General features: G+C 52.7%; 27 protein-coding genes, 2 non-coding genes and 1 pseudogene across 49 annotated transcripts; 16 read left to right on the top strand and 14 right to left on the bottom strand.

Moving 5' to 3' along the window:
- Nucleotides 1-17,733: 17,733 nt before the first annotated feature.
- LOC122699412 lies at nt 17,734-42,864 on the bottom strand (annotated as a pseudogene).
- On the top strand, nt 19,805-22,291 carry GADD45GIP1 (GADD45G interacting protein 1). The gene is made up of 2 exons (XM_043911326.1): nt 19,805-20,190; nt 21,934-22,291. Exons 1-2 carry the CDS (start codon nt 19,841-19,843, stop codon nt 22,250-22,252), a joined length of 669 nt encoding a protein of 222 aa, XP_043767261.1. The 5' UTR covers nt 19,805-19,840; the 3' UTR covers nt 22,253-22,291.
- Nucleotides 22,799-28,909, bottom strand: RAD23A (RAD23 homolog A, nucleotide excision repair protein). Of its 2 annotated transcripts, none has more exons than XM_043911313.1 (9): nt 28,708-28,909; nt 27,079-27,240; nt 26,731-26,912; nt 26,537-26,592; nt 26,276-26,403; nt 25,933-26,011; nt 25,680-25,810; nt 23,674-23,838; nt 22,799-23,589 (listed from the first exon to the last, which is right to left on the bottom strand). In XM_043911313.1, exons 1-9 carry the CDS (start codon nt 28,777-28,779, stop codon nt 23,476-23,478), a joined length of 1,089 nt encoding a protein of 362 aa, XP_043767248.1. In that variant the 5' UTR covers nt 28,780-28,909; the 3' UTR covers nt 22,799-23,475. The 2 variants fall into 2 exon arrangements, with proteins under 2 accessions (XP_043767248.1, XP_043767246.1); XM_043911311.1 differs by having other exon boundaries at nt 25,680-25,813.
- CALR (calreticulin) lies at nt 30,589-34,456 on the bottom strand. Its single transcript, XM_043911310.1, has 9 exons — nt 34,288-34,456; nt 33,826-33,927; nt 33,461-33,664; nt 32,919-33,013; nt 32,619-32,828; nt 32,423-32,536; nt 32,198-32,341; nt 31,482-31,574; nt 30,589-31,392 (listed from the first exon to the last, which is right to left on the bottom strand). Exons 1-9 carry the CDS (start codon nt 34,376-34,378, stop codon nt 31,192-31,194), a joined length of 1,254 nt encoding a protein of 417 aa, XP_043767245.1. The 5' UTR covers nt 34,379-34,456; the 3' UTR covers nt 30,589-31,191.
- FARSA (phenylalanyl-tRNA synthetase subunit alpha) lies at nt 39,884-52,461 on the top strand. Its single transcript, XM_043911305.1, has 13 exons — nt 39,884-40,071; nt 43,211-43,348; nt 43,444-43,542; nt 43,631-43,749; nt 45,298-45,390; nt 45,483-45,611; nt 45,688-45,803; nt 48,277-48,361; nt 48,447-48,546; nt 48,642-48,810; nt 48,916-48,993; nt 49,149-49,263; nt 50,187-52,461. Exons 1-13 carry the CDS (start codon nt 39,925-39,927, stop codon nt 50,323-50,325), a joined length of 1,527 nt encoding a protein of 508 aa, XP_043767240.1. The 5' UTR covers nt 39,884-39,924; the 3' UTR covers nt 50,326-52,461.
- TRNAG-UCC lies at nt 46,232-46,304 on the bottom strand. The gene has a single exon. It is a non-coding gene; the product is annotated as a tRNA-Gly (tRNA).
- A 128-nt stretch (nt 52,462-52,589) lies between the features above and the next one.
- On the top strand, nt 52,590-72,122 carry SYCE2 (synaptonemal complex central element protein 2). 6 transcript variants are annotated; one of them, XM_043911316.1, is made up of 5 exons: nt 52,590-54,035; nt 54,663-54,778; nt 68,499-68,709; nt 70,273-70,461; nt 71,822-72,122. In XM_043911316.1, the coding sequence occupies exons 1-5, from the start codon at nt 54,021-54,023 to the stop codon at nt 71,867-71,869; spliced, it is 579 nt and encodes a 192-aa protein (XP_043767251.1). In that variant the 5' UTR covers nt 52,590-54,020; the 3' UTR covers nt 71,870-72,122. The 6 variants fall into 6 exon arrangements, with proteins under 6 accessions (XP_043767251.1, XP_043767254.1, XP_043767253.1 ...); XM_043911319.1 differs by having other exon boundaries at nt 68,535-68,709; XM_043911318.1 differs by having other exon boundaries at nt 53,990-54,035; nt 54,645-54,778.
- GCDH (glutaryl-CoA dehydrogenase) lies at nt 71,034-77,937 on the bottom strand. Of its 2 annotated transcripts, XM_043911307.1 has the most exons (12): nt 77,725-77,937; nt 77,509-77,638; nt 77,383-77,418; nt 76,934-77,077; nt 76,695-76,757; nt 76,215-76,385; nt 75,391-75,520; nt 75,089-75,305; nt 74,192-74,295; nt 73,784-73,909; nt 73,334-73,494; nt 71,034-71,576 (listed from the first exon to the last, which is right to left on the bottom strand). In XM_043911307.1, exons 2-12 carry the CDS (start codon nt 77,597-77,599, stop codon nt 71,503-71,505), a joined length of 1,317 nt encoding a protein of 438 aa, XP_043767242.1. In that variant the 5' UTR covers nt 77,600-77,638; nt 77,725-77,937; the 3' UTR covers nt 71,034-71,502. The 2 variants fall into 2 exon arrangements, with proteins under 2 accessions (XP_043767242.1, XP_043767243.1); XM_043911308.1 differs by lacking the exons at nt 77,383-77,418; nt 77,725-77,937 and having other exon boundaries at nt 77,509-77,718.
- A 1,678-nt stretch (nt 77,938-79,615) lies between these two features.
- Nucleotides 79,616-81,015, bottom strand: LOC122699403 (keratin, type I cytoskeletal 18). The gene has a single exon (XM_043911309.1). It carries the CDS (start codon nt 80,966-80,968, stop codon nt 79,679-79,681), a length of 1,290 nt encoding a protein of 429 aa, XP_043767244.1. The 5' UTR covers nt 80,969-81,015; the 3' UTR covers nt 79,616-79,678.
- A 4,986-nt stretch (nt 81,016-86,001) lies between these two features.
- Nucleotides 86,002-90,087, top strand: KLF1 (Kruppel like factor 1). Its single transcript, XM_043913914.1, has 3 exons — nt 86,002-86,203; nt 86,866-87,706; nt 89,432-90,087. The coding sequence occupies exons 1-3, from the start codon at nt 86,117-86,119 to the stop codon at nt 89,605-89,607; spliced, it is 1,104 nt and encodes a 367-aa protein (XP_043769849.1). The 5' UTR covers nt 86,002-86,116; the 3' UTR covers nt 89,608-90,087.
- A 1,056-nt stretch (nt 90,088-91,143) lies between these two features.
- DNASE2 (deoxyribonuclease 2, lysosomal) lies at nt 91,144-93,726 on the top strand. Its single transcript, XM_043911329.1, has 6 exons — nt 91,144-91,506; nt 91,621-91,798; nt 91,890-91,968; nt 92,302-92,466; nt 92,557-92,754; nt 93,178-93,726. Exons 1-6 carry the CDS (start codon nt 91,412-91,414, stop codon nt 93,582-93,584), a joined length of 1,122 nt encoding a protein of 373 aa, XP_043767264.1. The 5' UTR covers nt 91,144-91,411; the 3' UTR covers nt 93,585-93,726.
- A 243-nt stretch (nt 93,727-93,969) lies between these two features.
- On the bottom strand, nt 93,970-122,764 carry MAST1 (microtubule associated serine/threonine kinase 1). Of its 2 annotated transcripts, XM_043911328.1 has the most exons (27): nt 122,682-122,764; nt 118,665-118,696; nt 116,584-116,672; nt 116,031-116,106; nt 113,779-113,857; nt 111,547-111,707; nt 111,352-111,427; nt 110,969-111,178; nt 108,920-109,021; nt 108,689-108,821; nt 108,542-108,609; nt 105,322-105,401; nt 105,024-105,232; nt 101,877-102,015; nt 101,621-101,753; nt 101,315-101,480; nt 101,111-101,212; nt 100,576-100,698; nt 99,954-100,063; nt 98,677-98,855; nt 98,352-98,599; nt 97,808-98,008; nt 97,391-97,620; nt 96,911-97,033; nt 96,647-96,783; nt 95,423-95,610; nt 93,970-95,325 (listed from the first exon to the last, which is right to left on the bottom strand). In XM_043911328.1, exons 1-27 carry the CDS (start codon nt 122,718-122,720, stop codon nt 94,052-94,054), a joined length of 4,707 nt encoding a protein of 1,568 aa, XP_043767263.1. In that variant the 5' UTR covers nt 122,721-122,764; the 3' UTR covers nt 93,970-94,051. The 2 variants fall into 2 exon arrangements, with proteins under 2 accessions (XP_043767263.1, XP_043767262.1); XM_043911327.1 differs by lacking the exons at nt 118,665-118,696; nt 122,682-122,764 and adding an exon at nt 118,328-118,514.
- On the top strand, nt 106,092-106,351 carry LOC122699418 (translation machinery-associated protein 7-like). The gene has a single exon (XM_043911333.1). The coding sequence runs from the start codon at nt 106,133-106,135 to the stop codon at nt 106,325-106,327; it is 195 nt and encodes a 64-aa protein (XP_043767268.1). The 5' UTR covers nt 106,092-106,132; the 3' UTR covers nt 106,328-106,351.
- Nucleotides 122,115-129,230, top strand: RTBDN (retbindin). 2 transcript variants are annotated; one of them, XM_043911330.1, is made up of 6 exons: nt 122,115-122,201; nt 126,386-126,560; nt 127,092-127,158; nt 127,273-127,383; nt 127,928-128,024; nt 128,767-129,230. In XM_043911330.1, the coding sequence occupies exons 1-6, from the start codon at nt 122,127-122,129 to the stop codon at nt 128,992-128,994; spliced, it is 753 nt and encodes a 250-aa protein (XP_043767265.1). In that variant the 5' UTR covers nt 122,115-122,126; the 3' UTR covers nt 128,995-129,230. The 2 variants fall into 2 exon arrangements, with proteins under 2 accessions (XP_043767265.1, XP_043767267.1); XM_043911332.1 differs by lacking the exon at nt 122,115-122,201 and adding an exon at nt 125,691-125,755.
- An 8,588-nt stretch (nt 129,231-137,818) lies between these two features.
- On the bottom strand, nt 137,819-141,914 carry RNASEH2A (ribonuclease H2 subunit A). The gene is made up of 8 exons (XM_043911334.1): nt 141,779-141,914; nt 141,502-141,573; nt 141,250-141,376; nt 141,050-141,137; nt 139,401-139,538; nt 139,200-139,287; nt 138,128-138,251; nt 137,819-138,032 (listed from the first exon to the last, which is right to left on the bottom strand). Exons 1-8 carry the CDS (start codon nt 141,903-141,905, stop codon nt 137,897-137,899), a joined length of 900 nt encoding a protein of 299 aa, XP_043767269.1. The 5' UTR covers nt 141,906-141,914; the 3' UTR covers nt 137,819-137,896.
- Nucleotides 141,915-143,248: 1,334 nt separating this feature from the next.
- Nucleotides 143,249-144,877, bottom strand: THSD8 (thrombospondin type 1 domain containing 8). Its single transcript, XM_043911336.1, has 2 exons — nt 144,631-144,877; nt 143,249-143,448 (listed from the first exon to the last, which is right to left on the bottom strand). The coding sequence occupies exons 1-2, from the start codon at nt 144,875-144,877 to the stop codon at nt 143,249-143,251; spliced, it is 447 nt and encodes a 148-aa protein (XP_043767271.1).
- A 91-nt stretch (nt 144,878-144,968) lies between these two features.
- On the top strand, nt 144,969-148,050 carry PRDX2 (peroxiredoxin 2). Its single transcript, XM_043911335.1, has 6 exons — nt 144,969-145,102; nt 145,600-145,711; nt 145,800-145,953; nt 146,538-146,660; nt 146,802-146,932; nt 147,734-148,050. Exons 2-6 carry the CDS (start codon nt 145,609-145,611, stop codon nt 147,817-147,819), a joined length of 597 nt encoding a protein of 198 aa, XP_043767270.1. The 5' UTR covers nt 144,969-145,102; nt 145,600-145,608; the 3' UTR covers nt 147,820-148,050.
- Nucleotides 148,051-150,713: 2,663 nt separating this feature from the next.
- JUNB (JunB proto-oncogene, AP-1 transcription factor subunit) lies at nt 150,714-152,553 on the bottom strand. The gene has a single exon (XM_043911337.1). The coding sequence runs from the start codon at nt 152,250-152,252 to the stop codon at nt 151,209-151,211; it is 1,044 nt and encodes a 347-aa protein (XP_043767272.1). The 5' UTR covers nt 152,253-152,553; the 3' UTR covers nt 150,714-151,208.
- An 11,147-nt stretch (nt 152,554-163,700) lies between these two features.
- HOOK2 (hook microtubule tethering protein 2) lies at nt 163,701-174,009 on the top strand. 3 transcript variants are annotated; one of them, XM_043911338.1, is made up of 22 exons: nt 163,701-163,881; nt 164,408-164,493; nt 164,563-164,635; nt 165,583-165,633; nt 165,731-165,863; nt 165,960-166,027; nt 166,514-166,576; nt 166,886-166,966; nt 167,064-167,224; nt 167,310-167,450; nt 168,506-168,707; nt 168,991-169,101; nt 169,211-169,298; nt 169,689-169,758; nt 170,633-170,770; nt 170,866-170,938; nt 171,145-171,179; nt 172,771-172,853; nt 172,938-173,041; nt 173,216-173,326; nt 173,392-173,466; nt 173,565-174,009. In XM_043911338.1, the coding sequence occupies exons 1-22, from the start codon at nt 163,837-163,839 to the stop codon at nt 173,712-173,714; spliced, it is 2,142 nt and encodes a 713-aa protein (XP_043767273.1). In that variant the 5' UTR covers nt 163,701-163,836; the 3' UTR covers nt 173,715-174,009. The 3 variants fall into 3 exon arrangements, with proteins under 3 accessions (XP_043767273.1, XP_043767275.1, XP_043767276.1); XM_043911340.1 differs by having other exon boundaries at nt 173,395-173,466; XM_043911341.1 differs by having other exon boundaries at nt 172,941-173,041.
- A 1,665-nt stretch (nt 174,010-175,674) lies between these two features.
- On the bottom strand, nt 175,675-181,353 carry BEST2 (bestrophin 2). Of its 3 annotated transcripts, none has more exons than XM_043911348.1 (10): nt 181,231-181,353; nt 180,303-180,555; nt 180,038-180,132; nt 178,598-178,831; nt 178,361-178,515; nt 177,933-178,010; nt 177,616-177,768; nt 177,448-177,528; nt 177,100-177,254; nt 175,675-176,488 (listed from the first exon to the last, which is right to left on the bottom strand). In XM_043911348.1, exons 2-10 carry the CDS (start codon nt 180,452-180,454, stop codon nt 176,053-176,055), a joined length of 1,539 nt encoding a protein of 512 aa, XP_043767283.1. In that variant the 5' UTR covers nt 180,455-180,555; nt 181,231-181,353; the 3' UTR covers nt 175,675-176,052. The 3 variants fall into 3 exon arrangements, with proteins under 3 accessions (XP_043767283.1, XP_043767285.1, XP_043767286.1); XM_043911350.1 differs by having other exon boundaries at nt 181,313-181,331; XM_043911351.1 differs by lacking the exon at nt 181,231-181,353 and adding an exon at nt 180,847-181,213.
- A 3,354-nt stretch (nt 181,354-184,707) lies between these two features.
- GET3 (guided entry of tail-anchored proteins factor 3, ATPase) lies at nt 184,708-192,834 on the bottom strand. The gene is made up of 7 exons (XM_043911352.1): nt 192,651-192,834; nt 191,664-191,811; nt 187,820-187,968; nt 187,582-187,732; nt 185,742-185,849; nt 185,451-185,648; nt 184,708-185,047 (listed from the first exon to the last, which is right to left on the bottom strand). The coding sequence occupies exons 1-7, from the start codon at nt 192,809-192,811 to the stop codon at nt 184,916-184,918; spliced, it is 1,047 nt and encodes a 348-aa protein (XP_043767287.1). The 5' UTR covers nt 192,812-192,834; the 3' UTR covers nt 184,708-184,915.
- A 1,405-nt stretch (nt 192,835-194,239) lies between these two features.
- Nucleotides 194,240-197,392, top strand: TRIR (telomerase RNA component interacting RNase). Of its 2 annotated transcripts, XM_043911353.1 has the most exons (3): nt 194,240-194,695; nt 196,606-196,683; nt 196,975-197,392. In XM_043911353.1, exons 1-3 carry the CDS (start codon nt 194,252-194,254, stop codon nt 197,080-197,082), a joined length of 630 nt encoding a protein of 209 aa, XP_043767288.1. In that variant the 5' UTR covers nt 194,240-194,251; the 3' UTR covers nt 197,083-197,392. The 2 variants fall into 2 exon arrangements, with proteins under 2 accessions (XP_043767288.1, XP_043767289.1); XM_043911354.1 differs by lacking the exon at nt 196,975-197,392 and having other exon boundaries at nt 194,262-194,672; nt 196,606-196,682.
- Nucleotides 197,393-201,018: 3,626 nt separating this feature from the next.
- TNPO2 (transportin 2) lies at nt 201,019-218,405 on the top strand. Of its 6 annotated transcripts, XM_043911346.1 has the most exons (26): nt 201,020-201,175; nt 202,453-202,496; nt 203,795-203,906; nt 204,535-204,610; nt 204,693-204,842; nt 207,344-207,450; nt 207,538-207,671; nt 207,756-207,837; nt 207,910-208,032; nt 208,139-208,257; nt 209,395-209,455; nt 209,551-209,716; nt 209,919-210,071; nt 211,875-212,100; nt 212,306-212,477; nt 212,930-213,016; nt 213,093-213,200; nt 213,299-213,457; nt 213,921-214,008; nt 214,200-214,298; nt 215,072-215,167; nt 215,481-215,586; nt 215,853-215,952; nt 216,032-216,106; nt 216,228-216,355; nt 216,439-218,405. In XM_043911346.1, the coding sequence occupies exons 3-25, from the start codon at nt 203,808-203,810 to the stop codon at nt 216,333-216,335; spliced, it is 2,694 nt and encodes an 897-aa protein (XP_043767281.1). In that variant the 5' UTR covers nt 201,020-201,175; nt 202,453-202,496; nt 203,795-203,807; the 3' UTR covers nt 216,336-216,355; nt 216,439-218,405. The 6 variants fall into 6 exon arrangements, with proteins under 6 accessions (XP_043767280.1, XP_043767281.1, XP_043767279.1 ...); XM_043911345.1 differs by lacking the exon at nt 202,453-202,496 and having other exon boundaries at nt 201,019-201,175; XM_043911344.1 differs by lacking the exons at nt 201,020-201,175; nt 202,453-202,496 and adding an exon at nt 202,698-202,840.
- Nucleotides 212,159-212,229, top strand: LOC122701177. Its single transcript, XR_006343013.1, has one exon. It is a non-coding gene; the product is annotated as a small nucleolar RNA SNORD41 (small nucleolar RNA).
- A 1,164-nt stretch (nt 218,406-219,569) lies between the features above and the next one.
- On the top strand, nt 219,570-224,482 carry FBXW9 (F-box and WD repeat domain containing 9). Its single transcript, XM_043911355.1, has 10 exons — nt 219,570-220,060; nt 221,170-221,309; nt 221,388-221,516; nt 222,691-222,803; nt 222,889-222,980; nt 223,312-223,460; nt 223,551-223,664; nt 223,795-223,884; nt 223,972-224,037; nt 224,108-224,482. Exons 1-10 carry the CDS (start codon nt 219,652-219,654, stop codon nt 224,180-224,182), a joined length of 1,377 nt encoding a protein of 458 aa, XP_043767290.1. The 5' UTR covers nt 219,570-219,651; the 3' UTR covers nt 224,183-224,482.
- A 384-nt stretch (nt 224,483-224,866) lies between these two features.
- On the bottom strand, nt 224,867-225,641 carry GNG14 (G protein subunit gamma 14). The gene is made up of 2 exons (XM_043911375.1): nt 225,549-225,641; nt 224,867-225,460 (listed from the first exon to the last, which is right to left on the bottom strand). The coding sequence occupies exons 1-2, from the start codon at nt 225,639-225,641 to the stop codon at nt 225,338-225,340; spliced, it is 216 nt and encodes a 71-aa protein (XP_043767310.1). The 3' UTR covers nt 224,867-225,337.
- A 3,049-nt stretch (nt 225,642-228,690) lies between these two features.
- Nucleotides 228,691-232,630, top strand: DHPS (deoxyhypusine synthase). Its single transcript, XM_043911369.1, has 9 exons — nt 228,691-229,236; nt 229,794-229,958; nt 230,129-230,250; nt 230,353-230,449; nt 230,564-230,650; nt 231,077-231,182; nt 231,263-231,366; nt 232,211-232,336; nt 232,421-232,630. The coding sequence occupies exons 1-9, from the start codon at nt 229,030-229,032 to the stop codon at nt 232,514-232,516; spliced, it is 1,110 nt and encodes a 369-aa protein (XP_043767304.1). The 5' UTR covers nt 228,691-229,029; the 3' UTR covers nt 232,517-232,630.
- On the bottom strand, nt 232,528-236,669 carry WDR83 (WD repeat domain 83). 2 transcript variants are annotated; one of them, XM_043911371.1, is made up of 9 exons: nt 236,495-236,669; nt 236,291-236,411; nt 236,102-236,207; nt 235,799-235,850; nt 235,590-235,716; nt 234,177-234,244; nt 233,961-234,069; nt 233,763-233,877; nt 232,528-232,824 (listed from the first exon to the last, which is right to left on the bottom strand). In XM_043911371.1, the coding sequence occupies exons 1-9, from the start codon at nt 236,595-236,597 to the stop codon at nt 232,675-232,677; spliced, it is 951 nt and encodes a 316-aa protein (XP_043767306.1). In that variant the 5' UTR covers nt 236,598-236,669; the 3' UTR covers nt 232,528-232,674. The 2 variants fall into 2 exon arrangements, with proteins under 2 accessions (XP_043767306.1, XP_043767307.1); XM_043911372.1 differs by having other exon boundaries at nt 235,799-235,847; nt 236,495-236,664.
- Nucleotides 236,670-236,879: 210 nt separating this feature from the next.
- Nucleotides 236,880-250,498, top strand: WDR83OS (WD repeat domain 83 opposite strand). Its single transcript, XM_043911374.1, has 4 exons — nt 236,880-237,033; nt 249,332-249,437; nt 249,893-249,990; nt 250,100-250,498. Exons 1-4 carry the CDS (start codon nt 236,984-236,986, stop codon nt 250,164-250,166), a joined length of 321 nt encoding a protein of 106 aa, XP_043767309.1. The 5' UTR covers nt 236,880-236,983; the 3' UTR covers nt 250,167-250,498.
- Nucleotides 250,499-251,336: 838 nt separating this feature from the next.
- On the top strand, nt 251,337-266,737 carry MAN2B1 (mannosidase alpha class 2B member 1). The gene is made up of 24 exons (XM_043911356.1): nt 251,337-251,563; nt 252,249-252,351; nt 252,529-252,702; nt 253,071-253,264; nt 253,906-254,038; nt 254,259-254,404; nt 255,185-255,301; nt 258,386-258,471; nt 258,555-258,675; nt 258,755-258,833; nt 259,015-259,124; nt 259,360-259,467; nt 259,761-259,877; nt 260,690-260,836; nt 261,998-262,095; nt 262,178-262,295; nt 263,871-263,989; nt 264,070-264,171; nt 264,342-264,429; nt 264,605-264,685; nt 265,116-265,343; nt 265,782-265,937; nt 266,028-266,130; nt 266,494-266,737. Exons 1-24 carry the CDS (start codon nt 251,402-251,404, stop codon nt 266,601-266,603), a joined length of 3,000 nt encoding a protein of 999 aa, XP_043767291.1. The 5' UTR covers nt 251,337-251,401; the 3' UTR covers nt 266,604-266,737.
- The last annotated feature ends 2,787 nt before the right edge of the window (nt 266,738-269,524 follow it).

Consider the following 269,524-nt stretch of genomic DNA (forward strand, 5'->3'; position numbering starts at 1 on the left):
ATGTCCCCGCGTCTGTGCCAGACGGGTCCATCTGCTAGGGCCCTGGTTCCAGCCGCCCAAAGCCAGGCTGCCCTCGTCCGCTGCAGAGCCTGCACCCAGCTGAGGAAAGGGCACCCCAGATGCCCACGCTGCAGTCCAGGGCCACCCATTCCCAGGAAACCTGACTAGAGGGACACACACACACATCTACACACATATCTACACACACACACATCTACACACACACTATACACATGTACACACACACCACACACATGTACACACACCATCTACACACACTACACACATGTACACACACAAATCTATCTACACACACAAATAACTACACACATCTAAACACATGTATCTACACACACATCTATGCACACACATATCTACACACACATATCTATACACACTACACACATGTACACACCATCTACACACACATCTACACAAACTACACACATGTACACACACCATCTACACACACATCTACACAAACTACACACATGTACACATACACCATCTACACACACGTACACATACACCATCTACACACACGTCTACACACATCTATACACATATATCTACACACACATCTACGCACACACGTATCTATACACACATGTGTGTTTAGTCGCTGAGTCATGTCCGACTCTTTTGCAACCCCACGGACTATAGCCCACCAGGCTCCTCTGTCCATGGGATTTTCCAGGCAAGAATACTAGAGTGTGTTGCCATTTCCTTCTCCAGGGGAATCTTTCCCCCCCAGGGATCAAACGCACATCCCCTGCATTGGCAGGAGGCTTCTTCACCGCTGAGCTACCAGGGAAGCCCCCCACACATACACACACACACCACTAGATGCGGTCCACCTTTATGGCCCCTGTAGATGCCGCACTGAGCTTGCCGCTGCGTGGAGACTCGGGGTTGGGAGGAAATGACAGGAGGGCAGCTGGGGGCAGATGGGTCCTGTCTCTGACTCAGGGAGCCCAGGTTTCCCCCAGCAGCTCCATCTGTCGCCTGGCCTTGGTTTCTCGGGATCCCTAGGACCGGGTCAGCGCTGTGCCTCCCAGTCTGGGCTAGGCCATCTGGCCTCCCTGCAGCTGGGAGTGTCTTTGACTCATTCTATGAGAGGAGGTCCAGCGCAGTGGTTTAAAACAAGAACCACCAGGCCTTGGGTTTGAATGCTGCCTCTACCACATACAGCTGTGTGACTCTGAGGAAGTGATTTTCTCTCTTGGGGCCTCAGTTTCCTTTTCCATAAAATGGGATGCTACTGGGACTTCTCTGGTGGTCCAGCGGTTAAGACACTGCACTTCTACTGCAGGGAGCATGAGTTCAATACCTGGTCAGGGAACTAATATCCCACATGCTGAGTGGAGTAGCCAAAAAGTAAAAAATAAATGAAAAGATGCTACTAACCCCTATATCATGGGGCTACTCTGAGGATAACACGAATTGTGAAAGTAGTGAAAATGTTAGTCTCCCAGTCATGTCCAACTCTTTGTGACCCCATGGACAGTAGCCCACCAGCCTCCTCTGTCCATAGAATTCTGGAGTGGGTAGCCATTCCCTTCTCCAGGGGAATCTTCCCGAGCCAAGGATCGGACCCAGGTCTCCTGCATCACAGGCAGATTCTTTACCATCTGAGTCACAAGTCAGTGCCTATCAAACACTTAAGAGTAGGGCCTGGCAAACAGTGAATGCTCAATAAATGTGCGCTTTGAGACCCCCACAGCTGGGGCTGGGCCTGGCGTCCCCAGAAGCAAGGAGGACTCTGGAGATCCGACTAGCTGTCCCTGCATCCCTGGTTGCTGGACCCAGTGTACCTGGTCCAGGCCCACGCCTCTCTCAGCCTGTCTTCCTGCATCTCTCCAAGGTGTGTGCATCTGTGTGTCTATCTGTGATGCTCAGCTCATGCCTTTGGGCTGCACTGACACTTCTCATCCCAGGTGGTGCTAGTGATAAAGAACCTGCCTGCCAATGCAGGAGACATAAGAGACGAGAGTTCGATCCCTGTGTCGGGGAAGATCCCCTGGAGGAGGAAATGGCAACCCACTGCAGTATTCTTGCCTGCGAAATCCCATGGACAGAGGAGCCTAGCAGACTACAGACCATGGAGTTGCAGAGTCGGACACGACTGAAGTGACTTAGCACTCACGCACAACACCCCTGAACTAGCACAGTGAACATCTTCGCCTGCTGACTGGAGGATGGGCTACCTGCTCAACACCAGAGGACCACTTGTGCCAAGTGCTTGCGAGCAGCACACAGCTGTTGGAGAGAAACAGAGGTGATCGCAAAGGTGGACAGCCATGCAGACCAGCCCAGAGAGCATCGGGGGCCAGAGGCAGAGAGATGAGTCAAGAGCAGTGGAGTCTGGACTTCCCTGGTGGTCCAGTGGTTAAGAATCTGCCTGCCAATGCAGGGGACACAGGTTTGCTCCCTGGTCTGGGAAGATCCCACATGCTGAGGGGCAACTAAGCCCACAGGCCACATCTACTGACCCTGAGTGCCGCAACTACTAAAACCCCGCACCCTAGAGGAGTCTCTGCTCTGCAACAAAAGAAGTCATTGCAACGAGAAGTCAGACACCCCAACTAGAGAAGAGCCTTCACCCACTGCCGCTAGAGAAAGCCCTTGCATAGCAGTGAAGACCCAGTACAGCCAAGTTAAATAATAAATCAGTAAATAAAATTTTAAAAGAGAGAGAGAGCAGTGGAGTCTGGAGCCAGGGACTCCATCCTACTTTGAGAAACATGGATGCCTGGGTTCAATACTGACTCTGCCATCTGCTGGCTGTGTGAGTTGGGGCAACTTACTCAACCTCTCTGGGCCTCAGGTTCCTCACCTGCAAAATCATCAACGTTCTACCAGGAAAAAAAAAAAAACAAAAACTGCTCTAGGCCTTTCAAAACAGAGAATTATTGCAGACCAGGGCTGTTTTTCAGAAGCAGGAGACGATGAAGTGGCCTAGGGACTGCCACTTGTAGGAAGCTGCTACCGTCTCTGGGGTGAGGGATAGTGGGAAGGGTGGTATTCCAGGATCCCTGGGTAGCGGGGGTGGATTAAACAGAAAACCCTTAGCTCACTGCCTGGTACATAGTAATCAATAAATGCTAGTTCTTCCTGTGAGCCCTTCCAACTAAGTGGATCCAGAACTTGCTTCCAGAACATGGTCCTTCTCTGCTTAAACTTTGCACCCCACCATCCCCTCTGCCCACCTCTATATCTCTGCAACCCTTCCCTGCTGTCTCTGCCCCAGCCACCCTGGCCTCCTCACTGTTCTTTTTTTTTTTTTTTTTAATATTTATTTGGCTGCACCAGATCTTAGTTGTGGCATATGGATCTCAGTTATGGCATGTGTTAACAGGATCTAGTCCCTGACCAGGGATCAAACCTGGACCCCCTGCATTGGGAGCACAGAGTCTCAGCCACTGGACCACCAGGGAATCCCCTCTTTTCTCTTCTTTTAATTGAAGTATGTGTATGTGTGTGCTCAGTCACTTCAGTCATAGACATGACTGTTTGCAACCCCACAGACTGTAGCCTGCAAGGCTCCTCTGTTCATGGGATTCTCCAGGCAAGAATACTGGAGTGGGTTGCCATGCAGTCCTCCAGGAGATCTTCCTGACCCAGAGATCAAACCCATGTCTCTATGTCTTCTGCATTGCAGGCAGGTTCTTAAGCACTGGTGCCACCTGGGAAGCCCCTAATCGAAGTAGAGTTGATTGACCGTGTTGTGCTAATTTCTGTTGTAGGGTAAAGTGACTCAGTTATACATACATACACATTCTTTTTTATATTCTTTTCTATTATGGTTTATCCCAGGAGATTGGATATAGTTCCCTGTGCTATACAGTAGGACCTTGTTGTCTGTCCATTCTAAATGTAATAGTTTGCATCTGGTAATCCCAAACTCCCACTCTGCCCTTCCCGGACCCCTTTCCCCATTGGCAGCCACTATTTGGTTCTCTGTGTCTTGACTCTGTTTCTGGCTTGTAGATAGGTTCATTTGTACTATATTTTAGATTCCACACTTTCTCTTTCTGACTTCATTCACTTAGAATGATAATGTCTAGTTGCATCCATGTTGCTGCCAATTCCGTTATTTCATTCCTTTTTTACGGCTGAGTAGTACTCCATTGTATAGAGGTACCACATCTTCTTTATCTGTTTATCTGTTGATGGACATTTAGGCTGTTTCCATGTCTTGGCTATTGTGAATTGTGCTGCTATGGGCATAGGAGTGCACGTATCCTTTTGAATTACAGTTTGGTTTGGGTATAGGCCCGTGAGTGGGATTGCTGGATCATATGGTAGTTCTGTTCCTGGCTGTTCTCTCAGTGTACCAAACTTGTGCATGTGTGCATGCTATGTCACTTCAGTCATGTCCAATTATTTGTGATCCATGCAAGAATACTGGAATGGGTTTGCCATGCCCTCCTCCAGGGGATCTTCCCAACCAGGGGTCAAACCCCATTCTCTTACGTCTTGGCAGGCGGATTCTTTACCACTAGCACCACCTGGCAACCCCGCACCAAACTTATGCCTGCCTCCAAACCATTGCCTCTACTGTGCCCTCCACCTGAATCTCGCTTCCATCCATCCTTCCCAGAGCTCATTCCAACTCATCCTTCCTCCCTCAGAAGCATGTCCAAGACAAATTTCACCCTCCTGTTGGTCTCTCTCTTAGCACTCTCATCTCTTTCTTCAGGGGCTTATAAGATTTACTGTTATATCTTTTTAGGGGGGTTGCTAATGTTCCTCTCTCTCCCAGAATATCTACTCCCTGAAGACAGGGACTCTCTCCCTCTTGTTTACATCTATAGCCCCAGGCGGTGCATCGTAACAAAATCGAACACCAAACCCTAACACTTTGCCCAGTCCACGCTACTCACCTTCGAGGAACTCACTCCTTCCCACCATGCTGCAAGGCTGGAAGCATTATTATCCCCATTTACAGATGAGGACATTAAGGCTCAAAGAAGTCCCTTGCTTGCCTGAGTCTACACAGCTGCTGCTAGCCCTTGGAGCATCCTTGTGTGCCCCTGGGAGAGCTGCAGCTCTGGGAGAGGGTACACAGCTGGATCCCAGGCCGAGGGTCCCCTCCACTGGGTGCCACATGGGACGATGGAGGTGGCTGGTCCAGAGCTGGGGGATCACCACTGAGTTGCCTGGATTTAGTGAAGATTTGCTGAATGGATAGCAAGCCAAGGGGTCTTGGGAACTGACAGGCTGGTAGGCATGGTCCCCCCAAACTAGAGAAGGAAATGGCAACCCACTCCAGTATTCTTGCCTGGAAAGTCCCATTGCCTGGACAGAAGCCTGGCAGGCTACGGTCCATAGGGTTGCCAGAGTTGGGCACAACTTAACGACTAAAGCACCACCAGGCATGGTCCCAGACAGTTTGCATGAGTTCTCAACTATCTTTTTTTTTTTTTTTAAATATTTATTCATTTATTTGGCTGCACCAGGTCTTAGTTGCAGCATGTGGGATCTAGTTCCCTGACCAGGGATCGAACCTGGGCCCCCTGCATTGGGAGCTCAGAGTCTTAACCACTGGGCCAGCAGGGAAGTCCTCAACTATCTTTTTTAAGATATTTATTTATTTGGCTGGGCCAGGTCTTCATTGCGGCATGTAGGATCTTCTTTTAGTTGCAGCCCACAAACTCTTAGTTGTGGTATGTGGGATCTAGTTCCCTGAGCAGGGATCAAACCCGGGCCCTCTGCACTGGGAGTGCAGAGTCCTAGCCACTGGACCACCAAGGAAGTCTCAATTCTCAATTATTATTAACTGTCTTTTGCAAAGGTGGGAATCGAGGCACAAAGGAAAGCCGCTTGCTCCGGGTCACACAGATATCAGCAGCTAAGGCAGAAGCTGAGCTGAAGCTTCAAAGCTTGGGCCATAAACGACACTTGGTAGGAATTATCAGAACCTTTATGGAGCACCAGCTGAATGCAGCTGATGGTGCTCTCTGTACGCCTCTCATTCAGGCTGCCCAACAGCCCTGAGAAGGCAAGTACTACTATTACCTATTCATTTATTCAGCAAACACTGTGTGCCGGGCTCTGCTGTGCTAGAGCAGGGATGGGGCTGCAGAAGTGATTAAGGCAGGACTTCCCTGATGGTTCCGTAGCTAAGACTCCATGCTGCCAATGCAGGGGTGCCTGGGATCGATCCCTGGTCAGGGAACTAGACCCCACATGCCACAACTAAAAAATCCTTCATGGCCTCTGGCCATGAGATGGAAAAACAGACTCAGGGGACAGGGTGGCCATAAGCAAAAGCTGGGGCCAAGATGGTGGCAATCGCTTTGGCCCGGGTGGGAGAGAAAACTAAAGATTAGAAACATTCAGCTGAAGCAGGCAAGGTTGAGCCCAATCTGTCTGGTGCCACAGTCTGTGCTCCATCAGCACTGAGACCCAGCCTTCTCCTCCTCCTACCTGTACACTTACCTGAGTGAGGGGCCAAGCGTTGCTTAGCTCTGAGGCCACGTCCCGTGGATCCAGCGGCGGAGACACAGTGGCAGCCGCATCCTGCCCATGCTACAGCCTGCCTGTCCCTAGTTACCCAGTTTGGTGCAGTCCAAGAAGGTCTTCTGGCTGCCAAGGGCAAAGGGTGGCACTGGGAAGGCTGGGGCCCCTTGACCCAGAGACTGGGTCTGACTGGCAGCAGCCCTGGGCTGAACTGGAAGATCTCAGGGTCCGGGCTTCCCCAAACCTACGGGCAGCCAGGCCCCGCTGAGCTGGCTGAGGATCATGGTTCTGTCTGTCTGTTGGTCAGTCTGGGACCAGGTTCAGGGCCTTAGGCAGCCATCCCTGCTGTCTGGTAACTGGAATCTGGGGTCTCCAGATCACTTTTTTCTTTTTTTTGGCCCTTTTTCCAGGCTTGCAGGATCTGTGCAAGGATCTGTGGTCAAACCTGAGTTTGATCTGCAGGGATCAAACTCAGGCTGAAAGCACCAAGTCCTAAGCACCAGACCACCATGGGACTCCTTCCAGAGCCACTTGGAATGATTTGCCCCCCACCTGGGCAGCCTGGGAGGCACCTCTGCAAACCTACAACGGGGAGAAGAGTGAACCCCCTACCTGCTGGCTCCTCACCCCTCCCCCTAGCCTGGCAGGGCATTTGGGGACTGGGCTGTGAGTGTGTAGACTGTGGAGACCAAGAAGGGTCGGTGTAGAAACAGGGGTTCAAAACACAATGCTGAACTCCCTAAGGGGCTCTTTTACCACTGGGGCCCCACTCATCCTTTAGCAAACTCAGACTTTGCAGTTGGGCTTCTCAGGCTGCACATTTTTTTTTGCAAAACACCTCAAATTTTACTCATGGTACAGAAGTATTTAATAAGCACTATGTTGATAAAGAAAAACACACCGCCTGTAGCTCATCCTTTAAAACTAGAACAGCTGAGTGAAAAGTTGGTCGAGATTCTTAGTTTTCCTTGAAAACTAAAAGCAAACAAAAAACTAAGGTACATATTGGGAATTGAACTACTACAGGTTTTCTTTCTAGAGATGTGACATCCATGTTTTCTAGTCAGTGATAGTCTATCAAACACTGTAGCAAACACAGTGTTAATTGGCTGTACCCCAAGACAAAATGTTTTTGGTGTTAAAAAAAATATTTTTTAATTAAAAAAAAAAAAAGACAATGTACTGAATCTAAGCAGACAAACGACCAGTAAAGTGGTTTGCTATCTCCTACCTGTGCTGAGCTAGACCATGGAACACTATCTTGGGAGTGTCACTCTGTTGGGTTTTTTTAAAGCTTTTTAATTTTTTTTTAACTTTTTTAAAAAATTGATTTATTTTTGGCTGTGCTGGGTCTTTGTTGCTGTGCAGGCTTTTCTCGAGCCGTGGGGAGCAGGGGTGACTCTAGTTACGGTGCACAGGCTTCTCATTGTGGAGGCTTCTCTTGTTTCGGAGCGTGGGCTCTGGAACACGGGCTCCGTAGTGGTGGCACACGGGCTTCGATGCTCCGAGACATGTGGGATCTTCCAGGATGAGGGATCGAACCCGTGTCTCCTGCATTGGCAGGCAGATTCTTTACCACTGAGCCACCAAGGAAGAACTCGGACTTCACTCTTGACACTGCAACTTCCTGACTGTGCAGTCTCAAGTCCCTGCATCTCTCTGGGCCTCAGTTTCCTCTTCTGTAATGTGGGAATAACAACAGTCCCTACCTGGGGGAAATTCCCTGGAGGTCCAGAGCGCTTAGGACTCTTGTGTTCTCACTACCGTGGCTGGGATTCAATCCCTGGTTGGGGAACGAAGATCCTGCAAGCTGGGTGGTGTGGCCAAAAAACAAGACAAAAGAAAGCCAGTCTCTACTTAGCTGGCTTGTTCTAAAGGCTGGAGATAATTTATGTAAGGAGCTTCAAGCAGAGGTTGGTACACAGTAGCACCATGAGTAAGCTATGATGAACACATTGTTGGTTTGGGGTTTTTTTTTTTTTCCTCTAGCACAAATTAGAGGCCAGGAATGATTCTGAGCCCTGGGGTTACAAATGGACAACACAGAAAATGAGTCTTCACTGGCACAGGCTTTTTTTTTTTTTTTAACATTTATTTATTTGGTTGCACCAGATTCTAGTTGCAGCATGTGAACTCTTGGTTGCAGCATGTGGGATCTAGTTCCCTGACAAGGTATCAAACTCAGGCCCTCTGCACCGGGAGCTAGAAACTTAATCACTGGACCACCAGGGAAGTTCCTGGCACTGACTTTAAATTGAACTGCAGAAAACAGGCAACATAGGATAGATAAGATGATTTCAGAGTCTTAACTGTTGAAAAGTGAAAGTTGCTCAGTCATGAATGACTCTTTGCATCCCCATGGACTGTAACATGGAATTCTCCAGGCCAAAATACTGGAGTGGGTAACTATTCCCTTCTCCAGGGGATCTTCCCAACCCAGGGATTGAACCCAGGTCTCCCACATTGCAGGCAGATTTTACCAGCTGAGCCACAAGGGAAGACCCTTAACTGTTAGGAAGAGACTAAAACGGGATGTGCCTTAGAGGGGTCTGGGCCCCCAGGGTGGTCAGGGAAGGTCTCCCTGTGGAGGTGGGGCTTCTGCCCTCAGGGTGGTCAGGGAAGGCCCCTCTGCGGAGGTGGCATTTTTGCAGAGACCCTAGGTGGGAGCAGCACAGTGGGGAATGGTGGTTGGAGTGCTCGAGGCAGATAAATGATCGGCCGCGTCGTGTTAGTCTTTGGGACCTCGGGGTCGCCTGGCCCTGGCATCTGAGAGGCCCCCGTCCCGCACCCAGGTGAGGAGCTGCAGCCAGGGGGCCATGAGACGCGGCCGAGCCGGTCCTCCCAGCCGCCCTCTGAGCAGCGAGTGTGATGGGGTGCGCTCGCCCTCTGGCGGCAATTCTCGGCATTGTAAGGCGTCCGTGCCCTGGACACCGGCCTCCTAGCTCCCCACGTGAGGGTGCACGGGTACCTCCCTCTCACCCTTCTACATCCGATCCCCTGAGTCCGCCCCCCTCTGCGATCTTCCCTTCCGCTGTCCTCTAGACTGAGCCGATGGCAGCTCCGTCCTGCCAGATACTAAGCCTCCAAACTTGGGAGGAGCATCTTTAACCCCTCTCTCTGACTCCACCCTTTCCCCCATTTGGTATGACGGCAGGTCTCATCCACTCCAGAATCTGTCCAGAATTCGCCCACTTCCCACTGCCTCCTCGGTCCCGCACCTGGACATGGTCTCCATCATCTCCCTCCTGAACTTGAGCAGTCCCTTCGCCCTGGGACCCCAGCTCCCGCCCCTTTCCTCCCCCAAATCTGTTCCCCGTACAGCCCCCAGAGAGCGCCTGTGAGCACCTGAGGCCGGGCACGCCCTTCCTCTGCTCCTGCCCGTTCAGAGATCCCATCTCACATAGGAACAGCAAAAAATTCTCCCTGCAGCCCTCCAGGCCTCGCCCTGTCTGCTCCCACCACCTCCCCACACGCCCCACCCCCTCCCCCACACCCATCTCTCCGCACTCTCTCCCCTGCCTCCAGTCACGCAGTGCTGTTTTCAGTCGCTCGGTCATGTCTGACACTTTGCAACCCCATAGACTCCTCTTTGCAACCTGCCAAGCTCTTCTGTCCATGGGTTTCTCCAGGCAAGGATACTGGAGTGAGTTGCCCTCCTCCAGGGGATGCCCTCCTCCAGGGGATCTTCCCGACCTAGGGATAAATCTTGTCTCTCTTGTCTCTCCAGTCTCCTGCAGTGCAGGTGGATTCTTTCCTATTCTCCAGATTCGCCAGGCATAATCCCATAATCCCACCCAGCTGCACAGGGCTGCGACACTCTTCAAAGTTTCAACATGGAAAGAGAGCATTTAAAAAAAAAAATGAAGTTAAGAAAAGTTCACAAGGTGCTGACCTTTGGGGGAAGGAGGTTAATTTACAGGTATCTGCACAATGAAAAGAGCAGCAGGATTTTCCTGTTGGGGAGGGGCATGATGAGATTGGGGGGGGGGGGAGCTTCATTTTAGAGTTTAAAAATTCAATGCAAAAAAATGCAAAGACAGAGAGAACTACATATATGAAAGCAATGAATACCTTTGTTCTTCCCCTTGTGTTTTTGTTTTGCTTTTTTCTTTTTTTCCTGGCTGCACAGTGCCCCATGAGTAATCTCTGTTCCCCAACCAGGGACTGACCCCGTGTCCCTGCAGTGGAAGCTCAGAGTCTTAACCACTGGACAGCCAGGAAGTCCTGCCCCTTGTTTTTTAAGTGAAGTATTGATATTTTGGGCATTCAAACAAGTATAGATAAAGATAGATATAGGTAAATATATGGTAATATGTATACGATATAGGTAATGTAAAAGTAGAATATATAGGGATGCCCCTGGTAGTCCAGGGGTTTCCCTAGTGGCTCCGTGGTAAACAACCTACCTGCCAATGCAGGAGACTCCAGTTCAGGCTGGGAAAATCCCCTGGAGAAGGAAATGGCCACCCACTCCAGTACTCTTGCCTAGGAAATCCCATGGACAGAGGTGCCTTGCCGGGCTACAGTCCATGGGGTCACAAAGAGTCAGACATGATTTATCAACTAAACAACAACAATAACTGGTGGTCCAGTGGCTAAGACTCCTAGTTCCCAATACAGGGAGGCTGAGTTCGATCCCTGGTCGGGGAACCAAGTCCCAGCCACCACTACTGAAAGATCCCTCATGTCTCAAGGAAGATCGAAGATCCCATGTGCCGCAGCTAAGACCCAGCACAGCCAAGTAAATACATTATATATGGGAGGAGGGGAGAGAAAGAGATAAAAATATAACACCACTGTACTCATTACCCTGTACTCATTCATTGGATCATAGAAAAAGCTAGGGAATTTTTTAAAAAATCTATTTCTGCCTCATTCACTATGCTAACCTTTGACTGTGTGTATCACAACAAAACTAGAAAATTCTTAAAGAGATGGGAATACTAGACCACCTTACCTGTCTCCTGAGAAATCTGTATGCAGGTCAAGAAGCAAGTTAGAACCTTACATGGAACAACTGACCAGCTCAAAATCAGGAAAGGACTATGTCAAGGCTGTATATTGTCACCCTGCTTATTTAACTTATATGCATAGTACATCATGCAAAATGCAAAATGCCGGGCTGGATGACTCACAACCTGGAATCAAGATTGTTGGGAGAAGTATCAATAATCTCAAATATGCAGATGATACCACCCTAGTGGCAGAAACTGAAGAGGAACTAAAGAGCCTCTTGATGAAGGTGAAAGACGAGAGTGAAAAAGCTGGCTTAAAACTCAACATTCAAAAAAAAAAAACTCAACTTTCAAAAAACTAAGATCATGGCATTCAGTCCCATCACTTCATGGCAAATAGATGAGGGGAAAGTGGAAACAATGATAGTTTTTATTTTCTTGGGCTTCAAAAGCACTGCATGTGGTGACTACAGCCACGAAATTAAAAGCCACTTGCTTCTTGGAAGAAAAGTCATGACAAACCTAGACAGCATATTAAAAAGCAGAGACACCACCTTGCTGACAAAGATCCGTGTAGTCAGAGCTATGGCTTTTCCAGTAGCCACGGATGGATGTGAGTTGGACCGTAAAGAAGGCTGAGCACCAAAGAATTGATGCTTTCAAATTGTGGTGCTGGGGAAGACTCTTGAGAGTCCCCTAGACAGAAAGGAAATCAAGCTAGTCAGTCCTAAAGGAAATCAACCCTGAATATTCATTGGAAGGACTGAAGCTGAAGCTCCAATACTTTGGCCACCTATTTCGAAGAACTCACTTACTGGAAAAGAGCCTGATGTTGGGAAAGGTTGAAGGCAGGAGGAGAAGGAGGAGACAGAGGATAAGATGGTTGGATGGCATCACCAACTCAATGAACATGAATTTGAGCAAACTCCAGGAGACAGTGAAGGACAGGGAAACCTGGCATACTGCAGTTCATGGGGTCACAAAGAGTCGGACGTGACTTAGTGACTGAACAATTAACCCAATTAAGAAATAAAAAGTTACAAATATAAGAGAAACTGGCTTTATACTGTCCTTAAACCTTGAATTTGCCAATTTTAATCCCCAGGACTGGTATTCACAGTTTTACTATGTACCTGTCCACTCAGAAAAGATACATAAAATTGTTTTGTATAAAACAATATATATGATATCTTAATGTATCCTTTTAACTTTCATCTGTCCTCCCCTTCATGTTCCTTCATTTTTACTGCTTAAGAGTATTTCACTGCACATACATACTCCCCAATTTTTTCTCCATTATCCATTTTTTTAACCGTCACAAACCATCTTGCAAAGAACATTCTCAAAAGTGGTTCTTCTGCACCTGGCTTTTTGCACTTACTCTATCTGCAAGTTTACTCCTTATCAGTGAGCAAACTTGCAGTGGTTCAAGTTCCTGGCTGCATGTTAGAGACACTTGTCCAGACTGTGCTGAAAATCAATTACTACATTGGAGTCCCAGCTTACAACTCAGCATGCATGCATGTGCTCAGTTGTGTCTGACTCTTTGCAACCCCATGGACTGTAGCCTGTCAGGCTCCTCTGTCCTTGGAATTTTCCAGGCAAGAATACTGGAGTAGGTTGCCATTTCCTCTTCCAGGTGATCTTTCCAAACTAGGGATCAACTCTCGTGTCTCTTGCATCTCCTGCATTGGCAGGCAGATTCTTTACCACTAGCACCACCTGGGAACCCCATGGTCCCCAAATTTCCTGGTCTGGTAGCACATTAGCTCAGAAATTCGCACCTGTCTGCCTATCAGCCCCATTCCAGGCACTTTCTTCCTGCTTCATCTTCACTGTAATTATTTGTATGTCTCACCCACAAGACTGAGATGTTTGAGGTCAGGGACCGACTTCATTTTGTATGTCTTCAAAGTTCCAAGGGCTTCCCAGGCGGCGCTAGTGGTAAAGAACCCACCTGCCAATGCAGGAGACATGTGTTCCATCCCTGGGTTGGGAAGATCTCCTGGAGGAGGAAATGGCTACCCACTCCAGTATTCTTGCCTGGGAAATTCCATGGACACAGGAGCCTGGCAGGCAGCCCATGGGGTCACAGAGCTGGACACAACAAGTGACTTAGCAAGAACAAAGTTCCAAGAAGCCAGGGAGGTGTCCGCTAAGTCAAACCTGAATGACAAGGAATAGCCTACCATGGGGGCTTCCCTAGTAGCTCGGACAGTAAAGTATTTGCCTGCAATACAGGAGACCCAAGTTTGATCCCTGGGTTGGGAAGATTCCCTGGAGAAGGAAATGGCAACCCACTCCAGTATTCTTGCATGGGGAATTTCATGGAGAAAGGAGGCTGGCGGGCTACAGTCCATGGGGTCTCAAAGAGTCAGATATGACTGAGCAACTAACACACACACACCATGGGGCTTCCCTGGTGGTCCGGTGGTTAAGACACCACACTTCCCCTGCAGGGGACTCAGGTTCAATCCTCAGGGAACTAAGATCCTGCATGCCGCAAGGCACAGCCAAAAAACAGAAGAAAAAAAAAGAGCCCACCAGCTGTAGATCCTGGGAGACAGTTCTAAGCTTGGCAGCAGGAAAAGTAATGCAAATGCCCTGAGGCCAGTGCAGGTCAGAGACCACCCTCGTACCCCTAATGGGTACTTCTATCTCCTAATGCCCCTTCTACCTCCTAATGGGTCTTCCTGCTTCTCTAAATTTTGCTCCATCAATGTTTTTTCTCTTCAGAAGCCAGAGGAGAATCATAAGTCATATTCATTACTGCTCCGCTCAGAGACCTCCCATGGCTCCCCATTGTCCTTGGAATAAAACCAGAAACTCTGGCCCTGGCTTATAGTTCCAGCATGGCTGGGCACTACCTAACACTATTCACTTCACCTCCTCCTTCAATCCACTTCATTCACTGGACTTCAACCACGCTGGTTACGTGTCCCTCAGCAAACCTTGGGGACAGACTTGTTGAGCACCTCAAAGTTAGTTCCCTGAGCGGGCACATGGGGATACAGTAAGGGCAGTTCACTGAAGCACCATTTCTGCAGTCAAGAAAAATTGGAAACAAATGTCCATCAAAACAGCATGACAGAATAATTATAGTTTATTCATACTATGGACAATATCGAGCAGATACTTTATTTCATTTTTTAAATTATTTTCTCCGTGTGGCATGTGTTCTTAGTTCCCTGACCAGGTATTGAACTTGTGCACCCTGCAGTGAAAGCATAGAGTCCTAATCACTGGACCACCGGGGAAGTTCCTGAGCAGACTTTTTTTTCCCCAACCTTTTTTTAAAAACCACTAAACACAGTAAGAAATACATTTTATATTATGAACCAGAGGTAGCAGACTGTAGTTTCCAAAGAGGCCTCAATAATACGCCCTGGGACTTCCCTAGTAGCCCAGTGGTTAAGAACCCGCCTTGCAATTCAGGGATTGTGGGTTTGATCCCTGTCCAGGGCAGTAAGATGCCATATGCCATGAACCAACTCAGGCTGAGCATCACAACTACTGAGTTGGAGTGCCGAAATGAACGACGCTGAATGACACAGTGAATATCCCACACGGCACAACTAAGGCCAGATGCAGCCGAATACAACAAATAAATATTTTAAAAAAATATGTCCTATCCTACATGTTCTACATACAATCCTTTGTATGCAACTGTGACAATGTGGCCCTGAGACTCCTGTGAGTGACAAGGTCTCCGACCCCTACCCTTGAACCTAGACAATGTTGGTGACTGTGTCACCAAAAGCGAGACCACTGGGCGGCTGTCCCCGCCAACACCTCAGCTGAATATCCAGCCAGAATCCATCGTAAGTCATGGATGAATAAAGATGCTTTCTGATGATGCCAGCTGCCAGGTGTTAAGTCACTCAACTTTCAATTATTCCCACTGGGGCCTGCAGACAGCATGGAACGGAGACAACCATCGCCACTGTGCCCTGCCCAAATTCCTGATCTACACAATAAGCACAACAAAATAGTTGTTTGGGGAAGGTTTGTTACCATTAATGACAACTGCATCACCAGTATATACACATACATGCATATGTGACAGAAATAAATGTTTCACCAAACAATACTTACCATTAGTACATGTGATACAACTTGACACTTTAATTTTATTCTGTATTTTTCATTAATAATAACTGCAATTATACCCATGTCCACAAGAGCATTATTCACAATAGCCAAAAGGTAGACGCAGCCCAAATGTCTATCAGTGGGTGAACAGAAAAACAAACTGTGGTGAATATCTGCAATGAAATATCACTCAGCCTTAAAAAGGAAGTAAATTCTGACCCTTGAGGACATTATGCTCAGTGAAATAAGCCAGTCACAAAAGGACAAATACTGTATGATTCCACTTACATGAGGTCCCAAGAGTAGTCACATTCACAGAGACAGAAATTAGAATGGTGATTGCCAGGAGCTGAGGGAAGTGGAGAATGGAGAGTTAGTTGCTTAATGGGGAAAGAGTTTCTGTTTTACAAGATGACAAATTCCTGGAAATGGATGGTGGTAATGGTTGCACAACAATGTGAATGTGCTTAATGCCACTGAACAGTAGTGGACCTTAAAATGGTTACAAGGATTTCCTTAATGATCCAATGGTTAAGAGTCCGCCTGCCCATGCAGGGGACACAGGTTCGATGCCTGGTCTGGGAAGATTCCACATGCCGTAAGGCAACTAAGCCCTCATCCCACAACTACTGAGCCCACATGCCCTAGAATCTGGTGCTCTGCAACAAAAGAAGCCACCACCACCCAAGCACCACAGCTAGAGAGCAGCGCCCGCTAGCCACAACTAGAGAGAGCCCTCAAGCAGCAACAAAGCAGCAGCATAGCCAAAAAAAGTTATAGCACTAAGTTTTATGTGTCACCTCATTTTAAAAAATAAAACATTTTTAAAAATGAAAAGAAGTTTTCTATGAACCATTCTTCCCTTAACTGTAAACCTAGAGATAAATGCTGGTTGGAACCCAGTTCACTGACTTTCTGAATCAATAATGGGCCCTGTGACCCACACTATGAAAAACACAGCTACACAGCAGAAATCTAGGTGAATCCACTTGGAGATATCTGGAAACCAAGAGGCTGAGGGGAAAAAGTTGCAAACTAATACGTTCAGGATACCCTTTATGCAAACTGTTTAAAATATATGAATGCATTAATATTGTTCTCACACACTCTAGGTAAGTAATGAATGCATAAAGACTGGTCTTAGAAGAATAAGCTGATTTCAAAGTAACCATCAGTCCTGAGAAGGGTGATGGGTGGAGGGGGTAAAGGGTGGAGGGAAGACTGGAATCTGCAGGCAGAGGCCTTACTATCATTGGAAGCTTTTGTAATAGGGCTCGTTTTATTTAAAGAAATAAAAACAAAAAAAAACAACACCCTGAAGCAAGGGAGCCAAAGCGTGAGTATTTGCTAAACCTGGGTGACGATACAATGACCGTAATCTTCTGTCCTTGTGAAATAATCCATTAGCACTCTAAATAAGAAAGTATAGAGACTTCCCTGGTTGTCCAGTGGTTAAGACCTTGCCTTCCAATGCAGGGGTTGTGGGTTTGATCCTTTCTCAGTCAGGGGGTTAAGATCCCACATGCCCCTGGGGCCAAAAGCCAAAAAATACAAAAAGAAGCAATATTGTAACAAATTCAATAAAAATTCAAAAAAAGAATGTACAAACCAACTCTAGGATACATAAGAAACTAACACAAGTGATGGTGGAGGGGCTCCAAGGAAGCAGAGGATGAGAGACAGGTGGGAGTAGGACTTCTCACTGAAACCCTTTTTGTTGCGTGTATTTTCATTTTTCTAAATTGCAGAATATAATAAAGCTACAGGAAAGTGTGCAACCCACACATATACAATTATATCCAACTGAAAGAATAATTATAACTCAGGCATCTCTAAAGCCCGGATCAAGAAATAACATGGAATACAGTCCACTTAGAGAAAAGCTAACAGAATGGGAATGCCCAGCTCAGTAATCTGTTACGAAGCAAACCCCTCCCACATCTGCCACGTGACCACCACCCAGCTGCCTCCTCATCCCCACCAGAGGTGTACCATCCTGACTTCCAGAATGGTCACTGTTTGGCTTTTCTTTATCTTTTACCTCTTAAAGAGTGCATCCATAACACTAGGATTTTTCAACTTTATATGAAAAGGACAAAAAAAAAAAAAAAGAAAAGGACAATTTGTGTAAACTTTGTTTCTGTTGTTGAGTTGCTAAGTCATGTCAGACTAAAAGAGCCCTTGGACTGTAGCCCACCAGGCTCCTCTGTCATGGGGGTTCTCCAGGCAAGAATACTGGAGTGGGTTGCCAGTTCTTCCTTCAGGGCAGCTTCTTGACCCAGGGATTGAACCCAAGTCTCCTGCCTTGGCAGGTGAATTCTTTACCACTGAGCCACTGGGGAAGCCCTTACACAATCAAAAACATTCCTTTATGAAACAGAATCATTCGGGTCCCACTTCCTTTGTTGCATAAGATGTTGATGAGAATCATCCACAAGGCAGTGAGCAGCTGTGAGTGCTGTGTGGTATTCTGTTGGCTGAAACATCAATATTCAGGGATCCACTCAACAGCAGATGGACTCAGGTGCGAATTGTTTTCAGCTTGAGATTAATATATATGATAGATAGTACTGCTATGAACTATGAACATTCTTGTCCAGGCTCCCTGGCTCACTGGGCAAACGGCATTTTTTTTTTTTTTTTGGCATTTTTAATACTAAAATATACACAACATAAAATTTACATTTTAACCATTTTCAAGTGTACTGTTCAGTGGCATTAAGCACATTCACGACGTTGTGAAACCGCCATCACCACCCATCTCCAGAACTTTCCATCATCCCAAACAGAAATTCTGTACCTATTGAGCACCTATACTCAATACAGTACAAATCCACTGTACCTACTGAGCAGTAACTCCCATTCCCCAGTTCCCTGCCCCTCCCAGGCACCCTCCTACTTGGTGACTCTATGAATCTGACTCCTCTAAGGACCTCATATAAGTGAGATCATACAACTTATGTCCTTTTCTGACTGCCTTATTTCACTCACTATAATGGCTTTCAATTTCATCCATGCTGTAGCATAGGTCAGAATTTCCTTTCTTTTTAAGGTAGAAATCCTTTTTCAAAAATAGTATTTAGTTTCTACACCAGGATTGAATGTTTTAAATGTTTTAACATACAAAAACTTACAAGGTATAAAGTAACTAAATATTTACAATACGATGTAAAGTAAAATTTCTCTATGAATATCATAAATATTTACTTTCAAATTCAAGTGTTTTAGATAGGAATATTAGTGTTAGTCCCTCAGTCATGTCCAACTCTTTGCAACCCCATGGACTATAGCCCACTAGGCTCCTCTGTCCATGGAATTCTCCAGGCAACAATACTAGAATGGGTAGCCATTCTCTTTTCCAGGGTATCTTCCCCACCCAGGGATCCAACCTAGGTCTCCTGCATTGCAGGCAGATTGTTTACCATCTGAGGCACCAGGGAAGGCCCCAAAATGTAAACATTTAAATAAATGTTAAGGAAACTTTTAAGTAATTATTCAAAATTAAAATTTAAATAAAGATATTAAAATCAAATGAAAAAGCATAATATAAAAAGTTAATGTTGTGAACAATGTTTAAATAAGTGTTTATATAAAATTTAAATATTTAGGACTTCCGTGGTGGTGCTGTGAGTAAGAAATCGTCTGCCAACACGGGACACGGTTTGTTCCCTGGTACCAATGATTCCAATGCTGAAGGGCAACAGAGTCCCTTTACCACAAGTAGTGAGCCAGCAAGCAGCAACTACCGAAGCCCATGGACCTAGAAAGTAGTCAGGAGTTGCTTCCCCCTTGGCTCAGCGGGTAAAGAATCTTCCTACAATGCAGGAAACGTAGAAGACACTGGTTCGATCCCTGGGTCAGGAAGATCCCCTGGAGGAAGAAATGGCAATCCACTCCAATATTCTTGCCTGGATTAAAAAAAAATTAAATATGTTGCATAGATTTAAAATATAAAATAATACGTAGATTGAATTTAAAATAAAAATATTTCAGTGTTTTAAATAAATATTTAAATGATAGTTTAAATTTAAAACATTTAAATGTTAATATTTAAAATAAATGCTATTTTTAACATATAAAATTAAATTTTAAATATGAACAAAAAACTAAGAAAAAATTTAAATACGATTTTAATAAATTAACTGCTACAGGAAATTTTATAATTATACTTAAAGATGTGTAAAAAATAAGACTACCCCCCTCTACTCCCTGCGCGTAACTGAGGCAGCCAAGAAGCTCCTTGCCTCCTCCCGGCCCCCAAAGCACCTCACGCGCAGGCAGCGCCTCGGCCAGCCCCGGCCTGCTCCCGAGGACCTCGCACGGCCAAGATGGCTGCGCCCATGCGGCAGTTTCGCTGCCTGCTCGGGTGGGTGACGACCCTGGGCCCGGGCTCCCGCGGTTACCGAGCGCCGCCGCCTCCGCGCCGCTCACGGGACCCCTGGTGGCCCGACCCGGATGACCCACTGACCCCGCGCTGGCAGCTGGGGCCGCGCTACGCAGCTAAGCAGTTCGCGCGGCATGGCGCCGCCTCCGGGGTTGACCCCGGTTCTCTGTGGCCGTCGCGGGAACAGCTGCTCGAGCTGGAGGCTGAGGAGCGAGAATGGTACCCGAGCCTGGCGGTCATGCAGGAATCGCTGCGGGTGCAGCAGCTGGCCGAAGAGCAGAAGCGACAAGCCAGGTGCGTGCGTGCGGTCGGGCGGGAGCGGGGCTGCGGGCCGATGGTGAGCTGTGCGTCAACAGTGCTTACTCCATTGGGCGGTTTATCGCGGGGTTTGCGTGCAGTATTTACGTGCACGCTCACCTAGATACAAAAAGACTTCTGGCTAAGTTCATTTAGTCATCCGTCAACAAATCTTTACCTAGCGCCTACTGTGCGCAAAGCCATGTCCCGGGTGCTGAGGGCATAGTGGGGAACAAAATGAATTTCAGATGGTGACCCAGAGTCATTAGGAAGATAAAAATGGGTGGAGCGTGCACGCCTGAGGGCGACTTCGCCTTGGTAGGCCTCAGGCTTCTCTGAGAACTTGACATTTAAAATGTTTAAGCAGAGACCTGTTGGGTTTCCCTTGTGGCTCAGCTGGTCAAGAATCCACCTGCAATGCAGGAGACCTAGGTTCGATCCCTGGGTTGGGAAGATCCCCTGGAGCAGGGAAAGGCTACCCACTCCTGTATTCTGGCCTGGAGAATTCCATGGACCGTATGAGTCCATGGGGTCGCGAAGAGTCGGACATGACTGAGCGACTCAGAGAGATGAATGATCAGCGGTAGCCATGGAAAGATCTTAGGGAAAGTGTTCTTGGTAAAGGGAACAGCCGGTGCAAAGGCCCTGAGGTAGGTATGTGCTTTAAGAAACAGCCTGGACATTAGTGTGGCTGGGGAGGTGTGAGAGGGGATGGAGCATGGGATCAAGGGTACAGATCCCACTTGGGAGGCAGGTTTGAAGGATTTAGAGGGAAGAATGGAAGCAAGAGCAAAGATATTGATTGTGCCACTTACTGAAGAGAGGGGGCAGCCAAAGGCAGGCAAGTGTGTTCCTGGTGTTTACTGTTCTTGTCCTCACAGTAGCTCTAAGAGGAAGAGGGAATCACCCTTATTTGAGAGTAAACTGAGGCCGAGGAGGGCGAAGTCACTTGTCCAGTCACCCAGTGAACGAAGAGCTGGGATGTGAACCTACGTCAAATAAACCCAGTTATCCCAGCTGGCTAATCCTACCATGGGGCTTTCAGTTTCATGTTTCTAATCCTTAAAATGGAACAGTGACTCACACCTACCTCCTATTGGAGGGAAAGGTCAGATTAATTTCTTGCCTCCATTCCTGTATCTAGAAGTGGGCCTGGCATAGAGTGGGTACTCACTGATGTCTGTAGGATGAAGGAATGTGCTATGGGAATAACACGCGGCACTTGGAGTGCTCAGGAGACAGCTCAGGGAAATGTTGGGTTGACTTGGGGTCTGCTCCTGGAGTGACTGGGGCTTACTCAAGGTTAAATACATATTTATTTCCCTGGTGGTTCAGATGGTAAAGAATCTGCAATGCAGGAGACCGGGGTTTGATCCCTGGGTTGGGAAGATCCCCTGGAGAAGAGAATGGCTACTCATTCCAGTATTCTTGCCTGGAGAATTCCATGGATAGAGGAGCCTGGCAGCTATAGTCCACAGGGTCTTAAAGAGTAAGACACAACTGAGTGACTAACACTGTCACTTTCACACATACTAGTTTCTCTCTCCTGCCTCTTGCTTCACTTGTCAAGGACTTTTCTTGACCATTTTAAAGACCACCATAAGCCTTCCCAATCTTTCATCTCAAAATATAGGGGAGCTGGAAGAGGCAGGATGTGGGCAAAGGCTTGGGGGTGGGTGGATGGGTACCGCTCTGGCTGGGTGGGGCTTGCCCTCATCAACCACCCTCCTTCACCGGCAGGGAGCAGCTCATTGAAGAGTGCATGGCCAAGATGCCACAGATGATTGAGAACTGGCGGCGGCAGCAGCAGGCACGCAGGGAGAAGGAGCAAGCAGACAAGGAGCGGAGGGCCCGGCTGCAGGCGGAGGCCCAGGAACGCCTGGGATACCACGTGGACCCGAGGAGTACCCGCTTCCAGGAGCTGCTGCAGGACTTGGAGAAGCAGCATCGCAAGCGCCTCAAGGAGGAGAAACAAAGAAAGAAGAAGGAGGCACGAGCTGCTGCAATGGCCGCTGCTGTGGCCCAGGATCCAGCAGACTCTGAAACACCCGACTCCTGAGCTGGGTTCTTTCCCAATAAAACTTGCCCCACCCCTGAAGAGCTATGTTCTCTCTTATCACACCCCTCCCTGGGCACATTGGTTCCTTCCCCAACACCTGGAGCCAGGGAATCCCCCACCCTTCCCTGGCTCTGCTCACTCAGGGGACTCAAGACCATGCCGACCAACTCTGGGGCTTCAGGGGGAATAAAAGGGGGGGCACAATGGGGAAATAATGGAGGAGCAGATGGCAGAGGAGAAGAAGGCTTCTGTTTACCAACATTAATCTCCAGTAATTAGCCAATTACCAGGGGGGAAGTGTAGCCAAAACAGACTGTGGTGATGATGGGGGGGTGGAGAGAGCAGCAGCCCTTCCAAGGCTGGGGCCCACTGCCTGGGAATAACACAGCTTGGTGGGGGGGGGCAGGGTACACTGGGAGCCACAATCTACAGAGGCAGACAGACCCCTCTGCCCCTTCATGGCATTCCCCCATCTCCTGTGACCAACTATCCCCTAGACCTAGACCAGCTGGAATGGGAAGCCCCAGTAGGGATGAACCACAGGACTAGCTTTTAAAACTTTATTCACTTCAAAACCTTTATCAGAGACAACAGTTCTCTTCTGGGGTGGGGGGCTAGCCTCAAACTCCAGAGCAACTCTGATGTTTCCCCCTCCCCAAGCAGGACAAACCAGACCTTCCCCCCCAGCAAAGGGATGCAGGATGGAAGCCCAGGCCAGACCACGGAGGAGTCCTTGGGCCTCTTGAGCGTTCACCCCAGACGGAAAGATGTGACACTCCAATGGAGGATCAAAAGTTTGGAGCTCCAGCTTCCCCTCACCCTGGAAGAGGGCGGGGGAGGTCTCGGGGGCTCTCTGGGGGGGTGGGGAAGCAAGCAGCCGCCTCTCCATCTGGCTGCAGGGAGCTGGGACACAGGCCAAGAGGGGCCCATCTGTCACCTCCAGTTCTGCCAGCTCCTTGGAGCAGGCTGGGCTGGGGTGGGGGGTGGGGAGGGGGGACAGCTGTCTGGCCCAGGTCTTTTCAGGCCAAGATGGGAATGAGGGGCCACTTTAGGAGAGTGGGAAGTTGGGTCGGAGTTTCTTTTTTTTTAGCTTTTGATTTTTTTTTCCACTTCTTAAATAAACATGAATATATATATATATTTTTTTCTTTTATAAAACTTTTGTGGAGAGGGGGTGGGAGGGTGGGGGAGGAGGGGGCGGTGGGCAGCCTGGCCTCCCAGCATCACTCGTCATCAAAGTTCTGACTCAGGAGGAAGTTGGCAGCCAAGTTCTCATTTTTTTCACAAGCGAAGTAGGCCTGGATCACCAGGCTCTCTGGGAAGCCCAGGGCCTTCAACTGTGGGAAGATGGGCAGGTATAAGCAAGAGGTGAGGGCCCTGCCCACCCACGAGGTCACAGCCCTCTTGGCCAGGCCTCTTACCCTCTCTATAGCTTCTTTCTCCTGTGGCGTCACCTGGATGTAGTTCATCTGTGGGGCCTCCTCACCTATGGCGCCCACCTCGCCCTCCACGTCTGAGATGTCCACCAGCTCCCCTGGGGGCTCATTCAACATCTGGATGAACTGCTCCTGGTGCCGGCTGATTTGCTATAGAAGACAGAGGAGAGAAGGGTGATCCATAGCCTTTGTCCCCCCTCCCCCAGGTCCCTATCACAGCCCTTTTCACTCATTCAGCAAACATTTACAGGGTACCTACTCTGGCCAAACAGCCACACAGTGGTGGACACGGGCCCTGTCCTAGAGGAGCTAGCAAGCAAATAAGTTAACTATTATTTACAATGTAAATACTGACCCTGCCATACATCAGAGTAGACCTTGGGCTGAGAAAGACACTTTAAGCCAGGAGGGAGGGGCCTGTGATCCACAGAATGGAGAAGAAAGTTTCTTTCCACATAGAGCCAACAGCAAGTGCAAAGACCCAGGGATAGGAGTGTATTTGGAAAACTCCAGAAACAAATAAATCCATGTGGCAAAACTATAAACAAGAAAGGGAAGGAGGAAGCAGAAGATGAGATCAGAGAGGGAGGCAAAGTCTAAACTGCTTTCTTCTAGTGCCTTCTAGCGTGACAGGACACCACGGTGGTGAGAATCAACTAAGAAAAGACATCTGTGTACTTTTTAAAAAGATGAATTCATCTGGGTGTTGCACATCTTGGGGGTTTTGATATGCCCCTATTTTTATGTACACTTGACAATTTTCACATCAAAGGAAAAAGTGCTTTTTCAGGAATCTGGATTCTGGTGGAGAATAACCACAGGCAAAGTGCGGAAGCAGAGGCCTGGATAGTGGCCGCCTGGGGACCCAGTAGAAGATGAGGTGGCAGCCACAGAGGTGGAGTGCAGGGCTGGGCTGAATGTTCTGGAGGCAGAGCAAACAGGACAGGTTGGGGATAAGCCCAGCAGGCCCCCAGTGCCTGGGGCTCAAGCAAGCCCAGGTTGGTCCTGGCAGGGTTAAGGAAGACTGGGAGAATCTGTTCTGGTCTTGGATATGTAGAAAGCATTTTCATGGAGGCATCAAGTCAGTCATGGAGAACATGGCATTCAGAGGGTCCACGCTGATCATACAAATTTAAGGGGGGGCCGGGGGGGAGGGCGTTCCCTGGTGGCTCAGATAGTAAAGAACCTGCCTGCAATATGAGAAACCCAGGTTCAATCCCTGGATCGGGAAGATCCCCTGGAGAAGGACATGGTAACCCACTCCAGTATTCTTGTTGAGAGAATCCCATGAATGGAGGAGCCTGGTGGGCTACAGTCCATAGGACTGCAAAGAGTCCGACATAACTGAATGACTCACACACACATACACAGGTTAAAGGCCCCAGGATTGACAGCACATAAAGAATGAAGATGGGCAGCCCAGGCCTTCCAGCATCTGGAGGAGGTGAGCAGGAGGCAGCAAAGGAGATTGAAATGTCTGGGGTAGAAGCAGCAGATGCCTGAATCAGGAGAGGTAGGCTTCACAGAGAACCCAGAGGACCCTGTCACACTCAGGGGCCACTGCTCCTCTGCCTCAGAACCTTCAAGGGCAGGATGGAGCTTTGCTGAGCTCGGAGGTGTCAAAACCAACTAGGGCACAGCAGTCCTGCAACCCAATGGGCGTTTATGAAGCAACAGCTAAATGTGGAGCCAAGTCAGAGTGCAGGCCCCAGAGGCTGGAGGCAGACACACACTCCACCAGTTGCCAGGCTGCTCCAAACCTCTGGTGCCTTCCTCTGTGGGAGTGTGACAACAGCACCTACACCTCACAGGTGGTTGGGAGCATCACGTGAAACCATGGAGGTCGTCAAGTCACAAGGAACAGCAGGAGACTATGGTGTCGGTCATGCCTATCCACCACGCTGGGCTGGGCTCTCTCTCTGGGGGCTGTGGTACCCACAGGGTAAGGGAGATGGGGCCTGCACCGACTCCCTCTGCCCCCAGGCCTGTACCTGTAAGAGCTGGGGGTTCTCCTGGCCCAGCTGCTGGAGCAGGGCTGGCAGCAGCGCAGGGTTCTGCTGAATCACCTGCCGCATGTTCTGGAAATGAGGCTGGTCTCGCAGAAATTCCAAGGGGTTCTCTCCTGCTGGCAGGGGGAAGGGGTGTGGTCAGACACCCCCTGGGCTCCCAGAAGGACGGGGTGGGTGGGATGAGTCAGGTGCCGCAACAGCAGGCACCCCACGTGCACACCTCCCAATCACTCACCTGCTTCTGTGGACGGCTGCTCTGAAACTTGGCTCTCCTGGACAGAACCATGTTCTGGCTCGGGGCTCCCAGGAATTCCCTGTCAGGTGTCCTGTTTAGTTCCAAGCACAGACTGCCCACTGCCTCCCCTCCTGCACACTCAGCCCTGGTGGGAGACACAGGAGGCCTCCGCTCTGCCCCCCCAGGCCCACCCCACCGCTCTCGTCCCGGCTCCTGCAGGAGTTCTTTCCTGGCTAGAACCCTAACCCAAAGGTTTTGGGGGACAGATTTTGACCACCCTTCAGAGCACCAAAGTCCGCATGCTCCCTTGAGAACTCCCCAGGAGGCAGCAGCCCCACCTCACCGTGAGCAGATACTCCACGGCTCGGTGGGGGTTGTTGTAGCTGGCTCTCAGGGCAGCCACGACCCGCTCTCGCTCGTAGCCCATGGACATGATCTCCGTCAGCATTGTCTCATACTCAGAGCCCGTCACTGTGGATGGAGCAGCAAAGGCCAGGTCACCGAGGAGAAGAAAGGGCAGCTTCCCAGCCCTCCCATGCCCACAGGAGGCCAGCTGATGCCCCGCGGCATCCAGCCATTTTCAATTGGGGGACCACCCACCCACCTAGCGTGGAGGCCGCGTCTTCCTCTCGCCCGCTGCTACCTGAAGAGGGAACAGAGCTGCAAATTCAAGAGAGAGAAATCGGACCCTGGCTTCTGGCGGCCTGCCCTCCCCCAGGTGTGTGGAACCACGACCGTGGGAGCTGAAAGGGGCAGGGAAGACAGGGCCCAAACTGCGGCTGCGGCTCCCTGCCTTACCCTGACACAGACTCCGGGGACGTCGTGGGGGCAGATTCCTCCGACGGGCTTTTGTCTTCTCTGGCAGAAGGTGGGGGGTGGGACATGCCTGAGGCAGGGGCCGACGGGAAGGATGTGGAAGACTCCGGGGTGGCAGTGGGTGAGGCCTCTGAGGGTACTGAGGTGCCTGGGCTGGTTTTGGCCTGTGACACCCAGAAAAAGGGAGCAGGCATCAGTACCCCTATCTAGCCCCGACATCCCTCCACAGCTCCGCCCCGCCCTGTCCATGGCTAATCTCTCTTGGGCACAGGCTGTTTGCCAGCTCCCCAGCCAATCCACCCATCCTCCCAAACAGCAGACATCACCCACCTTGGTCACCATGACGACCACGAAGTTCTTCTCGTCGATGCGATAGTCCCTGATGGGGACATCATCACTCAGGATCTTGCCAGCATAGATGAGTTTCTGTCCAGCCACGGGAAAAGCATCACGACCCTTCTCAGCTTCTATCTTCTCTTTTAGCACCTTCACCTGGAGGAAAGGGTAAATGATCATCGCAAACCCCCCAGATTCTCTCTTCCCTTCTAGTTAGTGGGCAGGCTGCAAGCCCTGATGGCCGAATAGCTAAGCTTCATAATCAAGCATACTAAACCATTGTACCATTCAACGAAATATTTACTGAACATTTAATACGTGCCAGGTGCAGTTTTAGGTACAGAGGACAGAGCACAAAGACTCAACATTAGTCCCTGTTCTCATAGAGGACACTCACGTGGGAGAATAAAAAAACTAATACATATTTCAAATGATGTAAACATGATGAAACGCAAATCAATATAAAGGGGAGACCTAAGGTTGCTGACAGTGGTGTTTACTGAGAGAATCCTAAGTTGATAGTGCTGTTATAAATGTATACGTCACAGGTTTAATGACTTGTAGTAACTGAGTGGAATAGTTAACCATGAGCCTCATTTTGCATTTTTTAAAAGCTGTTTATTTGGCTGCATAGGATCTTCGTTTTGGCACATGAGATCTGGTTCCCTGACCACGGATTGAACCCAGGCCCCCTGCATTGAAAGTGCAGCCTCAGCCAGTGCACCAAGAAGCAAGTTCCATATCCTTACTTTATATTTGAGAAAAATAGAGGCACAGAGATTACCTAACTTGCCCAAACAGCTGGGTTGGTCAAAAAATCTGAGTTTGTTTCCTTTTTACAAAAAATGAACTTCAATATCTCCCTCATGGGGGAAATTGTGCAAAAAGTGCCAAATACACGTTTTTTAGGTCCTAAGTCTCTTTCTGGCCAAAAACACAGCATCATGTTTAGACTGTGGGCTCTCACTTGAGGCAAATCCGAATTGAAATCAGCTCCGCCACGCCTTGCTGTATGCATATGCGACTATAGCAAAGTTCTTCAAGCTCCAAGTTTCCACATCTGTTAAGTGAGGACACTCAAGAGTGCCCAAATGACAAGCCTACTTTGCAGAATTAGTAAAACATCATGAAAACGCTCAGCGACTGGTGAAAAACAAACACGGACCACTGAAACTCAGACCGTTTATTATCATCATCATCATAGTTGCTGTCATCACCCGGCATCTCCTGATCACTACTCCCAGATTTGGCCACCAAGGTCCCGAGGAAAAGCCTACAAAGGTAGGAACTCGGAGGACCCATTCCAGAGAAAGCAGCCCGGCCGGGAATCTGAGCCTGCGGATCCAGCGCCCCGCGAGGGCGCTGACATTAGAGCCAGGACCTGGCGGGCGCCCCGGAGGTGGGGCCTCGCCTGGAGATCGACCCAAGAGCGCTGCCCGAGCCACCAGGGGCAGAGCCGGGAATCATCAGGGTATCTGGGAAAGTCAGGCCCGTGGGGAGAATGGGCAGGGCGCGACCCTGCGCCGTCTTCCCCGCCTCTCTCGTCGGGATCCCGGCCTCCCCGCCCCCACCCCACCCGCTGCACCCGTCGCTCCCGCTCCGGAGCTCCGGCCTGGCTCGCACCGTCTCATCAGGCTCCATGCGGATCTTGAAGGTCTGCTGCTGCAGTGTTTTAAGCGTGATCGTGACGGCCATGGTGGGACCCGAGCGACACGGCGGCCCCGGAATCCTCACACGACATGCAACTCACGCCGCCGCCATCTTAGCGCCCAGCCGCGCCGCACGCCGACAGCTTCCGGGGCAGGCAGTGCGCGCGCCGACCACCACAACACGTGACCTGAGCGCGCCCCCTTGGCCATCGTGGGCATGCGCACGAGCGCGGCCTCGAGCAAAGCATGCGCAGACTGAATTCTATTCCGTGAGAGGGGGGGGGGACTTCTTGCTCTACCATCAAGAGGTTTCCTGCGAGTGACGCCATGCCCGTTAGTGGTGACGTCATAGGCCACAAAATGGCTCCGAGACCCCCAGTTTCAGGCCCATGAGTTTGTTGACGTTTAACAAGCAATGTACTTGCTAAATTTTCATTTCTTCCACAAAATCTTCATGTCTTTTTGCTCGTTCCAAATGAGACTTACTCTGGTCTGACCACCTGACAGGAAGCCTATCAAGCCCTGAAAGAACTAGAAAGGATACTTGAAAGGTCACCAACAGTTAAACACGGAAATTTGCCACGGAAGTGGGGACACAAGGCCATTCTGTGGCCTCATTAATCCTAAGGGAAAAGCTGGATTTTTGGAATGAATTTTAACAGTTCTAGCTCTTGGGTCTCCCTACCTGTCTACTGCTCCTCCCCCTGATCACTTTGTTCACCCAACTATCTCCATCTGACTCCATCAAGTACTCCATCTGAGTACTTGAGGAAAATGTAACGTTCAGTTTCCCTACACTGAACACACAGTTCTCTCCTTAAACTGACACCGGATATACCAATTCTGGAGGCCTCCCAGAAGGGTGGGGCTAGGCCCCAAGACACTCGAAGGAGTCCTACCCATGGAACAAGGAGTGGAAGAGTTGGTTAGCCAAAGCTGAAGGTGCTTTGGCAGACAGGATGGAGGTGATGTACTTATCTTCTATTTAGTGGGTGGACTTTCCACCTACCCCTATCCTGAACTGACCATTACCTGCCACCTAACCAGCTCTTCTTACCATTCACATCTGAGAAAACACCAGGCCGGGGCCTGCCACCTCATTCCTTACCCAACTATTACCAAGTCCTGCAGCTTCTTCCTTCACAGCATATCCTGTGCTAGTAAGCTTTCACAAGCCTAGCTGACACCAGGGTGAAGGAATTCTTTCTTCCCTCTCTCCTGCAGATAAGGGACATCAGTTCCCAACCATCCACTGCACATTAATGGCAGCCTTGTGGGGCGCAACAAAGTGGGCCTATGCCAACCTTACAGGCCCACAGGCTCTTCTGACACTTTCACTCCCTCCCCTTGGGGCCACCTCTTTCCCTTCAAGAGGTTCAAACCCTGACTTGGCCACTGAAGGCCACTGGGGTATAGAACATCTCTGAACCTATTTCCTTGACTATAAAAGGAATTAATTGCTTTTAACACTGGCTAGTAATCAGAAAATGTGTTTAAAACTAATAGCTGTTGTAGTCTTGCTCCTTTATCAGCAAGAGATGTGTATGCAGTTCAATGTCTTAAGAGTTCACATGAATTGGTGGCTAAGGTGTGGGTTCAAACCCCACCTCTTCCTAAATGTCTCAAACTCAACTGATACTAGAACCAAAACTCACCAGTTTGATGAAAAGACTCCACGAGCTAGTAAGTGGTGTGTATTTGTAATGGCACTGGAAATGGTTACTCTTTCTCATTCACCTGAGGCTCTGGAGGTAAACAAGGGCTCCTGTAACCTTATGGGGACATTCAGCCAACAATTCTAGTGGCTAAAAAACAAATCTCACTAAACAATTACCTCTCCCAGGAGACACAGGAGGAAGACACAAAACTTAATTTAATAGAAATTTTGTTTGTAGCTCTTACATTCTCAGCATGAGCTGAGCTAGAACCCACCGCCCCACTCAAAAGTGGCCCAGTCCTGGGGGCAGGGAGAAAGGGGAAGGGATCAGAGCTAAGGCCTTAGGAGCCTCATTCTTCCTCAGTGCTGGGGCGGGGGGGGGCTGGGGATGCCACCCTCTTCTCCTACCCCACCCTCTGGGATCCAGGAAGGAGAACAGATGGAACTTTGGGCCTGGGGCTTCTCCTCCACACCACATCCCACCCTTAGTCCCCAAGCTGGAAGGGAACTTAGGGATCTGGAGTGAAGGAGACAGAAGAAAGCAAAGATGTCAATCAGGACAGATGAAGGCCAGGGGTGAGGGCTATAGGAGAATCAGAGACAAAATGCCAGTAAAAAAAAAAAGAAAAATAAATTTTAAAAGGGGGGGAGGGGGGAGCCAAAAACAAAATCCACCCCAAATTGGAACCCGCCTGGAAAAAAATGAAAGTTCTCCAGTCTCATAGAGACATTATTTGGCGCGGCCGGCTCTGCGGCAGGAGCGCTCAGGCCTCAGTCCAGCCCTGGAAGCAGAGGTGGCCCCTACAGCTCATCCTTGGCCTGGCCAGCGGCAGCATCTTCTTCTTCCTCCTCTTCCTTCTCATCTTCATCCTCCTCATCCTCATCCTTGTCCTCGTCATCATCTTTGTCTGCCTCTTCCTCCTCCTTGCCTTTCTTCTCCTCCTCCTCTTCCTTTAGCCTCTGTTCTTCATCCTGCTTGTCCTTCATTTGCTTTTCTGCTGCCTGTGTACAAACCACACACACACCCCTCAGGCCTGGAATCCCCTGCCCGCCCTGCCCACCCCCAAACCCAGGCTGGACCTTGGTCTCACCTTTGTAACACCCCACGTCTCGTTGCCAAACTCCTCAGCATACGCCTCATCGTTGGTGATGAGGAAGTTGTCAAAGATGGTGCCAGACTTGACCTGTATAGGGCCAGAATGGGTGGTCAGAAGGGATACCTGTTGGCCTTGGCCTTGAAATGGTCTCCTGCCCATGCTCACATAACCACTACACAATAGTACAGTCTAACATTACAGTTGAAAAACAGGCTGCCTGGATTCAAACCCCAGCTCTGCCATTTACTATATATGACCTTGAGCTGGTGACTTCACCTCTTTGCACCTCAGTCTCTTCATCTATAAAACGGGGTCTCATTCTCTTCTTCAAACTATTTTTCTAGTACATTCTATGTGCCAAGCAGCATGCTAGATGCAGAAAGTATGTTGGCAAAAAGGACAAAAATTCAGTCCCTGTGAAGCTAAGTTCTAATGGGGTTATGTACCTGCCTTTCTAGGCTGTGGGGTGCAATTAAGTGAGTTAGTTCCCACAGAGATACTTGGGAAGTAGTACCTGGAACATATTAAGTACAAGCCAAAGCGTGTGCTGTAAGAACCCGGTAATGACAAACCAGTAACTTCTTAAAAAGGCTGGGGGCGGTGGGGCACGCACCATTTTGGAGTCTGCCCACCCTTGTCCCCTTTTCTCCTGGGTTGACCCTGAGCACCTGAGGTCCCCAAGGGAGCCACCTCTTCCCTCCACGTCTCACCTGCCAAAGATCCAAGCCTAGAACAGCGAAGTTTTCATAGGCATATATGTTGCTGTCAGGGGAATACTCAGGGTTGTCAATCTCTGGGTGGATCCAAATGCCCTTGTAATCTGGGTTGTCGATCTGCCTGGGCTTCCACTCCCCCTGCAGAAGTAAACTGATAGCTGAGCAAAGATCAGTGCCTTCCCCATTGTGCACCACCCTACTCAAGAGTGCCAAGCTCACCTTGTACTCTGGGTTCTGAATAACAGGTGGTTCCCACTCTCCGTCCATCTCTTCATCCCAGTCCTCGGGTTTCTTAGCATCAGGGTCAGGAATGTGCTCAGGCTTGTCCCAGTCCTGAGGATACATTAGGAGCTCAGAGTAGGCCCAGCTGTCCTCCACACCCTCCATGGTGGGGAGCCCCTACCCAAGCACCAACCTCAGGCTTGGAGTCTGTGGGGTCATCGATCTTGGCGCGATCGTCCCAGTCTTCAGGCTTATCGGCATCAGGATCCTTTATCTTCTTGGGTGGCAAGAAATCCCAATCGTCCTCCAAAGAGCCTGACTCCACCTGGCTGTTGTCAATCTTCACCTCATAGGTATTATCAGGCCGCACAATCAGCGTATACAGGTGGGTGAATTCATCGTCCTGAAGAGAATGGAAGATGAGGGGCCCCGCCCACCAGCCTGGGATCGAGGCCTCCCCTCACAGCCATTTGTCACCACCCCCAATGCACACCTTGCAGCGGATATCCTTGTTGATCAGCACATTCTTGCCCTTGTAGTTGAAGATGACATGAACCTTCTTGGTACCGGGGCCACAGATGTCCGGACCTTGATGAGAAGCAGATCTGGTCAGTACAGTCTGTCCACCATTACAAGCCCCTGCCCACCCCTTTACAAAAAGACAACTTGGTTCTTAAACTCAGGACTGTCAAGCTGAAAAAAACAGAATTCAGAGCTTCTAAGGAACTGGGGGGTGGACACTTGGGGGAAAAAAGCAAAAACAAATCAGTGCTCCACAACTCAGTATCTTCACTTGCACAACTAGGAACAGGAAGTGCCTATATAGTAAAACTGCACGAATTAGTCTTAAACTGATGATAAAAATGCAGTAAGTCGTTCCGAACTATTTCCTCACCTTCTCTGTCAAAGAAATGTCTAAGCGTTTAAGTGTTTTCTATGTTCTCAAGACCACCGTTCACGGGCTATAAAGAACTCTCGGGGTTTCAAACTCCCTCTAAGTGACCAAAAACCAGCACTAGGGTGGGGTCCCCTCACCAAACATGATGTTGTATTCGGAGTCTCCGTGCATGTCTGTCTGGTCCAAACCAGCTGGAAACAGCTTCACATAGCCGCCCCCACAGTCGATGTTCTGCTCGTGTTTCACCGTGAACTGCACCACCAGCGTCTGACCCTTGTTGCTGAAGGGCTCGAATCTCGCCGACAGAGCATAGAACCGGGCATCCTGGCTAGTCTGCAGACCTACCAAGACACTATAGTCAGATCAGGGCTCAGCACCAATCCCCCGGGGAACCCTAAGGATGTAAAATACAGACCAGTCCCCTCTTCCTCCACCTGCTCTACTCCTAGGAATACCGAAACTCTGTCCTCCTGGATCTTAACACCTACTCCTAAGTTCTTACCTTTATCTTTCTCCTGGTCACCATAGAACTTGCCGGAACTGAGAACGAATTTGCCAAAATCCGGTTTGTGTTTGGATTCGATCCAGCGCTCGGTCCACCCGTCTAGACGACCAAAGAGGCAGGTAAGCGCGGCGGTGATCAACCCCCCACCAAACCTCCCAGCCACAAATTGCTGGGACCAAGGAAGAAGATTCCCCCCTCCCCCCAGACTGTCCCCACCCCAACCTCTAGTCTGACATCTCTGGTGACTTAAAAGATCCTCGGGCAAACCCTAACTCCCGCCTCGGAAAGCCGCTGCTCCCTCCACGCTCCCCAGGGACGCCGAAGGAAGGCTCGCCTGCGGCTCCAGTCCCTGAAGGAAACCGTGTTGGCCCTCTAAACAGTAATTACAAGCAACACGCAGATATGGGCCGGGGGGCCAGCCGCGTCGTTAGGACGATCTCGAGCGGGACTAGCCGTTACCTCCGTCCAGAAACTGCTCCTTGAAGTAAACGGTGGGGTCAGCGGCGGCAAGGCCGAGAAGGCCGAGCAGCAGCGGAACGGGTAGCAGCATGGCGGGCCGAGGGGGCGGTGGCGCGCGGGCCCTTTAAGTCGCTCGTCCGGCAGCAGCTCTGCAGTGGGGACGGACGCCGCCGCCGGCCGTGCCCTTTTATACTCCGCCTGCTCTCAAACGAGCCTGGTCCGGCCTCTTGGCCCGCCTCCCTCACTTTATCATTGGTCTGTGGCCACAGCCCTGCCTTTCCATTGGACCCTTCTGGGCTCAGCAAGTTAGGCTGTGCCTCGGAACGCTGGGTTCCCAGATGGCCGATTTCTATTGGCCGCACCACTGGCCAATGAAGGTCGACCACGCGTTGTGGGGGACGCCCACCGGTGAAGTGGGGGCCTCGAGCCCCTCAGGCCAGGTCATGTGACCAGACCTCGGCCCAGCCCCGCCCTCACCCGCGCGCAGAGTTCGGGATCTAGGCGTTTAAAGAACACGCGCGAGCTGGGGTGTTCCGTGCAACTAGAGTCCGGCTCCATTCTAGACTCCGCTCAACCCTTCTACAGGGATGAGTGGACAAGGTTTTCCTAGCGTCTTTCTACTCTGAGTTTGGAGAACCTCACCATTCCCACCTTTCCTTTCTCTTTCTTCCCATTCCTCTTCCCGTCCTCCCCTCCTCCCCCCCGCCCCCCCTCCGCCCCCCTCCCGCCAAGATGGGGCAGAGGGCACCGAGCCCTGGGGCTTCACTTCCTCAATTCCTCCCGGCGCCGGAGCCGTGCGGGCCTGCGGGGAGAGTGCCTGTTCTCTACTCCGTACGGCCCCCGTAGTGACCTGGCAGCCTGTCAGACTGCTTCTGTGTGAGCTGGGGCAAGTCATTCAGCCTCTCTGAAATCACAGGATCTCTTGAAAGGCCAGGAGGTGCGACCCCGGCCAGTTGCTGCCCGGCAGAAATGCTTTCCAAGCTTTTAGGGATGTACTGGGACAAAGGGAAGGAAGCCCTGACGGCTCAAAAGATGTGACGATAGGCTGTGGCTCCTAGTATTGTTCCTCTCGTTGCAGCTTGTCCTTTAGCTCCCTCCCACCCCCACCCCAGCCGGTAAATGAAAGGGGTCGCCGCCTTGTGGTCTCCCACAAACGGCCTGCTTTTGCAATTAAACGGCTGAATAAGAGAGGGCAGGGGGTTCCGTTGGTGAGGAGAAAAAAAGGGACAGATGGTGAGGAAGATAAGGTCCAAGGGAGGTGGGCAGGACCCCTGAGACTAGAGCCTTCTTCTGAGGCCACAGGCACATGACCGCAGTGACTGACACCAGCTCCATACCCCCAGGCTGGAGGAAGGAGACCTGGGACTTTCCCAAACTGAGCAAATAGGCTCTGGACTTGGGAAGCGGGAATGAACTGCTGAAGAGGAGGGGATTCTGGCAAAAGGGTGGGGCGGGGGTGCTTCCCCTCCAGTGGTGGGGACTCGGAAAGGGAGATATGACGAGTTTTGAAGAAGTTGGCGTTCTACTCCTTCCCCAAACTAGTATGGCGTGTAGCCCAAAGTGGTCCTCGCTGATGAAGCCCACACCCACCAAGTCTGGGATGACCACACTAGGCTTTGCACTGACGTTCTTCACACCTTCTCTCTCTCCCACCATGTGTCATGGACACACGGGCTTGGTGCTTCCTTCTGGACAGTAGAATCTGTGCCTGTCCTGTTCACCTCACCATTCCACAGTGTCTCCTATAGCACGAGGCACAGAACAGGCTTAAAACCTACTTGATGTTAAAAAAAAAAAAAAAAAAAAAAAACCACTACCTGATATGTGACAGAAGGAAGGGACAAAGGACTCTTGCTAGAATTAAAAAAGCAAAAAACAGAGAAAGTGCTTTTTTTTTTTTTTTTTTTTTTTGGCAGTACAGTCTTCATGTCTGTGCGTGGGGGGGGGGGGGGTCTTCTCAAGTTGTGGTGAGCAAAGGCTACTCTCTAGTAGTGGGCAGGCTTCTCCTTGTGCTGGCTTCTCTTGTTGCAGAGCAGGGGCTCTAGGGTGCAAGGGCTTAGTTACTCTGCAGTATGTGGAATCTTCCCAAACCAGGAGTTGAACCCCGGTCCCCTGACAATGACAGGTGAATTTTTTTTTTAATTAAAGGATAATTGCTTTGCAGACTTTTGTTGTTTTCTGTCAAACTTCAACATGAATCAGCCATAGGTTTACATATGTCCCCTCCCTTTTGAATCTCCCTCCCATCTCCCTCCCCATCCCACCCCTCTAGGTTGATACAGAGCCCCTGTTTGAGTTTCCTGAGCCATACAGCCAATTCCTGTTGGCTATCTATTTTACATATGGTAATGTAAGTTTCCATGTTACTCTTTTCATACATCTCACCCTCTCCTCCCCTCTCCCCATGTCCATAAGTCTATTCTCTATGTTTGTTTCTCCATTGCTGCCCTGTAAATAAATTCTTCAGTACCATTTTTCTATATTCCGTATATATGTGTTAGAATACGATATTTATCTTTCTCTTCTGACTCACTTCACTCTGTATAGTAGGCTCTAGGTTCATCTACCTCATCAGAATTGACTCAAATGCATTCCTTTTTATGGCTGAGTAATAGTCCATTGTGTATATGTATCACAACTTCTTTATCCATTCATCTGTCGATGGATGTCTAGGTTGCTTCCATGTTCTAGCTACTGTAAATAGTGCTGCAATGAACAATGGGATACATATGTCTTTTTCAACCCTGGTTTCCTCAGGTTATATGCCTAGGAATGGGACTGCTGGGACATATGATGGTTTTATTTCTAGTTTTTTGAGGCATCTCCATACTGTCTTCCATAGTGGTTGTATCAATTTACATTCTCACCAACAGTGCAAGAGTGTTCCCTTTTTTCCACACCCTCTCCAGCATTTATTGCTTGTAGACTTTTTGATGATGGCCATTCTGGCTGGTGTGAGGTGATATCTCGTTTTGATTTGCATTTCTCTAATAATGAGCGATGTTGAGCATATTTTCATGTGATTGTTAGTATGTCTTCTTTGGAGAAATATCTGCTTAGGTCTTTCCCCCAGTTTTTGATTGGGTCATTTGTTTTTCCAATATTGAGTTGGCAGGTGAATTCTTAACCACTGGACCACCAGGGAAGTCCTGGGGGAAGTGCTTTGAAACTCAGACGAGACTTTGAGGGATGCCTTCTGAATTTTTGTCAGGACCTCACTATACGTCCAGAATGGGGGATATTAGTAACCCCATTTTCCAGGCTCAAGTAACAATTGTGATGGCTGAGTGAGTAAATAGGGCTTCCCAGGTGGTCCAGTGGTGAAGACTCCACCTGTCAGTGCTGGAGATGGGAAGATCTCCTGCAGAAGCAAATGGCAACCCAGTCCAGTATTCTTACCTGGGAAATTCCATGGACAGAGGAGCCAGGTGGGCTCCATGGCCAGGGTGGGGGTGGGGGGTGGGGGTCACAAAAAGTCATAGACAACTGAACCGCTAAACAACAACAAATGAATAAATGCATGCTGCTTAGACTGGCACCTGACAGAGTTCACACTCAATACCGGCAAATACTGCATACATGTGTGTACCAGCAAATACTGCATTAAGTACTACCATACTTAATTCTCAGTTACTTGGGCTCATATCATTTCCATCCAAGGGAGGAAATTGAGGCACAGAAAGATGAAGTGATTTTGCTGGGTGACAAAAATGGCAGATCTGGGATTAGACTCTCCTTGTGCTGCCTAATGTAGTCTCCACTATTGTCTATAGCTGCATGTGACTATTGCCTTTTGAGATGTAGCTGCTCTGAACTGAGATGAGCTGTAAGTGTAAAATATACATCAGGATTTAAAGACTTAGTATGAAAAAAAAGAATGTAAAATATTTTGGAGAAGGAAATGGCAACCCACTCAGTATTCTTGCCTGGAAAAGTCCATGGACAGAGGAGCCTGGCGGGCTGAAGTCCATGGAATTACATGACTGAGCATGTGTGCACAAGGGTGGAGGGAGATTGGTTGGTAGCAATAAAGTGGTAGAACTTAAAAAAAATATATTTCACTAGTATTAAGTATTGAAATGAAAATTTGGACATCTTAAGTTCTATAAATTCCTCATTAATACCACCCCGTTTAATTTTGTATTTAAAAGTTTTTATTTAATTTAGGCTGCGCTGGGTCTACCTTGTGGCACACAGGCTTTCTCTGCTTTCGACGAGCAGGAGCTACTGTCTAGTTACAGCACCTGGGCTTCTTGTTGCAGTGGCTTCTCTTGTGGAGCATGGGCTCTAGAGCACACAGGCACAGTAGTTGTGGTACACTGGCTCCAGAGCCCATGAGCTTCAGGAGTTGGAAGAGCACATGCTCTTCAGCATGTGGAATCTTCCCAGACCAGAGATGGAACCGATGTCCCTGCACTGGCAGGCAGATTCCTAACCACCGGACTGCCAGGGAAGTCCTGACCCCTTTTGTTTTAAACATCGATAATTAGAAAGGGTAAAATTATATTTGTATCTCAAATTACATTTCTTAGTTTTGGTCAGGCCCGAGGCATGCCAACCAGGGATCAAACCCATGAATTCTGCAGTGGAATTGTGGAGTTTTAACCACTGGAAAGTGAAACCGTTAGTCCCTCAGTAGGGTCTGACTGTTTGCAAACATGTAGCCTGTACCCGGCCAGGCTCCTCTCCATAGAATTCTCCAGGCAAGAATACTGGAGTGGGTTGCCATTTCCTTCTCCAGGGGCTCTTCCTGATCCAGCAATTGAACCCAGATTTCCTGCATTGCAGACAGATTCTTTACTGTCTGAGCCACCAGGTCAGACCCCCTAACCACTGGACCACCAGGGAATTCCCAGTATCTTGAATTGTGTTTCTATAGGACAGCACTGATCTGCACTACAAATGATTTCCCTGACATTGATCTCAGAGTAGGGGTGTGGGGGAGGGAGGGCAGGCTCTGGAGCGTTTATGATTTCTGACATTATCTCCACCAATTCCTTGCAAAACCTTTACGCAAAGCATGTCACCCAGCTTCAGTTTTCATCAGTGAAATGTAGATTATATCGGTATGTACAGCACACAGTTTGGAGGAAGGTGAAATAAAGACCCCTGAAGCGCTTAGCACTGGCCTGGGCACAGGGGAGAATGACCATGCAAGTTAGCAGCTACTTTGACAATAGCTTTTCTTCTCCCTATTTTTATAGGGTTGGTTCCTACCCAGTCTCCCTTTGAAAATTTGAAAGTAGTTTACATCAGCAGTTTGATTATGTCTGGAGTCCACCACCCAGAGCCCTCCTGTGGGGTGAGAAAGAATTCTTCTGAGGGCGGACTGTCTTAGGCCCAGAGACAGAAGTCCTAGGTCACACAGCCCACTGCAGGTGGAGCTGTGTGAAGTTTAAAACAGTGCTGTGTCTGTCTTTGAGGGCATTTGACCTCTCTGGTCAACCAGACACCATTAGGGGGGGTCCCAAACCCCTCTGACACGCTCAAAATGGCGGCACCCCGAGCCCTGTAACATTGTCCGCCACACTCAAGATGGCGACGCAAGCGCGCCTCACCCTCCCAGTCCCGGGGCCGATTCCGGTTCCGGTGGTTCTGGTTGCCGGCAGGGACACGCGGAGCGCACTGGGAGCAACCATGGCGGACGGTCCGGTGGCGGAGGTGCTGCTGCGGCGGCTGGAGACGGCCGATGGCGGCCTTGACAGCGCGGAACTGGCGACCGAGCTGGGCGTGGAGCACCAGACTGTGGTGGGCGCCGTGAAGAGCTTGCAGGCGCTGGGTGAGGTGAGCCGGGTGGGTGATGCTGGGCTTCCTCGCTTTTGCATCTGCAGTTCCTTCGCCAGGAGGGCTCTGCCTCCAGACCAGATTCTCTCAGCCCTGGTTAGGGGTGATTGTATCCGTGTCCCGCCCAGAGTGCCCAGGCGGGGAGTCAGGAAAAAGTGAAGACCCAGGCGCGCGGACGCTCTCGTGCGGTAAATGTCCATTGAGGCATTAATTAATTTTGAGGGGGTGGGAGGAGGATGGGGGACGAGAAAGACGCAGTCGCTGCCTTCGCGCAGGTTGCGGTGTGATGGATGTACTCAAGTGACCGGAGTGATGGAGGAAGTCCAGAAAATTCAGAGATGTTAACTACCACAGTCTTGAGGATCAGGGAGAGCATCCCAAAGGAGATGACAGCTGAATCCGGTTTCTGCCTTGAGTACAAAAGCCATGGCACTTTAGGGATCAGTGGGATGGGAGGGAGGGACAGGTGGTGAGAGACACAGAAGAGCCAGATTTTGCAAGGCCTTCTAGGTCTCTATCTTACCAGGGGTTCTAGAGGGCCATGGCAGGAGTGGAACCAGTCAGACGTGCTCACTGCCTACATCCATCTTGGCAGGGGCAGGACGGGAGGCAAGGGGACAAGGGCAGAGACTGGCATATCCCCAAACTAGAGGGACTGTTCCCTGTCTGTAGGGAGGTAGCTGGACTGGAGAAGGGGTTCAGGTGAAGGAATAAAATTGGATTCATGGCAAGGTAGGGAGAGCCAGAGCCCAGCCTTCTGACTTGGACAAATGAAGGGTGATGGATCCAGAAGGAGAGGATGCTGATGGACCCCTGGGCCACCCAGCAGCCTGGATCCATGAGGCTAGGACTCAGAAAACATAGCTGGACTGTTTTTTCATCAAAATCATATTAGGTGCCCTTTCTGGCCTCAGCTATTTTTTGGCCGAGTCAGGTCTTAGTTGCTCCATGTGGGATCTTTACTTGTGGCCTCTGGACTCTCTAGCCCTTGAGCTTACTTGTTTTGAGACACATGGGATCTTAGTTCTCCGACCAGGGATTGAATTTCAGGGATTGAATTTGTGGTCTCTTCAATGCAAGGCAGATTCTTAACCACTGGACCACCAGGGAAGTCCCTGACCTCAGCTCTATTTTTCATTCAATCTTTGACCTAATCTTAGATTTACATAAGATTAAGGGGATATGTGGAGACGGAAATAGTAACCCATCCAGTATTCTTGCCTGGGAAATCCCATGGACAGAGGAGCCTGGCGGGCTAAGTCCATGTAGTCGCAAAAGAGTCGGACACAACTTAGTGACTGAACAAACAAACAAACAAGACGATACATAAGATGTAACTCTTATTTATTCCCAGGTTGAAGATGGGACAACTTCTAAGCATTGGTCAGAACCTTAATCAGTGTCACCAGAAGGAACAGGCAAACCTGAATTTGAAATTAGGCACCCAGGCTGCAAAGCCTGAGGTCATTAGTGCAAAAAGGGAGTGAAGCTGCGGTGTGTGGGATGACAGTACCTTGATTGATGTGAAACTGCCATTTGTGTAGGCTACAGAGGGTTAAGTAGTGGCAATTTAATGTGGTTCATTGTAAGAATGATGATATTAATATATAGTAGTAGTTAGGTTTATACAGCACTTGCTGCATACTAAGTGCTCTGTATCCTTTCTTTGTTTTTGTTTGGCCCCACTGGGTGGCATGCCGGATCTTCGTTCCTGGATTAGGGATTGAACTTGTGCCCCCTGCACTGGGAGCTTGAACTCTTAACCATTGGACTGCCAGGGAAGTCCTCTGCATCTTTTCTGTTTAGTTATGCCTCAAAACAACTCTCTGAGCTAAAGCCTACCACACCTTTTTCTCATGTATAAGAAGTTTTGTTCAGGGAGGTTAAGCAGTTTTCAGCAAGGTCACACAGTAGGTGAGGAGCAGGCCTAGAAGTTAGATTGACATGGGCGCCTAGGGTTTCTGTGTGTAATGTGGATCCCTGGGGTTTTTCTCTGACATCTGAGTGCTGAGATGCAAACACATAAATCATGTCACCTGAGGCTTTAAAAATCTTTCCAAGGTGCAAAAGTGGTGGTCCAGTGGCTAAAACTCCACGCTCCCAATTTAGGGCACCTGGGTTTGATCCCTGATCAAGGACCTAGATCTCACATGCTGAAACTAAAAGATGCCACATACCACAAGGAAGGACTTCCCAGGTGATATTGGTGGTAAAGAACCCACCTGCCAATGCAGGAGACACAGGAGAGGCAGGTTTGATCCCTGGGTCAGGAAGATCCCCTGGAGGAGGAAATGGCAACCCATTCCAGTATTCTTGCCTGGAGAATCCCGTGGACAGAGGAGCCTGGCAGGCCACTGTCTATGGGGTCACAAAGAGTTGGCACACACACATGCAGCATGAAGATGCTGCATGCTGCAACTAAGACCCAGCACAGTTGAATAAATAAGTACTTTTTTTTTTTTTTTGATTTATGCCATAAGTTTATTTACAAACGTATCTAGGATGCTGAGTTCAAGGGTTTGATCCTTTTAGGAGACTGCACCTCTTAATATGTTCCCCTTCCTATCTGTCTCATGGGTTACTTTTTAAGCAGTTGGTGTCTCACTATAAAGAAAGGCGCAGCAAATCCAGACCCAAAGAACAAAGTCATCATAGCTAGTAACCTTCACTTGTTTTCCACTGAAAATGGTATATTCTTCCCTGGACCCTCCTCGTAGTGGTTCCGACGAACCACAGAGGTTGTGAACCTCCAGATGCTCTGTCCCAACATAGCGCTGTTGGAAGCTCTACAAAAGATCAAGACTGAAGGCGGAAGAAATGGTGGCTGCAAAATGCGCGCTGCTTCCTCACGACCTTGTTCCCCAAACTCTTTTTTTTTTTTAAGTGATGGAATTTGTTCTTTCTCAGGTAGGTAATACCCTCAGTACTCTACCCTGCTCTTGGAGGTGTGACTCATCTTTGTCATTATCCTCATACCACAAAAGATCAACCGAGACTCAGCAAGGGCAGATCACTTTGCTTGGGAGTGGTACAGCTGGGATGCGAAACTGGCTTCAGAGACCGTGCACCCCCAGTGCTGTGGCAAGGGGGTGCCTGGGTCTGAGCCCTGTCCCTGCTGTGCCCCCCTGTTTTTCAACAGATCATCGAGACTGAGCTGCGCTCCAGCAAGCGCTGGGAGCTGACCACTGAGGGTGAGGAGATTGCCCAGGAGGGCAGCCATGAGGCCCGGGTGTTTCGCAGCATCCCCCCAGAGGGCCTGCCCCAGAGCGAGCTCATGGTAGGAGCCTGAGGGGGCCAGGGCCGCAGGAGGTGTGTTGGGGTGACAGCAGCCCTTGTGCCCGTGCCCCCCTCACTGCAGCCTTGTTCCCCCAGCGACTGCCCAGTGGCAAGGTGGGCTTCAGCAAGGCCATGTCCAACAAGTGGATCCGGGTGGACAAGAGTGCTGCTGACGGGCCCCGCGTGTTCCGAGTGGTGAGTCCCTGCTGGGGGGCGCTGGGCCAGCTGGTCCGGCAGGCGGGCCCCTGGCCCTCAGGGTCTCTCACACCGATCTCTGTGGCAGGTGGACAGCGTGGAGGACGAGGTGCAGCGCCGGCTCCAGCTGGTCCGGGGTGGGCAGGCTGAGAAGCTGGGAGAAAAGGAGCGGAGTGAGCTCCGGAAGCGGAAGCTGCTGACTGAAGTGTGAGTGGGTGCCACCGCAGGCTCACACCTGGGTCACCTGCCTGGCCCTGGCGTGGTGGAGGGGACAGGGAAGCGTCCTGCCCATACTGGGCCGGTGTGCTGTCAGGCTCCTCCCCACCCCCCTTGACCCTGAGGTGGTCAAGTGCACTTGCCACACGTGCCCCGACAGGGCCTTTATCTATGCGTGCTTCTGCCCAGAAAGATCCTCTCACTGTTCTTCAAGGCAAGTTCTGACATCACATCTCTGTTCTCGTGTCAGCTTAGACAGACCACCACCCTGACCCCCTTTCCTTCCTCTGACTTCCATAAAAGTCCCACACCCCTGGCCTCCAGCCCTTTTGTTCTCCCTGTTTCCTTGCTCTACAGTCCTAAACACTGCCTGGAATTTAAATATTTGTTTATTTACTGGTTTTTGGCTGTGCCGCACGGCATGTGGGATCTCAGTTCCCCGACCAGGAACCAGAGCCATGCCCCCTGCACTGGAAGAGTGGAGTCGTAACCACTGGTTGGCCAGGGAAGTGCCAGCACTGTCTGGACTTGTATGGACTGGGGGCTCTGCCGTCACAGGGCTGACGTTTCCTTGAGCAGATGTAGCAGATACAGCAGTTTCAAGAACGCAGACTGAAGTAGGGCTGCCCAATTCACCTCCCAGCTCTGCCATATGTTAACTGTGTGACCTTGACCGAGTCACTTGATCTTTCCAGGCTTCTGTTTACGCATATGTGAAACAGCCCCTTTTCACACATGGTTATGGGGTGACTATAGAACAGAGCCTAGTGTAGAATAAGCTCTCTAAACTTTACCTGTGGGGGGACTTCCCTGGCCATGCAGTGCTTAAGATTCCCAAGCATCCAGTGCAGGAGGCATGGGTTTGATCCCTGGTCAGGGAACTAAGATTCTGATGCCATGCGGCGAGGCAAAAATGTTTTTCTTTTAATTTTTCATTTTTAAAAAGGGCTTCCCTGGTGGTTCAGCTGGTAAAGAATCCGCCTGCAGTGTGGGAGACCTGGGTTCGATCCCAGGGTTGGGAAGATCCTCTGGAGAAGGAAATGGCAACCCACTCCAGTACTCTTGGTGGAAAATCCCATGGATGGAGGAGCCTGGTAGGCTACAGTCCATGAGGTTGCAAAGAGTCAGACATGACTGAGTGACTTCAGCTTCCCTGGTGGTCTTTGCTTAAGAATCCATGCTTCCACTGTAGGGGGCATGAATTCGATCCCCGGTCAGGGAACTAAGATCCCCCGTGCCACACGGTACAGCCAGAAAACTAATAAATAGGTAAATTTGATCTATCATTACCACTCATAGTACTATGGTTAGTGCCTTGACAGGCCCTGGCACACAGTAGGTTCTCAATAAATGTTTGTTGAATGAGGACGTGCATGAACATAGCGATGTAGGTGGGGCCAAATAGGGGTTTCAGGAGACAGTAGGTGTCAGGAAGAAAATGCAGCAGAGTTACTTGGTGGGTGATACGGGGGTCAGCATTAGATGGGGGGTCAAGGGAAACGACCTGAAGGAGGTAACAGCGATGTCCCCCGGCCTCAGGACCCTGAAGACCTACTGGGTGAGCAAAGGTAGTGCCTTCAGCACCAGCATCTCCAAGCAGGAAACAGAGCTGAGCCCAGAGATGATCTCCAGGTAGGGGGCAGCCCCAGGGTTGGGGACTGGTTGGGGGAGGGTGGTAGGCAGCCCCCACCATGCCCATGTACCCTGCACCGTGCCCCCCATAGCGGCTCCTGGCGGGACCGGCCCTTCAAGCCCTACAATTTCTCGGCCCATGGCGTCCTCCCCGACAGCGGCCACCTGCACCCGCTGCTCAAGGTCCGCTCCCAGTTCCGGCAGATCTTCCTGGAGATGGGGTGAGCACTGGCCCGGGGGCGGGGCCAGCCCAGGCCTAGGGCACAGGCAGGGCAGTCAGACCCTGTCTCCCACCAGGTTCACCGAGATGCCGACTGACAATTACATTGAGAGCTCCTTCTGGAACTTCGATGCACTCTTTCAGCCCCAGCAGCACCCAGCACGCGACCAGCATGATACCTTCTTCCTGCGAGGTGGGTGGGCCCTGCTGCCCCGTGCCACTCGAGGGCCTGGGCCTGGGCAGAGCCTTTCGGGGCAGCCTACCATCTTACAGGATAAACTCCATCCTCCTCAGGGTGGCCAGCAAAGCCTGTGTGAGCTACTGTCGTCAACTTCTGTGATCTTCCACCACCTCCCTTTCTCTCATCTCAGGGCCGTTGCCCTGAGTGCCTTTTGCCGAGAAGTGTCTTCTCCCAGGTCTTCATGGCCGCCTCTGGTACCAAATCTCTGCTCACATGTCACTTTAGAGAGGCCCCTGCCGACATGCCCTTGTCCTCCCAGGTTCTTTTTTTTTTTTGGCTGCACCGGCTCTTTTTTTTTTTTTAATTACTTATTTGGCTGTGCTGGGCCTTAGTTGTGACACGTGGGATCTTCAGTCTTTTTTGCAGCATGTTGGATCTAGTTCCCTGACCGGGGATTGAACCCAGGCCCCCTGCGTTGGAAGCACAAAGTCTTAGCCACTGGACCACCTGGGAAATCCCTGCATCAGGTCTTAATTGCAGCACATGGGATCTTCATTGTGGCATGCAGGATATAATTCCCTGACCAGGGATCGAACCCAGGCCTCCTACATTAGGAGCGTGGAGTTCTAACTACTGGGCCACCAGGGAAGTTCCCCTCTCCAACCAAGCTCTAAAAAGCTCCTCACTGCTAGTCTTCAACTTTGGTTCCCATTTCTTTCTTCCACAGTTGTCAGTGCTCTCTGAAGTTACATGACTTTCCAAAATAGTCACTGTCTCCCCACCACCAGGAGGGCAGACAAGGCTGTTGTGTGCCGTTATCTGGCCAGGAGCAAAATGTCATTGTCATCGTCACGGCATTCAGAACTTACCGAGGGCATCCATAATGGTCCAGTGGTCAAAGTTTCCAGACTTCCACCGCAGGGGTGTGGGTTCGATCCCTGGTCAGGGAAGTTGCAACAGCCAGAAAAACTATTCAAAACAAAACTTACTGGGCTGCCACTCTCCTTATCTTCCTACCAACTACAGGAAGTGGATTGTCAGCCCCCTTTTGCAGATGAGGAAACTGGGGCCCAGAGAGGAGACATGACTTGCCCAGGGTCACAGCTTGTAAGAGGTGGAGCTGGGAATGGATGTGTGGCTTTTTGGGTACAGTAAAATTGTATTTCAGGAAGGGACTCGTAAGAACTTGCATATTCATGTGGCATAGGTTCATTGAGCTCCTGTGCATTGACTTTTCTGTTAAACATCTGGGTCACAGCCACAAATGAGACAGAAGTCCTTGCCCTGAGACCCTCACGTCCTCGTTGGGCAAGATGTGCCTTAAATCCTGAGTAAGGAAATGGCAACCTAATCCAGTATTCTTGCCTGGAAGATCCCATGGACAGCATATGGGGTCAAGAAAAGAATCAGACGTGACTTAGTGACTAAACAACAACAAGCAGTAAACATGGTGATGCAAGATGGCAGTAAATGAGATGGGGGAACTGACATTGTGTTGGGGGGTATACACGGTCATTTTAAAATAAAAGCTGCTAGGACTTGGACTTCTTTGGAAGTCTATTGGTTAAGACTTTGTACACTATGCAGGGGGCTTGAGTTCAGTCCCTGGTAGAGGAACTAAGATCTCACATGCTGTACAGCATGACCAAAATGTTTTTAAAAAGGCTGCTGGGACTTCTCTGGTGGCCCGGTGGCTAAGACTCTGCACTCCCAGTGCAGGGGACCCAGGTTTGTTCCCTGGTCAGGGAACTAGATCCCACATACTGCAACTAAGACCTAGCTCAGCCTAATATAAATAAATATTTAAAAAAATAAATAAATAAATAAAAAGGCTGCTTAAGAAAAGACAGAAGGAGGTGAGGGAAGGAGCTACATTTGGGGAAGGAAGATTCCAGACAAAGGGACTGGCCAGTGCAAAGGCCCTGAGGCTGGCACATGCCCGGTGTGCTTATAGATCGGCAGGGAAGCCCTATGGCTGGAGGAAGTGATCAGTTAGGAGTGGGAGGAGGGAATTCTCTGGTGGTTCAGTGGTTCACACTCCATGCTTTCACTGCCATGGGCATGGGTTCAATACCTGAGTTGGAGAACTAAGTCCCGGAAGCCCTACAGCATAGCCAGAAAAAAAAAGGGTAGGCAGCAGGACCAGGGAAGGTTCTGGCAGAGGAGGGGTATGAGGGACTGCCTCAGGTGTTCCCCGGTGCCCTCCGGCAGTTACAGAGGGCTATCGAGGGAGCTGCCTAAGTCACTGTCTGTTTTCCTTGTGGTGGCTATTTGAGTAATGTTCATTATTTATTTATTTTGCTGCGCCAGGTCTTAACTGCAGCATGTAGGATTTTTAGTTATGGCAGGTGGGATTTAGTTCCCTGACCAGGGATCAAACCCGGGCTCCCCGTGCACTGGGAGCTCAGAATCTTAACCACTGGACCGCCAAGGACGTCCAAAGAAATGCTCCTTGACTGACCAGATGTTGCTCTGTCCTGCCCAGATCCAGCCCAGGCCCAGCAACTCCCAATGGACTATGTCCACCGCGTGAAGCGGACCCACTCTCAGGGCGGCTATGGCTCACAGGGGTAAGGGAGGACCAGGACTTTGGGGTGGGGACGAGGCTGGGGACTGAGAGCTGCACCATGGACTTCCTTGCATGTCCCCCTGAAGGTACAAATACAACTGGAAACTGGATGAGGCTCGGAAAAACCTGCTGCGCACACACACCACAGCAGCCAGCGCCCGCGCCCTCTACCGCCTGGCCCAGAAGGTGTGGCCGGGCCCTGGCAGCATTGGAGGGAGGGGCTGGGCTGTCATACTGACCTCCTCACCCATGCCTGGGCCTGGCCTGCCTGTCACCCCCAGAAGCCCTTCACTCCGGCCAAATACTTCTCCATCGATCGAGTGTTCCGGAATGAGACCCTGGATGCCACTCACCTGGCCGAGTTCCACCAGATCGAGGGTGTCGTGGCCGACCACGGCCTCACGCTGGGCCACCTCATGGGTGTCCTGCGGGAGTTCTTCACCAAGCTGGGTGAGCAGGCGGGCCAGAGTGGGCGGTGTTGGTGGGTAACAGGAAGATGCCTTGGTCATCAGCCCGATTCTCCTCCCGACTCTGTTTGCCTGCCTCCCCACCCAGGTATCACCCAGCTGCGTTTTAAGCCGGCCTACAACCCCTACACTGAGCCCAGCATGGAAGTATTCAGTTACCACCAAGGTCAGGCTGGAACCCGGTACTGGGGCAGGGAGGGAGGTCTCAGGTTGCCCACGGCTCAGCCCAGGTCCCTGTTCCTAAGGACCCCACCTCCTGAACTCATTGGCATGCCCAGTATCACCCACACAAGCCGCCCCATTGTGTTCCTGCCTCCACAGGTCTGAAGAAGTGGGTGGAGGTTGGAAACTCTGGGATCTTCCGCCCTGAGATGCTGCTCCCCATGGGGCTCCCTGAGAATGTGTCAGTCATTGCCTGGGGTCTCTCCTTGGAGCGGTGAGTACCCAAGCCACTTAGGGTGTTGGCTGCCTCACTCAGGTGACTTGTCAGGCATGGGGGCCTGTAGACTTGCAGCCCCCTCCATTGGTTCATTCATTTGAGAAATCCTTAGTGAGCACCTGCTGTATGCCCATTCTGTGCTGTGATTAAACACACATCTCTGCCTCTGAAGCTGGGGTGCTAGTGGACCAAGGAGGATGAGAATTGATAAGATAAATAAGTAAATTCAACAAATAAAGCTTAGAGTATGTCCAAAAGCAGTGTCATGGGGCTTCCCTGGTGGCTCAGTGGTAAAGAATCCACCTGCCAATGCAAGAGACATGGGAGACTCAGATTCAATCCCTGGGTCGAGACAATCCCCTGGAGGAGGAAATGGCAACCCACTGCAGTATTCTTGCTTGGGAAATCTCATGGGCAGAGGAGCCTGGCGGGCTACAGTCCATGGGGTCACAAAAGGGTCGAACATGATTGAGCGACCAAACAACCACAATATCAGAAGTTATGTTAGAGCAGAAACACAGCAGGGAGACCTAAGGAGATGTCAGGGAAGGCCTCTTGGAGGAGGTGACATCTGAGCAACGAATGGAGGTGGCTGAATTGGTAAGCTGTGAAGATATCTGGGGAAGGGTGGTCCAGGCAGAGGGAATAGCCAGTGCAAAGGCCCTGAGGCTGGAGCAGGCCTGCTATGTATGGAGAACATTGAGGAGGCCAGTGTGACTGGTGGGAGGAGGGAGTGAGTGAAGGGGGAGAGTGGGAAGAGATGGGGTGAGGGAGGTGACAAGGCAGATGATGTAGGGTCTTTTGAGCCCCAGGGAGGGCTGGGGCTTTTACTCCAGGGAAGGTGGCAAGAGAGGTTCTGATCAGAGGAGAGCGTGACCTGACCTTGTGTTAAACCATGTCCCCGCCCCCGCCCCCCCAAGCCCGACGATGATCAAATATGGCATCAACAATATCCGGGAGCTGGTGGGCCACAAGGTGAACCTTCAGATGGTGTACGACAGCCCCCTGTGCCGCCTGGACGCCGAACGGGGGCCCCCTTCAACACAAGAGGCCGCGTGACATGAGCCGCCCCCCATAGGCCACCTTCCCCAAGACCCTGCTGCCCCCCTTGCATCCCTGCCAGTGACCCCCTTGTATTTACGAGGCCTCTGTGAGGCCCATCCCCCTGCCCCTGGTATCTCCTCATCCCGATCAGCCCCAAGGGAGCAGGTAGCAGGTTCATTCTGTTGTCCACCTGTGAGGGTGGGCCTTGGGGAGCCCTGCAGGCCAGCTGTTGGCTAATAAAGTGGGCACGTGCCCTCATCTGGTGCCTTTCCTTAGGGGTGGAAGGTGCTGGAGCCCCGGGTATAAGACATGATGGGTTGGAGGTCTTGGATCCTGGGGACCTCCTGGCCAGCCTGAGCCAGATACCCACCAGAGAAGACTGGCTCCATCAAGCATTCACCGATTCACTTCCTGGTGCCAGGTCTCTTCTAGGTGAAGGGAACAGAACCCCCTACCCCTGTGGAAGGGGAGGCCAGGGTGGTGGTGGGGCCCTGGGAGCCAGGATTGCCACCAACTAGGAGTCAGGCATTGCTGGGATGGGGTGGATAGCCTTATTTACCTTTGGCTGTGCTGGGTCTTTGTTGTGACCTGAGGGTTTAGTTGCCCCATGGCATGTAGGATCCCTGACCAGGGATTGAACCTAGGTCTTCTGCATTGGAAGGCAGGTTCTTAACCACTAGACCACCAGGGAAGTCCCAAGCTGAGCCTTTAAAACTGCTTTCTGTTGTTAAGAAACAGTTCCGTTTTAGGTTCATAGCAAAATTGCATGACAGGTACAGAGATTTCTCATAAACCCCCTGCTTTGATGCATTGTAATCACCCACAGTCCATAGTTTACATTTCGGTTGACTCCCTGTGTTGTATGTGGGTTTGGATAAATGTATGATGACATGTGGGCTTCCCTGGTGGCTCATTGCTAAAGAATCCATTTTCTTGCCAATGCAGGAATGCAGGTTTGATCCCTGGGTCGGGGAGATCTCCTGGAGGAGGAAATGGCAACCCACTCCAGTATTCTTGCCTGGAGAAATCTGCAGAGGAGCCTTGTGGGCTACAGTCCAAAGGGTCACAGAGTCAGACACGATGGTGACTGAGCACAAACACATGATGCCCTGTATTATGATATCCTAATGTTTCATAAATTTCACTGTCTTAAAAGTCCCATGTCCCACGAATTCATCCCTTTGTCCTCCCCCTAAAAAGCTACTCTTGTAAAAAAAAAAAAAAATCTCATAAGGATTTCATATGAGCCCAAAATAGAAACATGAGTGAATAGGATAAAAGTTCCATGAGCTTACCACTCACACTGACTAGTGAGCACACCTGTTTTATGTGGAAATATTTCAAAGCAAATCCTAGGACTTCCCTGGTGGTCTAGTGGTTAACACCAAGCTTCCAGGGCAGGGGGTGCAGGTTAGATCCCTAATTGCGGAACTAAGATCCTATGTGCCACTAGGCCAGGAAGTCCCAGCGATCTTATCACCCACCCCAGTGCAGCGCACTTTTGGAAACATGGACGGTTTCTTATGTAACTGTGAGGTCACTTACGCCCAGTGCAGTTAGCAGTCAGCTGGGTTCTTTTTGGTCTCAGGGCCTGGGGGTACCAATCTTACAAGGGCTCCTCACTCAAATCTTTTATTTCAAAGTAAATAATACAGTCATAGAGAAAAATATTTCTTCATTCAATAAAGGTGCATCTCTTTTAAGTGCCAGCAGTGGGCAAAGTTGTTTTAGGTCCCTTCCTTTAAGAGCTGACACTGTGTTATCTGTGGATGAACAGATAAATACAGAAATGGAGGGAAAAGTAGAAGCCATGTAAAAGTAAAAGTTAGTGAGGATGAAACATAATACAAAGCATAATAAACACCCAAGAATCCACCCCTAGTTCTTTTGAATCTGAACAGATATTTGCACTGGATCTTTCACTTCTTAGATCTCTGTGACTAATGTTTTGAAGACCTTTATGAGCTTGTCCTTGTTTCTTTTGTCCCCCACCCCACTAAGGTTGCCCCCTCCTGAATTTGGTATTTATCATTCTCTTGTGCTTTTAAACTTTTGCTATTTACATGTTACTTTAACAAGACATGGTTTCCTTTTGCATGTTTTCAAAAAAGTTACACAAACCGTGCACCATAAAAATCATCCTGCACCTTCCGTGTTGCCTTTGTTTTGTTTTCTTAATTTTTGGCCGGGTGCAGGATTTTAGTTCCCCAGCCAGGGGTCAAACCCATGTCCCCTGAAATGGAAGCTCGGAGTCTCAGCCACCGGACCACCAGGGAAGTCCCTGTGTTGCCTTTGTTTTGATTTGGTCCTTGTGTTTGTGTGTGCATATTTAGAAGTTAAGTCTGAGATTTCTCTCTGTAGATGATCCTCGAATCTTCAAATCTGTTGTTGCAGGAAGATGTAACATCTTGTATCTCTGCCACAAGATACTGTTAGCTACTGTTCATTAAACTCTGAATGTATTCCAGATGTTTATCCCTGAAACCCTTACAAAGAGTCTCATGTTTTAGATTTTATCACCTTGGTAATAGACAAAGATGAGTTTTTAAGTGGCAGTTTAATGATCACCCCTGTTATTGGTAAGAGACAGCCCAGATTCGAACCCCTCCGGCTCTCCAGAACATAGGTGTAAAGGGGGTGTTCTCTAGGGTGTGTGGCCAGGGACAGCCCTGAACAGAAGGGCTGAGCATGTGTGTGTGTGTTTGGTGGGGTGGGGATGCGGGCGGGGGTCCCAGCTGTCTTCCCCTCTTGGACACGGTGACATAAATACAGAAATGAAGGGAGGGGTAGAAGCCATGTAAAAAGTAAAAACAAGTGAGGGTGAAGGATATATGATACAAAGCCTAAGAAACACCCACCTCCTCTCCAATCAGTTGGGACAAAGCCCCAAACCTTGACCTTGACTCAGCCCAGCCCCTACCAAACTCTTCATCCTTCACCCACTGCTTCCGCCAATCCCTGCTCTCCCCACCAGACCCGACTGCTCCTCAAACACACTGAGCTTGCTCAGACCTCCGGGCCTTTGCACACACCGTTTCAAACCGTCTGTTCCCCTCCCGCCGCCCCCTTTATTTTTCTGTCTTACTGAGTTCCAAGAGGTCTTTGTGGATACTGGATACAAGTTCTTAAATATTTTCTCCTCGCGTGCCAATTATGACTACTGTTGTCACTATTCATTATTCTTATTACTATTATCATTGAAGGGTATGGGCTCAACTCTATAAGGGCCAGCGCCACCGTGCTTTCAAGGAGCTTCTGGTTTTGGAGCGCAGATAACTGATTCAAGGTGGTAATTACATCAGCTTTTTTCAGTAAGGGCAGTAGGTCGTAATCAAATGACAGCAAAAGTCAGAATTTTTTATTGGCAAGATTTCTTTGGGCTAAGCAGATGAGAAATGAACTGAAACACGAATGAACACACGGTCCAAGGTATTCCGCCACTCAACTTGTGCCCTGGTGCCGCCTCACACATGCGCACACGCGAGCACAGAAACCACCGGCTCCTCCCGGCTGTGCGGGCTGCGCGCGCAGCGCCTGGACAGCCCAACCGACACTTTTAACGGCCGCCCCCGCCCCGCTGCGCGCGCAAGTTCGCGAAAAGAGGCGGGGCCGAAGGTTCGCGCCGCTACATAGGCGTGGGGGCGGAGCGTTCCGGGGGCGGGGCCAGCGTGTGCGCAGAGGGCACGAACGAGAAGGCGGGAAAAGACGGAATGGAGCGACAGGGAGTACGCTGCACTTGTTTCCTTCGCGAGGGCGGCGGGCTGACGGGCAGGAAACGGCAGCGACCTTGGGCTTCCCCGACGAACCCGAGACCGGCCGTTTGTCTCCTGCCATCCAGGCCGCTCCTCGCCCGGCTGGGCCCCGATTTCCTGACTGACCTTCCAGGCCCTGACTAACCGACTGTGTGACTGACGCGCTGACAGCCCTGGCCAGAAGGACCGACTTCCACCCATGGAGCGTGGCAGGAGTAGGGTAGAGAAAGACACAGACACCCACGCAGCGCACCCGTTTCTCTTCTTTTTCTCCTACTTCTCTCTCCTCGAAGGACTCGAGCCGACTTACACACCAGTTAGGAGCCCAGGCACCCTAGCACCCCAGCAGGAACCCCAGTCCTCACCCCGTCCCCTCCAGGTCTCCCCACCTGAGTCCTGTGCTCCAGGCACAGGGTCCCCCCGGTCCACGCCCCCGTCCTCGTGGTGCCCATCCCAGCCCCGCCCATCTCTCCTGCAGGTCCGCAACATGCCGCAGCAGCACACAGAGGTGCCCAGGGTTGAAGGGGAGGGGGGGGCTGACCACTTCCTGCCCTCCTTCCCTCCCTCCTTTGACCTCTCAAGCGCTAGCTGTGCTCACAGGTGGACATGCCCCACGTAGAGTTCAAGGACCAGGAGCCACAGCTGCTGGGGGAGAACCAGGAACAGCAGCAGGGTGAGGAGAGCCGCGATGAGGAGGCTTGTCAAGGGCCAGCTAGGTGAGGAAGAACCTGGTCCAAAGGACCCAAACAGACCCTTGAGTCCCTCGTTTACCCTTTTCTTCCTCCAGACCCTTCCAGTGTCTGCTCTTGGCGCATTTGTTGTACACACTCGTCCACAATCTCCCATGTGCCTGGGATGGAAACACTGGAGACACTGTGATGCCAAAATCTTGGCTCTCTGTGCACTGATGCTGAACAGAAATACAGAGAGTTATGGAGGAGGAAGAGTGGCTTTATTTCTTTGCCAGACAAAGAGGGAACACAGTAGATTAGCACCTCAAGAACTCTGCCCCCCTTCCTTTGGAAAGGTCTTATAGACAGGGTTCATTGTCAGGATAGGTGATAAGGATCAAAATAGTGACAGGCTTGCATTGTTCTGAGGAGTTGATGGTGAGGGAAGTAGGAGTCAGCATCAGCCTTCAAGTCCAGCTGGTCTGGTGTCTACCTGTTTGTGGGCAGCCTACCATCATTAATCATCAGCTTCTCCCACCTGGAAGGGGTGTCAGTATCTGCAGAAATAGCTCAAAGATATTGTTGTGTATATCCCCTGGTAGGGAAATAGGACTTTGCCCCAAGGCTACTTTTGACTGTTTCTCCCTGGTCTCCCATCCCTTCCTTTCCCTAACAACTGTTTGAATCAGCCCATTGGAACTCTGGGAAGCATGGAGGCTGAGTGAATGTTGTTTCCTGTAATCAAAGAAACGGGGGCCACAGAAAGGTCTTAAGCCCAGAAGCCCCACAGGGCCCTGCATGGTATCAAAAGCATTGAGCTGACATTCTAAGAGAAGGTCTGTAAACTCAGGAACATATGGTAGTCAGGGGATGCTGAGTGTTCTGGGGGAAAAAATAGGGAGAGTGTGGCAGATGGCCAGTTTAGATCAGAGGGTCAGGGAAGGATTCATGGAGGAGATGATAAGTGAACCATGAGGGTAGGGAGGACTACATTCCAGGCCAAGAAACAGCAGCTGCAAAGGCCCCAAGGGAGGACTGTGCTGGAGCAAGCATGGGTAAGAGGGAAATAATAAGAGATACAGTTAGACAGGTGATGGGACGTTGGGTGATAGTTACACATGAGAAGATGTGGAATTAGAGGAGCGACAGGAATTGACTACTGCAGAGTGAGGCGCTTTTTTTTGGATGGGGGTGGGGAATGGGCTGTGGCTTGTGGGATCTTAGTTCCCTGACCAGGGATGGGACCTGTGCCCCCTACAATGGAAGCATGGAGTCTTAACCACTGGACCACCAGGGAAGTTCCGCGATTATTGTTAATAAAGTTTTATTAGGACAGGGCTGCTTCTCCAGAAGCAATCCAGACCATATGGCCTGCAAAGTGGAAAAGTGTTCCGGTCTGGCCATTTTTAGAAGTGTAGTCCATTGGGCTTCCCTCGTAGCTCAATCAGTAAAGAATCTGCCTGCAATCCAGGAGACCTGGGGCCTGGGGTTTGATTCCTGGGTCAGGAAAATCCCCTGGAGAAGGAAATGGCAACCCACTCCAGTATTTTTGCTTGGAGAATCCCATGGATAGAGGAGCCTGGTAGGCTACAGTCCACGGGGTCTCAAGAGTCAGACATGACTTAGTGACTAAACCACCATAGTCCGTTAGACAAAAGTTTTAAAAGGCTTCCTCTGGCTGCTGGGCTTCCCTTGTAGGTCAGTTGGTAAAGAATCTGCCTACAATGCAGGAGACCTGGGTTCAACTCCTGGGTAGGGAAGATCCCCTGGAGAAGGAAATGGCAACCCACTCCAGTATTCTTGCCTGGAGAATCCCATGGACAGAGGAGCCTGGCAGGCTACAGTCCATGGGGTCGCAAGAGTCGAACACGACTTAGTGACCAAACCGCCACCATCTGGCTGCTGAGTAGAGAATAGATTATCGAAGGCTGGACTGAAAACAGGGAGGCCAGTGATAAGCAACTGGAATAATTTAGGTGCAAAATGACTGTGACTTGACCTAGGGTAGATCCATTGAGGTGATGAGAAGTAGTCAAATTTTGAATAGATTTAAGAAGATAAAACTAACAGAAATTGCGATGTTGGAGCAAGAGAAAGAGCAGTGTTACAGATTACTTTAAAAAGACATTCTTGTCTTGCACATTTATTCACCAGATATTTATCAAGGGTCTCCTTTACCCAAACCCTGTTTTAGATGCTGAGGATACAATAGTGAACAAATCAGAATTCCTACTCTCTTGGAGCTGACTTCTTTTCACCTATTGAAGGACATCTTGGTTGCTTTTAAGTTTCAGCAATTATGCTTCCAAGTTTTACCAATTTAGTTGTTTATATAATTACAGCAAACATTCATGTGCAGGTTTTGTGTAGATGTAAATTTTCAACTCCTTTGGGTAAATACCAAGGAGCACAATTGCTAGATCATATGGTAAGAGTATTTTTAGTTTTGAAAGAAACTGCCAAAATGTCTTCCAAAGTGGCTGAACCATTTTGCATTCCTGTTTTCAGTGAATGAGTGTTCCTGTTGTTCTACATCCTCACCAGCATTTGGTGTTGTCAGTGTTTTAGGTTTCCCCCATTCCAACAGGCAATGGTGGTATCATCGTTATGTTGATTTGAAACTTCATTATGAGGTATGAAGGTAAACATCTTTCCATATGCTTATTTGACATCTGCGCGTCTTTTGGTATGGTGTCCAGATCTTTGACTGTTTTTAAATTGGATGTTTCTTTTTTTTTTTGGATTATTTTTTTATTGCTGAGTTTCATGAGTTCTTTGAATATTTTGGATGTCAGGCCTTTTATCAGATTTGCAGGTGTTTTTTTTAAAGTCTTTTTTTTGTCTTTAAAAAATAATTTTATTTATTTATCTATTTTGGCGACGCTGGGTCTTTGCTATGCGGGGTTTTCTCTAGTTGTGGTGCCCAGGCTTCTCACTGCAGTGACGTCTCTTGCTGTGGAGCATGGGCTTGAGGGTGCGCGGACTTCAGTAGTTGCAGCATGTGGACTCAGTAGTTGTGGTGTACAGGCTTAGTTGCCCCAAGGCATGTGGGATCTTCCCAGACCAGGGATCAAACCTATGTCTCCTGCACTGGCAGGCAATTCTTTACCACTGAGCCACCAGGGAAGCCCCAGGTTTTGTTCTGTAAAGATTTGCCCCAGTCTGTGATGGGTCTTTTCATTCTCTTAATGGTTTCTTTTACAGAGTAGAAGTTTTAAATTTTAATGAAGTCCAATTTACCAGTTCTTTCTTTTGATATTGTATCTAAGAAGTCACCACCAACCCCAAAGCCACTTATATTTTCTCCTATGATGTCTTCTAGGAGTTTTATAGTTTTGTGTTTTATGTTTCAGTTCAGTTCAGTCACTCAGTCGTGTCTGACTCTTTGTGACCCCATCGACTGCAGCACGCCAGGCTTCCCTGTCCATCACCAACTCCTGGAGCTTACTCAAACTCATGTTCATTGAGTTGGTGTTGCCATCTAACCATCTCATCCTCTGTTGTCCCCTTCTCCTCCCGCCTTCAATCTTTCCCAGCATCAGGGTTTTTTCAAATAAGTCAGCTCTTCACATCAGGTAGCCAAAGTATTGGGAGTTTCAGCTTCAACATCAGTCCTTCCAATGAATATTCAGGACTGATCTCCTTCAGGATGGACTGGTTGGATCTCCTTGCAGTCCAAGGGACTCTCAAGAGTCTTCTCCAACACCACAGTTCAAAAGCACCATTGTTCCCTGGTGCTCAGCTTTCTTTATAGTCCAACTCTCACATCCATACATGACTACTTGGAAGACCATAACTTTGACTAGATGGACCTTTGTTGGAAAAGTAATGTCTCTGCCTTTTAATATGCTGTCTAGGTTGGTCATAGCTTTTCTTCCAAGGAGCAAGTGTCTTTTAATTTCATGGCTGCAGTCACCATCTGCAGTGATCTTGGAGCCCAAAAAAATAAAGTCTGTCACTGTTTCCATTGTTTCCCCATCTATTTGTCATGAAGTGATGGGACCAGATGCCATGACCTTAGTTTCCTGAATGTTGAGTTTTAAGTCAACTTTTTCACTCTCCTCTTTTAGTTTTATCAAGAGACTCTAGTTCTTTTTAACTTTCTGCCATAGTTTTACATTTAGGGCTGTGATATCTATTTTAAGAAAATTTTTGTGAAAGGTGCAAGATCTGTGTCTAACTTCACTTTTTTTGCATGTGGAAGTCTAATTGTTACAACTCCACTTGTTGAAAAGATTCTCCTCTCTCCACTGAATTTTCTTTGTTCCTTTGTCAAAGATAAGTTGACTACATGTGTGGGTCTTTATCTGGGCTCTATTCTGTTCCACTGGTCTATTTTATGTTCTTTCACTGGTATCACATCAAGTAGCATCAGTCCTCCCAACTTTATTTTTCTTGAATATTGTGTTGACTATGTTGGGTCTATTGCCAAGCTGACTTTCTAAAAGTCATGACCAACCTAGACAGCACATTAAAAGAAGAAAAGCTATGACCAACCTAGGTAGCATATTAAAAAGCAGAGACATCACCTTGATGACAAAGATCCGTGTAGTCAGAGCTGTGGTTTTTCCAATAGTCATGTATGGATGTGAGAGTTGGACCGTAAAGAAGGCTGAGCACCAAATAATTGATGCTTTCGAATTGTGGTGTTGGAGAAGACTCTTGAGAGTCCCTTGGACAGAAAGGAGATCAAACTAGTCAGTCCTAAAGGAAATCAACCCTGAATATTCATTGGAAGGACTGATGCTGAAGCTGAAGCTCCAATACTTTGGCCACCTGATACGAAGAACTGACTCACTGGAAAAGACCCTGATGCTGGGAAAGATTGAAGGCGGGAGGAGAAGGGGACGACAGAGGATGAGATGGTTGGATGGAATCACCAGCTTGATGAACATGAGTTTGAGCAAGCTCCGGGAATTGGTGATGGACAGGGAAGCCTGGCATGCTGCAGTCCATGAGGTCGCAAAGAGTCAGACATGACTGAGCAGCTGAACTGAACTTTCTAAAAGATAAGATAATTTTTTTAAATGTCATTTCAATTGGTGACAAGTGCTGTAAAGAAACAAAACCGAGTCCATTTCTCCATCAGCCTGGAAGGACGTTGCGGTTGAGCCGCCGAGAAGAAGAACTACCATGTCCACTGCTTTGGCAAAACCTCAGATGCGTGGCCTCCTGGCCAAACGTCTGTGATTTCATATTGTTGGAGCATTCATGGTCTCCCTGGGGTTTGCAACTTTCTATAAGTTTGCTGTGGCTGAACGAAGAAAGAAGGCATATGCAGATTTCTACAGAAATTATGATTCCATGAAAGATTTTGAGGAGATGAGGAAGGCTGGTATTTTTCAGAGTGCAAAGTGATTTGGAATATAAAGAATTTCTTGGGTTGAGTTCCATGGAAGTTTGTCACTTTCCTGTGTTCCTGAACTATGAAACTATGACTATCTGGGGTGAGAAATAGTCTCTCAATAAAGAAACAATTAACAAAAAAAAAAAAAAAAGAAACAAAATCGAGAAGGAGAAACTAGAGTGACAGGGAGTTTGGAATAGTTGATCTCTAAGGAGGTCACATAAGGAGGAGCCAGCCAGCGTCCAGATGCTCAAACATTCCAAGCAGAGGGAGCTGCAAGTCCCTGAGGCAGGGGCAGGCTTGATATGGTCACCAAACAGCGGGAAGGCCAGTGTGTCAGGCTTCGTGATTGGTGGTAGTGATACCCTGGTTACACTGGATAGACAGGCTCATACATTCTCAGTGCTTCCATCTGATAAGAAAGGCATGTATTGAACAAGCACTGACACAAGAGAGGTCAGGTTGCTGGGAAAACGTATCCTCTGTAATCATGCATGTGTGTGCTCAGTCATGTCTGACTCTTTGCGACCCCATGGACTGTAGCCCATCAGGCTCCTCTGTCCATGGGATTGGATTCTCCAGGCAATTATACTGGAGTGGGTTGTCATGCTCTCCTCCAAGAGATCTTCCCGAAACATGGATAGAACCTGCATCTCTTATGTCTCCTGTATTGGCAGGCGGGTTCTTTACCACTAGTGCCACCTGGTAAGCCCATGTCCTTCCTAGTCCCTGGCAACAATTCTACTTTCTATCTCTACAATTTGTCTCTGCTGGATATTTCATATAAATGAAATCATACAATTGTGTGATCCTTTGTAACTGGCTTCTTTCACTGAGCATAATGTCTTCAGGGTTCATCCGTGTTGTAACATGTATCAGAACTTCATTCCTCTATATAGCTGAATAATATTCTAAATTATGGATTTACCTTATTTATCCGTTCATCAGCTGTTGGAAATTAAGATTGTTTCTGCTCTTTGGTTCTTGTGAATAAGGCTGCTGTGAACATCCGTGTACAAGTTTTTGTTTCTGTTAGATAGAAACAAAGGGAATACCAAGGCGGAGAATGGCTGAAATCAGAGAAGTGACATGCTCAGGTTCCTGTTATAAAAAGACACCAGCTGTTCTGTGAAGAATGGGTGGGAGGGGGTGGGAGTGGACCTGGGAGATAGGTGGGAGGCTTCTGCAGGTTGTCTAGCAGGGCAGATGGAGAGAAGATTGGGGGGGGTTCATTTATTGAGGCATGAGAAAAGGGATGAGCTGACGAGGTCTCCCAGCTGCGATGTCCCAGAGCCTGGAGCTGGCTCCTACCAGCAGGAGCCAGTTCTACACATCTCTTCCCAACCTGGCATTTAGCAACTTCATGTTGGTAGCTTGAAATCGGCTATAGTGGGAGTCCGTGCACCATGGAAATTGGCAAATACTACAAATCAAGGTTTCCCCTGCCACCTCCTCCTCCACCCCTAGAGAGCCAGTTGCTAAATGCTTACCAGCACAGAAAGGGCCTCCCGCTTTCTGGCTCAAGGTGGTTTGGTTTCCAACTGGCAGAGGCACAAGATGCATTCTGCCCTTGCTGAGTTCAAGGTGACCAGAGACATACACAATCTTGGAATCAAGATTGCTGGGAGAAATATCAGTAACCTCAGATATGCAGATGATACCACCCTTATGGCAGAAAGCAAAGAAAAACTAAAGACCCTCTTGATGAAAGTGAAAGAGGAGAGTGAAAAAGTTGGCTTAAAACTCAACATTCAGAAAACTAAGGTCATGGCATCCAGTCCCATCACTTCATGGCAAATAAATGGGGAATCATTGGAAACAGTGACAGACTTTATTTTTTTGGGCTCCAAGATCACTGCAGATGGTGACTGCAGCCATGAAATTAAAAGACACTTGCTCCTTGGAAGAAAAGCTATGACCAAACTAGAAAGCATATTAAAAAGCAGAGACATTACTTTTCCAACAAAGGTCCATCTAGTCAAAGTTATGGTCTTCCAAGTAGTCATGTATGGATGTGAGAGTTGAACTATAAAGAAAGCTGAGCACCGAAGAATTGATGCTTTTGAACTGTGGTGTTGGAGAAGATTCTTGAGAGTCCCTTGGACTGCAAGGAGATCCAACCAGTCCATCCTAAAGGAGATCAGTCCTGAATATTCATTGGAAAGACTGATGCTGAAGCTGAAACTCCCAATACTTTGGCCACCTGATGTGAAGAGCTGACTTATTTGAAAAAACCCTGATGCTGGGAAAGATTGAAGGCGGGAGGAGAAGGGGACAACAGAGGATGAGATGGTTGGATGGCATCACCAACTCGATGGACATGAGTTTGAGCAAGCTCTGGGAGTTGATGATGGACAAGGGAAGCCTGGTGTGCTGCAGTCCATGAGATCGCAAAGAGTCGGACACTACTGACCGACTGAATTGAACTGAACTGAGAGACATACAGATGAATAAGCCCAGGACAGGGTTGGACTTTCTGACCGAGAACTCAGGATGGGTGGGGCCAGGGGCCAGAGAGATGGCACTGTGGGAGTCACTTTTTCCGTGAAGGAGCTCACCTGGGAATAGAATGAGGCTCAAGACAGGGCCCCTGAGGACTGCAGGCAGAAACCCAGCTTCCTCTTGCCTCCCAGAGGCCTCAGTTGTAAAACAGAGCATAGGGTGGAATGGTTTCCAAGGTGTGTGCTATCAATTGGAGACCATGAAAAAGAGAACTAAAGTAGTTTGTTTGATAACACCTTCCTGCAAATAGTATGTTTAGACGGTGATCTAAGTGGTGAGGAGACACAATTGCAAATCATTGAGACTTTGAGGAGTTCTAAAAGAGCTTTGGGTCGAGAAACATGGATTAGAACCAGTGCAAGGGCCAGTTAACAGATCCCTCAGCAGACTGTCAATGACATGATTAAAATGTGAACACATTTCACGAGAGAAGAGCAGAGGGTGAAAGGAGTGAGCTCTGCAGCTTCAATTCAAACCTTCCCCTTTCCTGGCTGTACTTCAGCAAAACATCATTTTGCCCAGCCACCAGAGATGCTGTTGTGTTCCTCCTTGAATGTTTGATTAGCTCGTCTCCCCTCCCGGGACCACCGCCTGCGGTGGTCGTAAGTGGCTGGCGAATTGTTTACTTGTGTATCTGTTAGAGGCCCACGGAGGGAGGGCCCCCACCAGCGGGCAGCTCTGGCTCTCACGCCTGCCAATCACAGCTTTACCTGGAGCGAACAGATGGTCTCTTCGCTTAGACCCATTTCCTCCGCCGTTCCTGGGCCACCTGCCAGCGTGGGCCCTGCTCGGAAACTAGGTCCTAATCCTCGAAGCTGAATTAGGGACTCCTTAGGACAGACCATCATAAATGAGCAGAGGGATGTGTTCACAACCCCTACCCTGGCCCCCCACTGCCCCACTCTGAGCACAGGCAGCCGGCTCTGTTGGGCCCACTTCCAGTCCCTGGCCTCCATCCAGGGTTGGGCAACAGAAGCAGGCCTGAGAACTAGGGAAGCCAGTGGAGAGGACATGGTGTGTTTTGTTTATTAAAGTTAATTGGTGAATGCAGGCCCAGGGAAGCCTATGATTCATTAGCATCCTGATTAATATGCAGCTGCTGAGTATTAAGAAAAATGAAATGGAAAGGAATAAAACCCCAAAGGGGTGGCTGGGGAAAATCAAGATGCTCTCTGCAGACATCTGATGCAGGCCTTTGTCCCACCACGAAATTTGAATGAGCTGATTTCAAGTGATTTTTCACCATTTGTGTAGCTGCCACGGAGACCGGTTCCAGCTTCGTCCCTCGAGCCTGAGAAAGGAGCGACTTTGAACAGTTAGCAGCTCAAGCAGGTTGTGAGCAATGACACAAAAAAGAAACACCTGGTTCTCTCATTGATTTTAATTTCAGAGCCCTTATACAGTGGGGACAACAAAGCAACTCCGGGTACAAAGTGGCTTAAGAGCAAGAATGTTACATCCATCTCAGGTGGTAATTCTTTCATTTAGGTGTTCAGGGAACAGTGGTGATGCCTCTGGAATGAATACAACGCGCACTCTGCCCAGAGTGCATAGGGCGCCTGGAGGGAATCTGCGTACAAACTGGCAGTGTTGTGATTAGTAAGCGATGGCGAGGTAACGGTGCTCTGAATGCTGTCTCATGAAGTTGACAGAAAAGAAAAGTCATTTCAGGCAAAGGCTAATGGATTTGGTGAAATTGTGGAAGGTTCCAAATTGCTGGGAGTGGAGGGTGAAAAGAGAAGATGGAGGCCTTTCCACAGCCCTGGAAAGCCTTGTGTGCTGTGCTAGGGAATTTACTTGATCCTGCAGCTGGTGGGGGGTCTTGTAGGCTATAGAGCAGAAGTGGTGCCTGATTGTGTTTCAAAGGTCCCTGAGGCCCAGGTGAGAACAATAGGTGTGGGGCTGCGAATGGTTGGTGGGGAAGAGATGATAGTTTTGGGAGAAATTAGGAGGTAGAAATGAAAGGATTTTGTGACGGGATTCTTTTTAAAGTAATTTATTTTAGGTCGTGCTGAGTCTTCGTTGCTTCCCGCAGGCTTTCTCTAGTTGTGGAGAGCAGAGGCTACTCTTCCTGTGGTGCTTGGGCTTCTCTTGTGTTGGAGCTTGGGCTCTAGGTGAGCAGACTCAGTAGTTGTGGCCCTGGGGCTTTGTTGCTCCAGGGCACGAGGGATCTTCCCAAACCAGGGTTCAAACCCTTGTCTCCTGCATTGCCAGGCAGATTCTTAAGCACTGGAGCACCAGGCTAGTCTGATTTTGTGACAGGATTTGTTTTTGTTGGTTTTTTTTTTTTTAATCTTTTCTAAGAAATTTATTTATTTATGGCTGCACTGGGTCTTTGGTGCCTCATGCAGGCTTTCTCTAGTTGCAGTGAGCAAGGGCTACTGTTCGTGTGGCGCTGTGGCTTCTCTTGTGGATCACAGGCTGTAGGGCACGTGGGCTTCAGCAGTCGAGGTTCAGGAGCTTAGTTGCCCCACGGCATGTGAGATCTTCCAGAACCAGGGTCGAACTCGTGTCCTCTGCACTGGCAGATTCTTAACCATCTGACCACCAGAGAAGTCTGATTTTGTGAGGGGATTTGGAAGGACGGAGAGAAGCCAGGCTCCAGGGTGGCTGCCAAGTTTCTGGCTTGGGTACCGGGTGACTTTTGGTGTTCTTCAATGACAGGAGGAGGGCGGACAACTTTGAGTTGGTGTGTAAATTTAGAGGAGTTTGAAATGCCTCTGAGACAGCCAAGTGGAGAGGGCCTGGGGGTCGTCAGGTACCTTACTGGGAGCTCAGAGGAGAGGCGTGGGTTGAGGATAAGTTTGGGAAACATGGGAGCGTGTATGGTAATGAAAGCCCTTCCTAATCACTCATTCATTTATTCTGTGCACTTTTATTATTCTTCCCATGAGAGGCAGGTCAAGAGGACAGCAAAACCTTTTTTTACAGGAATGCCCAGGGAGCCTTTAGGTGGTCTTTGTTTTCTATCAATAAGGTTTTGCTATAAAATATCTGCCTTGATCAGAGGCACACCTTCTCATGAGTGCCTGAACACAGAGCATTTGTGACAGATGCTCTGAACACAAGCGTCTGGCTCTGCAGGCAGATGAACTTGTATGCTTTGTGTAAAGCCAGAATAGGGAGGACTGGATCAGTGTCCTTCATTCATTCGTTTGTTAATAGTGGAGGACTCAAAATGTGCTGGATGCTGGGAATGCAGAGATAAATGGGGTGATGAGAGCGGCATCAGGGACAAGCACACAGTGGTAGAGATAGGCACGGGGTCATAGGTGGTGCTTCAAAAGAGGCAGCGGGGGCTTCCCTGGTAGCTCAGTGGTTAAGAATCCACCTGCCAATGCAGGGGACATGGGTTCAATCCCTGGTCCAGGAAGATCCCACATGTCAGGGAGCAACTCAGCCCATGTGCCACAACTTCTGAGCCCTTGTACCACAACTGTTGAAGTCCAAGTGCCTAGAGCTTGTGTTCTGCAATAAGAGAAGCCAGCACAATGGGAAACCCACACACCACAACTAGAGAGTAGGCCCTGCTCACCGCAACTAGAGAAAGTCTACGTGCAGCAGCAAAGACCCAGCACAACCAAAAATAAAATGAATAAATAAATATTAAAAACAAAAGAGGTAGTGGCCTAGGCTAGGTCTCCCTGTCAGAGAGCAAGTGCAAAGGCCCAAGGGCAAAAACCCATCTGATAAGGAGAACTTGAGAACCAGGACACAGCCAGGGTCTCAGGCTTTAGGACTTCTGTGTCAGTGTGAGTCAGGGGGGCCAGACTCTCTTTGGGAGAGTCTGGCCCCCCTGACTCTCATGCACTCAAGTTTCCCTGTGGTTGTATCCTGAGCCAGAAGAAAGAGCTCAAGCAGTTGGAGAAAAGCCAAGAAAAATATTTGTATGGAGGAAGCATCCAAAAATGAAGATGTGTTTTTCCCAGTAGCTGTGCCTGGCTTGCAGTCATGGCTTTATGGTTGTGTGTGAACTGGTGTGTGGAAGAGCTGCTGTGTTGGCACCTCCGAGTCTCAGCCATTCAGAGCTGGAAGCACCTCAGGGTGAGGAGGAAAACGAGAACTTTGGGGGAATCAGGGCCCAGGCCGGGGGTCAGGCCAGCTGGATGCCACACCCAGGTCTGCACAGACTGGGGATCCTGAGAAAGTGACACAGTCGTGCTGAGCCTGTGTCCTCAGCGATGAGGTAAAGATGATGGGGACAGACCCCAAAGCGTGGTGTGAGGGTGCAGCAAGGTGAAGCGGGTAGCTTAGCATGGTGCAGGGCAGATAAAACAAAAAATTGGCTGAAAAAAAAGAGCATCTTACCTTAAACCCTTTATCTTTTTTTTAAAAAAAGATTTATTTATTTTTTGGCTGTGGTGGGTCTTCATTGATGCATGAAGGCTTTCTCTAGTTGCAGTGAGTAGGGGATACTCTCTAGTTGTGGTGTGTGGGTTTCCCATTGCAGTGGCTTTTGTAGCAGAGCACCGGCTTTAGGGTACACGGGCTTCCATAGTTGCAGCTCTTGGACTCTAGAGCACAGGCTCAATAGTTGTGGCCCTCAGGCTTAGTTGTCTGACAACATATGGGATCGGTGTTCCCCAGCATTGCCAAACTGATACTTAATTACTGGACCACCAGGGAAGCCCTTTAAACATTTTATCTTAATTTAAAACACCAATGGGTCTGTTGATCAGATCACAACTTTTTTTTTCCTTGCATACACTTCATTCATAATGCATTACCCACAGTTTCCACTTTTGTGTTTTTATTTTACCGTCTTTTCTTTTAGCTGGGCCGGGTCTTAGTTGTGGCTCTCAGGATCTTTTGTTGCAGCATGTGGAATCTATCAATAGTTCCCTGACCAGGGATCAAACCCAGCACCCTGCATTGGGAGCACAGAGTCTTAAACACTGGGCCACCAGTGAAGTCCCCCCACTTTTGTTTTTCTAAAGCAAAGCAAAAACTTATAGGCCTCGACAAAGCAATCTGTATGCAAAATACTTTAAATATTTATGCTCTTTGCCCTAATATATCGTTGTTTGCCCACACTTGATTTAACAGTTGTATTTTATTAGGTTCAACTTTGTTCATTCTATTTAGCTTTTTTAGACAGCTGTCCTTTTTTCACTATTTCACTAACTATGCATTTAGTTGAATTGCATAATTATAGTCATATGTACAGTACCCAAGTGGCATTAGTGCTTAAGTGGCACTAGTGGTAAAGAACTTGCCTGCCAATGCAAGAGACATAGAGACGTGGGTTGGATCCCTGGATCAGGAAGATCCCCTGAAGGAGGGCATGGCAACCCACTCCAGTACTCTTGCCTGGAGAATCCCATTGACAGAGGAGCCTGGCAGGCTACAGTCCATGGGTTGCAAAGAGTCAGACATGACTGAAGTGACTTAGCACACACAGTGTGGGACAAACTCTTCTGGGGGTATTTTTTTTTTAATTTTAATTTTTTTATTAAAAAATTATTTTATTTTTGGCTACACTGGGTCTCCGTTGCTGTGCATAGGCTTGCTCTAATTGGGGAGAGGGAGGGCTACTTTCTAGGTGTGGTTCGAGGACTTCTTATTATGGTGGCTTCTCTTGTTGCAGAGCTCAGCTCTAGGTTGCACGGGCTCTAGAGCCCAGGCTCAGTAGTTGGGGTGCACAGACTTAGTTGCCCCACAGAACATGGAATCCTAAAAAAAAAAAAAGAACACGGAATCCTCTCAGAGCAGGGATTGAACCCATGTCCCCCTGCATTGGCAGGCAGACCCATAAACTGTCCCTTCCCCTCAGGGGCAGGGTCGGGGAGGGGGTGTGAATGAAACAAGTGTCACCAACGGGAAACACAAGATGCAGATTCTCCCACCACAGAGCTAATTCAGATCAGCCATTCTCAGGAAAGTTTGGTGCTGATCTCAAGTTTCCTATACTTGCAGAAGTCAGGTTTCTAGCCCCTCTGTCGCCACCTCCAGTGCCAACCGCCAGCTGATGATGCTGGAAGGAAAGTCAGGACCCTACTTTTCCTCTCTGGACTCGAGCATTGACATCCTGAAGAAGAGAGCCCAGGAGCTGATCGAAAACATCAACGAGAGCAGGCAGAAGGACCATGCCCTCATGACCAACTTCAGAGACAGCCTCAAGATCAAGGTGACTGATTCCTCCCACGTACTGCAGAACCCCAGGGAAAGGGGGGGTGTTCCTCATGTAAAACATAAAGGGGGAGGCAATGAACTGCTGTTATGTTCCCCACACGTTCTATACAGTTTGCATTTGGTACCTCATTTCACCCTTGTAGCAATCCGGCAGAGGAGATTAGACCCATGTTGCAGATGGGTAAAGTAAGGTTTGGAAATAATTTGCCTGAGTGGGAGAGCCAGGATGAGAAGCCAAGGTTCACCTGTATCACAGACTAGTCCCTTACCTTCATGCTGTGCTAATGGCTGTGGCAGGAGGGGATTGAGGCATAACCTGAGTTATCACACCCACTTGTCCTCCAGAAGTCACATGATTTGGGAGAGTGGAAGTCCCTGAACATGGCTGGGGCTTATGTCTAACAAAACCTAATGTTATGTTCAGGTCTGTTATTAATAGTTATCCCCGATGTGTCTTCAGAATGTGTCCTGTAAGTCAGACAACTTGTGAATTCCACACGTCATCTCTAGACGACAGGCTGACTTCCTCCCTCAGCCCCATTCCTACCTACCTCGTACATAGCAAATTTAGAGAAAAATATGACATAGCAGGAAAAAAAGATAAAAATATTCAGATGACACCATCACTGAGAGGCCACTTTGTTGCATGTTTTCCTCTAGTCTCCATTCTAGATACCTTCCTCCTAACCTGGCTGATTTTATTTACATAATTTTGCACCTTTCTTTTTAAAAAGAAAAATGATCTGGGATAAGGTTACACTAATACATATGTGTGTGTGTGTATATATATATATATATATATATAAAATGCTGCTGCTGCTAAGTCGCTTTAGTCATGTCCGACTCTGTGCGACCCCATAGACGGCAGCCCACCAGGCTCCCCCGTCCCTGGGATTCTCCAGGCAAGAACAGTGGAGTGGGTTGCCATTTCCTTCTCCAGTGCAGGAAAGTGAAAAGTGAAAGTGAAGTTGCTCAGTCGTGTCCGACTCTTAGCGACCCCATGGACTGCAGCCCACCAGGCTCCTCCGTCCATGGGATTTTCCAGGCAAGAGTACTGGAGTGCGGTACCATTGCCTTCTCCATATATATATTATAAGCAATATATAATTATATATGCAATATATGATTATAATATATATAATTTAATATAATTATAATTTGTTATATAATTATATAATATGCAATAATTATTATTTATAATTATAACTACAAATATATAATTATATAATTATTTTAAATATAAAATATACTACATATATGTAATATATATAATATATATATGTAAAGTCACATTCTTCTACTTTATTTGACCTAAACTTTTACTGTCCCCTGAATCATGTTTTTAATCACTCTTTGGAGATGAATAAAGTTGAAAATATTTCTCATTAAAAAAAAGAAAAGAAAAATTTAACATATAGGCCATTTTACTCCCAGTCACCAGAGTTGTTTTTACCACTTTTATAAGATAAACTGCAGAAATCTTAAAGAACCAGTCAGAACAAATGTCTCGTGACGCCTCTTGTTTGATTTTCTAAGAGCACCTCTTATTCTTTCAAAGGTTTCAGACCTGACAGAGAAGCTTGAGGAGAGGATGTATCAGATTTATAATCACCACAATAAGATCATCCAGGAAAAGCTCCAAGAGTTCACCCAAAAGATGGCAAAGATCAGTCACCTGGAAACAGAGCTCAAACAAGTGTGCCACACTGTGGAGACCGTGTACAAAGACCTGTGTGTCCAGCCTGAGGTATGAGAGTTGTAGGGGCTAAGATGAAAGTAAATGTCAGCAGGGACTTCCCTGGTGGTCCAATGGTTAAGACTCCATGATCCCAATGCAGGGGGCACGGGTTCAGTCCCTGGTGGGGGAACTAAGATCCCACATGCCATGAGGTATGGCCAGAAAAAGAAAAAAAAAATTTTTAAGTAAATATCAACAGAGAGCAGCATCGCCTGGCCCTAAACCTCACAGGAACCACTATCTCTGCAAAGGCCCTGGTGCTCTGGCCGTCCTACTCATGGCACCATGCTCCCCTGTTATGTGGTGTGTCCGAGCTGAGAAGCCAGACTGTTACTTCCTACACTGTGTGTCAGCTCTGTGGTGGGTGACAAAAAGGACAAAGTCCCCTTTGCCCTCAGCCCCGAGCCCTGGCAGTGCCCACCTGAGTTTATTTATTACAGCCAAGCCCAAGACTCCGACATGGTCCAGATCACTTCTGGGCTGGGGAAATCCCTGCTGAGTCCCAGCGCACTTCACAGCCCTTCCACGTGTTCCTTTTTCCTGTCACTCGTTACCAGAAAATGTGATCCAACACAGTGGGGTCAGACACACACTCTTTATTATTCTCTCTCTTTATCACTCATTCTGCTCCAGCGTCCAGCATTAAGGCACTTGCCCCCAGATGGGAGGGTCAGAGGGTATAGAGTGAACGCTTACCGTGTGGATGGGGCAGTTCATTTAGACACTGGTGGGTCTCACAAGTTGCTTCCATGTCACTCTCCTCTCCTGTCCCTGCTCCCCTGTCGAGGAGCTTCTGTTCCAAGGCAGGTGGAGTCCCTGCCCGTCCATGGTCAAAACTGGATTGAGACACTCAGTACAGAAAGTTCCATCTTCTCTTTAAGGAACACATTTGAATGACTTCAAAGGGGAAATTTTGATATTTAAAAATCAGTGTCTCTCACTTCCCACCAGAAGAACTGGCTCCATCTGCCACCTCTCCAACTAAGCTCCAAGCCCTGTGTCTCCCTGGAGAGGGGTTTGGTGCCATCTGGGCTCCCAGGTGAAGTGGGTTCACTTGCCGGCCACGAATGCCTGGATCCCTGTGATAGCCCTTCCGAGGATCAGAGCGTGGATGTCATGAGTGCCTGGGTGAACAAATGCAGAGTCAGTTTGCAGTCTTAACAGCTCACAATTTCCCTTTATTTTTTAAAAAATTTTGCTTATTTATGTTGGATGTGCCACATGGCATGTGGGATCTTAGTTCCCCAACCAGGGATCTTAATTCCCTGACTGTGTCCCTTGCAGTGGAAGTGCAGAGTCCTAACCACTGGCCCACCAGGGAATTCCCCCACAAATTCCTTTTAAAGTCAATCTTCATGTCCCCCCACAGGCTACTACTCTGGAAGAAGAACAGATTCACAAAGATGGTGAATGCTGACAGCTACCAGGAGAGCCCCTCTTAGTGACCACCACTAAGGAAGGCCACCGTTTGGGCCATGCTGAGAAAATTGTTTTTCAGAGTTCTGCAATGCTTCTTTGGCAAAAATAAGCAAATAAAACCCAACCGATGCTCTCTGTGCCAGGCCCCAAACCACAGCAAGTCCAGCCCCCACCACGGGGCCCAGCTTTGGTACTCTCCCAGATTCAACCCACCCCAACCCCACACAGTTGATTAAATGTTTGATTTTCAACCCAGCCATGCTTTCTTCCTGCAGAGGTGGAAAGAGCTAATGAGCTCTGTGGGAAATGGATCAGACCCTTTCTTACTCGCAGGAGGGACAGGAAAGCAAACATAAGACAATTAATTGTCTGTCCCAGCTGATGCCTGCCTCCCCTCATCCTGGAGCCACTGCCCCAAGCCCCACATCCCACATCCCACCCCACATCCACAAAGGAACACTCTATAGCCCTCCATGTTCTCATCTGTTCTTCCTTAGCTTCCCAAGGCAGAAACCAGAGATTATGCCCTCCTTTTCATGGAGCAAAATAATTCTCTTTTCTTCCTGAAGTGCAAATCTATCCTGCCCCCTCCCCTGCATAAAACCATCTGGAGGTCCCCTCAGCTTGTCCTCAGGGTCCCTGTCATGCTGTAGAATCCCCTCCCCCTTCCCTTTGCTGCCTGGAATGCCCCACCACTGCACTGGACGCTACTTCCGTCTCTGCCCAGGGAACTCCTACACCTCCCTCAAGGCTTAATATGGTTCCACTTTCTCCCTCAGAGACTGAGTCCTGTTATAGCTCCCTCTAGTCTGTGTGGCTCACACTAGAATTGTACATCTCTCTTCTTTTTTTTGGCCACACCTTGGCTTGTGAGATCTTAGTTCCCCAGCCAAGGACTAAACCCAGGCCACCGCAGTGGAAGCGCCAAGTCCTAACCATGGGAGTATCAGGGAGTCCCCACATCTTTTTTCTTTTTAATTATCTTTTTCTATGTCTGTCTTCCTACGAGGCAAGGGGTTCTGGGCCCGACAGGAGTCACAACCAGTTACCAGGTGCAAACACCACAGCCTGCCAATGATTCACTGTTTCTCTCTCTTTTTCTCACATAAAATGGGGTGCTGATTCCTGTGTGTAGCTGCACACTCACCACCTTGAATTCACCAGCCCCCTGGGTGTTGTGCCCCCATCTGGGGATGCCCGAGTAAGCCGTAAGTGGGCTTGAGAACATCCTTCCTCGAGCATAACGGGGGAAATGTGGGAGTGTATACTTCCATGGTCCCCTTGTGGGCCACTCCAGATGCAGGACTGAGGGTGGGACTTGCCCCACATCATGCTGCCAACTGGTGACAGACAGCTGACAGCAGGATTTGAGCCTGCTGTCCCTGCCCCTCCTTGCTGTCCCCTTCCCCAGATGTGAGGCCACTGTGAACCACCCCCCACCCCCCAGGAATCCAGCCCCCACCTTCATAGGTGTTCACAGACTCCAGGTTCATGACATGCCGGATCACGTGATACTCATCAGAAATCCCATTCCCCCCCAGCATGTCTCGGGCCTGGCGAGCGATGTCCAGGGCCTTCCCACAGTTATTCCTCTTCAGCAAAGAGACCATTTCCGGGGCGGCCCTGGGGACAGCACAGATGTCACAAACATTGGGTTACAAAGAACTGACCCCGCTCCGGGCACCCAGGCATCCCTACCCCACAGGCAAAGCCAGCCAGGGAGGAGGGTTACATCACAGTAGCATACATGGCTCCCAGTGAGGGAGAGGTAGGCAGGGCGGGGTCCCCAGGGGCACCAGGCAGGAAGAGGCACCAGGCCTCTCTCTCCAGGCCCAACCACCACCATGCCTGGAAGAGGCACCGGGTCCTCCTGCCATAGCTGCCTGCCCCTTCCCACACACAGAGCCCCTACTTGTCTTGGTCCTTCAAGCGGCCGAGCTGCAGGCAGGCATGAAGGCCCAATGTGATCTCGGTGAGCATGTCCGCCAGCTTTTTCTGAATCAGTTGGTTCTTGGCTAGTGGGACACCAAACTGGATCCTAGCAGGCAAGGTCAAGGCAAATCTTATGGGGTGGAGGGCACTCCCCAGTCCTATCCCAGGGCCTTTTCAGGCTGCTCCAGAGTGAGCTGTGTCCCCACTCAGCTCACTCTGGCCCTGCTGTTGACTGAGCCCCTCATTGCCCAGAAGGACTTCCTCGGCCAATTCACAGAGCAGGGAACTTAGATCTGGTGGCTGAGCGCCAAGGGTGGAGGGGTAGGTGATGGAGCCCGAGCCTCCCCGCTCCACACCCCTGGGAGTTGTCATGGTAGCCCCCACAGACCTGTCCAGAGTGTACTGCCGAGCCGTGTGCAAACAGAACTCAGCAGCTCCAAGCACACCCCACGTGATGCCATAGCGGGCATTGTTTAGGCAGCCGAAGGGGCCCTGTAGGGTTGAGACAGGGCCTCAGCCCCACCAAGAGATGAGAGAACCTATAGAGAACTAACTTTTAAGTGCCCCTCCCCAGACACCCCTGATACACAGTCAGTGTAAACCAGGGAGACTCAGCACAACTGTTGAAGTCACACACGGCCTTGGCATCAAAGCCAACAATGCACATAGGGTTTCGCTTCTTGCCTACTCACTCTTGGTTTTCATACGGTTCTCCCCAGTCCAAGATTTGGACTGGAGGCTCAGATCTAGGGTCTGAGGTAAGGAGACAGGAAGATGCACATGCAAGCAGAATTAGGTTGGTTCAGGCCTCTATGCATCCCGGGCCGAGCCAGCTTGAGTGAGATGGTCACCAAGATGGGGCAGTTTTGGGTTTCCCTTGTGGCTCAGTGGTAAAGAATCCACCTGCCAATGCAGGACACACAGGTTTGATCTCTGGTCCAGGAAGATCCCACATGCCACAGAGCAACAAAGCCAGTGCACAACTATTGAACTGTGCTCTAGAACCCAGGAACCACAACTAGAGAAGCCTATACACTGCAACTAGAGAGTAGCCCCTGCTCTCTGCAATTAGACCAAAGTCCATGCAGCAATGAACAGCACAGTTAAAAAGGAGAGGGGGGCAGTTTCAGCACACATCAGTGAGCCAGGCAGAGCCTCTCCAAGTCACTACTGTTTGGGCTCCATGGGTATCTGTTCCCCAGCTGGGTCCCTAGCAAGGGGCCTGCCCAAGAAAAGAGAAGCAGCAGGTGACTTGATATCAGTTCCCAAGGTGGCTGCTGCTTACCGCCAGACCAGACACCCCAGGCAGCACATTCTCCTCTGGCACTTCCACGTCATCCATAATAATCATCCCTGTGGATGATGCCCGCAGAGAGAACTTGCCCTCAATCCTGGGGGTTGAGAGGCCCCGCATCCCCTTCTCCAGCAGGAAGCCCCGAATGCAGTGATCCTCACACCGAGCCCATACTATCAGCAAGTCGGCCACAGGTGAGTTGGTGATCCTGGAAGCAGGACAGGCAGTGAGGGATCTGGCCATTACCTACTGCCCCTGCCCACCTGCCTAAGGCCCCCAGGCTCCTGCCTCACCAGGTCTTGGACCCACTGAGGGTGTAGCTCCTGTTGGATGGGTTGTGGCGGGCTCTGGTCTCCATGCCGCTAGGGTCACTCCCGTGGTTGGGCTCCGTGAGCCCAAAGCAGCCCAGAAGCTCCCCCTTGGCTGCAGGCATGAGACGAGATCATGAGGCTGCGGGTCCCCCATCCAAACCCTCTACTGAAAACTGTGGGCCTTTCCACTGAGCCAGGCCAAGGTAGACCTGACCCTGCCCTCACGGCACTCCCATGAGGTGGGGGGAACAGATATCTCACCCAGGTCATAGTCACAATGCCATAATGGGGGGAGGTCCAAACAGGAGTCGGGAAGGGGTTGGCTAAACTGTCTTGAAGGGCAGTGAAAAGGAGTTAAGCAGGAAGGGGTATGCAAAAGAGCAGTCCTGGCAGTGAGACCAGGATGTACAAAAGTCCAGGGGTACAACTGAGAATTCCAAGCCGCTGAGTCCGACTGCAAAGGAGCAGTCAAGGGTGTAGTCAGAGATGAGCTGGAAAGGTTAGCAGAGGCCTGCCCACGTGGGGGCTTGTGGACCCAGTTGGGAAGTTAAGACTTTAAACTTTGGACTGCAATGGGGAGCAGAGAAAGCAAATCACAGGGGATATGATGGTGGTGAGAAAGGGGCAGAGTCAAGAGAGACCTAGGAAAATCAGATGTGGGGTGGGGTCCAGGGTCTGGCAGGGGGCCTGAGGGGCCATTGGCAATACCCTTAAGGTGAGAACATAAGGCAGGCCTGAGGGACAAACCCTGAGTTTCAGATCAGGGACCATCTTCTGTCCACCAGGCTCCCCAGGCAGCTGCTCACCCAGCCGGGGCAGGTATTTCTGCTTCTGCTCCTCGCTGCCATACGCGTAGATAGGGTGCATGACAAGGGAAGACTGGACACTCATTGCTGACCTGTAGCCGCTGTCCACTCGCTCCAGCTCTCGGGCCAAGAGCCCATAGGCCACTGATGAGACTCCAGCACAGCTATACCCTGGTGAGGATGGGCCAGGGTTGGGGGGCAGGCAGGAGGGGAGAGAAATAGAACAATGGGGAACAAAGCCCTGCCCACTTGAGACCAGTGATTCCTGTTGCCCAAGAGACAGAGCCCCATAGGAGTACCCAAGGAAAGGGCACCAAGCTGGCTCTACCTTGAGGGTTTGTTCATTTCATCCCCACAGCCACTTCAGACAGAAACATAACAGCCTCTCTTTGCAGACTGGGAAACTAGGCTCAGGGAAAGAAAGGGGCTTTTCAAGACACAGTGGAGGGCTGCAGAGTATGGAGAGAAATGTGTCCTTACCTTGGATGGTGGGGCCCAGCATACCGAGCTCCCCCATCTCTGAGATGATCTCCCGGTGAAAAACTGCAAAGGGACAGACAGCCCAACTTCAGGCCCAGCCTTGGCCCTCTGGAGCACTAGCCCAGAGCCAGAGGTGCTCTGAGGCCCAGCTAGAGCAGGCAGAACTGGTGTGCATGATGGAGGGTACAGGTTCAGGTGGCAGTGGGAGCTCCAGAGTGCCCACCCGCCTGCCTGAGCACCTTCGTTGCGATTGGCCAGCAGGATGCGGGGCATGAGGCGCTCCTGGCAGTAGGTGCGGAAGGTGTCCCTGATGAGGATCTCATCTGCTGTCAGCTGCTCCTCCAGCAACAGTGGGTCCCTCCAGTCAAACTCAGGCCGCGAAGCTGGGCGGGGTTGGAGGGAGTGGGACTCTACTCAGCCCTGTCCACCCGACCACCACGCCCTCCCCTCCCCCAGAATCCTCAGCCCTACCCCTCAACCCTCAACTAATGTGGGCAGCAAACAGGACTGGCAAACTGGTCTTTCTCGGGAAACTCACTGCCTCAGCGCCTCTGGCCCTGGCCACGGCCCTGCCTCCCCGCCTGGGCAGCCCTCAGATTCTGGGACAGAACCCATCGGGGACAGACAGTTGGACGAGGGGACAGTTGGACGAGGGGCGCAGACGCACGGCACAACCAGGGGCCCTTACGCTTGGCCGATCGACTCTGGGTCTTCTCGCCTTTCTCTGCAAACATAGGACGGGAAAAATCACCCCGAAAAAGCCCCCGAGCCTCAAGTTTCTCCCTCCCTACTCCACCCCAGGTCCAGCACTGACCGGTCTGCGCTGTCGCCGAGCTCCAAGAACGAAAGACTCGTAGGCCAGGTCCGCGGTACAGTAGCCGCGCGTAGACGCCTCTCAGGGCCATGTGGGCAGCGAGCGGGCAAGCAGAACAATCACAGCCGACCTGGGGATTTGGAGGCGTCTGAGCAGAGCGGCTCCCACCAAGTGCCCTGTCCCTTTGCACCCTCTGCCCCTCTCGCGAAACCTCACTTGGAGCCTCTGGGTTCACTGCACAGGCCACAGTGCCGTAGAACGAGACTTTCGACCTCCGGTGGGGATGGACGGGGCAGAGGCCAAATGGGGCTTGTCATTGGTTCGTCCTAGGACCCTGCTCTTTCACGTCTCTGCCTTTTAAAGGGGCTACGGCAGCCTTGCGGGTGGAAGCGGGCGCGTCTAGCCTAGATACCTTAACCCCCTTTAAGGAGCGGAAGTACCGGTAAGGGGGCGGAAGGCGAGCAGGTCAATCCGATTGGCCCGCTGTATTCCTGCTCTGATTGGCCCTAGGAGGGGGCTCGGCCCACTCTTGGTTGGTCAGTTGTAGGGGGCGAGTGCAGAGAGATTCTGGAGTTAAAAGAGGCAGCTGAGGCTCGAGAAAATGAGTACTAGAAATCACCAGCCCAGATCTCGAGGTGTCCTTTAATGGGGTTCTGTGAGAGGAGGTAGGCTCAGGTGGACGATCTCAGCCCAAACTGTCTGCCAGTTTGTCCCTGGAAGCTTGCTAACCAAGTTACTGTATGTGCGTGCGTGCTAAGTCGCTTCAGTTGTGTCCGACTCTGTGAGACCCTATGGACTGTAGCCCTCCGGGCTTCTTTGTCCATGGGGATTTTCCAGGCAAGAATACTGGAGTGGGTTGCTATGCCCTCCTCCAGGGAATCTTCTCAACCCAGGGATCGAACCCGCGTCTCTTTGACTCCTGCATTGGCAGGTTGGTTCTTTACCACTAGCGCCACCTGGGAAGCCCTACTATAAGTGATTTCCTATGCTTTGTGATTCTGTGCGGTTGATTGAGCCTATGTGACTATGAGTCTGTATGTGAGTGGAGCTGACTGTTTCTGTGACATTGTAGGGCTGTTGACTATGGGCAGTTGTGTGTCTGTCTGTGACTGTGTCTGTGTGGCTGAATGTCTTTGTGGTTTCTTGTCTAACTGTAAGCTTACGTAATGGTATTCTGTGTAATCATGTGTCTGTGTGGTACTATGTGCATGACTGTTTTGATGGCTTTCTTTGTAAATGTGGCTGTTATCTTCAGGAAAATGTGACTAGATATGTGTGTGTGTGCATGTGGGATTGTCTATATGTATATGTGTCAGTGTGATTTTGTCTCTGTGTTGTGTTTGTGAACTTGAGTGTCTGCCTGAGTGAGTGGCTATGCTTACCTAGATCACTTTTATGAGCATACATGTGGTGTGCTTTTGAATCTGGCTGCATCGTGCTTGACCATCTCTGTCTGAAAGCCACTCACCTACTATGACCTGTCCATTTTCCAGCTGTGGAAAGTGAGGTCCGGAAAGCAGAATGGTCTTGCTTAAGATCAAAATAGACCAAGTGCAGGGGCTTCTCTGATGGCTCAGTGGTAAAGAGTCCACCTGCCAATGCAGGAGACACAGGTTCCATCTCTGGTCCAGGAAGACCCCACATTCTGCAGAGCAACTAGGCCCCACATGCGCCACAACTACTGTGCTCTAGAGTCCAGGGAACCACAACTATGGAGCATATACACCACAGCTACTGAAGTCAGCACACTCTAGAACCCGTGCTCCTCAACAGGAGAAGCCACCACAATGAGAAGCCTACACACAACAAAGAATAGCCCTACTCACTGCAACTAGAGAAAAGCCCACACAGCAATGAAGACCCAGCAAAACCAAAATTAAATAAATAAAATTATATTTTTCTTTTATCTTTTTATTTTCAAAGCATCAGTGAAGAGAAAGGCAGAGGGGGATAGAGAGGAGAAGGAAGTGCTCAGTTGTGTCTGACTCTTTGTGATCCCTATGGACTGTAGCCCACCAGGCTCCTCTGTCCATGGAATTTTCCAGGCAAGAATACTGGAGTGGGTTGCTATTTCCTATTCCATAAAATTATATATATATTTTTTTGATATGCAATAACGTCTCAACTTTTATTGACTCCCTGCTCCCCAGGGGATCCTGCTTCTGCTGCCTCAGTGCCTCAGAACTTTGGTGTCTGAGGTCTCAGACACCACTTTGCCATCCACGAGCCGGAGGGTGGTGGTCTTATGGATGGTTTGCTTGGAGTTGCTGCTGTCCAGAGCATCGCCAAGGCTGAAATCCTCCCCATCTTCCAGCAGGCGGCGGTAGGTATTGATCTCAGCCTCCAGCTTGACCTTGACATTCAGCAGGGCCTCGTACTCCTGGGTCTGGCGTTGCCCCTCTGCCCGGGTCTGGGCCAGCTCTGACTCCAGGTGCAGGAGGACTCCGTTGAGCTGCTCCATCTGCATGGCGTAGCGGGTCTCCACTTCCCTCAGGCTGTTCTCCAAGCTGGCCTTCAGGTTTCTCATGGAGTCCAGGTCGATCTCCAGGGACTGGACGGTGCGCCTCAGCTCTGTGAGCGTCATCTCAGCAGCTCCTATCTCGGCAGTCTGCGAGGTGACCACTGTGGTGCTCTCCTCAATCTGCTGGGACCAGTACTTGTCCAGCTCCTCTCGGTTCTTCTGAGCCAGCTCGTCATACTGGGCCCGGATGTCTGCCATGATCTTGCTGAGGTCCTGAGGTTTGGGGGCATCTAACTCCACAGTCAGCCCAGAGTTGGCAATCTGGTTTTGTAGACCCTTTACTTCCTCCTCATGGTTCTTCTTCATGAAGAGCAGCTCCTCCTTGAGAGCCTCGATCTCAGTCTCCAGCTGCAGCCGGGTGACATTGGTGTCATCGATGACCTTGCGGAGCCCGTGTATGTCACTCTCCACAGACTGGCGCATGGCCAGCTCCGTCTCATACTTGACTCTGAAGTCATCAGCAGCAAGACGGGCATTGTCAATCTGCAGAACGATGCGGGCGTTGTCCACAGAATTTGCAAAAATCTGAACCCTCAGGTCCTCGATGATCTTCAGGTAATGCCCCCAGTCTCTGACCTGGGGTCCCTTCTTCTCCAGGTGTTCCCGGATTTTGCTCTCCAGTCTCCGGTTATCAGCCTCCAGGCTCCTCACCTTCTCCAGGTAGGAGGCCAGGCGGTCATTCAGGTCTTGCATGGTCTCCTTCTCGCCCTGGATGCCCCCTACACCCACCAGACCCCCAGCCATCCCGGCGCCCAGGTTCCCGGACCCCCAGCCGCCCCGGACGCTGGTGGAGCGGGACACGGAGATCCGGGAGCCCGAGCCCCCGGCGCCTGCATAGACGCTGGCCGCACTGCTGACCGGTCGGACCCGGTGGCCTGACGACTGCACGGAGCCCAGGGACCGGTAGTTGGAGAAGGTGGATTGGGCGCTGAAGCTCATGATGTTTGTTCACGAGGAAGGAGCGAGGCCAGGACTCAGGTGCTGGACCGTCCATAAAATTATATTTTTAAAAAATGGACCAGGTGCAGAGCAAGGACCAGGCCTGGGATCCAGTCTTCCTGCTTCCCAGGACAGGCCCTCCCCTGCCCACCCAGGAACACCCCCTCCCACATGTCTGTGTGTAGAATGCTGTGTCTCACACATTTTCTCTGACTATGATGGGAGTAACTGAGACTGTGTCTGAATCTGATCACTAGCCTGCATATCCCCAAGGGGCTTGGGTGTATCTGGGCCCTTCTGGCCTCTAATATCCATGATTTGAACCCTCCTCCCCACTCAATAGGGAGTCCATCATCACCCTGCAATGTCTGGGATTCTGCATAGTTCTTATTCTTTTGGACACCCCTCCTCCACCTGGAGCCAGTGGCCTTCCTCCTTCTATCCTGTTCTTTCACTAATGCTCCCTGCCCTGGGGTCATTGTGAGCACTGGAGTTCTCTGACTCACACGGGATGTAGAGGGTGATGACAGGACGCACACTAGGAAGCCCAAATCTACACTTAGGCCTTGTCACCCTGGGAAATCTGTCACCTGTACTGGCTACATGCTCCCAGAGGCCTGGTACTCCCACCCTGGACCCTCACCCTTTTGCCTCACCTTCCAGAGCCAAACATGCCTGTTAGTGCCTTATCCTAAATCAAGGAGATGTCTCCTCAAGAGAGATTGCTTTCCTCTCCAGGAAACTGCTCCAGGATTGCTTTCCTCTCCAGGAAACCACTCTAATTTCAACCATTTTGTTTGAATAAAGTGAAATTCACATAACATAAAATGAATTTTTTTTTTTTTTCCTGCAGCTGCGCCACATAACTTGCAGAATCTTTGTTCCCTGATCAGGCATTGAACCAGGACCACAGCAGTGAAAGTGCCAAGTCCTAAGCACTGGAGCCAGGGAGTCCTCTAAAATGAACCATTTAAAGTGTACAACTCAGGAGAAGGAAATGGCAACCTACTCCAGTATTCTTGCCTGGAAAAGTCCATGGACAGAGGAGCCTGGCGGGCTGCAGTTCATGGGGTTACATGACTAAGCATGTGTGCACGAGGGTGGAAGGAGATGGGTTGGTAGCAATAAAGTGGTAGAACTAAAAAATAAATAAATAAATAAAGTGTACAATTCAGACTTCCCTGGTGGTCCAGTGGTTAAGAATCCACCTGTCAATGTAGGGGACAAGTGTTCAATTCCTGGTCTGGGAAGATCCCACATGCCATAGAGCAATTAAACCCGTGACCACAACTACTGCACCTGCATGCTTTACAGCCTGTGCCCTGCAACAAGAGAAGCCACTGCAATGAGAAACCCTCGCACCAAAGGTAGAGAGTAGCCCCCACTTGCTGCAACTAGCAAAAGCCTGAGTGCCGCAAGGAAGACCCAGAGCAGTCAAAAAAAAGTGCACAATTCAGTGGTTTTTAGTATGTTCATTGTGTTGTGCAACCACCACCTTTATATAGTTCCAGAACCCTTCCATCACCCCCAAAAGGAGACCTTGTACCCACTAAGCAGTCACTCCCCACTTCCTTCTCCCCCCAGCCCTTGGCAACCACTAATCTGTCTCTATGGATATGCTTACTCTGGATATTTCATATAAGTGGAATTATATAATGTGACCTCTCTTAACTGGCTTCTTTAACATAGGCATGCTTTTGAGGATCATCCATCTTGTAACATGTATTAGCACTTCATTACTTTTCTGGCTGAATAATATTCCATTGCACAGATGGGCCACTTTTTGTTTATCCATCTGCTCATTAATGGACATTTGGGTTGTTTCCACCTTTTGGTGGTTGTAACTAATGCTACTCTGAACCCTACTGTACAACTGTTTGTTCCAGGGCATGAGTTCGTGGGAAGTTGCTTCAGTCATGTCTGACTCTGTGTGACCCTGTGAACTATAACCTGCTAGGCTCCTCTGTCCATGGGATTCTCCAGAATACTGGAGTGGGTTGTCATGGAGTCCTCCAGGGGATCTTCCCAACCCAGATATCGAACCTACATCTCTTATGTCTCCTACATTGGCAGGTGAGTTCTTTGCCAGTAGCACCACCTGGGAAGCCCACTTGTTCCAGTACCTGTTCTCAATTCTTTTAGGTATGTACCTTGGAGTTAAATTTCTGCCTCATATGGTAACTGTCCTGGAGGAGGGCATGGCAACCCACTCAAATATTCTTGCCTGGAGAATCCCACAAACAGAGGAGCCTGGCGCGCTGCAGTCCATTGGGGTCACACAGAGTCGGACACAACTGAGTGAGTGAGCAGCAGCATGGTAACCTGTTGAACTTTTTCAAGACTCATGAAACTGTTTTCTACAGTAGCTTCATCATTTTGCATTTCCACCAGCAGTGTACAATGGTTCCAGTTTTCCTGCATCCCCACCAATACTTATTTTTCTTTTTAAAAAAAATAGCCACAGGGACTTCCCTACTTCTCCTGTGACTAAGACTCTGCACTCCCAAGGCAGAGGGCTGGAGTCAGATATCTGGTCAGGGAACTAGATCCCACATGCCATAACTAAAGATCCCACATGCTGCATCTGAAGACCTGGGGTAGCCAAATAAATAAAGAAATACAAATAAATATTAAATAACCATCCTAGTGGGTTTGTCCAGCTGGCTTTTACATTGTTTTTTTTGTCCGCCCACCACTCTTGGGATTTGAAAGTCTTTTTATTTATTTATTTGGCTGGTTCCATCTTAGTTGCTACACACAGAATCTTCATTGCATCATGTGGGATTTTTTGTTGCAGTGCATGGACTCTCTAGCTGTCACACACAGGCTCAGCAGTTGTGAAACAAGCCTTAGTTGCCCCAAAGCATGTGAGATCCTAGTTCCCCAACCAGGGATCAAACCCATGTACCCTGCATTGCAAGGCAGCTTCTAAACTACTGGACCACCTTGTTGTACATGATAATTTTTTTTGCCTTTTTTGTGATGCATTTGTGGTGCACAAACTCTGGTTGTGTGTCTGTGGGTGTGATGTGTCTATGTCTGGGGGAGGTTGTACACCTTTTTACCATCAGGGTGTTTGATTCCATGTTAGTGTGGTTGTCTTTGTTTGGTGTGCCCCCTGCATTGGGCATTAGTAATTATGTAATTGTGTGACTAAATAATCATATACTGTATCAGAGACAGGTGACTGTGACTACTTAAGATTGTTGTGGGTGATTGTCTGCACCTGATGTATAACAGTGTGCCTGACTGTATCAGATGTGTTTATGAAAGGTTGCGTGGATGTGTTTTTTAATACTTTTATTTATTTAGTCTGTACTGTGTCTTTGTTACTGTGCCAGCTTTTCTCTAGATGCAGGGAGCAGGGGCTACTCTCTAGTTGCAGAGCGTGGGCTTCTCGTTGCGGTAGCATCTTCTGTTGTGGAGCACAGGCTCTAGGATGCTTGGGCTTCAGCAGTTGTGGCTCTTGGGCTCTAGAGCACAAGTTGAATAGTTGCAGCGCACATTAGTTGCTCCACAGCATGTGGGATCTCACCTGTGTCTCCTGCTTTGGCAGGTGGGTTCTTTACCACTGAGCCACCAGGGAAACCCTTGTAGATGTGTTTTACACTTTTGCGTCTGAGGCTTCATCTGTGTTTGATGGGGTTGTGTGGCAGCATCTTCTCTGGTTCTGTGACAGTATATCCGGGGATCTCCACGGATCTGTTTGGTTGTGGCAAAACCGAGTGTGTGATTGTGTGTGATTTGAGTAACTGTGTGTCATTGTCAGCACCTGATCATGAATTCTACGTCTGAGGCAGTGTATGACTATAACGTTGTGTAATGATGTAGTAGATGGTTGTTTTTGCACCTGGGAATTGTATGTTTGTTCATGGTCTCTGTGATGCACAGACATACAATTATCAGAGCAGGGACTTATATGGGGTGTGTGACTTAGGGGCCAGGAATTTGTGTCATTATACAATTGCATAATGTGTATGTGCGACTATGAACTATATGTCTGTGTCATCACCTGGAATCCCTGGGCACCATGGTGGAGGTCTCTGGTACAGAACCTAGATCTCTCCCCACTGTGGGGTAGAAAGTGAAAGTTGCTTAGTCATGTCCAACTCTTTGCAACCCCATGGACTATATAGTCCATGGAATTCTCCAGGCCAGAATACTGGAGTGGGTAGCCTTTCCCTTCTCCAGGGGATCTTCCCAACCCAGGGATCAAACCCAGGTCTCCCGCACTGCAGGCAGATTTTTCACCAGCTGAGCCACAAGGGAAGCAGCAATCGGGTCACCTCCCGATCAAGTACTTCCTATGGCCTGATTCAACAGTCCCATCCCACCCAGGAGAGTAGGTGGCCTCCTCGTCCCAAGGCCCCATCTAGAGTTGTAGTTGCACCAGCCTCAGCCTCCCCACACCCCCTGCATGTCGCCTGGGGTGGGGGGTGGGGCTGTCCATGGTAGACAGTGACCACTGATTGGCAGGGGCCTCTCCTGCCACTGGGCTCAGACCTGGGGAGCTCATAACCCAGGAAATTGAAAACCAAGTTAATCCCCAGACCCCGGCCCTCCCACTCACTGGGGACAGAGCCTTGGCTGTTCTGGGCCCCCACCTGATAGCAGCCTCCAACGTCTGGGGAGTCTGATAATGCTTGGCTTGGCAGGGAGTTCATGCCAAGTCCCGCCATCAGCATGGTGGCGGCTGTTTATGGGGAAGGGGAGAGCTGCAAGGCCCCGGTCAGGGGCAAGGGGGTCTTGAAGCTCCTTCCCAGAATCCCCATTGTGCCGGTCACCTCTTCTCCAGGAAGATAGCTGAGAACAGGCCCCCAAGTTTCTCCTTCTTTGGGAACACAGTGCCTCACTCTGCCCAACCCCGGAACCCCCATCTCCTGAACCCCCATCCCCTGAACCCTTAGACCCTGAACATCTGATTGGCTTCGCATACAGGCTCAGGCTTCAGGACTCAGCCCCGAACAGGCCTGGGTGAAGTCTGTTCCCCAGAAACGGTGACCCCCGCCTTCGCCTGTCCCTTATCAAGGGCCGCAGCCAATCAGCTGAGAGCAGAGAGGAGCCCTCCAAGGGGCCATCAGAGCCTCAGAGCCCACGAGGCCGCCAAGGGAGAGGAGGCCTGAGCCCCAGGGTGGGCACCAGCCAGCCATGGCTGCAGCAGAGACCGCCTTGCCCTCCATCAGCACGCTGACCGCCCTGGGCCCCTTCTCGGACACACAAGAAGACATCCTCAAGGTGGGGTCAGGTGGGGGTCTAGGTGGGCCGGCAGGGCTTCTGGGCCCTGGCCACAGAATTGGGGGACCGGGTCTGCATCTTGCCCTGGAATTCACATCTTGCCCTGCTCAGGACCGGGAGTCCTCAGTGCAGGCCAGGGGTCTGAACTTGGTCTAAGGTCTTACTTATTTCTGTCCTGGAAGACTGAGGCTGGGAACAGAACAACACAGGGATCTAGGCTCAGTGAGACACCCCCAGATATAAGAGGGAAATGACAGCTGTGGCTAGGGGACACCCAGGAATTAATCTTGTTAGGGGACCTGGAAAGGGAGGAAGATTCTTAGGGGAAACTGAGGCAAGGCTGAGCCTCCCCCAGCCTTCCATTCTGGGTTCTGCCAACCCTTCCCCCATGCCTGAGCGTGGCAGGAGACTCTAGATAATATAAGCCTTATCTCCTGTCTCCAGCCTGACCCGATAGACGGTCTCTGGAGCTGGGGGGGGCTGAGGGGGGAGACGGACAAGTGTGAGGGAGTGGGACAGACTGACATGACAGACAAGCAAACAAGACCCCTTTACTAAGCCTCTGGCCAGCCTGCCCCCATCAGGGCATCCGGCCCCCACTGTCTATGGGCAGGATACCTTGGTGTCCACTAAAGCTCCATGTTACTGGCTCCTTCCCCCAGTGGTGGCGCTCTGAAGACGTACAGGACTTGGGCCCGGGTCCCCCCGACCATACTGGGCCACCCCTCCACGTGAGGCCTGAGCTGGAGGACGCTCCTGGGGAGGACGAAGATGATGACAGGGACGCAGCTACCCCCTGGGACCTGGATCTACTCCTCACCAACTTCCCGTGCCCAGAGCCCGGCGGGGCGCCCCAGACCTGCGCGCCTCAGGCTTGCGCTCTGGCGCCCAGCGAGGGCTCCGGAGCGCAATTCCCACCGCCGCCCGAGACTCTGGGCGCGTATGCGGGCGGCCCGGGGCTGGTGGCTGGGCTCTTGGGCCCTGAGGAGCACCTGGGCTGGGCGCGCCCGGCCCCACGAACCCCGGCTCCCGATACCTTCGTGGGCCCATCCCTGATCCCGACCCCCGAGCCCAAAGCGCTGCCGTTGCAGCCGTTGTACCCGGGACCGGGCGCGGGTTCCTCCGGCAGCTACTTCCCGAGGACGGGTTTTCCAGTGCCTGCAGCGCCGGGCGCCCCCTACGGGCTGCTGTCCGGGTACCCCGCGCTGTACCCGATGCCGCAGTACCAAGGGCATTTCCAGCTCTTCCGCGGGCTCCAGGCGCCGGCACCCGGTCCCGCCTCGCCCCACTCCTTCCTGAGTTGTCTAGGGCCCGGGACGACGGGTGCAGGACTCGGGGGGACTACAGGAGACCCAGGAGGGACCGCGGAGGCCGCGCCATCCAAGCGCAGCCGGCGATCGTGGGCACGCAAGAGGCAGGCTGCGCACACGTGCACGCACCCGGGGTGCGGCAAGAGCTACACCAAGAGCTCGCACCTGAAGGCGCACCTACGCACGCACACAGGTGAGGGGGCGGGCCCCGGCGCAGGGGCGGGGCTGGGCGGGGCCTTGGGAGCTGGGAGCTGTCGAGGAGCTGGAAACTGGAGCAAGGGGAGGGGCTAAAGCAAAGTCTCGGAGCAAAGGGCTACGCCGAGGGAGCTGGGGTGCTTGGAACATCTGGAGCCGGCCGAAGAGCAGAGGGGAATGCGGGTGGGGACAGAGAGAGAATCCGGAAAACATTTCAGGGAACCAACAGCTAAGACCTGGACCAAGGAAGTGCTGAAAAGCAGAGAACCCGGCAAGCTGTGTAGGGGCGGGGCTAGAGGAGGGACCGCGGGAGAGAAAGCCGGAATACCAAGGGCGGGGCCAAAAACGTAGGGTTCGGGTTTGGGGCAAGTGGGAGTAAGGGGTTCAGGGGCCGCCGTGCTCAGATGTGTCCGACTCATTGCCACCCCATGGACTGTACTCTGGGGGTGGGGGGGGTCTCCCGGATCCAGGGATCTAACTAGCCTTTCCTGCGTCTCCTGCATCGGCAGGCGGATTCTTTACCACTGCGCCACCTGGGGTTCGGTTGGTAAAGAATCTGCCTGCAATGCAGGAGACCCGAGTTGGATCCCTGGCTCGGGAAGATTCCCTGGAGAAGGAAATGGCAACCCACTCCAATACTCCTGCCTGGAGAATTCCATGGACAGAGGAGCTGGGCAAGCTACAGTCCAGGGGACGGCAAAGACAAAAAGTGTGCGACTAACTCACTTTTCACCTGGGGAGCCATTCAGGGGCCATAGCCAGGAATATAAAGAGGTAGTGGCTTAGCCAGACTGTAGGGGGCGTGCTGGAGCTCAGGGTTTGTTTGAGGGGCCCAGATGCAGAGGCAGTTCCTGGAGTTTGAAGATAAATAGCTGGAAACAGAGGAGGGTGGGCACAGGAGGAAAAGCCGGGGACCCAACGAGCCAAAGAAGGGCGGGGACATGGAACAGAGGGCCAGGAGGAGGAGGAAGGAGGCCTGTGCCCAAGGGGATGGGGCCACGTGTACAGACCTGTCCAGGACGGTAGGCAGGAGGGGCCAAGTCTAGCAGAGGGAAAAAGTAATCGCCCAGGACAGGGCATGGGACACCAAATGGATTTCGGGGCTCAAGGATCAAGGCCAACAACAGGATTGAACAGCAGCTGGAGGGTCCCCTGGTACAGTAAAGAGCCTGGAACACAGGGAGCAGTGCCAAAGGACAAAACCTGGGAGGGCATTAGTACGCGGAGGCAGGACGTGAGGACACAGGAAGCAGGGCCAGCCGCATAGACAGCGCGACTTGTGCCCCGGAAATGAAAAGGCGCCTGGCGCCAGCAGGTACAGAAGAGGCACAGAAGGTCGCAGATGTCGGTTCTGGGTGTAGATTCAGGCCGTCCCCGAGAGTGAAAGCCTCCTTAAATTTCACCATCTTGGCGCCTCACCAGCCTCACCCTAGGCGCTAGCGGTAAAGAACCCGCCTGCCAATGCAGGAGACATAAGAGACTCGGGTTCAATCCCTGGATGAGGAAGATCCCCTGGAGGAGGTCATGGCAACCCACTCCAGTATTCTTGCCTGGCGTATCCCATGGACAGAGGAACCTGGCGGGCTACAGTCCATGGGGTCTCAAAGAGTCCGACACAACTGAAGTGACTTAGCATGCACGCAGTCCCGGTCTAGGCTAGGAGGGAAGACCCTGGGACCAAGTGTGGTGGACACTGGCGTTCAAGGCTTCCTCATCTCCACAGGGGAGAAGCCATACGCCTGCACGTGGGACGGCTGTGGCTGGCGGTTCGCGCGCTCCGACGAGCTGACCCGTCACTACCGAAAACACACAGGACAGCGCCCCTTCCGCTGCCAGCTCTGTTCACGTGCATTTTCGCGCTCCGATCATCTGGCCTTGCACATGAAGCGTCATCTTTGAGCCCCGCCTCTGGCACTTGGACCTTCCTGGGAACTGGGGTTGGAACAAGAGTGGATCCACGCAGGGTGGTTTTCCCTCGGATGAATCCTCATCTGGACTCTAGGCCCCAGAGATGTAGCAAAAGATCAAGGACTGGCCCATAGACGCACCCGGGAGAGCCTCCAACATAAGTTCCCACAGGTCCTCGGCCACAGACAGCCACGATCATGTAGACCCAGCAAGACACACCTCCAAATAAACGGACTCAAATGGATACTCAGATACTTCTGACAAAGAGACAGACTCTCAGAGAGCTGGACCATCAAACCAGCTCACCGGTGACCCTAGACAGTGAGCGGGTGAGGCATCCCAGAGACCCTGATTCTAGAAGAACGCTTCACACTGTGACACCTGAAACTCCACATAGAGGCTGGCATTGCTGTGAATGGTTATGGGTCCTGTAAAAATGCCCCTCCCAGATAAAACTTATGTTGGCCTGAATTTGTGGATTTTGGCTGTGGTAGTTGGGAAGAAGCCGTAACCCCAGAGCTGATATTGGGGGGCCATACACACGACTTAGCGATTGAACAACACACATCTACACACTTATCTCCTAAAACCAGGCAACCTTCCTCCGGCACTGACTGCCTTGCAGCCCTGCCTTCCCCCACCCCAAGGTCAGGCTACATTGTCCTTGCTTCCTGCCTTGAAGCCCAGGGACATTCACAGGGACCTTCTTTTCTATTTAAGAATCTTCTTCCTCCACTAAGAATCCTAAGCGAACTCCCTGGTGGTCCAGTGGTTAGGACTCTGTGCTTCCACTGCAGGGGGCACGGATTCGATCTCTGGGGAACTAAGATCCCATATGCCCTGTGGAGTGGCCAAAATAAATAATTTTTAAAAAAAAGGAATCTTCAGCTCGGTCCCAGAGCCCCAGCATCCTTCACCTTACCATGATCCAAAGTGACCCCTTGGCTAGCTCGTGTCCGGTGGCGGAGTGGGGGTGGGGGGACATGCAGAATGAAAATGGGGAAGACCAACAGCACAAGCTCTCTTTAAAGGAGCAAAAGTCACACGAAGTGGACCTCAGGCTGTAAGGCAGGAAAGGATAAAGTCCAAAATTGCCTCTGACCGATAAACCGGGGAAGGAGCCCCGTTAAGTAAGAGTGTTCATTGGGATTAGCCGGTAATGGGGCTTCCCTGGTCGCTCAGAGGGTAAAGAATTCGCCTGCAATGCGGGAAACCTGGGTTCAATCCTTCGGTTCGATCCCTGGAGCAGGACATGGCAACCCACTCCAGTATTCTTGCCTGGAGAATCCCCATGGACGGAGGAGCCTGGCAGACTACAGTCCACCGGGTCTCAAAGAATCGGACACGACTAAGCGACTAAGCAAGCACACACACAGCCTGAATTGAAAGAGACAGAGGCAGGGCCTAGCAGAAGGACGTGAGCGGTGGTTGGCCAGGAGCAGAGTCGGAGGCGGACGCTGGAAACACGCTGGAGAGGGCGTGTCTGAGCCGGGCCAGAGGGTGGAGCCTATCAGGGACTAGTCGGCCGGAAGCAGGAGGAGGGCCCAGGCTAGCCGGATGGGGGCGGACTTAGATGGATGAGACGGCCGGAAAGAAAGTCCAGCCCCTGGGAGGATCCTTGACCGCCTTTTAAAATCTCCGCTTCTCACCTCGCGGGCGGGGTCTCCATCCTCTTGATGTCTGGGGTTGGGTTCCCAGGCAGATTTGGGGAAGTGAAAGTCACCAGGGGCGGGCCTGTCCCAGCTCGTGACCCCGCGCCTCGCCCTCTTGACACAGATTTCTAGACCCCAGCTCTATGGCCATGCTGAGCTCGCTGCTATTGACCGCGCTGCTCTGGGTCCCTGCAGGAACCCTGACCTGCTATGGGGACTCGGGGCAGCCTGTGGACTGGTGAGTGCGCGGGCGGCCACTATTCCCCAGAGCCGCACTGGGGCTTGCTGCACTCCTAGGAGAAAACAGGTTCCTTCCCTTCTTCCTCCACTCTGTCCATGCCCCAACCTGTAGGTTCGTCGTTTACAAGCTGCCGGCCCACACAGGGTCGGGAGATGCGACGCAGAACGGCCTACGGTACAGGTACTTTGACGAAGACTCAGAGGACTGGCGCGACGGCGTGGGGTTCATCAACAGCACCACCGGGGCCGTGGGCCGCAGCCTGCTGCCGCTGTACCGAAACAACAGCCAGGTGATGACGCCTCCGGTCGAACCTGGGGTGGGACTCTAGGGTGGGCTTGACCTGAGGGAACCTTCACGTTGCCCCTGTCCATCTTCCCCAGCTCGCTTTTGTGCTCTACAATGACCAACCGCCTAAATCCAACGAGTCTAAGGACTCTTCCAGTCGTGGGCACACGAAGGGTGAGGCCACATTGGGGGCTGGGGGAGGGTTCTGGTTTCCCTATGCGTCTTCTTCAGCTCATTCCTGACCTGCCTGGGGCTGAGGGTGAGCTGCTCTGCCAGGCCCTGGATATCTGTTTCCCTGTCTTAAATCAACGTGGTCCTTCCTCTGAACTAAAAGGACTGATGGCTGTGGAAACTGAGCCGGGCAGTGGTCCTGACATTCATTGCCCACTGCCCGCTGGTCCTGCAGTCCAGGCCCCCTACAGACTGAGAGTGTTGCTGGTTGCACATGTACTTGTTTCGATGTCTCAAGCAGTCTCCTCCCCCCATCAACTCCAATTTCTGGTTCAGGTGTGCTGCTCCTGGACCAAGAAGGGGGCTTCTGGTTGATCCACAGTGTTCCGAACTTCCCTCCACCTGCCTCCTCTGCTGCTTACAGCTGGCCTTCTGGTGCCCAAAGATATGGGCAGACCCTGATCTGTGTATCTTTTCCACTCACCCAGTTCCTGGATATCAGTGAGTGAAGACAGGGAGGCAGGGTGAGTCCCTGATTCCCAGATCGGAATATTAGAACATTCCTCATTTTCTTCTCTCCATGACCTCCAGGCAAACAGCTGACCTATACCTACCCGCTGGTATATGACCACAGGCTGGAAGGGGACTTCGCCCAGAAATTCCCCTACCTGGAGGAGGTAGTCAAGGGCCATCACGTTCGCCAGGGACCGTGGAACAGCAGTGTAACACTCACATCAAAGAAAGGAGCCACATTCCAGAGCTTTGCCAAATTTGGAAACTTTGGAGACGGTGAGGCCTGAGGTTGATGTTTGGAGAACTCTTTCTCTGCGGAGGGACTGTCTGGTGTGTCCATGGCTATGGGCAGGTCATGGGTAGGGATTGGGACACATCTGAGTCATAATCACATGCGAGGTAAACAACCAACATACCTGTGTTCAAGTATTGGTTTCTGGCTGTGTGATACATGATTTAATAAGGGTCTCAACTTACCTATCTGAAAAATGGGAATAGTAATGGTATCTACTTGAAAGGGCTGCTGTGTGCAAAGTGATACATATAAAGCATTTCATAAGGGCTATTACTCTTAATGTTATAATCCTCCAGATCGCCAGGAATTGACAACTGAGGAAACAGCTCAGAGAGGGGAAGTGGCCTAGGGAATCCCTAGCATTGATCCTGACCCTGTCCATGCCCTCTTTCCATCTTCTGCAGACCTGTACTCTGGCTGGCTGGCGGAAGCCCTTGGCAATACCCTGCAGGTCCAATTCTGGCAAAGATCTTCCGGTATCCTGCCCTCCAACTGCTCTGGGGCCCAGTATGTATTTGATGTGACTCAGACAGCCTTCCCTGGGCCAGCTGGGCCAGCCTTCAATGCCACAGAAGACCACTCCAAGTGGTGTGTAACCCCAAAAGGGCCCTGGGCCTGTGTGGGTGACATGAATCGGAACCAAAGAGAGGAGCACCGGGGTGGGGGCACTCTGTGTGCCCAGATGCTCTGGAAGGCCTTCAAGCCTCTGGTGAAAGCCTGGGAGCCCTGTAAAAAGAAGAGCAGGGTCTTCTCTCTAGGAAGCCCAGCAGGACATATAAGAGCTAAGGTTCAGGGGCCAGTGTGGACTTGAGTTTGAATCTATTTTGTCCCTTCCTATTTGTTTGGCCTTAATCATGTGCCTTAATCTGTGACTCAGTCTACTCATCTGTACAATGGAAATCATAACACCTTACTCAGAATTGCTGAGCAATTGTTGAGAAATTGGTAAATGAGACTGTTCATCTTTCTTCAGCTGGGCAATGGGACTCTCAACAGCATTGCAGCTTGCTCAGGGTCTGGGGCAGCTGGCACATAGGTGAGACACAGAGTAGGACCCCAAGTAAGGGTCCACCCAAGACCTAACTCCCCTCTTTATGGTAACTAGGACTGGAGGAAGTTTCACCCCTTAACAAGCACACAGGCAACGGGGTGGAAACAGGATGTCCTGCCTTGCTAGGGGAGGAGGGGAGCTCCAGAAAGCTCACACAGCAGGGGCGCGCTTTATTTATATGTGTACATATGTATACAGGCGGCTGTACAGGCCAGCGGCTCCCACTGCTATGGGCCTGGGGGCATGGGGCAGGGCGCCCCTTTTTTGGTCGGGCCTGCTGAGGGCACAACTTCAGCAGGGCACCAAAAGGTCGGCCCCACCTCAGGCCTGGTGGTCGGGCCCGTCAGGGAAGCAGGTGGGGCTGCGGGTCCGGCACTGCTGGGCACATTTTTTGTTGGGGCTTGGGAGGGGGTCTGGGGGTCTGGGGAGAGCTTGGGAGAGGCAGGTTTGGAACGAGGCCCGCTCAGCGTGGTCCGCTCCTCCACCACCTCCAGCACCCAGCGCTCCCGGCCCCGGAGGGCCTCAGATGGGGGAGGCGCCAGGGGTGCAGATTCGGGCAATGCCTTGGAGTCCGCACTCGGGGTATGCACACTCGGGGGCTGAGACACCTCAGCTTTCACCCCAGGCCGTACGGGCTCTACGACAATGGGCACCGGGGGCGTGCCTGCTTCGCCGGAGCTGCTGCGCCGGCCGGTCTCGTGTTCCTGCACCGGGCTCAGCGCGGATTTGGCCACGGCCCTGGCCGTCCCGCCTGTACCGTCCTCGGTCTGCACGCTCTGGTGTCGCGCGCCGCTGGCGTCCCGCTCCAGGGTCCGACCCCCAGGGGTCGTCGCGCGGGGCGGGGTGCAGGCCTCGGCGCCACCCGGGGACTCTTTCTCCTTACTTGATGCCAGCGGCCTGGGGGCGCCCTCGGGCAGCAGCGGATCCGCACCCAGGCTCAGGGGCGACTCCTGGCGGCCCAGGCGGCGGACGGCGACCTGCCGGGGCGCGCCGGGACCCTCGATAGGGGGCGTCTCGCCGTCCGACTCTGCGAGGCTATGCAGCGCTAGCTCGCCGTGGAAGTCCTTGCGGAAATCCGGGTGGCCCACCTCGAGGCTGTGTTTGCGTAGCGCGCCCTTCTTGTCGGCGCCCAGCGAGGCTCCCAGCTTCTCCGCCGACTGCACCCGTTTGAGGAGCGGCGAGCGCGGGGGCTCGGCACTCTTCGGGCGCGGGCGCACCACCGGCGGCGACGAGTGCAGCTTGGCCGGGAAGCTCTGCGTGGTGTGCGAGCTGCCCACCGTGTGGCCTGGCAGCGGCGGCGGCGACGCCTGTGTCGGGGACGGTGTGTGCGCCAGCGGCGACAGCGGAATGTTGCCTGCCGACTTGCAGCGCGCAGAGCGGTACTGGCGATGCAGCTTCGGCGACAGGCCGTGCAGCGTGCTGGGCCGGATGTGGTGCGACGCTGACGACGCCGGCGAGTTTGGCGTGCTCGAGGCGGGCGAGCTACTCTGGGACGAGGCGCCTGCGGGCGGGCGAGAGAGGGCAAAGAACTGGGTGGGCGCCGCCAGGCACTGCCCCGCCCGCACAAGCCGCCCGCCCCGCGCAGGCGCAGGGTCTACCTAGGTAGGCGGAGTCGGGCGTGGAGCGGTAGCTGTGGGTGGGCGAGCGCGCCGGCAGGCCGTGCGTGGGCGAGCCGGGCAGGCTGTCGCTGGACGACAGCGAGCGGTTCAACGACGACAGCGAGCGGCTAGTGTGCAGCAGGTTCGACTGCTTCGTGATCTTGCGGAAGAGGGAGCTGCGCTTCTTGCTAGAGGACAAGGAGGGAACCAGCTTCCCTGGACCAGACTCTAGAGCTCCCGGCTCTTCCCACTTCAGGGCCTCAAGGCACCTCCTGGAACCACCCGCCCTGTCCCACTTGGCTCCTCCCACCTGGCCTACCCATTGCTTTTTGACCACTCACAGTCCAAGCTAGAAACATCCTTCCAAACAGAACCAACCTATTCTGGCCCCGTCCACCTTTCTAGCCCCTCCCTCTCCAGCTAAACCCACCTATCAGGGCAGGAAGAATAGCACTGGCCTCAGCCTGACGCATCTCTCTCCAGTCCCCACTCACTCTTTGTCCAGGTCAAACCCGCTGATCAAAACAGAAAACTCTCCTGGCTCCACCCACATCTCCTAACTCTGTATTATTTGTAAGGGAAGAAATTATTTCTACTGGCCTGGTATGCTCCTCCCAGGTAGAAATCTCTTCTCCTGGCCCCTCCCAGTCTCTTAAATGCATCCAGCAAAGCAGGGTCATCTCGACGGTGCCCTCTTGGTCCATATCCGCTGGCTCTGCTCTACTCCCAGAGTTTTGGAGCTTGGCACGTCTTCCTTTCCCAACTCCTCCCACTTTCTCAGCCCCTCCTCCGTCCTCCCATTATTGCTCTTCACTCGGTGGCCCCCAGGTGGCGCGAGTGGTAAAGAACCCGCCTGCCAATACAGGAGACTTAAGAGACTGGAGTTCTCGTTTGTCTTCCCGATCCCTGGGTCGGGAAGATCCCCTGGAGAAGGGCATGGCAACCAACTCCAGTATTCTTGCCTGGAGAATCCCATGGACAGAGGAGCCTGGCGGGCTACAGTCCATAGGGTTCCAAAGAGTCAGACACGACTGAAGCGACTTAGCACACACGCATAGTGGCCCCGGCCACCTTTCCTGTGCACAACTTCCATTCCTGTGAATATGCCTTCTCCTGTCCTGTCCTATACCTATCCCACATAAGCCCTGGCCATTGCTCAAAAACTGGAATGCTCCAGAGGGCCTGCTGTTTATAGCCCCGCCCACTGCACTTGGCCCCACCCACCTCTCCTGACCCTCCTTGGCAGAGGGCCGCTTGTTCCTCCGAGCCATTTTGGCCTTGTAGCTGCTGCGCCGTGCGGGGCCGATACGGATGGAGGTATTTTCGAAGGGCGTTGTGGTAACGGCCACTTTATTGCCACTCTGGGGTTAGAAAGGGGGAAAGTTCTCTGCTGGAGGCTGTTCTGGCAACTCCAGCTCTCCGGGACCCCCCTCACCCTTCACTCCCTTCCACTCCCCCGACAGTTCGCTTTCCCCGCCATAGACTCACCTTAAGGATCAGCTCAACGACCTCAGGATGTACCATGCCATGCACCGGCTCCCCGTTCACGTGGGTGATGAGGTCCCCGGCACAGAGCCCTGCCTCCTGGGCTGGGCCCCCCTCCTCCACGTGCTGGGGACAGGGCACCCCATAGGGGCAGGATTAATAGGATTGGTAACAAGGAAGCCTCCCTAAGCTTCTGTTCCAGACACCTAACTCTGTAGGCACAGTAATCATAACACCAAGCGAAATAGCAATCTTTCTCGCCAGTTTACAAATGAAGAAACTGAGAGTCAGAGAGGAAAGTGACGGGGTGCAGGGGTGTCACGGAGGAGTCTCATTCAGGCTGCCTAGTTCCAGAGTTTGAGCTGTCCCTCATCCCTTGGAGCGGGGGTGGGTGGGGTGGGTGGGGGGTGCTGGCGGGGGGCGGGGTGGAATTCTCTCTCCCCACCCCCACCGTAGAATACAGGCTCATCCATGACTGCTCACCCAGACAATGTGGTGTACACTGTAGACATCTGAATCACCCATGTAGACGCGGATGGCACGCAGTGTGAAGCCATACTTCTTGCCCGAGCGTTGGATGGTGATGGGGGAGCGAAGCCCACTGACAGCCGGGGAGTAGTCCCGGCTGGGTGAGGAGTCCCGTGAGGATGGGTTGGAGGAGAGAGATCGCGGGGACATGGGGCTAGCCAAAGGTGAGCTCCCATGGGGGTCCACTGCAGACACAGACCCATGGTCAGAGGTCAGGGCGGACAGACTCGGCCCTCCCTGTGTCTGCTCCTCCCTCCTCCCAAGTGAAAGTCCCGGGGCTCTCATTGGCCCATCCCAGAGCAAATCACCGTGGACCGGGAAAACGCACCAATGGGGGCAGCCCATCCCCTGCCAGGTTGGACCCAGCGTCACCTGCAGGGATCATGACAGACAAGGCAGTGGCCGAGGCTGACTTGATGACTTTGCCCCCGGTTCGAGAAGGCCGCTTCTCTACCGCGGGATCTCCTGATAGCTGTTGGTGCCGCGCGCGGCGTAGAACCAAGTCATTGGTAGCTCTGGGGCCTGATGGGTCCCCATCCTTAGAGGGTGGGCAGAGGTCGCCTGGGCGGTCAGCTGCAACAGAGCAGGTGGGTTAGGGAATCAGCCCAAGGGCATAGCCCTCTTAAATGGTGTTCCCTCTGCATGCAATGCTCTTCCCACCTCTCTCCCTCGCTGGATTGTGAATTTCATAACAGCAGGTACCCTATACATCTGGAAGAGCTCCTGACACAGAGGAGTGCTTAAACACATTTGTTGACTGACTGAGCATGGAATAGGGGTCTTTCTCGTGTTGATGAGAACCCCAGGTTGGAGTGTGAAGAGTACAGGAGAACTTGCATAAGCAGTAACCAGGCTCATTGAACGCTCATATATGGCCCCTGGGGAACTGGGGAAGGCGACATGAGGGGGCACTTACTAGCCTCCGAGTCCCCGGCGCTGGGGGTGCCATCTCCTGGAGGTGTCTCTTTGGCGGCCCGCGCATCCAGCGAGCCTGGGGGGTCGGAGCTGGGCCGGGGAGGCCTGCGCAGCCGAGCCTCATCCTCTTCCTCTTGGGGGCTGCTGAAGCGGCTAGGCTCCAGCAGCGCCGAGAAACGGCGGCGGGCGCCCAACGGGGGACTGGCCTCCCCCTCCAAGAAGGTGGCCTCAGATGCCGAGAAGCGCTTGCTGCGCAAAGAGGGCGTTGTCAGAGGAGTTACTCCCCTTCGGGCCCCGCCCCCAAACCCAGCTCTGTCCTTGCTCACATCTCCGGGGAGCCCCCTCTCCAGGTCTTCTCGCGCAGGGTCAGGCCACCCAGGCCCTCCCGCTTGCTGGTCACCTTCTCCTCTGGGCCCTTGGCGCTCGGCTCCCTCTTGCTGGTCCCCGCTGCCGCCACGGGGGTCTTGGGCTCGTGCTGCGACAGCTGCTCCATACTGCTATACACCTGCAAGTGGCAGTGGAGGCAAGTCCAGCCGCCAGGTTCTGCCTTCCCTCCTGAACCAGTGAACTTCCCACTACGGTTGTTCAGTCGCTCAGCCGTGTCCAAGTATTTGCGACCCCATGGACTGCAGCACGCTAGGCTTCCCTGTCTTTCACTGTCTCCTGAGTTTGCTCAGACTCATGTTCATTGAGTCGATGATGCCAACCAACCATCTCATTCTCTACCTCGCTACTGGAGCCTACCAAACTAAGCTCCATCCTAGTAAAGCTGGGTCCTGCCCATTCCTGGACTGAGCCCGACCACCCACAATTCTTCAGTTCTGGCCCCACCCCACGAAATGAGGCGCTGACATATTCTAGATCCTGCCCTGCCCAAGCCGTAAAGAATCTCACCTCTCCAAGTCTCATCCAGTTATGCGTACCCTCTCCCAAGCTAGGTCGTGCTCCCCCTACATTGTATGTGTGCTCAGTCCGACTCTTTGTGACCCCCGCTACATGCTGTCCCTCAAAATTAAATAGTGCCCAGCCTCGCCACGGCCTAGCTCCGCCCTCACTGCTCAATCTCTCCATTCCCAGGTCCTGACCCCGCCCGGCCCAGATTAGCCGCTCCTCCTGTCGGTCATTTCCATACTGTTAGGTTCCCATTAGATTCCACTCAATGCCGAAGGCATCTTCCCTGGTAGCTCAGACGGTAAAGCGTCTGCCTATAATGCGGGAGACCAGGAGATCGGGAAGATCTCCTGGAGAAGGAACCCACTTCAGTACTCTTGCCTGGAAAATCCCATGGGCGGAGGAACCTGGAAGGCTACAGTCCATGGGGTCGCAAAGAGTCGGACACGACTGAGCACCTTGACTCACTTCAACGCCAAAGGCCACTTCCAAGACTATGCTGCTTCCCCCCACCCCACCCCCTCTGCCACTAGCCTAGTCACTCTGATCTCACTCCCTCAGTAAAATCTCTAGTCTGAGACCTTAGTTCTGTGTGCCTGCTCCCCACGGCCTCCTGAGCCCCTGCCCGCTTCAAGCCCACCTCCATTCCCTACCTCAACACCTGCCCCCCTCCCCCAGACTCGCCCCACCGCTACCCCCCAATCTGGCCCACCTTGCTGAAGCGCGGGGAGCAGGAGGAGAACTGGCGGATCTCCACAGGCTCTTCCTCCGTGGTGTCGTCCTCGTCGTAGGAGTTCACGTGGTGATACCTGTCTGAGCGGGCTGGGGTGGAGGTGTGGACAGTGACCGCGGGCACGTCCACTCCTCAAATCACACCCCCGCGAAAGTCAGGTCTATGTCCTACCAGCCTGGCCACGCACGCCCCTTCTCCTTACTAGTAACTGATTCAGACCCCGCCTCCACGCTGAGTCCAGTCCCACTTTCTCCAAGGCTACATGTAGCCCCGCCTCCATAAAGCCACACCCCCAGACTCCACCTAAGGTGCTCTCCACCCTGGCTCCGCCTCCGCCAGCCCAGCGCCAGCCTAGTTCTGGGTCCTAGCCCCGCCTTGTAATCCAGGCTCACTCCCAATTTTAGAATTTACTCCGGTCCAGCTCCACCCCTACCCCAAACTCTTTTCTTCTCTGAGCCCCGCCCCTCTGTCAAGCCACGCCCCCGGGACGACCTCAGCCCTCTCCTCTGTTCTAGCCGGCTAGTCTCCTACCCAACTGGGTTCTAGCCCAGCCCATACCCAAGGGCCCCCTCAAAGGATTCCACCCGCTGTCCCCGCTCACTGTCGAAGTAGCTGGTGTCATCTTCGGACTCCAGATGAGGGATGAACTCGGCCTTCTGCCTCAGCAATCCTGTCCAATCCAGGTCTCGAAAGAAACTGTGCTGCTTCACCTCAAAGGCACCGCCTGGGGAGGAAGGAGTGGGCTCGATCAGGGAAGGAATTTAAGCGACAGCTATGGCTAGGCCAGGCTTCACTGGTGACTCAGACTGTAAAGAATCTGCCTGCAATGCAGGAGACCCAGGTTCAATCCCTGAATCAGGAAGAGCTCCTGCAGAAGGGCATGGCTGCCCACTCCAGTATTCTTGCCTGGAGAATTCCATGAACAGAAGTGCCTGATGGGCTACAGTCCATGGGGTCGCAAAGAGTCAGACACGACTGCACAGCTAACACTTACGGCTAGCCCAGTAACCCAGCAGCCCAGCTTACCCATTTTCCCGCCCAGGGACACAGAGCTGGAAGCCCTGCTCCGGACAACAGACACCACTACCCACCCACGCCTGCCTCAACTCATATGCTCTGCACAGCAGACCCCCTACCTGCACCTAGACGGATCAAGGGATTAGTCTGCAGGAGGCTAGATATCAGGTGCTGCGCATCCGTGGGTAGGGCCTCCTCCCCTTCAGGCCACAGGATGTCATCTGCAGAGCAAGGTGTGGGGTGGGGTTTGCTTTTAGGTCCATGAGGCCTTGGGCCCTCCCTCATTTCCATGCCCCCTGCCTGCCCACCGCGGAGGCACGCACCACTGATGACCTGTCCAAAGAGCTCTTCGGGAGTGTCTCCAAAGAAGGGCACACAGCCCACCAGGAACTCGTAGAGAATGATGCCCATGGCCCACCAGTCCACCGGCTTGCCGTATCCCTGACGCAGGATGACCTCGGGTGCGATGTACTCTGGGGTCCCACACACCTGGGGGCAGGTGGTCAGCCCATGCCCTGGCCACAGGAGGGGCCTCCTGGGGGAGCAGCGCCCCCCCATGCCAGGCCTGGGGCCCACACAGTCCTGCCAGGTCACTCCACCCGTGGAGACCCCCACTCCCGCACACACACCTGTTTGTCCAGGAACTCCCGGGCATCCTTCTCGATGTGGCCTTCATAGAGGTTGGTGGTGAGGCTCATGAGCCCCATCTTGGAGAGGCCAAAATCCGTGAGTTTGATGTGCCCCATGGAGGTGATAAGGAGGCTGCAGAAGCAAACTGGGGTCTTAGAGGTGAGGACCGTCCTTCTCACTCCTGGCCCTTCTGTGCCAGGGCTCCCCTGACCCCCGAGGGACAGGGAAGGAGTGATGGCGAAGGTCAAGGCTCACTTGTCAGGCTTGAGGTCGCGGTGCACGATGCCGTAGTTATGCAAGTACTCCAGCGCCAGCACTGTCTCAGCAAAGTACATGCGGGCCATTTCCACAGGCAGTGCCCCAATGTTCTTCAGCAGGGTGGCACAGTCACCCCCTGGGGGTGAAGGAATAGATGCATGTGAAGAGGGAGGCAACCCTGGCCCAGAGGTGAGCACTCAGCAGGCAGCATAGCACCAAGTTCTCATCTCACATGGCCCCCATTTTACAGCTAAGGAAAACTGAGGCCCAGAGAGGGGCCTCCCTCTCCCCAGCTTATGCTGGGAGTGCCCTCTGCCAGGCTTCTCTTGTCCTCTTAGCCATCCTCCAAAGTCAGCATAATCAGTTGATTTTACACAGGAAGGGACTGATTTACACCCAACCCTAGAGAGAGGTTGGGTCAGGCAGGGAGTTGATGGTGGAGGTAAAGTTTGGTTGGGACTGAGGCTGCTTGCTTATGAACTGAGTCTGGAAGAATGGACTCTGGTTTGGAGTCTGAACCTTGAGGGTCTGAAGTTTTAAAATATAAACTACTTTCCCCCACCAGATTTACTGTAAGCAGCATTCATATTTTAGTCTCCCTCAGCTTCCATTTCTCCTTTTTCTCACATGGGTCAGATTTCCTTCCAGGCTTAGCTGCTGGGTCAGCATGTAACCCAAGTTCCGTCAATGACTTTTCCCTCTTTTTTCACAAAGATTGCTAAGCTCATAGGATGTAAACTGGGATCTGTTGGATGGTAACCTCACTATATCAAGGCCTGTTTCATTTTATTGATTTTTGGCCATGCCATGTGGCTTGTGAGATCTTAGTTCCCCCAGCAGGGACAGAGCCCATGCCGCTTGCAGTAGAAGTATGGAGTCCTAACCATGGATGACCAGGGAATTCCCTATCAAGCCCTGTTTAGTGGGAAGTCCACACATGGGAGAATAGATCCAAGAGATGGAGAGATTACTAATGACATAATTTGAGCACCTAGATAAAGCCATTCCTAAAGTTGACATTTATTTTTTTTTAACCACAAGTTGATAAATTTCTCTCTTTCCTAATTTTCCCTGAAGCTAGATTTATCTCAGTGTCAGAAACTGATTAATCAGACTTTCTGAGAGTGGGCCCAGAAATCTGAATCTGGCCATAACCCCAGATAATCCCTACACACGTTATGCAGAAAACAGAGTGTCCATGGCCTCATTGAGCTCTATGTCCCTCATTGCCATCCTCACTATATGAAACAACCTTTTCTCTTTTAGCTTATTTTTCTTGTTTATTGCATGTCTATACAGTTTTATTGTATGTTTTATTGTATGTCTATTCCCTCCATGAGGGAAAGGTATGTCCGTCTAGGTCTCCACTGTATCACCAGCAAAGCATGTGACATGAAGGAGATGATGACGGGATATCTGTTGAGTGACTTAATGGTCAGTTAAGACTTGGAGGTGGCACAGCTGTAGCCTTGTGAGATCATGTGTATAACCTAGTACTTCTGTGTTTGGAAGATGGATGGATTAATATTTGGGATGGTTAGATAAACAGATGAAAAACATATATATTGGTGATTGGATGATTGGATGGATGGTAAAGGGATGGATGAACTGATGGATTAATTGTGAATAAGTAGATGGAGTTAGACTGCTAACTAGATAAAATGAGATAGCTGCTAGAGTGGAGGTTTGGATGAATGAATACAAATAAGAGTAGTAAATGGATGGAAAGAGGGACGGATGGATGACAGATTAATAAATAGGTAAATAGAAATTGGTTGATAGATGGATGTTAAGTAGGTAGGTGAATAAACAGAGGGATGAATGAATGCGTAGATATAGAAAAAGATGGATGGATGGAAAACAGATGTACAACACAGTGAACTCTAATATAATGTAGTTAATAATAATATACAGTATCTGTTTGTCAGTTGTGACCAATGTATCACACTAATACAAGATATAAGTAACAGAGAAAACAGCAGGAGGGGAGTGAATACCTGGGGACTCTCTGAACTTTCCAGTCAGTTTTCCTATAAACCCAAAACTGCTCTAAAAAATGAAGTCTATTACTTTTTTTAATAGATGTGGGGGCTTCCCTGGTGGTCCAGTGGTTAGAAGTCTGCCTGCCAATGCAGGGGACACGGGTTCAATCCCTGGTCTTGGAAAATCCCACATGCCATGGGGCAACTAAGCTGGTGTTCCATAACTACTGAGTCAGCACTCTAGAGACCTCAAGCTGAAACTACTGAAGCCCAAATGCCACTACTGAAACCCTAGTGCCTACAGCCCATGTTCCAGAGAAGAGGCACTGCAATGAGGCGCCAAAGCATTGCAATGAAGAGTAGTCCCCACTTGCCCCAACCAGAGAAAGCCCACAGCAACGAAGACCCAGCACAGTAAAAAAATTGATAAATCTTTAAAAATAAATGTAATATAATATTGTAAATCAACTATGCTTGAATAAAATAAATAAAGATGTAATGGATAAACAGATACATGGATGGACAAATAGATGGGTAATCAGATGGATAGATGGAGAGATGGCATGTAGATATATGGATAGAAAAATGGAAGGATTAGCAAATGAACAGATGAAAGGAAGATGGATAGATGGATGGATAATGGAATGGATGTACCCATACTGAGAGAAATTAAAACAGATAAATTGGGCTTCCCTAGTGGTCCAGTGGTTAAAAATTTGCCTGCCAATGTAGGGGATGCAGGTTTGATCCCTGGTCAGGGAAGATCCCACATGCCGCAGAGCAACTAAGCTGGTGTGCCATAACTACTGAGCCTAAGCGCTCTAGAGTCTGTACCCCGCAACAAGAGAAGCCACCCCAATAAGAAGCCCATGCACTGCAACTAGAGCGTAGTCCCTGCTTGCTGCAACTAGAGAAAGCCCACACTCAGCAATGAAGAAACAGCCCAGCCACAGATGATAAACTTTTGAAAAAGAAAACAGATAAATCAATAGATGATTGGGTAGAAATAAACAGATGGAATGTTTGAACAATGACTGGATGAATAAATGGGTGGATAAACTAAACACACAGGTGGATAGTCAACACGGTGACTGGGGTTCCGGCAGGCCACCCCTAGCGGCCATCCCCTCATCTTCCCCCACAACCCTGCAGGCACCCACACCTTCCACATATTCCATGACCATGCAGAGGTGGCGCCGGGTCTCGAACGAGCAGAACATCCCGACCACAAAGGGGTTCTCGGCAAAGGTGAGGATGTCGCGCTCCACGAAGGCCTGCTGGATTTGGTTGCGCAGGATCAGGTTCTGCTTGTTGATCTTCTTCATCGCGAAGCGCTGCCTGGTTTCCCGGTGCCGCACCAGGTAGACGGCGCTGCAGGGGGAGAGAGCGAGGACCGGCCGTCACCTCCGAGACACCCGGCCTCCGCCACCCTCCCCCCGCCAGAGCCCCGGGTGGCTCACCCGTAGGCACCATTGCTTATGAGCTTTATGGTCTCAAAGTCATTCTCTCCAGGTGGTTTCTTGGCCTTGGTGCTGCGGCCCTGCAGAGGAAAGATGGAGACGACGGCATCATCATCATCATAATCATCATGAGACTGAGACTCTCGGTATTCCACTTAACACATGGGGAAACTGAGGCACAAAGTCAGTGGATGAGCCCTTCATCCAAGTGCCACAGTGAGGGAGTTAACAAAGTCAGAACTTAAACCCAAGACTGACTGACAGTGAAGTCATCTAACAAACTTCTCTTCATTAAGAAAGAAACCTACAAAATGGCTAATCCTCCTAATATATAAAGAGTTCCCAGAAATCAACAATAACATTAACAACTGAAGAGAAAAAATACACATGTAAACTCGACTTAGAGCTGTTAACCATGTGAAAAAAATGTTGAACATCACAAATAATGACAGATAGGCAAGCTAAAACTACTCCAAGATACCATTTTTCACATAGTAGATTGGCAGGAAAAAAAATCCAAAAGCCTAGCATATTCTGTGGGCAAAGCTGTGCAGAAACAGATTCTTCTATACCTTGCTATTGGGAGTATACATTGGTACAGTCTCAATTAAAGGTACTTGGTGTATATCAGAATTACAAATGCATGCTTCCTTTAATCCAGCAATTTTCACTTTAAAAAAGTATTTTTACACTTTTGAATTAATGCTATAGATATGCTTTCACATGTTAGAAATGACGCACAGAGGCGCAGGGGATGGAACGGGGATCTCCGCTTCCGGTGGCAGGGTCTGGGGAACGGGCGGCAGGTGCCATGTCAGGCCGCAAAAGCGTCAAGAAGCAGCCCCTAAAGCAGCCCAATAAGCAAGCCAAGGAGACGGCTGAGGAAGATAAGGCATTCGGGCAGAAGCAGAAGGAGGAGCAGAAGAAACTTGAGGAGCTAAAAGCAAAGGCCTCGAGGAAAGGCCCCCTGGCCACCGCTGGAACTAAGAAATCTAGCAAAAAGTAAGCTGTTCCCTGTGCCTGAGGCAACGATGACCCTTAGTTCCATTCCTGTTTAAACACCTGGATTCCCTGCCATGATATCTATTGCCACCGATAGCTAGAATGAAGTGTTGTCTTGGAACCTATTGTACATTTAAGAATAAACTTTTGTAAAAAAAAAAAGACAGATACATATTTTCTTACTCATTGAAAGGTTGGAAATAATCCATACATAGGAAACTGGTTAAATAAAATATGAGGGGATATAATATAAAGGAATATTGATTGTATTACTATTTTGTTGGTGTTTGTTTTTGGCCATAACGTGTGGCACACAGGATCTCAGTTCCTGAACCAAGGATTGAACCCATGTTCCCTGCAGTGGAAGCACAGAGTCTTAACCACTGGACTGCCAGGAAAGTCTTTTACCACCGTTTTTTTTTTTTTTTTTAATGAAAAATAGTTCTGTACACTTATTCGGAAAGTTCCACAAAGTATTTTATTAAATGGCAGGGAAAAACAAGGAACAATATGTATTGTATGATTTTATGTAAAAAGAGGGGCAAAATATAATCATATTTGAGGTAATATGGGTATGGGAGACCAAAGTGGATATAAGATTTTTCACTGTATACCGTTTTTGAAAATAATTTTTATTTTTCATAGGGATAAGAGATTTATTACATTAACAGTTCACAAAAAGATCTATGAGGTTTAAAAATATTGAACTTCTATGTTCTTTAGAATGTAGCCCAAAAAAGTTTGACAGAAATGTTGGCAGAACTGCAAAGAGAAATTACTCAAAACAAACTTTAACACATCTCTCTCAGAAACTATCAAATCAATCTGGCATTAAAAGAAAAATGAATAGGAAGATGGAAGATTTTAATCACTCAATTAACAAGTTTGAGTGAATGGAATTACAAAGGATCCTACAAACAACAATGAAAGATAAATACCTTTTTAGAGTTTTAGACTTTTGAGTGATGTCATTCCATTACCTATTCAAAAAATTAAATGGCATATAATGGTATAATGAGATTTTTTAAAATACAGGACAGATGTGTGTGTATGTATGTGAATTCATAGACATGATCTGAAGTAAAGGACACAAACCCAAATGCTTTCAGGAACTAGGCAGGCCAGGTGAGAGTCATGGGTGGCTGGGGCGTACGTAACCCCATATCATAGGCCAGCCCCCATTCAATGTCAGCTGGTTCCATCATAGTATTGTTAGAACTTTTGATTCTTTTTAAAAGGGCACAAACCCAGATTTTAACTTCAATCTTCTGATTTCTATATTTTGTTTCACACTTTTGAAAACACTAGGCAGCTCAGAGAAAACACAGGTATGGCCGTTATGGTGGGTAACCTCCCCCCGACATGTGGAACACCCACCAAAGTGTGGTTGGCCTGTGGGTGGAATTAAGTAATTTTTACTACACTGAGTTGTTAACACAGAGAGACACTCAACCCATTCAAAAGTCCATACAGATTTCTTCAAGAAATTAAATATAGAGTTACCATGTGACCCAGAAATTCCACTCCTAGGTATATACCTAAAAGAACTGAGACAGTTGTTCAAATACTTGTACACTATTCATAGCAGCACTGTTCACACAATAGCTAAAAGAAATGAACAACCTAAAGGTCCATCAATGAACAATGGATAAACAAAACATGGCATATATTATTCAGCCACGAAAAGCAATGAAGCACTGATTCATGCTCTAGCATGGATAAACCTTGAAAACATTATGCCAGGCACCAAAGGCCACAGAGTGAACAATTCCATTTATATGAAATATCCAGACCCAGCAAATCCATAGAGACAGAAAGATCTGGAAAGCAGATCAGGGGTTGCCAGGGGCTGTGGGGGAGGGAGGGGATGGAGAGAAACTGCTTAATGGGTACAGGTTTCCTTTTGGTATGATGAAAATGTTTAGGAGCTAGATGGTGGAAATGGCCTCACAATGCAGTAAATAACAATGAATTGTTCACTTAAAACTTGTTTAAAAAAAAAAAAACTTGTTTAAATGTATGCTTTATGTTATGTGTACTTAATCAAGAAAAGAAAAATGTGGAGGAAGAGCTATTATTAACCCATTTTACAGATTGGGAAACTGAGGCTCAGAGCGGGGACCAAGAGATTCGCTCAGCCTGAGGACAAAGGGCCAGGAGGTAAGCCCCGACCAGTAGGGCCAGACCAGAACGTTGTCCACTGGCCGCCAGGCCTTACCTCAGAAAGGTCGTCCTGCTCAGGCGTGTTAGAGCCACCACTGTCTTGTTCCTCCAGGTGCACCACATCTAGGAAGGGAATGGGCGTGAGTCAAGGCCTGGGTCCCAGTCGGCTCACCCAGAGGCCCCAGCACCCACTAGTCAGCACCTGGAAAGGGGTCACGGGTGAGGCCCAGCTGGCGGATGATGTAGCGGGGGATGTCTGTCTTGACAAGGTGGCCCTCCTTAGCATGGCCCTCAGCCGCCTCCAGCAAGTGATAGAACTCCTCGGGGTTGAATTCCTAAGGTAAGGCAGGGTGCATTCAGGGTGACCTCCAAGGGGCCCTAGCCAGCCCCCCACCCCCTGCACCTCCTTCCCTGCCCTGCCCAGCCCCCTCACCAGGCATTCCAGCAGCCTGGCTGGACGTGAGATGATAATAAGCAGCTTCTTCACCAGCTGAGTGACGAAGGCCACCTCTAAGCTCTCGGAACGTTCGTAGGCCTGGGATGTGGGGCATAGTAGGGGTGGGGTTTACAGGTGCTTTTCCTGGCCAGGCTTCTCTTCCATCCCCACAGGAAAGGACAATACTGCTGCTATTGTCCCATTTTACAGGCGAGAAAACTCAGGCCACGTGGTAAAAATCATCATTATTGTTATTATAGCAAACATGGCCCTAAAATGTTCAGTCATTCAATCTTCAAAGCAATTCTACAATCCAGGCCAAGTTAAAAATCCCTCTGCCTAGCATCCTCTCTCCTCGGATCTCTCCATGGCTCCCTACTTCTCCTCTTTCAAGTCTCTGCTCAGTTATCAACTCCTCATGGAGGCTTGCCCTGACCCCCTCCAATTCAAAATTGCACCCTACCTACTGTTGGACCCTCAATCGCCATTACTCTACTCTCATGTTCTTGTTTTCTATCGAACAGGCCATATATTAATTTATCTATCATGCCCATCAAAGTTAATACTACTTATGGTCTTAGTTTCCCAACCAGAGATTTAACCCAGCTCTGGGTTCCAGCAGTGAAAGTGGCAAGTTCGAACCACTGGACTGCCAGGGAAGTCTCAGTAAAATTTAAATAAGGACAGGATCCCAGAGGGCTAAGTCATGCCATACTGGAAACTGAATCAAAAGAAAAAGTGTAGGGACTCCCCCGGTGGGCCCAGGTTCAATCCCTGGTTGGGGAACTAAGATCTCTCAAGCTGTGTGGTACAGCCAAAAAAAAAGAAAAAGTGGGGCAATCTTTATGTGTTCTTATGTTTTTCAAATGATTAATGGTTTTAATAAAAATACTATTGATTAGCTTGTTTCCATTAAAACCAGGAAAGTAAAATTATAGAAAATTTTTGTTTAATTATAAAATATTTAAACTGAACATTAAGTTTTAACATATTTTGTTTTCAATTTGTTCAATCATTAATGTTCTAAGGGGGAAAAAAAATCACCTGCTTCATCCTACTCTCAGTCCTAATGTCACCCAAGAAGGCAGCATTTGAGTAAAGGCTTGACAGAGGTGAGCAAAGTTAAATTCCTACTTCCTGGGGGTGGGGTAGGGATAAGCTGGGAGACGGGTAATGACGTGCTTTCTGTATGCTAAGTCACTTCAGTCGTATCCAACTCTCTGCAACCCTATGAGCCCACCAGGACCCTCTGTCCATGGGATGCTCCAACCAAGAACATTGGACTGGGTTGCCATGCCCTTCTCCACTGGATCCTCCCAACCCAGGGATAGAACTCAAGTCTCTTAGGTCTGCTGCATTGGCAAGCAGGTTCTTTACCACTAGTGCCACCAGGGAAACCCCATATATAAAACAGATAACTAATAAGGACCTACTGTATAGCACAGGGAACTCTATTCAATACTCTGTAATGACCTATATGGGAAACGAATCTAAGAGTGTATATATGTATATGCATAACAGATTCAACTTGTTGTACATCTGAAACTAACACAACACTGTAAATCAACTCTACTCCAATAAAAATTAATTAGAACAGTGAAAAAAAAATGAAAGAAACTTTGTTTGGCCGAGCCACGCTGCCTGTGAGATCTTAATTCCGCGACCAGGGATCGAACCTGTGTCCCCTGCATTGGAAGGGGAGTCTTAACCACTGGACCGCCAGAGAAGTTTCAAGAAACTTAAATTATTAATAGTACTGTCAATATCACCATGTGATATTGTGAAAATCTTGGTATAACAATATAGTGATTTTGATAAAGGCAAAAGGTTCATTTTGTGGGGAAAAAAAAAATTCCTACTTCCTCCATCAGATCTAGAGTCGGGATCTAGTCTTTCTCCTCCACTCTTCAGTCCTCGGCTCCACACCAGCCACTTGGCACATGTTAGGCCCCCTGAATGGATGTGGCGTGAAGGAAAGGATAGGGACATTGGGCCAGACTTGGGGGTTCAGAGCCCGAGGTGGGGCTGGCCCCTCGGGGCACTCACGTCCTGCAGCAGCTTCTCCAGGTTTTCCTGCAGTTCGTAGAAGTAGACGGTGGTAATGAGGCCGTCGCGGGACTTGGTCAGGCAGTCTCGAGCCAGCTCGATGATCTGGTGGTGGATGAAGCTGAGAACGCCGTCGGCCAGCGGCAGCACGCTGTCAGGTTCGTAGGCGCGGGCAAAGTCGCGCAGCTTCTCTTCCATCTGCGCGGTGGCCTGCGGGAGGGAGGGAGGCAAGGCGGGGATGCCCGCGCGGGGCTCGGCCCGGAGGTTATTTCTGCCAAGAGCCTGCACGCCGCGGCGCCGGCCACCAGGGGGCGCGCGGAGCTAAGGTGAGCGAGGGCTCCGGACGCCCCGCTTCCCTGCGGCCGCCCCCGGCCCCGCCTCACCTTCGGGAACCTCTCCTTGTAGACATGGTTCATCATCACGATTTCGTTGTCGTAGGAGGAGGGGGATCGCCCGGGACTGCGGAGAGAGAAGCCCATCGCGTCCAGCCCCTTCCCTCCCAAACTGCAGACGAGCGTCTCGCAGGGCACCAGCCCCCAGACCCACCAGGTCGTTCATGCAGGGGGAGGCAGACCCACCTGAGGCTCCGCGAGCGAGGCCGCACGGCAGGGGAGCGGCGGCCGCCATCCTCGTCTGTGATACTCTCGGTGCTGCCGAAGTGTTTGGAGAGGAAGTGGAGCTCATCCACGGTGGGCTGGTAGGGCAGCTGGTGCAGACGCTCCTGGGAGGAGCAGGAAGACTGGGGGGAGGGGCAGGGCCGGGGTCAGGTCACCACGGTCCCCCCACAGCTCGGGACCCTGGCCTGGGACTCCCGCGGCTGGCGGGCCACTGAGCAAGGCCAGAATCTGGACCTGGCTTATGATCCTTGGATCCCAAGGCTCAGCTTGGGATTCCTGGCGACACACAGGGGAGCAGGGCCACAGATGAGTACGGGAACACAGACATGAGTGTGGCCCGAGAGAGCCTGTGAAAACCCAAGTCAAGTCACATACACCTCCTCTGCTCAGAACGCTCCATGGCTCCCACCTTACTCCTGGTGAATGCCTAAGTCCTCTCCATAGCCCACAAGGTCTTGCAAGATCTAACCCTGTCTTCCTGCCATCGCCTCCTCCCACTCTCTCCCCAACCCCCACCTGCAGCTGCAGAGGCCTCCTTGGTGGTCTTTGAGCAAGCCAGGCACACTCTTGCTTCGGGGCCTTTGCACTGACGGTTCCCTCTGTCTCTCACACATCTACTACGGATCACTCCTCCAAGTCTTTGCTTTAAAGTCACATTTTAGGCATCCTCCTCTGACCACACCCATCATTCTCTCTCCTTTCCCCAACTCGTTTCTTGCTGACTTCTTGTCTCCTGACTTACTACCGTACATCTTATGACTTATTTGTTATTACTCTCTGCTCCTCCAGAGCAGGAACTTGGTTCTGCTTAGTCCCTGGTCCGGGCATGGCATGCAGTTGGGGCAACCACAGACCCAGACATCAGTGGAGAAACACAAGGACAGCCACCTGATTCTGCTGGCAGAATGATCTTTTTCCACATGACATCACTCACGTTCCTGCTTAAAACTCCCCATCCCATCATTACCTATTAATCTTCTCAGTGCACGTAATCTATGATGTGCATGCCTGTGTGCTAGGTCACTTCAGTCATGTCTGGCTTTTTGTGACCCCATGGACTGTAGCCTGTCTGGCTCCTCTGTCCTTGGGATTCTCCAGACAAGAATACTGGAGTGGGTTGCTGTGCCCTCCTCCAGGGGATCTTCCTGACCCAGGGATGGAACCTGCATCTCCAACATTGCAGGCAGATTCTTTATTGCTGAGCCACCGGGGAAGCCCAATATTTGACATTCAGAATCATAATTTCAAATATTAATAGTTCAGACTAAAATTTTAATTTAATATAGGACAAAAAAACCTTCCTCTGGCTTCCCACCACATTTAGAATAAAATCCACCTTGCCACCCTGGCCAAGAAGCCACAGCGTGAGTGTTGCTGCCTGCGTCACCTCCATTCTGCCACTTCCAACCCAAAGCTCCAGCCACACAGGCTATTTTCAACTTTCCCAATGTGTGACGTTCTCTGTTGCTGCTAAGAGTTTGCACATGCTGTTCCCCCTTCCTGGAACACTCTTCCCTCCCTTCTTCCATCTGCCAAACCCCTGCTGACCCTTTGTCTTGGCTTCAACGCCACCTCTTCCAGGAAACCTTCCTTGACCCTCCCTCCAGCTTGGTCAGGTGCCTCCCCTCTGCTCTCATCACCTTGCCTTATGCTCCCCTCATCACAGCTCTGACCACTCCAGCATCCCGAGTGGTCAATGCCTTCTTACGTATCTGACTCTTCCCATGAGGGCTCTGTGAATCCTTGGGCCCTGGTCCAGCTTGTAGAGCCCCACCTGCCACATGAAAGTCATGTGATAAATGTCTGCTGAGCATCATACCAATGTATGGACAAGCGAACCAGAGAGACAGATCTAAAAGGAGGCAGACGGAGAGAAAGACTTTGGGTATTGCGGTGGGTGAGCAAATGGTTCCAGGTGAAGGAGGTGGCCTGGCCCTAGCCAGCTGCAGACACTTGGCTTAACATATGAGCCTTAATGTCATTTATCTGTAAGCTGAGTCCACGGTGAGTAGGATCCCCAAAAAGATATATTGAAGGTCGAGAAAAGGACCTTGGAAGAGACTTGGAATATGAAGAGATGGACAGGTGACACCTTTGGAGAACTAGAGAAACCCAAAGCTCTTACTGAGAGCTGAAGCCAGTCCCGTAGGCCCCCTGCAGCTCCCACCCACCGGCCCCGCCTGCCACACTCACCGAGACAGTGGAGCTGGGTGTGTTGGTGCCATAGCCAGACGAAGGGAGTGAAGCCAGAGACCAACGGCGTCCGTCCGCCCTGGAACCCAGCCAACCTGCTCAGAGGCTGCCAGGCCCCATCAGTCCCCCCACTCCTCAGGGTATGAGAGAAGCCTCTGACCATGGCCAGGGTGGGGGTGGGTGGGAGGATACATCTATGCTCTGAGATCCCTGAAGGCCCTCAGGGTTAGGGAGGTAAAGAAGAAATCTACCAGCCAGGCACCCGGGACCTGGAGCAAAGATCAGTCTCTTCTGCTCCTTCCCATGACCCTCATCCTCAAGCCAAACAAGCCCCCAAAGTAAAAAGTCCACTCTAGGAAATCATCCCAGAGGGACCCCAAAAGATGACCCCTAGAGGATTCCCTCTGAGAAAATTCTCAGAGGAAGATCACTTGAGTCTTTTCAGAGAAGAAAGTTCCCTTCCTCATAAGCACGTACACACTGTGACATGGGATCCCATAGACACAATCACTCTTATGGCCACATCCAATCCTGTTACTAGTACGGCTGAGTTCACACTGAAAGTCACACACATTCACACCACGTGACTCTTCAGCATAGATACTCACAGGCATTCACTAGCTTGTGTATGTGTGTGTGTGTGCACTAAGTCGCATCAGTCGTGTTCAACTCTTTGCAGCCCCATGGGTTGTAGCCCGCCAGGCTCCTCTGTCCATAGGATTCTCTGGGCAAGAATACTGGAGTGGGTTGCCATTCTCTTCTCCAGAGGATCTTCCAGACCCAGCGATTGAATCTGGGTCTCCTGCATTGCAGGCAGATCTTTAACCATCTGAGCCCCCAGGGCAGCCCCTCACTGTCCCCTTTGTGGACCCAGATATCTATCACATGTTTCCAGGCTAACACACACACAGTCACATGCAAATTGAGACGTACACTCACAAAGACGCAAACACAGAGACCTGGTACTCACACTCTGACATATACAGACACACTCCCCCACACACTCTAGTCTGTCACATTAACATGACACACATCGAAGACACCCTCACGCACTCAGTCACACATTCAAATTCTCACGGAGCTACACACTCATTCACACTCCCACACAAATTACACATTCACATGGAGTCACGCATGGAGGTATATGTTTCCTCAGCTATTCACACACACGTTTACAACCCTACTGGTACACAGTCACACACGTTCACTCTCACACCCATGGATCCATGTGCAGGTGTGGGCTGCCTCACATATTCATGACCTCACAAACACACACACATCCACATCAGCACAGAGATTGCAGCTTCACAGGGACACACACTCCCATGAACTGGACTCCTCTCCGCAGGCAGTGTCCTTGCTCAGCTCACCCTCCATGCAGGTGACCACATCCGGTCCAATAGTGGAACCCTTTTCTGACTCCCCATTGCCCTCAGCTGAATTCCATGGTCAAGGGGAAGTCCCCACCCTCCCAAAGGAGCCATCCTCTGTCCCCACAGTCTCCTGTGACTCCCACACCACAACTGTCACCAGCCTCTGCAGTGATCTGTGTTGCCTGCCCAAACTCAACTCCGAGGCTACAGAAGGGACGCGGTTCACCCCATACCCCAGCTCCCAGAACACAGTAACTGTTCAGACGTTTTTAGAATGAATAAACTTCGATGAAAAAGAGATCCGCAAAACACCCCGGTGAATCCTAGACGTTTCCCCCTCAAAATCAAAGATTCTCTCTTCCTCCCCCAATTTTGCCAAAGCTCCTCAGAAAATTAATCTCAGGGACACTCCAGAAACCCACAGGGCCTCCGGAGGGAAATCTGAGATACCTCCTTTTGCGCCTTCGGGGGAAATAGCTCTAGGCGCCCTCCCCCACGTCAGGGACCTAGTCGTTCGATGGGTAGCAAGCAGTCTGAGCTTGCGCACTTCATCCCTGCTACCCTGTCCTGTTGCTATGGGAACGCCTGGCCTGGAGAGCGAGGCTTGGGAGTCTAAGACCCGGGGACCATAGCGCAAGCGCTTTCGCTCCGCGGCAAAGGGAGCCCCGCCCCTTCCCCATTCTGAACAGGCGACTGGCCCCGCCTTCTTGTGGTCCCGCCCCTAATGCTGGGTGCCTGTTCCCGCCAGGACTTTGGGGGCACTCTGCCGGTCCCTCAGGCTCTGACTCAGATGCAGTGATGAGGGGAACAGATGGTGGCCCAGACGGTGGCGGGGAAGGGTGTGGCTAGGATTCTGGGACCCTGGGGAGAGGGACTCACCTTCGGGAAGAGGCAAAGGAGAAATGGGCGGGGGTGTTGGGGGAGAAGTTGCGGGGGCTGTCCAGGGGACTGCTACCTGTGGCAGAAAGAGGGGGAATCTTCAGGCCTGGGGCGGGCGGCACTCCCATCAGACCTCCTGATCCTCAAAGCGCGTCCCAAACCGCAGCTTGTCTCCTCATTAGTCTAATCTCACCCGTGTATGAGTGGGCCACTTCCCTTAGCTGTGGCCCCTCCCCCAAAAATGTTTTGGCTACCAAGTCAGCCCCGCCCCTCCCCGGGTCGATCCCGCCTTTTCCTGGGGGGCCCCGCCCCTTAAGGATGGCTCCTCCTTTCTGCCCCATCCCCTTTCCAAACAAGCTCCTCCTGGGCCTCCGCCCACAAATGCCCGTCCCTCTGCGGAACCGCCGAGCCCACACAAGGATGGCCCCGCCCCTTGTCCAATCCAGGTCCTCCGTGTCCAGACTCTGGACCGCCCCTCCTGTGGCATGGACACACTCCCCTCCTATGGCCCGGCCTCCGCTAGTCTGGCCCGCAAACCCACCACCTGTCTTACCCAGGTGTCCTGGCAGGGGGGAGTGGGGTCGCGGCAGCGTGGGCGAGGTGCTGGTCAGGATGAGGCTTTTCCGGTTACTGGTGCGGCAGCTGCGGGGAGGGCGAGGCAGGGAGCCGGACCCGGCCGTAGCCCAGTGAGTTTGAGGGTTCGACCCATCACCTTCCCATCTCAGATCCCTCCCATCTGTCTCCCAACCAAGTGGGTGCTCGAATGTGCCCCCAAAGGACTGCTCAGAGGAGGCGGCAGTGGAGGACTGTGTATGGGAGAGGATGCATATGTGATGTGTTGGTGCAAGCCTCCTGGTGTGGATGGATCACGTGTGACCATGTATGGGGTGATAGTCATGTCCACGTGATACCAATGGAGATTCTCGTGTCTGTGTGTCTTTGGGTCTTTGCGTGACATTTGCTGTGTGGATCCAGGCGTGGCACCAGGTGTGTGAGTTCAGCACTGGGACCACTCGAGTGTGACATCATGTGTGACAGCCCTTGAGTTTATCTTGTGTGACATGGCTTTGTGTGTCTGTCTGACACAGTCTGTCTAGCCACTTTCCCATGACTAGATGTGCCACTGTGGGCTGTAAAGCGTACCTCATGCATGATTTCTGCTGCGTCTATACTTTTGTGTAGCAGTCTGAGTCTGTATGAGACATTGTCCTTGTGTCCGAGTGTGATATTCACCATGTGTGTCCATGTATGGCATCTATACGTGTGTGATACATCATGTAGATGATCTATATGTGTGTGTTTAACATCCTGTGACACTGGGCACGTCTGAGCATGCCACCGTGTGTGACACAGATGAAAATGTGTGAGAACCATGATACTGTGTGTGTCTCCGACTCTGGGTCATTCTGTCATCTGTGTGAAACAGCATGGGACATGCTTAGGTGATATGGTATATTGTGACATTGCACAGATGTCATTGCCACATATGTGTCTCTGTGCATCTCAGATGGCATGGCCGTGTGTGTGTGTCACCACACAAGTGACATCTTCCTGGGTGTACGCTGCACTGTGCCTGCAGACTTACTTGTCTGTGTGATTCTAGGAGTGTCCCCGTGTGTCTCTGCATGCCTCTGACCTATGGCCACTGTATGTCTGGGAACTCGCGGCGACTCCCAGGTGTATCTGGGACACTAGGGCTGTTGTGTGTGTATGTGTGTGTGACATCATGTCCTGCGTGACGCTGTGTGTCACTATTTTTCATATGAGGCTGTGTTCTTTGGGAGGGGCGGCTGGGATAAAATAAAAGCCCCCCCCTTTCATTCTGCCCCTCAGGATCCCAGCTTCCAAAGAGGGACCCTTCAGCCCCTCCACTCCCTTCTCCCCCCGCCCAGAGCAGTGACTGAGCATATTTGCGCGGCCAGAGCACGCGGCATGGGGGTGGGGGGACGCCACGCTGGGGCTATTGTTCTGAGGGTGCTAAGCCCCCCACCCTCCCCTTCTTCCCCTACTCTCGCCCCCCGGCTGCGGGAGCCCGCAGCAACAGCAGACAAAGGCGCCGCAATCCCCCACCAGGCGCAGCCCCCTCCCCCCGCGGCGGTCCTTTCTAGCATGCAGTCCCCCCCAGTCTCGGCCCACACTGCCCCCCATTTAGCCCCAACCCCTGCAGGAAGGCTCAGCGCGGGCACCTCTGGCGCAGCTGGACCGGGTGCATCATCCCGGGCCCCGCCCTGCAGCAGCAGCAGGAGGGCGGCTTTGGGGGAAGGGCCGGGTCAGGGTCTGAGGGATCGGGGGTCTACCTCTTGGTCCGGCGGAACATACTGCCGCCAGGGAAGGAGGGCATCGAGAAATTGGAAAGCGCGATCCAGAGAGAGTCAGACATGACCCGGCGGCGGCGACATGGTGGCAGGTGCGGCAGCGGCAGCGGCGGCGCGGGGAGCGAGCGCGCGGGGCGGAGGCTGGAGCCGCAGCGGGCAGGGGAGGGCGGGGGAGGGGAAAGGCCTGCGGCTGCCACCCGCCAGGAGGGGGCGCTGCTGGGCACCAGCGCGCCTGGCCCCGCCCGCGCGCGCGCCTGGCGCCCCAACCCGAGCTGGAGAAAGGGCCGTCAGCCCCGCGCATCTCTCTCCCAGGGCTCACCTGCTGCTTTTCCGGGGCAGGGGCAAATCTTTCTGGAAGGCAAAGGGGCAAAAGGATAGAGGTCAGCGAGGACCGACAGCCATTGCCCAAAAGCCCTGTCAGCCCTTTGGAGGGATAGAAGTCGGGTAGGACAGGTCCTTCATCAGCATCGTCACCAGCACCTTCGGCCTAGGGTTGAGGGATGGGGTCCTGGGCAAAGAGTGCCAGGGTGATTCCTCTCCTGACCCCGAGAGACCAGCACAGGAGCCCCATATAGGACTCCTGAGTTGGCGTCTCAATGCGTGTTTGTGCAAATGAAACAAGAGCTGTTATCTGAAAAACATTTCTTGAGCACCTGCTATATGGCAGACCCCGGTGCTAGGCACTGGGGACACAGCAGTACATGATACAAATAAAATGTTCTGCCCTTTTGGGACCAGTATTTAAAGGATAGAAGCAAACATTAATGTAGAAGTGAATGAAATAATTTTAGACTGAAATAAATGTTATGAATAAAATTAAGCAAGGTGGAATTTCCCTGGTGTTCCAGTGGCTAAGAGTCCACCCTCCCAACGCAGGGAGCCCGGGTTCGATCCCTGGCCAGAGAGAACTAGATCCCATGTTCCACAACTAAGACCCGGTGTAGCCAAATAAAATAATTTTTATTTTTATTTTTTTAGTTAAGCAAGGTGACGTGATGGGAAATGGCTAGGAGGGGAACACGAGGGCTAAAGGGCTGCTTTGTAGAAGTGACTTTTAAGTGGGTTGCTGAAAATTAAGTCAGTCATGGGAGGATCTGTGGAGAGAGCATTCCAAGTAGAGGCAGTTGCAAAGGCCTGGAGGCAGAAATAAACTTGGCATGCTCAAGCAGGAAAGGTTGAATGACTGGATGAATGAATGAATGACCCCTCCACACCTCCATAGCTCTACCCCACTCTCAACCAGATTCACAGAGTTGGGGTGGGGGTTGTTAGCAGGGCTCAAAACTGAGATCCAAAATGGAAATCAGGGGACTTCCCTGGTGGTCAGGCAGTTAAGGCTCCAGGCTTCCACTGCAGGGGATGCGGGTTTAATCCCTGGTCCGGGAAGTAAGATCCCACATGCCATGTGGCATGGGCAAAAATAAAACAGGGAGGGGGGAATCAGGTGATGGCTGGGTAGCCTTTTTCAGTAATGGCAGTGATAAACATGATAACCATGAGTAGGTTTTAGCTCTGTCCACATTAGAAGACATTTGCATTCTGTTTGTCAAGCACACAGCAAGCCACCACTGGGACCAGAAATTAGAGATCTGGACACTTTTTTGAGAGCACTGAAGAACAGAAGGGAGAAGCAACATCATCTTCCAGCCAGTTCTGTGTCCACAGGCTAAGGTGAATAAAAGGGACTGGGTAGGGCTGCAAGTAGAAAGATTCAGATGAGGGTTTCAAAACCTCTTTAGTGGGGACTCCAGCCAGGGATCTCCCTGGTGGCACAGACAGTAAAGAATCTGCTTACAGTGTGGAAGACCTTGTTTCAATCCCTGGGTCGGGAAGATCCCCTGGAGAAGGGCACAGCAACCCACTCCAGTATTCCTGCCTGGAGAATCCCATGGACAGAGAAGCCTGGAGGGCTATAGTCCATAGGGTCACAAAGAGTCAGACATGACTGAAGCCCACCAACAAGGGAGAATTGAGGAATGTTCTAGGATCTTTCTAGGATCTCTGATAGCAGAAAGTCCTGGGTTCGAATCCCAGATTTACCACTTAAAACCTTGGCAAATGACCTTCCAATAGTTCATGCCTTCTAGAGGATTCTGCAGATTATGCAGGTGCCTAGCACCTTAGTATGCTGCCTAGCACACATAGTAATTGCTCAGTAAATATTAGATCATAGGAACATTGTGGATGCATATGCTGCACGGCAGAAGATGAGCCAGGGGGACATCACAGTCCCAAGTACAGAGGACAGACGGATGGTTGGGGTCAAAGGGCACACTGTCCAGATTGGTAGCTCTGCCATCCCGAGCCAGGGGTGACCAAAAATCTCTACCAGATTTTCCTTCTGTCTTTGTAGGATCAGCTTAAATGAGCCGCCCCTTGTACCAGCCTTGTCGGGCGTATGCAATGGCCCAGTCAAAACCAAGATCTGGATTTTCTGGCCATGGAGTCCGGTACTCAAAACTCAGAGACACTGTGGCCTACGAGGCTGAGCCCCAGGGCTCTAGGTGCTCTGAGTGCTACCTAGAAAATCTTCGACTCTAGCCCCATCTGCTAAGCATCCCTAAACATTTTGGCGTCGAGGAAAGGGACAATGTGGAGAGGTAGAGGATTTAGACCTTGGTGTCAGTGTAAACAGAGGCCACTTCCATCGCCAGTTACAGAACTGCTTTGCCCAGAGGATTCTGCGTCTCCTTGAGATTAAAGGAGGGCCCTGCGGACAGGGCATCTGAACTTAGATTGATGTACGATCCGAATTCACACGCGGGAAACGGGCGCTCTACGGTTGTAGGACAGCTGCTAAGGGGTTGCACCAGTGTGTGAGAGTGTAGTCAGGCTGCAAAGTGGTTAACCGTGCCAGAAGGGAGGAGGTTTGGGCAAGATCTCGGCGGAGTAGCTCGGCCAAGACAAGCTTGGGGAAGGATAGGAGGGTGAATGGGAGGATCCCGGGAAAGGGGCGTGGTCTTACGGGGAGACCGAAATCCCGCGTGGCACCGAGCCAATGGGAGTCGGCGCCAACCCAGGGGGCGGAACACCCTAGGAAGGCTCCTCCCCTTTCCCCCTTTATTCCAGGACCCGACGGCGCGGACCCTATCTGGCTGCTTCAGTACTTGTTCGGTCTTCCCTGCATCTCCCTTCCTTTTATCAGAACCCATTCTCCTAACCCAGCTCAGGGATAAGAAGGGAATCAGAGGAAGACCTGAAGAGTCCATCTGGACTGTGGTTAAAACTCAGGGCTGGTTCCAGCATCATCCAGACGCCTGAGAAGTCCTTGCCCTCTGAAATGGCCCCTTCCAAAAATGGAAGAGGGCCCTGGGTGAGGGTTTGAATCCTCTCCTCATCCCAAGCTCCAGGCTAGGGATGTAGCTTGAGACTGGGCCCATTCTAGGCTTTACATAAACTCCTCCAGATTACCTAGCTCAGGGCTGTGCGTCGAGGAGGCTCAGAAGAACCAGATGCCAGGCTGAAGTTTTGATCAATTTTCGCTCTGGAGTTAGTTTGGAGGCAACACTGAACCCCCATATTAACCCTTAAAAGTACATGCTGCGGGCCAAATAGAATCCTTCTCAACTTCAGAATCCCCACCCCACACTCCACAGCAAACCTCAGTATCCCACTCCGTGCAGTGGACCCACATCTCCTGCGCCTGCGCAGCCTGGAGACCAACATCTTCTAAGGCTGCAAGGAGCTAAAAATCGCTCCCGCCCACCCACAAGCTGGGCTGGACTTGAGGATCGCGGAGTGGGGGCGGGGGTAGGGTAGTGTTGTAGTGAAGAGGGGTGGAATGAAGGGTGAGGAGGAAGACTGTCTAGATCCCTGTCCAATTAGGGCAGTAGGAAGAATCTCGGTGGCCAAGCAGGTGCGTGGAGGTCGTAGGGGGTCCCCATGACTCAGAGAGGGACTCCTGGGGTAATGAGGGGCGAGGCTGCAACACAAACATGTTTACCGCTGCTGCGGCACCTGCAGCCCCGGGGGGCGCGAGCCCTGAGGCAATAACTTTGCCCTGCACCCCCTCACCCCCAGCCTGGCCGAGCACCAGGGCAAAGATCTCGATCCCAGCCCCCTATCTCCTCTGAAGGGTCGGGCGCCCCTGGGCTATCCTCGAGGGGGAGCGCTAGGCTGCATTTCCCTCCGTTAGATCCCTGGGTCCCCGGGCAGAGCCTGAGGGGCGGGGTCCCCAGCGCGGCGGGACGCGCGGCCACCGCGTTCCCCCCGGGTAGCTTCCCGAGGCCGTGGGAGGGGGTGCCTGCGCCCTCCCCGGCGTTAAGTTCTCCCGCCTCCTGCCGGTCTCCGCCCCAGGGCGCCGACCCCTTCCCATCCACCCGGGGCCGCCGCATACCTGCAGCCTCCGGCGACGAATCAGGCCGGAATCGTCCATGGCGGCGGCGGCAGCGGCTTCGGCCCCCGGGAGGGAGGTGGGAGGCGGTGGCAGCGGCGGGAGGAGGGAGGCGGGAGGGAGTGAGAAGCCGCGGGGACCGCGGCGGCGGCGGCTGGGGCGCGGGGGGCGGGGGGGGGCGGGGGGAACCGGAGGGAGGTGGCGGGGGCGGAGCAAAGTGGGGCGGACCCGGCACCGTCACTGCGTCTGGGCGCCCGAGCCCGGCCTTGGCCGAGGCTGCCCGCTCTGGGAGAAAGGGGGAAAGCGTGGGGGAGGAGCCTCCAGATGCCCCCAGTGAAGTCAAGCTACCGTGAGACCCCCGTAAGGAAAGACGTGCCAGGGGAGAGACATGCTCGTGGGTAGGCTCCCAACGCTAGAAACACCCCAAGGGAGACAAGCTTACTAAGATACATTCCCTATGCGGACAACTCCCTCCCCGCAGTGATCCCCTCAGAGAAACAGATTCCCACGGGGAGGTAGTCCCCGCAGGGAGGTCCTCTCCAATCAGGAACTCCTTTCACCCTGACAATCATTTCTGAAAGAGATGGTCTCTGAGAGGTGACACTTCTTTTCAAAAGCCCAGCCTCCAAAGAAGAGACATTTCTGTAGAGAAGGATCCGCGCTGGGGATTCACTTGGGGAGCCTGGTGAGAGTACCTTCAATGAAAGACCCATAAAAGCCATAGTCTCTATGGGATATTGCCCCCATCCACGAGACTTCATATCCCAAGGAGATAGTCTCTTACAGAGTGTATCTGCACTGAGGAGACCCGTCCTCATAGGAGATGCCCCCTCAGAAAAACACTTACAGGCATATACGAACCCTCTTCCCAAGCAGAGACTCCTCGGGGAACCCTGCCGCCCCCTCCCCCAGCGACCCCCTCCCTCATCGTCAGGATTAAGAAGCCAGGCTAGGCTGGGCTGTATTTATAGGAACGATTAGCTGGTAGCTGGGGAGGGGGGCAGCGGGAGCGATTTTCACCACTCCCCCGCAGTGTTCCTACAGCTGAGGCCAAGCCAACAATGCTTCCCAGAGTTGGAGTGGAAGCCCCCACCCCAACGTTGACATTGGAGGGCATGGCGGGGTGGCGGCTTCCCAAGGGTCTCAGCCCATAGCTTTCTCGAAGGCCCTGGAGGGCGCGGTCACTGGGCCGGAACGACCTCTGACAGTCAAAGGGAGCCACTTCGAAGTCTGCTTCTTGGTGTTCCCCAGGCTCTTTTCTACTCATCTCTGCGCCTTTGCCTGAGTTGTCTTGATCTGTTTCTCTCTCTGTTGGCGTGTTTGTGTTGCCATCTCGCCGAGTTTGTTCCTCGCACTTCTTTCTCCAAGGTCGGGACATTTCTCTTGCCCGGATTCAGCCTGAAGCCCAGGGAACTCTCCGTGGTGCTGATCTGGAGCACTCCTGTCCGTCGTGCTGAAATTATGAGCGCAGGGTTGGGGGCGAAGGTCAGGGGAAAGGAAGGGTTATCGGGAGGCGCAGCCTAGAAAATGGACAGATATGACCCACGAACGCCCTGAACTACCCCAAGATGGAGTGGGTGAGGGAGAGGTCCACTGGATATTGGTTGCTGAAGACAACAGCGTGTACCCATGCAGGGGCCAGGAGACAGTGCCTCTTGATTCATTTACTCAACAGGTATTGAGCACCTACTGTGTGCAAAGAAGTGGTTTGGATTTTGGGAGTACATCCATAAAAGATACAGACAAAAACTCTGCACTAGTCCGAGACGAGAGGGAGAGATTGTGGTAGTAGTGATTGCTCGCAAAAACACATGCACACTCTACAAGCACCAGCACACACACACTCTGCAAACTTACATATGAACATGAACATACCAACACGTGTGCAACAAACAGACTCGCATACACCTATTAACACATTCTGGAAACACTCTACAAAACATACATTCTGAAAACACACACACATACAAACATATACGAGGCAAACACAGAAACACATATACACACAAACTGACTTTCTGCAAACATACATCCAAACACGTACTCAGAAAACGCAGACATACCCACACTCAGCAACGCAGGCACACACAACACATACAAACACAAGCATATGCAGGCATACACACAACTATAACTCAAACCAAGGGAAGCTCAGGTGCACACAAAATACAGTGTGCAAAATACAGACACGTTATCCTCCCAGCACAAAACATGGACACACATACACACACTCATGCACTCACTGGAAGGCTGTTTTTCTTTCTTTCTTTTAGTTTTAGTTTATTTAGTTTAGTTATTTTGGAGGGCTGTTTTTCTTATTGGACACTGCCACTAAACTGTCAGCTCTATGAGGATTGAGATTTTCATGTCTTAGTCAAAACATTGCATCCCCAGAAGCTGGCATACCATAAGTGCTCAATAAATGTTTGTTGAATGAATTGAGGGAATGTTTGCAGGGGACAAAAATTCACAGAAACTTCAAAGGGGGTGTGCACACACACATTTTAGAGGGAGACACACATCCTCTCCACACATGATACCTCCTTATTCACTCATTGTCAACATTCATAGTCAACAACTTTTACCCACCGAATTATTCTCAGTATTTCTGCAGGATACCTACCCTCATCCTACATCCCTCTCCCCAGCATTTATTATCTGACTCTTACTCAACTGGACACACTAGGCTTGGAACATTTACAGATCTCCTTACCCAGATTTTGAACACACACACACACATGCACACAAACCCAAGCGAGTCGCATAAACATACTCTCACACAACAAACACATATAAACTTTCAGTATATACACAGACACACAAACATACCCTTATCCAACACACACACACTCTTCACACATATACAGAGTTTAAGCCACAAGCTCTACATAAAAACAAACACAAGGGTATATACACACCAGCCCCATATCCTCTGGTCTTTGGTCACCTGGAGCAGAGGGAGGGGTGAGGGAAAGCCACTCCCCTGCATCAAACCACGCCCCTTTCAGCTGTCGCTGTTTCCTGGATTTGACCCTGAGGTGTCTCAGCAGCGGCCTAAACTCCAGTTCGACTAACAGGTGAGAGGTAGCCAGAGGAAGAAGAGAGGGGGAAAGAATTGCCTTGTCTTCACAGACCCCCAGTCTCCCCTGCCCTGCGGACTTTGGCTCCCAGGGGCAGAACCTGAGTCCTGCCACAGTCAAGTTTGGCTCCAAAGGTCTAGCCCTGGGTGGCAGTTCCTAAGCCGATTGTGGGCGAAGAGAGAGAAGGTGACCATGAAAGGGGCCAGCAGGGATCAAGAAGGAGGGAGGGAGGAAACTGGGCAGAAGAGAGGATGGAATTACTGGACAGAAGAGGTCACTGGAAAATCTGGGGAGGTCCCCTTAGAGGATGGAGGAGGTTGCCTGGGGTCCTGTAGAGTGGGAGATTGTTTCGGGGGAGGGAGATGGCGAACTGTGGTCAAACAGGAGTGAGATCTGCATCTGAAGGGATGGAGGGGACATGAATCCGAGGGGGGGCTCCTGGGTCAGAGGCAGGCCTTGGTGGCCCCTGGGAACTTGAGAGTGTTTGGCTATTGCTTCCTCATCAGCTGCCCATTCTTTGCTCTGCCTGGCACTGTCTCCTGGTTGGGCATCAGGACAGTGCCACCCTGAGCTACCAGAAAGGGACAACTGAACCTCACCCTGCATCCCAGCTACCTCTCATCTCAGGTGGACATGGCCTGCAGGGGTCACACTCGACCCAGGGCCTTGGCCTGGGCCCTGCAACTGACCCTGGCATGGATGCTGCTGGGAGCTTGTGGAGGGAGCCACCCACTCCCAGCTAGATCAAAGAGACACCATAGGCTGGCGACCAATCTGGGCACAGACCAGCTGCACCTGGAAGGTAAGCATTCCAGATTATGCCTAAACTCGAACATCCAGAAACCTCAACTCTACCACAACAATGCTAGAACTTCCTTACCAAAGGGATTTAGGGTGACTAAAGGAGGCACCTGGGTCTAGTGGTGATTAAAGAGCACAAATTGCCTAGGTTCAAATTCCAACTTCATACCTGTGTGACCATGGGCAAGTCACTCAACCTTTCTGAGCCTCATGTGGACCATTAAGTAAGGAGGAGAAATAACAAATCTACCTCATAGGGATGTTGTAAAGGAGCATATGTAACCATATGAGAACTTACATCGCTGCCAAAAAATGTAATAAATGACAAGCTTATTTTGATTTGTGGTTATTACTAATTGAAGCTGCATTTACATCCCAAGCGAAGTGTCTTAATTTTTGTGTTTGGGAGGACTTACATAATTAGGGTCTCCCAGTTCAGAGGGACCCGAAGTCTTGGTTCCTCAGCTCTACCTGAGGACACAAGATTGGAACTCACTGGAGTCCCTTTCTCTGTGGCCCTCTTTTCCCTCAGAGATGAACCCACCAGAGGCATCGGACCCTGGGCTCGTCCCAGTGCGCTGTGAGGAGCTGAGCCCCAGGTGAGTACATCCACCTCGGGGGTTTCTCTGTGTTCTTTGCTCCAGTTGCCCCAACTAGGGGGCCAAAGTCCCTGCGCATCCTGACCTATCCGTCCTGTCTCTCTCGATGTCCAGGTGCGAATCCTTCCTGGTACACCTCCAGGCTGCCCTTCGCAGTCGCTTCCACCTGCTGCTCTTGGGGGTACGCCAGACGCAGCCGCTCTGCTCTGAGCTCTGCGATGCCTGGTAGGAGGGGCGGTGTCTGAGGGGCGTGGCCTATATTTTGGGCGGGGCCAAACTAGGGATCTGCCCCTTGATCCTCCGGGCACCTGAAGGGGCGTGGCCTGAGTCCAACGCCTCCAAGTCTAAGGGACGAGGCCTTGTGTTTAGAGGCTAGGAAGAAAGGGGCAGAGCTTGTGGAAACCCTGGCTTCTATGATTGGCAGTACGGAGGAGTAGCCTTCCGTGGAGCAGGCTTTTTTTTTTTTTTTTTTTTTTTTAAGGGAAGGGTCTCTTGATTGAGAATAGGAGCTAAAAGGGTGGGACTGGCCTGGAACAGATAGTCTGAGGTCGGCAAGAATGAGTTCTCAAGTGACAGGGTCCTGGGTAAATGTAGAGAATATGGGGCAGGTTGAAATCTAGGGAATGGTTTCTGTAGGAGCGTGGTTCTAAGAGGCAGGGCCTGGATCTGGTGAGAGACAAATGGGGCAAAGCCTTGGAGAGCAGGAATCCCACAAAGACGTTGCCGTGGAGCCTTTCTCCACCTTCTTCTCTCCACACACCATTCCCAGGTTTGCCACTTGCGAAAGTGATATCACCTGCAGCCCGACTTGGCTCCCACTCCTAGAAAAGAGGGGCTGCGAGCCTGGCTGCACTACTTATGGGCAGGTGAGCATGGGGCAGAGGAACCAGGGAAGAGACTGACACCTTACCCTTACGGTGTCCTGAGTTAACACGTCTAGGTCCCGGAGTCTGGACTGGCATGGGACACCAAAACCCCCCACTCCCACCTTTCCCCTCCCACAGCCCAGTCTCCATAGTAGGATATATCTGTAGCATCCCTAAGGGCGACTGAGTCCAGATTTGCCCTCTCCTTGACCTCTGCTTATCTTGTGGCTCAGATAGTAAAGAATCTGCCTGTCAATATAGGATACCTGGGTTCGATCCCTGGGTTGCCAAGTTCCCCTGAAGAAGGGAATGGCAACCCACTCTAGTATTCTTGCCTGGAGAATTCCATGAAATAGAGGAGCCTGGCGGATCACAGTCCGAGGGGTCACGAAGAGTCGGACACAACTGAGCGACTAACACACACACACACACACACACACACACACACACACACAGAAGATGGTCTCTGCTCTAGGCCCATCCACAGTCCAGGGGAAGGCCCAGAAACCGGAGTCTCCTTCCCCAAGGCCTCAGTCTTAATCTGGTTCTCCCCCCCGCTGGAGCCCCCTGAGGCCCCCCGTAAGAGCTCGCCCTCCCCATGGCCTCACCCCCACTACGGTCCTGCCCCCCAGACTCCCGGGAGGACCCAGAAGTGGGAATAGCCCACCCTAAGATCTCGCCACAGCCCCCTGGGTCTTTGGATTCCACCCACTCGGGTCCTGAGTCCACTCCTTCGCCCCAGACTTTTGCAGACGGAGCGGAGCTTTGCCGCTCGCTTCTGGGCGACGCGCTACCAGTGGCGGATCCCGGCTCTGGTCACTGCCTCACCATTTCCGTCTCGATGTTGCCACGTCCCAGACATGCACGAAGGGCCCGGGGAACCATTTTCAGGCGCTCCCGCCGCTCTCGCACCGGGATCCTGGACTCCGCGAGCAGCGGGAGTGGCAGTGGAAGTGGCAGCGGCCCCTAGGGGGCGCCCGGCCCTAAATGGAAGATACGCTTCCTCTCCCCCACCCCCGACCCTGCCCCTGCCCCTCAAGACAGCCAGCGTCCCACCCCTGTCCCTCACTGCCTTCTAGTTTCCAGAGTCCCATCCTTCCTCCCAAGGTCCCCAAAGACTCGCCCCTCCCCAGATTATTTGAGAAATAACCCAAGTGTATTAATAGTTCAGTTTTTCCCTCTACCCCCTAAATAAACTTTCCAGTTAGAGCACGTGATGTGACTGCTTCTTGGGGGAAATGGGTGGAAAGTATAGTTGCCAGAAAGCGTCTCTTGAATCCTCAGGTCCTAAAGTTAGAGCGACTGATTTCGTGCGAGCATGTAAATGAAGGCTGGTCTATACCCTGGAGCATCTCACAACTTGGAATATTCGGATGCCAGAAATGGGGAAGGGGTCCAGAAGAAGGACTGACAAGGAGAGGTGTGCTCACCCACAGGGTGCCACCAGTCCCACCAAGCTTCTTGATTTGTACATACCTCCCGACACCATTTTATGGCATTCACCTCTGATTAAGAAGCCCCAGAGATGTCTTCTTTCCTTCCTCCATTTCTCCCAAATGCCATTCCTGGGGACTTCTCTGGTGGTCCAGTGGTTAAGACTCTGAGCTTCCATTGCAGGGGGTCCACCCCCTGATCTGGGAACTAAGATCCTGCACGCTTTGAGGTTCAGCCAAAACAAATGAAATTCCTGGACCTAAAGCAAAGGACTGGACTCAGACTCATGATTTGGGTTGTAAGCATTAGTCTTTAATCCTCCTCCTTATCCACAGGAGAGATAGTTTCCTCACCTGGAAAACAGGGGCAATATCCCTTTTGTTGTTCAGTCACCAGGATCCTGTTCAGTCGCATCTGATGCTTTTCGACCCCGTGGACTGTGGTATGCCAGGCTCCATGGTTCTATCTCCCAGAGTTTGCTCAGATTCATGTCCATGGAGTCAGTGATGCTATGTAACCATTTCATCCTCTGCCACCCCCTTCTCCTTTTGTCTTCAGTCTTTCCCAGTATCAGGGTCTTCTCCACTGAGTCTTTGCATCAGGTGGACAAAGTATTGGAGCTTCAGTTTCAGTTCTTCCAATGAATATTCAGGGTTGATTTCCTTTAGGATTGATATCCCTTTAGGATATCTCTTTTACTTCTGTTCAATAGCACAAGATTGGTGGATGCCTCGTGTATCCAGGCACTGTGCTAAGATATATCGGGCCCATTCCTTGCCCTCAAGGAAGATGAAATAGCATAAGAAGTAAAGTGTCCTACTGAGAAAGTAGCAGACTAGCATCTTTCAGATGCCAGAGACAAACTCAGTTCAAAGAGCCTTTAGGGACTTCCCTGGCTATTCAGTGGTTGAGCCTCTGCACTTCCACTGCAGAAGGCACGGGTCTGATCCGATTGGGGAACTAAGATCCTAAGGCATGGCCAAAAACAAAACAAAAGTCAAAGCCTTTCGCCAAGACAGTGATAAGTTTCAAGAATGGCTGTATCTGGGTTTTTTAATGATGTTAGGAATCTGTTTTGCTTTCTCTTGGCTGTACTCTGAGTCAGGATCTCCTCACATTAGCAAAGACGGACCAGCAACTCCATGATTTTAGTGCAAAAAAATGGGCCTACTTCTCTGTAAAACCAACAAAGTTTCCAGGGCTGGCTCTCATTGATCCATTCTCCTCATAAGCCTATCACTAAAGTCAATAATTGTCAGGAGAGATGCTGTGCTCTCTGACCTAGGTTTTGTTTGTACCTAAAGTCCATGGTGAGATGTGTTCCATCTGAGCCACGTGAACTGATGTATGGGGAAGCAGTTGCCTCCTCCTGAAAGAAATTTAAGGGCTGGAACCAGAAGTGGAAGGAGTGCTTGTCAGGGAGTCATGGTATATTGACCACAGAGAACGGTGGCTATGACCTTGACTCTGGAGTATATCCACCTGGGTTCAAACCTCAGTTCTACCATTTACTCATTCTGTAACTTTGGGCATATTGCCAAGCATTTATGGGCCTCAGTTTCTTCATCTGTAAAACGGGGATCATAATTGTTCCCCTAATAGGGTTATTGGGAGAACTGAATGAGTTAATACAAGTTGTTATGGTTATGCAATACTGTGTAACAATAACTCCAAACTTCATGGTATAAAACAACCATTATTATCTTTCATGGTTCTGGACTTTCCCTGGGCTCAGCTGGGTGGCTCTCTCATTCAAGTTCTCTCATGCCACTTCAGATCGTGGATAGGACTGGAATCACATTCATGTATCTGGTGGTTGGTACTGGCCCTTGCCTTGAACCTCAGCTGGGGCTGTTAGCCAGAATAACTACACACGATTCATCCCAGTGGCTTGGGCTTCCTCATAACAAGGCATTGGGTTCTACAGGTACGTGTCCCAAGAAAGAGAGTCATGTGGAATGTGGAAGTTGTCTCACTTTTGATTAGCAAGTCGTATAAGTCAGTGTTGGAATTCCCTGGCTGTCCAGTGGTTAGGACTCGGCACTTTTACTGCCAGGGCCTGGGTTCGACCCCTGGTCAGGGAACTAAGATCCCAGAAGCCATGCAGTGTGGCTAAAAAAAAAAAAGGTCACACAGTGTCACCTCTGCTTTCTATTCACTGAGTCATTAAAGACAGCTCTTATTCTACGCTCCACCTCCTAATGGTAGGGATGTCAAATAAAATGCTTAGAAAATGCCAGGCATGTAATTAACACTCAATAGATGTAGACATCATCCATAATCACCGTTGTTGCTAATGTTTTATATGCACTGCTATTGTGACGGAGAGAAACAGGCATTTAAGGAAGAGGAGTGAGGTAAGCCTTTGAAGGAGCGCCAGCCAGGCCATGGGGAAGTGCATTTCAAGGAGGCCTGAGGGTTTCAGATTCTGGGAACTCCCAGCTGCTCAGAAAGCCTGGAACAGAGCATGGAAGTTGGGGTCAGAACATGGAAGGCTCTGAATGCTAGGCAAAGGCCCTTGGACCAGTAAATGAGGGGTGTGAGAGCCACAGAAGGTTTAAGTGGAGGGGGGGATGCAGGGGGATGATCCATTCAACTGACACTCTTGCAGGCCACCAGCAAGCAAGCCAGGGGGAGGGTGAGACTGGAGGACCTCGGGACAGGAAATGAAAAATGGGTAGAAGGGGATGAATGAGAGGGAATCAGAGGAATAACCCACAAGGCTGTACTGAGGAGTGTGGGAGTGATCATCTGAAACTTCCAAGAAGCAAACGTCGTTGTCAACTTCAGTTTAAATAAAACCTTGGGGATCCTAGGCAGGTCTGATGTGGAACCCTGAACTTCACATTTCTTTTTTTTTCACTCACATATTTATTCTTGATTTTCCACCCAATTCCATCTTCTTTGTGATTCTCCTGGTTCTCTATCACAGGCTTAGGAAGGTTGCCTTAGTTCCAAACAGCTGGACTCCACATTTATAACTGCCTGGTGAACTTGATGCTGGTGGCCTTCCTTGTGGGATGCAGGCATCCCAAGTTATGGTGCATGGGCTCTGGAGCTCACGGACTCAGTAGTTGTGATGCAAGGGTCTTAGTTGTGGCATGTGCAATCTTAGTTCCCCCGACCAGGGATCAAACCCAAGCTCCCTGCATTGGGAGTGTGAAGTCTTATCCCCTGGATCACCAGGGAATTCCCACCAGATTTTTGTTGGAAGAAATATTTGTGAGTTGGGACTTCCCTGGTGGTCCAGTGGTTGGGACTTCACCTTCCAATGCAGAGGGTGTGGGTTCGATCCCTGGTCCAGGAGCTAGGATCCCACATGCCTCATGGCCAAAAACCAAAACATAAAATGAAAATAATATTATAACAAATTGAATAAAGACTTTAAAAATGATCTACATTTAAAAAAAGATATAAAGTATTAAAAAAAAAAGAAATATTTGTGAGTTACAGCTTTACAGCACCCCCTAGTTTCTGCTTGTCACCAGCTGGGAGGAAAAAGGCTAACAGTTTCTCCTTCTTATCAAGCCAAATTCCATCAGTAGTCAGAGGTCCAATGATTTCAAGATGAACTGTACTTCTAATAATTCTGAGAGGGAAAGAGGCAAGTCTGAGATACTCAACAATTATGACATAGAAAAGGGCAGAATTACAAATGGAATCACATTGGGACTTCCCTGGTGGTCCAGTGGTTAAGATCCTGCACATCCATTGCAGAGGGTGTGGGTTTGATCCTTGGTCAGGGAACTAAGATCCCACAAGCCTTGCAGGTGAATTAAAAAAAAAAAAAACACAAAAAACAAACAAAAGCAAATGGAGTCATGTTTTATACTTTGCAACTACAGTGATAGCCACTGGCAGAGGAGTAAATAGATGTCTTTAGGCAGAAAAACAGGGCGGTCACAGCTCTTCCCAAGGTCTGCCCTCATCACCTCTACTCTGGGGCCTTCTTGCAGCCAGGCCCTCTCAATCTTGGGGTCTCTGCACTTGCTATCCCCATTGCCTAGAACAACCGTGGCATGCATATGTACTTAAGTCGCGCAATCGGGTCCGACTCTGTGACCCCATGGATTGTAGCCCGCCAGGCTCCTCTGTTCATGGGATTCTCCAGGCAAGAAGACTGGAGTGGGTGGCCACTCCCTTCTCCAGGGGATCTTCCCGACCCAGGGATCGAACCCAGGTCTCCTGCATTGCGGGTGGATTCTTTACCACCTGCGCCACCAGAGCGGCCCAGAATCGCTTTTACCCTTCTGTTATCGTTTCACCCCTCTCACGCTTCAGATTTCAGCCAGTCAGGTCTTCAGGCTCCAGGCCAGGAGCTCCAGGCTGGAGCTGGCCTCCCCATGTGCACTCCGGGAGCTCTCAGGTCCTCAGTGGAGGCTTGTGACCGTGACTGGTCAGCCCTGGCTTCCCCACGTCCAGCACAGGACTCACAGAGTGCAGGCGTGTTCTCTCAAGAGCTGAATTGTGCCCACCCACCCCCCAAAGTCATGTTGGAGCCCTAAGACTTGGTACCTCGGAATGTAACTATATTTATAGATAAACCTTAAAAGAGGCAGTTAAAGGACTTCCCTGGTGGTCCAGTGGTTAAGAATCCGCCTGCCAATGCAGGGGACACAGGTTCAATCCCTGCTTTGGGAAGATCCCACACACCATGAGGCAACTAAGCCCCTGCAATACAACTACTGAGCCAGTGCTCCAGAACCCTCGAGCCACAACTGCTGAAGCCGGCGCATCCCAGAGCCCACGCTCTGCAGACTGAAAATAGAGTAGCTTCTCTGTGCAGCAGCAGACGCAGCACAGCCAAAAATAAAATAAATCAACAAATAAATCTTCTCTTATTAAAAAAGAGATAGTTAAGGTAAAATGAAGTCCTATGAGTGGGCCCTGATCTCATAGGACTGGAGTCCTTGTAAGCAGAGATTAGGACACACACAGATGGAGGTGATGAGAGGGAAGATGGCCGTCTACAAGTCCAGGAGAGAGATCTCAGAAGAAATCAACCCTGCCGACACTTTCATCCTGGACTCTGCCTCCAGAACTGTGAGAAAATTAATTTCTGTTGGTTAAGTGTCCCAGTGTAAGATACTTTCCTATGGCAGCCTTGGCTGACTAATAATACACACTCCATAAATAATACTCCCACAATGCCCTGGTTTGTTGTGTTTATTTTTGCCATCAGAGCATTTACTAAAGTGAAGAGCCGGGACTTGGCTGGTGGTCCACTGGCTAAGACTCCACACTCCCAATGCAGGAGGGACAGGTGTGATCCCCGGTCAGAGAACTAGACCCCACATGTCACCATCAAGAGCTCTCATGCTGGGACTAAAGATCCCACATGCTGGGACTTCCCTGGAGGTCTAGTGGTTCAGAATCCACCTTCCAGTGTATATGCTCGAGATGAAACTGAATTCTATCTAGGCAAGAGATGTGCTTATGTGTACAAAGCAAAGAACAACACAGTAACTCCTGGTGGGAAACCTAACAGAACCAGAGTAATCTGGGGAAAGACAACTGGAGCTCATGGAAACAGCGGCATAGTTCGTGCCAAATTCCGAAGTAACCTTCCTGCTAAGGCCGTTGGACACAGAATCCGTGTGATGCTGTACCCTTCGAGGATTTAAACTTCTTGAAAATAAATAAAAGTGTGGATTTGTCCTGTTTAAGAAAAAAAAAAAAGAATCCACCTTCCAATGCAGGGGATGTGAGTTCCATGCCTGGTCACAGTTTGTGGGGTCTCAGGTCCCTGGCCAGGGGGAACTAAGATTCCACAGGCCATGGGGTAACTAAGCCCATGCACCGCAACTAGAGAAGTCCATGTACTGTCAGATCCCACACGCCACAACACAGAACTGGCAGCACCCAATATTCTCTCTCCTTTTCTGCTAAAACCTCATTCTTCAGGAGTTCCCTGGTAGTCTAGTGGCTGGGACTCGGTGCCTTCACTGCTGTGGCCTGGGTTCAATCCCCGGTCAGGGAACGGAGATCCCACAAGCCATGCAGCCAAAAAAAACCCAAAAAGGTGACATTAAAAAAGAAAAAAAAAGAGGGTGAAATAAAATCCTACTGTTCAAGTCAAGGTGTGTGTCTGGGGATCAAGAGTTGGGAGAATGGGCAGATACAGAGTCTCTCCCTACCCCCAGGCATCAGTATTTAATCCTTTACCCCAGATATCCCATTCCCCTGGCAACAGACTGCTTCAGGCATAGACGTGTCCTACTTTCAGCCAGGAAGAGAAAAGGTGGCTGCTTGTAGATGAGGCCTTTGAAGGTTGGGATGTGATGTCTAGAGCTGTGGCAGCCATCCTGGGATCATGAGAGGCAAAACCCGCCTAAATTAGCAAAATAGAAGATGGACTAAAAGAACAACATCTTTGCAAATTCCCTGGTGGTCCACTGGTCAAAAATCTGCCTTCAAATGCCAGGCACATGGGTTTGATTCCTGGTTGGGGAACTAGGATCCCACATACTGCACTCTAGGCCTCACACTGCAGCTGCTGATCCCTTGTGCCACAGTGGGAGAAGCCTATGGGCCTCAACGAAAGATCCCACATGTCACAACTAGGACTGGATGCAACAAAATAAATAGTTTTTAAAAAACAGAAAAACAAAGATAGTATTTAACGTTGAGCTCCTGACTTCCAAACTTCTCATGGAGTGAGATAAACTTGTCCTGGTGCTGGCAAGGCTGTGAGGGAAACTAATGCTCACTTACATTGTTTGTGGGAGTGCCACTGAGCACAAGCCTTCACAGAGGGAATTTGGATATATCTCTTCAAATTAGAAATCACACAGACACACAAAAAAATTTAGAAATCACACAGTCCCTTTAACCCAGGAAACCCACCCCTGGAAATTTGTTCTTACAGACACAGCAGTGTGAGAAGATGACGGCAAACCTGTCATTCCCTGACGTACAAGTTTAACAGAAAGCTGGGGCACAACTCACGGTCTATTAAGAGGTGCTAAATAAACAACAGGACAGTCACACCACAGAGGAATCTGCAGCTGTTATCAGAACAAGGAAGGCTTTTGGACACGTATTTGAATTATCCTAAGATGTAAGTGGTAAAAAGAGCAATGCCTGAACTTCCCTGGTCATCCACTGGTTAAGAATTCAGCTGCCAATGTGGGGGACACGGGTCGATCCCTGGTGTGTGAAGATTCCACATGCCACAGGGCAACTGGGCCTGAGAATTGCAACTACTGAAGTCTATGTGTCCTAGAGTACGTGCTCCACAACAAAAGAAGTCACTGTGATGAGAAGCCCAAGCTCCACAACTAGAGAGTACCCTCTGATTGCCCCAACTAGAGAAAAGCATAGTAAGGAAGACCCAGCCACAGCCAAAACATAAATAATAGACAATTTATTTTAAAAACAGCTATATAAAAAAAATAAAAATAAAAACAGCTATGTATACTATCTAAGGTATACTTTGTTTTCATTTGTTTAAAAAACAGAACCTCAGTTACAATGTATCTGTGTATACACCTGTAACATGCCAGGGTATCTCCAGAAGGGCCTAGGAGGCACCTGCTATGGTCCGAATGTTTGGACAGCCCCCAAAAACTCAGGTTGAAATCCTAACCCCCAAACAAGATGGTGTTAGGTGTAAGGAGGACACCTTAAACCTTGGGAGGGGACAAGGTCACATGGGTGGAGCTCTCTCATGGATGGGATTAGTGCCCTCATAAAAGGGACCCCGCAGAGATTCCTCACCCCTTCACGTGAGAACCCAGGGAGATGGCAGTCTGTGATCTGGATGAGGGCCCTCCCCAAAGCCAACTGGGTTGGTACCCTAATCTTGGACTTCTGGCCTCCAGAACTGTTAAATTTAAGTATCTATTGTTTATAAAGCACCAGCCTGTGGTATTTTGTTACAACAGGCCACAAAGGACTGAGACACCCCATTAAGTCCACCAGGATGCTGGAGGATAGTATGGAAGGGAAGCTTCTCAGTGTGGTATGTGGTGGGACCCTCAGTCACTTCAGTTGTGTCCAGCTCCTTGTGACCTTCTAACTGTAGCCCATCAGGCTCCTCTGTCTACGGATTCTCCAGGCAAGAACACTGGAATGAGTTGCCATACCCTCTTCCAGGGGACCTTCCTGACCCAGGGATTGAACCTGTGTCTCTTATGTCGTCTGCACTGGCAGGTGGGTTCTTTACCACTAGTGCCGCCTGGGAAGCCCTTAGCTTCTCAGTGTACTGGTTCCTAATTCTGCAAACAAACCTACTAGGCATTTAAAAAATCAAATTAAATCAACCAATACCCATCCTGTTTAGGTTCCAGAAGTCAGCGACTGGGTCCAGATGCAGACAGAACATACTTCTATCCCAAAGTAGAATCCCCACACTTAGCTTTCCTTGAAGAATTTTAATCACGAACTGAGGAGGGACGGGTGTGGCGGGGGCAGGTAAAGGGGGTCCAAGCTGGCTCCTAGAGGACAGTGGCTGACTCCAGGCCCCGCTCCTGGAAGTACCGATGGGGGAGGCGGGGGCAGGTTTGGGGGCTTTCACTGAAGTAGGACTTGATCTTCCCAGGTCCCTCCTGATTCCCAGTCTCCGAGTCCTCCCTGTGGGAGAGAGGTGGCGGCTCCAACTTCTGGGGGATCGGTCCTCCCAGGCAGGGCGGAGCCCTGGCCTCTCACCCTCGCTTCCAGACACCTACCACGTCACGTCTTCCGCCTCACTCTCCAGGATGCTCTGGGCTGTGCGCCAGCTGAAGCGGACAAACTGGGGGAAGCCGAACACAGGGTCCACGTGCTTCCTCAACCAGGCTTTCGTCTTGGGGTCTGGAGGCAGGGTCGGGGGGACAGTGGGAGAGGCCTGAGCCCTGCCGTGCTTCTCAGTTTGGCATCTGAGGGCCCACCACCTCATCGCAGGCCTCCTCCTGAGCACCCGAGGGATGCATCACTGTCTGAGACATCTTCCTGTCTCGGGACCCTTGCACAGGCTGTTCCCACTGACCCTCTGCCTGAGAACAGGTGCGCAAGGTGAAGTTCAGGGAGACTGCCTCTGGGTCATCTCGCTTACCTCCCCAAGAACAACAGGCACTGAACCAGCATTTGTGGACCATTGGGTTAATGCCCATTTTCCCCATGTAACCACCAACTCAGTGGGCACCGGGAGGTCCCTGCTTGCCTTGCTCATGGCTAAATCCCCAGGGCTTGGCTCTGCAAGGCACATATGAGGTGCCCAGTAAGCAATGAACACCGCCCAATCTGTGTTTGGCCTAGACTTGGTTTTCCTCCCTTTGGCCTCACCTAAGTACAACCCCAGACTTGCTAGGTTGCCCCACCCAAGTGCCAAGGGGTTCCTTGTACCCAGCCACTGAATCATCGCCTCTGCCCTTGTGTGTCTTCAGCAGAGTTTACAGGGGATAGGGCACAGTCATTTCCACCTTACAAACAGGGAGACTGAGCCTCCTAATGAAGACAAACAATGAATTCAAGCTGGGGTCACTGGACAGGAACTGGTACCCCTCACTCTGCCCCTTAGGTCCACCACGAGCCTCCGTGCTTCGCTGGAGCTCCAGAGAGACAGCAGAGAGGGAGGGAGGGTGGGAGAAGGGAAGAGGGGCCTGCCAGCTGGAATACAGCACTACCAGTCGTAAGCAAGTGGAACCCCTATCTGAGCCTCAGCCTCTTCTGCTGCAGAGGAGGCTGAGAGGAACAACTTAGAAAGCCTCAGAAGCATGCCAAGCCCGCCTTCCTGGTTTACCGTGGCTGCCATCTGCTCACCATTAGGGTAGCCCGAGCCATAATCAGAGTCTAGGTCCTGCAGTTTCTCCACAAACTTCCAGTTCTTCACAGCCTGGTCTCGGGCCACCTGTGGGCAAAACAGGCACTTGGGATCTCCGACAGACACCGGGAAGCAGCCACGCCTGCCTCCTTGCCCAGGGGGATGCTGGGAGCTGGCCATGGCCAGTGGGGGGGCCTAACCTTGGCACAGATACTGGCAGCACTGACCACGGGGTAGAGGGCATCTGCCTTGGCCTTGACTGTCACCTCAATGCCAGGAAAACGCTGCTGCAGTCGTTCCTGGTATGTCTCTGGGGGCCCCACGGTGTCCACAAACACCTGCCATGGTGAGAGAAATGTACTCAGTCAACAAACATCCAGAAGAAACAACTGTGCAGATGACCCAGCTTCACAGTCCTTGCATTTGCTGTTCCCGCTGCCTGGAATATTCTTCTCTCAGCTCACGACCAGGCCCAGGCTGCATCTTTCTCTCAGGGGTCTCAGCTCAAACATCACCTCCCAAAGAGGCTTTCCCTGATCACACTATATCCATTCTACATTTACTGAGCACCTACTGCATGCCACGGGCTGTTCAAGGTGTTGGAGACACAGCAGTGAGCATGCCGGAGTAGGTGAGGGCCAGAGACAGGAAAGAGGATCAATAAAAAAGGATTGGGGAGACTGAAAAGAGGTTATAATTTTCAACTGTTTGGGGGTATTTTAGGAAAAGTACCCTGAGGTGGTGACATCTGAATAAAGGCCTGAAGGAGATGAGGGAATGAGCTGTGGGGAAGTCTGAGAAAGAGTGTTCTAGGCAGAGGGAACAGCCAGTGCAAAGGTCCTGAGGCCGGACCATGCCAAGTACTCTGGACAGCAGTAGACACCACATGGCTGGAACAGAAATGGGGTCAGAAAAGTATCAGGACAAGTGATCTCCACAGCTGTTATTATTCTCGAAACCACCTTTATTATTTGCTTACCAGCTGCCCATCTATCTCCCCTGACTTGGTCATGAACCCTGAGGGCAGGGTCCTTGTCTGTCTGTCTCAGCACTGCATAGGCAGCTCCACATTCTTTACAAACAAGGCAAAGGTCCTTGTTTGTCTCCACAGCATTGCACAGGGAGTCCTGGACCTGAGCCACCTCCTCGGCAAGGCCTCTCTTGTTACATTCCCTATCTCAAGTGTACTTGCCCTTCTGATTCTCTCAAAACAGTCTGTTCTTTGCCTCAGAGCACTGGCTGCAGTGCCAACTTCTATTTCTCTCTGGCGACTTCATCTCATTTCTTCACTTGCCTGTGAGTTTTCCTAATTCCCACGGTGCTCAGAAAATTAAATGTCAAGATTTACATTCCAAAAATATAAATGACTGTCTGCTATGTGGGGAGCACGTGGCAGGGGAGGGGGCTGGAGGAGGATGGAGCAGGCAATCATGTGGGATTCGTTCTAGATACTGAACTTTTAGGATAGAGAGAGATTAGATGGGGGTGAGGCTGGGGGCTCCACAATGGTCCTCAGTGGAGCAAACATTTGGGGCAGAAAAAACAGTTGGGGGAACTTCCCTGGTAGTCCAGTGGTTAAGACTCCATGCTTCCAGTGCAGGGGTGGGTGTGGGTTCAATTCCTGGTTAGGGAACTAAGATCCCACATGCCATGCAGTGTGGCCAAAAATAAAATAAAATAAAATAAAAACAGTAGGACGTCAGCAGCAGTAACACACATTCCTGAGATATTCTAGGTATGTCTGATGCAGAGTCATCCACTGCACTTCTACACTCCTATTTTTTTTTCCCCCTACACTCCTATTTTATCCTGAGATGATCAAATGGGGGCAATCCGACAGTTAGCTCACCTGGGCCACGTTCACACCCTGGTCCAACGCAAATTGCACTAGTCCAGTGGCTGTATCATGAGAGAGGGCGTTCAGGTTGTATTTGACCCTGTGGTGGTGGACAGAACCCAGTCAACTTCGTTCCAGCCACCCATCCCTTCCAACCCACTCTGGTTGCCCCTCCTCCCGCCCCCCCCCCCCAATCCTCCGGGACCCCTCACCGCCCAAGCATGCTGGTAGAGATGAGGTTTGGAGACAGCACGTCCAGTGCCCAGCCCACAAAGTCCCCGTCCTCCTCCATTTTCGCAAAGAGCCTGTCCCGCTCGCTCTCCGACAGGGTCTTTGAGTCTGGGAGGAGGGTTGGGAGAGAAGGGGAGGGGCTGGTTCCCCCAGTTCCTGCTTTCCTCCTCCAGCCTACACCCACCCGTGCCCATGCACAGGAACCCCCTCCCTAGACGCACCCCAGTGCTCACCTGCCACTTTCAGGGCCTCCAGATCCTCCAGGCGGGACAGGGGACAATAGCAGATAGCATAGACCATGGGGCCTGGGGAAGAGGGAGTCCAGTGAGGCCGTGAAAGCCGCCACCTCTATTCCATCATCACCGCTTTTTTTTCGGTGCCATCACCAGTGCCATCGCCATCACCACTATCACTCCCCTCCCCAGAGTCTGGTGCAACCCCAGTCCCGGTTCCACTGCAACTTGCATCCCCCTTATCACGCCCCTCCCCCACCCGGCCCCGGGGGCGCACCCAGCACCGGGCCCCGGCCCGCTTCATCGACGCCCAGGACGCAGGGCTCCTTGAGGCACACAGGAGGCACAGGCGAACTCAGGCGGCAGCGGCCCGTATTGTCTCTTTCCAGCTCGCTGAGATCCATGCCGCCTCGGCCGCCGCCACCAGCCGTAGTAACGAAGTCTGCAGAGAAAGGTCTCCCCGCGCGTTTTCCGCGGGCCCCGCAGCAGGGCCAGCTTTCGACCTATCGGCACGCAGGACACGCCCCCAACGCGCCAGCCGCCGTTGACGTTTGCGCAGCTTCCGCCGACGCCGCTGTCGTGCGGCTTCCTGGGAATTGTAGTTTCCGAGGTTGACCAGCGAGCTCCGCGTTTGGGGAACCGGTTGGGCGGTGTCGCTTTCCAAGCTCCGCCCCGGTGTCTCTGGAGCTCCTCCCGCCGCGGCTAGTGGGCAGACAAGGGAAAATTGAGGGGGAGCCTTGAAGGACTCGACCTCATCAAAGCTAGTGCTGTGCTTACTCGCTCAGTCGTATCCGACTCTTTGCTACCCCTTGGACTGTAGGCTCTTCTGTCCATGGGATTCTCCAGGCAAGAATACTGGAGTGGGTTGCCACGCCCTCCTCCAGGGGATCTTCCCAATCCAGGGATCGAACCCAGGTCTCCCGCATTGCGGGAGGATTCTTTACCGTCTGAGCCACCTGGGAAGCCCCGTCAAAGCCTAGAAGGTCAAATACCACTAGACTCCGAGAATTCGGTGTCCGCATCAATGAGTTCCCGGCCCCCATCTGGTTTCAGGCCCTCCTGTGTTCGAGGTCCCTGGAACGCCACACAGTCTAAGCCCCCTATACTAGGGATTCTGGCTCCCACTGGACTCAAACCTTCGGACTTGGAACCCCCAAGTCCCTCGTAGCTCACCGGAAGCGCCTCCCCCCTAACCCCGCCCGCTTTGTATCCTCTCTTTCGGGCTAAGCCTCCTCTACCCCTGAACAGAGACCCCAGACTTCTCCAGAATCCGGCTTAGAGTCTTCGTCCATCACGCAGGCTCCCTCCCCTGCCAAACTCAGGGTTCAAGCCCCCGTCCCCTCCTCTGCTCTTTTCCCTCTTTTTCTCACGTCTTAGCGAGAAGCACGCCTCCTGGATTTGTTCCAACGAACGCATCTCTTTCTATTTTCTGCTTTCATCAGGGCTCACGCCCTCAGCTTGTGGGTTTCTGTTCCTCCATCTCCGTTTTCCCCTCCCCACCCCCACCGTCTATCTTCCTTTCTCCTCGGATATCAGCGGGGCTCACATCTCCTGACTCAGCTCTCCTTTCCCACGCTCTGCCCAAGCCCCAGATTTAGTGTTCCTTTTCCCGATGCCCGCCTCGTACCCGCGCCCCCAAGTACAGCCCTTCCTCTGTCCCCTCCCACCCTGGGGACTCAGGGCCCCGGACAAGCCGGCCCGCCGCGGGCGGGGGGGCGCCTCCTCCACGCCCGCTGCTCACCCGGGCTCAGAGCCTCCAGTCGCAGTCGTTCGGCTCGCAGGATGAACAATCCCGTTGCCGGCAGGGTCGCACCTGCACCAGATTCTCGCGGTCCATGAACACCGGGCCCGGCGACGCGCCCACAACCTCGCGGCTGCGCTCCTGCTTGCCCAGGTCGCAGAAACAGCGCCACTTTCCCCAAGGGCCAAGGACAGAGTCTTCCAATTCTAGGGATGGAGGGCCAGGTAGAGGGGGAACCTATATCCCCCCATTCTAAGGAAGGCGGAAGAGAAAGATACTAACAAATAGCAGTTCCAAACTTCCGGAGATGGTGAAGAACAGGGAAGCCTGGCGTGCTGCAGCCCGTGGGGTCGCAAGGAGTCAGACACGGCTGAGCGACTGAACAACAGCATATTTGCTCAGCTGTGTTTGTCTGCCACCCATCCCGACACAGATGATCTCGAATCTTCCCACTAGTCCCAGGTGGGGAAACTGAGCCCTAAGAAGAGCAACCCACCTTTCCAAGCTCACACATCTGGTGAGTGGCCCAGAGGGGCTGCCAAATGACACTTCCCATCTGTGCCTGCCTGTCCAGTTGGGGGTGTGGTACAAAACACATGGTGGCCACTGTCTGAAGGTGACTTCTCCCTACAAGGGTGTGATCACAAGCCGGTCCAACAAGTCCATTGTCACCTGACCAGCGGTGTTACCAGGTGGTAAATTAAAGGACATAATTAACATAATGAAGGTACTTAAAGCCCCTGGCTATGCACGAATACAAAAACAATTATCTTGACCACTTTTAAAGCAGCTACATTTATCAGACGCCCTTTACAACTGTTCTTTTACTGACTCTTCCCTACGGCCCTAGCTGACAGGTCTTAGCTCAAGTCTGGGGCTCAGAAAGTCCTGACACCTCATGCCCTCATCAAGCCTCTGCCAGACAACACTGCCCTCTTTCCATTCCTCTTTCCATCTTGGCACTTGCTGCTCCGACTCCCTGGCGAGCTCCTCCCCTTAAATCTTCGCATTTGGGGCTTTTTGCTTGTCATTCCAGCTGCACCGGTTACCTATCTTCAGCCAGGAGGCCTTCTCTGACTTTAGAAGTTTACATGCGCCCTGCCTTCTCTATCTCCGCCTTTCTCAGCACTTATCCATGAATTTATGGAGACGTCTGCGTTGGTGTTTGTTGCCTGTCCACTCCCCTCTCCCCGTGTAAACTGCTTAAAGACACTATCTTAATTTACAGATGAGAAAACTAAGCCAAAGTAACCAGCCCAAGAGGTACCCCCAGGGCTCAGCAAGGCAGAAATTTGAAGTCCCTGGAGGAGGGTCTATCTGCAGCCAGTTGGTGACGTGGTGGCAAATGAGCTCCTTTCTGCACTGTCATATCCGCGGCCTGCAGTTACCTTTCTCCTGATGCTGCAGCCGCAGCTGCTCCCAGGTGTCCCCTTCGCCCTGCTGGCCGAAGTACTGGTAGTCGGGGGAGACCTGGGCAGGGGTCACCAGCTGCAGGAGCATCAGAGACGGCAGTAGCAGTGCCGCCTGGCTCCGGGCCATGCCGGACTCCAACCGACCCCGGCGCGCTCCAAAGAGGAGCCCCCGCGCATCACCCCCCGCGGTCGGGTGCAGTGGTCTGGGCCGGAGGCTGCGCATCTCCCCCCGCCATTCGGGGGCGCGTGGTCGCGGCCGGCTCCGCTTCCCCTCCCCTGCGCTTCTTGCAGTGGACCCGACCGCTCAGTAAGTCCGCCCACCTCCCCGCGCCCTAGGCGTCATGGTTCGGGCCGACTATAAAAGGCGCCGCGGGCCCAGGCTCGCTTGGCCCTGCGAAATCAAGTCCTTGCATCCGAGAGTCGGTGCGTCCCGCCCTTACCCACGCAGGTATGGACACCAGGAGTGCATCGGGCTGCGGGGTGGACCTCCTTGGAGCAGCTCAGGCCCAATCCAGACCTCAGCGCCTGCCGCCTTTGTTTTCCGCCCGCCTTGGCGGCTGCCTTTGTCCTTGCGGGAGTGGGGGTGGGGGGCGGGAAACAGAGGCCAGAACCTTAGAGTACCGGCCGCATCCCCATGCTCCCCGTCCCCAACTCGCCACATCTCCTGGGCGGGTGGGCTTGCGGGATCGCGCTATGGCCGACACGCTAACTGGGGACCGGGCGGCAGCAGCCCGGCCGCCCTCGCTGTCCAGGTGGGCGGGTCTCCTAAAGTCTCCCGGCCGCGCCGACCTGGTCCCGGAGAGGGTGCGGGGCAGGGCAGCAACTGTCTCCGTCGCTCTGACTCGGTAACTCGGCCGGATATGCAGCGTGACCTTGGGAAGTGAAGACAAAGGGTCGTCCAGGGCTCACTGACCCGGCGTGGGTGGGGCGGGCGGGGGGTCTCAGCTTTCAGTCATGGCCTGCGGCAAGGCGCACCTCGGAAAGCCCGCCCCAGAATTCCAGGCCACCGCGGTGGTGGATGGCGCCTTCAAGGAGGTGAAGCTTTCCGACTACAAAGGTGAGGGCCTGGATGGGGGCCGCGGTGGGGGGCGGGGCACAGGCCTTAGAGGGCCCGAGCCCCAACTCCTCGTCTCTTCCCACCCCAGGGAAGTACGTGGTCCTCTTTTTCTACCCTCTGGACTTTACCTTTGTGTGCCCCACGGAGATCGTAGCTTTCAGCGACCGTGCTGCGGAGTTCCACAAGCTGAACTGCGAGGTGCTGGGCGTCTCCGTGGACTCTCAGTTCACCCACCTGGCTTGGTAGGAATGGAGATCACCAGCAAGGAGGGAGGGTGCAGCTAGACCTACACGTCTCCAGGGCCCTAGCTGTGGGTTCTGCTCAATGGGCAACCTCTGCGTATCCCGTTCCCAGCAAGAAAATAATGGGGAGGGTGACTCCCAAGTCCTTCATGATAATGACAGTAATTAACCTTTGGAAAGTAGTTTCTGTGGCATAGGGAGTTGATAAATGTTTTTTCTCAGTTAGGGCAATGCAGCTTCCCTCCCAAGAACTATTTGAGCCAGGTGGAAACTCCAGTTTAAGAGTTCGAAAGAGGAGGATGGGGACATCGGGGCAGGTTCTCTGCCTCCGGTTGCTGCTGCACATGTGAAGTCACTTTGCTAGAGTATTAGCTTAGTCTTCACAGCTGTGGGAAGCAGCCTCTGCACCCACTTCAGGGTGGGGTGGGTCAGGCTCCCTGGGACTTGCTCTCAGGCCCCTTATCTCTCACCTCCAGCACCCCCTTTTCCAGCCCTTACTTATCACACCCAGGCCCTTATCACAGGGTAAGGACCCTGCTGCACCAGCCATCTTGAGGTCCCAACCTTCTCTCCCCCACCCTCAGGATCAACACTCCCCGGAAGGAGGGAGGCCTGGGCCCGCTGAACATCCCCCTGCTGGCTGATGTAACCAGAAAGTTGTCCAGTGATTATGGCGTGCTGAAGGAAGATGAAGGGGTCGCCTACAGGTACTGAGGGAACTTCGGGAAGCCCCCATCCTCAGGGTGAGGGGACCACTCTCACCCTATGGCTAGCAGGGTGTCTGTGCTCCCTCCCCGGGTCCTGACAGTGGGTGCCCCGGCTCCTCACTGTGAACTCCAATATCTCAGGGGCCTCTTTGTCATCGACGGCAAGGGTGTCCTTCGCCAGGTCACCGTCAATGATTTGCCCGTGGGACGCTCCGTGGATGAGGCTCTGAGGCTGGTCCAGGCTTTCCAGTACACAGATGAGCACGGGGAAGGTGAGCAGACACACCCAGTCACATGTGTCCACACATGGGTACATACGCGGCCCTTGAGTCATGCACACATATGTTCAAGGCCTGCTCTATCACTTGTGTGGGCTGGATGTGAGGGCCCCCGAGAAGATTCAGCTCAAGGTCTGCAAGAAAATTCTAGTCCGGTGGGGGAGATACTACCCCAGTATAAGGGCAGATAACTGGGGAGGTAATAGAACTCTATAGAAGATATTTGAGAAGACCTGTACCAAGGCAAGCTTGAGTGTTAATTGGATCAGAGTTATCTTCTCCTGTGAAGGCCACTGCCCCTTGAAGTCCACTGGGGCAGAGGCTAAGAGAGAAAGATGTGATTCAAGAAGTCGGAAAGAAACTAAAATATCAGCCAGGGAATTCGCTGGCTGTCCAGTGGCTTCCAAACTTTTACTGCTAAGGGCCTCAGTTCAGTCCCTGATCAGGGAACTAAGATTCCATAAGCCACACGGCATGGCCAAAAAATAAAACAGGGGCTTCCCTGGCAGTTCAGTGGTTGAAACTTCCACTGCGAGGGGCACAGGTTCAATCCCTGGTCGGAAAACTAAGATCCCACATGCCTTGAGGGACAGCCCCCCAAAAAATGTCAGACAGTCCTGCGGCTGAGCGCGGAGGGCTTCTTTCATCATGTGGCATGGTCTTAGGCCTGGACCACTTGGCTCTAGGCTTTTTCCTCTGCAGCTCATGCTCTTGCGCCTCTCTCTGTCCCCTCACTACTGCCCTCCCTTGAACATGGCACTCTAGCATCACACGTGCATCCCTGTTTTTCCACAGTCTGCCCCGCCGGCTGGACACCAGGCAGTGACACGATCAAGCCCAACGTGGACGACAGCAAGGAATATTTCTCCAAACACAACTAGGCTGGCAGATGGTGTCACGCCTGGGCTCTTGGCCCGCCTCTAGGCCCCTACCTGTGTCCTGTACTGACCCAGGAAATGCCAGACCTGCTCCTTCAGACTCCACAGTCCATGACCACAGAGGGTTAGGCCAAGTCCTTCTCAAACTTCGAGCTGGTGAATGGTGACCCCCTCCTTGGAGCCCACATAACTGAGAACAGGCCTATAGGTGACTAATAAAGCATTAGGGACAGATCTGAGTCTTGTGTTTGTGTGGTTTGTCCTGGTGTGGTACCACCCCCGGCAGCTTTCTCCAGGCTGTGGTCTGGGAAACTGACATTGTAGTTACCGATCTCCACCACAAGGTGGCAGCCTTGCTTCATGCTCGCTGCTTCCTTTCTCCGTGGCCTGAAGGTGAGGAGGTTGGCGCTGTTGCCCCTTGCAGGGAGCAAGTCCCAGGCTGCCTTACGACCTGAAACCTGGCCAGACGGGGCAGCTCCCACACCTTAACAGCGGCCAGCCTGGGTTAAAAAGCCGCTTAGGAGCTGTGGTCTTCCCTGGGTCTTTTCAATAGCAAAACGGGAATAAAGACGACCAATGGGAATGAAGACAATGCATGTTAAAAGAGAGAAGTACGTGAAGATCAGGGCTCTATTAATGGTTATTAGGACCAGGTCCCTGGGACTGGAAGAAGGTGGGGACCCAATCCTGAAAGTAAAACCAAGAGTGGGAGCTTGAGGTACATGCATAGTTCTGCTGCAATTTCTGTACCACCAGAGGTTGGAAAGTCTATGTCCTGTCCCTGAAATGGAAGGGTGAGGGTTACACAAGAAGGCAGGTGTTAGGAGCAACACAGTGTCCTAAGGTGCGAAGTTTGACACTGTACTTTTTCAGGCAAGTGGTGTTGCCATTCTTAGTCCTCGTTTCCTTCCACAGGACTGACATGCTCATTTAATCCATAGACCCATTATTAAGCTTCCCTAGTGGGTTAGTCAGTAAAGAATTTGCCTGTAATGCAGAAGTTGCAGGTTCGATCCCTGAGTCAAGAAGATCTCCTGGAGGAGGAAATGGCAACCCAGTCCAGTATTCTTGGCCTGGAAAATCCCATGGACAGAGGAGCCTGGCAGACTACAGTCCATGGGGTCACTAAAGAGTCAGACGTGGCTTAGTGACTAAACCCCCACCACCATTAGTAGTACTCCAGCCTAATGCCCTCCAAAGTCACTCATCTCAGTCCTGGAGTTTTTATTCTATTGTTTTTAAAATTTGTAAATTATTTTGACTGCACTAGGCCTTCACTGCTGAGTGTTGGCTTTCTCTAGTCACAGCGAGTGGGGCTACTCTAGTTGCGGCACATGGGCTTCTCTTCTGAAGCAGGGGCCCTAGAGCACTGGCTTCAGGAGTAGCCACACACCACACTGGCTTAGTTGCTCCACAGCATGTGGAATCTTCCCAAACCAGGAATCAAACTCGAGTCCCCTGCACCAGCAGGCGGATTCTTAGCCACTGGACCACGAGGGAAGTCCTCGGCCTTGGAATTTTATCTATACTCCTCCACAAGGCCCTACGTGGTCTTCCCTGACCTCATCTCCACCTCCGTGGGTTCACTCCAGTGAAGCACAGTGGCTTCTTGGTGTTCTTTAACAGGCTGATCTTGTTCTGGCCACAGAAACTTTGCATGTACTATTCTCTCTGGCAGAACTCTCTTACTCAGGATTTTCTCAGGGGTCAGCTGAAAAATCGCCTCACTAAAGTTTCGTGTTCCCAATTTATTCTCCAAAGCAGCTCAGCTCCCCTGTTCCATCACGACCATTGTGACCAGTTTTTTTTTTTTTTTCTCTTCCTGGCACTAACCACCATCTCCAAATCATGTTTGCTTGTTTATTGTCTGTCTGCCCTGGTCCAGCTAGTGACTCCACGACCGGGTTGTTCAGTATTTTATAAACAAATTAATGAAGCGTCTGTTCTACCGCACCTAGGCCCTGTGGCCTGGTTTCTCAGTTTGTGTTTTTCTCTGCTGTACTGGGGGCTTCCAGCTCCGAAGCCAGCCAGATCCCCATCGGGGCTCGCCAGCCGCCCTCCCACCCGTCCTAGCTGCGGGGGAGGCAGCCCCGTGCGAGGGCGGCGGCGGCGCCCGGCGGCCCGAGTAGCCGCCCCGGCAGGACCAGACCTGGCAGTCGCCCCGCTCCCGGCCTGGCACCCGGGAGGGGAAACTGGCAGGCGGGCACCGCCCTTCCTGGCGGGGGTGGGGAGGGGATCGCGGTGGCAACGACGCGCAGGCAACTGCATCCCCTCGCCCGGGTCAGGTCAAACGCAGCGGGCGTGGGCTGGGCAGGACCCAGGGGCCAGCCCGATGGGGGAAACTCTGGGGTGGCTCCTGGGGCTCTGGAGCGCGGCCCGCCCACCGCGGACGCTCTGGACCCAGGCCTGGGGCTTTCCGGGCCTCAGTAGCAGCCAGCCTGGGAAAATCCCGGCCCCCTTCCCGGCGCCGCAGCCCTGCCCGGCAGAGCGGGGGAGGGGATTCCCGGAATCTGCCCGGAGACCGCTGTCGCGTCACTGGGCAGAATCGGCCCATGTTTGGACAGCGCTTCCGCAGCGTCAGCGGGGAAAGCCCCGGAGCGCGCGGCTGGGCGGTGCCGCGCCTGCGCGCTGAGCGTTTCGCCCCAGGCATCCTGTCCCCTGGCGCTGGGGGTGGGGTGGGGGGGTGGCTGGACTGTGTACCCACCCTGGACCTTCCAATCCGGGAGATCAGGAGACGCGAGAAGGGTTGGATACCCGGGCTGAGGACGCAAGATGCCTGAACAGAACTGGCGAGGTTGACACGGTTACAGGAGCAAGCCACAAACAACCGTGGGGTGGGGGCTGCCCAGTACTCCCCTCCCTCCGCCCGCCCGGCTTGAAAAAAAAGACAACAGAAATTAATAAAGAACTTTTTTTTTTTACTTAAATAGATTCAATAAAAAGGACAATAAACGAACTCACACATAAACAAAGCTTAAAATAAATCCTTTAGAAACCGACTGCGTGTTTCTTCACAGTACGGTTCAGAGAGGGGAGGGCAGGGGGCGGGGGTCCCCTCCCCAGTATCCCCGAGGACTAGAGTACCGGGCGGTGGAACCAGCTCCGCCGCAATCGCCCCCTCCTCCCCTCCCTGTTAAATACACAAATATATTATATTCAATATGAATTGAGTTCTGCAGAAAAAAAAATAAAAAAAAAAAATAGTGGAAGGGGGGCTTGTAAACGTTGAGGTGGAAGGACTGGGCGCAGAGCGGGCGAGCAGGAGTCCAGTGTGGTTTGTAGCGTCCTCAGGCCCCAGGGCCAGTGCCCACCGCCTGCCCCCTCGCCCCATGGGAGGCGTGCGCCCAGCCGTCCAGGTTGGGGAAATGTCCGTACGGGGGATAAGGGGGCGCTCAGAAGGCGTGTCCCTTGACCCCAAGCAGCAGTTGGCAGCCGTTGCTGACGTGGGTCATGACCTTCTGTTTGAGCTGGGCCACCTGCTCCCGGAGGAGGCCGGCAGTGCTGGACAGCCCCGCGTTCTCCGCCTTGAGTGTCTTCACCTTGTCCTCCAGGCGCGCGATGCGCTCCAGCTTCCGCTTCCGGCACTTGGTGGCCGCCAGCCGGTTTCGCAGCCGCTTGCGCTCTACTTTGATGCGCTCCTGGTCTTCCATGTTGATGGGGGACACCGGCGGCGTGGCATCGCGGCTGCGCGCCTCAGGCACGGTCTGCGGTTCCTCCTTGAAGGCGGAGGCGCCACGGCCCAGGCCCAGCTGCGCCGGGTGGCCGCCGGCGAAGGGCGGCGCGTGTGGGAGGTAGCTGATGGTGGCCGTCGGGTAGGAGCTCCCTGTCCCGACGGCGGCCCCGGCTCCTCCGGAGGGCGCAGAGGCCGGAGAATAGCTGCTGAGGTTGGTGTAGACTGGCGGCGGCTCCGGGCCGGCGTAGACGCTCCCGGGTCCGGCTGGGGGGCCCCCGCTGGCGCCCAGGGACACGTTGGGGGGCGTCACGTGGTTCATCTTGTGCAGGTCGTCCAGCGCTTTTACAAAGCCGTCGGCGAAACCTTCCTGCTCCTCAGTGACACCGCCCCCTGCGCCCCCCGCACCTCCACCGCTGCCACCCCCGCGGGGGTAAAAGTACTGCCCCGGGGGCGTGGGCGTCGTCGTGATCACGCCGTTGCTGTTGGGGACGATCAGGCGCTCCAGCTCCGATGAGGCTAGCTTGAGCGACGCGCCTGTGTCCGAACCCTGGCTGGAAAAGTAGCTGCCTCCGCCGTTGCCCTCTGGGCCGGGACCCCGCGCACCGGGTGCTTTGAGATTTCGGTAGGGGTCGGCCAGGTTGAGCGCCAGGCTGGGTTTCAGGAGTTTGTAGTCGTGTAGAGAGAGGCCGCCCGGGGTCCGGCCGTATCCCGCCGCTGCGTATGAGTCGTCGTGGTAGAAGGGCTGTTCCATTTTAGTGCACATCCGGGCGGCCCGGGCGGTCTGAGGGGGTCCCTGCGGGGCCGCCCCGGGCCTCGCTGCAGCGAGCCGCGCGCAGTCCGCGGCTGTGCCTGTATCAGGTGTCTGGACGAACGTTCCTGAGGGCTGGCACTGGTCGGGAAAGGCCAGTCGGAGGCTGTGCGAGGAAGCTCTGTGCGGCTTCTCGAGCCCTTCTGCCCCTCTCTGGCACGCTCCTTTTCTTGGCGTCGCTTCCCCCTTGCTCCCTGCTCCCTGCTGGCTCCAGTGCTGGCCTGGCCGTGCTCAAGGTCCCGGCCGCTCCGCCAGAGCCACAAGCCTTTATACCACGGTTGTCAGCCGCGGAAGTGCGCTCTGATTGGCTGTCGCCCGAGCCAGGCCCCCGCGCCCCCCTTCTGGAGCGTGGGGAAGGGGAGGAGGCGGCTCGCGTCATTGTCAGGAAGCGCGTGTCCTTGTAAACAGCGGCCACGGGCTGGGTGGCTCGGAGCGCCTGCAGGGGGAGGGGCCAGAGGACCCTAGGGTGCGTGAGGAAGGGGGTGCTGGGGCGATCCGAGGCACACCGGGAGAGGTTTCGGGGAGGGTGATGATTTCACCGATATAAGGGATACGAGGAATTGGTACTGAGCAAGTGTGTGTGTGTTGGGGGGAGGGGGTGGTCCCGGGATGCACACGGAAAGGCCTGAGTGATCTGGAGTCTTTCAGAGGTGCTGGAGGGCTGAGAATACACTGAGAGACCCCGCAAAGGAGAGACAGGAAGGTTAAGCAAGGTAGATGGGGAAGCGGGGGAGGAGACATCTGACTCAGAAACTGAGTGGGGGTCCTAGGTACAGAAGGGTTGAGGGACCGAATTTTCCCAGGAGGAGCTGAACCCAGGTGAAATAAGGAGGAGCGATCAAAAGTGCACCCGGGAGAGGTTGGAGGGTCCACTATGCAAAAAATGAGTCGGGGTCCTGGAGCCCACCGGAGAGAGACAGAGTCCCCCACAAGCGGGAAGGGGAAGGAATTGAGAGAAACTAGAAATGCATAAAGTGAGTGAGGGTCCTGAGGTACACTGAGGCAAGGAAAATACGTGGGGTAGAAGATTGGGATACTGTCAGAGGTTGGGGGTCACTGGGGTCATCTGCGAAGCCCCAATGAAGGAGAGAATTGGAAGGGTCGAGGCACACTTTCAGAATTGAGATAATATTGAGAGGGTCCCCGGTTGAGACCTGAGAGAAGGAGGGGTCGGGACCTTCCATGATCGGCTCCCCCTCTCGTGGGTGCCTGTATACTCCCCACCCCAAAGCCCTCCCCTAGTGACCCTGAGGTTGACCGACACCGTGTCGGCTCCTGGTGCCTAGACCCAGCCCGACGGCTGGGGCGCGGTCGCCCAACCCCACTCCTTCCTTAGAAACAGGCTGGGGAAAGAGCGCCGCGGCAGGAAGTGTGGCAACAGCCCCCGGGGACGGAGCCCGGCCCTGCCTCCGTCACTCGAATCCTACGGGACCAGGCGCCCCGCCCTGTGTCCGGCGGGGTTCAGCGCCTCGGAAGAGGAACCTGAGCAGGCGACCCCCGAGGAAGCCAGGGGCGCTGAAATAGCCCAGCTGCAGAGGTCTCCAGTCACCGATTCCCATCCCAGGAATGGTTCAGTCCTCGCAGCCCGCAGGGAATGGCGGAGGCTGGCAGTCCCGGACGATTCCACCGGCCCGAGGGAGGGGGACCCACCCGGGAGCGGGGTCTGGTCGCCAAGGCAACAGGCGGGAGTCCGCCGGCCGGACTGGGGGCGGGGCGGCCCCCGGAGTCTCGCCCCGACGCCCATATAAGGGCACAGGAAGGGGTGGGTCTAGCGCTGTCCCGGGGCCCCGGCCAGGAGCCGGCCGCCCCGGTATCTGCCAGGTCCCAGGGCACGCCCGGGCCCCCGGACGGCTAGTCCCGACCAGCCCCGGCCGCCGCCCCCGGGGCCCCCACGGCCGCCTGGCCCGGCCCCACCCAGCCGCTCTGAGGCCGCGTCCTGCCAGGCCCTGCCTGGCCCGACCCAGCCTGGCAGGTCCCCGCCTGCCCGAGGGCCTGGGTCGGACTTCGCCCCCAGCCGGACGGGAGAAGAGGGGGCGGGCCAATGCCTCGAGGCGACCCCGGCGCCTGGGAGGGCTGACACGGCTGCCTCTTACCTCGAGCCGGGTGCCCTTACTTTCTGCCAGGAGGTCTGGCACATACATCTGTAGGGGCTGCGGTGCCCCCTCCTTCACTCATGTGGGTGAGGGGTCCTACTCCTGTTTTAGTATGGGGGCTCCTCACCATGCAGAATACCTAAAGGGGGATCCATTCCCTCACCCTAGGTGTCGCCCTCATCTGAGGGAACCCTTTCAGAGCCCCTTCCCCAGGAATAAGTGAAGGTTTAGATGGTGACGCTTCAATTTAGACTTAAAGTGGAACTTCCAAGCAGATAGGAAACCAGCCTCTAGAACCAAAGATGAGCTCAGGCTCTCAGAGAGTGAAGCCTCTATCTTTGGGGAGATAGATGGAAGTTTCTTTAGGGCAGAGAGAGGCTGGGGGAGAGGGGCTAGCCAACCTTTACAGGTCAAGCACAGAGTTCACCAAGTGTGGAGGAGAGAAGCAAAACGAAAGAAGGCAAAAGAGAAACAGCTCTGCGGGGGCTGGGGAAGTCCAGCAGAGCAGTGGCGCGTTGGGGAGGAAGGTCCCACGAGAAGCTGGGGGTGTCCCCATCTCTGGAGGGTCCTTGTGACCCCTGGGTCCCCCCTCCCCTCCTCCCTTGCTTGAACTGCTCCCCTCCCCCGCCCGAGGCTCAAGGGAGATTCCAGTGGCCGCTGAGTCTGGCAGGCACGCTGCCAGGTCTGTGTCTCCCGCCCATGCTAATAACTGCAGCTGACATCTGGCTGGGCCCTGCGGGGGTGCAGCGGGCAGCGTTGGGGGGCTGGGCAGGTCTGACCAGAGGGCAGCATCTCAGGAAGCGAACCTGCAGGTCCCACGGGCCAGGAGGCCACAGTGAGTCAGCCCTGACCAGTGCTGAGGCTGGCCATGCCAGGGGAGTCCTGGAGAGAGGTGAGACTGTCCCAATGAGGGTAGAGATGGAGGCCAAGGACCCAGCAAGGAAAAATGGGTGTATGGGGGTGGGGGTTTGGGCAGAGAGAGCTGCAGGGTTGGAGTCATGCAGACAGACAGCACGACTCAGAGACACTTAAGCAGACAGAGAAATAATTATTATTTTAATAGCTAACACTTATATGGCTCTTCCCAGGAGAAGGAAATGGCAACCCACTGCAGTATTCTTGCCTGGAGAATTCCATGGACAGAGGAGCCTGGCGGGCTACAGTCCCTGGGGTCCCAAAGAGTCAGACACCACTGAGTGACTAACACACACACAGATATGGCTCTTACCATAGACCAGGCACTCTTCTAAATGGTTTACATAGAATAACTCATTGCCTGCTTCCAACAACCCAGCGAAATGTATGCTATTTGCTATTAGCCCCCTTTAAGAGACTAGAAAACTTAGGCACAGCAAGGTAAGGAACTTGGCTCGTGTCCCATAGCTCAAAGCCCTGGGGTTGACCTAAAACCTGAGCTGTCTGGTTCCAGAGTGTTAGCCACTTTTGTGTAGATAATCACAATCAGAAAGGCATGTATGCAGTACCAACTGTATGCTAAGCTCTGCAGGCCCTTTCATAAAGGGTCCCCTTTATGGGGGTTGGGAACAGGACAGAGGGGTGCTGGTGTGTTTGGGGGCAAGACCAGCATGCTCTCTGCACGAGTGTTTGAGCAGGGGGTGGGGATTGGGCCAGGAGGGAGGGCGGGGGCCCAGCTGAGCTGGTACAGCCGGTTCCAGGCCCCTGCCAGTCTCACCCTTGTGGCCTGGGCACCACCCCCTCATGCCGCCCCACTGGCGCCAAGGCCAGCCCCGTGAGGAGGGTGTGAGGATAGCCCCCTCCTCTGTCTGCACTGGGTGCCCAGACTAGCAGCCGGGTACTGCCCAGGCCATGGGCTTCAAACCAGCATCTGCCTAAGGAGACTGTGCCCAGGCTTTCCTCATGCCCAGGGGCCCGGGACCTGGGGGACTGGATAAGGAGGAAGTTTACCCACCCCCACCCATGGGTCTCTCTGGGGCTTTTGGCCTTGGCAGGAGGGACTTCTCCTTCTTATAAATAGCCTGGTGACCCCCCTCCACCCTGGCCCCACTGGCCGGCAGGGCCCTCACCAGGAAACTGGGCTGGGGGCTGCCTGTGAGTCAGCCAGTGGGCAGGCCAGGGCGAGAACCCGCAAGTCATAGCACCCAGGCTCCCTTGTCCCTGCCCCTGGGTGTGGACAGGCAGCTGGCAGGAAGAGGCTGAGAATCATGGAGGCCCTCCCCCAGGAACCCCTAGCTTGCCAGCTGCATCCCTCCCTCACCTCTGTGGTTTGGGGGGTCCCTATCCCTCTCCTGGGGAGGAAGTAGCTCGGTTTTCTTGGAAGCAGGAAGGAGAGTCTGTCCTCAGGCTGACTAAGCTGGGCATGAGGGGAGTTTCCCACAAGACTTTCTGGCCCACCCCCACCCCCCCACTGCTGGCGAGGTCTTGGGGGGCTTGAGCATGGCTGCAATCCCGGGTGCCCCATTTATAGCGGATGTGCTGAGAAAACAGGCCCACACCCCACCAGGGACCTAGGCTGCTGAGCTGGGCCTCCTAGGGGAAGTGACAAAGAGCCGTCTGGGAGGGGGGTGGGGGGAGGTGTTTGGAGAGAGTAAGCGCCAGGATCTCTGGGTGGGGGTAGAGAAGGGCTGGCAAGCCCAGAACCCCACAGTACCTCATCATGGTTCAGGGGCGCGCGTGTGTGTGGTTGGCTGTGGGTTTGTGTGTGGCTGGCCTGTCAGGGCGTGTGAGAGTGTGTGAAGTCTGTCTTCTCAAGGCATGTGTCTGTGTGCTGGCCCAACCCTGCAGGGGTGTGTAGGGCCTGTCTGCTTTGGTGGGGGGATGGGGTGGGGAAGGGGGGTGAGTGTCTGTGTGTATGTGTATGGGCTATATGATAGGTTGTATTGTGGCTGGCCTGAATACAGGAGTCTAGGTTGTTCTGGAGTTCTTACTGCTAATCTATTTGTGTCTGGTCTGTACGTGTATGTGTGTGTGTGTGTGAGGTCCATGGCTTGCCTGTGTGAGGTCTGTGTGTGAGGTCCATGGCCGGTGTGTGTCTGTGACCATCTGTGTGTGTGTGTCCATGTGGGTTCTGTGGCTGGTGTGTATGTGTGCATGTGTTAGCCAACAGGTTCTGTCAGGGTGTCCTTGTGCCAACGTTGTTAATGAATATCTGACTGGGGCCTGTCCATGCTTCTCTGGGTTGGGTGTGACTATCTGGCCAGACCATGTCTGAGAATATGTCAGTCTGTCCGCTTTCATATGCCCAGTCTGTCAGAGGGTCTGATGTATGTGTTACCAGTGAGGTAGTGTGTATCTATAAGGCTGATTTCTGGTGTCCTCAGAGCTTGTCTGAGTATATGTGCAACTGTGTGTGTGTTGTGGAGGGATGGTGGCTGGGGCTGTCTGTCATGGTCTGTACGTGTCCTTCCTGTCCTTCTCTTCATACGTTTATGATTGTCTCCTTCACCTCTGAGTTATCTTTTTGAGTTGGTGATCTTGCTAGTGTGTGCGCGCATGTATGCCTTTGTGGCCTTCTCCGGTGTGTCAGGATCTAACATTGTGTCTGAACATCTCTTGTGCACCTCTTGGGGCACTTACGCTGAAAGTGACTGTCCCTTATCTCTGAGTCTATCCACATGCCTGTGTGGCCCACTTGCGTCCATGTGTCCGTCCTGCCTGTGTGTTTCTGGCCTGTCACATTTGTCTCAGGGTGCCTGTGGACGTGCGGCTGTCTGCCAGGCTGTGCACTGCTCACCTGAATGTCAATATCCTTGTGTTTGTGCTTGTCGGTGTGTCCATCTTGCCTGTACGCTGAGCGCACTTATCTGTTCACCTATCTGTGTTACCTTTATGCTTCTGGCTTGTCAGTGTTTTCAAGTGTTTGACAGCATTTCAGTCTTCCTCTTTGGCCTACCCTGTCACCGTGTCTGCATTTGACAGCCATCTTTACCCAGGTTTGTGTCTGACCCTGTCGGTGTGTCCCCGTTTGGCAGTCCGTCTGTGGCCAGGGTGACAGGAGTTTTGTGTGTGTAGACTGGCTTTCTCTCGGGGTGACTGTGTATGTGTATGCTCCTTGCCGCCCCTCCAAGTCTGGCTGCTCTGGGCCGTGTTTACTCTGCCCCCAGCCGACTGCTGTCCTGCCCGGGGAGGGGCTGACTCTCCCGTCTGTCCAGCCAGGAGTCCACAGGATGTTCCCGAGACGCTGTCTCCGCCGACATCCCCTCCCTTGGGCCACCCTCGGGTCAGGACCCAGGCGTCCAGGGCGGTGGGGGTGGGGCCACAGCGTATGTAGGGGGGGCATGAGGGCCCGGAATGAGGGTGGGGGGTGGGGAGGCGACGGGCCCAACAGGTTCCGCCTCATTCCTGCCCCGCCTCTCACTTCCTGGGTGCCTGCCCCGGGCAGGGGGTGGACGGGATGAACCCTATGGCCTCAGAGCGCCTGGGTGGGGCATGGACTGCCCCACAAGGACTCACTTCTGCTGGGCACCCGGCACCCAGGCCTGGGAGACAGGAGGAGCCTGGGTCCTTTTACCGACCAAGCCCCCTCTCTGCTCCCGTGCCCAGCTCTGGAAACAAAGTGTTCCATCTATTATTCACCTAATCTCACAATGCCACAATAAACTGCTCGAAATGATTCCTCATTTTCAGATGGGGAAACTGAGACCCAGGGAGCAACGAGGTGAGAGGCAGGATTTGAACCCAACCCTGTACATGACCCCCAAGACCCCCAGTCAGCTCACCAACAGCCTTCCCTCCCCTCTCTAAAAATGGTACGTGTGGGGAGTATGAACCCAGGCCCCCACGAGGCCCGGCTCGAGGGGGCGCCTGGCTAGCTCTGAGTCAAAGGGGCCCCTGGATGAAATGAATAAGAAAACGGCTTTAACCGTTTCATCGCCAACGGGCTCTGCCAAAACTTCCTGTGGGCTTGAGGGGGAGGGGCTGGGGACTTGGTTCCCGGAGGGTTTTGGTGGGGTAGGTACTGCCAATTCTGGGGTGGGGGGAAACGCCTCTAGTGACCTTGGTGAGAGATGGCTAAGGGAGAACACTAGACACCGACCCTCGCTGGAGGGAGAGCCCCACCCTTCAGGCTCCAGGGCCCCAGTACTGGGTTCTCAGCCCGCACTGCCTGGAAGGGGGTCTCAGAGTCCACAGCCCCCTCCCCAGGGGCTTGAGTCACACACGGGGAAAAGCCGCGAGGGGTGAGTCACGGGGTGGAGAAGGGGGAGCGAAGTCTGCTGTGGCCAGAGGACCCTCAAGTTGGCCTGAGTCACGCACGCCCCGGCCTCGCTGACCCCAGCCCCTTCCCCGGAGATCAGGAGCGGGAAGCCCATTATCGGTGGACTGTGGAGTTAAGAGGAAGAGCGGGAGGGGGGAGGAAGCACGCGCCAGGCTGCGCGGGAAGCTCCGGTTCCCATGGTAACTGGGGGGTGGTCTCTCAGCTCGATGGCGGGGTTCCTCCCTCGTCAGGGACGGTCCCTGAGCACTGGGGAAGCCCCCGCGCTCTGTCGAGGGGCCACAAGTTTCAGGTCGGGCAGGAAGGAGTTAACGGCGCCGCGTCCCGCCCCACCCCCCACTGCCAGGGTTTCACCCGCGCCCAACTGTCCCAGGCAGGGTGGGGCTGCGCCCAGCGCTTCCCCGCGCGCCCAACCCCCGCGGCTGCCCACGCACTCACTCACGCACGCACGCACGCACACACGCACGCACGCACGCACGCAACTAGCCCATTTCCACCCCTCCCCGCGCGCGCAGGCACGACCGCGTCGGGCTCCACGCAGGCAGCGACCCCCGTCGTGCCTCACGTCACGCACGACGCACGCGCCCCCGCAGCGCAGGGAGCGGGGCCCAGAGCAGCGGAGCTCGGGGTTTTTGACACCCCCGGAGCACATCACCGCCTCTGCCTCCGCTAAGTACGCTGTCTTGTGTGACTTTGACACCCCCCCCACAAGGTCACAAACTCTCCGATCTACTGTGTCACACGGACACAAGATACACCTGCCACACGTTGGCACAAACCTTCACTAATCCAGCCAGCCCCGCAGCGAATGCGGGCAGGGTCACACTGTCACACGCCGTTTGTGGTAGGGACATAGACAGGGCCGTCTTCACACACAGACAGGTGACATATACAGACACTCCTATAAAGCCACACCATCAACACAAAAAGGTAAAGTCTCGGACCTCAGGAATCCAGTTGTCATCCAGCCACTCCCCTCACATGGAGACTGTAGAGTCACAGACACATTGTGGGGACAGACTCGATGGTCATACTGTCCGTGTACATCACAATTAGGGCACGTAAAGTAAGACAAACCCACAAGGCCGCATACAGGGACTGTTTCGGGGACATGGGCAAACCAAGGCCACCTATGACAGCCTCATGCTATCGCAGAAAAACACATGACATAAAGTAGGACACGGTCACAGAAACAAAGGCATACTGAAGTACTGATTATCAGTCATTCACTACTTACACAAAGAATGACATAGGGATATAGACACAAAGTAAGGGTTTCCCTGGTAGCTCAGTCGATAAAGAATCTGCCTGCAGTGCAGGAGACCCCGGTTCAATCCCTGGGTCAGGAAGGAAATGGCAACCCACTCCAGTATTCTTGCCTGGAAAATCCTATGGACAGAGGAGCCTGGCGGGATACAGTCCACGGGGGTCCCAAGGGTCCCACACGACTTAGCGACTAAACCAGCACCAAGGTCTCATGAAGAAAAACACGTGCCCTAGTCCCTGGCAGCACACCCCTCCTCCAAAAAAACCACCAAATCATACACACATAGCCTGTTGTGTAAATTCCCAGGGCCTCAAGACTCACCAAGACACAGGTCTATGCAGACACAGGCCTGTGCACACACAATCACAGACCCACCATCTCCCATCTACATAGATGTGAACACATTTCACATGGACTCAGAGATACATACACAGACACCGGGAGGGGAGGGGGTCAGGATGGGAGTCCTGGCAGAATGTCAGTGTCTGGAGTGTAGAAAACCGAGTCCCTCCTGATATGGGGGTGGGGCATGGTGTCCACCCTGAGGTTGTGATCACTCTCCGAGGGGAGCGGCATCATCTCCAAATGTGTGAACTGAAGGGTCCCCATCCCAGCTCTCATGACTGGGTCTCTGCCCAGATGTGAAGGCCAGAGGGGGCGGGCGGGGGTCCAGCTGTGGCCACAGGGAGGGGTTGACTCACCCGCTTCCCAGCAGTACAGCCCAGGCTGGGCCCAGCTGTTCCTGGAAACAGAGGGGAAAGGAGGGGGGTGGGGTCCCCAAACCAGCTGGGGGCTGCTGGCCCCGACCAGCATCTCTGTCCTTAATGGAGGCCTTCAGAGCATTCCCCAAACTTTGGGGCTCTCTCCATCAAAATGGGGGTTTTACTCTTTTCCTCAAATAAAAGATCCCTGCTTCAGAATGAGGGTTTGTAACCGGTCTCCTTGGAGGGCACACGGATGCTTTCAACAGCGGGGTTCCCTGTGTTCCATTAATAGGGATTGCTGCTCTTTTCCACCACCGTAGGGAACTCCCTCTCCCCTCCAACATGAGATTCCTTGCCGCCCCAAATGGAGGGTTGTGACTCCTTCAAAGTGAGGGTACCCAGACTTTCCTTTAAATCTGGGGATTTTGGGGTCCCTGAATATCTATAACGCCTACAATATCACGGCAACGTTAAAACAATTCAAGTCCATGCTCCAGATATTTAGATTCCTCCAAAACATCAAGATCCCTGCGGGTCTTGCAAATATCGGAGACCCCACTCCCAAATATTTGGCGGTCCCAGCACGTCCCCCAACACTGGGTGGCTACATCCTCTCACAAATATTCCCAGCCTCCCATTCTTGTCACAGCCGTAGTTCCGGCTCACCTTCCATGTCTGCCAGGTGGCAGCCCGCCCATCCCCCGTTTCCCCTTATTGGCAGCACCCTCTCTCTCCCTGACGGGTGCGGGATAGGAGATAAATGGCAGTTGTTCTCACGCCCGCCGGAAGAAGCCCAGTCCGGAAGCCCGCACTGCCGGCCCTTGTCCCCTTCCTCCCTACTCCTTCCCTCGGCTCTCCTCCCAGGGGATGGAGACTGAAAACGACTCGGGAAGGGGATGTGGGCGTGTAGACGAGCCTCCGAGGTCCCTGCGTGTGTGCGGTCGCGCGTCTGAGTGGGCTGTAAGCTGGAGTCTGTGCTAGAGTGATTGTGTTCCCGCGATACTGCGGGAAGGGGTGGAATGCAGGGAGGGGGTGTTAAGAGGGGAGCTGTTATCATCCTGCCCAACCTGCTGGGAGTCGGGGGGCGGGCAGGGGTCGCCAGAACCAGACTCTAGGTTGCAGGGAGCCGCTCCCCTCCTTTCAGACTTAGACCCACCCCCAAAGCAGAGCCCGCCCCTCCCTCTGGGTACAGCTAATAACCTCTAATTACTACTCATTACCTCGCCCGCCCCGCGGGGGAGGGACTGCAGGGCAACTCAGGCGTCAGAGGACGCCGGCCGGGGCTTTACCCGCCTCCCAGCCCCCCAAGCCGGATCCACCCAGAACCTCTTTCCTCGCCTGCGCACCGGGAATTATGAGAGCACTTGCTACCTAGAGTCGTGGAGATTCCAACCAACTATATATTTAAATCGCTTAGCGCAGAACTGCATTCTGTAGGCGCTCCATAAATAGTGACTGCGAGTTTATTGTTACGTAGTACTGTTAGCACTTTCCTTTAAAGCCTTCTTCACTGCCCAGGGGTCTCAGAGTAGGCCCGTCGTTTCGCCTCTAGGCTGCGTTCCTGCGGTCCGGGCGCCCCCTGGTGGGCCGAGGCGACCAGGCCGGCCCGGTAATGGATTCTGAGGCGCAGGCTCAGAGAGGGGAAAAGGCTGGGAAAGCTTAGTGAAGGACGGATCCAGGGTAAGCAAATATGTCTGTTCACTACCCAGGACTAACTATCCTGCTCTCGACTTAGGACCCGAATGCCCTTGTCTACCCTTGAGCAAGACTATCAAATCCCCTCCACTGGCAAGATCCTTTAGTGTTCCCTAAGTCCATAGAATATGTTATGGCCTGCCTTTCTCCCGCGCAAAGGCTCCGATCATAATGTGGTTAGACAGCAGAATTTCTTTCAGCTGAAGGGAAGGGACGTGAATGCGCCTGTATAACAGGGTGGGGCAACTCCACCTTGGTTGAGGAAAGACGGCGAGGTCTCCACTACCTCAAAAAGAGCTCAGGGAGGAAAAGAGGCGAGGCCACCCTGGGGATGCGCAAGGTTGGCCCAGACTGACCCCTAGCGGCAGTACAGACGCCCAAACGGCTTCCCGGATCCAAGATGGCGGGTATGAGGGCCGGAGCTGGAGTCCGGAGGAGATCACGTGTCGAGGGCGGGGCCTGCGCCAAGGGGCGGGGCGGCGCTCCAGGCCGAGCGGGAGGTCGGGGCTGCTGGCGCTCGCTGTTGGCTGATCTGGCCGCCGCTGCGGTGGCGGGGCTGCGCGGCCGGGGTCGAATCCGATCGGGAGCCATGAGCATGGACAAGGCCGAACTATGCGGGTCTCTGCTCACCTGGGTAGGTCGGGGGCGGGGCCACGGACAGGTGTACGCCTGCTCTTCTCACCCGGGAGCCCCGAACTTGGCTCTGTCCACCCCTCCGTCCTGGGGCTGGGAGGAGGCAGGGGTCGTCGGCCTGCTAGGCAGTTGGACTCTGGCCTGAGCACCTGCCCCGTCACGTGGCAGTTTTGCTGGAAAGAACAGGTGAGGCCACGCCCCTTTGTGGCTGGGTCTTGTGGAGGGGGAGGGCACAGGTGAGCTGGTCTGGTCACATGGTACCTATGGGGACCAGGTGACTTGTGTTTCTGCCCTCGCTTGGTCGCGCGGAGTTTGTTGAGCAGAGGTAGAGTGAGGCCACGCCCCCTCTGGTCGGTCCAGGTGAGCAGAGGCCACACCCCCACGGGGCTGGCTTGCTGGAGCAACTGGCCAGCAACTTCCGCCCAACCCTGTGAGGGTCCTGCTGACCAGAAGAGTCTGAGAAAGGGGCGTGGTTCCTTGGTCCCCGCCCCTGATTCTCCTTGTTGCACTTTCCTCTCCTCCCTCAGCTTCAGACATTCAATGTCCCGCCCCCCTGTACCAGCCCCCAGGACCTGAGCAGTGGCCTGGCAGTAGCCTTTGTGCTGAACCAGATGTGAGTGGGGCTGAGGGGGAGGGTCCCAAAGGAGTCCTCCAGCAGCTCATCCCACCTTCTCACCCCCAGAGACCCTTCCTGGTTCAACGAAGGATGGCTCCAGGGCATTTCAGAGGACCCAGGTCCCAACCGGAGGCTGAAGGTGACAGGTGGACTCAGGAATGGGGGACAGACTGGTGAAGAGTTGATCAGGGACCGGTCAGTTAGACATATCCTGGGTGATGAACAGACAGACCTGAACAGGAAGAGGGACAGATGTATGGGGACTAGCTAACTATGTATTTGTTCCTTCATTCTTGTATTAAGCAGGCCTGGGTGTGCAGCAAGGAGTAACACAGACAAAAAACTGCATACACAAGCATTAATATTGACTTCTAATGGCAGTTAGCTCTATGAAGCCAATAAAAGCTGGGTCGTGTGAGAGAGCCAACTGGGAGTGGGTGGGTGGTTACTCTAGATGGGCTGATCTCCAATGTGAGATTTGGAGGAATGGGATTCCAGACCCCAGGAACAGCAAATGGAAAGGCCTTCAGTTGGGAATAAGCTTGGTGTGATCGAGGAATGGATGGCAGGGAGGTTAGAACAGAAAGCAGGGGTGTAAGAATGGTAGATGAGGTCATCAGGGACCTGGCAGGCTGGAGCAGGGAGGTAGATTCTATTTTAAGCAGTGTAAAGTCAAGAAAGGATTTAGTAGAGGAAAGACACAAACCTGGCTGGGGCTTTGAAAAGCTCCCCCTGGCTGTTTGTGGAGGAACGGAGGGGAAGCAGCAAGACGAAGCTGTTGTAACTATCCGTGTGAGAGAAGATGATGGTTAGGGTCAAAGGGTAGTGGGGCAGGTGGTGAGAAGTGACTGGATCTCTGGTACATGTAAATAATATGGGAAGGTGGAGAAGAGCAGGCAATCAGACAGGTCAATCCTAGGAGGGAGGACATTCAGACAGAGAATGGGGCCAAATAGGATGAGATGACCAGGGATTAGGAGGTGAGGCAGAGAAGAAGAGGATGAGCTAGACAGGTTCAGGGTGGGGTCTGCCTGGCCCCTTCTGGGGCCTTTGGGACCCTGGACACAACTCCTTGCCCCTCCCCAGGTCAGCAATCTGAAGGCGATCTTACAGAGCCTGGTGGAGTACTCCCAGGATGTGAGTAACTATAAAAGGATTTAGTGGGTTAGGTTGGGAAGAGCAGAGGAAAATCCTTGAGCCCCTGATATCCCTTCCCCGCCCCCCCCATCCTCAGGTCCTGGGGCATCCCATTTTGGAGCAGCACCTTCCAGATGTGAGCCTCATTGGCGAGTTCTCAGACCCAGAAGAGCTTGGCAAGCTGCTTCAGCTGGTTCTGGGCTGTGCCATCAGTTGCGAGAAAAAGCAGGGTATGGGAGGATAGGGGTGGTCCCTAATGGGAAGACCAAGAAAGCCCTCCTTGCCCCTCCGACCCCTGCCTCAGTCTCCCCCACCTTGACCCCCAGAGCACATCCAGAGAATCATGACACTAGAGGAATCCGTTCAGCATGTGGTGATGGAAGCCATCCAGGAGGTAGGTGGGGGTGCCCACTGTGGCAAGGAGCTTCAGGGGAGGGGACATTTCCAGGGCAGAGGCAGCTGGGCACAGGCTCTGCCCTGGTAAGGCCTGGGCTCTGTGTGGAACTCAGCTGGCCAGATTTCTCTGTCTCATGTGTCTGCCAGCTCCTCCCAGCTCGAAGTCACAACCTAACATGCTAAAAGGGCCAGGTCTCAGAAATTCCCAGGAGGTCCAGTGGTTAGGAATGAGTGCTTCCACTGCCATGGCCTGGGTTCAGTCCCTTCTCTGGATCTAGGATCCCAAATACTTCTCAGTGCAGCTAGGGGTTGGGGGGAGGAAGGACCAGGACTCCCTTTTTGTTGGATACATGGGGCAGCCTCTGGACTGGGCTTGTTTTGAAGGACGAGGATTCTTAGGCTGGATTGTAGAAACTTTGGAGGCTGCCCTCAGAGGCCCCAGCTCATCTCCGTGTTCTCCCACTGCCCTCTCCCCTCGCTCCAGCTCATGACCAAAGACACCTCTGACTCCCTGTCACCAGAAACATATGGGAACTTTGATAGCCAGGTAAGGGGTGGGGACCTTGTTAAAGTCCACCCCTATTACTGATTTTTCCAGGGCTGCCTAAGGAGGAGGGGCTTGACCTTAAGCCTGTAAACCACTCCCATCCCCCAGGATCCTAGTCTCTTGCCAGGTCCCCAGGGCTCCTGAGTTGCCTTTCCTCCAGTCCCCTCAGGTCCCAGCTCTCTCTTAGATCCTGAGGGTTTCTCAGCTCCCTCCTCTCTGTCCCTGGAGATCCCAGCCTCCCTTTCCGCATCTTCCCCTGGATCCCTGAGTTTTTTGCTTCCCCCCCGGTCTTTCCACTCCTTTCACTAGTCCCGCAGGTACTACTTCCTGAGTGAGGAGGCTGATGAGGGGGACGAGCTGCGGCAACGCTGTTTGGATCTGGAGCGGCAGGTGGGGCCGAGATGGGGGTTCTCAGGTTCTCCCAGGGTAGGGTCGCCCGCACAGCCTCCCCTCCCAGCTCCAGCTTATCTGTATGCCCTGCCCGCAGCTGGTTCTCCTGTCAGAGGAGAAGCAGAGCCTGGCTCAGGAAAATGCGGTTCTAAGGGAGCGGGTGGGCCGGCCGGAGGATGAGGGTGCCAGCGGCCTCACTGCCAAGAAGCTGCTGCTGCTGCAGACCCAGTTAGAGCAGCTGCAGGAAGAGAACTTCAGGTATGGCCAGGCGGGGACAGGGCCAGCAGACCAGGGGCCTGGGGCAGGTACAGTCCCTTCACGTGACGCTTCCGCGGTCCCCCAGGCTGGAGAGTGGCAGGGAGGACGAGCGCATGCGCTGTGTGGAGCTGGAGCGGGAGGTCACGGAGCTGCAGCAGCGGAACCAAGCGCTGACCAGCCTGGCCCAGGAGGCGCAGGCTCTGAAGGATGAGATGGATGAGCTTCGGTGAGTGGCAGGTCCCCACTGCCAGATTGCCCCTCTGACGTCATTGTACCTCTGTAACCCCCAAATTCCTAGTGAGCCCTCACAATGCCTCATAGACTCTAAAGTACTGTCCTGAACCCTGCGACACTATCCTGGAACCCATCATGTCCTCTGGATAACACCAAAGTCCCTGGATCCATGGTGGGCCCCCCAGGGCCCCACGATGCAATAACTTTGCCCCTGGTGACACCTCTGACCCCCCATGACATGACTGACTGCCCCTTCTTATGATGCCACAGCATCCCTGAAACCACAGAGTGCATTGTGGGCCCCCATAGTACCCACCCCTGAACCTCAGTGTGCCTTCTGTAGCCTCAAAGAGCTCTCTTGTGATCCCCATGACACCCCTGTAATGTTAAAAGTTCCTAGTGAGCCCCTTCAAGAACCCCACATTGCTGTGCCTCAAAGATCCCCCATGACCCTTCTATGGCCCCTGCATCCACAATGCCCTTATTGGCCCCACAGCCAACTCATGACCCCAGAGTGTCCAAGGGGTCTCCTCAGACCCTTTGGGCTCCATCATTCCTTCTTAACTCCAGTCATTTTGTATCTCCCCGGAAAACCCCTGATTTTGATCTTGGGCTAACCATTGATGTTTGGGGCTTCCCAGGTGGCTCAGTGGTAAAGAATCTGCCTGCCAATGTGGGAGACACATGAGATGCGGGTTCCATCCCTAGGTCGGGAAGATCCCCTGGAGAAGGAAATGGCATCCCACTCCAGTATTCTTGCCTGGAAAAATCGCATGGACAGAGGATCCATGGGGTCCCAAAGAGTCAGACACGACTGAGCCACCAAGCACGAACACAACCATTTATGTTTAGGTCTTCCTTTATGCTCCCTAATGATCCCCCAACATCACCAGGCCCCGCTGACCCCTGACCTTCGTGACCCAAATGCCCAAGGCTGACATGCCCAAGGCTGACCTGACACCTTCCCCTGCCCTGAGGGCCTCGCATCCAAGCTGAACCCTTGACCGCAGACCCCCACCTCCTCTTCCCACTTGCCCCGGCCCCCAGGCAGTCCTCCGAGCGCGCCGGGCAGCTGGAAGCCACGCTGAACAGCTGCAGGCGCCGCCTGGGCGAGCTGCGGGAGCTTCGAAGGCAGGTGCGGCAGCTGGAGGAGTGCAACGCCAGCCACGCGGAGCGCACGCGACAGCTGGAGGAAGAACTGCGCCGGGCCGGATCCCTGCGTGCCCAGCTTGAGGCGCAGCGGCGACAGGTGCGGGTGGGAGCCTGGACCCGGACTGGGGTGGGGGTTCCTCTTGCCTGGCTAGTGACTTTGGCCTTCCCTCAGCGAGGTGCTGAGCCCTTCCACCCAGAGCCCGCCCCCTCGTTTACGTAGAGGCCACACCCTCTAGACAGGCCCACCCTGCTCTAGCTTTACAAGCCCCGCCTCTTCCAAGTTTCTTTCTGCTGGTCCCTCTGGCCCCACCCTTTCACCTTGTGCTCAGTCCCTGTCCCTCCCTCCCACACTATAGTCCTCTCCCCTCGCCTCTGTTCAGGTTCAGGAACTGCAGGGCCAACGGCAAGAGGAGGCCATGAAGGCTGAGAAATGGCTATTCGAGTGCCGCAATCTGGAGGAAAAGTATGAGTCGGTGGCAAAGGAGAAGGAGGTGAGGCTGAGGTGCTACTGCCCAAGCCCTACCCTGCCCATCAAGGCAAAGCCCATTTCCCAGGAGGCCGATCCTGCCTCAAGTGGCCTGTTGCACCCTGTCCCTCCAGCGGCTGTTGGCAGAGCGGGACTCCCTGAGGGAGGCCAATGAGGAGCTGCGCTGCGCCCAGATGCAGCCTCGGGGGCTGGCCCAGGCCGGTGAGTTGGAGGTTCATCCCAGGGCCTGGGAGAGCGCTGGCCTGGAGCCTCACCGGGCCACATGTGCTGTTAGGGCAAGCATAAAAGGCAGTGCCCAGGGCTTGTCTAGTTTGGGGTCGCAGAGCAAGGCCATGCAGGAGGGAGTCTCAGGTGGAAATAGGTGACATGGGCCAGTGGAAAGCAGCAAGAGCTGTCCTTTGGGGCTCTGAGGGGGTGAGCAAAGGCAAACTCAGGCCAAATATCATGGCTCCCTTTCAAGCTGGGTGTGGGGTTTGTGTTAAGTCAGGCATTGGCCAAACTTGAGTCCCCAAAGATGCTTCTTCAAAGAGGATCCTAGGGATGGGGACAGGAACTGTGGCGCCACCTGAAGACTTTTCTCGCATTCTCCAGACCCCTCACTGGATCCCACCTCACCGGCTGTGGGAAACTTAGCAGCCGAGATCCTACCTGCAGAGCTCAGGTATCCAGGGGTCAGTCACTCAGAGCTCTGGTCCCACTGGAGCCTGCCAGTTCCCACCCTCAACCCCATCCCCAGAGCAGGTACTTACCACTAGCCAGACCTACTCAGCTTGGTTCCCAAGACCTAGCTGGGCTTTTTTCCCCCCACCCTATGGACTGTAGTCCACCAGGCTTCTCCATCCATGGAATTCTCCAGGCAAGAATACTGGAATTGGTTGCCATTCCCTTCTCCAGGGGAATCTTCCTGACCCAGGGATCCAACCCAGGTCTCCTGCATTGCAGGCAGATTCTTTACCATCTGAGCCACCAGGGAAGTCCTTTTATGCTCACCCACTTCTAATTCTGTTTTCACCTGGCCGGGACTCTAGCCCTGTTGGTGGCTCACCTGACCTCTTTGGGATCCACCCTCAGTGCACCAGTTAGGTCCAACTCATCTGTCTCCACTGCCCAGGCAAAAATCCTTTGCCCAGCGCCCCCCACATCAGGTTCTGCCCCCAGGACACAGCCCTGTTCTCAGTGTATTCCCCGCTGGGATCAGTGTCCTGTGTCCTGCCCACATCAACTCCCAGTCCCGCGTTTCTCTTTGCAGTGTTTTCCTCTCCCTGAGCCCCATCTCAGTGTAGCCCTGCCCTGCCCGGATCCACCCCGAGACCCTGCTCTTGGCTCCGCCCACTTTGCCCCACCCCCACCAGCGCCCCGCCCACCCACTGCACCGCTCAGTCCCGGGTACTGTAACCCTACCCCAGGGTCTGACTGGGCCCTTCCCCTGGCCTCTGTCCCTCTCCCGGCCCCGTCCGCCCAGTTTCCCTGCCGGAGCCCTGTAGGCCCGAGTGGTGACCCATCCCCAGCCCTGCTCACTCCTTCCCGGTCCGCAGGGAAACACTCCTGCGACTTCAATTGGAGAACAAGCGGCTGTGCCAGCAGGAGGCGGACGACAGGGAACGGCAGGAGGAGCTGCAGCGCCACCTGGAGGAGGCCAACCGTGCGCGCCATGGCCTGGAGACGCAGCACCGGTGAGGACCCACCCTGCGAAGGGGGGCCTCCCGCGTCAGCTTGGAGGGGGCGTGAGGGAGGGCGCAGGCACTGAGCGGGGCCCCCACCTCCGCAGGCTGAACCAGCAGCAGCTGTCGGAGCTGAGGGCCCAAGTGGAGGACCTTCAGAAGGCCCTGCAGGAGCAGGACGTGAGTGCCCACCTCCTCCCTGCCTGGCCCTGCCCTGTGTCCCCACTAACCCTGCTTTCTCTCCCCACTGCTGCCTGATGCCCCGTGCAGTCCATAGTAAGTACCTTGGGCTCAGAGTGCCGCTCCTGACCCTCACCCTCCGAGAAGGTTGGGACCTCTGGACACCTCATCCCCACACTCACCCAGCGCCTCTTCTCTCCTCCCAGTCAATCCTGCTGAAGAGGAAGCTGGAGGAACATCTGTGAGTCGGGTGGGGGGAAAGATTGGGGCAAAGGTGTAGGGGATGGATCTGGTGTCCATGGGGAGTTGTTTATGAGGCCGGGGGGTCAGCTCACCCGGGGTCTTATAGACCAAAGGAAGGTGTATGGACTATTTTGGGGGAACAATTGGGAGTCAGGGAATTTCAGCAAGGTTGTGTGACACAGTGGTAGTCACCTTTTATTACTTTTTTGCATTTCTAAAAAAAGATAAACTTTTTTTTTTTTTCCCCATTTTTGGCAACACAGCTCAGCTTGTGGGATCTTAGTTCCCCAACTAGGGATAAAACCTGGGCCCACAGCTGTGAAAGCTCCAAGTCCTAACCACTGGACCACTAGGGAATTCCCCCAAAATATAGTTCTTTATTAAAAAGAACTTTCTTAAGTAAATAAAGAAACTATTTTAATTAGCTATCACAATTATAGTTTAAAAACCAAAAGTTATACCAAGTTATACAGAAATAGCGGGTAAACATCTCAGTCTTCCCTCATTAACTCAGTTTCTGCCCCGTTCCACCCCCATTCCTATTAGTTCATTATGGAAATTTTTCTATAATTTTTAAAGCAAATTCAAATGAATATGAATATAGATTTTTACTCTCATTCCTTATTTACACAAAAGGTAGTATAATATGTACACTTTGCTTTCCCTACTTAACTAGTTAACTGGGGAAATTTCTTCTTATGAATAAATAAAGGGAGACCTTATTATTAATTTCTTGATATAGCAGTCTTTATCAACGGGGGTTCCATGGGGAAACTGGACCTTACAGAAGATGATTTTCATGACTATTCTCTCAGTTTTGCCAAGACTAGAATGTACCTAATGCCAACCTAGAGCACAGATAGCTATTTCCTTATAGAGGATGAATACCTGGAGGCATTAGGGCTTAATTCTGTAGAATTCTGGTCCAGAAGGGCTGGCATATAGCATTTTTTTTTTGTAATACCATAATTAACTCATTCTTTTAGGCATTTGCAATTTCAATCTGTGCAACAAAGTACAATCTTATATACGTATCATTTTGTTTATGTGCAAATATATCACACACACACACAAAATGGAATGGGTGGCTCCCAGGGCATATGCTTTTGTAATTTTAGTAGATATAGCCAAAGGTTCACTATTAGATGTTATACCAGGTTCCAAGTCCATGATACATGATATTAAGCTCACTTAGGGGGATCTTTGGGGTTTTGCTCCAGGTGGCAGAATGCCAACTATTAGCTTATATTTCCTTTCATTAGAAGAGATTTGCATTCTAGAGAGATCCCTGGCTGCTGGGTGGAGAATGGAACTGAAGAGTTGAGAGTAGAAGGCTGGCAAGGGATGATGGTGCCTGAACTAGCATGTGGGCTGTGGAATGGAGAGAAGTGGACAGATGGAGGGAGGGCTGGTCCAGGGGCCACCTGATGAGGGTCATGTAGAGTTGCGGCTCTGATGGCTAAAGAGATGATGGTGCCGGGGCACATAGCCCCCAGGCTTGGAGTCAGGCGGAGAGGTCTGCAGGAACACTTCTGGGAAGCAGAGAAATGGGCCCGGAACTGAGGCTGCCTCTGGCTCCCCACCTACAGGCAGAAGCTGCATGAAGCAGATCTGGAGCTGCAGCGGAAGCGCGAGTACATCGAGGAGCTGGAGCCCCCCACGGACAGCAGCAGTAAGGGGGGTGCTCAGCGGCCTGGATGGGTGGGGGGAGCCCCTAAGCTCAGCACAGAGCTTAGGGGCCACCTTGTCCCCCCAGCAGCCCGGCGTATCGAGGAACTTCAGCACAGCCTGCAAAAGAAGGACGTGGACTTACGGGCCATGGAGGAGCGATACCGCCGCTATGTGGACAGGGCGCGCCTGGTGAGGATGCTGGGTGCCCTGCTGAGGATGCTGGGTGAGGAAGCAGGCCTCTGCTTCCCACCTGGCATTCTCTGCCTCCTGTCCCCACACCTGTCCTACCGTATCACATCGCAGACTTCTACATCATGGCGATGGGGCCAAGGTCACCGTGACTGTGTCTTTCCCCACCCCTAGGTCATACAGAGCCTGGAGCCCAAGCAGCAGCCACCTGGGGGGGCTCCCCCGGATCTCCATGCCCTGAGGACACAGCTCCGGGAGCGGGACGTCCGAATTCGGCACCTGGAGGTGGGTATCCTGACCCCCTCTCACTACCCCCAGTATATCCAGTCCCTTCACTGTTCCCTCCTTAGCAGATGGACTTTGACAAGAGTCGAAGTCAGCGGGAGCAGGAAGAAAAGCTGCTCATCAGTGCCTGGTATAATATGGTGAGTGCACCATTACCTGTCTGAAGTACTGGGAGCGTGGGGGGTGCTGGTGTCCTGGAGGCTCATCTGACCCCAGCTCTGCCTCTCCCTCCCTCCAGGGCATGGCTCTGCAGCAGCGAGCTGGGGAAGAGCGGGCCCCTGCCCATGCCCAGTCGTTCCTGGCACAGCAGCGGCTGGCCACCAATGCTCGCCGTGGACCCCTGGGACGCCTAGCAACCCTGAACCTGCGCCCTGCCGACAAGCACTGATGAATCGCAGGATCCTGCCACCTGCCCAGCTTAATCCACCCTGGATTCCCCCAACTCACAGGGGGCCCAGAATTATGCCTCAGTTGGCTGCTTGCGAGCCTTGAAGTCACAGTCTCTGCCCCGTTCTCTCCCAGCTGGGACAAGAGTGTAGGAGGCAGGTGGGAGGCAGGAATGGGCCTACTCTTTTTAGCAATGTGGTTCTTATTCTTGATTTTTTTCCCTGGGGTTAGTGAGCTGCCAGGGGATAGAGTGATTTTATATTTGAAAAGAAAAATAATAAAGACTTTTAATCTGACCTGGCTGGACCCTGGGCACTGAGGGCAGGGGAGATGGTGGGCAAGGGGCTAAGATCATTGTTTTTAAGAAAAGCCTGGCTTATGTACTTTGTTGTTGTTGTTGTTTTTTGACTGAGCTGGGTCTTCATTTTGGCGCAGGCTTTCTTTAGTTGCAGCGAGTGGGAGCTATTTTTGTTGTGGAGCATGGGCTCTAGAGTGTGTGGGCTCAGTAGTTGTGGCCCAGGGGCTTAGTTGCTCTGCAGTATGTGAGATCTTAGTTCCTCAACCAGGGATCAAACCCAAGTCTCCTGAATTGCAAGGCAGATTCTTAACCACTGGACTGCCAGGGAAGTCCCTCTTAGTTTTTATTCTAAGTGAAGTGGGAAACACAGATGGTTCTGAGCAAAGGAGGCATGTGACCTGATTCAAGCATTCATAGGCTCCTTTTGGTCCTGTGGGAGGAACAGACTGTGGAGGTGTTAGGGTCAGAGCTGAGAGACTGAGTCACTAACCACGTGGGCGGTTGGATGATAGTGACGGCTCTGGCCAGAGTGGGAATCCTAGAGGAATGGGAAATGGTTGGATTCTGGATACAACTGGAAGATTAAGCTGATGGCATTTGCTACTGGGTTGATAAGGAGAAGCATGAAAGAGAGAGAGAATCTGGGGACTCCCCTGGCAGTCCAGTGGTTAACACTGCTTCCACTACTGGGCGCCTGGGTTTGATCCCTGGTTGGGGAACTAAGACACCCCTTGCAGCTCTGCTTGGCCAGAACATTCATTCATTCATTTATTTATTTTTTAAAAGGGACTTCTCTAGTGGTCCAGTGGTTAAGAATCCACCTTGCAATTCATGAAACACAGGTTGGATCCCTGGTCAGGGTACTAAGATGCCACATGCTGTAGAGGAACTGAGCCTACACCAAACCAAAAGATCCTGCATGACCCAGCAGAGATCTCATGTGCCACAACTAAGACCCAACGAGGCCACATAAATAAAAAAAATTTTTAACAAATAAATGATTTTTTTTTTAAAAGAAGTTGAAGATGACTCCCAGGTTTTGTCGTCAGGAAGAGCAAAGCTGATGGAAGATAAGCAAGTGGGGGGTTGACAGGGAACTGTCACATTGTGTTCCTGTGTGTTCCCCTGTGAACAGGGGAGCATGTTGTGTTCAAGGTGCCATGATATCCATATACAGAGATGTCGAGTAGTCAGGTGGCTCTCTGCATCTACAGTGTGGGAAGGGACCCTGGCTGGACTTCTAAATTCAGGAGTCATCTACATATGATTGATGTAAGACCTAGAGCATTGAAGAGGCAGAGGGGTCACTTGCAGAAGCAAGGCTGGCAGGAGAATTCCCTGGCGGCCCGTGGTTAGGACTTCTCACTCCATTGCAACGGGTCCAGATTTAATCCTTGATTGGGGAACTAGGATCCCTGCAACTAAGCTGCAGGGCGTAGCCAAAAATAAATAAACAAAACGTTGGGGGGAGAAAGCATGGTCCTGGGACCTGTGAGTCCTATATTGATGAATGAGTAAAACCATGGGCACTGAATGGGGCCATTTCAGAGAGTAGAATTTGGAAGTGAACAGGACATCATCAAATAATCCTTAAAGCATACCTAGCATAACGCCTGGCAGGAGTTGAATTTTTAGGAAAAAAAAAAAAAAAACTGCAATTTTATTGAGCACCTATTATGTACCAAACTTTTCTTTTACAGCCACTTTCATTTCATCCACACAGCTCAGGAGATGGGCACTCACTTATATGTCCATTCTAAAGAAAGAAGAAAGGCAGGGCGCAGGGATAAAAGCTTCTCACGCAGTGGCGGGAAGTAGAGCTGGTGGTAAGGCCCAGCAGTTCAAAAAAGCTGGAAGGATACCCCTCCCTTAATTCAGTCCTCGGCCCACAGGAGGCGCTCCAACTCTCTGTGCCAGACGTAAAGTTGGGGCGCAGACAGGTAAGAAGGGGGATGGCCGAGTCCACACGCAGCTTATGCAGACCCAAACTGCTGCAGGCAGACTTGTTTCCCTGTCCTTGGGAATTCAGGGTTCAAAGGTCTCAGGCTAGACTCTCCTCCTCCTCGCCAATGGGGCTGGGCAGCCAGGGCGGAGCCGGCGCCCGGGTCCCAGGCATCGGCACCACGGTAAAGGGCTCAGCGGGCGGCCTGGAGGCGGGGACCGAGGCAGGCGACTCGGGGCCGGTGGGGGGCTCAGACTCCGGCTCCGGCTGGCCTAAGTCGAGCAGCGGGTCTTCGCAGCCGCATTCCGGGACCGCGCCGTCTGGAGCGCCCGCGCATGCGCAGTTAGCAGCCATGGATTCCTCCGACACGTAGCTGTTCTTGCGCCGCAGCAAGGACACGCGCCGGCCCAGCAGGCCACTTGTGGCTATGCCCGCGCCCACTGGCAGGAGGCGCTGCAAGAAGTCGCCGTGTGCTTCGTTCGGCGGCGCGTCCAAGCCGTCCTGACGCTGGAACTGCATGTCCTCCTTGGCCAGCCTGCAGGAGAAACAGACGATCAGCGCTGCCGCCTCTCTCGTCTTCAACAGAGCTGAGACCAAGGCACGCTACTTTTCTTGCCTCTACCCACTTCACTGTTCCACTTCTCCCAGAAGTCTTGGCTTGCCCCCCAGAGCCTGGCCTTATCCTCTAGCTCTGGCTATGAGCAAACTTAGGCCTTAAAAGGCTTAGTTGGGGCTCTGCCTCGTGTCGCTTCTGGTCCGCCCAATCCTCATAGACTGTAGCTAGCTAGCCCTTAGTGTCCCGGCCCCAGACCTTGACCCGGATCCCTGACACCTCATCCTAGTCCTATTGACTGCAGCTTTTAGCTCCGAATCTCCAGGGGCCTTTAGCCCCGTCCGGGTCACCCACTGCCCCTTCAATTAGACACAACCCACAGTCATGTGTCCAGAGGATGAAATGGTTGAATGGCATCACCAACTCAATGAGTTTGAGCGTGAGTCGGACATGAGTTTGAGCAAACTCCAGGAGATGGTGAAGGACAAGGAAGCCTGTTGTGCTGCAGTTCATGGGGTCCCTAAGAGTTGAACATGATTGAACGACTGAACGAGACCCCGCCCAAAAGGCCCTGTCCACCCCCACTGGCTCACGTGATGTCGAAGGTAGAGCCCTGGAAGGAGGGCTGCTGCATCAGGAAGGCGGTGGCCGCGGTGTAGGGAGCGCGAGCCTCAGCCGCGTCCCAGTACAGGTCTTTCTCCAGCATGGCCAGGTCGTCGTACATTTCATCCACAGCCAGCATTGACACCTGCGCGTGAGGATATGCAGGGAAGGTGGGGCATGGAAAAGCGCTGGCCCCACAGGGTGGACCCCTCAGGCTGGGTAGGAAGGCGGCTATCAGAGAAGGATGGTTCAGGGGCGATGTGTGGAAGAGTCTTGGCAGGGCTGGGGCCAAGGTCGCTTTGGGAGCCTAGGGATGGTCTCAACTGAGAGAATCTCACCTGGAAGCATCGGTCGATCAGAAAGTTGGTCTCAAAGTCATCGTCATCCTCTCCGAAGGGGTTGATGAGCTGCTCAGCTACCTGAGTGGGGAGAGGGGAGGTAGGCAGAGCCCTGAGAACCCCTGCCCATTTCACCCGTGTTGTCCTGGCCTTGGGACCCCCACCCACCTTGAGCCAACCGGCATAGAAGAAGAACTGCAGCAGGGTGAAGATTGGCACGTACAGGTCCAGGTCGTGGTCTTTGTAGCCCTGTGCTGGGTCCAGGAACTGGCGGCCAATGAGGCAAGCCAGGAAGTAGCTGTACACAGCAATGGTCACCACCTGGGGGACAGAACGGGGTGCCAGTCAGGTCTTGAAAGTCATGGAGAGACCAGAGCTAGGATCACTAGTCACTGTGACAGAGTCTCAGCTAGTCCTTAGTTTTTACTTGAGACCAACGCTCCAGAGCCTCTGACATGGGATATAAAAAGGCCCAACCAGTTTACCTGGGTGTAGACAAGGGGCACGCTAATCCAGTCATAGTGAAAGAGCATCCCACACTTGCTCCGAAACACATTCAGCTCCTGGTGGGGCAAATATAGGTCATGAGGGGGCTGAAATATGAGCTCACACATGGGGATTAAGTAGGGGGGTAACGGATGAAGGTGAGTGGTCACCTAGTGGGAGGCAGGCCTGTGCTTCCAGGGACTAGAGAGAGTATTTAGTGGTGAGTGTGTACCTAGCGGCATTATTCACCTAGAAACCACCCCATAGAGATAACGTGTACACCTTGGGGCTCTAGATAAGGGTATTTGGAATCCGCCCTGTGAAAGGCACGTGGCAAGTCAGGAAATGACACAACCTCAGGGTGGGTGGGGTACAATTTCCTTGGTTTTTTTTTTTTTTTTAATGAATGACTACCCGGATAACCCACCTCCAGCAGCAGCTTTAAGGCGCCGTTGTCGCGGATGCGGCCCTCGCGCCGAGCCTGAGCTGCCAGGTTGCAGAACCAGACGCAAGGCACCCAGTACTTGTTGTAGGATGAGTTTAGGTTCTCGAACTTCTTGCGCTCCTCGCGGGTCATAAACCCTGCGGGGGCGAGGTCGGGAGTTATTTGCCCCGCCCCCTTCCTTGCCCCGCCGCCCGCGTCCCGTTTTGGCCGGAGCCTCACCTGCTTCCACCACGTGATCTATGGTGGGGAAGCGCTTAAAGACCGCGGTGCTGACCGAGCGCAGGATAAGCACCCCGGAGAGCCCTGCGTAGCGCATGAGCGTGCGTCGGTAGAGGCGGCCGCGCTCATCGCGTCCGTGCACTGTGCCGACCACGACGCACATGAGCGCGTCGGTCAGGGGCATGGATAGGTACTGGTTCCACCAGCGGTGCACCACCAGCGTCACGTAGAAGCCTGCGCGAGAGCCGGGGATGGGGGAGAGGGGCTCAGTTGGGAAACTAGGGTCAGGGGTTTGGGAGCCCAGATCAAGGGAAGAGGAGCCGACGTGGGTGTTGCATCAGGAGCACGGGGTAACTGCACGCCCACACCATGTGGGGCCACGTGGACTAGGAACCTGGGGATCCAGCCCTGAGGTCAGAGGTTGGTGCACGCTGAGTCACCCCGGCTGCTTGGATGTCATCTGGGATGGGAGATTAAGATCTCCGCGTATAGAGGTGAAGGAGGGCTTCCAGGTGGCTCCAGTGGTAAAGAATCCGCCTGCCAATTGGATCCCTGGCTGGGAAAGATCTCCTGAAGTAGGAAATGGCTATCCATTTCAGTATTCTCGCCTGGAAAATCCCATGGACAGAGGAGCCTGGTGGGGCACCGTCCCAGGGATCACAAGAGTCAGACACGACTGAGTACACACTTCGAGGTGAAGACATGGAGGCTACAGGTAAGTTGTCACCAAGGCCATAGGGAGCCCCTGAACCAGGGGTGTGTGAAGGGGTTGGGCACATGGTCTAAGTTAGGAAACCTAGGGCAAGCTTGTCACCCCATCCTTATGGGCCCAGAATGGTGGGAGGAAGGCTGATATTATGGGAAATCACTGAGGACAGGAGCTGGGACTTGTCAGAGAGATGCCCCTCAGGATGGACTTGAAATGAGGAAGTCCTATGGGATCTTTGGAGGGGGTCCCTGGGATGGCTCGGATGATAAAGAATCTGCCTGCAATGCAAGAGATCTGGGTTTGATCCCTGGGTCTGGAAGATCCCCCGGAGAAGAGAATGGCAACCCACTCCAGTATTCTTGCCTGGAGAATTCCATGGTCAGAGGAGCCTGGCGGGCTACAGTCCATGGGGTCTCAGTGTCGGACATGACTGAGTGACTAACACACTGGGGATCAGAACATGTGAGGGGAGGCACTGGTAAGCCAATGCAGACACAGATGGGAGTCCCTGAGGTGACCAGGGATAAGCCTGTGGATGACACGGAGCTCTCTCATGGGGGAACCTCAGGGGATACACTGACCAGGTGACCTCCAAGGTCCTGGGAATTGATGCCATATCTGGCGTAAAGGATGCAGAAATGGGGATGTGCGGGGATGGCTTTGAGGAAAGCAGGAATGGCTATGGGTTTCTTGGGATGAAGAGAAGGGGCAACTCCGGAGCGCAAACCCACCCAGCACGAAGGAGACCGGGATGAGACTGGCGTACTGGTCGCAGTAGAGGACGAGCTTCTCGAAGTAGCGTTTCTGCTCTTCGGTCAGCACGAAGCTGCGAGGGAGGGGGGCACGGGGTCACCGGCGAGCCCCCATCCCCAGCAGGCGGTCTCTCTTCCCGCACCCACTCCGGGGCCTCCCTGCAGCCCCTCCCCGGACCTCCCTCGGCACGGCACTCCCCATCCCCTCCCCACCGCACCCCCCCCCCCCCCCGGGCCGCCTCACCGGTAGGCGGCACTCAGCGCCATGTAGAGTCCGAGGAAACACAGCAGCTCGCGCCACAGGAGCTTATAGATGCTCCCGCGCCACAGCAGCAGCAGCTTCGAGAAGCCGCCGAAGCGCGCGTTCGCCACGCGCGCCGTGTACGTGACGGTCATCGCGGCGCCCGGGCCGGTCGAGCCAAAGGAGAGGGGGCGCTGGATCGGACCTAGGCTTGGGGGCCGAGGAGTGGGGGGCCGGGACGGGGCCGGGCTGGAGGCTACGGCGGGGGTGGAGAGGTGCGGGCCCGGCTCAACTCGGCGCCCTATTCCGCGCCCGACCACGTTACTAGCTCCTGGGTTCCGGCTCTTGCTCGGGTTCCCGTCTCCCCCCACCTGCTCTGCCCTACCTTAGTCCCCAGCCCTCCTTTCCAAGGCCCCCTCTTCCAGGTCACTCCCTTCCTTGGACTCCCGGTCCCAGCGTCTTGTGCAGACCTTCCCTGGCCCTCTCCGTCTATCCCCCACCCTCAAGACCCTTACGTTTTAGCCCTCTCAGATCCCATACTCCTTACCTGGACGCCATCTACACTTTCCTCTGCTCCCTGAGTCCCGAACCCTTTAGTTTCTAAGTTCCCAGGGCTCCAACTGAGTTTCGTCCCCAATTCTCTTTCCTCGAGTTCCACTTCGACCTTTCCTCTCCTCCTCCCCTAATCCAATCTGGGCCCATTCTCCGCCCTGCGCTTTCTTTTGAAGTCCTGCAAAGCCTGGTCCCCAGCTTCCTGGCCCTCAGGTCCCTTCCCACAGTTCCCCTGGCCTCAGACTGGCTCCCTCTGCTGCAGGACAGCCCCAGTCTATCCCCCTCCTACTTAATCGCCCTGGCTCTGCCCCCTCCCCCTGGCCCTGGATCCACCTGGACATTTCCTGTGTCCATTCCCTGCTCGCCTTCCACACCCTACCCTGAGGATTCAGATGGATTCTCCCTCGCAGACCGACTTGTCCTCAGGGTTCCCGGCTCCCCCAGGCCTGGGTCCTTCTCACCTGATGGCTGGTTCAGGGACACTTGGGACAAGGACAGGATGGGCTGGGCGGGTGGCTTCAGGGTTGGGTGGGGCTTAAGCCAGATTCAGTGAGGGAGGGGGCTGGGGAGTGGACGTGGGTGGCCCTTCCCTGGCCCTCCCCCCAGTCAGTTGCACAGTTGCATTCTGAGAACTTTGAAGTCTCCTCAGTTTGTTACCTGGGGCGGGGGGTGGAGAATTCACCCTGACCTCCCTAGGTCCTCCCTGTCCCTTCTCCCAGTCAGTCACTGGCAGGTCCCAGAGACTTTAGCCCTAGAGCTGGGGGAAGGAGCAGAAACCCTGTCTTTACCCAGCCCAGTTGTACACACACTGCTCCATGAGGCTAGGTCACTCGAAACTCACCTGTAATCAACCATAAAGATGCACGTGGAAACATACCATAGCTCCAGACGTAAATTTAACTTTCCTCAACACAGCCTCCCACAATCACCGTGACCCAGAAAGAAGTCACACACTCTCACAAAGGTTTCCAGAGTCACACGAGAGACACTTAGCTGTACCCCACCCCCACTAACATGCAGATATAAAGCCAACGGACCTTAACCCAAACCCACCAGGTTCTCAGCTCTCAGGCACCCACACAGGGCTCCAAACAGCCACTCAGGAACACAAGGGCAGGGACCCAAGCACTTAATTCCTTCATAATTGTACTAGGTAATAAAGACACACACAAGGTCACACAACCAGCCAAGTGCAGACCACAGCCCAAGCCCAGAACACCATCACACAGGGGACCATCACACAGAGGGAGGTAGCCTACATTTATTCCTGATCTCTCCCATACAAAAACACACCTGTGACCACATATGAGTTTGAGCATGCTCTGGGAGTTGGTGGTGGACAGGGAAGTCTGGCGTGTTGCAGTCCATGGGGTCGTAAAGAATCAGATACGACTGAGGGACTGAACTGATCACACATCAGATGCAGGAGTACCTGCCCTCAACACAGCAGCCCACAGTCCTGGGGTCAGATCCAGGTCTGGTGGTCCCTTAGATTTGCCCATGTTGCAAAGACACATTTGTGTAACACTGACCCCTCCCAACAGTCCCACAGACCCAGAGGGTCACATCCAGGAGTCAGGCTATCATCCCTCATGAAATTCACCTGCATTTATTTGTACATCAATCCATAAGACACACCCTCCTCAACACCCCTTCACTTTGGGTGGTGGCGGGCAGGAGCACACACACACCCTGGGTTGCAGTCACTTTCGTCATTGTCATGAACACACCAGCTTAGGGACACAAAACTTTGTCCCCACACTTGGCACGGATACAGGACACATGTCCTCCCTTCAGAGACACACCTACGCAGGGGGCAGTCTAACCTGGCACAGGCAGCCCTCCATTCTCAACTTTGAATGCAGAGTCTAGTGTGGGAGGGGCAGAGGCTCAGGGCTCCAGCCCCAAGAGGGGCGTCCTGGAGTGCCCCTCAGCCTTTCCAGTCCACCCTAGCTCCAGAAGTGCATATGGCTCCACTCGACCCCACCCTGAGGTCCGGCCAGCCAGGACGCTGTGTTCCTAACCCAGCAGGTGTCTGCCCCACCCGGGGTAATTAGGAACCAGCCCGGACTGTCTGTCCTCGGACCCATGCCTCCGCTGTCCAGCTGCTGGACAGCTCATAAAAGAGGGTGAGGGGTGATGCTGCTAGCTAAGGCAACTGGGGAGGGGACAGGCTTCAGGTTGATGGGCTCCATACTCAACCTGGCTTCCCTTGTAGCTCAACTGGTAAAGAATCCACCTGCAATGCAGGAGACCTGGGTTCCATCTCTGGGTTGGGAGGATCCCCTGAAGAAGGGAAAGGCTACCCACTCCAGGATTCTGGCCTAGAGAATTCCATGGGCTGTGTAGCCCGTGGGATCGCAGAGTCGGACACGACTGAGTGACTTTCACTTCACTTCATACCCGACCTGAGGCCCCTATTTCCTTGGATGTATTCTCACACAGCCAGCCCTCCCCCCACTCCCCCACCCCCATGCTCATCTCCCATCCTCCAGCTCCCAGTATCCCCACAAACTTTTGACTAATGGACCCCTGCTGGGGCAGAGGCAGGTTGCCCAGGCTAGTTCACACGCTTACTAAGTCTAACAGCGAATGTTAACAAACACTCCTTGGCAGGTACATGCCTGGGGCTGTTGTAAAGGCATTACCTATTTCATCTCATTGTCTTTACAAGCAGGATATGTGAACTTGGTGCCTTTGTTATTCCCGCTATTATTCCCGCTAAACTGAGGCCCAGATGACACATAGCCCTTTCATGACACACCTGGGATTTGAATCCCGAGCAGTTTGGTTAGGTTACAAACACTTCCCTGACATGGACCTGCCTATACTGGCTTGTGTGCAACCCGACGGAGTTGGAGGGGACACGTCTAGGCTCGTGGCTGGGTCCCCTTACATATGCACACCCTGGCACACCTAGATCCTGGATGTGCGCTGTCTAAACACTACTTCCTGACTCATGTGTGTCCTCAACGCCCCCCCCCTTCTCCCCCCACCCACAATTAGCTCCAGCTTGGAACTTGCAAATGCCCAAGATCATGCCAGTCCTAGGTCTCTCAAGTAGGGTGTGACAGGGACTGTCCAGGGAGCGGCAGAGGGAAGTGTGAAGGGGAGAAGGCGGGCTGCCCGGTGTCTTTCAGGCTGGTGTGCTGACCCTTCCAAGGTCAGGTGAATTTGTGCCAGGGCCCTATGAATGGCCACACTTCTGTCTCCATTTTAGGAAGAGGGGACTGGTGCTCAAACTGCAGGAAACATGCTACAGGCCACTAAGACTGCTCCGGGGGCAGGATGGGACTTCAGGGCCCCTCGAGCCTCTGAGTTTTTTGTCATCTTGTCCCCTAAACTGCCCCCCTGTTGCAGTCCTGTGCTGGGACAGGCTGATGCCATGCCATTCCATAGAACAGGAAATTGGTTGGGGGGGGGGGTAGGTGGGTGGAGACTGTTAATCCCCAGTCTGGCAAGCCCAGCCTCTGCCCAGGGCGCCCACTAATTCCCAAACCAAACAGCAGGCAGTGCTGGGCCCGCTGCCGGCCTAATCCGCTCCCCGCCAGCCTGGGGCTGGCCAAGGGGCCTCTTGGTTCCCACGCTCTGAGCCCTGAAGGATGTGGGCAGATGCTCCCTCTTCTACTCCAGGCTTTACAGTCCCGAAGGACACCCTGACCCACAAAGACCAAGAAAACAGCACCCCTTTACCAAAGAACCCTCTTTCCAAAATTGCCACAATAAACATGCATCTCTATTAGATCTCTGTTGTGACAATGCCTCTCTGGATGTGACATCTTTGTGCAGTGTACAACCTGTGCAACCGTACATGAAGGTACTAAGCCCCAACTCCCACATCATATCAATATCCACAGAAGTTTAAGATCATTTTATTGAGGGAGGAGAGGTGGGGAGAGGTGGGGGGCAGCTATAGCTCCCCCAGCCCCACCAGGGGGAAAAGACCCCCTCCCCGCCTCCCATCCCCCAAGTGGTTCCCCTGTATTGGGGGGAGAACTTTGTGCAAACTCTGCCCCGGAGGGTGGCGGGTGGGTGTGAAATGGCAGCTGCGGCTGGTGGAGGTGCTACTGCGCGCTGGGGGGCTTGTAGGGCTCCAGGAGGAGAGCGGAGAAGGTGTTGACCTTGTCCGCTCCCCGAACCTCATGGGGCAGCAGCGGCAGCTTCACAATGTGGAAGTCTTCGTATAGGTCCTCCATCTGTGGCAGGGGCAGAAGGCAGCAGTCAGGGGGCCCCCGGGCAGGGACAGGATGTGGTCAGTGTAAACAGTCAGGCTGGGGGGGGTCTCAGGGTCAGGGAGAGAATATGAGCAAGGACTTCACAGGGTCATGGGTGGGAGTGGTGCCAGTGAGGTCAGAGACCACGTGCCTGGACCTCCCACTCCCCAGGACCAGAGATACCCAGGCCAGCTAGTCTACAAAGGCCAGAATCAGGTCTGAAGCAGGAGGTGAAGGGCAGGGGACTAGGCAGATGAATAGAGAGTGGGATGGAGCAAAAGATCAGAGGACACAGTAAAAGGTCAGCTGGGCTGGCTGGGCTGGGCCAGACGGCAGCTTCTGGGCTCAAAGTGTGAGGACTGGGCGGGAGGGTGGGCGTGCACACCTGGTCCAGGTACTTGGCTTGGATCTTGTGGCGGGCCTCACACATCTTGCAGGGCTTCTCAGGATCAGGGAAGACGAGCTGGTTGACGATGATGTTGTGCGTGTCAATCTTGCACTTGGCCAGCTCCTGGATCAGCCGTTCGGTTTCATACAGGGACAGGAACTCCGCGATGCACACACAGATGAAGGTTGTTTGCTCCTGCGGGAGGCAAGAGAAGACAGGCAGGGGCAGGTCTCAGCCCTGTCCCTGTGGTTCCCGAAGCCTCTCACCGCCCACTGGACCTGAACTCACAGGGTCCTTGAACTGCTCGCTGACGGAGCGGATGACAGGCAGCGTCTCCTCCAGCTTGGAGGCCAGCTGGTCTGCGTTCATGTCGCCGAGGCCCAGCATGTTGCACATCTATGGGGATGGGAGAGGGCTCACGGTTTACCTGGGGCCCATTACACTCCGTGGGTCTTGCGGAGGGCAGGGCGGGTGGGGGGGAGATGGGAGGAAACGAATCCCAACACCTCCTAGTGGTTTAAGATGCAGGCCCTTGAGCAGATCACAGGGGTCCAACTCCAGCTCTGCCATTTTTGTGGGACCATGGCTAGGTTAGTGCCTCAGTTTCCCCATGTGTAGAGCTGCTGTCCTACACAACACACTGTCACACACTCAGAAGGGTGCCTGGCACACAGGAAATGCTCCACAAATTTTACTACCTGAGGGGGCTTCCCTGATGGCTCAGTGGTTAAGAATCCACCTGCCAAAGTGGGAGACACGGGTTCGATCCCTGATCCCGGAAGATCCCACAGGCTGAGGAGCAACTAAGCCCATGTGCCGCAACTACTGAAGCCCCTGCACCTGGAGACTGTGCTCTGAAACAAGAGAAGCCACTGCAGTGAGAAGCCCAGGCACTGCAACTAGCGAGTCATCTCCGCTTGCTGTAACTAGAGAAAAGCCCTTGCAGAAACGGAGACTCAGAGCAACCACCAATAGGACAAAAAAGTTACTACCTGAGATTCAAGTCCCCACCAGGGGACCACCATAACCAGGGAGGTGGGAGTGGTGTGCAGAAGCATGCGGTCATTAGGGTTGTCATGTCATGCTAATAATAACCCGTGCCGGGGGGACTCGCATGCTCTCCATTTGACAGACACGGCCCAGAGAGGGGAAGTGACTTGAGGTTACAGAGCAGTATCACACCAGAGTGCGGTGCATTTGAACCTGGGCCACCTGGCTCTGGATACAGTAAGTCCCCTACATAGGAACCTTTGAGTTGTGAACTTTCAAAGATACAAACATACATCTGGTTTCAGCCAGAAACCGGAACCTGTGCATTAATGTCAGGCGTGACTGGAACTGCAGCTTGCTCTCTGTCTCCTATTGCTGACGATCCTTCCGCTCCACTACCTCCCACCTCCTCTCTCTCCTCCAGTCAGTAACTCCTCTTGTCTGTTCTGTATGCCAACTGTTGTACTGCACTACTGTACTTTTTAAGGTACTGGCCTGTAAGCTTAAAAATGTTTAATTTTTTGTGTTTTTTATGTATTATTTGTGTAAGAAGTATTATAAACCCATTACAGTATGGTATGGGCTTCCCTGGGGGCTCAGCTGTAAAGAACCCGCCTGCCAATACAGGAGACTCAGGTTTGATCCCTGGGTTGGGAAGATCCCCTGGTGAAGGAAATGACAACCAACTCCCGAATTCTTGCCTGGGAAATCCCACGGACAGAGGAGCCTGGTGGGCTACAGTTCATGGGGTCACAAAAAAGTCAGAAGCAACTGAGCAACTAAACAACAACAGTACAGTATAGAACTACATAGACAATTGTGTTATTTGGGTACCTAGGTTAACTCTGTTGAACTTATGGACAAACTGGACTTACAGACTTGATCTCGGAACGGAACTCATTCATATGTCGTGGACTTACTGTATGTGGTTTCAAGCTCTGTCTGGGGCACTCAAGAGGTGGAGGCAGGGACACCGAGTGCTGTGGAGGAGGGTGGACAGTTCCTCCACAGTGAAGCCCCAATCCACCCATTGGGAAGCGCTGACTGAGAAGGCAGGTGGTAAAGGCCTTTGTTACGGTGCGACTGGGAGCCCTGCTCTGACTCAGGGGATTCCTGGCTGCCCGGGGGCCCTGCCTGCCTGTGAGATGAAGGGGCTGATCTGGTTCTTGATCTGCATGAGGCGGCCAAGCCCCCGCTCGACGATGGTGGGGAAGTTGAGCAGCCTCAGCGTGTGGCCTGTGGGCGCCGTGTCGAACACCACCACGGAGAAGTTCATGCCCTTCACCAGCCTGCAGGGAGAAGAGGGTCAGGCCCGCTCCGACGCTTCTTCCGCCCCCAGCCCCAGGCAGCACCCAGTACCCCTGGCCCTGCCTGACCTCATCACCTCTGCGTAGCTCATGGCCTCGTCGATGCCTGGGAATGCGCTCATAGCTTCTTGCATCATCTTTTTGCCCATGCTCAGCATGTTATCCTCTTCAAAGAACTCATCCGGCAGCTCCGCCACGCCCAGGCTGGGGTCAATCTCCTTCGGGCCGAGGGGGTCAAGATTCAGGCGGCTGTGTCTGGGGCCTTGGCACCGAGGCACAGAGCCTGAGGGAGCCTGTGGGGCGCCTGAGCACAGCCCATCATCGGGTCACAGCTGAAGAGACCCCTGAGGTGCCACGGCCCCTCCCTTAGGTGCTTCGGGTACCCAGCAACCACAGATTGTCAAACAAGCAGATGGAAGATCGTCAACTGTGCTCAGTGCCCAGATGGAAGCCAGAGCCTACTGCAAGGTCTTTTCTTTTTATCAGGCCACATCATGCAATGTGTGGTATCTGAGTTCCCTGAATAGGGATCGAACCCGTGCCCCCTGCAGTGGAAGCATGGAGTCTTAACCACTGGACCGCTGGGGAAGTCCCTGCAGGGACTTTTCAGTAGTTTTTTCCCCCACCCAGCCCATGACCTCTTCCAGATCAGTCCTGTAACATAAGTCTTCCTTGAATGCCCAAGCTAACAGTGCAGCCCTAGCCCCCGCTGCCCTCTTTTCCTTTCTCCTTAACATCTGGCCTCTTGAAGATCCCCTGGAGAAGGAAATGGTAACCCACTCCAGTATTGCCTGGGAAATCCCATGGAGAGAGGAGCCTGGCGTGCTACAGTCCATGGGGTCACAAAGGAGTCGGACACAACTTAGCGACTAAGCACATATGCACATGGTGTTTACTTATCGTGTTTATCACCTGTCTCCCCACCACAGTGCTGGCCCCGTGAGGGCAGAGGTTTTGACTGTCTTGTTCACTGTGGTGTCCTTAACACCTGGGAAGTGTATGGCACAGAGTAGGTCCTCAATTTGGATGTAGCATTCATGAAAGGATGACCAAGCCTGGGGTCCCTAGCCTGTCCTGCACTCAATGCCTCTCTATCTTCTGCCTGTGTTACCTCTTCTTCTTCTTCTCCTTTTTTTTAAATAATAATTTTAATTATTTTTGGCAATGCTGAGTTTTTCTTTGCTGCAAGGGCTTTTCTCTAATTGCGGTGTGCAGGCTGCTCATTGCGGTGGCTTCTCTTTTTGTGGAGCACAAGCTCTGGACCTCTCAGGCTTCAGTAGTTGCAGCGCCCAGGCTCTAGAGCACAGGTTCAATAGTTGTGGCACATGGGCTTAGTTGCTCTTCAGCACGTGGGATCTTCCTGCATCAGGGATCGAACCTATGTCTTCAGCATTGCACGTGGATTCTTTACCACTGAGCCACCAGGGAAGCCCCTACCTCTTCCTTTTGATTTCATGGTTTCTGTGGTGAATCCCTCCACTCCCTGGCCTCAGAGGTCACTTCCCTGTGGGAAGCCTGTCCACACGTCACCCCCCACAGTCACACCCTTGATGGGTTATTCCTAGCTACTGGCTCACTCTCTGACCCCAGCTCTCTCAACTCCTGTTATTCTAGATCTCTCTGGGCCACCTCATCCCTACCCTTCTGCCCCCCTCTTCACTGTCAGTGTCCCTCTTGGCCGGCACTCTTATCCAGCCCAGTCTCCAGAGGATGCCTCTGCATAAACACACTCCCTTTTCCCTCTGCAGTTGGCAAAAGCCCCATTCTCATTATTTGCAGCTCGCTGGCATGGCTGTACTGAGGTCAACATCCGAGGAACACGCCTGACAAACAGCTTCACCTTGCTCCCCACTGCTGATGGCAAATCTCCAATGGGCATTTGACGAGCCAGACAATCCACCGGTGGGAGTATTAATGCCACATCTTCTCCCTCCTCAAACACCTTCTTTCCCAAGTGGCCCTCAGTCTCTGCTGGGGCTTGTGCCTCAGTGAGAAATTGAAGCCACTGGCCGCCAACACCCTCATTTCACCCTAGAAAATGCCCCAGTCCTTCCTTCCAAGCCCCTGGTCCTGGCAGAGCCCAAGTCCTGGGTCTGTGCACTGGAGCAAGCAGACACCCACCTGAGGCCCCTCCTTGGCTGGCATCCTTATTCCCTCCTGTAGCATCATTTGTCCCTCCCAGTTGAAGCATTGTTTTTTTTAGCCACACCAAGCAGCTTCTGGGACCTTAGTTCCCGAACCAGGGGTTGAACCTGGTCCTCAGTAAAGAGAGAGCCCAGAGTTCTAACCACTGGACTGCCAGAGAATTCTCTGAAGCATTTGCAACAGCAAACACACGTGCTCTTAGCATCTCCTTTCTCAGAAAAGCCTTCCTTAACTCTCATTCCCATTCCCCTCCAGGGATGGCCACGCTCATTTCTCTGCTCCCGTCGTGGTGACCACTGTCTCCACTTTGGTTCACCCACTCCAGGCAGGCTTTTGCATCCATTCCCAGGGCGATCTGCTTAAAACAGATGTGCCTGCCAGAGCCAACAATCTTTCTGCCCAAGTCTCTTTGTCCTCCTCAAGTTCAGGAGCCCGTACTATCTTGCTTCCCTCCCACCTCACCTGGGGCTCCTCCTTGTCCTCTTTAACTGATGCTTCCTCTTTCTCTGTGGGACCCTAAATGCTGATAGGCCCCCAGAGTTGTTTCTGGGCCTCTCTATTCTCTCATTCTTTCTTCCATTCACACAGCTTTAAATAAATATCACCCTTGGGACAATGACTCTCAAATCAATGCCAATCTCTTCCTCTAGACTCATATAACTAAGCCACTGTCCTGATGTCTCCATTTGGATGACCAGTGGGCACCTTGGTCTCACTAAGCCAAATAAAATTCCCCATTTTTGCCTTCTACACCTGCTCCTCTCCTAGTCTTCTCCATCTCAGTTGCCCAGGGAGTCAACTCAGAGATGAACTGAATTCATTTCTTTTCCTCATGCATTATAACCGAGCACTCAAATTGTTTTAATTCCAAAATACATCCCCGGGATTTCCCTGGTGGTCCAGTGGTTAAGAATCCACCTTCAAATGCAGGGGATGCAGACGCAATCCCGTCAGGGAACTAAGATCCCAGTGCCACGGGGCAACTAAGCCCACATACTGCAACAGAAGCCCCTGTGTACAACAGTGAAGACCCACTGGAGCCAAACAAACAAATGAAAATGAATCCCAAATTTTACCACTTCTCACCTCCCTCCCCACCAAGTTTTGGCTGCCACCATTTCTAGCCTGGTCACTGTCCCAGTTCTCTTTGCTTTCCTTCTTGACTTTATAATCCAATCTCTTCATGAAAGCTACAGGGAACTTTTCGAAAAACAATTTGGCTGTGACATTACTCTGCTTAAAACAAACAGCTTCCCATTAAACTTGGAATCAGGGACTTCCCTAGGGGTCCAGTGCCTAAGACTCCACCCACCCAATGCAGGGGACCTGGATTCAATCCATGGTTGGGAAACTAGATCCCACATGCTACAACTAAAGATTCTGTGTGCTGCAACTAAGACCTGGCACTAAGATCCAGAGCAACCAAATGCATAATAAATATAATATAAAAAATATATAAACTTAGAAACAAAGCTTAGATGCTCCCAGTGGCCTGCTAGGTCCTATACCACCTGACTCTTATTGATGTCTCCCTCCCCTCCCCTTGCTCACTAATCTCGTTGCTCTGGTTGCCTTTCTGATCCACAAACGTTTCTCACCCAGTCCCCTGTGGGTATGCTGAAGAAGAGGGGAAAGTGGAGAGACAAGAGCCTAGAGAATGGGCAGGACATGGTAGCTAATGGTGGGTGTTCACAGGAAAGGCCTGAGGTGCCTTTGAGAGAGTTGGGGTGGGGGGGCGTGGCGTGGGCCTGAGCTCTGTTGCACTCACCATGGCAAAGAGGTTGTCATAGCCTTTGACCTTGGTAGGCACCTTGGAAAACTTCTGGTCAAATGCATCGGAGATGTTGTGGGCTGGGTCAGTGGAGATGATCAGAACACTCTCCCGCCCCTTGGACAGCTGGACTGCTAGGCTACAGCTGGGCAAAGGAAAGGTCAAAAGGTGGACGGTGAAGAGTCAGGCTCTGCTCCCTAGGTCTGCAAGGGGAGATGAAGGGTCGTAGGAGCAGGGGACCTGGGTCAGCAAGGGCCTTGAGAGAAGAGTATGGAGCACTGTGGGATCAGGCCTCAATCTCTGCAGTGGGACCCTCTCAGACCTCACCCGCTGAACCTTCCAGCTGGCTAGAGTGGTAAGATTCGGCTGAATGTGTCAGTCTGGTGTGATGCCTGCTTCTTCGCTGGCACAAAGTGGCATCATTATCTGGCTGTCCAGCCAGCATAGCCTGACCCTGTGTCCCTTCCCTCAATGCTAAGCTAAGGGGTCCTTTGCACTTCTTGCTAAACTCGGTGGTTCGGTCCATTTGTCCGGGGTAATCTGCCCGGGGGATCCCTCCCCCTTCTCCCAGCTGACTGGAAGCCTGATCATGTGCCCTCCCTCCCGCCTTCCACCCCCACGTGGGCAGAGAATGACAAGGTTCACCAGATTAGGATAGTTCGCTCAGGTGCCCCTCCCCTACTCTGGGCACTCTGGTACAGTCTACCTGATGGGGACATCTAAGTGCTCTCCCGGACCCCGTGCGCTGGATTCAACGTGGTTCAGCCTTTGAGCCCAAACAGGGATGACCCAACTCAGAGGGTGCCCGGCCGGCTTTCAGGAGCTATCTTCCATTTGCTCCAGATAACTTCTGGAGAGTATAATCTAGAAGACCCCGCCCCAGCCCTCTTGCCCGGCTGCTGCTGGAAGACCCGGTCTTTCGCCTCCCCTTCACCCTGTGGTACATCCCACCCGTTTTCCCGGCCCCCACCGCAGCCTCTTTACCTGCAGGTTGTCTTGCCAACGCCACCTTTGCCCCCAACGAAGATCCACTTAAGACTGCGCTGCTCGATGATGTTGCTAAGTGTGGGCTCCAGCGGCTCCACATCAGGGGCATCCTCGAACTCCTCTGCCTCAACCCCCCACCCGGCCACCCCTGCCGCCATCTTGGAACCGGCTCACGTGATGAGGCGGAGCGCACCATGCAAAGCACCTGCAGGGGAAATTTCCTATCATATCCCCATCAAGGCTAGAAGCTTGAATTGATTTTCTCATAGCTTAACTTCTAGGAGGTGATAGAAGCTATATGTCCAATGTCTTCCCTTCCAAACTTCATCATGTCAGCCTCTTGTCTACATTTTCTTCAAAGACTCCCCCTGTCTAGTTAATACATTGGTACATCTCAGGATACTCCCCTTTACTGATTGGCCTCTAAGTCTAGCAGCTCTCCTTTCATTGGCTACATCTTTTCTTACTTTCACCAATCACTCTCACGTCCCGGTAGCGCCAACCTCTCCTTAGCAACCGACCAAACACCCATTCCACGTCCTTTTCAAGAAGTTAGTTCCGAGGTCCACCCTGACCTGACTCCATAGGCTCAACTTCTTGTCGATCATTTCCTGCCCCTATTCTCCGAACTGGGTCCCAACACCCCTCAGGTCCGTCTCTTCTGTTATTCAATTGGCTGGGAGCCATCGGGCTCCTGACGCAAACCAATCACAGACGAACCGATTAGTTGGCTGGAGACAGTCTCGGCGCTGCGAGTGGGTTAGAGAGAGAATTACTCCAGTTGTGGGCGAGGTCCGCAGATCCTTGTCCAGTGAGCCCTGAGCTCCTATGCGGGCTTGCATCCTTGTTGTAGAAGGCACCTGATTCCCCAAAACCTGCTTCCACTTTACCCCAGGTTCGAGGGGAAACTTCAGTTCAGCCAATTGTTTGAAACTCTTCCCTGGGCAGGAATACATGCTTGGTGCCAGGCCCTTTTGCGGACACTATACCTTAGATGCAGACTCCAACCTAGAAATATCCGCGGCTTCATTTCAGTACTCTAGCACATAAAAAAAATACCCTGATTTGCAGATATGAACCTCTCAGCTCCTTGGAGTGAGCTGTGTCTCTATTTCCAAATGAAAGCTCCATCCTGAGAGAGGTACCTAATCCAGAGACACCCCTATTTCTGTTCTCGGGGACCAGGCTAGATATGCCCTCTAGCTAGTTTTAGTTAGGGACCCAGGTTCCGAGGTATCAGCTGAGCACACAGCCAGGCAACGTCTCTCCCCTCACTGAGATTATCCCTGGTGTCAGAAGGAGATTCTAGCCCCGAAAAGCTAGTACACCACCGAATCCAAAGCGGGAACCTCACTCCCGAGAGCCAGCTACACACCCAGAACCAAACAATAGTCTCATTTCGGAAGAGACCATCTCTGCGTAACGCCAGCAGGAGCCTAGCAGGGTTATAATGTTCCGCGGTACCCGGCGGGGCGGGCCGGAGCGGGCCGGGACAGCTGCTTGAGGGCGCACCGCGTCAGGCCTTATTCCTCATTCGCCCCGCCCCTCATGCCCCGCCCCCACTGCGGACGCCTAAGCACCAGACGGGTCTTCCCGGCATGCATTGCCCGGGACCAGGCTTGTCGGGCGCCAAGCGCGGGGCCGGGAGCGGCCTTCCCGGAGTCCTTTGCGCGGCACCTGGTGACAAAATGGCTGCCCGAGGGAGACGGGCGGAGCCTCCGGGTCGGGAGGCGCCGGGCCCCGCGGGTGGCGGCGGCGGCGGCGGAAGCCGATGGGCTGAGTCGGGGCCCGGGACTTCGCCCGAGAGCGGGGATGATGAAGTGTCGGGCGCGGGTTCGAGCCCGGTGTCGGGCGGCGTGAACTTGTTCGCCAACGACGGCAGCTTCCTGGAGCTGTTCAAGCGGAAGATGGAGGAGGAGCAGCGGCAGCGGCAGGAGGAGCCGCCCCCGGGCCCGCAGCGACCCGATCAGCCAGCCACCGCTGCCGCCGCGGGTCCCGGGGATCCGAAGAGGAAGGGCGGTCCGGGCCCCACGCTCAGCTTCGTAAGGAGCCGCGGGGGTGGGGGCGGGCGCCAGGGTCTTCCTTGGCCTGGGGAATTGGGACCGAGAAAGGGGATCGGGATCCAGGTCCACCCTCCGACCCCGATCAGGGGGCCGTCCGGGTCACCCGCTGAGGATTCAGAACCTGGATTCCCGACAAGAGAGGTCTGGGGGCGGAGATGGGGACCTCAGGAGTCTGCCCGCAGGAACTGGGATCTGGGGGAAATTCCGTTGGAAACAGCGTTCCCAGGATCGGAAAACCAGGGTACTAGAATTCCTGTTTGAGTGGTACCCACCCGAACTTTGGATTTGGGGACCATCTCCCACTATGGCAATGGGGGTCATATTCAAATCTGGAGTCTGAGCTGTGTGAATGAAAGACTCAGACTGCTTACTGTGTGACCCTAGGAGATTTGCTTGAGTTCCATGATTCTCATTCGTCCGGTGTCCATTTATTGAGCACCTTACCTTGTGCTGGGCACTGTGCTAGGTGATGGATATGCTGTGCTGAACATGACAGGCATCACTGCCCTCCTGAAGCATCTGAGATGGCCTAACCTCATTTTCCCTGCTTGCAAAAATGGGCATCTTCTTATGTGATTACCACTGGGAAAGCCTTATAGGAAAGGCTAAACCAGTGGTTCTCAACTGGGGACGAGTCCCCCCTACCCCATCTCCACATTTGACAAAGTCTGGGGACATCTGTGGTCGTCAGAATGGGAGGAGGCAGTGCTACTGATATTCATGAGCAGAGGGCAGGGCTGCTGCTCAACATCCTAAAATGCACAGAACAACTCTCCTCCTCCTCCCCAACAAACATGATCCAGTTCAAAATGTCATTAGTGCCTAAGATTGAGAAACTCTAGGCTAAAAAAAGGGCACCTATATTGATTGTCAACCCTGAGCTGGCTTTGTCTCTGGTGTTGAGAGCAAGTTCCTGTGGTGTGGAGAAAAAAAGTGCTGACTTAAGAGTAATGGACTTGGGTGGGGGTGCGCCAAGTTTCTTCATCTGTCAAAAATGAGTGTGAGAATAGTCTCAGCAGCTCAGGTCACTTAACACCTGGTTGAGGGCTAGGGACAGGATGTTGGGTAAAGCCTGTCACAGCCCTTGGTGCACAAGAAGCCTTCAGTTTGTGGGAGAAAAGAAAGGATCGGGAGGAAAGTACAGGCTAAGTCTTACATTTGAAGAATGGGAAGTGACAGGGCCTGGGCTGGTGTGAGAACTGGGTGGCAGCTGAGTGCCCCCCTGTGAACGAGAGTAGCAGTAGTTGTCACTGCCTTTTCCATTTGGTCATCGAGGGGCCATTTGCAGGAGCGCCCTCAAAGAGGCCAGGCCAGGTTAGGTGTCAGGGAACAGCGTCAGGCGGTGGCTAAGAATGCTGCTCCCTGGTCTCAACACACCTGACCCTGAATTCAGCTCCACTGTCTGCTGTCAGCATGATCTAGGGGACAGGCTTCTCCTTTTCAAAGGTGTTTCCTCATCTGTCCAATGGGGACGGTTGTCACCTTCATCTTAAGGTGACTGTGAAAGTGGAAGGAGATGATATGTCCAAAGCCACTTGGCACAGGGCTTAGTATACAGTAAGTGCTCAATAAAGGGAGCTGTTGCTGCCTGTGTGGTCCGTACTAGGGGATAGTGAGGACAGAGCTCATCCCCCTCACGTGGGGATTCTTCTCTCTCCCTGGGAGGACAGCTCGGGGGCCCAGGACTGCCTGGGCATCGTGGGCCCAGGGCAGGCGCTGAGTCGCGTGTGCTCCTCTCTGATTGCTGCGCAGGTCGGCCGGCTGGCGGAGCTGGGCGCGGCGTCGGGACGGGCCACCGGGCCGGGCTAGGAAGGTGTAGTGGGCCTCAGCGCCGCCAAGGGCGGGCCCCGGCTCCTGTAACCGTTGCAGTCTTCTGTCCCTTCACCCAGGTGGGCAAGCGCAGAGGCGGGAACAAACTAGCCCTCAAGACGGGAATAGTAGCCAAGAAGCAGAAGACGGAGGATGAGGTGAGCAGACTGGTTGTGGCAGGGACCGCCTCCGTTGCCTTTCCTTCCAGCCTCAGCTCCTGGCCGAGGTGCCCCGTCCCTCCCTCCTCAGTATCTGGCCCTTGGATGGATGTACTGGGTGGGGGAGGAGGGGGGCTTTCAACCCAGCTCCTAGATAACTTGACTCTGCTTATCTTTATCTCAGACCCAATATGCTGTGGGGGGGTCAGCTGTCTCAGGACAGTCCTGACCCTGGTTCCTGGCATCCTCTTCCCAACTCTCTGTGTATCCCTACCCCCCCCCCCCCAACAGGTATTAACAAGTAAAGGTGATGCATGGGCCAAGTACATGGCAGAGGTGAAAAAGTACAAAGCCCACCAGTGCGGTGATGATGATAAAACGCGGCCCCTGGTGAAATGACCCCCCTCCCTGCCTGCCCACGGCCTGGGACTCTCTGCGATGTACATAACTATTTAATGCAGTGGCAGCGCGGCAGCCTTTCCCCCCAAGGACTTATACACAGAAGGAAACAGAGATGCTTCCCGCAGCTGCGGATGATTCTCCAGGACTCTTTTTTACCTTGAGCACTTGCCTCCTGAGACTTCATAGAACAGTGTTTTACTGTCCCCTCTCCTCCCTCCCCCAGCTCTTTCTGTCTTCCTTTTCTCACCCCATCTCCCACCCTCTAGCCATCACTTCTGGGAAGTAAAGAACATGACTTAGTGCTGGACTGGTGTGCTTGCTTGCCTTCTTTGTTCTCTCCAACTTCCCTCTTGGCTGGTTGCACACCCACCAAAGGCTGGGTCTGCCCCAGTGATGTGGGGGTGTCGGGGATAACGGGGGTGCAATCCCTCCTGGGGTTGAACGCTCCTCAGGATTCGCCCCTGAGGCACAGACCCCACCCCCTGCTGCTGCTCTTGTTCAGTGTCTCTGCACAGGCCTGTCTGGGCTGGGCCAGAGCTGTCAGTTCAATCAGAAGACAAGGAGCACCGACCGGGTGCCGGGGTTTTTCTGGGCCCTGTGGCCACTGCAGTGAACAAAACAGACCACGCATGCTTCCTGCCTTTGTGGAAGGAAACAGACACAGATGAAAAGGGGAACCCATTTGAGGAGATGACTGCAAAGAAGTACAGGAGAGAGACTGCAGGGAGGGGTGTGTTTTAGTTGACATCTGATCAGAATCCTGAGGGAGGTGGGGAAGCCTGTCTGTGGGGTAGTGAACAGCCAGTATACAGACAGGGAGGGTGCCTGGCCTTTACGGGGAACTTTGAGGAGGCCACTGTGAGTGGAACTGGCTGAGTGAGAAGCCTAGGCGTGTTATATGCAGAGTCTCGTGTGCTAGGGTGAGAATTTGGGACTTTATTCATAAGAAGAAACCTTTGGGGGGCTGTGGTAAGGATTGGCATGGTATGTTTTATATCTTAACAGGATCCCTGTGGCTGAAAGGGTCTGGGCAGAACCTGGGAGATGGAGGAGACCAGGCTGTGATCAGGCAAGAGGAGCTAATGGGGTGTTGACAGTGGAGGAAGTAAAGAGGACCAGGATCTGGGTTCCACTGGGGTTGGTCTGTCCTGCCAGTGACTTGTAGCCCTTCCAGGGAAGCTGTGGTTTTTTTGTGTGATTAGGAGAAAGAATGCAAAAGGGCTTGTTTGTCCCACCTTGCAGAACAAAACAACTGCTATACTAGGGGACAAGATGTCCTGAAGGAAGCCTGATGCCCTTAGTCCCCCACTAGTGTTCCTTGTAATTCTGTGGCTTCCTGGCCCCATTGCTCATCCTGTTTGGAGCTGAAGGCCACCTGGCTGCCTGCTCTCCATGGAGCCAACCAAAGTGTTAAGATGACTGTGCCTCCTAACTCCTCAAACCTATTATGGAGCCACATCGAAGCATCCCAGCTGTGGGGCCATCTCCCAGGCATGAATGCTGAGTCTCCTGGCACTCGTGTCCATCCTATGGCCAGGCTCCAGTCCCTCTTCTATTAGGGGAGCATCATGATTCCAAAGACCATGGTGGTCACCACATTCCTGGGACCTGTAGAGGCAGAAGGATGAGGGCTGAGTTAGCACCTGTCCACGGGGCCTCCCAGGTGGCCCAGTGGTGAAGAACCTGCCTGCCAATGTGGCAGACACAGGAGACGTGGGTTCCATCCCTAGGTCGGGAAGATTCCCTGGAGGAGAACATGGCAACCTGATCCAGTATTCTTGCCTGGGAAATCTCATGGATAGAAGAGCCTGGTGGGCTACAGTCCATGGGGTCCCAAAGAATCAGACACAACTGAGCGCGCGTGCGCGCGCACACACACACACACACACACACACACACAGCTTCACACTGCGAGATTCAGCCTGTGAGGGGTGGGGGATTGCAAATACCAACACAGTCCAAATTCCCTGTCCTAGCAAATTCCCTGTCCTAGTGGAGCTAACATTGTGGTTGTGGGCCGGGGGGAAACAAGAAACAAAATACACAACACCATTATACATTCTATGGGGGGTGGGGGGGGTGGAGTATGAAAGGGGATTTGTGATGAGAGGGGAAAGATGGCAACTGTAAACTGGTCAAGAATGGTCACACCATCTGTTGCAAGTCCCGAAAGAGGTGGGACAGGCAGTGAGGATGGTCCTTGGAAGAGTGTTGCAGGCTTAAGGAACAGCAGGTGCAAAGACTGAGCTGAATCTGAGCTTGAAGAGTGAATAGACTTTGGAACAGGTGACATGCCTCCTTACTTCCTGCTAACACACAGTAAGGCTTGTCTGGTTTATTTCCCCCATGAGGTGAAAGGTCTCCCTCACTTTCATGATGCTGAGCTGGCCCAGGTGTGATGTTAGCCTTGGAGATGTAGTATGGGGGAGGGGACACAGGAAGCCAATGGCGCCATCTCTACCTCCTCCTCCCTTCAAGCCACCGACAGCGGCTGGATCTTTAAAAAGAAACAAGTGGGAGAAGTAGGTCGCCCCTGTAGCAGCTCAGCCTCTATTTTGGAGTGTCAGCACTTCCTTTCACTGAGCTCACCTGCCCTGACCTGGGAAAAGTGAAGAGGGGAGGAGAATCAAAATTCAGGTTTTGGTGAGTCACACAGTCCCGGTTTCAAACTTTTCTGGTGTCTGTTAGCTGTGTGATCTTCGGTGAGTTATTTAGCCTTTCTGTGGTTCAGGTTATTCATCTATAAAATAGGGATAAAATACTGAAACATCTAGAGTGAAGTTCTAAAGTAAAAACAATGCTCATATAGTCAACATTAACCCTGACATTCAAAGGGGGCTGTTACTGTTTCTCAAGGTGAAGCAGTTGCTTTGTGTCTGGGGACTGTGTTTGAGAAACACCTTGAAATGTGGGTGCAGAGTGATGAGATGCTCAGGCAGGGAGGCTGTTGTAAACTGAGATGTGTTTGTCGCTTATCTCAGATTCCTGTTTGGGCTTCAGTTTTTTGAGTTTCTTTTTTTTTTTTTTTTTAATATATTTATTTATTTTATTTATTTATTTGGCTGTTCCCGGCCTTAGCTGCAGCATGTGGGATCAAGTTCCCTGACCAGGGATTGAACCCTGGCCCCCTGCATTGGGAGCACAGAGTCTTAGCCACTGGACCACCAGGGAAGTCCCTTGAGTTTCTTTTTTGCACTGAGCTCTTTTAGTTGAAGTAAGTCTGCTGTGTACAGGGCTGTTGTGAGAATACCATTTATACACTGACAGGCAGTAGGTGCATAAGAAATCAGGGGGCTTTTTGTTTTTCTTTTCTTTCTTTCCGATTTTCGATTTCAGATGCTGAAATTCACCATCTGGGGAAGAGAAAAAGACCCGTGATCATACGAGGGCCAATACTGTGGATCATACTGGCAGCAGCGGTCACATTCTTCTTCCCGGACTCCTCCCCACAAAGCTTGCGCAGAGCCGCTGGAAACGACAAATCAAAAGTAGGGGGAGGAGAATTTTCTTGGAGGTCCAGTGGTTAACACTCCGCACTTCCACTGCAGGGGGCACAGGATGGATCCCTGGTCAGAGAACTAAGACTCCCCAGATGCCACACTCCGCGGCCCCCCTCCCCCCCAAAAAAAGGAGGAAAGAAAGTAAAAAAGGGGGGTGAGCATTAACAAATTCTCTCCTGCATCTCCAACTCGCTCCCTACCCGACCCTTATCTGAGGCAACCCCTAACCCTGAGCAGAAAACTGATTTGCAACCTCTCCCTCAACCTCGTTCTTCCTGCTCAACACAACTCCGGAAAGTCTCTAGACCCCTCAGGTTTGAGTCGCAGCCAGAGTTCGTAAGCTCGGCGACGTCTGCGCAAGGCAGGATGGGATTCGTAGTTCTAGGCCCTCAGGTCGCACGAGGGCAGACCATTGCGCATGTGTAGGCGGCTTTCGGCGCGTGTCTCTCAAACCCGGTTCCTGTTCAGCGGAGCCGGCTGAAGTGGGAGTCGTCTACTTCTTTAGGATCCTGGCTCTTGGAGTGGAGTGTGGCTTCAACTGACTCGTCCCAAATCCTGGCGGCCTCAGTTTTCGTCAAGAGAGGCCTTAGGTATCTATTTTTCATGAATGAACGGAGCCAGGACTGACTTTGTCAAGGGCAACTGGACTGAGAAATCTGTCTCCTTCCAGGCTGGGGCTAGAGTTAACCTGTGCCTCCCTGCAGGCCAAAACGGCCTTCCGGGCAGGACTGGGATGTCCTTTGGGATTAGAGCCCTAGTTGATTAAGTAAATATTGGTTTAGGGAGGGTCCAAATGCAGTAAAAGGACCACCTTAAACCTCGGGGAGTAAACACCACGTTTTTGAGAAACAATTTACTGCAGGTTTTGTAATGCTTAACTTGGATTATCTCTAACCCAGCAAACTATTCTTGTATCTGTTTGACAAATGGAGAAACTAAAGCTGGAATGGCAGAAGGTCGCCCACCTTTTTTGTCAGCAGGGTGGAGACGTGAATGGAGGTGGGGTGGGAGAGGAGAGAACCGGGACTCTCCTGCTCCTGGAAAAGAGGTGCCCTACTTTGTCCTCAGACGGTGCAAGAATCACGGAATGTCCTCCCCCCCCCCCCCCCCTCATCTTCCTGTCCTTAAATTTCCTGAATTTTTTCACCTCATTCTGATTAAGGTAGAGAAAGGAGTTAGGTCTTTTGCTCTAGTGTTTTATTATTTCACTTCGTTTAAAATTTTAAGTCCTCGTAGGGTGCCTTATGTCTTTGTCAAACGGCACTGTAAATAGATAACGCAAATATGGCAGAGGCTTCTTTAGGAACCCAGCCAGTCTCAGGCACTCCCTTTGTCTGGCTTTCCCTCCTTTGTCTATGGGGTATAAAGTCCACCTCAGGCTCTGTCCCCTCAACTCTGCTCTCACAGTACTCCTGCTAAGTACTCTCAGAATGGGGGAGGAAGGCACAGTTCAGTTCTTGGCGGGGGGGGGGGGGGGTGACAAAGTGCAGATGGTTCTGGCTGAGGGGGGTTATACCTGAAAGTCCCACGCGCCACCAAACTCCTGGTTCCAGCAAAGAGCTCCTGTCAAGCCAGCGAGGGAGGCTGAGAAAACGAGACGGTGGGCGGACCAGCTGGCCAGAGAGGCCTAGAGGGCCGCCAGCTCTTTGGTCACGTGACCCGACCTCGGCGGGGCCTAGGTCTCACTGGTGCCAGGCCACGTGCGACCGCTGCTTCTCGCGATTGGGTCATTTAGGCCTGTTTGAACGGCGTACGGAAGCCGCCGCGGTTCATATACAGCCGCGTTTTCTTTTTCTTTCTTTCTCTTTTTTTTTTTTTTTTTTTTTTACTCCCTCTCTTTGGCTCCCTCCTTCCGCGCGAGTCTCAGGAGAAGCCGCAGCTTAAGGCCTCGCTGCTGCCGCCCGAGGCCGGGTAAGTGAGCCTCACCCGGACCCCGACCGGCTTGGCCCTGGCTTGCGTCGACCCCCGCCGGGCTCCGGGCCTGCGCTGCGCGCGGCCCGGGCGTCGGGGCCGCGCCTGACCGAGAAAGGCCGAGAACCTAGTTGGGCCCAATTGGAGAGGCAGCGAGAATGGGCCGGGGCGGGGGATGGGGGAACCGAGCCTGGCTTAGGGGGTGGGGCCTCGGAGCCGGGCCAGGTCCCGGTGCCGGGAAAATTGGGCCAGTGGGGCGGCTGGGGTCGGGTTGGAGGGGCTCTGAATGGGGGAAGTGTATGGGGACTGCTTAGGGCCTGATTGGGGGACGTCGCGAGGATCGGGTGTGTGTGGGGGTCTGTTTCGGCGGGGCCCTGTTGGGTCTGACTGGGGAGGCCCGGTTGAAAAGTTGGGGGCGGCCGTTTTGGGCCCTGATAGGGAGGGGCGTGAGACTTCGACCTAAAGGGCTGTGCTGGCTCTGACTTTGAGGCGTAGCTGGGTGCAGTTGGGGGAAATGCCCCGGGGGGTATTTGGCCAGGCCTAACTGGGGGGAGCTGCAGGGCTCGGACGAAGACGTTTTCCGGCTTGAGGTGGTGGGGGGCTTGGTCCAACTTGATTGGGGGAAGCAGTAGTGATCCATCAGTGGGAGTTAGTGCTGACTGGGGCGTGGGGTTGTTGGAACGGTGTGGGGGGAGGCTTGGCCAGACCTGATTGGGGAAGCGACAGGGACTCGTCCAGGGGGCTTCTGTTGCCGAATAGGCGGGCCTTGGCTGACTCTCATTTGGAGAGGCATCGGGGACCTGTCTGTCGACTGTTCTGGGTCTGATCAGGGGAGTCGCTGGACTGCGTGCCGGCACGGGAAAGACCACAGGGGCTGGGGCGCTGTCGTGTTCTGGGGCAGGGCCCCTGAATGGGGAGGTGGCTGGGTCCTCGCCTAGCAGCCTCGAGGGAAGTGGAAGCCTTAGGGCCCGCAGCCGAGCGCGGTGGCATGGGCCGAGTTGGGACGATGGCCCGGCGTTGGGTGGGATGAGGATTCTCCGGATCCCGCCGCCGCCTCGCATGGCCCGCTTCCACATACCCCCGCCCGCGCTCCCGAGCCCGCGACTGCGTGGCCGTGGATGGCGCAGCTGGCGGGGACCCCGCACTTGGGCGGGCGTGGATCGGCGGCCTCCGCCTGTCCGCCGAGGACGCTCCAGTCCTGCTACCGCGGCCGCCGCCATCACCTCAGTGGGGGTTCAGCCTGGGACTGCCACAGAGCCTCCGGGATCCGGTGCTGATCCTGGCCCCTACTCCCGCAGTTCGCCTTGCGCCATGGACTGGCAGCCAGACGAGCAAGGCCTCCAGCAGGTCCTTCAGTTGCTCAAAGACTCGCAGTCACCTAACACAGCCACGCAGCGCATCGTGCAGGATGTATCCTTCCTTCCTTCCGGGTCTGGGGGGACCCGGCAGACAAGTGCATCTCGCGGACAGGAAGGGGTCGAATCCCTAGTTCCCAGGCTCTTTCTGCTGCGGCAGGAGCGGACTTCGGCAAAGAATTAAGGATTAGAATTCTTGGGTCCCTTTCCCAGCAGAGAAGGCGACACTTTTTGCTGGTGCTTGGCTTTAGGTTCGAGAGTAAAATTTCCTTTTTTCAGTTGATCGTTTAAAATACTCTTAAACTTTTAATCTATTTATATATACCGTATGCAAGTTTCACTTGAAAGTGTGAGGTCCCTTTAAGAAAAAAGCATGCAGTGTTGAATTGCTAGTGAGCAGAGCTGAGTAGCCTCTGCTAATCTTCAGATACAGCGGAGTTTGTTCACCCTCTCCTGCTCTGGCCAGATCTTCAGGAGTGGTGGGAAACTGAGACATGTTCCCCTACCTGCTGTATGAATCTCATGTGTCTGAAGTGCTTCCTTACTTTGGGCATGGGGGTTGACATGTGGGGTCCCAGGAGTTGGCTGCCCAATCCCAGTAGTCAAAGGTTATATGGCAGTAATGGGGGGGAGTCCCACCCAGGGAAGGCCCCTGTCTGCCAAGACCCTTAACAACCTAGCAGAAACTCAAACAACTGAACCAATTTCCTGACTTCAACAACTACCTGATATTCGTCCTGACGAGACTCAAGTCGGAAGGTATGCCCTTGGCGCCCCTCCACCCAAGGCGGACCCCACTTTCTCCCCTGTGGTCTCCTGAGCCCTGGCCCTCTTCCCACAGATGAGCCGACTCGCTCTCTCAGTGGCCTCATCCTCAAGAACAATGTGAAGGCACATTACCAGAGCTTTCCACCACCTGTGGCCGACTTCATCAAACAGGAATGTCTCAACAACATTGGCGACGCCTCCTCGCTCATCCGGGCCACCATAGGTGAGAGAGCGCAGCGAGAGTTGGCCTGTGATGATGCTCTGAGCTGGCCCTCTTGGCCACGAACCTTCTCAATGTGTTAACGATGTTGATTCACTGAATGTTCCAGCACTGTGGGTGATGGTACTGTTACTGCTCCCATTTTACAGATGAGAAAACTGAGGCACATAGGTGTGAAGAGTCTGGTCTGGCCAGTAACAGAGCTCAGAAGTGACCAAATCAGGTCCATGCTCTGAACCATTCCCTCTTGAAAGAGCTGTTCTTACTTCTTAGGCAGTCACTCAGTGTCCAGAATTTTCTGTTATCTCTGAGGATATAGCAAACTAAAATATGAGGGCTCCCTGCTAATTCTCACCAGTGATAACTTAGGAGAAATGTAGGTTAGGTTTGTGTTGGAACCTTCCTGTCTCTAAAAGGCTGCCTGAGGAAGACTTAAGAACTTTCAAGCAATTTTACCTTAAGCCTACTTCACTACTGATAAACACCAGCCCTACTATTTGTTCCCAACTTACTCCCCCCCCCTCAGTTTTACTGAGATATAATTTCTATTTCATTAGTAATTCATTAATTTTAATTAATTAATTAATAAGTTCCCCTACCAGTGATTGAACCTATGCCCTTAGCAATGAAAACGTGATTCTAACCACCACTGGATAGCCAGTGAATTCCATTGGATATAATTGACGTATAACTGACTTAAAATTTTAAAATTTAAGTCTGTCAACTTTAAATATTACTTTAAAGTGGAAATGGTATATAACTATTTAAAGCAAGACAGTGGTTAGAATTCTTACTGTGTGGATCTGGAGTTCAATCCGTGGTCAGGAGCCTTAAGATCCTGCAAACTGTGCAGCATGGCAAGAAAAAAGGTGGGAAGGGGAGACAGATTTGCTTGCTCTGTATAGCAGGGTAGACTTCCCTGGTGGCTCAGGTAGTTTTGGGAGACACAGGTTTGATTCCTGGGTTGGAAAGATCCCCTGGAGAAGGGAATGGCAACCCACTCCAGTATTCTTGCCTGGAGAATTACATGAACAGAGGAGCCTCATGGACTGCCCAGACTCAGAGACGACTGAGCCTTGGACATCTTCACTTTCAAAGGGAAGGTAGCCTTAATCATAAATGCAATGAGAACAAAAAGATAGTATTAAAAATTTGAGCTAGCTCTAGCTCCTGGGCCTGCTGGAAGTGTTAATCTTGGGGCCTGTTGTCTTTGTTCAAAGTGACGCTTAGTCTTCTCTGAGGCCACCAGGAGGAACTGGACTAATCAAACTTGTTCTCGGCGCCAGTTTCTGCTCTAAGTACTTGAGTTAAATCATTGAAGCCTCCCAATCACCCTAAGCTTGTGGGATCTTAGTTCCCCAACCAGGAGTTGAACCCCGGGCAGTGAGGTTGTGAGATTCTAACTACTGGACTGCCAGGGCAGTCCCAGGAGGATGGTGTTCCTTATTGCCATTGAGGCATGGAGCCCTTAGGTGATGGGGCCAAGGTCACATAAACAGGGATGGGGCTGGGTACTCCGTTGCCAGTCTGCCCACTGCAGGGAGTGCCTTTCCCAGCAGACATGGGAACCGGGGTCATCTGGAGTGTTGGCGATGGCACCTTCCCACCTTGGTCTCTAAATATGCTATCTCTGCACTGATATCACCCATATTCAACTCAGCTGCCAGACTGCTCCAGAGTCCTGGCACTTCACATGCCTACTGCAGGTCGCACTTGGGTCTCTAATAAGCAGGATGCGGTCCTCCCCGAGGCCACCGCGGCCCTGTATGACGTGCCTCCTCCCCCTTCCAGCCCTCATCTCTTGCCACTCTCCCCATCATCCTCTGCTCAGCGCCTCTGGCTCATTACCATCCATCTTGGAGCACACCAATTCTGTGCATGACCTTGGACTTCTTATACCTGCTGATCCGCCTGCTTAAGATGTTCTTTCCCCAGGGACCTAGATGACTTCTCCCCCACCTCCTCAGGTCTTTGCTCAGATAGCAAGGTGTCACCCAGCAAGGCCTTCTTGAGCCACCGAATTAAAAACTGTTACCTTCACCCTCAGTCCTTGCTAAGTCTTTTCTCAGTTCTATTTCCTCCCTCAGCTCTTGGCATCTGGCCTCCCAGGACTTTTACTGATTTATCTTTATCTCAGGCAGCCTCCCTCACTAGAAAGATCCGCTCCTAAAGGCAGGGATTTTGTGTTTAGTTCTGTGCTGTATCTCAGCGCCTGAGACAGGCCTGGCACACAGAAAGAAAGAGGATCTCAAAAATGTGTAGGGGACTTCCCTGGTGGTCCAGTGGTTAAGACTCTGTGCTTCCAATGCAGAGGGCATGGGTTTGATTCCTGGTCTGGGAACTAGGATCCTACGTGCTGTGTAACCAAAAAAAAGAAGAAACAATAAAGTGTGTGTAGGGTTTAGAGCGCGTGTGCTGGTGGGATGAACGCACAGCAGGGAGGGCCGGGGCGCCAGGCAGGCCGGCACCTAGCCTGAGGCAGCCTCCTTTCCCGGCCGCCCCAGGCATTCTCATCACCACCATCGCTTCCAAGGGTGAGCTGCAGATGTGGCCCGAGCTGCTGCCCCAGCTATGCAACCTTCTCAACTCGGAGGATTACAATACCTGTGAGGTAGGCGACCAGCGTGGCCTGCCTGCCTGCCTGGGAGCTGGGGTCCGACTAGGACTCCCACCCATGTGTCTGCTGCTCTCCACTCAGGGAGCCTTCGGAGCCCTACAGAAGATCTGTGAGGACTCGTCCGAACTGCTGGACAGCGATGCCCTCAACAGGCCCCTCAACATCATGATCCCCAAGTTCCTCCAGTTCTTCAAGCACTGTAGCCCCAAGATCCGGTTTGTGGGAGTCTGCAGGGGGTGGGGAGGGGGCAGGATGGGTAGGATTGGGGGTGACCCGTGTGCTGACCCACTCCCTGCCAGGTCCCATGCCATCGCCTGTGTGAATCAGTTCATCATGGACCGGGCCCAGGCGCTGATGGACAACATTGACACCTTCATTGAGGTAGGCCATGGGCTGGGGAGTGCAGGGGGAGGGCTGAGGGCCTAGCCGCAGCTGATCCCGGCTTCCCTGCAGCATTTATTCGCCCTGGCTGTGGACGATGACCCTGAGGTGCGGAAGAATGTGTGCCGTGCACTAGTGATGCTGCTGGAAGTGCGGATTGACAGGCTCATTCCCCACATGCATAGCATCATCCAGGTAAACCTGGCCGGGGCCAGCCTGTGGGGGTGCTGTGGGGTGGGAGGCTTGTGGGGAGCCACCCCTCACTGGGCCGGGCCTTAGTCTTTCTCCTATCCCACCCCAGTACATGCTGCAGAGGACCCAAGACCACGATGAGAACGTGGCCCTCGAGGCCTGTGAGTTCTGGCTGACGCTGGCCGAGCAGCCCATCTGCAAGGAAGTCCTGGCCTCCCACTTGGTCCAGTGAGTGCTGCTCCTGCCCTCTGACCACCCCAGACTCCACCCCTCTGCCTTCCCTTCTGTGCTAGCCTGTCCCAATCAACTGTCTTGGTTTGCTTTTATTCCTGTGTATGTTTATTTTGCAAATGGTAGGTATGTAGCTTTAATGGATTAAAAATTAGGTTAAGTTATAGGTAGAAAAGATGAAGTCAACAGAGAGGGACTTCCCTGGTGGTCCAGTGGTTAAAATTCCTTGCTCCCAATGCAGGAGGCCCACGTTTAGATCCCTAGTCAGGGAACTAGATCCCACATGCCTCAACTAAAAACCCCTCATGTCACAATGAAGATCCTGTGTGCCCCAACTAAGACCTGGCACAGCCAAAGGAAAAAAAAAAGGCAATAGAGGCTTCAGGCATAGCTGGATCCAGGTGCTCAAAGGATGTGAATGGCAGCCTGTCTAGGCTCAGATCTAGTTCCTCTGTGTCTACTTTGTTCTCAGGCACAGCCTGCCCTCATAGTAGTACTTTCTGCAGCTTTCTAGCTTGGGAACCTCAGAGTAAAGACATTCTCTCTTTACATTACTCTTTACAGTGTCTCTGTAAAAGTTCTAAGGCTGATCCTCTTTGATCAACTTGAATCACTTGTTGTCCCTGACTCAGTGAAGTCTCTAGTCAAAATCTCTGATCCTGAGGTGCATGGGTTCCAGCGAAGTTCGGGAGGCTGCCCTGCCTGTTAGCTCCCCAACCTGGCCCCATGCTAGGAAGTGCCTGGTGATAGGGCAGGGCCATGTGTCACTGCTTTATGGCATGTTAGGGATCAGGCTTTCCTGGTGGCTCAGTGGTAAAGAACCTGCCTACCAGTGCAGGAGACACAGGTGTGATCCCTGGGTCGGGAAGATTCCTTGGAGAAGGAAATGGCAACCCAGTCTAGTGTTTTTCCCTGGAGAATCCCATGAACAGAGGAGCCTGGTAGGGTTGCAAGAGTTGGACAGGACTTAGCGACTAAATAACAAGGGGTCAGGCACTATTCCAAGCTTATGTATGGTCTACCCCTCGGCTCCTTGATGCTCCTGCCTGCAACTCCTCTCCACTTCCCTCTTCCCCAGGCTGTAAGCTGTCTCCAGGGCCCTTGCATCCTGATTAACAGCCTCTCTCCCAACAGGCTGATCCCCATCCTGGTAAAAGGGATGAAGTACTCGGAAATCGACATCATCCTGCTGAAGGTTAGCTAGGGCTGACCACCAGTCATGGGCAGTTGGAAGGAAGGCTGGGGTGCTGGGGGGCTCCGGGGGTCTCAGCCATCCGCCTGGCTCCACAGGGGGATGTTGAGGAGGACGAGGCTGTCCCTGACAGTGAACAGGACATCAAGCCACGCTTCCACAAGTCGCGCACGGTGACGCTGCCCCATGAGGCCGAGCGGCCCGACGGCTCAGAGGACGCTGAGGACGATGATGACGACGACGCTTTGTCCGACTGGAATCTGAGTGAGTGGCCTGGCCTGCAGTAGGAAGTGGGGAATAGGGGACAGCAGGCCCTGGGCTCCCTCTCAGGTAATCAGAAGCCTATGCAGAACAAATCACAAAGATTCAAATCACGGCCTCAGATCCCAGGGGTTACAGAGAGGACAGCTGGTGGCCTGCCCCCATGCCTCCCTGAGCCCGCCCCCCATTTCCCCTCCCGCCCCAGGGAAGTGCTCAGCAGCTGCACTGGATGTCCTGGCCAACGTCTTCCGGGAGGAACTGCTGCCCCACTTGCTCCCCCTGCTCAAGGACCTCCTCTTCCACCCCGAGTGGGTGGTCAAGGAGTCAGGCATCCTGGTGCTGGGTGCCATTGCTGAGGGTAAGTCACCCTCCAGCCTGACTGCATGTGGCCTCTGAGCCTCATGCTGGTGTGAGATGGGGCTGGCCTAGGGAGGGCTGGTGGGGGCAAGGCCATCCCCAGGTTCTCTCCAGCTGCCTGCTCACCCCACTCCAAGCAGCTCTGGGATTTGAATCTTCCCCTCAGCCCAAGATCAGGCTTCCCAGGTGGCTCAGTGGTAAAGAATCCACCTGTCAATGCCGGATACACAGGCACCATCCGTGGGTTGGGAAGATCCCTTGGAGGAAGAAATGGCAACCCACTCCAGTATTCTTGCCTGGGAAATCGTATGGACAGAGGAGCCTGGTGGGCTATAGTCCATGGGGTCGCAAAGAGTCGGATAAGACTTAGTGATTAAACAACAACCACCTCAGCCCAAAGGCCTGAAAGGGACCTCCAAATGCAAGCCCTCTCCTTAAGTGTCAAAGAAAGGCAGTTCCACGAGGTCTTAGGCATAATTCCAGCAACAGTAATAACAGGCAGCCCTGTCCTATGGGCTTACCGCCACCCGAGGAGGTGGGTTTCTTAGATGAGGAAACTCAGGTACAAAGAGAATTATATCACTTCTCTTGTCCCTGGGATGAAGCTGGGCCTCAAACCTGCTCTGACTGTGAGGCTGGCCTGCTGGGATCAGAAGTGTGCAGAGGTGGTGTTTCCTTCACTTTTCCGGCTCCCTTTGTCCCGATGGTGTGCACAGGGTGAATTAACAGAGGGCTTTCCAGATCTGTGAAAGGAGACACACTCAGACTACCTCAGCACCCAGATCCGCTGTGACATGTGAAGTGTTCTTCATTTTAGTGGGAAAGATCTCAAGAAATTGACCCTGCGTTGATAAAAATAGATCTCAGGGCTGGGATGATCAAGGGGTGTGCTGTTACCTGTGATCTGCCGTGAAAAGAGAGACAGACACATACAGGGTTTTTTTTTTTTTAAGAAAGGGAAGATGAAAAGTAAGAAGGAAAAAAAGTCACAGACATCTAAGAAAGGTTTCAAAAGAAAGATACTTTCTGTCCACCTGGGTTGCTGCTGCCCATAAAGTCTGAGTTAACTCTGCAGCCCAGCCATCTATGAACTAGTGACCAGATAGCTTCCCAGGTGTCCAAGTGGTAGAGAATCCATCTGCCATTGCAGGAGATGGAAGAGACTTGGGTTTGATCCCTGGGTTGGGAAGATCCCCTGAAGGAAGAAATGGTTACCCACTCTAGTATTCTTGCCTGGAGAATCCCATGTGGACAGAGGAGGCTGGTAGGCTACAATCCATGGGGTCGTAAGGAGTTGAACACGACTGAGCACACACATGAAGTAACCAGTTGACAGCACAAGCCCTGGGATGGGGTGGAGCTGATGGAAAGGAAAGTACTTATTTATGTATTTTGGCTGTGCTGGGTCTTTGTTGCTGCGAAGGCTTTCTGTAGTTGTTGCGAGCAGAGTACTCCCTGAGGCAGGGGCCTCATTGAGGTGGCTTCTTTTGTTGCGGAGCACAGGCTGTAGGGTGCATGGGCTTCAGTAGTTGTGGCATGTGGGCTTTAGTTGTTTCAGGAGACATGTGGGATCTTCTCAAACCAGGGATCAAACCCTCGTCTTCTTCATTGGCAGGCAGATTCCTATCCACTGGATCACCAGGGAAGTCTGATGCCATTTCCCATCTCCACCCTGCCTTTCACTGACTCTGTGCCTCTGAGACAGTTATTTAACCTCCATGCTTCAGTTTCCCCCTCTGCCCAGAAGGGTGGATGTGGCCTGGCCCAGTTGGCTCAGCCTTGCCTCTGTGCCCGGTCCTTACAGGCTGCATGCAGGGCATGGTGCCCTACTTGCCCGAGCTGATCCCGCACCTCATCCAGTGCCTGTCGGACAAGAAGGCCCTGGTCCGCTCCATCGCCTGCTGGACCCTGAGCCGCTATGCCCACTGGGTGGTCAGCCAGCCCCCCGACATGCACCTGAAGCCTCTGATGACGGAGCTGCTCAAGCGAATCCTGGATGGCAACAAGAGGGTACAGGAGGCGGCCTGCAGGTGACCCTCGACCCCTGGCCCCACAGACCTCACCTCACCTGCCCCACTGGCTGCCCTCTGGGAAGTGATGATACTTAGGACTCCTGACAGTGCGCTGATTTCTCACCGTATTCGTACTGGCTGATCCCGAGTGCCCCCTTCCTGAACCCCACCCAGAGCCCAGTCCCACTGGTGGCAGCCCACTGAACACTTCTGCCCCTTCCAGTGCCTTCGCCACCCTGGAGGAAGAGGCCTGCACGGAGCTCGTGCCTTACCTCAGCTACATCCTAGACACCCTCGTCTTCGCCTTCGGCAAGTACCAGCACAAGAACCTGCTCATCCTCTACGACGCCATCGGCACCCTGGCTGACTCTGTGGGCCACCACCTCAACCAGCCGGTGAGACCCCACAGCAGCTCCCTTCTCCTGATCCCCCCTGCCCCCTCCCCGGCATCCAGTGACCTGGTGGCGACCCTTGTCGCACGCCAGGGACGTGGCCATGACCTCGACAGGCAGGTGGACAGACCCGGCCCCTGCCCTCGGCCTGCTCCCAGTCTAGTAGGGGAGACAGACAGTTATGAGACAGCGTGGTAAGTGCTGGGCGGGGGGAGCTCAGGGGCCCGTGGGAAGCAGGAAGCACCAATTCAGGGGTGGGGCTCAGGATGGGTGAGAAGGGAATGAACTAGAAGGACCTGGAGGTCTGGCTGCTTGGCGAGGACCCCAGGAGCCAAAGAAAAGAGCCTAATTCTCATGGTTCAGATGATGAGCACCTCTTGAGTAAGAGGGAGTCATGTTGGTTCCCAGGCCACCACCCGTACCCAGGGATCCCCAACTTCCTGCTCCCTCTCCAGGAATACATCCAGAAGCTGATGCCTCCGCTGATTCAGAAGTGGAACGAACTCAAAGATGAAGACAAGGATCTCTTCCCCCTGCTGGAGGTGGGTCAGCTTCAGGCCCTCTCCCGTGGCCCTGTCCCACTCCCCTAAGCTCACCTCCTGCCCTTCCCTCTGCCAGTGCCTGTCATCAGTGGCCACTGCCCTGCAGAGCGGCTTCCTGCCCTACTGCGAGCCGGTCTACCAGCGCTGTGTCACCCTGGTGCAGAAGACGCTGGCCCAGGCCATGGTGAGCAGCCCACCGCCATCACCCCACCACCCGTCCCTCTGCTGCTGCCCCAGCCTGAGCTCACGCCCCTCACCCTGCCCTCCCCCTTCTGTGCCCAGATGTATACCCAGCACCCTGAGCAGTATGAGGCCCCTGACAAGGACTTCATGATTGTGGCACTAGACCTGCTCAGTGGCCTGGCTGAGGGCCTGGGTGGACACGTGGAGCAGCTGGTCGCCCGTAGCAACATCATGACACTGCTGTTTCAGTGCATGCAGGTGGGTGGACCCCTCATAGGCCTCTCAGTGGACAGTGGTGACCCCCAGCAGCCTTTGTGGGCTGCCTGGGGTGAACTTGGGGCCTTGGTTATGCCCCGAGGATATTAGAGAGAAAGAACTTGTTAAAAGAACCGGTGGTTATTTTAAAAAGTGATTCAAATGAGATATGAGTAAAATCTCATTGAAAAAGTCAACAGAGTAGGAAATTAAAAAGTAGAAAGTAGGAAATGTGAAAACACAAGCCCCTCCAACATCACTTCACCACCCCCAGCGTATCAGCATGGGAAGCAGTTCTAAGTGGTACCCTGTGCAGGGCACTCATTCATGTGCCCGAGTCCTGGATCAGATGGGCCTGCAGCCTCGGTGCTAGGAAGAGGCAGGGTCAGCTCGTGCTCTAGGAACTGCGCCCCTAGCTGGCTGGGGGAGGGGAGCCCTGCCACACTGACCCTCCTCTGACCCCCAGGACTCGATGCCTGAGGTCCGGCAGAGCTCCTTCGCCCTCCTGGGAGACCTCACCAAAGCCTGCTTCATCCACGTCAAGCCCTGTATCGGTACGACACCCATTGCGTCCACACCCCACACCCCACACCCCCTGGCCTCAAATGATGGAGAAGATGACCTGGGAGCACTGTGACCGAACTGGGATGTATTCGTACTGTCTGATGGGGCCTGCCCCTCAGGTTTCCGGAGGCTTCACCCTGGCTGGCACCCCCTGCTCAGCACCCCTCTTTCTCCCCACCAGCTGAGTTCATGCCCATCCTGGGCACCAACCTGAACCCCGAGTTCATCTCTGTCTGCAACAATGCCACCTGGGCCATCGGTGAGATCTGCATGCAGATGGGTAAGTGCCCGTAGGTGGGCAGGCCCTTTCCCTTCCCATTGGCTTGTTCCCAGCCTGGTGGCAGGACCCTGATCGACAGGTTCCCTCTAGAGCAGGGGTCTCCAGCTTCTGGGATCTAATGCCTGATGATCTGAGGTGCAGCTGCTGTAATAATAATAGAAATAAAGTGCACAGTAAATGTAATGTGCTTGAATCATCCCCAAACCATCCCACCCCGGTCCGTGGAAAAATTGTCTTCCACGAAACCAGTCCCTGGTAACCAAAAAGGTTGGGGACCACTGCTCTTGAGGGCCCTGGTGCTCCTTGAGGCAGGTGCCGATTGGCCAGGGATGAGGGGACACCTCTGAGCATCTTCATCTGAGATGGGGACAGATGGCTGAAAGAGCACATGTAACTGGCTTCTCCAAAGAGGCACGGGGACAGGAGGCCCCTTCTTACTGGACTCATCATCACCTCCTTCCTCTCCAAGCAACTGACTGAAAGCCCCACTGGGATTCTTTGGGAGACTTTCTCTGAAGGTCCCCCTGGCCCTGCCTACCCCATAGGGAGATGGGGTGGTGTGGTCTCACTCTGGTGTCCAGCATTGACTCCAGGGAGGCTTCTGGTGTTGGGCGGGTGCAGGTCTGTCTCTGGTTGGCCATGGATCCTGGACCGCAGACATCTAGAGATGGCTTTTTGTTCACTCACTGGTTGGCCAGTGTCTGGATGCAGTTAGGGTCAGTGGGTGGTGGGTGGTGTGGGCCACGCAGGGCTCTGACTCTCCTGTCCCCTAGGGGCAGAGATGCAGCCCTATGTGCAGATGGTCCTCAACAATCTGGTGGAGATCATCAACCGGCCCAACACGCCCAAGACACTGCTGGAAAACACAGGTGGGCGCCAGGCCTGAGCCACTGGCCGCCTCCCGGGGGTGGGGCTTCCCAGCCAGGAGGATAGCTGACAGAGAGGTCTTGGGAAAGAACCAGGGAGGGTAATGGGAATAAGGCAGTGGGTAGAGGCCTGGGAAGGGTGTTGGCCTAAGGGGAGACCTGGGAAAGGGCCAAGTTGGATGGGGCGGAGACCCTGACTGGCCCAAGCTTGGGGACCCAGGCAGCTGGCAGGAGCTGTTCCCTTGGGGCCCGTGGGGTGGGGCTGGCGCCTCGTGCTGGAGGCCCCGCCACGTACCCGGGCCGCTCGGGGTTGCAGGTCGCCTGACGAGTCCCTCTGCCATTCCAGCCATCACCATCGGCCGCCTGGGCTACGTGTGCCCGCAGGAGGTGGCCCCCATGCTGCAGCAGTTCATCCGGCCTTGGTGTGTGCCCACCCGGGTGGGGCCCCACCCATCCCTCGCCAGCACCCACCCAGCCCTCGCCAGCACCCACCCAGCCCTGCCCTGCCCACCCATGGATTACACAATGCCCCACCGAGCCCTGACCTCCTGCTTCCCCCAGCCCAGCCCCAGCACCCACTGACCTGCCGCCGCTCCCCAGTGTCCCCCATAGATGTCCACAGTGCCCCAGCCCCAGGGGCTGATTCCCGACCACTTACCTCCCCCCTCCCCCCACCCCACCAAACCAGGTGCACGTCCCTCAGGAACATCAGGGACAACGAGGAGAAGGACTCGGCCTTCCGTGGGATCTGCATGATGATAGGCGTCAACCCTGGGGGCGTCGTGCAGGTTGGGGCAGCTGGGCTCGGAGGGAAGGCGCTGGGGCTGGGCTTGGACGGACCCTCACATGGGATCCGTCATGTTTCAGGACTTTATTTTCTTCTGCGACGCTGTAGCCTCCTGGGTGAGCCCGAAGGATGACCTTCGGGACATGTTTTATAAGGTGAGGATCCCCCAGCTGGCCCCTAATCTAGTCTTGGGAGGTGGCAGGGTGGAGAGAGACTGAGATCATCCTCCTCTCATGCTGCTCCAAGGTGCCCCTCACCCCACTTCTCTCACTGCAGATCCTCCATGGCTTCAAAGACCAAGTGGGGGAGGAAAACTGGCAGCAGTTCTCGGAGCAGTTCCCGCCACTGCTGAAGGAGAGGCTAGCCGCCTTCTACGGGGTCTAGACGAGCATCGCGACTGCCAGGTGTGGGGCCCGTGTTCACAGAGGGCTGGCACTGTCACAGGAGCCCTGATGGTACAGGCCCTAACGCCCTCCTCTCCCCACAGGTTTCTGTCTGCGTCGTCGTCAGAGGGGTTGCTGGGGAGCGTGCTGCGTCCAGAAGTCGCTGTGCCCTGGTCGAGGGGGGTTAGGGAGGAGTTAGCGGGACCCAAATCCAGACGCCTTCCCTGTCCATCTACCTGCCATGGCTGGCCGGAGGTTGGTCAGAGGGTGGGCAGGTGGGTGGGGCCTCCACGCTCATCCTAGAAATGGGAGGGGGGTGGGACTTCCTGGTAGCAAGGACCCCTTGCTCTAATTGGGGTCACCTCAGGCAGCCTACTTGGGCCAGCCATGTGGGAGGGAGGCATCAACACGGCCGACCAAATCCGGCTTAGGATGAGGCAAGGGAAAAGCAGGAGGGGAGGGGGGTCCTTGTAGAGACACGTACACTCACACGTACACACATGGCTACACGCATGTGCGGGTGCTGTTGCCAGCCAGGCTGGGCCAGCCGCCCCACCATTTCCCCGACTGCATGGAGACAGTAGAATTAGTGAACCCCTGAGTTAACTCGTAAGGCCTTCCGTGTAACCTGCATCTAGAGTTTAAGAAGCTTCTGCTGTTTTGCCGGAATTGGCAGTGATTAGGGAGGGCTGGGTGGGTTGGGGACCTCCACTGGGACCCTGGGGCGGGGGTGGGGGGAAGAGGATGGCCACCTTGGGGCCACTCAGTCAGCACGCGCACGCTTTGGACCTGCTCCGCACACTTCTTGCCAGCTCTGTGGCAGCCTCAGCCAGTGTGTCCCCCTTCCTTCTCCCATCCCAGCCAGAAAAGTTGGGACCACCAAAGTGGCCAGGGCTGGCCAGAGGTCGCCTTTTTCTCCCTCCCCTGTGCCCCAGTGACTTACGAAGATGCTGGGCTGGACCTTTTCCACTGAAGAGAGCTGGGAGCAGCCAGAGCTGCTGACACCTTCCCCCCGCTATAAGCAAGTCCGTTTCAAAGGCAGTTCATTTATCTGCTTCCAAGAGCACTCTTTCAGGCCTGAGTTTTAACACAAGGGCCAGGGCTAGGGCATTTAATTGATGGTGACAGAAGACAAAGGTTTAGGCTTTGCCAGCCAGAAAGAAACTGAAGACTTGGAGGAAGGGAAGGGTGGTATACTCCCTTACCCACCTCTGGCCCTGGGACTTCTGATCACAGTTCCCAGCAGGCCCTAAGACCCCACCAGACTAGGGCAGTGAAACTTGTGGGATTGTTTGGGGAGTCCTTCACAGTGGGAGAGGCTCCCCTAAAGTGGAGGGGTGGTAACTTCCCATTTGGCCTAGAAACTGAAACCAAGCCTTGCAACCCCCTTACTGGGGTTTTCTTTTCTCTTTGCCCTGCTTTCTATTTCTTTGGGGGCCTCTCTGCAATTTGCAATTTGCTGGGGTGGGGGTTGACTGGATTCCTGCATTCTGGGGCCTGCTCCATCCATCCCTCTGGGGCCCCTCTGGAGGGGCACTGGTGCACATTCCATAAACCCAGCTGGTTCCCCGCTGTGAAACTCCAGCAGGTCTCTGGAAGCCATTTGTAAAAAAAGAAAAGAAAAAAAAAAAGTAACCATTTAATTTTCTGGTAATTCCAGTGCTTTGGAGCATCCTCTGCTGGGTCTTGGGGTGTGTGGATTGTCTGCCTGATGGGATTGGTAACCCCTTCTCCATCCAAGATGGGGGGCCTGTTTCTAGTTCTTCTTCTTCTTCTTCTTTTTTTTTTTTTTTAAGAAAACTATTTAATTTTTTAATTTATTTTGGTTGATTTTTGCACAACGAAGTTTCAGCTTCTCAACCTTTTTCCCCTGCCCAGGGCTGCAGACCTTGACTGGCCTCGATCTGCAGTCCCTCTCGTTCCCACATCCCCCCTTCCCCTCATCCTTTTCTTCCTGCGGGCTCCAGGGTCTGTCCATTTGTTACTGTGCTGTGCTGGGGACTGGCGCCAAGGTGGCGTGAGATTCCACTTGTGTAGAACTTTGTTGAGTAAAGATCAGTTTCTTGTGAAACCCTTGGTCTCCATCTGGCCTCTTTTGTCCTTGGGTTTTGGCAGTAGAGAAGAGATGTAGAGGGGGGCCTGGAAAGTTTTAGAAATGGGATGTACAATAATCAGGTTAGGAAATAACTGGGGGAATGGGGAAGTAAGATTAAACATTAAATGTGGTAACATAACACATGCAACACAGTCTCTGGGACATAATGACAGTCTGGGAGCTCACTAGAACCTGAGCTCACTACAGCACAGATTCAAAATCACCATTGGCTAAAGACTAAACTGAGTGGCAAGGAGCAAGACCTTGCAGCACTCTTCAGCTGGTTTCACAACTCTGGATTTTTAGAATGCTCAGCCCAGCGTCAAGGCTGTGGGCCCAGGAAAACATGCACAACAGTTAAAGGCAAATAAAAAATCTCTTATCTGGGGATGCAGAGGCCTCAGGATAAAGTCTTGCAACCTCTGTTCAACCCAGCGATCACCTGCATCAACCTGGAAGAAATTTTTAAATGCTGATACAACCAATTTTCATTCAACAAGTGTGTGCATTTTAGAAGAAATAAAGCTAACCAGTGAAACAGCGGTATGTCCCATAGAAAAAAATATAGTAGTGGGGAGGGGAGAAAGTACGTTTTGGAAAATGATCAGTCTTACAGTACTCTGGGTACTTAGGGTAGTCTGCTAAGGTGATTGAGCAAAGAGTCACGTGGATATCAGAAGAGGGAACGGGCTAGTGCTGCTTAGAGTTTGTGAGTTAACCCTGCCTGGCTCAAAAGAGGCTATCGGTAAATGAGATGCTGTTTTCATCAGTAGGATTTTAGGTAGTTAACTTTCACCGAGGGCTCTGCAGTGTAAGTGTTTCTGGGTCGCTAAAAAAAAGACAGGAATCTAGCATGCCTAGACTTCGAACCAGGAAAAAGGGATTTATTTCTGAGGTCCCGTGTCTGTGAGAAGGGCTTTAGGGCCGTGTTTTTCAAACCAGAGTCCAATGGCCCTCTGCATCAGCAACATCAGACATGCTAGTTTAATAAACGCAGGAACCAGGAATCTGCATTTTCCAACCCAAGGCCGACGCAGCTTAAGAGCTAGACCTTTCCCAGGAGCCGGCATCTACCACGCGGCCAGTTTCCACGCAGTTTGCTTGGTTCCGGCTGGCGCCTAACGTCATCAGGCAGCGCCGGAAGTGCCGTCGTGCTGCCTAGGAGACAGGACGCGGGCTCTGCGGCTGACAGGGCAGGGCCAGCCGCGCCCACCCGGTCGCCATGGAGCTGCCTCCAGGGCCGCGCGACGATCCCCACGCCTGGGACGATGACTCGGACCCGGAGCTGGAGCCTGACCCCGATGCGCAGGCCGAGGCTTACGTGGCCCGCGTGCTCAGTCCTCCGAAACTCGGGCTGGCACCCCCGCGCGCCCCTCCTTTGCCCGCGCCCACGGTGTCCCTTGGCGCTCTGGAACCGTGGGCCGCGTCCAAGGGCCCGACTGTGGCGGTTCCGGGCCTGCTGAGCCTACCCCCGGAGCTGCTGCTCGAGATCTGCGCCTACCTCGACGCGCGCCTCGTGCTCCATGTCCTGCCACGCGTTTGCCACGCGCTGCGCGACCTCGTGCGTGACCATGTCACCTGGAGGCTACGCGCGCAGCGCCGCGTACGCGCGCCCTACCCAGTGGTGGAAGGTGCGCGCGCCCGGGGGTCCCCCGCCCAAGTCAGGCCTGGGGCGAGGGGGGAGGGGTCCAGGTCCACTGGAGAAAACTCCCAGGCTGCCCTGGCTCAGGGTGGCTGAGGTAGTTACTGGCAGTACCAAAGCCCCTGACCTCTGGGTGGACCGTGAGGCCGATACTTGGGATCCTGAGGCTATAGAAATCCACCTGGATAACTGTGGTCCCTGAACTAAAGATCTAATGATTCTCAGGCCGCAGGTTGCCCCAGCGACTTGAAGTCTCAGGCTGTCAGAATCTGCTTGGTGCTCAAAGTAAGACCAAGAATCCCCAGGTTCTGGGTCTAGATGCTAAGGCAGCAACTGGTGATGTCAAAGTCCCATACCCCTAGAGTCTTGGCCTAGGTGAGGGTGAGACAGGGACATAGGTCCAGAGTCTACAACCCTTGAACCTAAGCTATGGTTTAGAGGTTGGGATCCCTGATACCAGCAGTCACAGACCCTCAAGTTCAGGGTCTAACCTGTGATCTCAGACAAGGGCTGGTGGTCATTCCTTCTGCCACCAAAGTCTTTGGTCCCTAGAGGATAATGAAGCATGGTGATCCTGAATTGACGGGACTTTACTGAACAGCTTGATTAAAATATAGATGTTTGGGTCAAGGGCTTGGGTTCTGCGCCTTGACAAGGGTCCTAGGTTTGGGATACTGATTTCGGGAAACACTTCCATGGGTCTGGTTCAGGTGGCCAAAACAGGAAGTGTTAGTTATGTAGTCCTAGCTCTTGTGCCCAGCCTGAGAGGGTTGGGGAGGGTGAGGCCGAGGTTGGACTTCAGCCAGGGGTGAGGCAGGACCTTAACATCCTGAGGTTGGAGAATGAGCCCTGGGAAGGTGATCCTCGGGCTCCAATTACCCAATTTCTGGAAACGGTAAGCAGCAGCCTTAGACCTGCATGGCAGGTGGGTGGGCTGGTGGTCCCAAAGCTAGAGCCTGGGCCTCCTTGGGTGGGGTAAGGGATCCAAGTGGGATTCTCTCCAAGTCTTCTGCTCCCTGGAAGCCAGTGGTGAGCTTGGACAGCTGGAGTGGGTGGCAAGGTTCCTGCCCACTGGGGACCCTGGTATTGCATCCACAGAGGAGGACTTTGACTGGCCGAAGGCCTGCATTGAGTTGGAGCAGCACCTGTCACGCTGGGCAGAGGATGGGCGCAGGGCTGAATACTTCTGCCTGGCCGATGGGCACTTTGCTTCCATTGACTCGGTGCTGCTGCTTCAGGTGAGACGGGGGTTGGTGGAGGGCCCGGCAGTTGGGGGCCAGGGTGACCCCAACCACACCACCTCACTCCTCTCCCAGGGTGGGACACTCTGCCTGTCGGGCTCCCGAGATCGCAATGTCAACCTGTGGGACCTTCAGCAGCTGGGGGTGGAGCCCAGCCGGGTTCTGGTCAAGACCCTGGGGACCCAGAAGAACAGCACTCACAAGGTGAGGGGATAGGAGGTCAGGCAAAGGTAGGAGCTAGGAGGCCTGGGTAGGACACTGTGGCTGAGGGCATGGGTTTTGGCACCAGACCTCATAGATTTGTTATTATTATATTTTTTTATTTTTTGGTTATGCTGGGTCTTCATTGCTGCACTCTGGCCTTCTCTATTTGTGGTGAGCAGGGGCTACTCTTTGTTGCAGTCCTCGGGCTTCTCACTGCTGTGGCTTCTCTTGTTGCGGGGCACCGGCTCTAGGTGAGAGCAGGTTTATTTAGTAGTTGCAGCACATGGGCTCAGTAGTTGCACTGTGAGGATTTAGGACGCCTGGGCTTCAGTAGTCATGGTGCACGGGCTTATTTGCTCCTTGACATGTGGAATCTTCCCAGACCAGGGATTGAACCTGTGTCCCTTGCATACATAGGTGGATTCCTATCCACTGTGCCCCCAGGAAAGTCCCAGACCTCATAGATTTCAGTCTTGCTCTGCTATTGTTCGTGTGACTTTGGGTAAAATATATGACTTCTCTGGGCCTCATTTACTGCTTCTGTCCAGGTGTCAATTAGGATGAGGTTGAGTGAGGTGACTATGCATTAAGAGCTTCACTCAGGCTCATATAGAGTAGGTGCTCAGATATGAGGTTTACAGATACATGGAATCTAGTTCCCTGACCAGGGATCAAACCCAGGCCGCCTGCATTGGAAGCCTTAGACACTGGACCACCAGAGAATTTCTGTGGAGGTCCTATTCTTAATCACATTGTCACGTGGCCTCAAACCCTGCTGGTGCTAAGGCTCTGAAGTACTTGATTTAGGAACATTATCAGGTTGGGGTGTACATGTTTTGGGCTTCCCTGGTAGCTTAGCAGTAAAGAATCTGCCTGCAATGCAGGAGCCATGGGTTCAATCCCTGGGTCTGGAAGATCCCCTGGAGAAGGGAATGGCAATCTGTTCAGTTATTCTTGCCTGGAGTATTCCATGGACAGAGGAGCCTGGTAGGCTGCAGTCCATGGGATTGCAAAGAGTTGGACATGATTTAGCAACTAAACCACAACAACAACGTGCAGGTCTTGGGTTCTGAAGTCAGACCCACAGACCTGAGCTCTAATCTCTCCTCAGTGCTGACTCACTCTGGGTTCTGTGAAATGGGGAAGATCACAGGACATGGGTCTGGTCCCACAGGGTTGGGTGTGGTCACTGGCAGCGCTGGACCACCGAGTGTGCTCTGGTTCCTGGGACAGCACAGTGAAGCTCTGGGACATGGCAGCTGACGGACAGCAGTTTGGCGAGATAAAGTGTGAGAGGACCTGGGCAGGGGGGCCTGGGTGGGCAGGGCTCTGTCTGGCCCCTGCCCCAGCTCTGCGGCCTATGTGTCCCCAGGGCCAAGGCAGCTGTTCTGTGCCTGTCCTACCGGCCAGATATCCTGGTGACCGGCACCTACGATAAGAAGGTGACCGTCTACGATCCCAGAGGTGGGCCCTGGGGCCTAGGTGGGGAGAGCAGGGCTGCCTGGGGTCTCCAGGGTCATTTTGGGAAAAGAAACACTTGGTCCTCACAGTCTGACTGGGGTAACAATCACACAACCAGAGGCTGGCCACTCCAAGTGGCCTGTGTTGTGCTGGGGGCTACAAAGGTGACTGGTGTGTGGGATACTAGGGGCAGAGGAAGCCCTGTCTCCACATGGGATGGGGTAATGGACTGGAGGGCCCCCAGAGGAGGCCATGGAGGATGGAGATCTGGGATCCGGGGGGGCCTCCAAGGGGCTCTGATGTCCCCTTCCTCCCTGGCCCCTCACCCGCAAAGTTGGCCCAGCCCTGCTGAAGAGCCGGCGGCTGCACTCCAGCGCCGTGCTGGCACTGCTGGCAGACGACCGGCACATCATCTCAGGCAGCGAGGACCACACGCTCGTGGTGTTCGACCGCCGGGCCAACAGTGTCCTGCAGCGGCTGCAGGTGGGTCTTCCCCCAGGGGCCCAGAGGGCCGGGGCTGCATGGAGTGGCCTGGACCAGCCTGAGCCACTCCATCCCCTGTCCCTCCTGCAGCTGGACTCCTACCTGCTCTGCATGTCCTACCAGGAACCTCAGCTCTGGGCCGGCGATAACCAGGGCCTACTGCACGTCTTTGCCAACCGCAGTGGCTGCTTCCAGCTTGTCCGGGTCTGCCAAGGCCCTTGCCCCTGCCCGACTCTCCCTGGGCTGCCTCCCCGCCTCTTAACCCCTGGGGGGCAGTGGGGCACTGGCCTAGGGAGAGCCACACCTGAGTGTCACCTGTCCCTCCCTCCCCCAGTCCTTTGACGTGGGCCACAGGTCTCAGATCACGGGGATCAAGCACTCCCTAGGGGCCTTGTACACCACGTCCACCGACAAGACCATCCGGGTGAGGGCCCAGGACGGTGCCTCTTCTCTACCCGCCCTCACCTGCCGGGGACACGTCCCATGACCTTTGCCCACTGCCCCTCACCAGGTACACGTGCCCACAGACCCGCCAAGGACCATCTGCACTCGAAGCCACCACAATGTGCTGAATGGGGTAAGGCCCTGTCCCACGCGCCCCACCCGCGCCCCAAGAGCACCCCTGACTGCTGTCCCTGTCCTCACAGATCTGTGCTGAGGGCAACCTGGTGGTGGCCGCCTCTGGGGGCCTGTCGCTGGAGGTCTGGAGGCTGCAGGCCTGAGCAGGTGGATGTGATGTGGGTCTGCCTGCCGGCAGGCGGGGCCATAGCCTGTGTTCTCGGGGGCGGGGACCTCCCCCCATGCTGGTGCTGCCTCTGCCCTGCCCCACAGGCCTACAGCACAAGGGGTCCTGGCCACGGCCGTGTGGGGTCCCTGGGCTGGGCCCCACACCAGGGGAGGTGAGCTTTGTGTTCCAGCCCACCCAAGGGGGCTGCTCCCCACCCTCGGGCCCTGTTTTTGTTATGATTTGGAAGCTGGCTCTGCCTTGAGAGCAAAGGAGAAATAAACCTACTGTACTGGTGCTCCGGCCTGGAGTGTGAGCCTGGTGTCACCTGAGGGCTCTGTCCCTCCTTGCTTGGGACCAGGGTACCAGGGGTGGGTGTGTGTCTGTGAGATGGGGCCTGAAAGCCTGGGCGACAGTCACTGCTGTGTGTGTGCTGGGGGGGAGTTCTGGGTGCGCCTGTGCCTGCCCAGGTGCATTTCAGGGATCACCTGTGCCCGAATGTCCCCAGGGAGGCCAGTCAGGCTGTTGTTTAGTTGCTCAGTCGTGTCCGACTGTTTGCGACCCCATGGACTGTAGCCCTCCAGGCTCCTCTGTCCATGGGATTTCCCAGGCAAGAATACTGGAGTGGGTTGCCATTTCCTTCTTCAGGGGATCTTCCCGACCCAGGGGTTGAGACCGCGTCTCCTGCATTGGCAGACGGGTTCTTTACCACTGATGTGTGCATGGTTACGGTGTCCCTATCTGTGTCTTCTGTGAGGAAGAGGGAGACACTTGAGAAATGGCACTTGTCTGCATGAGGTACCCGCGTGTGTGAGCCGTGTGGGTGACATGCGCTGATATGTAGATCGGGACTCTAACCCCGGGTGTTTGTGCAGTGGGACCGGGCACCTGCTAATGCTACCCCATAGACCGTGGGGAAGGGGGCAGTCAGGGAAGGGATAGGTGAGGGAGGGGCATGCTCCTCTATTCAGGGTCCAGGGTGTGCCTCTGTGGTCGTGACCCTGGCGTGGGCGAGGAGGGAGGCTGGGCCAGGCACACCCCACACCTGGCCCCTACAAACCCGAAGTCCACCACGGAAGCTCAGCTAAGCCATGCCCTGAGGAGCACTCACTTGATGTTCATTGAGGCCCCCGGGTGGTCCGGGCTGCAGGGTTCATAGGATGGCGCAGGGCTTCTCCTTGAAGGGGTTGGTGGCGGCCGGGATGCCCACGAGAAAGGGGTCGCTCTTGGCCTGCTCTGTGCAGAACTGCAGCAGGTCAGCAGCTGCCTTGGATACCTGCAGACCAGCCCGGTTAGCCCACCCTGGGCCGGGCCGTCCACCTGCCCCGATCGCTCAGACACACCCGCCTCAGCCTGGTCCTCACCTTCACGCGGTCAATGCCCGCCTCCATCCGCAGCTGCTCCACGGCCCGGCGGGCTTGCCCAATGTCACTGCCAACGGTCACCTTGCTGGACATCTGAGGGAGGGTGAGCAGAGCCACAGGCAGAAGACTGCACCCCCAACCCCAAGCTCCTACCTCCTTCTATGTCCCTGGTGCTTGAGGGATGGGGGTGGCTGCTCCCCAACCCCTGTCGGGACCATATACCTCAGCTGAAGACTCCGGCTGACTCCTGGCTGCTTGGTCCTCCTCCTGCGGCCCCACTCTGGAGCCCTCCCCGAGCCCAGCCTCTCCAACACCCCCCACCCCCACAATGCCTGCAGAGACTTTGAAGCCAGGACGCTCATGGAGTGAAATGTCACCAGCGGCAAGAACAGCTGCCGAGGCCAAGGGGGTCCCTGCCCAGGAGGCCCAGCGGCTGCTCTGTCGTGTGTCAGCTTCGCTGGGGGAGTGGAGCGGCCCCGGGCTCTCACAGATCTGCTTGATCCCCTGCTAACTGGCTCCTTCTCTGATGCGAGGAGGCACAGCGTGAACCCTGGTTCAGGTGCAGCCCTGCCTCTCCTGTGTGTCTACACTCATGACCCAGGGTCCTTATTCACAGATGGCTCAATTCAGTCACTTATACTTATGGCTTCCCCTGCGTCCCAGCCCCTTCCCCGACCTCTGACCCACACGAGGCTCCACCTCCCTCCTGGGTCCCTCACTCCCACCTCTCAGTTGTCTGTCACCTAACTTGGCCAAAGCTGGACCCTGGATCATCTCCCCCAACCCCAAACCTTCATCCCCCAAGTTCACCACCACCCACCCAACTGCCCTGGTTCCAATCTTTACCTCCTTCATTCCTTTCTTCCAGTATTCCCACATTTAATCCTTCATCGAGAGCCATCAGACCAACTTTCTTTGTTTTTAATGAATAATTTTTTATTGGAATAGTTGACTTACAATGCTGGGTCAGTTTCTGCTGCACAGCGAAGTGAGTCAGTTATACATACACAGATATCCACTTTTTTTTTTTTTTTTAAAGATTCTCTTCCTGTATAGGTCATTACAGGGTATTGAACAGAGCTCATCTATAAACAGTGCTGTTTACAGATGAACTTTCAAATTAGGTTGTCAGACTGGGCACTTCTCCCCCTGCTGTTGGTAGCACTGGGGTCCTGCCCCCCCATCTCAGTTTGCCTGGGCCGGTGCAGTTGTCTGGACTCCCCTGCCCTGCACGCCCTGACCCCATTCTCCTCCAGTAAGTCAGTGGGATCTGACAAGTAAATCACATTACAACATGGATGAAACTTGGGGACATACTGCTAAGTGAGATAAGCCAGTCACAAAATGACAGCTAATACATGATTCCACTTATGTGAGGTAGTCAAATCCCAGAAAGCAGCATGCCAGTTGCTGAGGAGAAAGAGGGATGGGGAGTTGTGTTTAATAGGTACGAAGTTTCAGTTTGGAAAGATGAAAGAGTTCTTGAGATGAATGGAGGTGATGGTTGTGTAACAATGTAAAGGTACTTAATGCTTCTGAACTGTGGACTTAAACATGGTTATAGTGGGGGACTTTCCTGTGGTCCAGTGGCTAAGACTCCACATTCCCAATGCAGGGGGCTTGGGTTCAATCCCAGGGAACTGGATCCCTCATGCCATGACTAAAGATACAACATACTGCAAGTTAAGACCAAGTGCAGTCAAAAAAGTATCTTTTAAAGAAGAGACAGACTACAGAGCTTTCTCTCTTAAAAAGAAAAAATAAAGTTACAATGTCAATTTCATGTTATGTATTCTACCAGTTTTAGAAATTGGAAAAAATAAATCAGAGTCTTTCATTTTAAAAACTCCCTTATGGTTTCCCAGCCCCTGAGAATAAAACCCACCCTCCTCACGACAGCCCACAGGGCCCTGCCTGGTCTGGAACCTTCTGTCCTCTCTGAATCCTTTTCAACCGCTCCTCCTTTCTTCACGGATCACCCTGACGTCTTTGTGTGTGTTGCATCCGTTTTTGCTAAGATCCCAATGCGTGCCTGGCACTGCAGAGAGTGAAGACAACAGCAGTGAAACCTGACAAGATCCTGCTTTCACAGAGCTGCTGCTCTAGTCAGGGAGGGATGAACAACAGCAAACAGACTATATCGTGTACTGTGAAAAATAACAAAAGCAAGGTAAGAGCAATCAGGGCAGGGCTCTTGGAGGAGGTGACATTCGGATTGAGGCCCAGAGGAGGACAAGCTGGGGAAGCAGGTGTTCCAGGCAGAGAGAACAGCAAGTACACTGCCCCTTGGTCAGGAAAGAGCCTGGTGGGCTCTAGATCAGTCAGGTCAGTGGAGCTGCAGAAAAGTGAGTGGGGACAAGTGGTAGGGGATGAGGGTAGGCAAGTCAGTGCTTTCTTAGGCCACAGGGAAGAGTCCAACTATTACTCTTACTGGGAAGCCACAGTAAGAGGGCTTTTCTAAAAAAAGTTATTATTTTTGGCTGTGCTGGAATATTTCTACATCATTGCTACCCGGCCTCTGGGTACTCTTCATTGTGGTGTGCAGGCTTCTCATTGTGGTGGCTTCTCTTCTTGCAGAGCATGGGCTCTAGGCCACGTGGGTTTCAGTAGTCGCGGCTCCCAGGCTCTAGAGCACAGGCTTAATAGTTGTGGCACATGGGCTTAGTTGCTCGGAGGCAGGTGGCAGCTTTCCGACCCAGGTGTCAAACCCGTGTCTCCTGCATCGGCAGATGAATTCTTCACCACTGAGCCACCAGGGAAGCACACAGTGTATAGTGTAGACTCCATAAATTGTAGAGTGAGTGATTACAGGGGTCTCACTGGACTAAACCCTATGCATGGTTAGGAGGACCCATGAGATTATAGACCCCATCCTCCAGCATCTCAAAGGCTCGCTAGAAGGAAAGAGATGTCAGCCCTGGATCCCTTACCCAGAGGAAGGTCAAGGAAGACTTCTCAGAGGGATGTGGCAGCTCAGCTGCCAGAGACAGAAGACCAGGGGTTATGCCGCATATGGAGGCTCCGGAGACTTGCAAGACACCAACAGCGATTTTTCTATTTGACGAGAGACTCTTCGAGGCAGAAACTGTCTGATACCTCCTGGTGATTCGAATTCTAACAGCAACGTTCAAGAAACCATTCTCTTTGAGAGGGTAGACACCAACTGGCAAGCTCCACGCAACGCGGCGGGTTTCCAGCAGGCGGCAGTAAAAGTAAAAATCATTCTTCGGCGGCTGGGAACACATGGAATACAAATAATGACTCCTCGCGGCTTCCGTATTACGGACTGTACAAGACAAGATGGCCGCGCCCTGGATTCCGGGCGCGGCAGGTCATGTGATTATACAACTTCCGGCCCTCCCAGGTTTTCCCCAGGCCTTAAGAGTCTCCTACAGAAGTGCGTGCCGGGGCCTAGCGCAGTTCGAGACCGCCAGGGGGCTGGCTTGGGGCGGCTCTGATTTGAGAGTGCAGCTGCAGGACCATGGAGGGTTCCCGGGAGAGGGAGGTGCCTGCGGCGGCGCTGGCCGCCGTGCTGAAGCACAGTTCGGCACTGCCGTCCGAGAGCGCGCAGGTCCGGGGCTACGACTTCAACCGCGGCGTGGACTATCGCGCGCTGCTAGAGGCGTTCAGCACCACTGGTTTCCAGGCCACCAACTTCGGGCGCGCGGTACAGCAAGTCAACGCCATGGTGAGACTTCCTGGGTTGGGGGGGGGCGTGGCCTCCAGTGGCACTCTGCGGCAGCTGGGGGCGGGACTTCTCTGGGAGGTGTGTACTTCGTCCAATAGTGGGAGAGAGTATGGGGCCCGGGAGTTTTTTGTGCTGGGGAGTGGTTCGGACTGTTTCTGGGGCGGGGAGCGGGCGTTATAGGCAACGGGTGAAAGTATTATGGAAGGGACGGAGCCTGGGCTAGAGAGTGCATTTGAGGGAGGAATTGGAGGAGGACCGTTAGACCTGGCCGGACCTGAGCTTGGGTTTGCTTTTTCCGGTGGGGAGAGGAGTCGGGCCTGAAAAAGTGATGCTCTCGGATTCCTGAAAAGGGGCAAAGCCTAAGCATGTGACCTGAGACTTGGGCTATGAACAGGGCGGAACCTACACCGAGGTGTTCCTTCCCCTGTTCCAGGTAGAAGTGGTTCCCTGTCCCTGAGTGGGCAGAGCCTGGGCGGGGAGTCTGACGCCGAAACCCACCGGGGGTCCTTGGGGTGGAATTTGGGGCCAGAGGTTAACTCGACCCTGCCCTTACCTAGATAGAGAAGAAACTCGAGCCGCTATCTGAGGATGAAGACCAACATGCAGACCTGACCCAGAGCCGACGCCCACTCACCGGCTGCACCATTTTCCTGGGCTACACGTCCAACCTCATCAGTTCAGGCATCCGTGAGACTATCCGTTACCTCGTGCAGCACAACATGGTGGGACCTGGTGGGGGGTGTGGCCTTGGGCTCTCTGGGTCAATAAGATTGGTCATTTAAGTGAGATAGGGAGATGTGGGTCAGTTTTGTTTTGCAGCAGAGCTCCCCACAGGGGTCACTGGATGAGGGTTGGTTCTGCTTGGGATAACCTCACTGCCTTGTGGCTGCAGGTGGACGTCTTGGTGACCACAGCTGGCGGTGTGGAGGAGGATTTCATCAAGTGCTTGGCGCCCACATACCTGGGCGAGTTCAGCCTCAGGGGGAAGGAGCTTCGTGAGAATGGGATCAACAGGTGGGGGGGGGGGGGGGGGGGGGGACGGTGCTGAGTGGTGCTGGGTAAGGGAGGCAGACTGAGGGTCCTGGGCCCTGATGTCCATACACCTTCTGTCCTCAGGATTGGAAACCTGCTGGTGCCCAATGACAACTACTGCAAGTTTGAGGACTGGTTGATGCCCATTCTGGACCAGATGGTGCTGGAGCAGAACACAGAGGTGAAGCTGGAGCAACCTGGGGCTGGGGGCAGGGCAGGGGGATGGGTTTGCTGATGGCATGGTGGGTATCAGGGGAGGCGCCACTGCCTGAAGCCGATGTCTCCCTCCTCCTAGGGTGTGAAGTGGACACCTTCCAAGATGATCGCCCGGCTTGGCAAGGAGATAAACAACCCAGAGTCCGTGTATTACTGGGCCCAGAAGGTGAGGGACTGGCAGGGGCAAAGATGCCAGGCTTTGGCATGTGTTGCTTTTCACAGCCACCTGGATAGTTGGTACTAGTCTCCTCATCCCTGCTTCTACATAAGGAGCCTCAGAAACAGAGCAGTTAGGCAGTTTGTCTTAAGTCCCACAGCTATTGACTGTGGATCTGGTATTCTGGCTCTACTCCTAGACTGCTGGGAAGTAGTTGGGCAATACTTAGCAGCTCCCATGGGGCCTGTTGGAGGGCCCCATGCTCCTCAGAGGCTCTGGGGTCCAGCAATCAGAAAAACAAGAACTACCATTCTTCATGTGCCAGGGCCAAGTGAAGTTAAGCACCCTGCCTAGAATCAGGCAGAGGAGGAAATGCCTGCAGGCTGCCCCTACAGGGCTTAGATCCAGCCGCCCTCCTGTCTTGCTCTTTCCTAGAACCACATTCCTGTGTTGAGCCCGGCACTAACAGATGGCTCGCTGGGTGACATGATCTTCTTCCACTCCTATAAGAACCCAGGTCTGGTCCTGGACATTGTTGAGGGTAAGATGTTAAGGCCCCAGAGGAGCAAGGGAGGAGGGCTGCTTGGGCCTGTGGTGGCCTGACTCAGCCCTCTCCCCCAGACCTCAGGCTCATCAACACACAGGCCATCTTTGCCAAGCGCACGGGGATGATCATCCTGGGTGGAGGCTTGGTCAAGCACCACATCGCCAATGCCAACCTCATGGTGAGCAGGGATGCAGGCTGTGTGGTCCCTGGTGGGGGGTGGTACTCGTGCCTGCTGTGCAGACAGGCCTGTGTACTAGGACCATGCCATGTGCTGAGAAACAGTTGTGGACTAGAGAGGCCAAGATGCCTGCCCTCCTGGATCTGATGCTCTAGTGGGGGAGATGAAGAGCAAACCAGTGACAAGGTGACATGTATATCAGGTGGCAGTATTGGCTACAAAGAAAGACCAGGGATGACGACGAGAGGGCAGGAGAAAGGCATGCTATTCAGAGAAGGGGAAGCTTCCTAGGAAGTGTGACCTGTGAGCAGAGGTTTTTCAGGGGTTGCTCCCCACGAACCATGTGGTTATCTTAGGGGATGGGTGTGAGATGAGTTCCTGGCAGAGGGACTGGCCAATGCAAAGGTTCTGAGGTGCCTGATGTAAGCACATCTTGGAGGCCAGTGAAGGGGAGAGTGAGAGGAGGTGAGGCCAGAGGTGACAGGCGCAAAGTGCAAGGCCTTGAGGGCCACTCAGGCGCTCACAGACTCCCTCTAGCTGCTGCGGGGGGAACAGACAGTGGGACTGGGGTGGGGACCATAGAGAGGGAAGAGGTGCAGAGGTCTTCTCTGGCAGATGTGGGTGGGATCTTGCTACCTAGGATGTGAGTCTGGAGCAATGCTGCCCACTGCCCAGCATCCCATGACATCCCCACTTGGCCCAGGTATTGACACGGAGCTCTTCCCTTGGAGTCAAGGCCACCAAGGGCTTCCTGTATCTGGGACACATCCCTCTGCCTTTAGCTACAGTGCCCTGCCCTGAAGTCTGAATCTGGCTTACCAGCCCATTCTGTCCCTCCCCACAGAGGAATGGTGCTGACTATGCCGTCTACATCAACACTGCCCAGGAGTTTGATGGCTCTGACTCAGGCGCCCGGCCAGATGAAGCTGTCTCATGGGGCAAGATCCGGATGGATGCACAGCCTGTCAAGGTGAGGGTTGGCCAGCCAGCTGGAGCACAGGCTCTCCTAGGCTGCAGCTGTGGATCCCCTGGCTCACCTGGGTCCCCTCCATAGGTCTATGCTGACGCCTCCTTGGTCTTCCCGCTGCTTGTGGCTGAAACCTTTGCCCAGAAGGTAGATGCCTTCACGCCGGAGAAGAATGAGGACTGAACACTGGATGGTGCAGCCCCAGGGAAGCCTCGCCCCCTCCCCTATTTATTAGTTTGCAGACCCAGCCCCACTCCTTGGTCAGCAGCATGTCTAGAATAAATGATCTCAGTGGTCCTCCTTAGGCTGTGTCTCTGTCCTTGGCAGTGGGTCCCCTGGCTTCAGCTTGGGGCACCTTCAGCCTCGTAGGTCTCCTCCCGCCAGCACTGGATGCTGCCCCCCATGGCGGTCAGCAGGCAGGGCTCCGTGGGGTGGTAGGCCAGCGACTGCACCACACCAGGACCTACAGGCAGGGCCAGCGCCAGGGCACCCTGTGGAGTGCGGGGGTTGGCAGTGGTCATCAGGGTGTCCCCCTCCTCTTGGCTGCCTCTCCCCTGGTTTCCATTATAATGCCTCTAATTGCTTCCCAGACATTGCAAACTTAATCCGTCCCACATTGAGCCCGCCAGTCAGTTGTCCTTCCAGGTGCTCAGGTCAAACACCTTGGATCTCCCTCTTACATCTCAAATCCTTTTGTAAGTAAATCCTCTTGGCTCTGCCTTTAGACTGTGCCCAGAGATTGCCATCTGGGCTCCACCAGCCCACCTGACAGCCTCAATGCTCACTCCTTTTATTACCCTGCAGTCATGGCCTCAACGTATCAGGTTCCTCTCTCCATCTGCAAAATGTCCTTTCATGTGCCCTCCCCTTCATGTGCCAGTCCTGGACCCTCGAGAAGTAGGCAAAACGTTGGTGCCTCCTTAGTTCCCAAAGGGAGAGCTGGCTCCTCAACTCTTCAGGGCCCTCCAGTTCCTTCATCCTTTTAGGGGCTTACTTCTGTGGCCAAGCCCCAGCCCTGACCCCATGAAGCCCGGCTGGTCAGTTCCCATTCTGACACCCCCACCAGGCTGAGACACATGACAGAGCTTACAGGGCGGGAAACCATGGGGATGCTCAGATGTGGCTCAGATTTCCTGAACGACTACAGCCCCATCTCACCTGGGGTGAGATGCCACCATCAGCCGCCTCCCCGAGGGTCATTCCCAGTGGCCCCGCCTGACCTGGATCCCGCTGCCACCACTGCCATCCACAGCCCTTCCATTTCCTGACCGATGCATGGGCGCCACACCGTGCCCTTTGCCAGGACTGCCCTTCTTTCTTCATTCTCTCATTCCTTCTAGCCCCCCCGACCCCCCTTTTCAGGCCTGACAGTGACTCAGGGAAGGACAGGGCAGGCACCCCGGCGTGGAGTGGGGGTGGGGAGGCTCACTTCCACCAGGTCCCAGAAGAACACCTTCCCGTCCTCAGAGCAGCTGACCACATGTGTGTCGCGCTCGCTCAGGCAGCAGTCCAGCTTATACTCCTTGTTCTTATGGCCCGTGTACCTGGGGGTGAGTGGAGTCAGAGTGGGGGTTGGGGCGGGCTTTACTGGGGGTGGGGGAGGGGCCCCACGACTCTGAGGACTCACTCGCCCAGCAGCTCCCCTGTGTCCTTGTCCAGAAGCCGCAAGGTGGAGTCTAGGCTGGACACCAGGGTGCACTGGCCATCCCGGCTGAAGCAGATGCAGGTGATGGGGCCTGGGGGGAGGGGAGGGCAGGCATGTCAGGCTGGGGTCCCCTGGGCTGTCCCCACCTTCCCTGCCCGCCCCCCCCCCCCCCCCCCCCCCCGCACCAGCCACACTCACTGCCCACGTAGTCTGAGAAGAGCTGCCCCATCCTCAGGTCATAGCGCCTCACCCGGCCGTCTACGGAACTGCAAGACAGGGTGGCTGCAGCTGAAGCACCGCAGGGGCCGGTAGGTCCAGGGCTCCAGCTTTGGTGTCCCTGTAGCCTCTTCACCTGGCCAGGGCCCCGAGGGCAAGGCTGGCACCTATCCTTCCCAGTACCCTTCACTGTCACCTCATGTTTAGGATCAGCCACGGAAAACATACACTGAAGTGAATTCAAGAGTGAAATTCTGGGACTTCCCAGGTGATCCAGTGGCTAAGACTCTGAGCTCTCAATGCAGGGCACCTGGGTTCAATCTCTGGTCAGGGAACTAGATCAAACATGCTGCAACTAAGACCCAATGCAGCCAAATAAGTAAATTAAAAATAAATATATTAAAAAAAAAGTGAAATTCTAAGACAATGGCTTTAAGACTCAGACCTAAGGGCCAATCAAGTCCCATTCCATCTGTTTCTGCTTTCTACTGAGCTCCTTCTCTGGGTCAGACCCTGTGCGGAGACTTGGCACACAGCTGCTACCAAGCCAGGAGCACTTGCTGCCAACGTGGAACCTCGGTGACTGAGGGGCATCAGCTCCCTGAGGAGGTGACACTGGAATTGAGATTTGAGGCTGAGAAAGGAGCCAACCATGTTCAGTTCAAGGGGGCGATATGTGGGAACTGGGTGGGCTGACAGGCCAAGGAGTCCAAACACCCCCAGTGGTGGGATCAGCACTCCCTCAGGTTGTGGCAACACTTGGGCAGCCCTGCATGGGAATTTTTTTTTTTTAAATTGTCTTCTGCAGCTAGATTGTCAAATCTATGTAGGCAGGGGTTTTCCTTGTTTTTCTATCTTGTTCACTGCTATACGCTCAGTGACTAGAAATGGAACCTGTAGGAGGTGCTCAGACACACTCTAAGTAGTATAGGAACAGTCCAGGTGGAGAAAGAGCAATTGCATGTCGGTCCCAGAATGGAAGCATGTGTGGCACATTTAACAGAAATTAGCTGCAATACTTTGGCCACCTGATGCAAAGAGCCGACTCATTGGAAAAGACCGTGATGCTGGGAAAGATTGAGGGCAAGAGAAGGGTACGACAGAGAATGAGAGGGTTAGATGGCATCACTGACTCAATGGACACGAGTTTGAGCAAATTCCGGAAGACAGAGAAGGACAGGGAAGCCTGGAGTGCTACCGTGCATGGGGTCGAAAAGAGTTGGACAAGACTTAGCGTCTCAACAACAACCACATAAAAGCGGAGAGCACAACAGAGACCAGACCATGCAGGGCCTTAACAGCACAATGAGGAGAGTAGATTTTTTAATCCAAGCACAGAGACAGCTGTGAACCTCAGTGGCACCTGGCGAGCGACAAGGTCCTGGTCCCACTCACCCTGCGAGGACCTCATGGTCTGACACCTTCACGCTGGATATACCATCTCTGGCTTCATCCAGTGTCTGTATTGGCTCAGGTTTCCGAGAGCGACAGTCCCAGCAGCGGATGGTGGAATCGATAGAGCCTGTAAGGCCAGCATGAAGGTGGATTAGGTTTAGGGGGCAGAGGCAGTCTCCTGGGCCCACCCGACAAAGCCCTGGACTCACCAGACAGGATAACTGTGGCCTCTTCATTAAACTGTACTGTGTTCACCTTCTGCTAAACAGGAACTGCGCTTAGAGGTTGAGGACAAAAGCAGGGTTCCCAGTGCAAGTTAAAGCAAGGGAAAAAAGTTAAGGGTAGGGGAGATCAAAGAGTTGGGGGGGGGGACTGCAAGGATGGGGCTTGATGAAGTGCGGGCCATGGGGAAGGATCCTTGCGCTGTAACTGCGGGGGGAGGCGGATCCCTGTTACCACCCACTTGCAAATTCAGATCTGCTTCAATGAGTCCCCTTCTTGCTTGCACTCACCCCTGCGTGGCCCCGGAATTTCCGCACGACTTGCCCCGACGCCACATCCCACAGCACCACTGCCTTGTCCCCACCTCCAGAGCAAAGATTGCTGTTATCAAAGGAGCTAGAAGGCAGAGCACAGAAAATTTAGCATCTACTTCTGTTCCTGGCCTCAGCGCCCCGATCCCGCCTTGGCCCCCGGCTCACCCAGCCGCATCCAGCACCTCGTAGCCGTGGCCGCTGTACGTCCGCAGTAACGTCCCCCGCAGCGGGTTCCACAGCTTCAGGGTCTTGTCGCTGCCGCAAGTCAAACAGTAATTGCCATCCACTGGGGAACACCAGGCGGGGGTTACTGGGCCGCCGACCTTAGGAGGCGGGAGGAGGGCTCGGAAAGAAGATCAGGGTGCTCACCATTAAATCGCACAGCTCGAACCGCCCCCTGCCCGCAGTCCAACGTCTTCAACCGTTTCTGCGGCAGCTCCGGGCCCCGCGGTTTTGGCTCAGGGAAAGCCATCGCCTTTCCCTTCCTCGCCACCTTACACGCGCCGGCACGGAAGCATTCCTTGCCCTGGGAGGGTGTAACCTTATTATTGTCCTCCATAGTCTACTTCCTACTTCTCACTTCCGGGTTCTACATTTAGGCTTTTTGGAGATAGTGTTGGAAACACTGAAACTTGTCTCCAGCTTCCCAGTTTCTTTCCCCACTTCTGGTCTCCTAGGAGCATTTTTGGCTCCTCCGAATTCTCTATCCCCTGGCTGGGGGGAGTTCCGGTAACCGTCGGTAGGAACGGAGGCGCGAGGGCTGAGAGTGTTACTCTAAAAACTACCCTGTGTTTCCAAGCTGGAAGCTGCCGGAAGCTGCGATTCCCGCAGCGGAAGAGGCGCGACTTCTGACTCGCTATGTCCGCGAACAATATGTCGGACCCACGGAGGCCCAACAAAGTGCTGAGGTGAGGCTCTTAGTTGTCATGGTGTTAAAACAAGAAAAAAAATTCAGCTGTAAATTTTAACGATATAATTGGCTTTACCAAATGAATCATAAATTGCTATATACATCCCATATAGCAAGTAGAGGGGAGCGCTAAAGAGCTATAGAAAGGAAAAGGTTATTTAAAGGCAGGACAAGGAAGTCATAAACAGAAAAAAGGACGATTTCAGATTAGACTAGTTTCCTTTTGGGGAGAAAAGGGTCTTGATAGGTGGGGGTTACCCCATTTTCCTTTTGAAGGATGGAGACGGGAGAGAATCCATGTGACAGACTGCCTCATTGGTGCTGACCAGAAAATTCCTGACTGACCGATTAAGAGCATTTCTGGAGAAAGTTGAAGCTTCTGTTAGGTTAGATGTTAAGCCCCGATTTGGTGGCTTGGCCAAGTACAAATTTTTGGACCTGTGGTATTCTTTTTAACAATCTTCTCTCTCTTCCCTCCTCCCCTCTCCCAATCAGACTGTCTGAGAGATGTGATCAAAACTTAAGGCATGAGCGCCACTCTCAGCTGCTACTCTGAGGTTCTCTCAGTTTTTGTTGTTCTTTTGCATGCTATCCATAGTTAACCCCTGTGATAGTCACAGGTCCTTGCTGGCTTCAGGTTCACAGTCTCTGAGTTGGTTATTCTCTTGTTACTTTTCTGATGTTCTAGTCATGGGGAGATCTTTTGCTTGATGATTAGTGACTGTGATTAAGCATTTAAAGCTTTTGAGAGAATACAGTGCATTCAGTTCAGTTGCTCAGTCATATCCAACCCTTTGTGACCTTATGGATTGCAGCACACCAGGCTTCCCTGTCCATCACCAACTCCCAGAGCTTGCTCACACTCATGTCCATCCAGTCGGTGATGTCATCCAACTATCTCATCCCTGTCATCCCCTTCTCCTCCTGCCTTCAGTCTTTCCCAACATCAGGGTCTTTTCCAATGAGTCAGTTCTTCGCATCAGGTGGCCAAAGTATTGGAGTTTCAGCTTTAGCATCAGTCCTTCCAATCAATATTCAGGACTGATTTCCTTTAGGATGGACTGGTTGGATCTCCTTGCAGTCCAAGGGGCCCTCAAGAGTCTTCTCCAACACCAGCGTTCAAAAGCATCAGTTCTTTGGTCCTCAGCTTTCTTTATAGTCCAACTCACATCCATACATGACTACTGGAGAAATCATAGCTTTGACTAGAAGTAAACCATTACTTTGCCGGACCTTTGTTGGCAAAGTAATGTCTTTGCTTTTTCATATGCTGCCTAATGCAGTGTACTAAGGAGGTTATTATGATTATAATATGCAGGATAATTAGCAATGTTTGGAGTGCACTTTGGAGCCATGCTCTCCAGGATTGAAACCAGGCAAAATCAAATACATGAAAGAGAGTTCCCACTGGGACTTTCCTGGTGGTACGCTGGTTAGGACTTGGTGCTTCCAGTGCAGTGAGCAAGGCTTTAATCCCTGGTTTAGAAAAAAAAGAAAAGAAAATTCGCCTTGAGGGAGTCACCTTCTTACGCAAGCTGGCTTGCTCAGTGATCTTTTGTAACTGAGTTTCAGCTTCCCCAGAAGGGGTAATCCAGTGTAGCAGGTGGTATTGACCACAGCATGGACACGCCTTGCTCAGCTAAAAGATAAACAAGGACTGTGTGTTAGTCGCTCAGTTGTGTCTGACTCTGTGACCCCATGGTCTATCCATGGAATTCTCAAGGCAAGAATACTGGAATGGGTTGCCATTCTCATCTACAGGGGATCTTCCCGACCCAGGAATTGAACTGGGTCTCCTGTGTTGCAGGCAGATTCGTTACTGTCTGAGCTACAAGGTAAGCCCCTCATCAAGGGCTGTTCTGTTACAAAAGAACAACTTTGGCCAGAGAATCTAAGGATCTTTCTTGGGCTGATGGCCTTGCCAAAGGACACGAATCCTGAGTCACGAAATCCTCATCATTCTTTTTAAGTTCATGATGTAAATCCAGGGGACTTGACCAATGAGGTGTCTTAGTTCCCTTGTGGAAAGTTAGGAGCCCAGTTCAATAACCTAAGAGGCATTGCCCTCTGTGCACTGGCTATCTAGGCATTCAGAGGCTGAAGGAGAATGATAACCATTATGAACAAAGACAGACCCTATGGGGGCATAGACCATTTCCATTAGCGGGGTACTGTTAATGGATTCATTCACAGGGATTACTGCATTTACCCATTCAAGCCAGATGTCAGTCAGGTTTTCATTACATTTGGGAATAGCTGAAATTCCCAGCCTGAAATAATGTGTTGCTCCAAACACCTTGCAAAGATAGGTGCAGTTGGTGAGATCTCTTAGTGAGTAGGGGCAGATCTGATCTAGATTATCACGAGAATGTGGGGGTGCAAGTGCAGTGAGATTTACTAGTTAATTGTGTCTAATTGAGTATGTATGGTTATGACGGGAGAAAGGCAAAAACAAGGTATAGGTTGTTCTGGCTGTGAAAGTTGAATTGCATAAGAAACTTTTAGCGGGTTTGATTGTCGTTTCCTGTGACATTGAGAATAGAAGAAAAACTGGTCACAAGCAGGACCAGGAGGTCTCTAGCATCATGGATAGATTGGAATTTTTTTGTTTTGTTTTTGGCTGTGCAGTGTGGCATGCGAGATTCTAGTTCCCCGGCCAGGGATTGAACCCACTGCTCCCTGCAGTGGTAGCGCAGAGTCTTAACCACTGGACTGCCAGGGAAGTCTCAGATTGGAATTTTTAAATTTTATTTATTTATTTATTTAAGACTGTGCCGGATCTTTGTTGCTGTGTGGGCTTTTCTCTAATTGCTGCAAGTGGGGGGCTTCTCTTGGTTGCAGTGCAAGGGCTTTTCATTGCAGTGACTTCTGTTGTGGAGCACAGGCTCTAGGCATGCGGACTTCAGTAGTTGGGGTTCCTAGGCTCTAGAGCCCAGGCTCATTAATTGTGGTCCACAGGCTTAGCTGCTCTGCAGCATGTGGAGATCTTCCTGGATCAAGGATTGGACCTGTGTGCCCCGCATTGGCAGGCGGATTCTTTACCACTGAGCCACCAGGGAAGCCCCCAGATTGGAATATTTAATGACAAATCCAGCGGTCTGAAAGCATACTTTCCTCAGCAATGGCCTGGGTGATAAGGGTGAGAACATCATCTTTCCAGGTGAAAACCAGAGTAAAAAAAGAAAAAGGAAGAAGGGTTTCAGTCTAGTTAACGTATGGTCTTGATCCGGTGTCTGGCACAGAAGCAGTCCACCTTGACGGCAACTACTTCTCTTCCTCATCAGTTTGATTCAGAGGTCTCCAGCGTCTGTTTAGGACTAGATGTCTGATGGAGCTTTCCTTAGCTATGAAATGTGTACCAAAGGCTCTGCGCCTTCTCATTTTGTGGTCTTTGTCAGTGGTCAGGAGCACTTGGTAAGGTCCCTTCCCATGGGGCTTGAGGGCTGTCTTCCTCTGATGATGTCTTCATAATACTCAGTCAGCAGGCTCCAGTGTGTGACCAACAGGATCCTTTGAGTTGGGATCTGGGAAGGCTTCTTTCTTAAACCTGTTAATGATAGCATAAGACATGAAAGACTTACAGTAGCTGGTCCTATTAATGTTAGATAGCAAGGGATCAGCAGAAAGTTGTATACCAATGGACATTGGTCTACTGGTGACTGTTCCATGTGGAGTGAGTGTATGTTTTCAGAGAGGGTACTGGGAACAGTTGTCATGGCCAGAGGCAATACCTTAGGCCAAGGGAGTTCAGTAGTTTAAGCAGTTTAGAGGTTTTCGAGGATCCCATTAGTTCTTTCTACCTTGCCTGATGATAAGTAAAAAGGAGAGTGATAATTCCAAGGAGTCTGCAAGGTTTTCATTAAGGCTTTTAGGATTTGCCCACTGAAGTGGTTGCCTCAGTCCCTGAAGATTGTGGGAGGTAGACCCTGAGTTGGAACCACATCTTCTAACAGTTTCCTTGCCGTTGTGAGGGCATTAGCCTTGTGACAAGGGAAGACTTCAACCCATTAGGAAAGCATGTGTAGAGTAACAAGAACATATTGATAACCCTTACTGGGTGGCAGTTGGATAAAGTCCAGCTGTAGGTGCTCAGAAGGTCCAGAGAGGGGAGGTCTGAGGCCTCTGGGAACACGATAGTTTTTCCAGGATTATAGACTTGACAGGTCAAACATTGGTGTAAACTGCTTTTGTAATTTTGTCTCCCCACCCATGTCTATTTGTCATTTGAGTCATCTTAAAATGCACTGTGATGGGTGAAGGAATGCAAAAACTGAAAAACGAGATTTGTCAAGGAGCTGGGAAGAACCACGTGGCCATCTTGGGTTTCCCATAGCCCTGAATGTTTATCTAATTTACAACTATTGTTTGCCCATCTTAATTTCTCTGTTCAGGAACAGACTGATGTTACAAGGACATCAAGATGGCCAGGGTCTGGCAATGAGGGGTCATGTTTTGCTGAGGCAGAATGGTCTTCATCCATCTGTGCCATAATACTTATTTATTTTTTACTGCTCTGTAAGCCAGAACTTAGTTCCCCAACCAGGGATTGAACCCAGGTCACCACAAGGAAAGTGCCGAGTCTTAACCACTGGGCTGCCAGGGAATTCTCAGTGCCATGATATTTATAGACTCTTGCTGCTGTCTTTGCATGAAGCTCAACTAGGGCATTTCCTGAACTCTGGTTCAGTCTTTTAAGTGTGAGTCTCAACTTTAATGACAGGTAATTTCTTACCTTCAGGAAGTAAGACAGTAGTTTACTTGTTGCCTTAAAAAATTTTTTTTTTTTTAATTTATATTTTTGGCTGCCCGGGATCCTGTGCGCAGGCTTCCTCTAGTTGCGATGAGCAGAGGTTGCTCTCTGGTTGCTGCGCTCAGGTTCTCATTGTGGCGGCTTCTCTTGTTGCGGAACACAGGCTCTAGAGTGTGGGCTTAGTTGCCCCACAGCATGTGGGATCTTCCAGGACCAGGGATCTAACCCATGTTCCCTGCATTGGCAGGACCATGTGGGAAGTCCCTGTTGCCCATTTTTGATGGGGGCCCGAGAGGACTTCAGAAAACCCCTTTGTTTCCATAACATCTCCAAATCATGGATGATCCCAAAGGCATACTGATTCTTGGTATAAATATTAACAGTTTATTATCTGATAATTGCCAGGCTCTGGTAAGGGTATGGAACTCTGCTTGTTGGGCCGCTTTCAAGTATGGGAAGTTTCCTTTTCAAGTAATTCATAATGGTTAGTAATAGCATTATCAGTTTGGGAACAAGGTGTCCCTTTTTCATTTTCATTTTAGAGTATGGGCCATCAGCAAACAAGATTATATCAGGATGTTCTTACCTGACAGTTAAGGGGCTCATCTTTGTCAGTAGGGGTAGTGATGTAGCAAGTTAAAGGTGTTGCAACATTTAAGATGTTGCATAAGTGGAGGAAGCAAAAGGATCTCATAGAAGGTTAATCTGCTGGTAGAGAAATGTTGAGTCAATTCAGAGTTAAGAAGACTGGTTTTTTTGTTTGCCTTTTTAATACATTTAGGAGACCAGGAGATGCCCCCTCTGCATATATTTATTTATTTATTTACTTACTTATTTATTTGGCTACTCCAGGTCTTAGTTGCAGCATACAGGATCTTTTAGTTTTGGCATGTGGGATCTAATTCCCTGACTAAGGATTGAACCCAGGCTGCTTGCAGTGGACCCACAGAGTCGTAGCCACTGGATCACCAGAGAAGTTCCAAGAGTTAAGAAGACTTTGGACAGCATGAGGAGTCTGTGAATAAATGCTGTTACCTCAGACTAGATCAGCTGAAGCTTCTACTAACTTTGTAGTTGCAGCTGTAACCCAAGACAGTTGGTATAGGCACTGGCAACTGAATCCAGTTACATGCTGTGATAAGAAACAGGCTAGGTTTATTGCTATGCTCTTGTGTGAGCATTCCCAGGGCTTGGTTATTTCTTTCATGCACAAATAAAGGGAAAGGTCTTGAATAATTAGGTAGGTCTAGGGCTGGTGGTTCTTACAGCACCTGTTTTAGTCTTCAGAAAAGCCTACTTATGTTTATCTTCCCTGGAAAGGAGCTGAGGGACTAGAAGTGTAGTGAGGTCATTGGGTGGGGAAATGAATACAGAGAAATTAGGCGCCCGTAGTCGACAGGGGCCAATCAAGCCTAGAAATCCACATAGCTCTCGCTTAGTTGTAGGCCTAGGAAATTCTTGGATTAGCCTGATCCTTGTTGGAGATGGCTGGCTTCCTTCAGCACTAGGTAATGAACATTACCTACAGATAATTGTAATTTTCCCTTGGAGAGTTTATGTTCCTTTTGTCAACTGAAATAATCAATAAGCAACCTATAATAAGAATTTTATCTAAGCCAAACGGAAGCCCATGGCCCAGGAAACACAGATTCATAAGCACTTGAATTGTATTTTGCTGGACTACAGTATGGCAGAGGCTTATTCAGGCAAAAACTGCAGTTACATAACTTGTTTGTCAAGAATTATAATTGGAACTTCCCTGGTGGTCCAGTGGTTAAGACTGTGCTTCCACTGCAGGGGGCAAGGGTTCTTCTATCCCTGGTCAGGGAAGTTCTGCACGCCTGCAGGTATGGTCAAAAAAAAAAAAAAGGAATATAATAGAGCTGGCAAGATATAAGAGTGCTTGTTAGGCAAGGATTCGTTGGGGTTTGAAGTGACTGTATAGTTACAAGGGGAGATGTTGAGACCATAAGGTTGCAGTTAGCAGCTGCTAGCAGATACTGTCTTGAGAATAGCTGGTGGTGTGGTTAAATTTGATACAGTTCAGAAAATTCAAGTCCTCATTGATGCATTAACGTGGCCACCCGGCTCCATTTGGATGCCTGAAGCACAGTTCTGTCTTGTCCGAACAAAGAACAAACATCAGACACAACCGGGACATTGCTTCAAGGTTTCAAGAGACAGATTAGCACATACACAGCAAGACAGCATGACCTTAGAGAACGGAAGGGAACCTCATATTCAAAGGAATTGGTATATTGGTATTGTGGGAATAAGGTGAAAGAACATTTATCCCCTCTTCAAAAGTGGACATTCTGCACAGTCTGATAACTGCATTTCTTTCTTTTTTTTTTTTTTTGGTCTGTTTAATGATTAAAGCAGATGTCTGTTTGAGAGGCCACAAGATGGTCTGTTCTAATGAGCATAAAGTTTAAGCCGAGTCATGTCTTAGCTGGAAATACTCTCCATACCACAGTATGTGACAAGTTCTTCTATCACTTTCAAGCAGATAAATGAAATCTTTTATGGATGCCTCTTTGGTTACTGAGCACAGCAAGCAGTCATCCACCTGTTGTGAAAGAGCTCATTTCCTGGGGACTGGTGGGTCCTTATCTTGAAGGAGCACTTGAGAGAAGTCAGAAGGGGCCTCAGTGAACCCTTGAGGCATGAGTGTCCAGGCTTACTGCTGATTGTTCCAAGTTAAGGCAGACGGACATCAGCTGTTGGAATCTATAGGGATACTGCAAAAGGCTGAAAAAGATCCACAACAGTGTTTTGAGCTTGCTGGAGTTTATGACAAAATGGTGTTCCAGGTTTGGGACATCTGGGAAGAGGGGAATAACTTGCTAATAACCCTTAAGTACTGGTTGTTGTTTAGTTGCTTAGTCTGGTCCAACTCCTTGTGACCCCATGGACTGTAGCTTGCTAGACCTTTCTGTCCATGGGGCTTCCCAGACAAGAATACTGGCTGCTAAGTCGCCTCAGCCGTGTCCGACTCTGTGTGACCCATAGACGGCAGCCCACCAGGTTCCCCCGTCCTTGGGATTCTCCAGGCAAGAACACTGGAGTGGGTTGCCATTTCCTTCTCCAATGCGTGAAAGTGAAGTCGCTCAGTCGTGTCTGACTTGTAGTGACCCCATGGACTGCAGCCCACCAGGCTCCCCTGTCCATGGGATTTTCCAGGCAAGAGTACTGGAGTGGGTTGCCATTGCCTTCTCCAGGGGATCCTCCTGACCGAGGGATTGAACCTGTGTCTCCTGCATTGCAGATGGATTCTTTACTGCTGAGCCTGCAGAAGCTCCTGAGGGAAGGGATAAATCAGGAGACTAGGACTGACACATACACACTGCTGTGTATACAACACATAACCAAGAAGGACCTACTTTGTAGCCCAGGAAATTCTACTCAGTGCTCTGTAAAGACCTATATGGGAAACGAATCGAGAAGAGAGTGGCTATGTGAGCACGTGTAACTGATTCACTTTGCTGTACACCTGAAATAACACAGCATTGTAAATCAACAATACTCCCAATAAAAATTAAAAAACAAAAGAAACCTTCCCCTGGGGCTGGAGTGGGGGGAAGCTCTTAAGTTATGGACAAATCACCATCCTCACCCATTAGGTTTCCAGATTGGCAGGATCTGCATGTTGTGGTGGCTACTATCAGGCAGGCCTAATTACCCCTGGGACATTAGGTCTTCTGTTGTGGGTGTGCGGCTTCGTGTGGCTTTAGGCTTCAGAGGATATTTGATGTAACTGAGGGAGAGGTTTAGTTATGTGTGTCTGAATCTTTATAAACTCTGTATTTTTTTTTATTCTTCCAATGTCAATGTTAGAAATAATACACAGGGGATTTCCCTGGTGGTCCAGGATTTTGATTCCTGGTCCAGGAAGATCCTGAATGCCGCAGGGCGACTAAGCCCGTGCACTGCGACTACCAAGCTGGAGCTCTAGAGCCTGCGCTCTGCAACAAGAGAAGCCACCGAAGCTAGAGAGTAGTCCCGGCTTTCCGCAACTAGAGAAAGCCCGTGCGCAGCAATGAAGATCTGGTGCAGCCCAAAATAAAGAAAGAAATAACCCAGAGATTTTGAGACACCTCAATTAAATTCAGGGACTTTTGTTGGAATTCTTTCTCCTTTCTGTCAAGGACGGATTGTAAGAACATAAAAAATCTGGTTCAGGTTGGTCAGGAAATTTTAAGGTAGAGTCCCCATTGGAAACAAAATGTCTTAGCCCTTTTAAGTTAGAAAGGAGAGCTCTACCTAAATAGATTGACTGGGGCTATGTCATTGCAAAAAAGAATGTTTTTCAGTCAGGAGTCCCAGAGTCATTTGTACAGGTTGAGGTAGAAATTCTCTCTGAACTTTTGTTAGATTTTTCCCATTAGGAAACCTTTTTCACTCTGAGGGAGTTGTCATCTTAAGGGAATGGGGGTGAAAACATAGCTCCAGACTGCACGGAGATCAAACCAGTCAATCCTAAAGGAAATCAACCCTGAATATTCATTGGAAGGACTGTTGCTGAAGCTCCATTCCTTTGGCCACCTGATGAGAATAGCCAATTCATTGGAAAAGACCCTGATGCTGGGAAAGATTGAAGGCAAAAGGAGAAGGGGGTGGCAGAGGATGGGATGGTTAGAGAGCAACACCGACTCAACGGACATGAATTTGAGTAAACTGGACGATAGCGAAGGACAGGCGAGCTGGCATGCTGCAGCCCATGAGGTCACAGAGAGTCAGACACGACTGAGTGACTGAACAACAACAACATCTCAGGAAGACATGTGAGAGTCTCAGCACATAGCCTGGCTGGGAGGGACCAAAGGAAGGCGTACAATCTTGAGAATTCCTGCTGAAGAGGGAACAAGAGGTGTGAGGCAGGTGCATTCAGAGATAAGCTCTGACAGAGTCACAGAACTGAACAGCAACAATAAGTATCAACGAGAATTTGGCAAGGTTTCCCATTAGATTTAATTTTATTTTCCCTTTGGCTGTTTAAGGGGATTATAGATAACAGCTTACCAGAGAATCCCTCAGAATACTGAGGAGATAGATGAAGTTGAAGATGAACTCAAGTTGAAGAATTTGCATAAGACCTTTGAGGACAATCTTTTTTTTTTTTTTTTTTTTGAGGACAATCTTTTTTCCAGTGTCCCAGTTGATTACATTTGAGACAGTGGTCCTTGGGCCAGCGTTTTGATGGTGGACCCTTGCTGCTGCTGCTGCTAAGTCACTTCAGTCATGTCTGACTCTCTGTGATCCCATAGACAGCAACCCACCAGGCTCCCCCGTCCCTGGGATTCTCCAGGCAAGAACACTGGAGTGGGTTGCCATTTCCTTCTCCAGTTTGTGAAAGTGAAAAGTGAAAGTGAAGTTGCTCAGTCGTGTCCCACTCTTAGCGACCCCATGGACTGCAGCCTACCAGGCTCCTCCATCCATAGCATTTTCCAGGCAAGAGTACTGGAGTGGGGTGCCATTGCTTTCTCTGGGTGGACCCCTAGGAGGGCATTATTTTAGCTCTCTGGCCTTGGAGCTGTTGTGACTGTAAGACCAACAACTTGGGGAGTTTTTGCTTGTGTCTTACTCTAAGGTCGTTTCAAAGTGCTCAGCTGTGGTCACTGGCTCCATCAGCCTGGTGGTCTCCTATCCCCTTTTCTGTATGTTTATCAATCCACTAATCTCAGGAGGTAATCTACTTGCAAACAGGGCCACTAGAGCAGGTTAGGTGACTATCATATGGAACCGAAACACCATAGGAGGAGGGCTTCCAAGCATGCCTTAAAGTTGGCCAGATTCATCTTTCTTTGTTTCACATGTTTGAATAATAGACCAGTCAGTAGGGGTAGGGAAGATTCTAGGAACGGTTTATAAAAGGTCTGTTGCTTTTTTTAAAAAAATTTTATTTATTTATGGTTGTGTTGGGTCTTTGTTGCTTTGTGCAGGCTTTCACTAGTTGCAGTGAGCAGGGGCTACTCTTTTCGGACTTCTCGTTTCGATGGCTTCCCTTGTTGCGGAGCACAGGCTCTAGTCATATGGGCTTCAGTAGTTGCAGCACGCAGGCTCGGTAGTTGCAGCTCATAGGCTCTAGAGTTCAGGCTCAGAGGTTGTGGTACACAGGCTTAGTTGCTCCACAGCACGTGGAATCTTCCCAGACCAAAGACGGAACCTGTGTTCTTTGCATTGACAGGTGGGTTCTTACCCACTGTGCCATCAGGGAAGTACAGTTGCTGTTTTGCAAGCTTTGTCTGGTTGAGGACTTTTTTTTTTTTTTTTTAATTTTTTTGGCTATGCCCCATGGAAGGAAGGATCTTAGTTCCCCAACCAGGGATAGAACCCGAAACCCCTGCAGTGGAAGCTTGAAGACTTAAACCACTGGACCGCCAGGGAAGTCCTGAAACCCTCACTTTCAAGGGCAGTCTTGTCTCAGGGAAACCTTCCCCATGACAGCCATTGTAATTCTAGGTAGTTTTTAGTCATACTTTGCCATTTTTGTAGATATTTACAGCTTCTGAATTATAGTTCTTGGTCATAAAAATAAGCAAGTGTGCCAACGGGTAGACTTGTTAAAGGGCATGGTGGGGTCAGAGATGCTCCCATCTCTCTTGGCTGGCCTTTATCTACACAAAGACAGACAGACATGAACACTGTAACACTCCAGCCATAACCAGTTACTGTGGCCTGTCCAAGAAAAAGGCCCTGTGCACACCATCACTGACTGCCTACATGGAACCTGGCGCTGGAGAAAGGCTTGAACCAGGAGCAGACCCTACATGGCGACTGTGGACTGATTCCAAACAAATTGGGAACTGCAGACCAACCAAACCACCAGCACGTCCCAACAAGGAATCTGGGAACAGAACCAAGGGCCTGGGGTTTCTAATCAAATGAGGAACTGTAGTCAGAACCGCCAGCAACTCCCAACATGGAACTAGTGATTTCAGACAAATGGGGAACTGACTGGAAAGCCAGTTAGGTCGGGAGCATGACACAAAGAGAGCAGAGATGAGAACTGAGAGGAACTTACCACGGCCTCCAGATAATAGTGAGAAAGACAGTGAACTCGGAAGGGGATTCACGGGCACGCCGCCTCGGGTTTCTTCTTGTCCCTGAATGTCAGAGGTTCACTTTGGACCCTGTTGCTGCCACCAAATCACTTGAAAAACAAAATTCACCTGAGTAAATTTTAAAGGTCTAATTGGCTTTATTGAAGGATTCATGAATCTGGCAACATCTTGTCTAACAAGTAGAGGGGAGCATTAAAGAGCTATAGAAACGGAAAGGTTTTTAAAGGTAGGACAAAAGAGTCATAAGCAGAAAAAAGGATGATTACAATGTCAGAGACTACATTTCTGGAGGAGGCTGACGCTCCATTCAGGCTAGGAAGTGAGCCCCAGTTTAGTGGCATAGCCTAGCATAAATGACTCCATTTTGAACCTGTGGTTTTATTTTTAACAATGGGGATGGGTCTCAGATTGTGGGTTGGAGGCCCAGGGAAGCATCTGCCTGTCCTAGGGGCAGAAGTCGAGTGCCCCTGACCCTGCCGCAGGTACAAGCCCCCACCGAGTGAGTGTAACCCAGCCCTGGATGATCCGACACCAGACTACATGAACCTGCTTGGCATGATCTTCAGCATGTGCGGCCTCATGCTCAAGGTGGGCAGGGCTGTTTCTTTCCCCATATTTCTGCCTGACAGTGGGGAGCCTTGGATTCAGAATAAAGCAGGGCCGGCACTGAAGGGGGCAGGGCTGGGGTGATGCTAAGTGGAGAAAGCCAGAGCTGTCGTGAAGCCAGAGGTCCGGGTCAGGGTAGGCACATTGGAGGTTGGTCTGAGGCTTTAAGGCAACTTGGTGGGGTCCTTAGGGTGATGGGGGATGTCAAGGGCCAGGCTTCTTAGGCCTGAGGGGACATGGTGGGGTCAGAGATGCAGTTTAGGGAGTAGGACCAGAACGTGGGTACCTGCAGTTAACTTTGGGAGCCTGAGACTGAGGGACTCCTGGGGATCAAGGTTGGAGCTGCACCAGGTGAAACGGATTAGAATGAGTAGGGGAATGGCTCATTGGGGTGCCTTTCACTGGACCTAACCCACCCGTCCACCCACCTCTCCCAGCTGAAGTGGTGTGCTTGGGTCGCTGTCTACTGCTCCTTCATCAGCTTTGCCAACTCCCGGAGCTCTGAGGACACGAAGCAGATGATGAGTAGCTTCATGTGAGGCTGGGTCTGGGGAGGGAGGGACTCCTGGGGGAGGGGAGGGAGCGCCCCCACCGCCTCCACCCCCACCTCTCCACCCTGGACTGACATCTCTCTCCCATCTCAGGCTGTCCATCTCTGCCGTGGTGATGTCATATCTGCAGAACCCTCAGCCCATGACGCCCCCCTGGTGATGTCAGCCTAGAGGGGTCGTGTTCTGGGCCTCTCTAGCCACCTTGCCCTAGGCCTCACCTGTGGCTGCTCAGCCTCCTGCCGTCAGCTGCAGTGCTGGGCTTCCCTGGGCGAGGCAGTCTCTGGGCCTGCAGCTGGACGGAGGGAACCTGGCCCTAACCGTGGGATCCCACGGCTGCTGGAGCAGAGAGGAATCCCCTGGGCCTACCCCCCTCCATCCCCACCTTCTTTTCCTACCCTTCCTACTCCCAGGGGAGACGCTGTCTGTGTTTCTAGGTGTACCCACTCATTTTCTTGTTGAAACCCATTAATAAAGTTTTGCATTTGGGCTGTTCTCTGTGACCCCTCTCTCCTATGCATGGTGGCTGCTTGTCCTAATAGAGGGAAGGGCTCCACCTTCCCACTCAGTCAGGACTGGGATGGGGCCCGAGTCTGGAGCCTTTTGGTTAGTTCATTTGCTTATTTCGCAAGACTCATGCCTCAAGCGAGCTTCCAGAGACTGAACCGTGATCTCTGCCCTCTGACAATTCAGCAGATAGCTCTGCTGATCTAAGGAATCTGGGCTTTGGTTTTCTCAGATGAGTGAGGGTAATGTCAGCACACCGGATGGACTGGTAGGGACTGGGGAAGGTAGGAAGTTCCCTACCTGTCAGGTTCTCACTGCTCACCAGAGGACACTGGTATCTCTTGAACAAGAATGGATGTCTCCCCTCCCCAGCAGTGTAAGGGTAATTCCTTTATTTAACGTCTCAATCCATAGGACAAAACAGATCCCCCATTAACCTCTGCTCCTAGCCAAGCTAGGTCCTTTGCAAACCATAGCGCTGAAGCCCTGATGGAATATCCTAGAATCCTAGGCAATACTCTACCTCCAAGGCAAACTCAGCATCCGCGGGAAAATCAGACTTATGCGCCGGTGGGCGGGGGGGGGGGGGGGGGGGGGAGGACACTATAGGGCGCTCCGGTCACATAGAGGCCACAAGACGCTGAAGGCTCCACTGGCCAAAGCAGCACCCTGAGGGTGTGACACGCCAGTGCCTTCTTTCGCTCCTAGCGCCCCCAGCGGTACCCAGAGCTACCGCATCGGTCTCGTGATGGACCTGGTCACGCCCCGGCACGCCCCCGCCTGTGCCCATTGGCCAAGTCGGGCTCTGGAGGCGGGGCATTTACCCGGCCTCAGCCTGGCCGGGGAACCCCGGGAGGCTGAGGCGGTGGCGGCGGCGGCGAGTGCAGAGCTATGGTTGGTGACGCGCGGCCTTCAAGGGTTCGCGCTGGCGGCTGCCGGGGCGGGGTAGGATCCCGGACGAGCTCCCGCGCGCTGCGGCCACCGCTCCCGCCTCTCTCTTTCCTCTTTGTGTTGTTCCTAGCGGCGCCCTGCGCTTGGGCGGCGGGATACAAGGTGAGCGCGGCCCGCTAGCGGAAATGTACAAGAGCCGTAGTGAAGCCTCCAGTAGGGTCCGGAGGTGTGGGTGGATCTGTTTTGTGGGTGCCCAGTGAATGGTTGCTAATATGACTGTGATCTGGTTCATGCTTTGCGTTACCGAGAAGACTGGCTGTGTTAGTCTGAGAATGGGGCTGTCTGTGTCTGTCTCTTGCTTCTGCGGGTTGGCTGACCTGGATTTTGCAAGCATTTACATGAGCAGGCTGTAAGTGTGGTGGGGACTGGTTGAGAGTTGGGAGTCAGCTGCCTGAAGTTCTAACCTGGCTTCTTCACTTGCTGGCAGTGTGACCTTGGCCAAGTCACTTCACCTCTCTGATCCTCCGTGTTCTCATCTGAAAACTGGAGATAATGTTGCCCTCAGGTCCCAGGGTGGCTGCCTGGTATTAGCAAACACTTAATAGACATTAGCTACTACTAGTATTTCCCCAGGGCATGAACGAGAGGTGCTCTGAGAAGTTCTATTAATTGGGAAGTACTTCTATGACACAACTATGTGTATCCTTCTTGGGGGAGCCCATCCCCACCTAAGTCACTTGCTTCTAGATCAAGACTTACCATATATCCTCCCAACTCCCCACTGCAGCCTGCCTCTTAACCTTGGGGTTACTGACAGAGTGAGTGTGTGTTTGGGGTCCCTGTGCAGACATGCCCGAAGGTGAAGCCAGACATGCTGAATGTACACCTGGTGCCTCACACACATGATGATGTGGGCTGGCTCAAGACGGTGGACCAGTACTTCTATGGCAGTGAGTAGAGGAGGGTGGGGAGTGACCCCTGGGACTCCCGTGGTCCCTCAGAGCCCCTCAAGTTCCTTTTCAGGCCTGGACAGTCAGGGTGGGGGCAACACCCAGCTTGGGCTTCTGTGTCTACGAATGTTTCCCTTGGCTTGCTGGTTCCTGATTGCCTGACCCCTGTGCCCACAGTCTACAATGACATCCAGCCGGCGGGCGTACAGTACATCCTGGACTCTGTCATCTCTTCCTTGCTGGCGGATCCTACCCGCCGCTTCATCTATGTGGAAATCGCCTTCTTCTCCCGTTGGTGGCACCAGCAGACAAATGAAACACAGAAAGTCGTGCGGGACCTGGTGCGCCAGGGTGAGCCTCCCCTCAGGAAGTGAAAAGAGGAAGCCCAGCCCAGCTTCTGTCTCGAGCACCCTGGCTTCTGAGATTTTATCATGCCATGTGCAGCCTCTGTGTGGCTGCACCTGCCTGGAATTTCCCTTTTTTGGAGAACTCCTAAACATCCTGTAAGGCCTCACCTCCAGTGAATCCTCTAGAAAGCCTGCTGTGCAAAGGGGCCTTCTGTTCCATAGCTCTCTCACACTGGCCTGAGAGTGACCCCTGACCCCTCTTCTCCTCTCAGGCCCCGTCGTTTAGGCAGGTCTTCTCGTCCCTGGCATCAGCAACCCTGGCCCCACTCCTGGCCCTGACAACTGACTCGAACTTTGCCCCTCCCGGCACAGGACGCCTAGAGTTTGCCAACGGTGGCTGGGTGATGAACGATGAGGCGGCCACCCACTATGGAGCGATCATCGACCAGATGACACTTGGGCTGCGCTTCCTGGAGGAGACGTTCGGCAGCGACGGGCGCCCCCGTGTGGCCTGGCACATCGACCCATTCGGCCACTCTCGGGAGCAAGCCTCACTGTTCGCGCAGGTTTTCAGATCTCTTGGGCCCGCCCCTTCATTCTTTCTGACTCCTCCTCCGTCATCCAAGCCCCGCCCTTTTCTGCAAGCTCACCCGAGCCTGGCCCTACCCCTGGCCCTCTCGCCGCTTAAGACCCTGCCTCTTGGGTGACCTGTGAATCCCATTCTTTTTTTGCTCTGGCCTTGGCTCTGCTCTGTCCTAGCCTAGGTTGACCCTCATCACCTACCCCCATAAACCCCGGCCTCCCTTGTCCAGCTGATTCTTCCCGCTCCCCTGATTCCACCCAGTTTGCTCTGATCCTGGCTCTTGGCAAAGCTGGGTGGCTGGGGAGGGCCTGAGGTTTTTCAGCAGGCTTCATTACCTGTGCCATGACCATGCCCCTTCCCTTGCTAGTCTGCGGAAAGGGGAAGGCCTCCTAGAGCTGGGGAACGTGGAGGTGGGTTGTAGCGTTGGACTTGCTCCCTCCCAGCGCTCCCGCGGGGCTTCTGACTTTCCCCAACCTTTGAAATGAACCGGAGGGCCTCCCTGGTCTTTGATTTGGTTTTTCTCCCTGTGCTTGAGAGGTTGGTGGTTGGTGATAAGACTGGTCCCTTATTCATCCTGCCCTCTCTTGTTCTCCCATCCCGCTCTTCACCCTGCCCCATCTCCAGATGGGTTTTGACGGCTTCTTCTTTGGACGCCTGGATTATCAAGACAAGAGGGTGCGGAAAGAGGCACTGCAGATGGAGCAGGTGTGGCGGGCCAGCGCCAGCCTGAAGCCTCCCACCGCCGACCTCTTCACCAGTAAGGCGGCAGAGTAGAAAGAGGGCTGCCCCCGTGCTCAGAAGGGCCCAGGGCTTGGTTTATAGTCTGCTATCATTGTCTTGAAGTTCTTAGTAGTTTATGAACCTGGGCCCACCATTTGCAGTTTGCACTGGGCCCGGCAAATTCTGAAATCCATCCCCGGTGAGGCCTGGCAGGTCTAGGGGCCATGACCACCCCCTGAGCCTCATGTGGTTCGCAGGTGTGCTCCCCAACATGTACAACCCGCCAGAAGGTCTGTGCTGGGACATGCTGTGTGCCGACAAGCCCTTTGTAGAGGACATGCGCAGCCCGGAGTACAACGCGAAGGAGCTGGTCGATTACTTTCTGAAGTTGGCCGCTGACCAGGTAACCGGGTGTTCAGAACCTATGCCTCTAGTGCACACGCACCGGGCCCTTCCGTCGGCCCAGACAATCCCTCACCTTCGTTGGGGGAAGGTAAAATTCCATTCACCATCACCATACCCTGCCCCTGGATTTGTGTGCATTTCTGATTAGAAAGGTGGACCCCTTCACCAGAGCACATCCCCACCGTGTTTGCTAGACAGCATAGCACAGAACCTCAGTACCCACATCTGGGTGGTAGGCCCAAGAGAATTCCTCAACCACTGTGGCTCTCTTTCTGTGTGTTCCTCCGCTCCCATGTGACACACTTCCCCACCCCTACCCCCATGCCTCTGTGCACTCACATTCTTTTTCTTTTTTAAAAAATAATTTTATTCATTTATTTTTGGCTGTACTGGGTCTTCGTTGCTGTGTGGGCGTTTTTCTAGTTTCAGTAAGTGGGGGCTACTGTCTGTGATACTTGGGTTTCTCATTACGGTGGCTTCTCTTGTTGTGGAGCATGGGCTCTAAGGCTCTTGGGCTTCAGTAGTTGCAGCTCCCAGGCTCTAGAGAACAGGCTCAATAGTTGCGGAGCACGGGCTTAGTTGCTGTGAGGCATGTGGGGTCTTCCCAGATCAGGGATCGAACCCATGTCTCCTGCATTGGCAGGCAGAGTCTTTACCACTGAGCCACCAGGGAAGCCCTGTGCACTCACATTCTTGACCACATATATACCAAGACGCAGCTGTCCACAGGGGTGGCCCAGGACACCCTGGCCTGAGGATACCCCCATCTTGCCTGCAGGGTAAGCTCTACCGCAGCAAACACACGGTGATGACCATGGGCTCAGACTTCCAGTATGAGAACGCCAACTCGTGGTTTAAAAATCTTGACAAGCTTATCCAGTTGGTCAATGCCCAGGTGAGTGTGCCTGCCCCGTGTATTTGTATCCCAGGGCCTTGGGTCACATACATTATCTATAGGTGCTATGTTAGTTTTCTATAATAAGCTACCACAAACCTAGTGGCTTAAAACAACAGCAATCATATTATCTTACAATTCTGTAGGTCACACGTCTGACTTGGGTCTCACTGGGCTAAAATCAAGATGTCAGCAGAACTGTGTTCTTCTGGAAGCTCTAGGGGAAAGTGTCCTTGCCTCATCCAGCTTCTAGAGGCCATCCACATTCCTTGGTTCATGGCATCCTCCTCTGTCTTCAAAGCCAGCAACATAGCAGCTGTCTGACCCTGCCTCTGTTATCATTATCTCTTTTTTTCTCACTCTCACTTCTTTATCCTCCCTCTCCCACTTTAAGATAACTTTGTGATTACATTGGGCCCACTGGATAATTCAGGATAATGTTTTAAAGTCAGCTGATTAACAGCCTTAATTCTGCAGTTTTAATTCCCTTTTACCATGTAACCTAACAGTCACAGGTTCTGGGGAGCAAGACATGGACATCTTTGAGTGACCATTATTCTGCCTACCAAGGAGGTGTTGTCGTGGCCCCTGTAAATGGCCTGTGGCAGTGTGGGCAGGCAGTCCCTCTCCCATTAGCACAGAACCTCATCTCCCCTCTCCCATCACTTCCATCCCCAGTATTGTCTACTGGCACCATCTTTAATGTCCTCACTTTTCACCACCCGCTGCACTGCTGTTTCATCAAAACCAGTTCTCAGCTATGTCACCAAAGGCCTTCCAGATGACATTTCCCAGTCCTCCCCAAGCCCCTGGTCCCTGAGGAGCTTTCAACATCTTGACCACTTCCTCCTGCAAATACCTATGTTCCCGGGCTCCCAGGAGTTCATACTGTCATACTTGGTTTTTCTCCTGCTTACTCGCTCACACACTTTCTTTCACTGGAGATGAAGTTCCTTTGTTCAAAGCCTGGCTTTGCCACTTACTGACTCTGTGACCTTGAGGAATGTTTTTCAGCACTCAGTGCCTCAATTTTCTTATCTAGGAAATGGGCACAGTGGTGGGTCCCACCTGATAGGGCTATTTTCTTTTTTAAAATTTTTATTGGAGTAGAGTTGATTTACAGTGTTGTGTTAATTTCAGGTGTACAGCAAAGTTAATCAGTTTTACATATACATATATCCACATTTTAAAATTTTTTTGTTTTTGAGGCAAGGAATACAACTTTATTCAGAAAGCCGTCTGACTGAGAAGATGGCAGACTAATGTCTCAAAGCAACCTTCTTGTTGCAGTCTGGATGCCAGGTTAGAGTCAGAGAGAGAAGCAGTAAGGAACTAAAGTCAAAGGCAGAATAGAGAGGGAGTAACAGTATATCCACTCTGTTTTAGATTCTTTTCCCATATGGGTCACTACAGAGTATTGAGTAGAGTTCCCTGTGCTATACAGTAGGTCCTTATTAGCTATCTATTTTACTTATAGTAGTTATGATAAGGCTATTGATGAAAGTTTAATGAGCTTGCGTAGACCAGTAGAACAGTGCCAGGTAAGTAATAAGTGTTAGGATTGTTTATTTTTATTACTTGGGGCCGAAAAACTTTTGTTTCTTCTTTAAGACACTAGTTGCAAAGTCTTTTTCTCCAGGAAGGCTTTACTAGGCCCTAGCTGGAGAGCTTGCTTTTTCCTCTGGGCTCACAGGAGTGCCCACAAATATCTGTGATGTTACATCTAGACTGAATGTAGTCAACTGACCAGTCTTTCTCCGCTGCACTTGGCTATGAATTCCATGAGAGCAGGGCTGGCCACTGGTTATAGATTGTGTCCACAATCTTGAGCATATTAAGGAATTGTTTGTTGAGTGAACATTGTGTGTAAATGTGTACATGAGTGTTTGTTCAGCGATGTATTAATAGAAATGTGTTTGCATATAAAGTCATGAAGTCCTATGCATTTCCATCATTCACTCAAATGTTTATTTTTTAAGTTGAAGTATAGTTGATTTACAGGGCTTCCCAGGTGGCAGGCTAGTGGTAAAGAAGCCACCTGCCAATGCAGGAGATGTAAGAGACACGAGTTCTGTGCCTGGGTTGGGAAGATCCCTTGGAGGAGGGCATGGCAACCCACTCTAGTATTCTTGCTTGGAGAATCCCATGGACAGAGGAGTCTGGTGGGCTACAGTCCATGGGATCAGAAAGAGCTGGACATGACTGAAGTGACTTAGCAAGCACATAGCTGATTTACAGTATTAATATTGTGTTAGCTTCAACTATACAGCAAAATGATTCAGTTATATCTATATATTGTTTCAGATTATTTTCTATTATAGGTTATTATAAGACACTACATACAGTAAATCCTTGTTGCTATCTGTTGTATGTATAGTTTGTGTCTGTTAATCCCATACTCCTAATTTATCCCTTCCCCCCTTCGTTTCCTGTTAGGTAAACATAAATTTGTTTTCTATACCTGTGAGGCTGTTTTCTATTTAGATTCCCTTGTATTATTTTTTAGAGTCCACATATAAGTGATATCATATGGTATCTGTCTTTCTCTGACTTACCTCACTAAGTATAATGTTCTCTAGGTCATTCAAGTGTTTACTGAGCACCTACTGGGTACAAGGCACTAGGGACACAACTTGAGCAGAACAAACATCCTTTAACTCACGGAGGTCACCTTGTTCCTCTACCTCCCTCACTTGAAAGTGAGCCTTCATTCATTGTAACAGTTGTGTCATTTGACAATAACCTTACAGTGCTGAGAAATTATTATTCCTGCCCTAGAATGTCATATTTCATTTCTCCCTGCAAGTTTTAAGTAATAAAATTGGAATTATTGAAAGTTTAGTAAAATCTCAGGTTTATTCTTGCATCCCTGAATTTCTCTCCAGGCCAGGCTGGTAATATTTAGCTTCGGCCAACCTTCATTTTCACTTAGCTGTTGGTTTGTACTCAAACTGTGTATTTAAAAAAAGAAACTTTGAACCAACCGGGTGCATGAATGTGTGTCTGTGTTTGTGTGCACGTGCACACCTGTGGGCCCGCCCGGGAAGGGCTCCCGAGGGTTCACACAGGCACACCTCCCCTCAGCAACAGGCCAACGGGAGCCGCGTCAATGTTCTCTACTCCACTCCGGCCTGTTACCTCTGGGAGCTGAACAAGGCCAACCTCAGCTGGTATTTGCGGGGACTGGGGAGCCTCGGGGGGTTGGCATGCCCTGTGGGTGGTGGCCCTGCCCTCAATGTCTCTGCCACTGCAGGTCAGTGAAAAAGGATGACTTCTTCCCCTACGCTGATGGCCCCCACATGTTCTGGACCGGTTACTTTTCCAGCCGGCCTGCCCTCAAACGCTACGAGCGCCTCAGCTACAATTTCCTGCAGGTAGGGGGACGCCAGGCTCCAGTGGCTGGCCCAGGGGTCCTGACAGGCCTGGTGCCCCAACATACCACCTGCTCCACAGGTGTGCAACCAGCTGGAGGCGCTGGCGGGTCCGGCAGCCAACGTGGGACCCTATGGCTCCGGGGACAGTGCACCCCTCAGTAGGTGTCCGGCGGGCGAGGAGACAGCGGGGTGGGACTGAAGCTGGACTCCAGACTTCTGCTGACCCTTACTTAAAGCCTTTAAGAACCCAGCCTGCCCGCGCAAGACTTTTCGCGTGTCCTTGGGGTCTGGGCCGAGAGTCCTGCGGAGACCTCACTCAGGCTTACCGTCTGCCTACAGATGAGGCGATGGCGGTGCTCCAGCACCACGATGCAGTCAGTGGTACCTCCCGGCAGCACGTGGCTGACGACTACGCCCGCCAGCTTTCGGAAGGCTGGAGGCCTTGCGAGGTACGGGGGTGGAGCCTGGGGAAGGCGGAGACAGGAAGGGACTGGGCCTGGAAACGGGGGCCGGACCTAGGAAGGGGCGCGGTCGAAAAGCAACAAAGTGGCCGCCAGAACGGCTCGTGGGGCGGGGCTTGTGGAAGGAGGGACGGAGAGAGGCAGGGGCGGGGCTGAGGGCGGGATCGCGAGGAGACAGGCAGGGGCGTACGGAGTGGACCTTTTGCTTTACGCGCCTCCCCAGATTCTCATGAGCAATGCGCTGGCGCATCTCAGCGGCTCCAAGGAGGACTTCGCCTTTTGTCGCAAGCTCAACATCAGCATTTGTCCGCTCACCCAGACAGCAGAGAGAGTGAGCCGCCCTGGAGCGGGAGAGGCGGGGCCGGGGGCAGGTCCCGTGGGTGGTGGGTGGAACGAGAACCGGAGAAACCTCTGGGCCAGGTGGAAAGGAGGCGCGGCTGATGGGCTCAGCTGGTTACTGAACACTCTGGGGCAAGATATTTGAGGGCTCAGTGAAGCTGGGGCAGGACGGGGACCAATGCACCACGTGGAGGTTTGACTCACCCAGGGATCTTGCTGCACACGTGGGTGGGGGTTTGCAGAAGGCCTGTTGTGACCATATCTGCTCTGACCGTCCCACCCCAGTTCCAGGTGATCGTTTATAACCCCCTGGGGCGGAAAGTGGACAGGATGGTGCGGCTGCCTGTCAGCAAACACGTTTACCTCGTGAGGGACCCCGGTGGCAAAACTGTGCCCAGCGATGTGAGCTCATTTCCACAAATATTCCTCCCTGTATAGCACACTTGATGAATACCTACCCCCTTGGAAACCTCCCGCCATGGGCATTTCTCCTTTATCCCCATGGACATTTCCCTTAAGATTATCTCCCTCCACGGATGTCTTCTCCCATGGACCCCTCCCTGTCTTGGATATCTCCTCCTCCATGAATATCATCTGCCCATTACTGTCTCTTCCTCTAAATACTTTTCCCCTCTGCTCCTTTAAATCATACCCCCTTGGGAACATTCCCACCCCTCGCCTATGAATATCTCCCCCTTGTTGATATCTCCCTGTGAAAAAATTTCCTGTTTATGAATATTCTCCTCATCCTGAAGACCTCTTCCTCCTAAACCACTTCCTCCCCCCAGAATCTGTTTTTCTCTCCCTCCCCTGTCTCAAGAGTCTCTTCCCACACTTACTCCCTCACTTCTCCCACCTCCTACAGTAGGTCCACCCTCCTAGTAGATTTCCCACCTTCTGAATCTTGGAATCTTTTTCTCCTTTTTTGGCCATGCAGCTGGCAAGATCTTAGTTCCCCCACCAGGGATCAAACTCGTGTCCCCTGCAGTGGATATGTAGTCTAACCACTGGACTGCCAGGGAATTCCCTCTTTGCAGTCTTTAACTCAGCATTTCTGAGAAATGCCCCCTGCCCAACACCTAAATTTCCTTTCCCCATTTGGCAGGTGGCTACTCCTTGCCCTCCTCAAGTTTGACCCCTTTCTGTTTGTGTGGTGTGGCTTCGTGCGTGTCCTCCCAGCTTCTTGACTTGGTTTCCTTCCTCCCTTACCTGAGGTGGTGACGATTCCCAGCTCAGACAGTCAGGAGCTGCTTTTCTCAGCCTTAGTGCCTGCCCTGGGCTTCAGCATCTACTCGGTATCCCGGATGCCTAACCAAAGCCCCCAGAAATCCTGGTCCCGTGTCTTGGTCATCCAGAATGAGGTGAGACCCTATTCAGACCCCCTCATTTCTGGGTGACAGTTTTGAGATGTGGCAGTAAGCCACATGGACTGTGGGTCAGTGGGTCTGAGGTTTATGGTCTAGTGTCATCAGTCCTCCACTGTATGTTCTCAGTGACCTCTCTTGGGGCTCTTATGAGGACCCTTGGGTGACACTTGATAGAAATGTCAGAGCTGATGGAGGTAGGGGTTTGCAAATTCAGTGAGGCATGTCAGAGATATGGAGGAGGTAGCCGTGTGGCCTTTTGGGGTAAGAGAGATCCAGGCAGGCAGGGAGTACCCTCACGTGGAAGGGTGTTGGGTGTTCAGAGAACACTCATTGTGACTGAAGCCAGGTGTTGGGGGTGGGGGGAGGTGACAAGTCAGATCGTGTGGGCCTTAAGGGCCAGCAGAGGGGAGGACTCTTTTACTGTGAAGGTATCACAGGAGAAACGGTTGCATTAAGGCTGTTGTGGGTCCTAGCATTAGCCTTTGTGGGTTCCTCCTTCCATAGAAAAATGCTAAAAACTATATTTCATGATAGTATGGATATTAATATGGATCGTAACCATGCAGACTTCGACCTGATGTATTCATTATTACTTCATTCAAGTTTTCTTCTGATCCTAAAAGAAATTGAGATTTATGCATTTCCATGGGCCCTAAAAATCTTGGGTCCTGGCCTTGTGGTTCCTCTTTCAGTTGTACAAGCAGCCTGGGTCCCAAGCAGTTGGGCTGTGATCTCACTTCTGCTCTTACAGGTGCCTTTTGGCAGCTGTGGGGGAAAAAGACTGGGGAATGAGCATGGAAGGCAGGAGATGGGGAAGGAAAGGCCATGGAGGTGGGGAGAAGTGGTCAGATTGAGGATAAGGTAGAAAATGGAGCTGTCAGAATTTGCTAAGAATGATGCAGAATAAGAGAGAGAGAGGAGGGAAGGGTGGGTGGATCTTATTTTCCCCACCAGGGATTGAACACTGTCCCTCTGCCGTGCAAGCTGGGAGTCCAAATCACCCGTCTGCCAGGGAATTCCCACTTTGCAGTCTTTAATTCAGCATTTGAGACACTCAATCCTTCCTGCCCAACATCAGTGTTTGCTCCTGAGCCCTGGGAAGAGCCATTGGCTGAAGTGATGGTCATTAATGTCTGTCCACCCTTTTCTGCCCAGTACCTCCGGGCTAGGTTTGACCCTAACACAGGGCTCTTGATGGAGTTGGAGAACCTGGAGCAGAATCTCGTGCTGCCTGTTCGCCAAGCCTTCTACTGGTGAGGGAGGACCACCCGGTCAGGGAGGGGGTGTGAGCAGAGCTGAGGTCCCTTCTCTGACTCTCGCCTGCCCTGGCCCCAGGTACAATGCCAGTACAGGTAACAACCTAAGCTCCCAGGCCTCTGGTGCCTACATCTTCAGACCCAACCAGAAGAACCCACTGTTCGTGAGCCACTGGGCTAAGACCCATGTTGTGAAGGTCAGGGGGTCAAGAGTGGGTACTTGGGGATAGGGTGTGTGGGGTGGGGTGCATGTGGGGACTGATGTGCCTTGTGAGGGGTGGTGGGGAGGATTTACATCTGCAGTAGATAAGAAGGCTAAGACCAGAGGGGAATACTTGAGGATTTTCACACAGGGTTGATAGTCATGGCTGGTTGTATGACAGTTACGCCATGGAGGCCCATAGAAAAGGCATTTCACATCTGTCGTGGGGATCAAGATTGTATTTAGCTTTTGAAATTGGTGGTAGGCTGTTCCCATTTGGCCCATGAATGCGGAGAGTCAGGTGTAACTGCCTGAAAATTTCATCAGGGATCTGTGATAGGAAGGGCTTTTATCTAGGGTGAATTGAGCATTCACACTTGGATAGGGTTTGGGTGATTCTCACTTAGAATGGATATCTGAGGGTGCATCTAGTTGGAATCAGGGGCTCATGCTTGCAGGTTTCCTGAGGCCTCTCACTGATGTTTCCTCTTAGGGAGGGAGCGGGGCAGGTAATGGCAAGTCTCACATGAGTGAATACCTGCATACCTGGGTCACTGTGTTAGGATACAGTTTTGCCTGTTGTAACAGAGTTACTCAAATAACCATGCCTAAAACAAGATGGAAGTTTCTTTTCATCTATTAGAAAGTCTAGGCAGGTGGGGTGATCCAATAGTCATCTAGGTCCCTTCTATCTTATTTTTTATTATTTTGGCTGAGCTGTACATGGCATGTGGGATATTATTGGGATATTAGTTCCCCAACCAGAGGTTGAAGCTGTGCTGCCCCCTGCAGTAGACATGCAGAGTCTTAACCTCTGAACTGCCAGCAAAGTCCTCCTTTTTAACTTATTGCTCTGCCTTCTGTACATTCACCTTCCACTTCATGGCCCAAGATGGCTGCTCAAGCTCCAGCCATCACATTTACATTTGAACCAGTGGAAGAGAGGAAGGGGCAAGGAACTTTGTTCATAACACTTTGATCACTTTCCAGTAGGCAAACATGGTCACATAGCTACAGCAAGCCTCAGGGAAGACTGAAAAATACAGTCTATTCCAGGAAGCCATGTGCAAAGCTAGAATCCTATTCTAAGGAGGGGAGATAGGGTAATGGTGGGGCTTCCCAGGTGGCACTAGTGGTAAAGAACCCGCCTGCCAATGCAGGAAATACAAGACATGTGGGTTCAATCCCTGGGTTGGGAAGATCTCCTGGAGGAGGGCATGGCTACCCACTCCAGTATTCTTGCCTAGAGAATCCCATGGACAGAGGCGCCTAGTGGGCTATAGTCCAAAGGGTTGCAAAGAGTTTATACACAACTGAAACGACTTAGCACACGTGCATGGGCAGCAAGAATGTATGCCAAACTCAAAAAAACTGACATGGCAATGACTGAGGTGTAAAGTGTGGGCATCATACCTAGGCAGGTAAGGAAGGTGGGTCGGGCTCCAAAGCTATTAGTGGGGTTGACCCTGACGTAGGCCTTTGTGATTTTCACAGCTGGGGTGGGCATTTGCAGGGCTCGCTTTTGCTCAGGTGCACGCTTACACCTGCCCCTACTCCCATGTGCCCACAGGCATCCTTGGTGCAGGAAGTACACCAGAACTTCTCAGCCTGGTGTTCCCAGGTGGTTCGCCTGTATCCCAGACAGCGGCACCTGGAGCTGGAGTGGACAGTGGGGCCAATACCTGTGGGGTGAGCAGGGCTGGGGGCTGGGGAAAGGGCAAAGTGAGGTTAAAGTGAAGCTCACCACCTTGCCATCTCATCGGGTATAGAGACGGCTGGGGGAAGGAGGTCATCAGTCGCTTTGACACTCCACTGGCGACAGGCGGACTCTTCTACACTGACAGCAATGGCCGGGAGATCCTGGAGAGGAGGTGGAGAGACTGGGGCACTGAGGGGTGGTCTGTGGTGTGCTGGGGCCCAGGGCAGTGAGGGGGCATCTGCTGATCCTAATGACTGTGGGAGGGAGAGGATGGAGGAGGAGTAGGTGAGTGGGGGGAGGGGAGCCAGACTCCAGGCCTGATCAAATCCCACCCCACCCCAGGCGGGATTATAGACCTACCTGGAAGCTGAACCAGACGGAACCCGTGGCTGGAAATTACTATCCAGTCAACAGCCGCATTTACATCACGGTACCCATCCCCCATCCTGCTCCCCACCTCTTCCTGACACCCCTTTACAGAGTGGAGTTCACCTGTTCTTGACATCTCCCAACTGTCCTCAGCAGTCTCCACTGTCCCTGTGGGGCCTGCCTGGGAGCTGGGGCTGGCCAGCAGTGCAGCCCCTCACTCCCCCTTTACCCCCCAGGATGGGAACATGCAGCTGACTGTGCTGACTGACCGATCCCAGGGGGGCAGTAGCCTGAGAGATGGTTCCTTGGAACTCATGGTTAGTGGCCTGAGCCCCCATCTAAGTCAGGGTCCTTCCACCAGTTCCCTTCCTGCCCTCTACAGGACCTCAAAGCCAGTTTCTTTTGCTAGGTGCACCCCCTCTGTTTATGGTCCCCGCTAAGCTGAGCCCTCCATTCCTCTGTGATACATTCACTCCGCGCTTTTATCCAATCCCTACCCAAGCCTCCCCTCCAGGCCCTGATTTACCCTTTGCACGCCCCCATTAGGTCCTTACCACCCTCTGCCCTAGCCCGTTGTTAGGTCGGATCCCCACGTTTACTGGGGATCTCCTACGTCCCCTTCGTCCTCATCCCTTCCCCCAATATTCTTTTTTTTTCCCCTTGAAATCCCCACATACTTTCACCCAACTTCCGGCCCCGAAATTGGCCAGAGGAACTCTCACGTTCTCCTGGCCGCTCTCCCCGCAGGTGCACCGAAGGCTGCTGAGAGACGATGCCCGCGGAGTTGGGGAGCCGCTGACCAAGGAGGGGTCGGGGCTCTGGGTGCGAGGACGTCACCTCGTGCTGTTGGATAAGACGGGGATTGCGGCCGCCAGGCACCGGTTACAGGCGGAGATGGAGGTCCTGGCCCCGCAGGTGGTGCTGGCGCGAGGTGGCGGCGCGCGGTATCGCCTCGAGGTAGCCCCACGCACGCAGGTGAGGAGCCGCGGGGCCGGCAGAAAGTGGACCCTAAGGAAGCCTGCGGAGGGAGGGGCGGGGTTGAGGGCGGGTTTTCCTAGGTTTAACTGAGACCCACCTCGCCTGTTCCTACGTATCCTGGGGAGGACGTAAGAGAACGTTCGCTTAGCTGAGCGCGGTCACCCCAGCAGTCTCGGCCCAACCCTCTCGCCCACTCACCTTCTCCACAACGTCTCTCTCCCGGCTTCATCCCAGTCCTAACTCTGTTTGTCTGGGAAGGGAACCGTTCTGCTGCTAACCTGGCACCGTTCGGTCCCCTCATTGGCTCAGTCTTCCCTGGCTGAGCCCCGCCTCCTGAGCGCGGCCAAGGCCCGCCCCTCCGCGCTGAATCTCCGCCTTCTGAAGCTTCTCAGCCCCGCCCCTCCCGGCTCAGCCCCGCCCCGCGCTTTCCCTCAGTTCTCAGGGCTCCGCCGCGAGCTGCCACCTTCCGTACATCTGCTCACATTGGCCCGCTGGGGCCCGGAGACGCTGCTGCTGCGCTTGGAGCACCAGTTCGCCGTAGGGGAGGACTCGGGCCGCAACATGAGCTCCCCGGTGACCCTGGACTTGACGGTGAGGACAGAGGTGGAAGGAGACTGGAGAGAGGAGGGAGGGGAAACCCCGCTTTGTCCCAACTCATCCGGGCCCCTTCACTGCCCGCAGAACTTGTTCTCCGCCTTCACCATCACCCACCTGCGGGAGACCACGCTGGCGGCCAACCAGCTCCTGGCCTACGCCTCCAGGCTCCAGTGGACAACGGACACGGGTAGGAGCCTGCCCGGAGCGGCGGGCAGTGTGGGAGGTGCGGGAATGTTGACCAGGTCCAGGTATAGAGCTTGGAGGGTCTGAGTCTGTCGGTGTTCAGATTTAGGTTAGGGGTTTAAGGGAGTGATGTGGCTTGACGGTCCTTGGGAGTGGGACTTGTGAGTGTGAGGACAATGGCCAGACCTTGGGGAGAGATTTGAACATCTGGGGGTGGTATCTAGGCTCTGGGAAACAGTTGAAGGGTCTGGGAGTGAGGGCCTGGGGAAAGATTTACGGAGGTATGCCTGTGTTCAGGGGAGGGCGCACAGAGGATGTTCAGGTGGAGGAAGTCTGCATTCCTCACTTCTCCCCTCCACCTCCCCAGGCCCCACACCCCATCCTTCTCCTTCCCGTCTGGTCTCCGCCACCATCACGCTACATCCCATGGAAATTCGTACCTTCTTGGCTTCGGTCCGATGGGAGGAGGACGGCTAGACCCACTGGATACAAGATTCCCCGCTCCGAGCCTGAGTTCTCTCTCCTCCGGGGGCGGGGCCAACTCTCCCCCTCCTCTTGTTGCCGTTGCTACCACCAATGAAAGCCTTTAAAATGTCACTACCAAGACTCAAGCCAAGGTGTAACTGAGTGTGGGTTTCCTTTTTTTTTTTTTAGCGAAATGGAAGTTATGACCCAGAAAGGTCAACAAGGGCTTCCCAGGTGGCACAGTGGTAAGAATCTGTCTGCCAATGCAGGAGACATGGGTTCGATCCTGGGTCGGGAAGATCCCTGGAGTAGGAAATGGCAACCTGCTCTAGTAGTCTTGTCTGGAAGATTCCATGGACAGAGGATCCTGGCTGGGTACAGTCCATGGGGTCGCAAAGAGTTGGACATGACCAAGTGACTGAACACAAAAACACAAGGTCAGCAAATCCCAGATGACCCTTGACCCGAGTCCTTTCAGGAAGGCCACTTGCTGGCCTGAGTCCTCAGACCACAGTCTACACAGTTCACACCCCACCCCACCCACCGCTGCATCCTCCACTCCTGCTTCACTCTTCCGTCCCTAGGGCTGTGACACAGCTGTGTTTCTGTTTTTATTTTTTATTTTTGCTGCCCCCTGTGCCTTGTGGGATCTTAGTTCCCAGATCAGGGATTGAACCCCAGGGCCATGGCAGTGAAAGCGCTGAATCCTAACCACTGGACTGCCAAGGAAATCCCTGGCACAGCTGTTTCGAGAGGCCCCTGAGGACAGGCTTGTATTGGCTTGTCCTGGGCCCAGAAAGCCAGACATACCCTGCAGGCCTCCCAGATTCTACCTTGGGGCCCTGAAGGTGGGTGATCTCGGAGGTCCTAGGGGAGGGTATGTGAAGGAAGAATCAGAGGTGGGTTCCAAAGCTAGGCCCTGGACAGGTGGGCTGGAGACGTGGGCCTCCCAGGAGACAGGCAGAGAGCCTGGCATGCCCTGGTTCTGGTGTTCTGGAATATTCTGGAGTCTGTTTCAGAGGAAGGAGACCTGAGGCTTAGAATTGAAAGGGTGTCAGTACAGTTTTGTGTGGGTCCCTGAAGGCCTCTGGAGGCCGAGAGGGCATTGCCACGCCCACCTGCAGCCCACATAGAGACCAGTATTTGGATGCTCAGGCCCCTGATTTTCAGATGTGCCTCCAGAAGGTATGTCTACAGCCTCCTTGGGCAGGTAACAGGCATGGACCCGGGCCAGCTTGGAGCCCCTGGGCAGATTACAAATGGGATCTGGGTGCCAGACGCACCTCTTAAAAAGTTTTCTAAGTCTCCCTGTAGAGAGAGAAACCAGAGAGGCCCCAGGAGGGCATCCAAGTCCAATTGCCATCCTGCATGTGGTCCAATCCCTGGATGTACCTTCTCCAGACTTCTTTTTTTTCTTTTTTTAAATTTGGCTGCGCTAGGTCTTAGTCGCAACTGGCAGGATCTTCATTATTATTATTAAGTATTTTAAAAATTATTTGTTTTTAAGCTCTGCTAGGTCTTCATTGCTTCGTGTGGGCTTTCTCTAGTTGAGGCAAGTCAGGACTACTCTTGGTTTCAGTGCAGGGGCTTCTTTCTCTGGTGGCCTCTCAGGTTGTGGAGCACGGGCTCTAGGACGCGTGGGCTTCAGTGGTTGCAGCACATGGGCTCAGTAGTTGTGGCACACGTGTTTAATGCCCCGTGGCATGTGCTATCTTCCTGAATTAGAGATCAAACCTGTGTTCTCTGTTACTGGCAGGTAGATTCTTATCCACTGTGCCACCGGGGAAATCCATGTAGGAGCCTTAGTTGTGGCATGTGAACTCCCAGTTGTAGTATGTGGGATCCAATTCCCTGACCAAGGATCAAAACTGGGCCCCCTGTGTTGGGAGCATGGAGTCCTAGCCATTGGATCACCAGGGAAGTTCATGTTTCCCAGACTTTTGAATTCCCCTGGATTGAATCCAGAGCCATGGCAGTGAAAGCGCCAAGTCCTAATCACTGGACCACCAGGGAATAGCATCCCTAGAATTTTTAAAGTTTCCTTCCAGGAGGGGAAGAGCTGGCCAGCATAGTCTGGGGCCTGTCTGCTGCCTTGTATCAGGCCCTATCATAAGAAGTGCCCACCAAAACTGCTGGTAAGTATTCCTCTGGAGGCAGGGATCCATCTGGGCCAGGCTGTTTGCCCCAGGGATAGCATTTCGTGTCTGGTTATCCATATGCCTTCTAAAAATGTATCCAAATCCAGGGTGACCTGGATCCAGGAAGACCCATGGAGGTCGCCCTGGGTCTTTCCTCAGTCCTGCCTGGAGCCCAATTACTGATGCATTCGTGTAAACCTCTCCAAGGTGTCCGTGGTGGTGGGGACAGGCACAGGCTAGCCAGAGAGGCTCAGGATGGGCGTCTGGGCCAGGCTGTGGTTCTGCATGGGTCCTGGTATTGGACCCATGGCACCTAGTGGTGCCTCCTGAAAACATACCCATGTCCCCATTCAAAGAGGCAATAACCTGGGCTTCCTTGGTGGGTCAGTGATAAAGAATCTGGCTGCCAATGCAGGAGACATGATCCCTGGTTTAGGAAGATCCCACATGCCGAGAGGCAGCCACAACTACTGAGCCCGTGTGCTGCAACTCCTGAAGCCTGAGTGCCTCTGCTCCACAGCAAGAGAAGCCACTGCAGTGAGAAGCCTGTGCACCGCAACTAGAGAGTAGCCCCCGCCTGCCACAACTAGAGAAAAGCCTGCAAGGCAATGAAGACCCAGCATAGCCAAAGAAAAGAATAAAAAAAAAAAAATAAGTAGAGGCAATGGGCAGGGCTGAACATTCCAGCCCATAGTCATGGGCTCAGATGCCATCACTCTGTCATTGAGACCACTTCCTGAAAAGTTTATGTGACCTTTCATGGGGCGAGGTCTGGCCTGGGCCAGACAGGGAGGC

Source organism: Cervus elaphus, chromosome 9 (genome assembly GCF_910594005.1).
Source record: "Cervus elaphus chromosome 9, mCerEla1.1, whole genome shotgun sequence".
Taxonomy (NCBI): domain Eukaryota; kingdom Metazoa; phylum Chordata; class Mammalia; order Artiodactyla; family Cervidae; genus Cervus; species Cervus elaphus.

Bases quoted from the DNA above. Each gene is read 5' to 3' on its own strand.
- GADD45GIP1 (XM_043911326.1), top strand. From the start codon at position 19,841: ATGGCTGCGCCCATGCGGCAGTTTCGCTGCCTGCTCGGGTGGGTGACG. The intron at 20,191-21,933 runs GTGCGTGCGTGC...CTTCACCGGCAG, and splicing joins GAGCAGAAGCGACAAGCCAG to GGAGCAGCTCATTGAAGAGT.
- RAD23A (XM_043911311.1), bottom strand. From the start codon at position 28,779: ATGGCCGTCACGATCACGCTTAAAACACTGCAGCAGCAGACCTTCAAG. The intron at 26,593-26,730 runs GTAAGGCAGGGA...TTGAATTTGCAG, and splicing joins TCCCCGGAGTCTGTGTCAGG to CTCTGTTCCCTCTTCAGGTA. The intron at 25,814-25,932 runs GTGAGTGATTGG...TCCCCCTGCCAG, and splicing joins GCAGCCGTCCACAGAAGCAG to CAGGAGAGAACCCCTTGGAA.
- CALR (XM_043911310.1), bottom strand. From the start codon at position 34,378: ATGCTGCTACCCGTTCCGCTGCTGCTCGGCCTTCTCGGCCTTGCCGCC. The intron at 33,014-33,460 runs GTGAGGGGACCC...CTTCTCATCAAG, and splicing joins CGAATACAACATCATGTTTG to GTCCGGACATCTGTGGCCCC. The intron at 32,829-32,918 runs GTGTGCATTGGG...CATTCTCTTCAG, and splicing joins ACAAGGATATCCGCTGCAAG to GACGATGAATTCACCCACCT.
- FARSA (XM_043911305.1), top strand. From the start codon at position 39,925: ATGGCGGACGGTCCGGTGGCGGAGGTGCTGCTGCGGCGGCTGGAGACG. The intron at 43,543-43,630 runs GTGAGTCCCTGC...TCTCTGTGGCAG, and splicing joins GGCCCCGCGTGTTCCGAGTG to GTGGACAGCGTGGAGGACGA. The intron at 43,750-45,297 runs GTGAGTGGGTGC...CCCCGGCCTCAG, and splicing joins CGGAAGCTGCTGACTGAAGT to GACCCTGAAGACCTACTGGG.
- SYCE2 (XM_043911314.1), top strand. From the start codon at position 54,262: ATGGAGCGTGGCAGGAGTAGGGTAGAGAAAGACACAGACACCCACGCA. The intron at 54,571-54,662 runs GTGCCCAGGGTT...CTGTGCTCACAG, and splicing joins TGCCGCAGCAGCACACAGAG to GTGGACATGCCCCACGTAGA. The intron at 54,779-68,498 runs GTGAGGAAGAAC...CTATACTTGCAG, and splicing joins GCTTGTCAAGGGCCAGCTAG to AAGTCAGGTTTCTAGCCCCT.
- GCDH (XM_043911307.1), bottom strand. From the start codon at position 77,599: ATGGCCCTGAGAGGCGTCTACGCGCGGCTACTGTACCGCGGACCTGGC. The intron at 77,078-77,382 runs GTAAGGGCCCCT...AACCCCGCCCAG, and splicing joins CCAGAGTCGATCGGCCAAGC to CTTCGCGGCCTGAGTTTGAC. The intron at 73,910-74,191 runs GTCTGTGGGGGC...CTTGCCTGCTAG, and splicing joins CGGCAGTACACTCTGGACAG to GATCCAGTTTGGTGTCCCAC.
- LOC122699403 (XM_043911309.1), bottom strand. From the start codon at position 80,968: ATGAGCTTCAGCGCCCAATCCACCTTCTCCAACTACCGGTCCCTGGGC.
- KLF1 (XM_043913914.1), top strand. From the start codon at position 86,117: ATGGCTGCAGCAGAGACCGCCTTGCCCTCCATCAGCACGCTGACCGCC. The intron at 86,204-86,865 runs GTGGGGTCAGGT...TCCTTCCCCCAG, and splicing joins CACAAGAAGACATCCTCAAG to TGGTGGCGCTCTGAAGACGT. The intron at 87,707-89,431 runs GTGAGGGGGCGG...TCATCTCCACAG, and splicing joins GCACCTACGCACGCACACAG to GGGAGAAGCCATACGCCTGC.
- DNASE2 (XM_043911329.1), top strand. From the start codon at position 91,412: ATGGCCATGCTGAGCTCGCTGCTATTGACCGCGCTGCTCTGGGTCCCT. The intron at 91,799-91,889 runs GTGATGACGCCT...CATCTTCCCCAG, and splicing joins TGTACCGAAACAACAGCCAG to CTCGCTTTTGTGCTCTACAA. The intron at 92,755-93,177 runs GTGAGGCCTGAG...CATCTTCTGCAG, and splicing joins ATTTGGAAACTTTGGAGACG to ACCTGTACTCTGGCTGGCTG.
- LOC122699418 (XM_043911333.1), top strand. From the start codon at position 106,133: ATGTCAGGCCGCAAAAGCGTCAAGAAGCAGCCCCTAAAGCAGCCCAAT.
- MAST1 (XM_043911327.1), bottom strand. From the start codon at position 118,410: ATGTCTGACTCTCTCTGGATCGCGCTTTCCAATTTCTCGATGCCCTCC. The intron at 105,233-105,321 runs GTGAGCCACCCG...CTCCCCCTGCAG, and splicing joins ATAAGCAATGGTGCCTACGG to CGCCGTCTACCTGGTGCGGC. The intron at 101,213-101,314 runs GTGCGTGCCTCC...CTTGCTCTGCAG, and splicing joins CTTTGGACAGGTCATCAGTG to ATGACATCCTGTGGCCTGAA.
- RTBDN (XM_043911330.1), top strand. From the start codon at position 122,127: ATGAAGGGTGAGGAGGAAGACTGTCTAGATCCCTGTCCAATTAGGGCA. The intron at 126,561-127,091 runs GTAAGCATTCCA...CTTTTCCCTCAG, and splicing joins AGACCAGCTGCACCTGGAAG to AGATGAACCCACCAGAGGCA. The intron at 127,159-127,272 runs GTGAGTACATCC...CTCGATGTCCAG, and splicing joins TGTGAGGAGCTGAGCCCCAG to GTGCGAATCCTTCCTGGTAC.
- RNASEH2A (XM_043911334.1), bottom strand. From the start codon at position 141,905: ATGGATCTCAGCGAGCTGGAAAGAGACAATACGGGCCGCTGCCGCCTG. The intron at 141,377-141,501 runs GTGAGCACTGGG...CCCTCCTCCCAG, and splicing joins GGAGGCCCTGAAAGTGGCAG to ACTCAAAGACCCTGTCGGAG. The intron at 139,288-139,400 runs GTTAGGCCCCCC...TTTTGCCCACAG, and splicing joins CTGCCAGTATCTGTGCCAAG to GTGGCCCGAGACCAGGCTGT.
- THSD8 (XM_043911336.1), bottom strand. From the start codon at position 144,877: ATGCGCAGCCTCCGGCCCAGACCACTGCACCCGACCGCGGGGGGTGAT. The intron at 143,449-144,630 runs GTAACTGCAGGC...CTCCATCCCTAG, and splicing joins GCTGCAGCATCAGGAGAAAG to AATTGGAAGACTCTGTCCTT.
- PRDX2 (XM_043911335.1), top strand. From the start codon at position 145,609: ATGGCCTGCGGCAAGGCGCACCTCGGAAAGCCCGCCCCAGAATTCCAG. The intron at 145,712-145,799 runs GTGAGGGCCTGG...TTCCCACCCCAG, and splicing joins GAAGCTTTCCGACTACAAAG to GGAAGTACGTGGTCCTCTTT. The intron at 146,661-146,801 runs GTACTGAGGGAA...CCAATATCTCAG, and splicing joins GATGAAGGGGTCGCCTACAG to GGGCCTCTTTGTCATCGACG.
- JUNB (XM_043911337.1), bottom strand. From the start codon at position 152,252: ATGTGCACTAAAATGGAACAGCCCTTCTACCACGACGACTCATACGCA.
- HOOK2 (XM_043911338.1), top strand. From the start codon at position 163,837: ATGAGCATGGACAAGGCCGAACTATGCGGGTCTCTGCTCACCTGG. The intron at 166,577-166,885 runs GTAAGGGGTGGG...TCCTTTCACTAG, and splicing joins ATGGGAACTTTGATAGCCAG to TCCCGCAGGTACTACTTCCT. The intron at 167,451-168,505 runs GTGAGTGGCAGG...CCCGGCCCCCAG, and splicing joins GATGAGATGGATGAGCTTCG to GCAGTCCTCCGAGCGCGCCG.
- BEST2 (XM_043911348.1), bottom strand. From the start codon at position 180,454: ATGACCGTCACGTACACGGCGCGCGTGGCGAACGCGCGCTTCGGCGGC. The intron at 178,011-178,360 runs GTGGGTTATCCG...TTGCCCCACCAG, and splicing joins CCTTAAAGCTGCTGCTGGAG to GAGCTGAATGTGTTTCGGAG. The intron at 176,489-177,099 runs GTGAGCCAGTGG...TTTCTCCTGCAG, and splicing joins GGCTCTACCTTCGACATCAC to GCTGGCCAAGGAGGACATGC.
- GET3 (XM_043911352.1), bottom strand. From the start codon at position 192,811: ATGGCGGCAGGGGTGGCCGGGTGGGGGGTTGAGGCAGAGGAGTTCGAG. The intron at 187,969-191,663 runs GTGAGTGCAACA...CTCGGCCCGAAG, and splicing joins ATGACAACCTCTTTGCCATG to GAGATTGACCCCAGCCTGGG. The intron at 185,048-185,450 runs GTGTGCACGCCC...CCCCTGCCACAG, and splicing joins AAGCCAAGTACCTGGACCAG to ATGGAGGACCTATACGAAGA.
- TRIR (XM_043911353.1), top strand. From the start codon at position 194,252: ATGCATTGCCCGGGACCAGGCTTGTCGGGCGCCAAGCGCGGGGCCGGG. The intron at 194,696-196,605 runs GTAAGGAGCCGC...CCCTTCACCCAG, and splicing joins CGGGCCCCACGCTCAGCTTC to GTGGGCAAGCGCAGAGGCGG. The intron at 196,684-196,974 runs GTGAGCAGACTG...CCCCCCCAACAG, and splicing joins AGCAGAAGACGGAGGATGAG to GTATTAACAAGTAAAGGTGA.
- TNPO2 (XM_043911347.1), top strand. From the start codon at position 203,523: ATGAGGATTCTCCGGATCCCGCCGCCGCCTCGCATGGCCCGCTTCCAC. The intron at 213,201-213,298 runs GTGAGCAGCCCA...TTCTGTGCCCAG, and splicing joins AGACGCTGGCCCAGGCCATG to ATGTATACCCAGCACCCTGA. The intron at 213,458-213,920 runs GTGGGTGGACCC...TCTGACCCCCAG, and splicing joins TGCTGTTTCAGTGCATGCAG to GACTCGATGCCTGAGGTCCG.
- FBXW9 (XM_043911355.1), top strand. From the start codon at position 219,652: ATGGAGCTGCCTCCAGGGCCGCGCGACGATCCCCACGCCTGGGACGAT. The intron at 220,061-221,169 runs GTGCGCGCGCCC...TTGCATCCACAG, and splicing joins GCCCTACCCAGTGGTGGAAG to AGGAGGACTTTGACTGGCCG. The intron at 223,665-223,794 runs GTCTGCCAAGGC...TCCCTCCCCCAG, and splicing joins GCTGCTTCCAGCTTGTCCGG to TCCTTTGACGTGGGCCACAG.
- GNG14 (XM_043911375.1), bottom strand. From the start codon at position 225,641: ATGTCCAGCAAGGTGACCGTTGGCAGTGACATTGGGCAAGCCCGCCGG. The intron at 225,461-225,548 runs GTGAGGACCAGG...GCTGGTCTGCAG, and splicing joins CGGGCATTGACCGCGTGAAG to GTATCCAAGGCAGCTGCTGA.
- DHPS (XM_043911369.1), top strand. From the start codon at position 229,030: ATGGAGGGTTCCCGGGAGAGGGAGGTGCCTGCGGCGGCGCTGGCCGCC. The intron at 230,251-230,352 runs GTGGGGGGGGGG...TTCTGTCCTCAG, and splicing joins CGTGAGAATGGGATCAACAG to GATTGGAAACCTGCTGGTGC. The intron at 231,183-231,262 runs GTAAGATGTTAA...CCTCTCCCCCAG, and splicing joins GGTCCTGGACATTGTTGAGG to ACCTCAGGCTCATCAACACA.
- WDR83 (XM_043911371.1), bottom strand. From the start codon at position 236,597: ATGGCTTTCCCTGAGCCAAAACCGCGGGGCCCGGAGCTGCCGCAGAAA. The intron at 236,208-236,290 runs GTGAGCCGGGGG...TCTGCCTTCTAG, and splicing joins GAGGTGCTGGATGCGGCTGG to CTCCTTTGATAACAGCAATC. The intron at 235,851-236,101 runs GTGAGTGCAAGC...GTTCCTGTTTAG, and splicing joins AATTCCGGGGCCACGCAGGG to CAGAAGGTGAACACAGTACA.
- WDR83OS (XM_043911374.1), top strand. From the start codon at position 236,984: ATGTCCGCGAACAATATGTCGGACCCACGGAGGCCCAACAAAGTGCTG. The intron at 249,438-249,892 runs GTGGGCAGGGCT...CACCTCTCCCAG, and splicing joins TGTGCGGCCTCATGCTCAAG to CTGAAGTGGTGTGCTTGGGT. The intron at 249,991-250,099 runs GTGAGGCTGGGT...CTCCCATCTCAG, and splicing joins CAGATGATGAGTAGCTTCAT to GCTGTCCATCTCTGCCGTGG.
- MAN2B1 (XM_043911356.1), top strand. From the start codon at position 251,402: ATGGTTGGTGACGCGCGGCCTTCAAGGGTTCGCGCTGGCGGCTGCCGG. The intron at 258,676-258,754 runs GTAGGGGGACGC...CCTGCTCCACAG, and splicing joins TCAGCTACAATTTCCTGCAG to GTGTGCAACCAGCTGGAGGC. The intron at 258,834-259,014 runs GTAGGTGTCCGG...GTCTGCCTACAG, and splicing joins CGGGGACAGTGCACCCCTCA to ATGAGGCGATGGCGGTGCTC.